The sequence below is a fragment of the Chiloscyllium plagiosum genome, unplaced genomic scaffold, assembly GCF_037043375.1.
Source record: "Chiloscyllium plagiosum isolate Xiang-an unplaced genomic scaffold, Cpla_swu_hap1 HiC_scaffold_24, whole genome shotgun sequence".
NCBI lineage: Eukaryota > Metazoa > Chordata > Chondrichthyes > Orectolobiformes > Hemiscylliidae > Chiloscyllium > Chiloscyllium plagiosum.
Window position 1 is genome coordinate 51398178 of NW_028270162.1, and position 206936 is coordinate 51605113.

The 206936-nt window shown below is 43.0% G+C and overlaps 4 protein-coding genes across 5 annotated transcripts; 3 read left to right on the top strand and 1 right to left on the bottom strand.

Annotated features, from left to right (window-relative positions):
- The first annotated feature begins 17882 nt into the window (after positions 1 to 17882).
- Positions 17883 to 83428, top strand: lztr1 (leucine zipper like post translational regulator 1). The gene is made up of 21 exons (XM_043716023.2): positions 17883 to 18153; positions 24890 to 24952; positions 26113 to 26169; positions 27829 to 27908; positions 29466 to 29574; positions 30032 to 30115; positions 33922 to 33979; positions 35272 to 35411; positions 44856 to 45057; positions 48626 to 48670; positions 53095 to 53205; positions 54135 to 54227; positions 54468 to 54563; positions 55074 to 55239; positions 59487 to 59656; positions 60104 to 60260; positions 67286 to 67412; positions 70679 to 70828; positions 72018 to 72123; positions 74452 to 74532; positions 81363 to 83428. Exons 1-21 carry the CDS (start codon positions 17984 to 17986, stop codon positions 81477 to 81479), a joined length of 2382 nt encoding a protein of 793 aa, XP_043571958.2. The 5' UTR covers positions 17883 to 17983; the 3' UTR covers positions 81480 to 83428.
- Positions 83429 to 83577: 149 nt separating this feature from the next.
- On the top strand, positions 83578 to 107552 carry LOC122562801 (uncharacterized). Its single transcript, XM_088000168.1, has 7 exons — positions 83578 to 83794; positions 93944 to 94172; positions 95042 to 95165; positions 100222 to 100448; positions 100793 to 100869; positions 102674 to 102790; positions 105387 to 107552. The coding sequence occupies exons 1-7, from the start codon at positions 83754 to 83756 to the stop codon at positions 105586 to 105588; spliced, it is 1017 nt and encodes a 338-aa protein (XP_087856294.1). The 5' UTR covers positions 83578 to 83753; the 3' UTR covers positions 105589 to 107552.
- Positions 107553 to 111844: 4292 nt separating this feature from the next.
- Positions 111845 to 127814, bottom strand: sirt4 (sirtuin 4). 2 transcript variants are annotated; one of them, XM_043716030.2, is made up of 3 exons: positions 127572 to 127814; positions 119443 to 120231; positions 111845 to 116345 (listed from the first exon to the last, which is right to left on the bottom strand). In XM_043716030.2, exons 2-3 carry the CDS (start codon positions 120229 to 120231, stop codon positions 116193 to 116195), a joined length of 942 nt encoding a protein of 313 aa, XP_043571965.2. In that variant the 5' UTR covers positions 127572 to 127814; the 3' UTR covers positions 111845 to 116192. The 2 variants fall into 2 exon arrangements, with proteins under 2 accessions (XP_043571965.2, XP_043571964.2); XM_043716029.2 differs by lacking the exon at positions 127572 to 127814 and adding an exon at positions 120731 to 120769.
- Positions 127815 to 131187: 3373 nt separating this feature from the next.
- ctu1 (cytosolic thiouridylase subunit 1 homolog (S. pombe)) lies at positions 131188 to 146558 on the top strand. Its single transcript, XM_043716027.2, is given in 4 exon segments — positions 131188 to 131770; positions 139377 to 139884; positions 144518 to 145041; positions 145044 to 146558. Coding segments are annotated over 4 exon segments (1101 nt in total). The 5' UTR covers positions 131188 to 131725; the 3' UTR covers positions 145068 to 146558.
- The last annotated feature ends 60378 nt before the right edge of the window (positions 146559 to 206936 follow it).

The window sequence follows — 206936 nt, forward strand, 5'->3', positions numbered from 1 at the left end:
TTTCCCAGTAGTGGTCCCATTTTCAATTGTGGTGCCAATGGAGACTCGGCTACTGTTGGTGGTGATGCCAAGTTTCTCCAGTTTCTTGTTCTTGGTGTGCATGTCCATGGTGTAGCTCTGTCGCCTTGTCTGCTTGGCGGTTTCTTGTGACTGTACTGCTGTAACTTGAATGCAAGCTGAGAGTATGGACTCTCTGGGGATTTCAAGGTTCTGGTGCCTGCTCTCGAGTTGGTGTACGAGATGATTAGGAGTTTGCGAGAGGTGTGATGGCAAAGTCTCTCAGTGTAATCCGTGTTGTAGATCAATTTGATTGGGTTCGTGATCAATAGTCCTTTTGGGATCTTTCTTGCTTTCTTGCATTTCTGCACATAATCTGCAGGCAGTCAGTCAACATGACATTTTATAAATTCCTATTTTGGAAATAAAACCAGTCTGACTCCAGGCTGGGATGTAGATGGACTCTAAACTCACACCTTTTTTGCATTGTCTGAGCTGAGATGTCACCTTTTTTAATATACTGATAAAACCTTAAGTTATCTCAGGGCTATGACTCAAAAAAGATTCTGGATTCACATATTAATCAAACAAAACCTACATCTCCATTCTAAGTGATTAAAGACTTAACAGATTTGATTAGGTTTGTCTAATATGTCATATGATCCTGCCCCATTAGCTACCTGACAAAGGGGCAGCACTCTAAAAGCTTGTACTTCTAAATAAACTTTTTGGAATATAACCCTAGTGTCATGTTATTTTTAATTTTTCCACCCTAGTTCAAAACCGACACCTCCACATTATGGCTTTTAAATGTTGTAATTGTACCAGCCTTCACCACTTCCTCTGGCAGCTCATTTCATGCGCACACCACTCTCTTTGCAAAAAAACTACCCCTTAGGTCCTTTTTAAATCTTTCCCAATGTAAGCTGTGAGAAATCAACGATTTCAATTTCCAACTTCAATTTATACATACCCTTTGTTGCCTGAAGTCAACAATTAAGGCATTTCACTGTGATCAACAAAACCTGTCAACAAGTCACATCATGGAAGATGATGGAATAGTGGTATTATTGTTGGGACTGTTAATCCAGAGAGCCAGGTAATATTCTGGGACCTAGGTTCAAATCCTGCAATCAGCAACCAGTGGAATTTGAATTCAATACACAAGAATTTGGAATTAAGAGTCTAATGATGACCATGAATCAAATGTCAGAAAGACCGATCTGTTTCACTAATGCCCCTTAAAGAAGGAAACTGCCATCCTTACCTGCCTGGCCTACATATGTCTCCAGACCCATGGTAATGTGGTTAACTCTTAACTGCTAGATGGGCAATAAATGCTGGCCTAGCCAGTGATGCCCACTTCCCATGAATAGATTTTGAAATATCGCAGCAGAAAATCAAAAGCTTGGGTCAAAGAGATAAGCTTTATAGAGTAAGGAAGGATAGGAAAGTAGAGAGACAAATAGATTTAGTGGGAAAATTCCAGCACTTTGGGCCTTGGCTGTGAAAGATAGCATACAGCAAAGTCAGGGTGTATATGTGACCAGAATTGGGGTTTTATAGTCAAAAGGAGGTTACAGAAATTGGAATTCCAGATATACCAGAGTCATACAGACTTGAAACGTTAACTCTATTTCTCTCTCCACAGGTGCTGTCAGATCTGTTGAGTTTCTCCAGCATTCTCTTTGTTTTAGAATTCCTCTGCTGCTCTTTAAGTAACCCAATGGGATGTTTTACACTGACCCGAGAGAGTAACAAAATCTCTACTTAATGACTTATTAAAAGCATGGCACCTTGTATGTTCAAGTTCTGGATAGGAGCTATGATGAGAAGTGATCCACCTCTTTCTCATTCTAACATTGAATAGCTAAATATTTTTATTCATTCCTGGGCTTTGGACATCACTGGCTAGCCCAGCATTTATTGTCCATCCTTAATTGCCCAGAGAGCAGTTATGAGTCAACCACATTGCTGTGGTCTGGAGTTGCATATAGGTTGAATAAAGTAAGGATGGCAGTTTCCTTCCCTACAGGACATTAGTGAACCAGATGGGTTTTTTTCCTGACTATCAACAGGGGATTCATGATCATCATTAGTCTTTTATTTTCAGAACTTTATTGAATTCAAATTCCACCATCTGCCATGGTGGGATTTAAACCCAGGTCCCCAGAACATTATCTGAGTCTCTGGATTAGCGTCTGGAGGCCATCGCCGCCCCCTAAGTGTCATGTGATATCCAAATTTTTGACACCAGTTGTTTAGTTCAAAGATCTTGTGGTTGACCTCTCACCAGATTATGTTTCCATGGAGTTGATATGCATGCTTATCTTGGGCCCAAGTGAAATCCAAACCTGATCAGTGAAATGGAATAAAGTAAAAAAATCAACACCACTAAAGAACTATTAATTATATAATAATCATTTATTTTCTAACATTCCAAACTCAATGTTGTCCTTACCACGAGCCATTGACATCTATCCGATGGATATGCTGGTTGATATTCAGGGCTGTGGAGGGGATGACACTGTTACACATCTCCTTCTGGAATGTGCCCCTGCAAAGGAAGTTTGGGAAAGATGCAGTGGTTTTTGTTGAGGTTCATCCTGAGCAGCTCTGTGACACAGCACTCTGTGCTCTACAGTCTCTTCCCCAGGACGCACATTGAGATAAACATCAAATGCACCATAGAGGACCATTGATGAAAGATGCTCTTTGGTCTGCCTGAAACTTGTTGGTCTTCCAGAACAAGAAACTGATATCGACTGAGTGTTGCACACTGGCACATTCCAAGATCTAGGACTATGTGCTGATGGACACACTCAAGCTTGGGGAAGGTACCACCAAGGTGCAATGGGGAAAGTCTAAGGTCTTTCTGCTGAAGTTAAATGGGGGTACGTTCAGTTATCAGGCCACCCTGGTACCTCAGTTATATGCAAACATAATCTTACATGAGTAAGAGATGCCTTTGGTTTATTTATTGGCCAGCAGCCAACTCCAATGTTTGTCCTGTTTTCTTCATATGCTATTGTACAAAACCGAACTGCTTTAGTAACTATATATGTATTTTTTTAAATGAGAAAAGTATATTTTTGAAATAAAAAATATCTTGTTATAAACACACCTTCCTTGACCATCAAGACCTGGAATGGGATTCAACATGTAGCTTGTGAATCAGAAGCAGGGACGCTGCCAACTGAACCGTAAGACCTCAGACCTTATTTGTTCATTTTTTCAAAGAAGGCAAACCATTAACATCCTCAGGGCGATATTTTCATTTTGAATGTTTTGTGCTTTAATTGCTGGAAATCTAGGGTAAATGTTAACTGGAGACAGATGAAAAATTACATCTTTTGGGCCAAAAATCACGAGATTGACTTTAACACAACACAACAGCAATTTTTGCACACACAATGTCAACATTTACACACGTGAATGCAATAGTTCTGCTTATGTCAAATTGCCAATTAATACATTAAACCTCCAACTTCCTAAGTAGCAGAGGCCTCTTAATTATCATAGGCAACCATTTTGTTTACCTTTCTCAAGTCAATTAATATTCTATTTTTTGCAAATATCTCATTTATGTCTGTTGAGATGTAGGTCTTGAAATGCTATGTTATTTTCAGAAATCCTACCATGTTAAATAGTGACCAGCACATCTTGCTAACCTCACAGACAAAACACATGCATTTATATTCTGTCTTTCGTGAACAACAGGTGTCATAAAGTATTTTTTTAAACCTAATGAAGAGTAGTAACTACTATAAATTAGAAATTCAGCAAGCAATTTATCCACAGCAGTTCCCATAAACAACATGCGAACAGATATTATGTTTATACGTTATTGATTCTTGGACAATACTGGGGCTCAGATAAGTCCGTATTCTTCTTTAAAATAAAGTAACATAAGATTTGAACACACGGACAGTCCAAAGATCATGAAGCAATGATTCTTTATTTTACTGGTATCAGGTCATTTCAAACATGCAGGCAAAATTAAGGTTAAGTATGGAAGTTTCCACGTAGAATTAAGCTTGTTGTTTATACTTGGTTGATGAATTATTCTGTTTGTCTGTCTAATCCTTCTCCCCAACAGTCTTCCTTCCCCCAAAGGTAACCTTTCTTTCAGAGAGCATCTGCTTGGCTGCTCCCTGTGACCTTCCTCATCACTGCCACCTGCTGCTGGAGGTTCCATTATAAAAGGGCTGTAGGGTATTTTACAATTAGTGGACAGGGCACTCTGTTGAACATTCATTCAGAAGATAGCATCTCTGACAATGTGGCACTCTCTCCATACCATCCTGTAATGTTACCATCAGATTTTATGCTCAAATGCTGGAGTGGGATTGAACCACAGATTTTGGACACAAAGGTGACAGCACTACATCCTGAACCACACCCCAATTGGAGCATAAGCAGTTTTTTTGTTGGCTTTGCAATGTCACTGTCATTGACTGAATAAGGACCTGCACCCACAGTAAATCTGTCCCCACTGCTCTTCTGTGGCTATGAAGGGAATGTACACATATAACTTTTATAGCACTGCGTCATTTCTATGTAATATCAACCAGAATGCATGTGGAACCTGTGTGCATCAATTGACAAACTTTTCAATATGTGAGGAGTTCAGCCACTTTCACATCATTAGCAAGACCTTAGCGAAATAAAGGCCATTTGGTTACAAGAGGTTTCTGCCTCTCCCAGCATCCAGGATGTAACAATTAGCATCCCTATTCCTTCGTGAGCTCCTACCACTAACCTCTTCAGCTTCCTTAATAGGTGGCAGGCAGCATGTAGAATGTATAGGACATTGATTCAGCACCGCAATACAAGGTTAGCTGAAAGCTATCAAATACTTTTACCTTTTGTCATGCAGGTTACAGAGGTTTCAGAAAAGGGAATAGTTGGTGTATTACTTAACTGACCCAATCAGATTATTGTACATTTTATCGCTATATTTTGCAGTTTTCTGGTGTTACGTATCAGACCAAACCTCCTTAAAATATTCAGAAGATAGTCTACATCCTAGTTTTTTCTTATATTAAAGATAAATGTAAGGTGTTGCACTCCAGATGCAATTTAATAGGTCAAACAACTGGATTTTAAGCAAAACACACTTTATTAATTCACTATAGTTAAAATACAACAAAAGAAAGACATTGGAATGACAACTCTGTTGGAAATGTAACAGAATAATTGATATGGTAACTATTACTAATTAGCTGCTCCAATATAGTAACATCCCCTAAAACACTCTTGGCAAAAGGCAAATTCAGACACAGATTATCTCACATGTAACTCCCATAGAATGCAGAAACCCCACCCCACTCCCACCCCCGTCCTCCCACCACCACTCCAGCTTATGGCTATAGCCATGAGAGGGAAAAACTAGCTTCCATCTCTTCAAGATCCCAATAGCAACTGTTGAAAGCTAAACTAAAGATCCTGGTTTTGGGAGTTTGACCACACCCATTCAGGCTGCTTCTATTGTTCCAACTTTAAACAAATAACTCCAAGGCCTCACAAGCTGTTTACTCCAGTAGCTCTGGTAGACTGTTTATTACCTCTGCCTTAAAACCTCTCTTCAAAAGTAGTTAATAATAAGCAAATAGAGTCATTAAGATCGGCATCACAATGAGGTCTTTCAGTCCATCATATCTGCACCGGTAAAAACAACCATCATACAATCCAATTTTGTAACTAATTAAAACCTTTATAAAATTGAAAACCTAGTTACCTGTCAGCAAACTCAGAGAATCAAATCTCCGATTTACCTTCTACAACATAAAACATTACAGTGTAGTACAGGTCCTTTGGCCCTCTATGTTGTGCTGACCTGAATACCTTATCTAGCTGCTGCCGTTGTCAGCCAGACTTTGACTTGAGAAAGAGTGTTCTTACTTCCAAAGCCTCCCACATCTGGGTTACTCTTGTTTTATATTAATTGGCAATTCCAATGAAAACCAATGTGTTATTTAGCTGACTAGTCAGAAGTGCAATTGCAGACTCACTATGTAAAAATTCTGGGCTTTGGATTTTTCAAAGTTTGATTTAGTTGTTAACTCGAACTTTCATTGACTTGAGTAGATTTACTGCAAAAGCTCCACAGCCAGGTGCACCAAGTCGCTTGAAGCTATGTGAACCTACTAAAGACAGTATTAATTTAAACTTAGAATAGACATATTATCACTGGACTATTAATCCAGAGACCTAGGCAATGTTCTGGGGACCTGGGTTCAAATCCTACCATGGTAGAATTTGAATTCAAATAAACATCTGGAAATAATGATGACCACAAATCCATTGTTGGAAAAACCCATCAGGTTCCTTTTAGGAAAGGAAACTGCTGTCCTTACCTTTTAGCTTTCAACAGTTGCTATTAGGATCCGAAGTTACATTTTCCTTCTCGTGGTTACAGCCATAAGCTGGGGGGGGTTCTGCCTCTGGGAGTTGCATGTGAGACAATCTGTCTCTGATTTTGCCCTTTGCTAAGGGTGTTTTTATGGGATGTTACTACATTGAAAGCGCTAATTAGTAATAGTTACTGTATCAATTATTCTGCTACGCTTTCCAACAGAGTTGTTATTCTAATGCCTTCTTTCTTTTGCCCATGTGTGACTCTTGACCCACAGCAATGTGGTTGACTCTTTCATGCCCTCTGGGCAATAAATGCTGGTCTAGCCTGTGACACACTCACCCTGTGAATAAATAAACAAAACAAAGTCGGCCAACTGTGCTACTCTCTTCAAGACTTTCTCTTCTTGAATGACTATCCACCCTTTTCCTGAGCCAGCATTTATTTCCCTTTCTTAGCCAATTCTCCTTTAAAATCAATGGCTGAATTGTCTTTCTACACATTTTCAGGCAGTACCATTCCAGATCTTGAGCGTACATTGGCATTCTACTGTCTCAGAAAACAAGGTATGGCACCATGTTTAACAAGCTATGTGTTAAACATTGCCTGGGGAAGTTCAGGAGCCCACTCTGAGTTAGTAGTCTCTGCTGCATTTACTGTGGAGAAAGACAATGGTCTGAAAAAGTGCTTCAGATCTTAACCACTCATTCTTCATCATGCTGTTGCACCTTTTATAAATAACTCTAAATCAATGTTCTTGGGTTCTGCCAGTGGAAACAATTTTTTTTACCTACTCTGTCTAGATCCTTCATGATTTTGAAAATCTATATTGAAACTCAAAGTTTTCTCTCAATTAAGAATATGTTTCTACAGTGCATGCATGTAAGTGAGCTCTCTCATTTATGGAGACATGCTTTTAAAGTTTCTATATCTCAATCCTTGTCGTCCCTCCTAAAATGTCGTTGCTAGAACTGAACACTATATTCCTGTTGAGCCCAAACTAGTGTTCTCTAAATATTAATCGTAATTTGCTTGTTTTTGTACTCTGTGCCCATTTGCCTTTTTAACCACTTTCAAAATTGTCCTGCCACTTTCAACCAAATGTATGCATATAACCCTGGGTTCCCTGATCTTGCACTTATTTAGAAATGTTTTATTGCCTCACTTTATTCTTCCTATCAAAATGTATCACTGCACACTCTGCATCAGTGTCATGAGTCTGGACTTTTAGTTAATTCTGCATAGAATTCCGTATGTTTATTAATTGGATTTAAACCTGTGACCTTGACTATTAGCCTGGGCCGAGAGTGTGGTGCTGGAAAAGCACAGTAGGTCTAGCAGCATTCGAGGAACAGGAGAATCAACATTTCGGGCAAGAGCCCTTCATCAGAAATTAGGCTTGTGAGCCGAGGGGGTAGGGAGATAAATGGGAGGGGGGGTGGGGCTGGGGGCAAGGTAGCTGAGAGTGCGATAGGTAGACGTAGGTGAGGGCAATGGTGATAGGTCAGACTGGAGGGTGGAGCGGATAGGTGGGAAGGAAGATGGATAGGTGGGACAGGTCATGTGGGCAGTGCCAAGTTGGAAGGGTGGAACTGCGATAAGATGGGGGGAAGGGAAATGAGGAAACTGGTGCAGTCCACATTGATGGTCCAAAGTCAAGTTACTAAAATTACCACTACATCCCCGTCTCCCCTGTCCTGCCAATGTCCTATTGAACTTTATTATTATCCTTCATCTAGTTTACAATGCAGCATTCCCAAACTTTAAAATTGTCTTGTCTACACACAGATGATGATCATTAGTATCAAGAAAAGAACTGGTCTTAGTCCAATTCCTAGAGAACTCCAATTCTCTTCCTGTCTGAAGAGCAGTCATTACCCAATCCTCTCTGTTCAGTCAACTTTCCTTCCATGTTGTCACTGTCCATTTTAATCCAAAGGCTTCAGCTTTGCTGTCAAGCCTATTATGAGGCACTTTATCAAATGAATACCTTCTGGTAGTTCATGAACACCTCATGAACCACATTTCCCTCACCAACCCTTTTGATTAGATTAGATTAGATTTATTATTGTCACATGTACCTAAGTACAGTGAAAAGTTTTGTTTTGCATGCAGTACAAGGATCATAACATACGAACATCATAGGGTGTTTGAACAGAGTGAGGAATACAAAGCTACAGAAATGATTGTAAGAAATGTGAGAATATAATCCGTAGTAGAGAGCTCACAGAGTCACCCTGTGTCGACACCATTTTGGTTATTTCTGATTCCAAATCGAAACAGTCTTATAAGTTTTATTTCTGGTCATTATGTCATGGAATGGGTTAAAAGTGTTAAATTATGAGTCTATTATTCACTTGAATGCTGTAGATAATGTGGAGATATAACTGAAGGGTTTAAGATGGCTAACGACATTAAAGACTAAATAGAGAAGCACTGTATTTTCTGGTGACAGAATCCAAAATAAAAGCACATAATCTTAAAATTGGTATTTGACAATCCATGAATTATGTCAGGAAAGTCACTTCTTCTCACAAATAAACACTCAAAAAAAAAGTTTTGTTTAGGTTAATTGAAAGTTTCCGATCCATGATCAACAGATGTTTGTCGGGCAAGGCTAATGTAATGAAGGTGAAGAGATGGAGCTAAGTAGAACTGGGTTCAGTAAAATAGAAAATTTTGCTAAATGTGCTGCTGGTTTATTTTGACTGAGTTGCTGAATGAATGGCTCTATGGTTGTCAAACTAAATGGTGGGTCAGGCTCAGATAAGGCACTGGACTTCGCCTGTCCCAATGGGAGATCAAACAGGTTTGAGAGAATCAATGAAAGCTCCAAGCAAAGGTGCTGCTAAATGGTCAACTAGAATTCGAGTCATAGAGATGTACAACATGGAAACAGACCCTTCGGTCCAACTCGTCCATGCTGACCAGATATCCCAACCCAACCTAGTCCCACCTGCAGCACCCAGTCCATATCCCTCCAAACCCTTTCTATTCATGTACCCACCCAGATGCCTTTTAAATGTTGCAATTGTACTAGCCTCCACCACTTCATTCCAAAATGCAGCACCTCACATTTATCTAAATTAAACTCCATCTGCCACTCCTCAGTCCATTGGCACATCTGTCTCATTCCAAACTTTCCAAAAGCTTCACTTCAAGTATTTTTCAATGGTTATGAAGCCACAGAAATATCATCCCATTAAATGATGGTTTGTATTCAATGTTCTATGCTGTACTACCAAATGTTTCCATGATCTGATTGAATTAAAGTTCCTCCTCTATTCTGCTTGGTTTATAGTGGGCAACGTGCTTTAAAACTAAATTACCAAGTATAAAGGCAAACAGACAGTATTCTGCCTCAAGGCAGAGAATCTCATTCAAGGCTCAATCTGACCTGATTTTCTTCTTTTTGAAACAAGCCCCATTTCTTCAATTATAAACACCACTTGTTTGCTAAAGAATGTTTATCTTCAGTTAAAAATACCTCAGCTAAAAAAAAGTTAGTAAACAGTTTTTCGATGGCCATTGAGACATTCATTCAGCAACTCAGTCAAAACAAGTTGGGAGCATATTTAACAAAAACATCTATTTTTCACAACCCACTTCAGCTGTAAAATGTACTATTGCCTCAAGGCTATTTCCGCAGTCTTTGTTCAAAGATGGTCTGTGCATTTTAAAATGTGAATAGGAAGGATATTATCAAACTAGAGAAGGTTCAGAAGAGATTTACAGGATGTTGCCGAGTATGAAGGGCTTGAGTTATAAAGAAAGGCTGGATAATCTGGGACTATTTACAGCAGATGCTGGAATCTTACTGAAAACAATAAATGCTGGAGATCCCGTGGGTCAGACAGCATCCATGGAGAGAGAGCAAGCTAATGTTTCGAGTTTAGATGATTCTTCATCAGAGCTCTAATGAAGAGTCATCTAGACCTGAAATGTTAGCTTGCTCTCCCTGGATAGGCTGTGACATTTTTCAGGGTGAAAGTGAGCACTGCAGATGCTGGAGATCAGAGTCAAGATTAGAGTGGTGCTGGAAAAGCACAGCAGGTCAGGCAGCATTCAAGGAGCAGGAAAATTGACATTTCGGGCAAAAGCCCTTCATCAGGAATGGCTTTTTTCACTGGAGCGTAGGAGGTTGAGAGGTTCATAAAATCATGAGGAGTATAGTGTTAATGATTGGTGTTTTTTCCCTAGGATGGTGAATTTCAGGACTAGGGGGTGTATTTTTAATAAAAACCAAAAGAACTAAGGATATTGTAAATCAGAAACAAAATCAGACGTTAATGGAAATGATCAGCAGGTCTGGTAGCATCTGTGAAGAGCTAACACTTTGGGTCCAGTGACCCTTCCTCAAAACTGATGGCAGCTGGAAAAGGTGGAGTGCAGAGGATGGGAGGAACAAGATAAGGAGTAAGCGATAGGCAGGGATAGAGAACAAAGAGAATGAAGAACAGTTGGACAGGCAAAGGAATGTATAACCATCTGGCTAGTAGAGTGAATATCTGTTAATGGGAACTGTTAGTGGATAATAACAGTTAAAAATCATACAACACCAGGTTACAGTCCAACAGGTTTATTTGGAAGTACAAGCTTTCGGAGCACCGCTCCTTCGTCAGGTAACTAATGGGTCTTGGGCATAATTTATAGCAAAAGATCAAAGTGTCATGTAACTGATGTGATTTATTGAACAAACTGTTCAATCTGTTACTATAAATTCTGTACCCCTGCCCCACTAGCTACCTGACGAAGTAGCAGCATCCCAAACGCTGGTACTTCCAAATAAATCTGTTGGACTATAACCTGGTGTTGTGTGATTTTTAGTTTTGTTCACTCCAGTCCAACACCGGCACCTCCAAATCATGTCCAACAGGGTTAATTGGAAGCACACTAGCTATCGGAGCGCCGCTCCCTCACCAGGTGATTGTGAAGGACACAATTGTAAGGCGCAGAATTTATAGCAAAAATTTACAATGTGATGTAACTGAAATTATACATTGAAAAATAACTTGATTGTCTGTTGAGTCTTTCATCTGTTCGAATACCATGATAGTTTCGGCAGACTATGTGATAACAAGGCCTGGTGTGTGGGGTTCACTCTAATTTCTCTTCACAGATGCTGCTACGTCTGCTGAGCTTTTCCAGCAACTTCTGTTTTTGTTTGTGGCATATTTTAAAGATGAGAGGAGAGAGATTTAAAAAAGACATGAAGGGCAAATGTTTTACATAAAGGGTGGTTCACATGTGGAGTGAACTTCCTGAGGAACTGCTGAATGCGGGCACAGTTACAATGTTTAAAAGACATTTGAATAAATACATGAATAGGAAAGGTTTGAGGGGATTTGGGCCAGGAGCAGACAATGGTGATTAGTTTAGTTTGGGATTATGTTTGGCATGAACTGGTTGGACCTAAGAGTCTGTTTCCATGCTGTATGACTCAAAGTCACATAAATGGAGCTGTTTAATAACCTTCAGCTTATAGATTCGATCCTTTGTCAGCGTTTTGATTTTTTTCTATACATACTGTGTCAAATTCTAACAAACATATTTTAAAAAACTGCTTCCTAAGTGATGGTACACTCATTGCTCTCACACACCTCCAAGTACCAGTAAGGATATGTTTTGGGTTGGGAACATGTTCTCAAAGTACATTGCAGTGCAATGGAAAATAAATCCTATAAGGAGGAGATAAATGGGAACACATTTTAACATAGAAAACAGGAGCAGGAAAGCATTCGGCCTGTTAAGCTCTCCCTATCATTCAACATGAGCATTGCTCATCATCCTACTCAGTCCCCTGTTCCCACTTTCTCCCCATACCCTTTGATCCCTTTAGCCCTAAGAACTGTATTTCAGTGCTTCTTGAAAATATTCAGTGCTTTTTGCCTCAACTGTTTTCTGTGGCAGAAACTTCCAATGGTTCACTATTCTCTGTGTGAGGAAATTTCTTCTCGTCTCAGTCTGAAATATCCTACCCACATCCTTCAACTATTATTCATTCATTTAACTTCTAGGAGATGGGATAAGATTGAAGGAATGAGTTCCAGTGGAATTTTAAATAGGTAAAAAGGAGTGCAGATGTTCAAAAAAGGAACAGTTTTGTTCACTGAACAGCTACTCAATGGGAATTGAAAAGGTTGATTAACTGGAAACAGGATTGACTCAGAGATGAAATGTATGTGATGAAAGTGGAGGGAAGAGATTGCATTTCTTCAGAGCGACAGTATGATATGTTTCTAACCGTTCAACTTGGCCTGATCAAATAGTTCCTGTGCCCTTTGTACGTGTGTGCCATCTTGTGGTCAATATTTGGCAGCTTCACTAACATCTGTCCATCAGTCTCAAAGACCAGGTATATAGGATGGAACTGCAAATGGACGCCATCCTTTCAGAAGAGTCACTCAGATGTGTTTCCCTGTGAAAGAAACAATGCTATGTTACCACAATCAATTTTCTACGCCCTCGAGTGATGTGGGCAAGTTTGGGAAAAATACGACAAACAGGGTTTAAACCATGGGTTTTGAATCTCGCTAATGAGCAGTATCTGCCCTTTTCCCATGCCTCATCATCTCATTATTAACTCATCGCATTTATTCCTACGCGGCTCTCGATTCTCCTCTCCTGTCCCTGAGAAACTAGTCAACGCCAAATCCCGACGTGAGGGTCGGAACAAATACCTGGTCACAGCGGCTTGCTGCTTGATTCTTGGGGCCTTCAGACAACGTCACCATCACTGCAATGCCCCGAATGCTCCCTGGACACTGTGCTTTTCCATCTTTCATCCAAACGACTGGGCCTAACCACAACATTCAGGCCTGTTTTCAGACCAACTCACACATCCGTTCAACCGTTCAGGACTTTGTGTTGGAGCTCAGGCATTGACTCAAATGTTTCTGCAAAGTCACACACACAGGCATACATGCATCTCGTGCGTCTAAGGAGAGTACACCTCATTGGCTGTTGGTTTGCCTTCTCAGCACTGAAGTAAACTCATAAATGAGTGTTTCTCTTGTGCAATTAACAACTCTCCCATCATCATTTCCTATTACTTGTGTATGGTGTTATGCCTGTGGTTTTACCTGAGGTAGAGACAGACTGCTCCATCATCTGCTCTCAATGAGCAAGATTCCAAGGCTGACATCCTCTGAATTTTGGAGACCATGAGAGGCCTTTGCTATTGGGATAGGGTGCAACATGTGTGACTCTGACTGAGGGGCAGGGCAAGGAATGAGACGTATGCACTTTGTGGAATGTCCAAACTTCCCTATCCCATCTCGCTCTTCCTTCTGATATTTCACCTGCAATGTAATCTGAGCCAACATATGTTTGATTATCTGCCAGTCCCAAAGTTCCCTCAGAGAGTCACTAAATTCTACAGGCACCAGTGCAAAGACCGTAGACATCATGACATTCATTCTAGTAATTTGTCCTATATTGCCTGGAGTTTTGAAGAATGAAAAGTTATCTACAGAGGAAACTCGATTATCCGGTATTCAGTTATCCGAATATTGGATTATCCGGCAAGATTACAATGTCCTGATCCTCGGCTAAACTATGTTATCCGGCATTCAATTAACCGAAAGAAATACTCCCCACCCGTGCCCTTTGGATAATCGAGGTTCCTCTGTAATTGAAACACAAAGCTCTTGAGGGTAACTCGAGAAGATGTACCCCTCTCACTATAATCCCTTCTGTTTTCAGTAGCCCCCATCTTTTTATTCCTAATGTGAGGATGTTGTCACTAGAAAGGTTATATTGTCCTTGGTTTTTCGGAAGAGAGGGCGTAAAGGCACAGGTGCTAGAGTGTCGATTTTAACTTTAACAATGGAAGGGCAGTGGCCAATTCTCCCTGTTCAGGGTTCTTCTAGTTTGTTTTAGCTGTGGCAGTTTACCAGTTGTGTGAGTCCAGGGGAGTCGCAAACTTCAGTAAAGAACTCCTCTGACATTTTTCAGAGATTTCTCTCTGGATGTTGCTCCCTCCTACCTGAAAGAATTTGTGTTTGAATTTATCTTTTTGCCAAGGGGTGTTTTTTTTAATGGGATGTTACTGCATTGGAACAGTTAATTAGTAATAGTTACTGTATCGGATCGGTTAAGTTTTCAAATGGTTGTTATTCTAAATTCCACTTTGTTTTGTTTGTGTTTCAACTGTAGTATTTAAATATATTGTTTTGCTTAAAGCCAAGTGGTTTGACCACTTGCATCACACCTGGAACACCTATTTCACATCTGCCTTAAAATAAGAAAACGTTACAGTCTAGGCTACCTTCTTGAATTATTTTGAGGGGATCTGGCCTGGTCCATAACACTTATGTGCTAGCGTAGCCTTCAGCCATCTGAGGAAAAGGGTGTTCGATGATAACATTAGCTCCAACACCAATATCATTGTTTACAGAGCTTGGTTGGTTCCCGCCCTCCAATATGGATCAGAGATGTGGACTATCTACAGCAGACACCTCAAAGTGCTGGAGCAGTACCACCAACGCTATCTGTGCAAGATCCTGCGAATCCGCTGGGAAGAAAGATGCATCAATACCAGCGTCCTCGACCAGGCCAACATTCCAGGCATCAAAGCACTGATCTACCTTAATCATATACGATGGGCTGGGTACATCATCCACATGACTGACACGAGACTCCCCGAGCAGGTGCTGTACTCCCAGCTCTGGAACAGCCGGCAAGCCCCAGGTGGACAGAGGAAACACTTCAGACATCTCCTCAAGGCTACACTGGTGAAGTGTGGTATTCCCACCGACGCCTGGGAATCACTAGCCCAAGACCATCTAAAGTGGAGGAGGAGCTGCCAAGAAAGAATTCAGCACCTCCAAACTTGCTGTCGGGAAAAAACAGAAGCCAGGTGAGAACAGCCAAAGACAGCACTGCTACACCAAACCCCACTCACCCCTCCCCATAACCACCTTCTGCCCCAAGTATAGCAGAGCCTGCAGTAGCTGTACTGGTCTGTGCAGCCACCTACGGACTCACCCAGAGAGTGGAAGAGAGTCATCCTCATCTGCGAGGGATTGCCAATGATGAGAATGATCACTCCTATACATCTTCTCTCCTGCTTCTCTCAAACAGCTTCCTCTCTCCTATCTGCCTCTCTTTCCGGTCTGTTCCGCCCTGTAGCCTCCTCTCTCCAATACTCCACTTTCTCTAGTACCTCCTAATTCCAGTCCTTCCTCCCAATAATGCATCCCATCTTTCCATTCTCCCCACCCACCAATTCACTATTCCCTCCTTTCTAAGCCCTACCACCCCTGCTCTCCAGTTGCCTCCCTATCTCCAGCACGTGCAGCAAATCTGAAATGGAAACATTGGACATTGAAGAACAGAACTTTGGGAGGGGGTTCTACTTGTGAAGAGCTAATGTTTGGTGTTAAGAATGCTTCTGTAGAGAAATTTTAAACAGTGAGAGGATCTGGTGGCTGAAAGGTTTTATACCAGAAAATAAAAATTATTTCTGCCCGACAATGAAACTGACAAGAAACATTGTTAAACTCTATTCTTGGAGCAGAAAGTGACGCTCAACTTCATTCGTCCCCAATAACAGAGGTTGGAGGCACTGTACACTGCAAAAGCTGTGGGCCTTAACAACATTCCAGCAATAAAACTGAAGATTTGTGCTCCAAAACTTGCCAGTCCCCTAGCCTAGTTCTTTCATTACAGTCGAACAATATGGAAAATTGCCTGTCCTTTACACAAAAAGTAGGACAAATCCAACCTAGCCAATTATCCCACCCCAATAGTCTACTCTCGGCCTTCAGCAAATTATGGAAGGTATCATTAATAGTGCAATCAAGCAGTACCTGCCCAGCGATACCCAGTTCAGGTTCCACCAGAGCCATTCAGCTCCTGACCACATTACAGCCTTGGTTCAAACATGGACAAAGGTGCTGAATTGCAGATGTGAGGGGAGAATGACAGCCCTTGATATCAAGGCCGCATTAAACTGATGTGACATCAAGGAGCCCTAGCAAAATTGGAATCAATCGGTATCAGGGAGAAAATTCTCCGCTCATTGGAGTCAGTCTTGACACATTGGAAGATGGTTGTGGTTGTTGGAGGTCAGTCACCTCAGCTCCAGGACTTCTCAAGAAAGGCCCAACCATCTTCAGCTGCTTCACCCATGACCTTCCCTCCATTATTAGGTCAGAAGCAGGGATATTTGCTGATGACTGTACCACATTCAGCACCATTTGTGACTCCTCAGATACTGAAGCCGTCTATATTTAAATACATCAAGATTTGGACAATATTCAGGCTTGAGCTGAAAAGTGGCAAGTAACATTCATGCCACACAGTGCCAACAATGACGATCTCCAAAAAGACACGATCTGACCACTGTCACTTGACATTCAATGGGGTTACCATCACTGAATTCCTCACTATCAACATCCTGGGAGTTACTATTAACCAGAAACTCAATTGTTCACCATTTAAATACGGTGGTTACAAGAGCAGGTCAGAGGTTGGGCCTCTTGCAGTGAGTAACTCACCCCCTCACCATACAAGCCCACCTTAAAAGGCACAAGTCAGGAGTGTGATGGAATACTCCCAAATGCCTGGATGGGTGCATCTCCAAAAACACAAGAAGCTTGACACTATCCAGGACAGAGCAGTCACATGACTGGCACCACATCCACAAGCATCCAATCCCTCCATCACGGACTCTGATTAGCAGCAGTGTGTAATATGTACAAGATGCACTGCAGAAATTCAAAATCCTTGGACAACACCTTCCAAACCCCAGCCACTTCCATCTAAAATCACAAGGGCAGCAAGTACATGGAAATAACTATTTGAAAGTTCCCCTCCGAGGCACTCAACATCCTAACTTGGAAATATATTGACTCTCCTTTACTGTCATCTGGTCAAAATCCTGGAATTCCCTCCCTAAGGGCATTGTGGCTATTAGCACATGGACTGCAGCAGTTCAAGACGGCAATTCATCACCATTTTCTGAAAGGCAACTAGAGATGGACAATAAATGCTGGCTAAATGGTAAAAACAAGGACTGCAGATGCTGGAAACCAGAGTCTAGATTAGAGTGGTGCTGGAAAAGCACAGCAGGTCAGGCAGCATCTGAGGAGCAGGAAAATCGATGTTTCGGGAAAAAGCCCTTCATCAGGAATAGACCAGCCAGCGATGCTCATGCCCCATGAATGAATAAATTGCTGCAAAAACTCAGCAGGTCTGACAGCATCTGTGGAGAGAAAACAGAGTTTACCAATTCGGTTCCAGCGACTCTTCTTCAGAACATTGCTCTCCAGTAATTTCTGTTTTGTTTCAGATTTCCAGTGTCCACAGTTGGTTTGGTTCATTCATTCATCACCATGTGCCACCACTCGCAGGAGGCTGGGTGACGTCACGGTCCCCGCTGGAAGTTGTAGTTCCACCTCCTAAACGGGTGAGGACGCTGTCGGCGCGGGGTGTTTCGGGAGTTGTAGTCTTTGTCCGTGACCTCTTCCCATTGTTTCACGGGGTCGGCGTCACTGGGGAACCTCATCTCCCGGCGTGCGCCGCGGTCGAAGGCCCAGGCCGGGACGGTTGGATTTCGGCTTTCAGCCCTGATGTCTTTTTGAGGCGGGGTGGCTGCATCGGAAGTGGCGGCGTCCAAGCTGGATGCTGTTTTCTTCTGGGGCCATGGAAGGGAAGTCGAAAGTGGCCCCGAGCGTGGATTTCGACCACAGTTGCTCGGACAGTGTCGAGTATTTGACGCTGAATTTCGGACCTTTCGAGACGGTGCACCGCTGGAGGAGGCTGCCGCCCTGCGATGAGTTTGTTGGGGCCAGGTAAACAAAACCTCTGCGGCGGGGGGAAGGGGGCTACGATCGGCTTCGACACACTGAATCTTCCACTAATTCTTCCACTTATCCATCCCCTTCGTATACCGCACCCTCTCACCTTAAGCTCTTCTGGTCCCTCACAAACAATGAATAATTCCCTCCTCTCTCCCATAAGCACCTTCAAATCATTCATCTCATTTAAAGACCTTCCTGCTCAAGCGATTTATCAATAACCTCAGAGAAACCCCCTATTTTTTGCTCACATGAGACTTGTTTGTCATTATCTGAGCCAAACACTTATTGCCCATCTCTAATTCCCCTGGCGAAGGTGGCGGTGAGCTGCTTTCTTTCACCACTGCAGTAACTGGCACCTACCCATTATTATGGAAAATTGCCCAACTATGCAAAAAGCATGACAACTCAAACCACAGTAATTACAGTCTGACCAGTATACTCTCCATCAGTAAAAGTGATGGAAGGGAGTTGCAACAACTTGCTCATTGACACTCAGTTTGGGTTCTGCCAGAGCTGTTCAACTCCCAATCTCATTATAGACAAAAGAGCTGGACTACAGAGAAGAGATTTGGAGATGCTCGTGTTGGACTGGGGTGTACAAAGTTAAAAATCACACAACAACAGGTTATAGTCCAACAGGTTTAATTGGAAGCACTAGCTTTCAGAACGCTGTCCCTCATCAGGTGATTGTGGAGTACACGGTTGTTAAGACACACAATCGTGTACTCCACAACCACCTGATGAAGGAGCAGCGTTTCGAAAGCTAGTGCTTCCAATTAAACCTATTAGACTATAACCTGGTGTTGTGTGATTTTTAACTTTGTACAGAGAAGAGGTGAGAGTGACTGCCATAGATATCAAGGCCTTGTTTGATTGTGGCAGCAAGGAATGATGGCAAAACTAGAGTTGAAAGGAATTAGGGGAAAGCTGGCCACTGGTTGGCGTCATACTTTGTGCAAAGTAAGATGGTTGGAGGCCAGTAATCTCAGCTCCAGGAAATCAGTGCAGGAATTCCATAGGATTGCTTCCTTGGTCAGATTGTTTCATCGATGACCAACCCTCCATCATAAGGTGAAGTGGGGATGTGCAGTCATCAGCGAGCAACGTTCAGCGCCATTCACGACTTCTCAGATATTTTCATTGAATTCAAATTTCACCATCTGCCGTGAGATTCAAACTGTCATGTCCACGAGATTGGGATTCTAGACTGCCAGTCAAATGACATTATCAGTATGCTACTACTGAACCTGTCCATGTTCAAGTGCAACAAGACCTGGGCAATATCCAAATTTGAGTTGACAACTGGCAAAAGCATTCATACTATGTAAATGCCAGGCATTGAGCATCTCCAACAAGAGAGAGTCTAACCATTGCCCCTTTAGTGACATTACTATCAATGTCCTGGGAATTACCATTGACCAGAAACTGAATTGGAGTAACCATTTAAGTACTGTGGCTAAAAGAGCAGGTCAGAGCTAGGAATCTTGCAGTGAGTAACTTACCTTCTGACTCCTCCCCAAAGCACATGTCTGGAATGTGATGGAATACGCCGTGCTTGTCTGCATGAGTACTGTTCCATCAACGCTCAAGAAACTTGACACCATCCAGGATAAAGCAGCTCACTTGATTGGCACCACATACACAATATTCATTCCTTATACTGCCTAAGCTCAGTGTGCCAACCATATGATGCAAAAATCCGCCAAGACTGCTTGGTTGGCACCTTACAACCTCACAATCACTACCATCTCGAAGGACAGGGCAGCAGATACATGGGAATACCATCACCTGCAAGTTCCCTTCCCTTCCCTTCCCTTCCCTTCCCATCCCTTCCCTTCCCTTCCCATCCCTTCCCTTCCCATCCCTTCCCTTCCCTTCCTCACCATCCTGACTTGGAAATATATCAGAGGAGAAAGTGAGGGCTGCAGATGCTGGAGATCAGAGTTGAAAATGTGTTGCTGGAAAAGCGCAGCAGGTCAGGCAGCATCCAAGGAACAGGAGAATCGACGTTTCGGGCATAAGCCCTTCTTCAGGAATGAGGAAAGTGTGTCCAGCAGGCTAAGATAAAAGGTAGGGAGGAGGGACTTGGGGGAGGGGCTTTGGAAATGCAATAGGTGGAGGGAGGTCAAGGTGAGGGTGATAGGCCGGAGTGGGGTGGGGGCGGAGAGGTCAGGAAGATGATTGCAGGTTAGGAAGGCGGTGCTGAGTTTGAGGGATTTGACTGAGACAAGGTGGGGAAGTCTGAGTTCATCCCTTGTGGTTGGAGAGTTCCCAGGCAGACTGAGACAAGGTGGGGGGAGGGGAAATGAGGAAACTGGAGAAATCTCCAGTTTCCTCATTTCCCCTCCCCCCACCTTGTCTCAGTCAAATCCCTCTAACTCAGCACCGCCTTCCTAACCTGCAATAATCTTCCTGACCTCTCCGCCCCCACCCCACTCCGGCCTATCACCCTCACCTTGACCTCCCTCCACCTATCGCATTTCCAAAGCCCCTCCCCCATGTCCCTCCTCCCTACCTTTTATCTTAGCCTGCTGGACACACTTTCCTCATTCCTGAAGAAGGGCTTATGCCTGAAACATCAATTCTCCTGTTCCTTGGATTTTGCCTGACCTGCGCTTTTCCAGCAACACATTTTCAGCTTGGAAATATATCACTATTCCTTCATTGTCACTGGCTTAAAATCTTGGAATTTCCTCCTTAAAGGGTGCAGAGACAGATAATGGAATTCAGTGCTTCAAGAAGGCAGTTCACCACCATTGTTTCAAGCATGATCAACTCTTCTCACTTAATTCTCCAGGGCCAGATGTAATGCCACCATGAGAAAAGCTATTTTGAAGATTCATGTCCTTACCCCGCAGTCTCTGCATTTGCTGTACAGAAGAAGGCATTTTTATGTTAATGTGCATGTTGCACAATTAAGTTAAAGGGGCAATGAATTTAAATAAATCACCTTTTCTGTCAAGGAAGAATTACAAGGATATTTTAATGGTCTCAGCATAGGTATCTGCATGAGTCTCATTCTGCTAATCTGACAAAGTTGCATTTATATATACTCCCTGTTTTCAGCCAGCCAAGTAATTTTTTTTTATCTGCATTGATATGTCACCCCTACATCATGTCACCCCTTTATTTTTTTACAATACCTTATCAAAAGCCTCCTGGGAAATCCAAATATAGAACATCTCCTTTGACAACAGCACTTGTTACTCCTTCAGAAAAAGCTAATTAATTGGTAAAGTATGATTTTCCCTTTCACAAATCCATGCTGACATCTCCCAATTACCCTGCGGTTTTCAAAGTGCCCAGTGATGAAGTCTTTCAGTGATCTAACACCTTCCCCACAACAGATGCCAAGCTAACTGGCTTAAAGTTTATAGTTTTCTGTCTCCCTTCATGAATAGAAGGATTGTATTTGCTACTTTCCAGTCCGATGGAATCTTTTCTGATCTTGGGATTTTTGGAAAATTAGCACCGACCCACCAAATGTGTCACCAGACATCTCTTGTAAGACCTTGGTATGAAATCCATCTGGACTCTGATTTGTCAGCCTGCAGGTTTATCGGTTTGCTTAGTACCAGTTCCCTTGTTACTGTAATTTTACCCAGATCCCCTCTCCCTTCCATTTTACAGACATTCCAGCTATTCCTGGAATTTTTTATACCTCCACAGTGAAGACTGAAGCATTGCAGTTGCAATTTCCTTATTATCCACTCTAAACTCCTCATTCCACTCTCTGGAGGACTTCCCCTTACTTTAGTTACTCTTTTCTTTGTAGGTACTTGGAGCCGAGGTCAGTCATCTCAGTCTTTAGGATATCTGTGCAGGAGATCCTCAGGGTATTGTCCTAGGCCTAAACTAAAACCTCTTGCCTCTACATGGTCCATATCTCTCTATTCCCTAACTATTCATATATCCGTCAAGATGCCTCATAAACGTTGCTATTATATCTGTATCCACGATTTCTGGCAGTGCATTTCAGGCATTTGCCACTCTCTCTAAAAAGACTTGCTTCTCCGAACATCTTTAAACTTACCCCCAGTTATGTTAAACCTATGTCCCCTAGTAATTGACATTTTTACCCTGGGAAAAAATCTTCAACTATCCATTACATCTATGCATCTACAATTTTGTAAGCTTCTACCAGATCACCATTTGTTCAAGTGAAAACAAACCAAATTTGTCCTGGTAAACTGTTCCTGTACCCTTGCCAAAGCCTCCACATCCTTCTAGTAATGTGGCAACCAGAACTGTACATAATGTTCCAAATGTAGCATAACTAAAGGTCTGTACAACTGCAACATGACTTGCCAATTTTTATACCCCATACCCTAAACAATGAAGGTGGGAAAGCTATATCCCTTCTTGACTACCGTATCTACTTGTGTTGCCACTTTCAGGAAACTGTGGACCTGTACACTTTGTATGTTGATGCTACTAAGGGTTCTGACATTTGCTGTGTACTGTCCTCCTACATTAGATCTGAGAAAATGCATTACCTTGCATTTGTCTGGATTAAACTCCATCTGTCATTTCTCCTCCCAAGTTTCCAGCCTGTCCATATCCTGCTGTATCCTCTGGCAATCCACCTGACTATCCACAGCTCCCTGATCTTTATGTCATCTGCAAACTTACTCATCAGCTGCCTGCATTCTCCTCCATAACAGCAAACTTTGTTTTAACTGGCACACTGAATAAAATGGCAAAAATTACATCCCACAAATACTGGAAATTTATTATATTTTGTGATCTTCCTGATGTCCACATAGTTGAAGGTCTGAGTGAGAAGGCTATCTGCCGGTATGTTTTATTTAAGGCAAAGTTGCATTATTATTGAAGTGGTTTTTGCTGTAAAAGTATAACAGTGATGTGTATATCCCCTGTATTACATTTCTATTACTTAGTTTGTTTTTGCATTGATTGTGTGTACCTCTTGATCAACCAGAGTATTTGATCAAACTGGTTGTAAACGTGCTAGTTACTAAAAAGTTTGCTGTATTATAAATAGCTGGGGTCTCAGCACTGATTCTAGCAGGGCACCACTGGTCACAGATCTCCAGTCAGAAAAGTACTCTTCCACTTCTTCTTTCTGTTTTCTATGGCTAAGCCAGTTCTGCATGCATCTTACCAGCTCACCACAGATACCATGTGACTTCACCTTTTGTATAAGCCTGCCACGAGGGACCTTGTCAAAGCCCGCAAATGGTGGGTCCTTCCTTTCAAATCTTTACTAATGGTAAGAATACATTTACACTGAGTATTCTGAAATGTCCTCTTAAACGTATTTGTCTGCATCTCTATTGATCTGTTTTCAGAGTGAAGAGGCATCATATTGGACTAGAAATGTTAATTCTGTTTCTCTCTCCACAGATACTGCCAGATTTGTTGAATTTCTGCAGCACGTTTTTATTGTACTGGCATTTTATATGCTATATTATAAATGCATTCAGATACAGAGCCTTTAGATTTTGTTTGCTGTGGTATCTGTTATTGATTGTTGGTGCATTCTTAGGCTTTTTTTCTGGCTGTCTCATCCTGCCATTTTCTGACCCTCATTTCCCATTTAATGTTTTGCTTTCTCACTTTGTCTTTACTCTTTGGTAAATCACATGTTTCTACATTTGATCCCTCATCCTCATTGTTTAATTAAAGCACACTGCTTTTCTAGGTTTTGTAAGAACACTGATCCCAGCACTGTTCAGGTGTTGAATGTCCCAAGGGTACAGCCCCCACTTCTGTCACTACTGGTGCCAGACCCTCGTGAACCAGAACCCACTTCTCTCACTGAAGTTCTTTTCCATGTACAGTGTTCATCAGTTTATGTACCCTGTGCCAATTTGTGTGTGGCTCAGGTAATAATCCAGACATTATAACCCTTGTAGTTTGACTTTATAACTTAATGCTGGATCAGTGGTGCTGGAAGAGCACAGCAATTCAGGCAGCATCTGACGAGCAGCAAAATCGACGTTTCGGGCAAAAGCCCTTCATCAGGAATTTACCTTTATAACTTAATGCCCTAGTTCTTCATACTTTCTATACAGAATCTTGTTTCTGGTTCTCTCTCTTTACTTGGGCCATGACAATTGGATAATCCCCTTCTCACTAAAAGGTTCCTCTCTAGCCTTGAACAGATGCCTCAAACTGTAGTACTGGGCAGGGGAACTCCTGCTTTTTGCTGCCGAGAATGCTGTCAGCCCCCTTCACTGTACTGTCCCCTATTGGCACAATGCCCCTTATTGCTCCTCTGTCCCATCTGAATGTCATGTTGTACCACAATGCCATGGTCACTTTACACATTCTCCCTTCAACCCCTGCTCTCACTCCAAACAAACTGACAGAACTTCAAACGTATTGGACAATAGCAAAGGCTGAGACTCCTGAACTCGTACGCACCTGTCCTGTGAGTTGTCTTCCTCACTTGCAGTCATATCCTCAATGGTCCCTGACCACTGGCCAAATCAGAAAACCCTATCCTAAATAGTGTGACTGCTTCCTGGTGCAAAGGGTCTAGGTAACTTCTTCCCCATATCTGATTTGTTAATGTCTACCGTTTAGCTTTCATCTTGTAAACTGTGAGCCAATTGCAGATGTGTTTGCCCTGAATCTCAGTGGTATCTAGGGGTTCTTGAAGCCTTGACACATCACCTGTGCTGCCAGCGTTAATGAGTTTTAATTAATTGTTTAGTTATGTTATTCACTAATGATGTTCTTGTTTTCTCTTTGTCTTCAGACGAAGCAAGCATACTGTTGTAGCCTATAAGGATGCAATCTATGTGTTTGGAGGGGATAATGGGTATGTGCTGAACTCATCCTATTAAGGAAAATGAGATAATTTTAAAAATGCACTACGTAAATATCAGAACAGTTTTACCACCAAAAACAGTCACTGTTAGGTGTTTAATGTCCATCCAATGGAATGTGTCATGATTATAGACCTAGTGAGCAGGGTATCATTTGGTACAGTGACATGCATTATACTTGTTATTGTGCTTTACAGAGCTAAGCAAGGAAGGTTGAGACTCTTGCAACTGTTTTTAAAATAGATGATTGAGTATTAATTATTGTGGTTAAAGCATGTTATTGCAGTACTTTATTAGAATAAAAATCATGAAACTTGAGTAAATTTGTGCTAAGTTCCATGATTTTGTTGAACTACGTTATGAATGTTAACTGCCAGGTTATCATCAGACATTTGCAGACCAGTTATTGTATAGGCTGCATGGAGAATAAAACTTACAATTACCGCATGTAAGTGAAAGTATAGCAAGGTCCCTAAGTGTTTTTTTTGTACTGTCTGAAAGAGATTGTATAGTTTTGATTTCTCCTATGGGTTTGCACATATTCAGTGTTGTCGAATTTGGTGTATCCTAAACTTAATGCAGTTATAGCAGATTTCACCCCGTCAATTAGGCTTGCCTTCAAACCCAGTACTAAATTAGCTTTTAGAAACGTTTAGTGCTGAAGGCTGTTTCATTGGCACAAATAAGGCATATGTTAGTGTGCTTAGCTACTGAATAAAATCAAATAATCCCATTTTGTCGAGATTAAATGTAACAATTTGACTTTTCCATAACTGTAACAAGAAAACAAGAACATGAATGACCTACTCGTGCAAACTCCCAAAGTATCATGGAATATTGCAGGGTGCAAAGGACTTCAGAATACGATGGACTTGTATCATTTTGAAGTACTTTGTGATCAGCATTGGAAATCAAGTAATTGTCAATAAAAGCCAACTTGGTAACTGAATAGTTTGGTAAAGATGCTACTTATCACTTGTGGACTGCTAAGCAGATCCTGGCACGGTTCAATATTGATTTTCGCACGGACTTGAAACAAATATGCGTGAAAGACATTGCTTAAGTTGAGATTGTGGAGTGAGGACAAACGTGGGGAAAGCAAATTGGACTACCATGTTAAATGACCTTTCAATTTTCTTTTCTTTCTCCACAGGAAGAATATGTTAAATGACCTGTTAAGATTTGACGTGAAGGATTGTTCTTGGTGCAGGTTGGTACAGCAATGTTATCCATTTATAGACCACCTTGGTAGAATAGGTGTGTACGTAGAACATAGAACATAGAAAAATACAGTGCAGTACAGGACCTTTGGCCCTCGATGTTGCGCCGATCCAAGCCCACCTAACCTACACTAGCCCACTATCCTCCATATGCCTATCCAATGCCCGTTTAAATGCCCATAAAGAGGGAGAGTCCACCACTGCTACTGGCAGGGCATTCCATGAACTCACGACTCGCTGAGTAAAGAATCTACCCCTAACATCTGTCCTATACCTACCACCCCTTAATTTAAAGCTATGCCCCCTCGTAATAGCTAACTCCATACGTGGAAAAGGGTTCTCATGGTCAACCTTATCTAAACCCCTAATCATCTTGTACACCTCTATCAAGTCACCCCTAAACCTTTTTTTCTCCAATGAAAACAGCCCCATGTGCCTCAGCCTTTCCTCTGTATTAGAATGTATTAGAGTGGAATTTCATACCTTAAACAAGATACCTAGGGACTCCATTATCATAGTGTCTATGAGTGGAGAAGGTTAAGGATGCATATATTGCAGTAAGGATGTCTAATATATCCAACGATTCAGGATTGACAATCAGCACAAATTTCTAGATGTTGAAGAGATCTCTGCCTGCTACTGCCCCCTCTGCTCCAGTTTTAAAGATTCACTATCTCCTCAAGCTCTTTCTTGATTTCTAGAGGATGTTAATAAAATTTGGTGTATTGAAATAAAATCTTTACCAACACAAAGATGGTTTCTGGTTGAGGGTATTTTTGCAAACTAAGATCTGTGTTCAGTCATGCACTTAAGGAAGATAGCATTCCTTCATTGTTCATGTGATGTAACAAAGGTTCACCTGAAATAAAAACAAAGTGCTGGAGAAACTCAGCAGGTCTAGTGGAACTCCAGAGTTTTGAAGAAGAGTCATACTGGACTCAGATGCTGCTCGTCCTTCTGAATTCTCTAGCCTTTTCTGTTTCACGTTCAGATTTTGAGCAGCTGCAGTATTTTACTTTAATTTGAAAATTCACCAGACCTGTTCCCAGGATGGCGGGATTGTTCTGTAAAGCGAGATTGGGCAAACTGGGTTAGCAGTGTGGAGGCTAAGCATTTGCGTATGCTGAAGGTATATCGAGTGATAGATTTCCGATTTCCAGTGGAATGCAGGATTATGTGGAACAGTGGTGAAAAGGTGTTTGATCAGCTTTGAATGGCAAGGCGGGCTTGATGGCTAAATGACCTACTCTTGTTCCTGTGGGGGAAATGTCATACTGTCAGTGAGGTCTGGTCACCCTTAAACTGTGCAAATGGACACTTTGATAATAGCCCATTAACTACAGGTAATCTGAACACCAGCTTTTGGTGTTTGACTGAATTTAAGGTTTTGTTGAAAGTGTTCAGTGCTTGACAACTTATTCGTAATTTTCAACTGTTGTTCCACCGTCCGGAGGCCCACTGAAGATGTTACCTAGTATGATGACGAAACGTCTGAAAATGAACCTTCCAGTTCAGCGAGTTATTTCACTGTGTAATTCAAAAGCTTAGCTACTCTACAGCAAACTTTATCATTGCTGATTTTGGTTTTAAGAAGAGCATTTCGTAAAATGGATGATAAATGTTGATTTATTTCTGACTTTCTTCATCAGGGCTTTCACAACAGGATCCCCACCTGCACCTAGATACCATCACTCAGCTGTGGTGTACGGAAGCAGCATGTTTGTGTTCGGTAAGTCATGTTAATGGAGATTCTATGGGTAGGGTTCTGGGGATTTGTGAAATTTTGCTTTTGCGTAACTTTCAACATGAAGTTTGGATTATGAAGATTAAATATGGCATGTCACTGTTCTAAAACTAGAAAATGTAATTGCATTAATCTGAGGCCTGTTGCTTCACCTTTCCCTCTTCCTTTCTTCTTCTTACCTTCTCCAGCTTTAGAAAATGGAAGTGTTCATCGACCAGTGGAAAATAATTGTGGCACATCTGTATTATTGTTATTAAAATACTAACTTTCCTAGTCCATGATCTGTCCTTGCCCACAGGCTACTGGTTCGTTATGTATGTTTTCCTGCTTGTGACAATGCCTCCAAATAAGACCTTTACATTTTGATCCTGATTTAAATCTTCTGCACAGTTGTACAATCAGTAGGAGAAAGTGAGGTCTGCAGATGCTGGAGATCAGAGCTGGAAATGTGTTGCTGGAAAAGCGCAGCAGGTCAGGCAGCATCCAGGGAACAGGAGAATCGACATTTCGGGCATTAGCCCTTCTTCAGGCATAAGCCCTTCCTCTGTTCCCTGGATGCTGCCTGACCTGCTGCGCTTTTCCAGCAACACATTTCCAGCTACAATCAGTAGGATTCTAGGAATATGTTGTTGCAGACCACAGCCTGATATTTTTTCAATGTTACAAGGTCTGGATTAATAATGGATCTTCAATAAAAACAGCAGTGAATTGAAAGCAGTAGTTTCTTTGTAGAACAGTTACATTAACAGGAGGTGGCTCTACACTTAATTTTAACAGAAGAATCGAAAGCTGCTGTGCTTTGCTTTATACAAAAATAATTATCAGTGGGACAGTGAAGGCTAGTCTGACTCTTGCATTCACTAAACCAGCTTCCTGAAGTAGTGATTTCTGATCAATTTTTTTTGTGCATTTCAGTAAATGTTGCAGCCTTAGTGTGAGGCAGTGAGCTGATTTATTAGTATTGAATGCAGAATTACTCAACAGGGACACTTGCTGTACTGAAATTTGCATCAAATCAGTGTCAAATGTTGCAGCACCCAAGAATGACTTGTCTACACCTTTTGCCAAGAAAGTATCTTAAATTATGTTTCTTTCATTTTGGTACAGTTAGATTAACTCATTGTAAAGGAGACAAGGATTTGTACAGTTAAAGAGCTTCCGTTATAAAGTGCTTTTTAGGGTGTATTTGTCAAGTACTTTGAAATTGAAATGTGGAGAAATGCTGTAAGGGTAAATATTGACTTAGAGAGTTCACTTGCTTTTCTTCAAATAGTGTTTTGGCTATTGACCTTCAATTTAATCTTTCATTTAAAAGAAACACTTCTGACAATGCTGTACTCTCTACTACACTGAAGTAGTAACTAACGTGTTCAAAGTGTTGGTCTGGACACTGAAGCAAGAGCGCTATTACTAAGTCAATAATATTTATATTCTGCACCCATTTCAAAAAGTACTGCAGTCAAAAAGAGGAAGAAATATTCTGCTGTAGGTAGAAGTGCCCTGCAATTCAACAGTGATTTTGAGTTACCTCTTCCTGTATAGGTGGCTACACTGGAGACATTTATTCCAACTCCAACCTGCAGAACAAGAATGATCTGTTTGAGTACAAGTTTGCCACAGGCCAATGGACAGAATGGAAAGTAGAGGGCAGGTAATCTTTGCTGATCATTTTGATGAAGAATATTTAGCATCAAAATATGAGTTATGGGGTTGGGTGATGTGATATAATCAAGCTCTGTCCTATGCTGCAATAATGAAGTTTTAAGTAAATCTCAAGTAGCCTTTAATTGATTAAATCTGTCATCTGAAAATGTGCAGATGTGATTAACGATTTTACCTCTCCAATAACTTAATGATGTCATATAACTTTAACCAAATTTAATCTGTAATTTTCAAAAATAACAAGTGTAATGTATGGATCATTTAAAGTTGTTTTATTAAGCCTTTCCATTTCTTAATTTCAACTGTAACTGGACCCACTGTAACCCACTGATATGGATTCATTACTGGATAAATATATATTTCATTCTTGTTAGTTCATGCTTCCTGTCCTTTACTAATTTACTATCTGGAAATTCTTCAGCTGCAAAATGTATTTTTTAATATAGATTGCCAGTTGCAAGGTCAGCACATGGAGCCACGGTTTATAGCGATAAACTCTGGATATTTGCAGGCTACGATGGTAATGCCAGGTAATGTAAGATCAGATTCTTAAAGTGCTGTCTTGTTTGTTTGGTGATCTTGTTACTCAATGCACTGAAACCAGACTTTATTTAACTGTCAAATTGCCTTCAGTTTCCAGACTGGCTAGTAAAATCTGGTAAAATATATCAAATACATCTGCCAGGAGTTTGCTTGGGTTTGGTATTCAAATACACAAGGCCTGGACAATATCAGCAGTGAGCTAATAAGTGGAAAGTAACAAGTGCTGGGGTAATGACCATTTGCGCCAAGTGAGAATCTAACCATCTCTCCTGGGAATCGTGATTGACCAGAAATTTAACATGGCCAACTAAATCAATACTGTACCTACAAGAGCAGTTCAGACATTGGGAATTCTGCTGCAGATATCTTGCTTCCTGATTCCCAAAGTTTGTTCACCACCTAAGAAATAGGAAAAGTAGAATCCATATTTTTGTTTTGGGTGGTAGAGATTGCAAGTTTTGAGAACACTGTCGAAGAAACCTTGGTGAGTTGTTGATGTGCATCTTGTAGATGATACGCTGTTGCTACTGTGCCCCAGCAGTAGAAAGATTACATTTGAAGTTAGCAGTTTGTCTTGGATGTGCTGACCTTCTCCAGTGCTGATGGAGCTGTACCAATAATCGCCACTTGTCTTGATGTGTAAAGAGAAAGCAGCTTATTTCACTGACGTTCAATCTGCCAACTTAAAATGTAATTTTTCCACTGTTGGTGCACAGTAGCAACAATGCTTGCCATCTACAAAATGCACAGCAGCAAATCTCCAAAGGTTCTTGGACAGCAACTTCAAAACCTGTAATTTCTACCACCCAAAAGAAAAAAAGGGACATCTTCTACTCTTTCTTAGGCAGTCCCTCAGAATTGAGGATAATTGCTTCTACCCCAGTTTGATGAGTTCTGAGGTAGCTGATAAGTCCAATCTGCAGGTCAGGAAGTGGCGAAGAACTGTTTGAAGAAAATATGCTTTGCAAAGCGATGGATGAGAGGATACCTTTTTTTTTTAAAACGTGTATATAAATTGTGAATTATATTTTTAAAAAGTCACCCCAAGCACTTGATTGCAGCACAGTGGCAAACAGATAAAGAAAATCATTTCAGGTGTATTTCTCACTGAGACGGAGTATAAGAGATGCACAACTGTGTAGTTATTCAATCAAGTGGCTCTGGAATTCATTCTCTAGAAGAGTGATATAAGTGGAGCCAATGGCATGTCTCATCTATTCCTTGATTTTGCAGTTTCTCTTCTCTAACTTATATACTAAAAGGAATGTAGAACCTGCAAACATGTTGATCTTTGTAGCTTCAGGAGCCACACCTTTATGAAATATAATGGTCTGAATGCAGTGATTCATTTCATTCATCCCTAGTTTTGAGAATCTAAAGCACAGAATTTGTGGTGAAGTAGGTGGTGATAAAGCAAGGCTAGTACATAATTAATGCAGTAACTGTTGGCTAGCTAGTCTTTTTTTAAAAAGAAAAAGCTGTTGTCCTGAGTAGATTAATGACTTGATTTTTCTGGAATATTTTGATACATTGGTGAGCATAAAGGAATTAAATGTCAGTGTCATTGCTTCTTGGTTTTGCCTTTACCCACCACATACATGACTGCCCCCTTATATTGCCAGTGAAGATTGTGGGAGGTCTGGGATGTTTGTCAGACTTTTTTATGTTCAAGGTTTGAAAAGTCCTCAAAACCTTTAGTGTTGATTGTATGCAAACATAAAAGCAATCGAGGATTTTTTTAAAAACTAGTCCCTCTAGTAAGCAGTCTACTTGGTATCTAACTTTTTTGAATACCCTGAATCATTTAATTTTCCTCTCCTGTATCTCGAAGATTATTCCAAACTTTCATTTGCCGAGTAAAGGAGTTCTAAATAATATTTAAGTTTTACATTCTTTCATTGATTTTAGTACTCTACTCTAGCTTTCTTGACTCTCTTTTAAAATAGTATTCTGACTGATGTTCCCTCTGCCTCCATAACCACCTTTTCGGTTCTCTATTTTTTCTGGACTCATTTTCCTTGCATTTTGAATCAGTCTCCTTAATGTCTGCGCTTTTGTTATCCAAAACTAAGTACGCACAGTATAATTTGACCATATAGTTTGGAAGTTTAGAGTAACCTCTATAAACTACATCTGCACAAACTAATGCGATGTATGTCAATTAAAATAGATCTTTTGGTTTATGTAATCACCAGAAAATTTGATGATTACAGAAAACAAAATGACTGCAAATTCATAAAAAAAAAGTAAAAACAAAGATGGTTGGAATCATTGAGTAGGTAGCTGTGAAGAGAGGTGGATCAGGTTAATAGAGTCATGGAGATGTACAGCACAGAAATAGACTCAGTTCAACTTGCCCATGCCAACCAGATATCCTCAATGTTTGGATTATTGACTATTTATCACTTGTTAACCATTACCACCTTCTCTCTACAAATGCTGCCTAACCTGCTGAATGTTTCTTTGTTTTTATATAGATGATATTACAGTTGCATTTATTATGTACATAATTTTTGCGAGCAACAATATTCCAGGTATTGAGTGCAGGATTTGAGTCCAGGATGATATGGGGACAGACAACAAAGTGGAGCTGAGACCACATTCAAATCAGCCACAACATTCCTGATTATTGAAGCAGACTGAAAGAACTGAATGGTCTCTTACTCCTCCGAAATCCCATGTTTTTATGATCGAGTCATACAGGATGGAAACAGACCCTTCAGTTCAACTTGCCCATGCAGTCCAGATATCCCAATCTGACCTCATCCATTTACCATAACTCATTAGTAGCCTTTATTCTTGTTTGATCCAACACATTTATGTTTGTATCTTTTCTGCCACTTAACAATCTTTAACCTGTATGTGGTATATTTAGACAATAAGACATGGAGCGGAAGTAAGGCCATTCGGCCCATCGAGTCCACTCCACCATTCAATCAAGACTGATGGGCATTTCAACTCCACTTACCCGCATTCTCCCCGTAGCCCTTAATTCCTTGTGACATCAAGAATTTATCAATTTCTGCCTTGAAGACATTTAGCATCCCAGCCTCCACTGCACTCTGCGGCAATGAATTCCACAGGCCCACCACTCTCTGGCTGAAGAAATATCTCCGCATTTTTGTTCTGAATTTACCCCCTCTAATTCTAAGGCTGTGCCCACGGGTCCTAGTCTCCTCACCTAACGGAAACAATTTCCTAGCGCCCACCCTCTCCAAGCCATGTATTATCTTGTAAGTTTCTATTAGATCTCCCCTTAATCTTCTAAACTCCAATGAATACAATCTCAGGATCCTCAGCCGTTCCTCATATGTTAGACCTACCATTCCAGGGATCATCCGTGTGAATCTCCGCTGGACACGCTCCAGTGCCAGTATGTCCTTCCTTAGGTGTGGGGACCAAAACTGGACACAGTACTCCAAATGGGCCCTAACCAAATGGGGCCTAATTTCACCATTAATTTGTGACTTATTTTTTCCTATGTACCATGTTCAATTTATTCTTCTTCCCACTTAATTGCCTCCTTCGTTTTGGGGATTTCATTTACTTGGCTATGACTCAGTTACATTTATTCAACACTATTGGTACTTCCACAAACTTGTAGCTGTACTACCCAGTTTGTTTCCTTCAGTTCATGCTTATTAAAATGGAAAACAAATTTAATATGTTGTAATCCTGAATTTTTACTCAAATTAACAGTTGACACAATGATGTTTGAAGCTTATTTTGGATTAGCAAGGTACGTTAACAGCACTGTCAAAAATTAAATTTATTTTTGTTTTTATTCTCTCAGGCTGAATGACATGTGGACCATTGGCCTGCAGGACAGAGAAATGGCATGCTGGGATGAGGTAAAAAGTTTCAAGTGTAGCACTAGACTGGAAATAAAATCACGTGGTTTGAGAAGAAAAGACAAAGTACAATGAACCCCGTCGAATATATATTTTTCCTGTTTAATTTTGAAATAAATTCCTTTCCCTTTATACATGGGAATGAACTAGTATTTTTGTTTGGAAGTGTAGAGATCTGATGTATTTAAAAGCAAATGTACACATAATGTTTTACCATAAGAGCAGACCGAGATGAAGGTTGCTTTTATCACTTGCTTTTATAGGACATATCACAAGCAAAATTCTTTAATTATACATTTTATGGTGTTTTTCTCCCCTTCTCCTTCCCTTCTGTATGGAGAAGGGGATGTTTGTTGGCAACGTGGTCTCACGGAAACCAGCTGCTATTGAGTACCTGTGCCATGAGACCTTTTTTCATGCTTTTACCTAAAGTGTGGATGAGCTGTGTGATGCTAAGGGATTCTTGTGGAATCTGAACTACTGAACTGAATTAAAGACAAGTTGTCTTTCTCTTGTTGTGTCCTACAAACCTTTATTCTCAGTGCAATAAATACTACTTGATTCAAATTTCTCACGCTTGGAGATTTCTCCCATCATGTTCAAGGGACATCTAATGGCTTATCACGACAGCTACGTTCCATCTAAATGGCTGTATTAAATGAATAGTGTGGTGCCTATATAAATGCTGTTTGTTTGGCAGTTTCGACTTTGTTAGGTGATCAGTTGATTATAAAGAATTGGATTCCACCTAGTTATACTGAGTAAATGCAGTGGTGTGTGTGTGTTGGCAGGCCACCTGCTGTACATTAGAATTAATGGAGAACTGAGAATGCTTTGTAAACAACGGGGTAATCAACTCTTTAGTTCCCGGAAACTTGCGAAGGAGACTGTTGTTATTAAATGATATTCTTGACCCAGTGACCAACTTAAGCCTCGGTCCTTTTATCGAATTAGGAAGTTTTCAAATTTCAGGGGGTATAGCTAGCTTCAATCACCCTTCAATGTTTTGGAATGGGCAGGAGATGGCAACACTTTGCCAGTGTTGCCCACATTCCATGCAAGAATCAAGAAAACTCATGGCACTGAGCAAATAAAAGACAGCAGGTTACTCACATCAAGATTATAAAGGAGGCAGTAGTGTTTCAAGTTATAATTAGAGTTTTTATAAAGAGGAAAATGGAAAGATGATCTGATGAGAGACAGTAGTTTATAGTGCCGGCAGAATTTGGGAGTTCAAAACAGTGCAGTAAGCTGTAATCTCAAAATATCAACGTTGCCTGTTTGTTTTTTAGATCGAGCAGAGTGGAGAGATCCCTCCTTCATGCTGTAACTTTCCTGTGGCTGTCTGCAAGGACAAGATGTTTGTTTTCTCAGGACAGAGTGGAGCAAAGATCACCAATAATCTTTTTCAGTTTGAATTCAAGGAAAAAGTGTACGTGCTTAATATTTATTCTTTCTAATCATTCTTATCCTTAATAAATGAGTGAAATTGTTATTATGTTGCCAGAGGTTTTGAGGAAAGGAAACTGGGGTCAGGAAAGATGTGATTTAGGGATTTAGGAGGAACTCTCTTGTTTTTTCTTTAAACCTTGATGTCGAGGTTCTCTGCCTTCCTCAGCACATTTAATGCTGGTCATTTGGGAGTTGTGAAAATGAAATGTAAAAATGTTTTTTATTGAATATAAGGAATTATTATATATTTTTAAAAGCTTTGTCACCTGACATGAATGTATGATTATAATTTGGCAATTCTTGATGGAGGGTCTTTGCCTTCTAATTGCTGAAATGATTCCTCTATCAGGCTGCACTCTGATAGAGTCATACAGGTATACAGCATGTAAACAGGCCGTTGGACCCAACTTGTCCATGCCGCCCAGTTTTCACAATTAATCGAGTCCCATTTGTCTGTGTTCGGTCCATATTCCTCCATACCTATCCCATCCATGTACCTGTATAAATATTTTTTAAATGACAAAATTGTACTCTCCTCCACTTCTGGCAATCCATTCCAGACATTCACAAGCCTCTATGTTCAAAACTTGCCCATCTTCACCCTTTTGTGTATCTCACCTTCAACCTGTGCCCTCTAGAGTTAGACTCCCCTATCATTGAGAAAAGCTGCAGACTATCTACCTTATCTATATCTCTCATGATTTTATAGGCCTCTCGTGATTTTATAGACCTCCATAAGGTCACCCCTTGGTCTCCTAGACTCCAGGGACAAAACTCCCATCCTCTCCTTATAACTCAAACCTTCCATACCAGGGTAGCATCCTAGTAAATCTCCTTCTCATGTGCTTCTTAAAGACTAGAATGCCTGCATTTGCATTGCCAATGCTGAAGTGGCTTGAGAACAAGTAATATGAAGAATAGACTGCTCCCTACAGCACAGAGCAGTGCAGCGAAGTAATAGCTTACCACCCCAGTTGCTCCCCCCCCAATATTTGGTGTTATTTACAAGATGACCTGAATCGGCTACCTTCCATCACTTGGAATAACCAGTATTTTCCATGTAACTGAAGTTATGACTATTACCAGATCGTATACAGAAAGACAAGAGCTGGAGCTCATTGCATGTTTTACAGCAGTTCGAGAGGAGAAAGTTTTACTTTGCTCCATCAATATTATTTTATGTGGCTATTCTAAATATGGCTAGAACTTTTTTGGCACAAAGTTGGTCGGACCCAAAGCCAGTTGTGATCTAACTTTGATTTTTATTAAGATGATGAGATGTCTCATGTAGCTTAGTTCTGAAGAGACATGTAGCTGACTGTTGACTGACAGTCTGGCACACTTTTTATGACCATTTACTAGGTAATCCTGCGGTTGCAATTTTTCTAATGGACATTTCTGCACATAACGTTGAGACTTGGCAAACCCCAAGGAAAACTGTTTGAAATACCCAAAATATAAGGAAATATCGACTCAGAACATTATCTTAATTTGTTTTATTTAAGGCCATATGCAGAAGGACAAATATAAACGTGAAGGTTATCTGGTTGTATTTTGCTGCATCTGTGCAATCTGCTGAATTTTCCTTTAGCATTTAAATGAACACCTTGGGAGTTTGCACATAACTTGATAGGACAATGATGGATTATTCCCTTGTCAGGAATAAAATCATCAAAGACTATGCAGCATGTCTGACTTCCTGTTCAAAATCTAGATTTAAGCCTATCCTTACTGTATGATTCTAAGCTTCCTAGGTGAGACCACACCTGGAGTGTTATGTACCGTTTTTGTTTCCTTTTCTGAGGAAGGGTGCTCAGGAGGACTGATGCATGAAAAGAGACTGGATCCGTTAGGACGGTATTCACTATAGTTTAGAAGAATAAGGAGAGATCTTGTGGAAAACTATAAAACAGGACTATACAGGGGAACCTTGCTTATCCGAATGAGATGGGCGGCCACTATTTCATTTGGATAATCGATTATTCAGTTAGTCAATTAAATGCCTTTCCTCTGGGACTCAGTTTTTAAAAGTGTGCTCCCCATTCAGGAGGTAAGGCAGCAACACAGCGTGTGGGACCCTGAATCCCAACACCATCCGACACCCACCCTCCCCCGGTCTTCCCCGCCCCCAATCCCATCAAACACTGCCCACCCCCCCCAACCAGATCCAACACCGCCCGCCCCCGTTTCCCCCCAACCCCATCCAACACAGCCTGCTCGCGCCCCCATCCAACACCCCCCGCCCGCCCCAACCTTGTCCAACCCCGCCCGCCCCCCCCCAACCCCGTCCAACACCGCCCGACCCCCCCCAACCCCGTCCAACACCGCCCGACCCCGTCCCCCCAACCCCGTCCACCGTCCACCACCGCCCGCCCTCCTAACCCTGTCCAACACCGCCCACCCCGTCCAACAACACCCGCCCCCACCCCTCCAACCCCACCCAACCCGTTCCCCCAACCCCAACCCCATCCAACACCGCCCACCCCCATTCACCCCGCCCCCGTCCAACTCCGCCCGCCCCGTCCAACTGCGCCCGCTCCCGTTCCCCAAACCCTGTCCACCACCGTCCGCCCCATCCCCCCAACACTGCCCCCAACTCCGCCCACCCCCGTCCCCCAAACCCCGTCCAACACCGCCCGCCCCATTTCCCCCCCCCCCCCCCAATCCCGTCCAAAACCGCCCGCCCCCGTCTCCCCAACCCCGTCCAACTCTGCCCACCCCCGTCCCCCCCAACCCCGTCCAACACTGCCCCCGGCACGTCCAACCCCATCCAACACCGCCCCCCCCCCCGGTCCCCCCAACCCTGTCCAACACTTCCCCCAGGTCCCCCAACCCCATCCAACACCGCCCCTGGCCCCCCCAGCCCTGTCCAACACTGCCCCCGGCACCTCCAACCCCGTCCAACACCGCCCGCCCCGGTCCCCCCAACACCGTCCTCTTTCTCCCCCCAACCTTGTCCAACACCACCCTCTTTTCCCCCCCCCCCACCACATCCAACACCGCCCGTCCCCGTCCCCCCAACACCGTCTAACACTGCCCGACCCGTCCCCCCAACCCTGTCCAACACCACCTGCTTGCGCCCCCATCCAACACTTCCTGGCCCCGCCCCACCAGCCCCGTCCAACACCATCCGCCCCCGCCCCAACAGCTCCGTTCAACACCGCCCGCCCCCGCCCCCGCCCCCCCAACCCCGTCCAACATTGCCCGACCTGTCTCCCCAACCCTGTCCAACACCGCCTGCTCAAGCCCCCTTCCAACACTGCCCGGCCCCGCCCCCCCAACCCGATCCAACACTGCCCGACCCTGCCCCCCCAACCCCATCCAACACTGCCCGACCCTGCCCCCCCAACCCCATCCAACACTGCCCAACCCTGCCCCCCAACCCCGTCCAACACTGCCCGACCCGTCCCCCCAACCCCGTCCAACACTGCCCGACCCGTCCCCCCAACCCTGTCCAACACCACCTGCTCGCGCACCCATCCAACACCGCCCACCCCGTCCAACACCACCCGCCCGTCCAACCCTGCCCGCCCCAAGCCCGTCCAGCGCCGCCCGCCCCGTTCCCCCCAAGCCCGTCCAAAGCCGCCCGCCCCCATTTCCCCCAAGCCTGTCCAACATTGCCCGCCCCGTCCAGCACCCCCCCGCCCCCTCTAACCCCGTCCAGCACCACCCGCCCCCGCCCTCCTAACCCCGTCCAACACTGCCCGCCCCGCCCTCCTAACCCCGTCCAACACCGTCCGCCCCGTTCCCCCAACCCCATCCAACACCGCCTGCCCCCATCCCTCCAACTCCGCCCGCTCCTGTCCAACACCACCTGCCCCCGTCTCCCGAACCCTGTCCAACACCGCCCGCCCCATCCCCCCAACACCGCCCCCGGCCCCCAACTCTGCCCGCCTCCGTCCCCCCAAACCCCGTCCAACACCGCCCGCCCCATCCCCCCAACATCGCCCCCGGCCCCTCAACTCCGTCCAACTCCACCCGCCCCCAAACCCGTCCAACTCCGCCCATCCAACTCCGCCCCCCCCAACCCCGTCCAGCACCGTCCCCGGCCTCCCCAACACCGCCCCTGGCCCCCCCCCCGCCCAACCTTGTCCAACACCGCCTCCAACACCGCTCCCGGCACTTCCAACACCGCCCGCCCCCGGCCCCCCCAACACCGTCCTCTTTCTCCCCCCAACTCTGTCCAATACCACCCTCTTTTCCCCCTCAACCCCGTCAAACACCGCCCCTGGTCCCCCAACACCGTTCCCCGGCCCCCCCAACCCCGTCCAACACCGCCCTTGTTCCCCCTCCCCTCCAACCCTGTCCAACACCTCCCTCGCACCCCCCCCCCCCCCAAACCCCGTCCAACACCACTCCCCGGACCCCCCCAACCCCGTCCAACACTGCCTCCGCCCCCAAAACCCCAAGCAACGCCAACCCCCACATGTCCCCAACCCTGTCCACCCTCGCCTGCCCCTAACCCTATCCAACACTGCCCCCTGCCTGCCCCAGCCCCCTTTCCAGGGCAGCAGGATTAGACACCAACAACAAGACTGCTTTGTGGGGTAAGTCTCCACACGCATACACGGCCCCACACAACGTTTTACTGCAACTTTTTTGTTAAGTTCCAGCCTGTACAAGATAATTTTGGAGAGATTATCTGGGGAAGAGAGGATTTAAGGTACACCCTCTGTAGAGCTCCAGGGAATGTGTGGGGAGAGAGAGGGAGGGCGGGCAGTCATTTGGAGACCATGCCTGTTTAATCACTGTAAACAAAAGAAGCGATGACTGTTGGAAACACGTCTTTGATGTAATGTTTCTATCGGGACCTCGAGATCTCCTTCGGATAATCAGAGTTTTGGATAATTGAGGTTCCTCAGTATATGGTAAACGCAGGTAGGATCTTCCTGATGACTAGTGAGTTCAGAACCAAGGTCATAGTCTAAGGATATGGTAGACCATTAAGAGCTGAGATGAGGAGAAATTGCTTCACCAATAGAGGTGAGTCTGTGGAATTATGTGTTGCAGAAAACAGTTGAAGCCAAAGCATTGTGCGTTTTCAAGGAGTTAGGTATAGTTCTTCGGGCTAAAAGGCTGAAAGTGTTTGGGGAGAATCTGGGAATAGGGTATTGAGTTGAATGATCAGGCATGATCATGTTGAATGCGGGAGCAGGTTCAAAAGGCAAATATATTTCCTGTGGTTCTGCAGATGTTTAAAACTGAGATGACGAGAAACCAGTCCTCTCAGGGGGTTGTCAAACTCTGGAACTCACTGCCCCAGAGTGAGTCAATCAACAGATTCAAAAAGAAATAGATATATTTCTAATGAAAAGCTGGATAAAGTGCTTTGGGGAAAAGGGAAGAGAGTGGAGTTGAGACCAGGATAAGATCAGCCATGATCATGTTAAATGGCTGAGTGGGCTTGAAATGCCTATGTTTCTATATGTTGGTATAAATGGGCCCTGCATATAATGAATTACAAACTGCAGGCACTTCCCCCTCATATAAAATGGTCCTTCGTGTACAGTCTGTCTGCATAGGTCCAGGCACGAAAACAATGCCATGTCAAGAATTGTGTTTCTCGCATTTGAGTTTAAAGATGGAAATTGTACTCTTTAGTTCAAAGTATTTAGCAAAATATATAACCTCAACATTCTTTTTCATTATTTATTCGTGGATTTTTGTGTCCTGGCAAAAGCATTGTTAAAAACCCCATCTTTAATTACCCTTGGGAAGATGGTAGTCAGGTCCTGACAACTGACTGGCTTGCTAGGAGGTATTTGAGGGTCACCTATATTGCTTGGTTTGGAGTCACGCATAGAGATTTCCTTCTCTAAAGGTCTTCAGTTAACTGTGTGTTTTTAGGAAGATCTGGTCACCATTTACTAAAACTAAATTATTTAATCCAGATGTATTTAATTTAAATCCATTATCAGGGATGAGGGAGTTTAAACTCCTGTCTTTGGCTTATTAGTCTCGGCTTGTGGATTGTATAGAGTGACTGGTGTAAATGTCTCAAAAAATCTTGCAACGTGAAATAAGTGAACTATAAAATGTGATTTGCTTTGAAATCACATTCCAATTCCTTAGTAATTAATTGTTTGTTTGCAGCTAGCTGTTCATGATTAGGGGGAATGTGTTGGGTTTCGGATTGTCTACCAAAATACCATACAATCTTGTTAATGAAAACTAGCTGACAATTCAAGTGGCAACCAGCCTGTCAGTGTTGATCTAAATAGCTAGATTAGGTTACTTACAGTGTGGAAACAGGCCCTTCGGCCCAACCAGTCCACACCGACCCTCCGAAGAGTAACCAACCCAGACCCATTCCCCTATATTTACCCCTTCACCTAACACTACGGGCAATTTAGCATGGCCAACTCTCCTGACCTGCACATCGTTGGACTGTGGGAGGAAACCCACACAGACACTGGGAGAATGTGCAAACTCAACACAGACAGTTGCTTGAGGTGGGAATTGAACCTGGGTCTCTGGCGCTGTGAGGCAGCATTGCTAACCACACCGTGCCAACCCAGTACAGGACTTAGCTCCTTTACCAAGATGACATCTGCAGTAAATTTGGGTGAAGATGATGTTTCAGCTTGTCGTTATCTTGCCAAAAGAGCCACAGACAATTGCCCAATAAGTTTTATCTTGTTAATCAAGTGAGCCTTTCATCAAAGTAGAATATTTTTAAATGCACAAATACTTGACAGAAATTCAAGTAAAGGGAGAGTGATTTTTCAGTGTTGGACAATTTTTAGTGGTTAATTTTTAAAATGGATCTGATGTGGATGTTATAGTAGGGGACATAAAACTTTCATCATTTGATGGAATATATATGATGGATATAACTGAGATAACATTGTGCACATCAAAGTAATAATCTCTTTGTGATGACTTTATTAAACTCTAGTTTTCATCAAAGATGAGCACCAAAAGTGGCATTTAAGAATGAATCTGAGTATAATTAAGTTAAATCATTAAAAGCTGAAGAAACAACCTGATAGAAAAACAATGCAATCAGAGTGTAGCCAATAACCTTGAGGAGAAGGATGTGGATACCTCATAGAGGGCAGGCAAGTCACAAGTCTCACAAAGCCCTGATTATGGTCATTGCAGCTGGAACCCAGCATGGAAGGACCATTATCAACCATTAATAAAGTTCAATTCTTGATTGTTGTAATTCAATCTTTTTTGAAGTAGAGTCTTTCATCATCCTTGCGATTGCATTTTCATTCAGATGATTAGATACTTTTAAGAACATAAGAACTAGGAGCAGGAGTAGACAATTTAGTCCCTCGATCCTGCTACGCCATGTAACACGATGATGCCTGATCTCATCTTGGCCTCCAATCTGTTTTCCTGCCTGCCTCCCTGCCCACTTCCCATAACACTTTATCCCATTACTAATTAAAAACCTGTCTATCACCTCTTCGAATTTATTCAGTATCCTGGCATCCTCTGCACTCTGAAGTTATGAATGCTACAGATTAATAACACTTTGAGAAAAGTAATTCCTTCTCATCTCAGTTTTAAATCTGCCACCCTTAGCCCATAACCTCTTATTCTAAATTGCCCAACAAGGGGAAACATCTGTTCTATATCTACTTTGTTAATCCCCCTTAGCATTCTGTATGTATGTAAGGGAACCAGAACTGTATGCAGGACTCCAGATACTGCCTCACTAATGCCTTGCACATTTGCAACAGCACTTCCTCCCTTTTGTGCTCCACTCCTTTAGTAATAAATGCCAAAATTCCATTTGCCAACTTTATTACCTGATGTTTTTGCATACTAGTTTTCTATGATTCATGCACAAGGACCCCGATCTCCCTCTGCGTTGAGGCCTTTTTAAATATCTCTCCATTTTGATAAGTTGTCATATTAATTTTTCTCGTAGAAAGTGAGGACTGCAGATGCTGGAGACCAGAATCGAGAGTGTGGTGCTGAGTAAGCGCGGCAGGTCAGGCAACATCCGAGGAGCAGGAGAATCTACGTTTCAGGCAAGAGCTCTTCATCCTGATGAAGGGCTTATGCCCGAAACATTGATTCTCAAGCTCCTTGGATGCTGCCTGACCTGCTGTGCTTGTCCAGCACCATACTCTCTGTATTAATTTCTCTGGCCAAAATGGATAACCTCATTCATCCATGTTAAACTCCATCTGCCAAATTTTGTTCATTCACCTGACCCATCCATATCTATTTGTAAATTACTTCGTTGCAGCTTTATTTCCTACCTGTTATAGTATCACCAGCAAATTTGGTAAATGTACACACTTCCCAGCATCTAAGTCATTAATTTAGATTGTAAATAATTGGGCCCCAAGACAGAAACCCTGTGGCACCCCACTAGTTACATCTTGTTCACTGGAAAAAGGCACATTTATTCTGACTCTGTGCTTTCTGTTGGTTAGCCAGTCTATCCAAGCTAATAAACCCAGTCTATATCTTGTGTATTGACCTTTTGTCAAATGCATTCTCGTAGTTACTACATCTAAAGGATGCCTAGTATCCACTTTGCTTGTTACACCTTCAAAGAACTTGAGCAAATTAGTCAAACATAATTTACCCTTCAAAAAACCATGCTGCGCTGATAGATGTGTTTTGACTTTCCACATATCCTATTACTACTTCCATTCCTAGTTAATATTGGGATAGTTTCAGTGTGAAATCAGAAGTCAGAATTGATTTAGTCCCTCTGCCATTTCTAATGGACCAGCGTTCACTTTAACAACTCTTCCTTAATTTTGTTATCCGCTTCCATGTTTTGTGCTCAGTTCTGAGGAAAGGTCACTCAACCTGAAACAGTAACTCTGATTTCTCTTCACAGATGCTGCTAGACTTGCTGAGCTTTTTGAGAAATTTCTGTTTTTGTTTCTGATTTACAACATCCACAGTTGGTTTCTATGATGATTGTTGCATAAGGCGGGATGTATAATGCAAAGTAAATTTTATAAACGTATAGATTCATCATAGAGTTGTACAGCACAGAAACAGACCCTTTGGTCCAACTCTCCATACCAACAATTCTAACTTAATCTAATCCTTCCATTGAAATTTTGTTTTGCTGTTTTATGTTATTATAAGGGTTCAAAATATTACATTTGAATGTTGAACTTATTTGTCATTATTGTATAAGAGTATTGTGAAAGTACTCAAATAAAATTCACCTTGGAGAGTGTTGAATTTGTAGATATTTTTATATTAGTGTGTTCAGACACATTATGGCACATGTTTGGGGCAGGTGGAACTTGAACCCGGTGGGAATTGAACCCAGAACATTTGGGCTGGAGGAAGAAACAGTACCACTGTGCCACAGGAGCCTAATTTGAAATTGTATAATGGCTGATACAACTTGTATAGTTTTAGATTGTTTACATTAAAATTTTTATAATTTCATACAATTCATTATTTAACTTTGATTTGTGTTGTCATGCAGTTGGACAAGAATTCCCACAGAGCACTTACTCCGAGGTTCCCCTGCCCCACCTCAAAGAAGATATGGCCACACCATGGTTGCATTTGACCGACATCTCTATGTGTTTGGTGGCGCTGCAGATAACACATTGCCTAATGAGTTACATTGCTATGATGTAGATTCACAGACATGGGAGGTTATTCAGCCCAGCCCAGACAGTGAGGTGAGTAGAGAAGTGTATTCTTATTTAACATGCATGTAGATTTATATTTTCAGTTATTTTCAAATGAAATAAGATTCAGGCAATGTTAATTGTCTAGTTGTCTGTTTGCAGCACAATCTTCTGCTGCTCCCATACCCCCAAAACTCTCCTTTTGGGGATGTCACTTTTTTTTTGATGAGTCCTTCAAATATAAAAGCTTTGTGGTAACTCTTGGCCTGCCTTCAGCAAGGTCGATTTTGATTCAGTGATAATTAATATAGTTCATTCATATTGCTTCATTATGTATTATTGAAAATGTTGATAAGCATTAAAGTCAGTGTGTCTTGCAATGGTTGATGGCCTGTTAAAATCTGTTTGATTGCACAGGTATATCTAGCTAAAGGACATTAACATTTTGTAAATTAGAAGCGCAGGACCTAAATTGAGGTATCTTTGATGGATATATTTATAAAGTGCCAAAAGGTTGTCCAAATACCCCTCATAGTATCACTATGCATTGGCTGTCATGTAGTTTAAGACAACAGAGGAAATTTCATTTTGTATATTGTAGAATGTACATCTGCACAAAAAGTATCAAAATCATTTTAATGTTGATTATTTTTATTTGTTAATAAGTCCCTTCAATTACTTCATTCTGTGAAAAGTCTGCTCACTGCTATCTTCGTAAAAAGATAATATATTAATTGTGACCCAAACAATTGTTCACATCTGAACAAGAGCTAAAGTGCAGGTAGCAACCACCCTGTCATGTTACTTAAAGATCAAATTTACTTTGAACTGTAATTTTTCTCATATTCATGACTATGTTGTTTGATCAAACAGCTATCTGTTCAGCGGGGTATTCCTGAGTGTTCCTGGGGAGAGTTATTGGAAGGGAGTGAGCATTATGCAGACAGGAGCCTGTATTTATATTTTGAAGTTAAAAGAGAAAATATAGTAAATATGCAAGTACTTTTTTTTGTTTCATTCGCTTGTGGGATATGGGCATTGCTGGCTGGCCAGCATTTATTGCCTGTCCCTAGTTGCCCTTTAGAAGTTATGGTGGGTTGCCATTTTAAATTGCTGCAGTCAGCATGCTATAGACTCTCAATGTCCACAGAGGAAATTCCAGGATTTTGACCCAGCAACAGTGAAGGAATGGCCATATATTTCCAAGTCAAGATGGTGAGTGCCTTCAAGGGGAACTTGCAGGTAGTAGTATTCCTATGTATCTGCTCCCTTCCCCTTCTAGATGGAACCGGTCATGTGTCGGGAGGTGCTGACTAAGGATCTTTGGTGAATTTTTGTAGTGCACCTTGCAGATAGTACTCACTGCTGCTACTAAGTGTTGACGGTAGAGGGAATGGATGCTTGTAGTTGTGATGCTAGTCAAGTGAACTACTTCGTCCTGGCTGGTGTCAAGTTTCAGAATTGGAGCTGCATCTATCCACGCAAGTGGAGAGTACTCCATCACACTTCTCTAAGGCTTTGGGGAGTCAGGCGGTGACTTACTTGTCGAGTATTCCTAGCTTCTGATCTGCTCTGGTAGCAACTGTATTTATGTGGTTAGTCCAGTCGAGTTTGTGGCTAGTGATAATGCCTAGATGTTGATAGTGGGGGATTCAGTGATGGCAACAACATTGAATGTCAGGGGATGGTGGTTAGATTATCTCTTTTTGGAGCTCTTCATTGCCTGGCATATGTGTGATGGGAGAGTTACTTGCCACTTGTCAGCCCAAGTCTGGATATTGTCCAGATTTTGTTACATTTAAATGTGTACTGCTTCAGTATCTGAGGAGTCACAAATGTTGCTGAACATGGTGCAATCATTGGTGAACATCCCCAGTTCTGACCTTATGATGGAGGGAAGGCCATTGATGAGGCTGCTGAAGATGGTTGGACCTAGGACAGTGCCCTGAGGAACTCCTGCAGAAGTGTCCTGGAGCTGAAATGACTGACCTCCAACAACCACAGCCATCTGCCTATGTGCCAGATGTGATTCCAACAGCAAAGAGTTTGCCCGATTCCCATTGATTTCCTGTTTTGCTCAGGCTTCTTAATGCCGCACTCAGTCAAATGCAGTCTTGATGTGAAGGCCTATCACTCTTGCCTCACCTCTGGAATTCACCTCTTTTGTCCATGTTGGAATCCAGGCTGTAATGAAGTCAAAAGCTGAATGGCTCTGTTGGAACCCAAACTGGGCATCATTGAGCAGGTTATTGCTGAGCAGGTGTTGCTTCATAGAATTGTAGAATCCCTACAGTGTAGGGACAGTCCATTAGGCCCAACAAGTCTACATCAACTCTCCTAAGAATAAACCACCCAGACCCATTCTCCTACCCTATTCCTCTACATTTACCCCTAACTAATGCACCGAACCTACACATCCCTGAACACAATGGGCAATTTAGCATGATCAAACCAGGCTGCGTGTGCATCTTTGGACTGTGGGAGGAACCCAGAGCGCCCAGAAGAACCTACACAGACATTGGGAGAATGTGCAAACTCCACACAGATGGTAGCCTGAGACTGGAATCGAACCCGGTTACCTGGTGCTGTGAGGCAGCAGTGCTAACCATTGAGACATTGTGCCGCACATTGATGGCACTGTTGATGCCACCTTCCATCACTTTACTTGAGGGTTGACTGATGGGGTGGTAATTGTCCTGGATGAATTTGTCCTGCTTTTTCTATATAGGACATACCTGGGCAATTTTTGCATTGTCACGTAGAAGTCAGTGTTGTTACTGTACTGGAAGAGCTTAGCCAGGGGAATGGTAGGTTCTGGAGCACAAGTCTTTAGAGCGATTGCTGGAATGTTGTCAGGCCCCATAATCTTTGCAGTATCTAGTGCCTCCAACCATTTTTTGATAGCATGTGATGTGAATCAAATTGCTTGAAGATTGGTATCTCTAATGTTGGGGACTATTGGAGGAGTCCAAGATGGATCACTTTGCACTTCTGGCTGAAGATTGCTGTAAATGTTTCGGTCTTATCTTTTGCACTGATGTTGGGCTCTTCCATCTTTGAGGATATTTGTGGAGCAGCGTCCTCCTGTAAGTTGACACCCATGAAAAGAAGGAAACGGATTATGGCCTCAAGTGCATCACAACCTGACTTTCACTTTGTGGATGATATTGCATCTCCAATTAACAGGTTTTTTAAAAACTCAACTTATGAGCTAGCTCAAAGTCCTGAAATATGTCCAGCATCTTTCCCATCCCATTTCACAGCACAGGACGTGATGATCTAATTGTCCAAATAGCAAAACTCAATGTCACTTAGTGTTCCAATCAGCAGAATGTTTAGTCTAGTAAAGTAGAAACTCTTTGCTATAAAGTCAAGCCTGAGCACTTGTGTATTTTATGCTGTAAGGTTAGAGAGATAAGCATTGTAGTTGAAAATGAATATTTCACCATATACAAGTCCTTTTGGCCCAAACAGCCTGTAAAAGTATTTATGGTCCACACATTGAATAGGAGATAATCGACCTATTCGATTTATCATGATCCTGTGCATTATGTCACTTTATATGCGTTCCATTATGATTTTGTAACGTCATCTTTATTTTATTGTCTTCAACATTTAGGGAAGCAACTTGTACACAGAGGCAACTTATGATCCTGATTTTATGGTAAGTTGCTTGTTCTGGCAGTGTTGCAATTCATGCCTCTGTAAAATGCTGAATTTGTGGAGCTGACTTACAGTTTTTAAGGAAATTAAAGGTTTGACTTTTCACAATGTATTCCATGTTTCCCATGGGTTAAGGAAGCTTCTTTACTCTATCATTAGTTGCAAGTATTGTTTTTCTTCACCCGGTATTTCCTCTGGAGGAGAAAGAACAACTATTATCTGTGCACAGAACTTTAAAACCATTGTTATGTGTTGCCACCCTCATTAGCCATACACCTTCTCTTGAAAATGAAGAGACAGCAGTCTTGTAAATTTGTTTGTTTTGGCATAAGTCTCAGGCATAATGTGTAGTCACAGTACAGAATGTTTCTTGAGAGTCTTTAGGTTCAAGATAATGATCTTTCAGTTCATTTATTGTGGTGAAGCAGGCACTGTAACTCTGACTATTAAAAATGTCTGACACTTTTCATGCAGGAAATAACTTCAGTGTTTTTGTGAAAATTCCGAGTTTGATGGTGCATTGAATGGAGGAGGGAAACTGAATTTGGGAGCATTTGGGTGTGAATAGGCATTTGTTTTCCGGAGTTTTTCGATCAAAAAGGTGTAATGTTCTGTTAGTGCATATGAGGCTCAAATGTTTATTGCAACTGTACATTTGCTTATACTTATTTTGACTGCATTTGTGTTTGTTTTCGGGTAAATTAATGCTATCTCTGTATTAGAATTTGAGTTGGGATTCTGCTCGCTTCAAAGCAAAAGCTGAGCTGAAACATTGAATTACTTCAAAAACTCGAATTTCAGACCACCAGGGATTTCACCAGGGCCATGCCTTGTCAAAAGATTTTCAATGTATGCTGAAATGGGGAAATTATGACCTATTTGGTATATTTAATATATGGCACACAATAAAAAGGCAACAGTTCTTGTGCAAATTACTGTGTATTTCTTCATGTAAATCAGTAATGACATGAATTCAAGTAAATTATAATGCACATTTCAGCTGAATGGTATTTTCACTGCTGTAGGTCTACAGGTTATTTTACTGAGCTAAATTTAAAGCAAGAAGAATAAAGTTTACAAGACATTGTTATTTTAGCTTATCATTGTCTTCTCACACAGTTTAAGGTTAATTTCTGAATGTAACTGCCAAACACAACAGTTAGCAATGGACTTTATAAACATTTAACTCTCAATTTGTAATCTGAACAAAGTTCTGCAAATCTGGGAATAAGATTTTTGCTCTAATATGATTCATTTGGATTTAATTTGTTCTGAAGTATTAAAGCTTCACATTTTACAAAACCTTGAACTACTATCCAAGCTGTTAGAAATGCCGATTTTATTTTTGGTAAATTTGTAACTTTAATTATGGAATGGCAGAATTAGTTAATGGATTTTTAATATGTAGAGCCATTTGTTTGTTTCATTCCATATACATGTATACCTAGTATGTAATCCAGAGGCCTACTATACAGTGCATGTCAATCAGTTCTGAATCATCTGTTTGGAAAGTATTCTTAATAGGTTAGGAGGTTAACTTACAGTTGGAATTTTTCTATAAATGCAGAAAACTCCACGTGACCCTTAATCCATTTGGACTTTAACTGGTGAATGATTGTCTAACTATTAGTGGTGGAATTTGAATAAATTATTTTTAATTTATTCATGGAAGATGGGCATCCCTGCCAAGATTGGCATTTGTTGCTCACCTCTTATTCACCTTAAAGTGGTGGTGAGCGCCATGTTGTGTAGATACCGCCACAATGTTTATGGGGTTGGGTGATGTCAAGATTTTGACCTCAATGACAGTGAATGCATGGCAATCCAGTTCCGAGTATGTAATTGTAGAACAATGTTTAGGTTTTTCTGTTTCTATCAGTATGCTGCAACTGTGCTCACATGCAATAGCGTTTGCAGGTTTGGAAAGTACTGTTGTAGGGACCTTGGTGTTTGCTACAGTGCATCATCTAGGGTGTGCACACTGATGCTAGATGAAAACAGTGAATGTTTAAGGTAGTGGATGGGTTCTGATCAAGCAGGCTGCTTTGTCATGGATATTATTGGGTTTTTTATTGGTTTTGGAGCAACGCTCATCAAAGCAATGCAGAATATTCCATCGCACTGCATCTTCTGATACCTTTCCATCCACAATGACTGAGCAAATAATAACACCCGGGGATGTAAACCCAGATTCTGCATGTTTCTTAATGCTCTTTTATGAGCACTTAAAGGGGTAAAGAATTCCAAATTGAGGAGTGTTTCCAGATTGTCAGTTTTGATTAATTAGCCATTATATTTAGACAAAGAATTAAAAGCCAGTTGAACTCTTCCTGCAGCTGCAATAACTTTCTCAAAGAAATGTGGGGTTGATTTTTGACCATATCAGTTACAATATTATGCTACGGTTCAGATACCTTACTGGCTACATGATCGAGAATCTGCAGAGAGAATTCGTTTGCAGCATTCTGGCACTATCCAGTGGCAGTGAAGAGTTACTGCACTTGCATTAACACTGGGAGAATCCACATTTCACCATTACACAGTATTCATTCAAAGTGGTTGAAGGCTTTGACTCCAGCACGTTGGAAGCATTGTTGGATGGTGTCCTGGATGTTTTACTGAACAAGTATAAGTGTCCTGGTACTGTAGAAACAAGCATGACAAGTTTGCATACAATGTTATCCCGGGGTTAAAAATAATTTCCTAGTTGAGAGGGCAGACTTGTAGCAATTCTGCTTTCTCAGCTACCTGCCAGAAGCAGAGCGACGACAATCTGGGTGATGCTATCATCCACATTTTCTCTTGGTGTTTTTGGCTAAATGCTAAATCTTTTTCAAACAGTTAGATTTGGTCCAACTAGTCCATGCTAAACATAATCCCAAGCTAAACTAGTCTCACCTGCCAGTTCCTGGCCCATATCTCTCCAATTCTTTCCTATTCATGTACTTATCCAAATGTCTTTTAAACATTATTTTTGTATCTACGTCCATCTCTTCCTCAGAAAGTTCATTTCACATGTGAACCACTCTCTGTGGAAAAAAAAACTTGCCCCTCATGTCTTTTTAAAATCTTTCTCCTCTCACCTTTAAAAATGTACCGCCTGGTCTTGAAATCCCCCTACCTAGGGAAAAGACAACTACCACTAACACTATCATGTAGCCTCATTATTTTATGAACTTCTGTACAGTCATCTCTCAAACTCCAATGCTCCAGTGGAAAAAGTCCCAAAGACAATTGTGATCTAATGCTTATGCCCTAATAACATGTTGCTCTATCTCTTGCAACTAGGCATAGATCTTTTACTTCCCATTTGATGTTCTACTTAATATTATTTGCTTTTTTCTAATCAGTTGGGGATTGGTAAAGAAGTTTTCCAGTTAGCATTTACAAGGAGCAGTTACATACGTGAGCAGTTTGTTTCCTGGAGTTTAGAAGATTATTGGATGATTTGATCAAAGGTTCCAAGACACTGGGTTTGGTTGAGAAAAGTATTTCCATTGCACAGGAACTTTATGACTAGGGCCATTCATAGTTTAAAGATTACAGCTTGTCCCCCACGAGTGTAAAAGTATTTTTCCACACAAAGGGTAAAAAAAGATTTTCTGCACAGAGCAATTGATGCTTACTCAGTTAGTTTGAAATCTAAAGTTGATAGATTCTTGTTCACTAAATGCTGTTGAGTGTGTGCATAGTCAATTTTATGATGTTAACTCAACAAATCAGCCATGATCTAAATGAGTGGCATAACTGGGGGCTAAATCCTCTATTCCTGTTCCCATGCTATTCGCAACCAAATGAGTTACTTCAAAATCATACAGTGGCATCTTTTATGTTCACCAGGGAGAACAAGTAGAGTATCTGTTAACTGGAGCTTGCTTATAGGGGAAAATGTAGTCTGGATGAGTGACAGTAATTTGTGTCCATGTGCTCGCTTAATCCTCGCCACTTACCCATTCAGTGACACTCTAATAGGATCAAGTGCTGGAGGTAACATATTGCATCAAATGTAAAAAGCAGTAGTGAATTCAGAGGGGGAAAACAATAATTTTCCATGTGTATGTTCACAATGGGGAAAAATGTAAAACTATTTATGCAATAGAGATTAGAGTTGATGTAAGGAGTAGTATAAAGAGATATTAAAATGGTTTCAATCTGTGTTATATCCAATACATTTGGGAGTTCTTAATGTAATTGAGTAAGGAAAGCATGAACTAACTGAACTTCTCATTTACCTGATTTGGTAGCGCTTCATATTCATAACGGATGCATAAGATTAAAGTTTTTGATTCTATTTGCAGCAATGATTTCCATTTGTTATCTCTTCTATCTTCCTGGTAAATATTTCTCTGCAAAAGTGGGAGAAAAGTAAAGTAGAGAAGTAAAGTTACTTCAGTCCTGAAATACTTTCATGCTTTGAATTCTCAGATGCCCAGTGGAAGACTTTTCCATGCTGCAGCAGTTATTTCAGATGCTATGTATATCTTTGGTGGGACAGTGGACAACAATGTGAGAAGTGGAGAGATGTATCGGTTTCAGGTAAGCAGTGGATTAGCCACTTATCTACGTACCCATGCGCTTATGTGCATTGGGGTCCTATTTTTATGAAACTAGTGGTTGGCAGTAAAAGTTGAAGAATTATGTTTTTAGAAATAAGTGTTAAATTTTATCCTAAATTATAAAAGCGACAATGGTGATATTTAGATATATTCAGTCTGTAGTTGCTGATGAAATTGATGGTTAATAGGATAAACCCATACCTTAGGAAGTAAGCAACAAGATGCATCCGATGATCAAAGGAATCTAAGAATGCAGTTGATCAAATAATTAAAAAGCTATATCACTGATCAGTGACTTTAAAAACAGATAAAGCATTGGAACTTATTTCTAAGAATGAAACTCAAAATAGTGATATTATTTTACACTTAAATATCACCTATCTCAGGCCTTATGTGGACATTGTTCTGGTCTCCATGAGCAATATCAGAACTGAGAATTTACAGCTATCAGAAAAGATTGAATAGGGTTTTTCTTTTCCTTTTCTAGTCAGATTCTTAAAGGTTATAAATGGTTTGGAGAGGGCAGATGTGGAGATCATAAACAGAATATAGGTACATTCCAGCAGGGAAATAAGAAATTTACTTGTTCAGAGAATGGTTAGAAAGTAAAACTTGATACCATGGGAAGTAATACAAATAATAGGCATGAGTTTCAAAAGAAATTTTCAAAAGACCAGGGCACATTAAAATAAAAGCAAAGTACTGTGGATACTGGAGATTTGAAGTAAAAACAGAAAGTGCTGCAGAAGCTCACCAGGTCTGGCAGCATCTGCAGAGAGAGAAACTGAGTTAATGCCTCGAGTCTAATGTGGCCTGTTTTTGTTTTGCATATTTTATATAATTCTTTGCCTTCTCAGTATGGAGCATCTATACATCTTACATATTCAAATCTCTACCTATCAATTCCAGTTTTCCTGTTATCCAAAATGCACTTTACATGAAGACTATGGGAGACTGTGGGAGAACAGGCAGTTCTGTGATGTGGAATTCATCCTGGGAGAGGTAACCACTGTGAATTTTGTTTGATACCAACGTTTTCAGCAATGTTGGCATTTGGTTCATGAGGGAAAGACTGCTTTAAAAGCAAGTTTAAGTGATTCAAAGTGTGAGCATTGACTTTTTAACTCTAGATCCTGGTGTGATCCAGTGCATCAGATGATTCTTCAATGGTTTTTATCAACAGTTGAGGTCCCATGACCCTGGTTGGTGATTATCCAATTTTTTTTTCTGATCTGATACCAGAAAGAAGAGAGAGTTAAAGGACATATAGCAATGGTCACAGCTCGAAGCAAATGGTTAAGAAAGAAGATTACCCAGGCCAGAGATTGGCTAAAGCAGGTATGTAGTCTGAATTAATTAAAATATTATAGTACTCTTTCAAAACCATTATTGTTCTAAATGTTCTGAAGACTTGACCAATTGAAAGTGAGGAGTCCAGCTGTCTGGAACATATGTTAAACTGTGACTAATCCTGAAATTAAGAGGAGGAGGAGAGAGAGAATTGGATAGTGTGCAAAACTGGCTGCTAAATCACTATGTCACATTACTTGAGTCAATCAATCTCTGTCTCTCCGTCCTTCCCAAGCACATTCTGCTTCTCCTATCTTTTTCAGTTTTTTTTCTACACCGTTTAGACATTGCTAGAGTTTGACTCTATTCAGAGCTTTTTGAGGAGTTGTCTTGCAACAATTCTACCCTGTAAATACAAAAAGACATGGTACATTTTTTTGTCATCTTGCTGTTACTGGGAAAATTTTGTGAACATTTTCTGATTGTAACCAGTTTCTTCTGTTACAGTGAATTTGACTGATTTAATGTTTTCCCACGTTATATATATTTGTCCATCAGAAAGCTAAGCAGGAAACTGCAGTTGGAGAAGAAATAGTAAGCACTAACCCGAAACCAGCAAGTTCCCCACTTCAGCTGGAGGTGGTGATCCGTGAGGCTGAGGCACAACCATTTGAGATCCTGATGCAGTTTCTGTACACAGACAAAATCAAGTACCCACGGAAAGGTATTATTTAATTTTTATAATGCTGCCTAGCTTAGTGAGCGTTTCAAGCATTGTTTGCACAGGTTAATCCTTTGGTTGATTTGATTCAATTCATTGTGGAAAAGCTTGGCATACTTAAATCTTCCACCATTTTTACAATAATTAAATTCCTTGAGTGACTAAATAAATCTGAGAAACTGAGCTGTGCTGGCACATATCTGTAAAATAAATCTGACATATAATAAATTCCAAGAAAGGCTCGTTGAATATGTTTTTGTAGTTTCTCTAATATCTTACCAATTTTATTTAAACAGAACATAATTCTAAACTTGCCTGCAGTGGAGCACATAAATGACTGGGTTGAGGTAGGGGTAAAGGTGATAGGTCAGAGAGGAGGGTGGGAAGGAAGATTGACAGGTGGGACAGTTTATGAGGACAGTGCTGAACTGGGGTAAGGTGGGGGGGAGGGGGGAAATTAGGAAACTGATGAAGTCCACATTGATGCCCTGGGGTTGAAGGGTCCTGAGGCAGAAGATATGCTGTTCTCTCTCCAGGTGTCGGGTGGTGAGGGAGTGGCAATGGAGGAGGCCTAGGACCTGCATGTCCTCAGCAGAGTGGGATGGGGAGTTGAAATGTTCAGCCAGGAGCGATGGGGTTGGTTGGTGCAGGTGTGCTGGAGATGTTCTCCAAAGCGCTCTGTGAGAAGGTGTCCAGTCTCCCCAATGTAGAGGAGACCGCATCGGGAGCAACGGATACTATAAATGACGTGTGGAAGTGCAGGTGAAACTTTTATGGATGTGGAAGGCTCCTTTGGGGCCTTTTACGGAGGTAAGGTGGGAGGTGTGGGCACAGGTTTTGCAATTTCTGCAATGGCAGGGGAAAGTGCCAGGAGGGGAGGGTGGCTTGTTAGGGAGTGTGGACCTGACCAGGTAGTTACGGAGGGAACTGTCTTTGCGGGAAGCGGATGGGTGGGGAGGGAAATATATCCCTGGTGGTGGGGTCCTTTTATAGGTGGCGGAAATGTTGGCGGATGATGCGATTTATGCGGAGGTTGGTGGGGTGGAAGGTGAGGACCAGGGGGTTTCTGTCCTTGTTGCGTCAGAGGAGTAGGGTTCGAGGGCAGAGGTGTGGGACATGGATGAGATACATTGGAGAGCATCTTCAACTCCGTAGGAGGGGAAATTTCAGTCTTTAAAGAAGGAGGCCATCTGGTGTGTTCTGTGGTGGAACCGGTCCTCCTGGGAGCAGATGTGGCGGAGGCGGAGGAATTGGGAATATGAGATAGTACTTTTACCTCCTGCATCCCGTATTGGAGTTTTTTTAAATAAAAGGCTTCCTATGATTGCTGGAGAGATTCTGACTTGATCCGGTTCAGTTGGATGAAAGTTTGCTGAGAACAACCTATCCAGCTATTTTCTGAAAAGGAAATGGTCTTTAGAGTTCAGGGTGAAACTTACTTGCTCTTTTGAAAGAGTGATTCAAAGAACATCTGAACATTGTATTTCCTGAGCAAGCTGCCTCTAAGATTTTAGAGGCAACTTTTTGTGATAAGTGGACTGACCACCTGTGATGGACATCGAGTCATAGACTTTGTAAACATCATCCACTTCATCCTTTTGCCTTTTAAAAATTACCTATTGGCAAAAGTATTTTTTTTGTCAGAAAGTCAATCTCAGAAAAACATCTGAAGAAATACCTTTAGACACAAAACATTAACTCTGAGTTTCTCCAGCATTTTCTGTTTTTTATTTCTGATTTCAGCATCAGCGGTATTTTGTTTTCTCCAGCAAAAAATATCTGCTTCTGTCCTTTTTTGAAAAGCGTGTCTGTGCTTTGCAGATATTTAGAGGAATAAGCATTTATGTTTCTACATTACTGGCTTATATTTTAACCAATTATTGTATCTTTATTGATTAATAATAGTGTTTGAATAATAATTTTGATAAATCGTTATTAAGGAACCTGGTTGATAGACTTTGGTGTTTTAAACCTGATGAAGGTAAGATTATGAATTGGCCTTCTGGGTAACTGGAAAAAAGTTTTTGTTGTAATGTGTGGAGTAGTGAAACTAGTGTGACAGTGTGACCCCTCCTGCCTCAATTGTAACAATATTTGTAAGCAATGTACAAGATTCCTCCAGTTTCAGCTCTAGCTATGTCCTGTGGAACCGCAGGATAGATCCACCAGAGGTAACGGCACTGTGGTGCCATATATGTTCAGGAGGAAGTGGCTCTGGGAGTCCACAACATTGACTCTTCATCTTTTTATGCCTCATAGAAAGGAGACCATTCAAGCCTCAAGCCTGCTACACAATTCAGTATAATCGTGGCTAATTATTGAACCCCATATCCTGTTCCCATTTGTTCCCTATACGCTTTGATCCTTTCAGCCCTTAAAATTATATCTAAGTCTCTTAAAAACACTTAATATTTTGTCCTCTGTCTCTTTCTGAGGCAGAGACTTCCACAGAATTCCTCATCTCAGTTCTTAATGGCCTACTCCATATCCTTAAGCTGTGTGACCCTTAGTTCCCCAGTCATCGGGGACATCTGTCCTGCATTTACCATGTTTAGTCCTGTTAGAATGAAATGAAAATTTCTATGAAACGCCGCCTCATTATTCTAAATTCTAGTGATCATAGGAGTTATCATATGTGAGTCCTGCCATTCCAGGAATGAGTCTGGTAAACTTTTGTTGCACTCACTCCATAGCTTTCCTCAGATACGCAGACAAAAACTGCACACACAACTCCATGTGTGGTCTCACCAAAGCCCTATGCAGTTCCTGTACTTGAATCCTGTCACTATGAAGGCCAACATAATCATTTGACTTCTTCACCACTGGCTGCACTTGCATGCTTACTTTCAATGACTGGCAAAAGACTGGAAGAACACAGGAAGCCAGGAGCATCAAGGGATGCAAAAGTCGACGTTTCGAGTATAATCCTTCTTCAGGACTGGGGGTAGGTGGGGGGAACTGCAAATAAAGGAGGAGGCAGGGGCAAAGTGGTGAAGTGGGGATGGGTGAAGACAGGTAGAGGGTACAACCTGGTTGGTCAATCGGAAGAGTGAATCCGGTTGGTGGCAGAGAGCAGTGGAAGGGAGGGTGCGGGGCTAGGAAGGGAGTCAGGGGATGTGGAAGAAGGTTATTTGAAATTGGAGAATTCAATGTTGAGCCGTCCGGGCTGTAGGCTTCCCAGGTGGAAGATGAGGTGTTGTGTCTCCAATAGGAGCTGTAGTTTTTCTTTTAGCAGTGGTCATGTCGGAAAGGGAGCGGTTGGGGGAATTGAAATTTGTGGTGACCAGGACGTCCCTGTAAGCCTGGCTGTGATGCTCGGCGAACTGCTCCCTAAGTTTATGTTCGATTTCCCTAATGCAGATGACCACATTGGGAGCAATTGATGCACTAAACTAGGTTGGAGAGAGAATGGTTAGAATCGTGCTGGAAAATCACAGCAGGTCAGGCAGCATCCGACGAGCAGGAAAATCAATGTTTTGGGCAAAAGCCCTTCATCAGGAATGAGGCTGGGAGCCTCAGGGGTGAAGAGATAAATGGGAGGATGGGTGGGGCTGGGGAGAAGGTAGCTGAGAGTGATGGAGTTGGGAGGAAAGGTGATAAATTGGAGAGGAGGGTGGAGCCGATAGGTAGGAAGGAAGATGGACAGGTGGGACAGGTCATGAGGATGGTGCTGAGCTGGAAGGTTGGAACTGGGGTAAGGTGGGGGGAGGGGAAATGAGCAAACTGGTGAAGTTCACATTGATGCCATGGGGTTGGAGGGCAACTTAATCTCCTGGATGCATGCCTTCAAAAAAATCCCAATCTCTTCCCCAAATTATAGATTTCTTTTATCCTGTTGCTTTCTCCTACACTTCTACAGCAAAGCCTGCTGAGAATAGGGGATGAAAATGAAAGGGAAAGAAGCTGCTGTTCTGTGTACTTTAGATAAGTATCGCTGCTTTAAGTAATCTCATTTCAGTGGGTCATTCCATATGCACATCATGGGTTGACTACCTTATAACATAGTGTTATAGTTTCCAACTCCTTTAACTGATGCCAAAACTGTTCTTAATTATTTTGAAAGGAATATTGGGTAAATGTCCCACTCCTCAAAATGAGCAATGGTGGCAGCGCTTGGAATTTGTCTCTGCTTTCTTCTTTCCTGTTAACATTAAGCACTTCCATATTAGAAATGGTGTGGGCTAAGCATCATGTCTAATTCCTGAATAGTATTTTCATGTTTGAAATGCTTAGTCTTCTTTGTCATGTAGGTCATGTACAGGATGTCTTGCTGATAATGGATGTTTATAAGCTTGCCTTGAGCTTTCATCTGGCTCGGCTAGAACAACTGTGCCTACAGTACATTGAGGCTTCCGTAGACCTTCAGAATGTTCTCACTGTATGTGAGAATGCCAACAAATTACAGCTGGACCAATTAAAGGTATGTACGCCATATCGAGAGGACAAAATGACCAAATACCTTTAACTAAGAATGCTGTTCTTATTGATCCTATGACAGAGAGTTAATCTCTTCCACCACACTTTGCTTTCTGTTTGAGCTACTTGGCTAATCCAATTGAGAAATTAGTACCATCTCTTTTGAACAAGCTGTTCCTGGTGATTAACTTAATAGCTGAATCAGAGACTTCTTGATGATAGCACTTGCTGCCATAAGTAGAAAGGTATCCCATTCCTAAATGCTGATTTCATTTTCCTTGAATGTGTAGCATGCACCTTCTGGAGCAGTTCTGTTCTTACAGTTGGTAATAATAATGGGGCAGCTTTAGAAGTGGAAGTAAATGATGGTCCCCACTCATTCACCAAAATTCACACAAAATGAAAGAGTTTTGAGAGCAACTGAAATAATTTTAGTTCTTCTCTGTTTCAGGAATACTGTCTAAATTTTGTGGTCAAAGAATCGCACTTCAACCAAGTGATAATGACCAAAGAGTTTGAGTGTCTTTCCCCCTGTTTAATTGTAGAGATTGTAAGAAGAAAGCATCAACCTCCGACACGGGTAAATTCCGATCAGCCTGTTGATATAGGTAATTTGTGTGAAATGAATATTACTCATACAGAATAAATTCTTGTACAAATTTAAGGCAAATATACTTTTTTTAAGTAAAAACAGAAATTGCTGGAAAATCTCAGTGGGTCTGGCAGCAAATATGGAGAGAAATCAGAGTTAACATTTCAGGTCCAGTAACCATTCTTCAGAGTTCTAAAGAAGGGTCACTGGAGCTGAAATGTTAATTGATTTCTCTCTGCTGATGTTGCCAGACTGAAATTTTCCAGCTATTTCTATTTTTGTTTCTGATTTTATGTTTCTTGATTTGTTTTGGCAAACCACTTTTGTGAAGATCTCTAAAACATTCCCAAATTACTGCCTTCTGATATCTACTGATATAAATGAGCTGTTTATTTTGCAATGGGAAGGTAGTTCTCAGTATTTCTTCCTGAAGGTTTGATTAGTGTCAGAAACACTACTTGGGTTGGATGGATTAGGCTAACACACAAGTTTGGCCCCAAACAGACCTTTAACCACTCCTTTATCTGTCCAACTATGTTTTTCTCTCTCTTTGGGCTCTATCTCCACCTATCGTTTACTCGCCACCCCAACCCCACCGCATCTTCTGTATAATAGCAAATCTTTTACTCGCAAGGATCAGTTTTGAAGAAGGGTCACTGGACCCAAAAAGTTAACTCTTGATTTTTCTCCACAGATGCTGCCAGACCTGTTGAGCTTTTCCTGCAATTTCTGTTTTGTTTTGAATAGGTTGAGATTCTTTTCACGAGAAAATCAAAGATTGAGAGGTTCACTAATAGAGGTCTTCTGGGTAATGAAAGAGTTTGATAGGGTCAGCAACGTGTGGGAGTGCCTAAATGTTACTGGGAAAGACAAGAATAAGTATAAGCAGTAATCACTAAGAAATTTAAGAGAATAGCTTTACCTAGAGAGTGGTTAAATTGTGATAATTGTTACCACAAGGAATAATTGAGGTGAATATATTAAATGCATTCAAAGAGTAGCCAAATGCGCACATGAGGAAGAATAGACATATGTGTTGATGGCCTAGGTTAACAAGAGTAGGGGGAGGCTGATATGGTGCATTAACACCAGCATAGATCTGTAAATTTGAATGGCTTCCTTATGTGCTGTAATTAGTGCCTTAGACTGTAGAGTGTCAGATGACTTCACATTTTGGCATTAAAATTGGACAGTATGGAAGAATGTTGCAGGGGAACTTGGACAAACTGCAGAATTAGGCTGAGAAGTGGTAAATAGAGTTCAATGCAGATAAATGTGAGGTGATTCACTTTGGGAAGAATAACAGGAAGACAAAATACTAGGTCAATGGAAAGATTCTTGGTAGTGTGGATGTGCAGAGGGATCTTGGAGTCCATGTCTGTAGATCCCTGAAAGTTGCCACCCAGGTTGATAGCACTGTTAAGAAGGTGTGTTAGGTTTTATTGGTAGAGGAATTAAGTTCCAGAGCCATAATATCATGCTGCAACTATGCAAAACGCTGGTGCGGCCTGACTTGGAATATTGTGTACAGTTCTGGTCACCCATTACAGGAATGTTGTGGATGCATTGGAAAAGGTGCAGAGGAGATTTACCAGGATGTTGCCTGGTCTGGAGGGAAGGTCATATGAGGAATGGCTGAGGGTCTTGGGTCTGTTCTCATTGGAAAGAAGAAGGCTAAGAGGGAATTTGATAGAGACAAGATGATCAGAAGATTAGACAGAGTAGACAATGAAAGTCTGTTTCCTAGGATGATGACGTCAGCTTGTATGAGGGGTCATAGCTACAAATTAAGGGGTGATCGATATAAGACAGATGTCAGAGGCTGATTCTTTATTCAGAGAGTGGTAAGGGCGTGGAATGCACTGCCTGCCAATGTAGTTAACTCAGCCACATTAGGGAGATTTTAAACAATCCTTGGATAAGCACATGGATGATGATGGGGTAGTGTAGGGGGATGTGCTTAGATTAGTTCACAGGTCGACGCAATATCAAGGGTCAAAGAGCCTGTTCTGCGCTGTATTGTTCTATGTTCTAAACTTGGTGTTTAGGCTTAGACTTGCCTGCTTTTCTTCAAAAAGAATGTAGATTTGATTAGATTAGATTACTTTACAGCGTGGAAACAGGCCCTTCGGCCCAACAAGTCCACACCGCCCCGCCAAAGCGCAAACCACCCATACCCCTACATTTACCCCTTACCTAACACTACGGGCAATTTAGCATGGCCAATTCACCTGACCTACACATCTTTGGACTGTGGGAGGAAACCGGAGCACCCGGAGGAAACCCACGCAGACACGGGGAGAATGTAGTACTTGAATTTGGAGTTGACCTCTATTTTCACCTCAAATGCATGTTTTACTCACCTTATAAGCAGGCATATGGAATCAAGTCAGTGATATGGATTGCATTGCCAAGATGATAAGTAGGGATTTAAGATACACCTAGCAAGGCAGATGAACAGAATGGACCTTCTGGCATAATAAAATTAAGTATGAAGCTGGTGTCAAGCTAAAAAGCATAACATTTGCTTACTCATCAAATAACCATGCCACTGCAGGGTTGTGAAAAACAGGTGCAGAAGTGGAAACAGAAAGAACTACATTAAAGTAGATTACCAAGACCAAACAATGAGAACGTGTACAGTACGCACTTAAGTGAATCAAAACCAACTAAGCCCAACAAAGATTTATGAGCAGCAGCTAGTTGATGTAGCCCTTTATGGAATGAAGGTGTTGCAGCAGAAGACCAAGATGAGCTACAACCCGGTGTTCTGAAGGAGATAGTTGAAGAGATAGTGGAGGCATTAGTGGTGATCTTTCAAGAATCACTTGAGTCAGGAAGGGTGCTGGAAGACTGGAAAATTGCTAATGTTAACCCCCCCCCCCCCCCCCCCCCCCCCTTAAGAAGGGAGTAAGGCAAAAGTTGTGACACTATAGGCCAATTAGCCTGATCTCAGTCATTGTTAAGATTTTGAAGTCCATTGTGAAGGATGAGATTTCTGAATACTTGGAAGTGCATGGTATAATCGGGCAAAGTCAGCATGGTTTCATCAAGGGAAGGTGATGCCTGACAAATTTGTTACAATTCTTTGAGGAAGAGCAGGTTAGACCAAGGAGAGCCAATGGATGTTATCTGCCAGGATAGTCCATTCAATCAGGTTCCCTTTTATTCTTTCCCCTGTAACACCCAACTGATGCCTTCTCATCCTTGATTCCCCAACCCTGGGAAAAAGACGAAGTGCATTCACCATATCCATGCCTCTCATGATCTTATACACTCCTATAAGATCCCCCCTCAGTCTCCTACGCTCTAAAGAAGGCAGTCCTAGTTTGTCCAACCTCTCCCTATAATTCACAACCTTGAGTCCTGGTAACATCCATGTAAATTTCTTATGCACTCTTTCCAATTTAATAACATTCTTCCTATAGCAATAATTGGACGTATTAGAATGGATGAAGGTGGATAAATCTCCTTGTCCTGACCAACTATCCAAGAACACTGTAAGAGGCTAGAGAAGGAATTGCGAGGGCCCTGGCTGATATTTTTGCATCATCGCTAGCCACAGGTGAGGTCCCGGAAGACTGGAGGGTAACAAATGTTGTGCCCTTATTCAAGAAGGGCTGCAAAGAAAAACCTGGGAACTATAGACCAGTAAACCTAGCATCTGTGGTAGGTACGTTACTTGAGAAGATTCTGAGAGATATTTTGCATTTGGCAAAACAGCATTTGATTATGAATAGTCAGTTTGGCTTTGTGGATGGGAGATCGTGCCTCACAAATTTGTTAAAGGTCTTCAATAAAATGTCCAGGAAGGTTGACAAGGGCCTACCGGTAGACACAGTCTATATTGATTTCAGTATAACCTTCGATAGGTTTCCACATGGTAGGCTGCTCTGGAAGGTTAGATCACATGGGATCCATTGGGGAGCTGGAAACGTGGATACACAATTGGCTTGATGGTATGAAACAGAGGTAATAGTGGGAGGATGCTTGCCTTTGGACTGCAAGCCTTTGACTAGTGAAGTGCGTCTGGGTCAGTGCTGAGCCCATTGATGTCCATTATCTATATCAGTGAGTTGTATGAGAATGTACAAAGCATGATTAGTAAGTTTGCAGATGACATTAAAATAGGCGGTATTGTGGAAAGTGAGGAAGGTTATCAGAAATTGCAGCAGGAACTTGATCAGCTGGGCCAAGAAATGGCAAATAAAGTTTAATATAGACAAGTGTGAAGTCTTGCATTTTGGAACATCAAATCAAGGCAGGGGTTTCATGCTGAATGGTAGGGCCTTAAGGAGTGTGGTGGGACAGAGGGATCTTGGAGTTCAGGTATATGGTTCTCTGAAAGTGGAGTCAGAAGAAGGCTTTTGGCACACTGGCCTTCATTGGTCAGGGCATTGAGTATAGAAGTTGGGAAGTTATGTTGCAATTGTGTAGGATGTTGGTGAGGCCGCACTTGGAGTATTGTGTTCAGTTTTGTCACACTGCTGTAGGAAGGATGTTATTAAATTAGAAAGAGTGCAGAAGAAATTTACATGGATGTTGCCAGGAGTCAAGGTTGTGAGTTATAGGGAGAGGTTGGACAAACTAGGACTGTTTTCTTTAGAGCATAGAAGACTGAGGTGGGGGGGATCTTATAGGAGTGTATAAGATCATGAGAGACATGGATAGGGTGAATGCAATTAGTCTTTTTCCCAGGGTTCGGGAATTGAGAATGAGAAGACATCAGTTCAGTGTTAGAGGGGAAAGAATAAAAGGAAACCTGAGTGGCAACTTTTTTACACAGAGGGTGATACGTATATGGAATGAGCTGCAAGTGGAAGTGGTTGAGTCGAGTACATTAACAACATTTAAAAGGCACAGATACATGGAGAGGAAAGGTTTCGAAGGATATGGTTCAAGTGCAGGAAAATGGGGTTAGCGTTGATGGGCATTTTGGTCGGCGTGGACCAGTTTGTGCCAAAGAGCTTGTCTCTGTGTCTGACTCTATGACTGTAATGACTTCCAGAAAGCCTTTGATAAGGTGCCACACAGGACGCTGCCGAGTAAGATAAGGGCCCATGGTGTTAGAGGCAAGGCACTAGCATGGATAGAAGTTTGGCTGTCTGGTAGAAAGCAGAGAGTGGGGATAAAAGGGTCCTTCTCAATATGGAAGCCGATGTCTAGTGGTGTTCCACAAGAGTCAGTGTTGGGACCACAACTTTTCACTTTATACATTAATGATCTAGATGAAGGAACTGAGGGCATTCTGACTAAGTTTGCAGATGATACAAAGGTAGGTGGAAGGACAGGTAGTATTATGGATGTGGGGATGATGCAGAAAGATTCAGACAAGTTAGGCAAGTGGGCAAAGAAGTGGCAGATGGAATAAATGTGGGAAGGTGTGAGGCAGGAAAAACAGAGGTTATGGGGATAAAATTCAGAAATTTGAAGTGCAAAAGGATTTTGGAGTCCTAATCCAGGATATTGTTAAGATAAACTTAGAGGTTGGCATTTATTTTGAGAGGATATAAAAGCAGGGATGTACTTCTGAGGATTTGTAAAGCTCCGGTCAGACCACATTTCAAGATTGTGAGCAATTTTAGCCCCCATACCTCAGGAAGGCTATAGTGGCCCTGGAATGGATTCAGAGGAGCTTCACGAGAATGATCCAAGGAATTGAAGGCTTAACATATGAGGAACATTTTGAGCACTCTGGCTCTCTGGAGTTTAGAAGGATGAGGGAGGATATAATTGAAACTTACTGAATAGCCTAGACAGAGTGGATATTGGGAAGATGTTTCCATTGGCAGGAGAGACGAGGACCCGAGGGCACCACCTTACAGTAAAGGGAAGATCCTTTAGAATGGAGATAAGGAGAAACTTCTTCAGCCAGAGACTGGTGAATCTGTGGAATCCATTGCCACTAAAGGCTGTGGAGGCCAGGTCATTGAGTATATTTAAGACTGAGATAGATAGGTTCTTGATTGTCAAGGAGATCAAAGGTTACGGGGCGCAAGCGAGAGAATGGGGTTGAGAAACTTATCCACCATGATTGAATGGCAGAGTCGACTCGATGGGTCGATTGGCCTGATTTCTGCTCCTATATCTTATGGTCTAAAATAACTCAGCTACTGAAAGACCTTATTGCCAGAATGACCAGTTTGTTATCAGAAACGACAAAAACTTATCTCTCCCTCAGAACAATCAGCAATATGGATGAAGTGTCTATGAATTTTGATGAATTTGGCAACTAACTTGTGGACTGGAAAGGTTAAAAAATAGTGCTAAAGTTTTATTGTAAACCACAGGACATGAGAAGATGAGATTAATGGCAGTACTAGCTTGCATGCTCAAAAGTAATTTTCAAATATAAAGCATGCCTAAAGTTAAGTTCTCTGCTGGACCTTTTGTGCATGTCTATGACCAGAATTGGATGGATGTGAATGGAATGAAGTTATGAATTGATAACATGTGGAATATGTATTCTGGTAGCCAAAACATGGAGCGTGAATTATTGGTATTAAACACCTTCTGATACCATGTAACAAATAAGGTCACTAAGCACCTGTAAAGAAATGACACCCAAATTGATGTTATGTAAGGGACTGTAATGTCTGTATTTCAACCTTGGATATGTGCATCAGCAACCCATTCAGAAATAATGTTCATGCTGAATTGAATATATGGGTGGTTGGCAAAAGACGTTCGCAAAATGTTGGAAATCTGCATGCTATACCACTTGATATTTTGTATGCTTTCATCATCAAACTATGGATTGCTATCAGTGCACGTGTTGTTATCAGATCATTCACATTTTATATTAGATGTGTAAGTCAACCCATTTTTTAGAAGATTTTTTCAAAGCTTCAAGGGTTGACTTGAATGCTGTGGTAGACGGTGTGTATTAGTTATGCCAATGTACATCAGGAAACTTCTTTTTGTATCCCAGTGATTTATGAAATACACTGTCAGTCAAAGAGAATTTTAAAAGTTTTATTTGCTGCAATTCACCAGTAGGACAAATATTGCTTCTAACCACTTATTTTACTTTACTGTTAGGCACATCTTTGGTTCAGGATATGAAGAACTATCTGGAAGGAGCTGGCATGGAATTCTGTGATATAACCCTACTTTTAGATGGTCATCCCAGGCCTGCCCACAAAGCAATCCTAGCTGCCCGCTCCAGGTCAGTGACAAATGAAAGATTAACCCCTCCACGCATTGCTTTGCAGCTGACAGCTGAATTTTCTCTTCGTAAAAGTTAAATGATGCTCAGAGCAGATGCTCATTGGATATGTCTTAATATATATATGCTATAACTTACTCACTACTCTCTGTGAGGCATGATATTTTAACCAGTATGTTTCTCCAGAAGAAAGACAAAACTTAAGATAGATAGTTAGGTCTTCACTCCTGGGCTCAATTCTCCTTCCCTATTTATCTCCTTTTAAAAAATTCTTTGTCACATGCATTCATATTTAATTGGGAACTTTTTCACTACCTTGTTTATCAAATGTCTCCACAATTCAGTGGGATTATGTATACGATAAATTTCAGTATACTGTTGTAATTGGAAGTGCGGACCCACGAGGCAGTTGCTCAAGAAGTTCCATTAGGCATTTCCTGCTTCCAGGACCCTCCTCTGAACTAGGGTCAGAGACTTTAGGCTTTGATTAGGAATTACTTGAACAGTTAGCAGAAAATGTTAGTCACATCAAAAGCTAGTCTAATATCTGGGTAACTAGACACTCTGCACCCAGCAACTATACAGTTATTCGTTGAACTGTCCAACTATCCTCATGGGCCAACCCAAATGCCACACTTCCCACTCACTCCGCCAACCCCTTCGTATTTGCCTCCTTTGCCCATCTACTCCCTACCCTATTTCCTCCCTCACCCATTCATTAATGTTCAAAGACTGGAAAGTCCAACTTTAGGAAGTATGCTCAAATAATAAGAACATGTATTTAAGAAATGATCACCTTTTGGATGAAGGGTACCTTGATTGCTAAATCAACAAAATCTGCAATCTGTGTACTTAGTAACAAATGAAAATGAGTGGAGGAGTGAGGAGCAGGAAACATTAATTTGTTTCAGTATGCCAATAGAAGACAGTTTCCTTACATCCAATAATTCATTTGAACAATATTTTTGTGTTCAAAAAAGAATAGCATAAGTCAAATACCAAGAAATACTGAAATAGTTATGGCTCTGGTTACCATACGTGACTAGTTTTTTTCCACTGAAGTCACTCCGGTTCGGGGTAGTCAGTTTTTAAAGAGTCAGCAGTACAGAGATCTTTTATCTTTCTTTCTTCAATAAAGAACATTGTCCTGTTCTTCGGTACTCCAGTGTCATGCAGGTCACAATTTTAAAGCCTTCAACTGCAAGCCTTTCCTGTGGGTGAAGGTTAGCATATCCAAAGCTCAAGCAGGTCATAGGTGCTTTAAGACTCAAAAAACAGGTTAATAGGCAATGTTAGAAATCCGGTAAAATTTCTAAATGGCTGGTGACTTATACTAGAATTTCACTCCAACTAATTAAATAAGGGGCAGTGTTGGTGACTTTTATTAGTTTATCAACAATAAGAGGGTGTAGTGCAGGACACGTTTTGCCTATGCTATGTTCCGGAAGCTTGAGTGGGGTTCAAATAGATTTCTGACAAGTTGGAAGAGAGACCTCAGAGAAGAGCTTCCTTAATGGTATCCCAAGCATGGAGTTGTTTCTGCAGCATCGGTATGAAATGATGAGGACCATGACTGAAGCAGATGTGGGACGCTGAACAATTTATTTTTGTAATTTGGGACTGAAGTGGCACACATTATATAAATGTACACACATATTGGCACAGACTTGCATACCTTTCATTATTTTGTGTTTATTTTTAAATCTGTGAAGCTCATATAAAAGAAACTGTGTTGGATAATGTGGTTGTTTGTTACTGGGCAGTAATGATCTCAGCCTGAATCTCCATTCTTTCCCAGCAATGTGTTGCCAACCTGGCCAAGCAGCTACAATGATTGAGTGAGAGTCCAATACATACAGATTTATAAACACAACCAAATGGAGATCCACTAAAATAAAATTGCAGTTAACTGTGAGCTTTAAAATGTTAGTCATAAAATCCCAATTCTCTTAAATATACATATTATACATTGCCTCCATTTATCAGTGATTTTACCTTTTAAAATTACTTTAAACTGAACTCGCAAAGATGGTTGGATTGCTGTGCAGTGCAGTTGGTCTTGAAGTTGACAACGATAGCAGCCACAGTAGCGGGGTGTATCACCTTCCGTGTACCCTGTGTCCCTGAGGAAAGCTCGGCTGAAATATTCGAGGCGGCACAGTGGCTAGCACTGCTGTCTCACAGCACCAGGGACCCAGGTTCGATTCCAGCCTTGTGCAAACCCCACACAGTCACCCATTCTCCTCAAGTCTGCATGGGTTTCCTCTGGGTGGTACAGTTTCTTCCCAAAGTCCAAAAATATGCAGGTTAGGTAGATTGGTCATGCTAAATTGCTTGTTGTGCCCAGGTTAGTGCAGGCTAAGTGGGCTAACCATGGTAAATGTCTTATTATAGGCTAGGGACTGGGTCTTGGTGAGATGCTGTTTGGAGGGTCGGTGCAAACGTGATGGGCTGAATGGCCTGCTTCCACACTGTAAGGATTCTATTATATATTTAGGAACACACTGTTAAAGCATAACTAACACACAATTCAGATTTAATAAAGTTGTCAAAATTAGCCATTTTGTATTCTCAATGACAGTTAAAACATTTGAGTTTTATAAATAATTAAACACCAAGTTAAAACAAAGCAAGCTAGCAGGTTGGTTTTGATTTATTTATTTTATTATATGAGAGACTTCTGACCTGATAGTAAATAGACAATAGAAAATAGATGCAGGAGTAGGCCATTCTGCCCTTCGAGCCTGCACCACCATTCAATATGATCATGGCTGATCATCCTTAATCAGTATCCTGTTCCTGCCTTATCTCCATAACCCTTGATTCCACTATCCTTGAGAGTTCTATCCAACTCTTTCTTAAATGAATCCAGAGACTGGGCCTCCACTGCCCTCTGGGGCAGAGCATTCTCTACAGCCACCACTCTCTGGGTGAAGAAGTTTCTCCTCATCTCTGTCCTAAATGGTCTACCCTGTATTTTTAAGCTCTGTCCTCTGGTTCGGGACTCAGCCATCAGCGGAAACATGTTTCCTGCCTCCAGAGTGTCCAATCCTTTAATAATCTTTATATGTCTCAATCAGATCCCCTCTCAGTCTTCTAAACTCAAGGATATACAAGCCCAGTCGCTCCAGTCTTTCAGCGTAAGGTAGTCCCGCCATTCCAGGAATTGACCTCGTAAACCTACGCTGCACTCCCTCAATAGCCAGAATAAATGTAGTTATGTGATCTTGTTTTATTTATTGGTTCCTGTTTCTGATGTTTTGTAGTTATTTTGAAGCTATGTTCCGATCTTTCATGCCTGAAGATGGACAAGTTAATATCTCCATTGGTGAAATGGTGCCAAGTCGACAAGCTTTCGAGTCACTTCTTCGATATGTGTACTATGGTGAAGTCAACATGCCTCCAGAGGATTCATTGTATCCTTCTTTACTTAGTACCATCGTCTTTTCCTGACTCTGCTTGCAGTTCGAACAAAGCGAAAAAACCTATGCTCTATCATGCTATATTGAGAGTTCATACCTGTAAATGACTGCACAGCAATCTTGCTGTTTTAGTCATGTTCTTAATGGCTGGGACCAGTGGAAGCTGCTTTTTTCCTCCAAAAATCATGAGGAAAATTAGTGTAAGCTGGAACGTGCGTCACCTTGAGCAGTCCAACCTGTTCCACTTTGACTTGGAAATAATCTGAGATAAGAGTAATTGAATAAGAATTAAAAGGGGCAGATTTTAAAAAACATTGCAGATATGTGAACCTTCCTGCCTTCTGCCATTTCATTCTGATCAAATGAAGAGGGCATTCCGAGTGCATGCCTCTACCACACTGTTGACTCAGTGTTAATTTGCAGCTGTCCCTTGAAGTTTATCCTTTCCTGGTTGATGGTTTGGGATTTTGTTGCCACAGCCTCTGATACACACAGTTACCTTCAAGGCTGTCTTCACCTGTTGCATCATCCTGAGGGAGATGTTGCAAGAGCTCAGTCAATGTCAAAATTCCTGAGTGTGTCTCTCTAATACTTCCTTTGACCACCATGAAAGCCTGAACCCATTCAGCTTTTGATTGCCGCTGTTGAGGTTACAAAGCTATTCATTGTTGCTGACCTCAGTAAGGAGTTGATGCAAAGTATGAAGAATTGGAAGGGTTCATGGGTTTAAAATGGGGTAGTTACTGGTAAAGAAAGAATACTTTGAATTTCCTGCGTAGTAAAATCTCAATTTGAACTTCTCTGAGAGAGACAAGGTGGACATCCTGCAAGGAGTCAATGACCAGGTGGAGTGGGTTATCTCCTTATCTCTCCTAATGACAAATTGCAAATAGCTGTTAACAGAGGCCTCCAAAAGAGGCGAACAGCTGGGGCCGGGGCCAGGAAGAAGAATGAGTATAGGAGGATAACTGATTGGGTAATCACTTTGTGTAATTGGGAGCACGATGGTATGAATAGTGGTAAGTGTTGACAGGCATCCTTTAGCCTTGCAATTGCCTGACTTGCTGTGTAGTTGAAGTAACACAAATGGCTGTGCATGCATGCAACTTTGAAAAGTTTCTTTTGTACAGCAATGAATCCCGAGTGCATTGTGCGATAGGTTTCTTTGACGTTTGTCTACCAGATATTTGTTTTCAGCACCATACTATTATGGCTTCACGAACAACAGACTGCAAGCATATTGTAAGCAGAACCTGGAGATGAATGTAACAGTGGAAAATGTTCTGCAGGTAGTTTGTCTTTTCTGCTTTCACTGTATTCTATCACATACTGATCGGACAATTGTACAACTTTAGATGAAAATTTAATTGGATATTTTTGTTGAGAATATTGCAAATGAGCAGTGTTCTTACCATCTCATTGGGCATGTAATTTAGAACTTTGTCTCTTTATTTTTGAGAAAAATAGCTATTTGTGTCTACTAGCAGTTCTCCTATCTATCCTGCCATTGCAAGGTTTGTAGCTCAGGTTGAGGTTTAGGGTGTAGGTTTGCTCGCTGAGCTGTGGGTTTGATATCCAGACGTTTCGTTACCTGGCTAGGTAACCTCATCAGTGGTGACCTCCAAGTGAAGCTTCACTTGGAGGTCGCCACTGATGATGTTACCTAGCCAGGTAATGAAACGTCTGGATATCAAACCTACAGCTCAGCGAGCAAACCTACACCCTATCCTGCCATTATCAAGCTTGTCTTGTCTTTGAACCTCCTCCTTTCTTGCTGCTCCTCTCACTAAAGTGCTGATTGTTTTAGTTTCCCTTCCTGATGTCTGGGCTAAGCTGAAAAATGTGTTGCTGGAAAAGCACAGCAGGTCAGGCAGCATTCGAGGAGCAGGAGAATCGACGTTTCGGGCATAAACCCTTCTTCAGGAATCTGAAACGTCGATTCTCCTGCTCTTCGAATGCTGCCTGACCTGCTGCGCTTTTCCAGCAACACATTTTTCAGCTTAGCCCAGACATCAGGAAGGGAAACTAAAACAAAGCTGAAAAATGTGTTGCTGGAAAAGCGCAGCAGGTCAGGCAGCATTCGAGGAGCAGGAGAATCGACGTTTCAGATTCCTGAAGAAGGGTTTATGCCCGAAACGTCGATTCTCCTGCTCCTTGGATGCTGACTGACCTGCGCATTTGCAGCAACACATTTTTCAGCTCTGATCTCCAGCATCTGCAGTCCTCACTTTCTCCTAGTTATTGTCTGGACTAACTCATGTTTTAAATGGTTTCTTCTCCTAAGCTTTTGTCCCGTTACCCAAGCAGCTGTCAGAACTCGTTTCTCCAAAACATTCACTCTCAAGCCTTCTGTCCATGTAAACATCTGCCCATTTTCCAACCTTTCTTTCTTAAGAAGTCCTGGAATGTGTTACCATGTAATCCTTTGCCCATTCCTCTTGAAATTCCTTTTAATCTCACGAATCAGGTTTTCATATACACTGCAGCACTAAAATAGCCCGAACAAAAGCCATGAACAATATTTTCGATACCTGTGACAAAGGGACCTGTACTTTTTTCCTTCCTTTAAGTATCTGAAGTCTCTGTCCTGGGTGACCACTTCGGTTAATTTGAAGCCTTTCCTCCATTACCCAGTTCATTGTGTCTGCTTTTGCTTGGCTCCCCTTTTTTCTCTTTTTCTCCAAATTTTAGCCTCTCACTATCACTTCAGAATTCTGCACGGATCTATCCTTAAGTCCATTTACTAAATTCTTCCCCTTGACAAGATTGTTCATATATACTTGTGCCATCTACTTCTAATTCTGTAGTTTTTCTTGAACCTTTTGGTGTCTCTCTTGTCAGACAGCTTATCAGGCATCAGATTGGGAAGAGTTATAATTTAGGGAAGATTGCAGTGATCATTTTCAGCCCCTTCCAATCATTCCCAATTTCCATGTCACTGACTTCACCAAACTCAACTACTACCCTTCACTTCCAATTGCATTTCTTTTGTCACAAGCACTGCCTACTTCGACTTCAGCCACCTCAACTCCATTCTGAACTAAGCCCCATCCAAAGTTTTAATGTTTGACAACTGTCCTGATGCTTTAAAAAAAAGCTTTCCATCCTTTGTAAAATACAGGGCTTATCTAAATCATTGGTGCCCAAATCTGGTCTTGCTCAGTGTATTCCCATATGCTGTCCATTCTCAACTGGGTCAAGTTTTTAATTCTTGCCCTTGCTTAAATTAGTTAATTGCCTCGATACTCCTTATTTCTACTGCTTCAATTGATCTCGCAATAACCACTACCATCACCAAACTGTCTGACCTCAGTTTTGTTTTAGTCTCTTGTCCATCGCCTTCTAACTTTGTTACATTGGTCTGCCTTCAGCTGCACAGATCCTCTGCTTTGGAATTTTCTCCTTTCACTTGTCTGCTTTTAGTACTTTTTTTTGGGACATCCTTGCATCCCACGTCTCTAAATATCATTTTGGTTATCGCTGCTGTAACGCATCCTTTGTCCTCTCTGTTTTTTGAATGTGCTGGGTCGTGCTCTGGATTTTTTCCTACATTCAGGAACTGTATGAAATCACAAATAATCCCATAACTATTCTAAACAGTTTTCTTGTTTCTTCAGATTCTGGAAGCAGCTGATAAGACTCAGGCTTTAGATATGAAGAAACACTGTCTCCACATCATTGTACATCATTTCACCAAGGTAGGTAGGACTCTGTTTGGCTCAGTGAGAGTCTGTTGTCCTTTTATACCATCTTGGTTGTAGGAGCAAAAAGCCTGTCCTTCCAGTTCTGGACAGACTGTGATCTGCCGCCTTGGACAAATCTGGAATGGAATGTCACAATAAGTTGAAAATAATCTGGCAAAAAGTGTGTCAACACTTTAATTGTTGTGTACTTTACCTTGTGTTCATAATATGGCTTTGCATTTGTTCCCTAACTTGTATGCTCCTCCTTACTGCTATGCTTGTCTGACTGCTAGCACAGAATCAATTGTTGAAATTTCCTATTTCAATATTGGCAAAACATGAAGCCTTTAGTTTTCACAGATGTGCATCTGGCACTCATTTACCTGAATATCTGTAGCTGCTTGGTTTGTGTCCAACTGTGCCTGATCTCAATCTATCAACATCAGCACCTTCAAGTTCCAGATGTTGGAGTAATAGAATGCCTATAGCGCAGAAAGAAGCCATTTGGCTCATGGAGTTTGCACTGACTCTCCAGAAAGCAAGGTTATCCCTATAACCCTGCATTAACCATGGCTAACTCACCTAACCTGCACATCCCTGGACACTTTCGGCAATCTAGCATGGCCAGTCCACCTAACCTGCACACCTTTGGACTGTGGGAGGAAACTGGAGCATCTGGAGGAAACTGACGCAGACGTGGGGAGAATATGGGCAGAAATGCCACACAGACAGTCAACTTGGGTTGCCATCGAACCTAGGTCCCTGGCGCTGTGAGATGGCAGTGCAGGCCACTTGCTGCCCCATATTGCTTGCATGTCTTACCCCTTCTTCCTACCCCACCTCCTTACTTACACGCACAACCAAATACTGTTTCCATATGCTGCTGTAAAATCCAGTTCCTTATTCAGCTCAAGGAATATTTCTCTAGTATGGTTCTTGCCACTGTGGCTGAATACTTTTTCACATATTTGTCATCCTCTGTGACTTTGGTATCTCTTTTGAATCAACTCCAAGGCTCTTGGAAACAAATCCTTCCCAACTCAGCTGTCCTTGCATGGGGAAAGGATAATTTTAGAGAAGGAATTAGTGCTTAGGTTGCTCAAAAATACATTCATGCAGCTCCTTCAAGCAAAAGTAGCCAAATGCAAGTTGCCTCCAAGTTATTGTATATGTTTTGAGTATGGCCTAGGAGACGAACTGAAGGCATTTAATATTCACAAATATAAATGTGTATTGGACAAAACATCAAACATCAGTTACTTTTCTATACATTGAACAACAAAGATATTACTCTGACACTTTTTGGGGTCTTGAATCAGTCATTTTTCCCAGAAGGTTTCACAACACCAACCAAAAACTTCCATCTGAGTTGCCCCCTACCAGTAGTCTTAATTTTATTTCCTCTAATAGATGTGCCTTTACAACAATTCACATGGAGTGCCCTATTGTAGTGATGTTTTCCATTCCAAGACAGGTTTAAATACAATAGCGATAAAGCACCCATTTTTTTCCAAGCTTTTCCTTCTTATGGGAAACGTCCCCAGTGTTTTGTGCCCAGCTCAAGTCTACTGGACACTACGTCTACTCCAGCAGTTGTTCTGAAATTGTACATTCGCCATTCTTGTTGACTTGTTTGTCTCTGATCTCAGTCCCAAATAGTTCGAGCTGAAATTGACAGTTGACAGTTTGCAGGAGCCTGAATTCTGTTGCACAGTAGCAGTACATTAGAACTCTTCCTCACTTATTCTCCAGAGAGAGGAGACATCAAAGATCCTTAATACTGAAAGAGAAATATGCTGCAGTTTATTCCATGTAGTGCGACCATAATACTAATGTTTGCATCCAAGACAGTGTTTTGAGAAAGTGGATCTGAAAATTGAGAGATGAGTATTTCATTCAGAAGTAGAGGAGTCACTTTGTGATTGTTCCAGATATAAGCCAAGGGTCAGTGAAGGTATTATCCCACTATTGTGAAATGCTGAAATTATAATGCAATTATTTAGAATTCAGTTTATTTACATGGATTTTTTTTTGTTAATTTGAAGTTAGTACAAAATATGTTTGAGAGTATGATAAACACATTTGTTGCAAATGCCAACAGTATTCAGCACCAAACTTTTACAAACAGTGGAATTTACCTAGTATTCTCTTTTAAATAGTCATTTGGTGGTAAGAACTTGAGTACTGCTGAAAAAGATATATTTTGTTGAAGCACATCAGGATACATTGAGATAAGGGGATAACCAACATTTACGCTGCATGGGAGGGGAGTGCTGACTGTTTGGCAAGTGGATGCTCATTTATAGAGGCATTGCCATGGAAAATATACCCATTAATGTTGATTGGTAGTTATTCCAAATTTAAACCTGGCTGATGGGTCAGGACAATTCCCTGAGAAATGGACCAATGATTTGCTGTTACCTTGCTGACTGTCAATTGGCATTAATGGGTGCATTCTCAAGGCAACACTGCTACCAATCAGAATCTACTTGCCAACTATTCCACATTCTCCCGTTATACAGTGTAAATGGTGAGTTTTTCCCCTTGACTTTGTTCTTGAAAAATATTCTGATGGGTTCAAGATGAAAAGATTTGATGAGGCATGTCTTAGTTTTAGCAATACCCAAGTATTTTTTTCTTGTTCTTATCTCTGTTCAAAGGACATCATTGGATCAATGTGATTAAATGTATAATAGGTTTTTCTGCCCATCAGTATCATGAGATTGTGATATTTGCACATTAATGTGAAACAAACATAACTTATTAAAACTTCAAGATACAAGTATTTTTTCATGACCATACCATCTTTGAATTTTTGAAGGCTTAAACATCTATTTTCTTTTTAAGTTGTTGACATGTTATGAAGAGGTATACTTGACTGATAGAAACCTTTGAATGTTTGAGCCAAACTATTTGATTTTACAGCATTGTAATTTGCCACAGGGAAAATGTATCTGATCTCATTGGCACCTTTCTTCTAAAATTGATGAATGTAACTTACTTGTTTAATCTGATTTTGGTGCAGTTGTTGACATCCTATTTCAAAGTGAAACATATTTTCAACGTGTTATTTGCTCTTCTCTGTCACTTGCTGTGCAATTTTCCAACAGAAGCACTTCAACTGCAAGGTGCACAGCCTGCTCCATCACAGCACATTTGGTTTTAGTGAAATAAGGAAGTGAATGAACATCATGTATTTAAATGCCCTCAATTTTGTTCTTTAACACTGAGGCAAATCAGTGTCCTTGCTCTCGAATGCTTCTGCTCAAATTGTGTCGAATGAATTGGGAATACAGTTCAAAATGTTATTCAAGAACTCTGAGAGAATATTGAGCACATTGGGGAAAATTTGAGGTTAGATAACTGGGTAGCAAGAAACAGGTTTTAAAAGTGTTCTATTTCATTCTACTGAAGAAAGGATAACATCAGTGAACCATGGACAATGTACAATATCCATGCTCTTATTGGTCGCAAACCCACGCTACATCCCCCTCGCCGTGCAAACTACAACGCTTTCTTCTCCAAAGTCCTTGAATCTGTTTGAAACCTGTGCCCATCATTTCTGAACATCACAGGCTGAATTTCAATCTTGGATGTGGGAACATGAGTTAGGACTGCTCTTGTGTCCTCAACCCACTCTGCAGTAAGGTTGGGGGCAGAAGCCATCATTTATCTCTAATTTTGACATCCTTTAATTAACATGGAGGCAAGTTCCTTGCCCGGCTATGAATGATGGATGCAGCCTCTGACCTGGAGGGCCAATCAGAGGAACTCCTGTCTGCATATAAAGGAAGTAACTGGGAGGGCATTCCAATGAGAAGGTACCCAGTCAGTCATTTTTAAAGGTTTTTGTTATAAAGAAAAGCCAAAAGCTTGCCAAGCCACTGTAATATAGTGTTGCATGGATGGAGGTAGTTTCCACTATAGGGGTGGTCTTTGACTGCATCCTTACCAGGCACATCTGACACTCTGGCCTGTTCCCAATACCAGCAGGGCTCAAATTCAGCTCATGTTTAAATTCCTCTGGTCCGATTTCCACCCCTTTGCAATATTGAAACGACCCTCATCAATGTCACAAATTGCATCTCTTTGTGATCAATAAGTAGCCTTTGAAATGGTTGATCACAGTATCTCCTCCTTTATCATTTTTACCTTTGTCATAACTTAAAAAAAAAATCAACAAAGGCTTCTCTTCCTACAACATTAGCTCTGAAATCCTCATAGTATCTATCCTTGATCACCTCTTTTCTCATCGACATACTGCCCATTGGTGATATAATCCAAAAATACATCAGATTCTACATTTATGCTGTGATGTCACAACTCTACCTTAGTACCAGCTCACCTGGCCTCCTCCACTTCCTATGATTTATCATACAGCTTGTCTGATTCTGGGTATACAGGCATTGGTAATTAAATGTTTAAAGGCCAACATCATTACCCTTGGTTCCCAAGTGAACTCTGTTTCCAAACCACTGACTTTATCCCATCATCTAGCAATCTGCCACTAAACAATCCTGACGTTTCAATTTTAGAATTCTCCTCTCTCTTTCAGAACTCCATAGTTTCATTCCTTCCTATTTCTAACTTCTTTCAACTCTGCAACATCAGAGATCTCTGCACTTATCCAACTCTGGCCTCTTGCACATTCTGTATTTCAATATTCCATCATTGACGACCATTACTTCAATCACCTAGACTCTTGACTCAAGAATTCTGCCTACTAAACATATCTGCCTCTCTAATTCTGTCCTCATTTTAAGACACTTCATAATGCCACATTTTTGATCTTCATAAAGCCACTTCTTTTGTCACCTGTGCTAATACCATTGTTCAGTATCAAGTTCTGTTTGATAACACTTCTGTAAAGCACCTTGGGATGTTTTACTACTTTAAAAGTGCAATATAATTTAAAGTTGTTGGCCACAAATATTTACGGCAACATCCTGGCATTGATTTCTGATGCTGTTCAGTAGTTCATTTTATTGTGTTGTAAATAAACATTGTGCCTTGTTAAACAAATTCTGTATGTAATAAATTTGAAACAAAAATGACACCAACAAAATACTGTATTGAATCTTTCAGAAACTTTACAATTGTGTGACTACTGTGAAAATGCAGCTTTGGAATTGACTTGCACTCCTGCAGCGAATGCATCAGTAGGAGTTCATGTGTCACCATTCTGTAGTACAGGTGACAACACCATTTAGATACATCAACAAGCTATCAGATTCTCTAAGATTTTATTCCATAGTTTATTTTCCTTGAATTAAAGCTCTCCTAACAATAAACAATTTGAAGGATACACAGTAGCCTGTCTATCAAGCCTGTGAAAATGTTTCTTCTGAATAATAGTTATTTATGCAGTTGCCATGATGCTAAACTAGTGAGCTGCCCCCACTTTCTTGTTGCATCACTAATTCGTATGAAACAGAAGTTTATTCAAGAATAAATTACTTTGGAGAAATCAGTAAGATTTTCTTCTGGATATGTGACAAGGCAAGAATTTTCCTTAAGTTTGAATGTTAAACTAGTTTCATCCTAATCCAGTCATTGATTATTGCTTGTTCATATTTGCTACACAAAATCATGATTTCAATTCCTTAATTTTTTTATGACCAATGGAATTCTTTACCTAAAAGTAAGCTACATCTTGATGTATGACTGCTTCTCTCTGTGGAATGCCCATATAACCTCTGTCTTGGTTTGTTTATTTACATGGAGTGAGAAGAAAGCTGACAAAACACATCTGCATTGAATTGTCAGGAAGGAATTTCTTGTTGGCATTGTAACTGATGCCAGCCCGTCACCTTTCATTTTGCACAGAATAGTTTTCTAATAGAGGCTCCAAGGAAAATGCAGAACATCAGTCTGAATAACAGAGTGATCATAACATTCTGCTCTTACCACTAATGCGTTTGGTAAGATTGGGAAAAATTGTTTCAATCAGATCAATCAACAATCATTAAACTTTGACAAACTCTACAAATAATTTCTCCATCCATTTTGAGGGTCATGTTTACTATAATTCCTGTCATACTGTCAGGCAGAAGCTAGAATCTACAGTAAGAACTTCGCAAACATGCTTAATGATCTGCAAAATGATTGGTTGGTGAAATACATCAGTTATTATTGAGACTAGTAGAAAGGGAAAGGTAATTATGCATCAAAATCTGCAGTGAAAGCAAGACAAACTTGCAATTGTATTGCTTAAACAAATTTCTTTGGATGCAGTAATCTGATTACCATCACCGAATATGTTTTGCACATTTGTATGACAGTGCATGCAAGTCTTTGATCCTTTGTTGGACAGATTTTGGGAAAGTACTATTATTACTGTACTTGAGAATGAATGAGACAAAAGATAGATTGCTTCCCCTATATGTACGTTAGAATTTGAAGTTCTATCATTCTCTGCTTCATAAAATCTCAACAGTGTTTGTTTATCTTGCATCCACCTTTTTGATTTCTCAATTAGGAGTCAGCTTTAATGGGAACATATATTACTGCTTCTCTACCTACCTATCCACTTTCAAATATATTGACCTGTTTTCTACCAGACAAGAATTTGTTTAGGAATTGTTGGAGGATTGTGAGAAAAATTTGGGAGAGGTACTGAGATCTTCTGACATTGGCCAATTTTTTTGTTTTACTTTGGTATGTTACACTGATGTATATGTGAGATATAATCCATTATAGTTCATTGTCCCATCTGGTATCTCATGTAGTAGTACTTGAGGAGTGGGTATGTACTGATGTTGTTTAAAAGATTATTTCAGTTTTAATTTTTGCTAAGTGCCCCGCTTGTTTTCTAATTTCTTAAATCAATTTCTTTCTTCCCTAAGGTCTCCAAGTTGCCCAACCTACGATCCCTAAGTCAAGCACTACTTCTAGACATCATCGAGTCATTAGCTAATCATATTTCAGACAAGCAGTGTGCAGAGCTGGGCTCAGATATGTGACAATTAATCTTAAATATTAATTCTCAAATTGTTTTAGAAACTTTGCTCTCTTGTGATTCAAATTTGTAGTATTTATTATAAATATTTAAATAAAATTATTTTAAGTAGGACCATTAGATATTAGGTTCAAGAATTTAAAGTTAGCGTTTGAGTCAGGTCTTTAGCTGGTGATAATAGCTGGAGAAATAAACTAAGTTCCCACCTTTTTGTTTGCTGGTTCGAACGCTATAAAGGTGCAAGTAGCTACTGTTTTAAGAAAAATAAAATGACATAGAGAAATTATCATCCTTCACTTGTAAAAGGACTCACACAATTCAGTCATGAAATTTAAAAAGAACAAACCTCCGTTAGCACTTTTTAAGTTCTGTGTTACAAAGTCATTATTTCACTTGGTCATATGTATTCTTATCTTTTTTCTCTACTTCTAAAATTATTCTAAAAGAAATTTCTAAAATTAGAATGAATAAGACTGACATTCCAAGGTACATTCAAATGTCGTAGAGGTATCAGTTCCAATGCCTAGTAGTTTTGAGTTTCTAGTTCACTGCTTATTGTCATGCGATTATCTGAAGATGCAAACAAATTCCAGGGTTTAAACTGAAGCACTTTCAACAATGTCAACAAGAATATTAGTTGATTAATACTGTGCAAATAGTTTTGCTTAATTGGATCTGATGTCAAAAAATGCCACTTGGTTCTCACGAGACTTCTCGATTGGCAACCTTTTGTACAAAACTTGAATGAGCCATGACATTCATTATCATGACTGTTGTAACAGTGTTTACAGGAATTGTATAAATATGTGTTCATATGTAATATGAAGACTGGTGTTCTGACAGTAAAATAGCATGATTTCATTAACTTCATTAATTTTACACTTGTAAAAATCTGAAAACAGGATCATTAATGTGGATTAGGTTGGAGATTGCACCTTCTCTCCTGGCAGCAAATTGCATTGAATTGTTTCCTGGCTTTTATTTCTATTGCTGTTTTGCATTGCATCTTGGTCATGATCAGGAAATTTAATACAAAGCACCATTTTACTGTTGAATATGCTAAAAATTGTACAAAGGTGTCTTATAACCAATCCTTTAGAGGTGAAACATAACCATTGTCAAGGATCCTTAACTTTTATAAATATGTAAATAAACACTTGAGCAAATCATTCAATATGTTATACCACCTGCAGCACGTTTTGCTTGTCTGAAGCTAACTAAAATTTCCAAGGTTTAAATCACCAAAAGCAGTCTTGGTCACCCTTGGAGTGGGAATAACTAGATGTTCTGAGTTGGTTGTTATTTACATCGGGGTTGGTTAGTTCGGTTGGGCGAATAGCCAGTTTGTAATGGATAGTGATCACAATAGCACAGATCCAGTTCCCGTAGTGGCTGAGCCTACCATGAAATTACACTCCTCCTTAAACCTTCCCCTTCCCTGAGGCATAGTGACCCTCAGATTAAACTAGCACAGGCCTTATGTTCTGGTAAACTACAGCAACTTTACCTTTCTTATTTACATTATTTTGCTTTGTTTCTGAATTTACAATTTGTTATAATTGCATTATGTAATTGAAAGTCAGGCTCTAAATTGAATGAAGAAAGGTCCATTGCTGCAATCCTACAAACACATGGTCACAATTGCTGTGTCACTGAATAAGTGACCATGCCTCCCTAACACTTGATTGCTGCAAAACACATCACTCTTTGGAGATGAGGGAGAAAGGAGCTGAGACTAAGACAAATGTTTTCTGAAATCTATTCACTGAAGTGATTAAAATTCACTTTTATATTTGCTTTATATGTTACAAAATGTTTAATTGCGTAACTGTAATAAAATTATGAAGATATATCATGTAACCTGCACATATTAATGTTGCATTGTTTTTGTGCTTTGTGTTAGCTCTGTCATGTGGTAATCCTATAACTATAAATGAAGCTGTCATCAACTTCTATTTAATTGTGTTTCTTTTGGAATAGCACAACAATAAATTAGAAATATAATAGTGTACTCTGCAGAGCAGTAAAACTATGGGGCTGACCACATAATGACATACCTTTATGAAGCAATGAATAGAACAAAAGATTAGCCAATAATTTGAGGCAAAAATACACATGCTTTTATTGCAATGATGTTTAGTCTACAGTTATGATTCTCCATATGGTCTTGTGTCAGCTGTACCTTTTGAGATATAGACCATGCAGAAGCTAGGTTCTTTCCAAAACAGTGTGAAGAAATAAGGTTGAATTATCCTGGATTGCTGTCACATGGAAACAGATGACAATGACAGAGGACAGGAATACTCTGCACATTTTCAGGTAGAAACCCTTTTATTTCAAATATCTAGATTATAAATTGATAATTTATAACAATGGGATCCTCAGTTGTGTGTGACTGAACAAGGAATGAACAACTAGTATTTGTGACTGAAGTAGAGTTTACTAAGCAAAATGTCATATATACTTAACAAAAAGAGGTGAAGCCTTTGCGTGAGATTACCATCAGTCAAGGCCTCATGAATACTTGAATGTTGCCAATTATATAATAGAAAATGTACAGCACATCAGCAATGGTGAAAATGTGCCAGTGAAGCTTAAGATATAAACTTCTATCCTTAATTCTGACTCTCATTATTTAATAAGAAGATGATCTGAAGTGACCCCTTTCATTGTTTATGGATGAAGGTCAAGTAATGTCATTCTACCTCTGTTAAATGAGTTATATAGGCTGAGACAAATGTCCATCTCAGTTTTTATTGGCCCACGAGTTATATTCTATTGTGAACAAATAACGCATCCTTTAAGATAGAGAGCAACTTTACAAACTATGTAATATCCCCTTATCAATAGTACAACTTGTAAGCATTTTACACAAACCCTGTTTACCTACTTCTATGGTACCAAAGCAATTAAGAACATGTTAGAGTAATTCCTAGCACACTTTCAGTAAAATAATATTTTTAAAATAGTGTTGTAGCCTACAGATGTGGTTAATAGACCAATGTAATTGCAATTGCAAACCTGAGTCTAATTGAAATTCATGATAGTTCTTTTTAAATGTATGGTGTCATATTAAGCTCAAGCTGCTGAGTTCAAACCTTCTGCCCTTATTGACAAAAAAAATTACACCGTGTAATTTTTTTAAAAAGGTTACTTTGAAATTGACAAACTTTCATCTTGACAATTGCTGTGAAAGTTCACAGCCTGTTTTGACTGTTAATTGTGATGCTCAGCAAACATATCTTCAAACTGTACAATTTAAAAAGGTAGCTGAAAAATGTGTTGCTGGAAAAGCGCAGCAGGTCAGGCAGCATCCAAGGAGCAGGAGAATCGACATTTCGGGCATAAGCCCTTCAGGAATTCAGAAACATCAATTCTCCTGCTCCTTGGATGCTGACTGACCTGCACTTTTCCAGTAACACATTTTTCAGCTCTGATCTCCAGCATCTGCAGTCCTCACTTTCTCCCAATTTAAAAAGGTAGTCAAACTAAAGTGTCAAAGGATTACTTCAAACCAACATAGAACCCTGAAGATTTGTAACATTACAAGTCAATATATTAAGTGTCTGAATTTACAGTACTAATGTCTACCTGTTAATTTACAACACTTCGGAAATTCCCTATTGAAACAACAATACTACCATCACTAGCATTCCAAAGCAGGGGTTGCAACATTGCTAATGTGTGGCATAGATGGTGTATCATAAATCATTAGTTTTATCAGAGACAGGAATCCATGAAGGAGACAGGTGAGTGGAAGGAATATAAAACAGTAAACACAATAATTTCTCCATTTGAAATTATGGGATTTACAAGTTCCAAATTCCAGCAGATTTGGATCTGTATACAAGGTTCAGTGTTGTGCTTCAGGTGATGTGAACCTGCACCACTTGGACTGCTGCCATCAGTTGGCTGGATGGCTAGTTTAGATATAGAATGATGCTAACAGCATAGGTTCAATTCCCACAGCACTAGAGGTCCTGCTTAACCACTCCCTTCACCTGAGGCATGTAACATTTCAGGTTAAATCACCACTAGTTATCGCTTTCTAATGAGAGAAGCATTCCTATGGTCCTCTGGGACTATGGCAACTTTACCTTTTAATAGGACAAGCATATGTCCTGAATGGCAACAAATTCAAAAGTAATATTTCATAGTGGCATGCTTATGGTTTGAATAAGAAGTCACAAACAGCATTGCTTGGCACAGATGTAGATGTTGGCATTTCAATTCCAGTTAAAGGAGCAACAGAATCAAATCACTGTCTTTAAATTCTGGTACAAATTGTTGAAGTTCATTGGTAATTTATGGGGAAAAAAGCAATCGGCAGATTACTCTGCTGTTTGGAAATAACTTATTGAAGATATGTATTGTGACCTTTTGAGGAAAAAACACATGAGCATCTATTGACGGTACTCAATAGGGATTGAAGATATTTAAAGTGTAAACATGGAAACATTCATCCTAATTAACAGTAATCCAAAAATTGTTCCATTTATGTTTGTGGAACCATTTTGTGTTTAGTCTGGCTGTGTTACAGTACAGGTAACTGCATTTCAAAAGTAATTATCTAGATATTGATGTGCAGGCCACAAATACGAAATTTCAGACAACATGAAACTGGAAGAATTCTATACATAGAACATTACAGTGCAGTACAGGCCCTTTGGCCCTCAATGTTGCACCAGCCTGTGGAACCAAACTGCAGCGTATCTCCTACACTATTCCATTTTCATCCATATGTTTATCCAATGATCATTTAAATGCCCTTAAAGTTGGCAAGTCTATGACTGTTGCAGGTAGTACAATCCACGCCCCTACTACTGAGTAAAGAAACTACTTCTGACATCTGTCCTATATCTATCACCCCTCAATTTATAGCTATGTCTCCTCATGCTAGCCATCACCATCCAAGAAAAAAGGCTCTCTCAATCCACCCTATCTAACCGTCTGATTATCTTGTATGTCTCAATTAAGTAACCTCTCGACCTTCTCTCTAACGAAAACAGCCTCAAGTCCCTAAGCCTTTCTTCTTAAGATTTTCTCTCCATACCAGACAACATCATAGTAAATCTCCTCTAAATCCTTCCCAAAGCTTCCAGTGTTTTGTACAGCTGCAGCATGACCTGGTGGCTCTGAAACTCAACCCCTCTACCAATAAAAGCAAACACACCGTATGCCGCCTTGACAACCCTATCAACCTGGGTGGCAACTTTCTGGGATCTATGTGCATGGACACTACCAAGAATCTTATCATTAGCCCAGTACTCTTTATTCCTATTGCTCCTTCCAAAGTGAATCATCTCACACTTTTCCACATTAAACTCCATTTGCCACCTCTCAGCACAGGTCTGCAGCTTATCTGTGTCCCTCTGTAACCTCCAACATCCTTCAACACTATCCACAACTCTAATGACCTTTGTGTCATCTGTAAATTTACTAATCCATTCTTCTACACCCTCATCCAAGTCATTTATGAAAATGACAAATGGCAGTGTCCCCAAAGCAGATCCTTGCAATACACCACAAGTTACTGAACTCCAGGCTGAACGTTTCCCATAAACCACCACCCTCTGTTTTCTTTCAGCTAGCCAATTTGATTCAAATCGCTAAATCACCCTCAATCCCATGCCTCTGTATTTTGTGTAATACCCTACCGTAGGGAACTTTATCAAACAACTTACTGAAATCCATATATACCACATCAACCACTTTACCCTCATCCACCTATTTGGTCACCTTCTCAAAGAACTCAAGAAGGTTTGTGAGGCACGATCAACCCTTCACAAAACCGTGTTGACTATACCTAATCAACTTATTCCTTTCTAGATGATTATAAATCCTATCTCTCATATCTTTTCCAATACTTTACCCACAACCAAGGCAAAGCTCACTGGTCTATGATTAACAGGGTGGTCTCTACTCCTTCTTGAAGAAGGGGACAACATTTGCTATCCTCCAGTCTTCTGCTACTATTCCTGACACTACTGTGAAGAGGACAGTATAGAACTGGAAAGGTCATAGACAAGTTGGTGGATAAGTGGCAAATGAGTTTTAACGCAGGAAAGTGAGATTATGCATTTTGGTAAGAAGAAAATTGAAGGAAAATACAAAATAGGGGATACAATTCTGGTGGGGGTGCAGGAGCAGGGAGACCCACTTGCTGGTGAATATATCATTGAAGGTGGTGGTACAGGTGGAGGACTAAGTACAGCATACAGTATTCTCAGCCTTATTAATAGGAGCAGAGTACATGAGGAACGGGGGTGGGGGGTGCAGTGCGGATCTTGTAAATTTGTTAGATCACGTTTTAGGAAAGATGTGAATGCTTTGGAGAGAGTGCAGAAGCAACTTACATGAATGGTTCTAGGATAGATTGAAGGAATTGGGACTCCTTGGAGATAAAGCTAGACGGAGGTTTTCAAATCCTGAGTGGGGCTGTATAGAGTAGATAACGGGGAACTGTTCACATTTTTAAAAGGATTAAATAATTAGCACACACTTAAACTGATTTGCAAAATAAGGGTGGTATGAGAAAAAATACTCGCAGTAATCAGACCATTATTAAGAGTATGAGCAGCTCTACATGGATATCTAGTAGAAACCGATTCAATTAAAGCATTTGAAAGTATTGGGTGATTGATGTTTAAAAAATATGGGGGAGGAGGGGAGACTAGGTGGTAATGCTCATTTGTTTAATGTTAAAAATCTCACGACACCAGGTTATAATCCAACAGAGTTAAAAATCACAACAACAGGTTTAATTGGAAGCACGCTAACTTTGCTCCTTCATTGGATGGTAGTGAAGGGCTCAACCATAACACAGAATTTATAGCAAAAATTTAGTGTGATGTAACTGAAATTATACATTGAAAAATTGATTGTCTGTTAAGCCTTTCACCTGTTAGAATACCTTGATAGTTTCACTTCTTTCATGTGTAAATTACAAAACCTTTTTTTAAAAAGTTGCATTCGCGGGTTAGCTATCACCATTGTTAACAGCTAACCCGAAAATGCAACTTTTGTAAATTTTTGCTATAAATTCTGTTAAGGTTGAGCCCTCCACTACCACCCGATGAAGGAGCGATGCTCCGAACGTTTGTGCGCTTCCAATTAAACCTGTTGGACTATAAGCTGGTGTTGTGTGATTTTTAACTTTGTACATCCCAGTCCAACACCGGCATCTCCAACTCATAAGCCAAATAAACATGTTGGACTTCGGAGCGTTGCTCCTCGTGAGGTAGCTGGTGGGGCAGGATCATAGGACATACGCTGATGTGATACATCGGTCTAGCACCATCTGTACAGAGAGAGACTGTTAATGGTCCAGTGATTTGGAGATGCTGGTGTTGGGCCTGAGTGTACCAAGTTAAAAAATCTCTCAACACCAGTTTATAGTCCAACAGGTTTATGAGGAGCAGCGCTCCGAAAGCGAGTGCTTCCAAATAAACCTCTTGGACTAAAAACCTGCTGTTGTGTGAAAACGAACCTTCCAGCTCAGCGAGCAAACCGACCTCCAGAACCTCAACCTGAGCTACAAATCTTCTCTAAACTCGCTCTAACCTGGTGCCGTGTGATTTTTAACTTAATGTTTACAGGCAGTGACCACTATGCGAGAGGGGGGGGCGGGGCAGCCTGACCTTACCAAGATGGCCGGCCTGTGTGGACCACGCCCCGCACTGAGGACCTCACCACAAACCGTTTTTCTATTGGTGGGTGTGTTTCTGTCCAAATATGATTGGTCCGTCGGTTTTCTAGTCACATCCTATTGGTTTGTTGTGCGAGGAGGGAGATTTGATTCTGGGGCTTTGAAGAAAACGGAAAAAGGTTCGAGAACGTCCGACTGGGAGAAAGGCCCGGGGCCTTGTCCGAGCGGGAGGAGAGGCCGGGGCCCTGTCCGAGCGGGAGGAGAGCCCGGGGCCTTGTCGCTCTCTGTTGAGGTGATGACCGGACCTGTCCTGGGCGGGGTCAGGGTCAGGGTCAGGGTGAAGCTGCTGCCGATCAGGCCCCTGACTTGCTGTTTGGTCGGGCGCGGTTGTGATAGGAGCCGCTTTGCTGTGTTTTATCACCACAGCAGAGAAAGTGCCTGTGTGCTCCAGAAATATAATCCGAATACTATCCTCAGGATGACTGAGAACGCCACTGTTTGAGCTGTGATATATTTATCTGTGGCCTGCTGTGTACTGACGCAGCAAAGCTTCATAATTGAAATATCTGCAAGAGCATATACAGTACAGCGTTATCACACATGCAGACCAATAAGGTCATGATTGAAACCGAAAGAACTGCGGACGGTGTAAACGAGAAACAGCTGGAAAAGCTCAACAGGTCAGACAGCATCTGTGCGGAGAAATTAGAATTAACGTTTCGGGTCCGGTTCTGAGTAAGGACCACCAGCCCCGAAACGTTAACTCTGATTTCTCTTCAAAGATCATGATTGATCTGCTTGTAGCCGCAAATCCACCTTCCCGTTTACCCCAAAATCCTTTCAGCCCCTTTCTTGTCAAAAATTAATTTATCTCAGCCTTAAAATATTCAAAATTCTGCTTTTCAGGAAGAAATTTTCAAAAACTCAATCCTCTGAAAGAAATTTTAAAGAGCACCTAATTTCTGTTTTAAATCGGTCACTCCTATTTATTTTTTAAAAAGTGACTGCTCCCCACCCTGCCATAAGAGGAAGCATCTGCTCTGTCAAGACTTAAGGATTTTCTATGTTTTGATCAAATCACCACTTGTTCTTCTAAACTTCAGTGGATGCAAGCCTAACTTATCCAACCTTTTCTTGTAAACAACTCTCCTGTGCCAGGTGTCATAGTCGTCTGAATTGTCTGCTCTGCATTTATGTTCTTCCATAAATAACCAGACCAATACTGTGCCGAGTACTTCAGATGTGGTTTTACCAGATACCTATCTAACTGAAGCATAACCTCCCTGTTTTTGTATCCAGTTCTCCCATGATAAATAATGATATTGTATTAACTTTTGTAATTGCTTGCTGGACCTACGCATTAGCTTTTTCCGATTCATGCATGTTGCAGCTGTACAAGACATCGATGAGGCCACTTTTAGAATTCAGCATTCAATTCTGGTCTCCCTATTACAGGAAAGATGTTGTGAAACTTGAAAGGTTCAGAAAAGATTTACAAGGCTGTTGCTGGGATTGGAGAGTTTGAGCAATAAGGTGAGACTAACTAGGCTGTGGCACTTTTTTTTACCTTGGAGCATCAGAGGCTAAGGGGTGACCTTACAGAAGTTTACAAAATCATGGATGGGGTGAATAGCCAAAGTCTTTTCCCCAGAGTAAGGGAATCCAAAACTAGAGGGCATATGTTTAAGGTGAGAGAGGAAAGTTTAAATGGGACCAGAGGGGCAACTTTTTCATGCAGAGAATCGTGTGTATATTGGAACATACTGCCAGAGGAGACAGGAACAATTACAACATTTAAAAGGCATCTGGGTTGGGTACATGAACGGTTCAGAGGGATATGGACCAAATGCTGGCAAATGGCACTCTGTCAGATTGGAAAGTCTGGTCAGCATGGAGGAATTGGACCGAAAGATCTATTTCTGAGCTGTATGATTCCATGCATACAGGCACCAAGATCGCTCTGCAATCTCTCGCTGTTTAGCTAATCTTTTAAATTCTTTCTGTCAAAATAAACTATTTCATGTTTTCCCACATTATTCTCCATTTGCTACATCTTTACCTGGTCACTTAACATATCAATATCTTTCTCTAACTCCTTTAGTCTGAAATTTGGTTTCCTACCTATCTTTGTATTGTTAGAAAATTTGGTACCATACCTCAGCGAATTTTGAGAACATTTGGTACCATACCATTTATACCTTCCTCTAAATAACTTGTATAAATTGTAAACAGTTGAGATCATTCTTTTGGCACATCACTTGCTACATCTTCCCAACCTGAAAAAGATCCATTTGCAGCTATTCTCTGCTTCCTGTTGGCATGGCAAATTTCTTTTCATGTCACTTGTTACTACCAACAGCGTGAGCTTTGATTTTCTATGATCACTTTTGTTGCAGCACCTGATTAAATGCTTTCGAGAAATCGAAGTACCTTACATCCTCTAGTTCTCTGTTATCCACAGCACTTGTTACAACTTCAGAGAACTCCAATACATTGGTGAAGCAGTACTTCCCTTTCACAAAACCATGTCGATTTTGCCTAAATATCTTTAAGCTTTCCAAGTGCTCTGCTATAACTTATTTAATAACAATTTCTAACATTCTCTTGATGACAGACGTTATACTAACTGGCCTGTAGTTTCCTGCTTTCTGTCACCCTCCTTTTTTGAATAAAGGAGTTACGTTCACTCTTTCAAACTAGTGGGACTGTCCTTGAATCAAGGGAGTTTTGAATAATGAAAATGAACACATAAACTATCCTGCTAGCTAATTCTTTTAAAATCCTAGAGTAAAGACCATCAGAACCTGAGCACATACATGCCCACAGTCCCAATAATTTACTCAGTATCACTTCTCTGATGATTGTGATTTATCTATATTCTTCATTCCCTTCCATTTCCTGATTTATTGCTGCTTCTGAGATGTTACTTGTATCCTCTATAGTGAAGGCAGATATTTTCCATTATTAATTCTCTAGTCTGACTTTCTATAGCACCAAAGCTTACATTGTTAACTCTCCTTTTTAAAATATTTACAGAAACTATATGCAGTGTATCCCAAATAGAAACACTGAAAAAGAACTTGACTACTGATTTTGCTGCTCCAGGAAAGAAATTGCTCTTGAAAACTTTCAAGTAATCTTGCAGTCTTATTTTTCCTGTCGTCCTTCTGGAGGAAGCCTGGGTTAGCAGCAAGGTGAATCTGATAATGAGTCAGAATCCTTATTTGACATTAGCTGGCAGTGATGGAAGGTATTTCATCTCACTGATGTCTGTTTAGTTCGTTCTCAGTATAAAGGGTATGTAGTTGCTGGTGTCTTCCATTTTGTAAGATTATGCTTTTGAGTCATGGTGGTCATATCTGTGTTAACCATCACTGTGTGACCCAGGAGTCCACTCTTGATTGGTTTCTATGTTGCAGAGGCAGACGGTAAGTTAAAGAGATGCTAGATTCATTGACAGTACGTTTTCTCTTGCCAGCTAATCTTCCCATTTCAGATTGCCTCTTCTAATGCGCCACCAGTCAGCCTTCAGAGGTCATAGCCATCAGAACTGCCTTCCAGGTGCCTTTTGTTTTCTTGACTGTTAATTCTATCCAAGATCTCTCTTGAGATTCTGAAGTACCTCCAGCATTTGCAAAGCCTGCATTATAAACCTGAATTTGTCAACATACAATCCCGGTTAAACGTTTTTAATCTTAATTTTAATTTTAAATCCCATCCTTCTACAGTTTTAAAATTAAACTTTGCAACTTCATGAATATATGTTCTCATCATTTTGAATTGTTGTGATATTTTATGTCTTGCAAACAATGTCATGGTTTATTACTGGTAACCCTGTGTGCTCCCAAGTATGCATTGCTCAGGCATGTTTAGTTTAATTTGAAATCTCAATTACTATTTTCCTAGTCAAGGGAATTCAGTCTACAACATAAAGTTTATTGTTCCACCTTTTTTTGGCATTGGTAAATCAAATTGTGCAGTCCAGCATAAGTGTTTTGATTATCACTCTGTTAACAACTTGGAATAACTTCAATAAATTACATTGTATAAAGTTTCCACCCTCTCTCTGCCTGCATTCCATCCACCTATATTGTCTTCAACTTAGATCAAATTTGTTCATAATTCCAACTAATCAAGAACCTGTTACCCAAGGGCTTGCCCACACAAAAGACCTGCTAACCTGTCACTCATATGTACAAGCTTCCATCACGTTGCCCCTCAGATCTGATGGCACTTTTTTTTCTGGCCACAAGTTGAAATCTATACCTTCAGTTCTTTTGATGGTTGTTTCTTTGCCCCTCAGTTGGCGATTGATCTTTCAGCCACCATGTTCCCTTTCAAATTTTCTTCCAAAATAGCTTTTGATTTTCGCCTTCAGAAACTTCCCGGATGTCTATCCTTGACTTTGCCTTGGTCTCCTCTGAATCCCCTTATTTTCTGTATAAAAGCTCTTCTGTTTGTTCCATTACTGACCACACAGCAGTCCCTATTCCCCTTTATAAATGCTCTGAGACTTGCTTTGTACCAGCAAACAATGAGACACATTTTGCCAGTTTCATCTGAATGACGGTTTCACACGTAAAGGTCAGAGTTCTGCAATTTGTGGGAGTAATTTCACTCAATGTATAAAGAATGGTGAATCTTTGCCCATACTGTCTCCAGCCCCCACCCCACTACAACAAAATCTGTTCTAGTCTAATGTGTTGGCATGCTTCTCAATTTTATTATCTGGCCAAACGATATCCTATAAAAGAGAAATGTGTATCTGTGCTCGACTAAAATAAATTGATAAGTAAATCATGTTTGTTTTCCTGATCCAGAGTTGAGATGGAAACGCTAGAGGAATTTGATCAAGAATATCCTCTGAGCAAGATGTTCTGTAGACGCTTAACCAAAGAAGAATTTGAGTCCGAAGCCCTGACCTATACAGAAAAAGCACTGCAGGACTTATTTCGCACTATGGATCAGAACCCATCACAGTGTGAGAGAGTGGTGCGCAAACGAAAACAGGCTGAACTTGAAAAAGCTGGGTTGAAATCCTTTATTAAGGTACTATAAGCCTACAAACTAGGTGGCACGGTGGCTCAGTGGTTAGCACTGCTGCCTCACAGCACCAAGGACCCGGAATCAATTCTAGCCTCGGGCGATTGTGGAGTTTGCATATTCTCCCCATGTCTGCATGGGTTTCCTCTGGGTGTTCCAGTTTCCTCCGATAGTCCAAAGGTGTGCAGGTTAGGTAAATTGGCTATGCTCAATTTCACATAGTGTTCAGGGATGTGCAGGTTAGGTGCATTAGGGGAAATGTAGAGTAATAGGATAAGGGAATGGGACTGGGTGGGACACTCGTCATAGAGTTGGTGTGGACTTGTTGGGCCGAAGGGCCTGTTTCCACACTGTAGGGATTCGATGATTCATCTTTTACCAAAATGCAAGGTGTTTTATCCGGTCTTCAATTTTGGTTGATTTTGCTGACAGTGGTGAGTCAAGTTATTTCATGCAACACTGATCGATGTGTAGCAGCCAATTGCAAGAACACAGTCACCTATTTCAGATTACTTAGAAGTGGGATGAATTGCTAGAAAACGCAAGACGTTTGTAGGGCTAGATGTTATCAGTAGCTTCCTTCCCTGTTCTTGCAGTTTATGCTATTTACTGTTAGGTGGAGCTGTGGACTAGGGAAGCAGCTGATATGAGAGCACGATTACATATATAAAAGAACATTTTAAGAATAAGGGTTTGCTGAGGTGCTGTCAAAGCCAGATGTTGAGTCCAGATTTGTTTGACATTATTGCATAAAATTTAGCTGCTCCCTTTGTGTGTCGATGTGTCAAAAATAAAAGCTAAACTGTAACCTAAAAGCACCAAATTTTGAGTCTGGTCAAGACAATGTTTGGTACATATGAGCATTATCTTTGCAGGCTAAATTTTTCACAGCTGTAGATGGTCGGCTGAACCGCTGCAATGCTGTTGGATTGGATGAATTACAAGAAAGACTCCAAAACATGAAGGACGAGATGAGAAAAGTTCACGTGTATGCTTGTGGTAAGACCACCATTTTTAAAACAGACCCAAAGGTGCTGGTTGAATGAGGAGTTGGATAGGCAATTATGAGGCAACTGCTGTGTGTTTTGAGGTGGTGTGAGTGGTTTCTCTTGCATTTGACATTTCGCCTTGTTACTTGTTCATTTGAAATCGACAAGTTCTAACTGTGCGATCCAACTACTGTATGTGGTAATGAGGAATTTGTGAATGTGGGAGCACAGCTGAGTTAGCATGCTGTAGGTTATCTTGGACTGCAATATTACCCAGAAGGTATTCTTTTGTGGACCAAGCATGCAGCTGTTTGGTCCAGACAGATATCCAGAATGCAGAGGTGTGGGATATTTGTCACAACAGCGCTGGTTTTCAGTTTAGAAGTGAGTAGAGCAATATTTAGAATGATTTTCTGAATGGGTATATATAGTCATGTTTTTATTGAATATTTGTACAGTCCATATCAATTTGAGCAGGTCTTTTGGCTTAATGGATAGTGCCACTTTTTCTGAGCAGGATTTGTAGACCCTGGAAGGAGCTTTCTTGATGTTGCCCAAATCCCATTCCAAACCTGTTAACCAAATTCATGAGAGCAGGAGAGACATTGGTCATTAGGCTTGAAGCAGCATGGTGCCTCTTATATGTTAATCACTTGTCTCCCTTTGAAGCAGAGGAACATTCCTGTAGTCCCATCTGGGCTAAAGCTGATTGTAGATGACATGCGTATGGGGAGCAAGCTGTTTATATATGGCCACATCCTTGCAATGATTTGACGCAGTGGCAGTTTTCTCAGAGAGGCACTGCTTAACTTTGTATACCTTAGTGCAATTTTGAACCAGTAAAAAAACAAAACTGTTGAGACATGCAGCAGATTTTGAAGCATCTATTGGAGAGAGAAAAACAATTGAGGTTTTGAGATATGGAGTCATAGAGATGTACAGCATGGAAATCACCCTTTGGTCCAACTCATCCATGCCAACCAGATATCCTAACCTAATCTAGTCCCATTTGCCAGCACTTGACCCGTATCCCTCTAAACCCTTCCTGTTCATGTACCCATCCAGATGCCTTTTAAATGTTATATTGTACCAGCCTCTGCCACTTCCTCTGGCAGCTCATTCTATACACGCGCCACCCTCTGTGTGAAAATGTTTACCCTCTCGCCCTAAACTTATGCCCTCTCTTCTGGACTCCCCCACCCCAGGGAAAAGACCTTGTCTATTTATCTTATCCATGCCCCTCATGATTTTATAAACCTCTGAGTTCACCCCTCATCCTCCAATGATCCAGGGAAAACAGCCCCAGTCTGTTCAGCCTCTCTCTATAGCTCAAATCCTCCAACCCTGGCAACATCCTTGTAAATCTTTTCTGAACCCTTTCAAGTTTCACAACATCCTTTGGACAGGAAGGAGACCAGAATTGCGTGCAAAATTTCAAAAGTGGCCGAACCAATGTCCTGTACAGCTGCAGTATGACCTCCCAACTCTAATAATCAGTGCTGTGACATTAAAGGAAAGCACACCAAATGCCTTCTACCTGTGACTCCACTTTAAAGGAACTGTGAACCTGCACTCCAAGGTCTCTTTGTTCAGCCACACTCCCTAGGACCTTACCATTAAGTATATAAGTCCTGCTCTGATTTGCCTTTCCAAAATGCAGCACCTCACATTTATCTAGATTAAACTCCATCTGCCACTCCCCAGCCCATTGGCCTACCTGATCAAGATCCCATTGTACTCTCAGGTAATCTTCTTTGCTGTCCACTACACCTCCAATTTTGATATCATCTGCAAACTTACTAACAATACCCCCTATGCTCACATTCAAATCTAAATGATGAAAAGCAGTGGACGCAGCACCGATCCTTGTGGCACACTACTGGTCACAGGCTTCCAGTCTGAAAAGTAACCCTCCACCACCACCCTCTGACTTCAACCTTTGAGCCAGTTCTGTATCCAAATGCCCAATTCTTCCTATATTCCATGAGATCTAACCTTGCTAACCATGCTACCATGAGGAACCTTATCGAATGCCTTACTGAACTCCGTATAGATCATGTCCACTGCTCTGCCTCTTAAAAACTCAATCAAGTTCATGAGACAAAACCATGTTGACTATCCCTAATCAGTCCTTGTCTTTCCAAATACATGCCCATCCTGTCCCTCAGGATTCCCCAACAACTTGCCCGCCACCAATGTCAGACTCACCAATCTATAGTTCCCTGACTTTTCCTTACCACCTTTCTTAAATAGTGGCACCACGTTAGCCAACCTCCAGTCTTCTGGCACCTCACCTGTGACTATCAATGATCCAAATATCTCAGAAAAGGCCCAGCAATCACTTCCCTAGCTTCCCACTGAGTTCTAGGGTACACCTGATTAGGTCCTGGGGATTTATCCACTTTTATGCATTTCAAGACATCCAGCAACACCACTTCTGTAATATGGACATTTTTCAGATGTCAGCATCTGTTTCTACACATTTTATATTGTCCATGTCCTCCTTCACAGTAAACACTGATGCAAAATACTTGTTTAGTGTCTGCCCCATCTCCTGTGGCTACACAATAGGCTGCCTTGCTTGATTTTTGAGGGGCCCTGTTCTCTCCCTTGTTACCCTTTTGTCCTTAATGTATTTGTAAATACCTTTGGATTCTCCTTGATTCTATTTGCTAAAGTTATCTCATATTCCCTTTTTGCCCTCCTGATTTCCCTCTTAAGTATACTCTTCCTGCCTTTATACTCTTCTAAGGATTCACTCGATCTATCCTATCTCTACCTGACACATGCTTGCTTTTTCTTAACAAAAACCTCAATTTCTCTAGTCATCCAACATTCCCTACACCTACCAGCCTTTCCTATCACCCCAACAGGAATAAACTGTCTCTGGAATCTTGTTATCTCATTTATGAAGGCTTCCCATTTTCCAGCCGTCCCATTACGTGCCTAATACCGTCAAAATTGTCCTTCCTCCAATTAAGAACTTCAACTTTTAGATCTGGGTCTATCCTTTACCATCACTATTTTAAAGCTAATAGAATTATGGTCGCCAGCCGTAAAGTTCTCCCCCACTGACACCTCAGTCACCTGCCCTGCCTTATTTCCCAAGCGTAGGTCAGGTTTTGCACTTTCTCTATTACGTACATCCACATGCTGAATCAGAAAATGTTCTTGTACAAACTTAACAAATTCCTCTCCATCTAAACCCTTAACACTATGGCAGTCCCAGTCCATGTTTGGGAAGTTAAAATCCCCTACCATAACCACCCTATTATTCTTACAGATAACTGAGATCTCCTTACAAATTTGTTTCTCAATTTTCCGCTGACTATTTAGGGATCTATTATACAATCCCAATAAAGTGATCATCCCTTTCTTATTTCTCAGTTCCAAAATATCTTCCCTGGATGTATTCTGAGGAATATCTTCCCTAAGTACAGCTGTAATGTTATCTTTTTATCAAAAACGCCACTCCCCTTGCTCTCAGCACCTCCTCCCCAACCCCCATAGCATTTGTATCCTGGAACATTAAGCTGACAATTCCTGAGCTACGTCTTTGTAATTGCTATGATATCCCAGTCCCATGTTCCTAACCATGCCCTGCGTTCATCTGCCTTCCCTGTTAAGCTTCCTGCATTGAAGTAATGCAGTTTACTTTATCAGTCCTACCTTGTTCTCTGCTTTGTTCCTGCCTGCCCTGATTGTTTGACTCGCTCTTTTTCCAACTTCTTCATTAGAACTTGGAAAGGTTAGGAAGAGGGTGGAAGCAGAACAGTAAAAGGAAGGTCTGAATGGATGAAGAGAAGAAAATAGGTTAAATAACAGAAGGTTAATCGTACAGGCTAAATGAGTGGTAATGGTACAAATGAAACCAAAGATGTCACTGGAGGAGTTATGAATGACAGAAGAGTTGTAAAAAGATGGAAAACAATTTTCTTTTTGCCTTTGAATAAATGTTAAATTTGAACTGTGTCCAGTGTCAAATCTTACTCTTTTAGTTAATCTTACCTCCAGTTCAAGATGATTTGATAGGTTTGTGAGTGAGAGTGCAGTAAAGTAGAAAATCCTATTCCATGTGATGATTATTTTAAGCATTCTTGGCTATATGTTATATTACACCTATTGTAACTGTGTTCTCTTCCCTCAATCTCAATTAAATTATTGCATTTTGGAGAGATGTTGTATTTGGGAAGAGATTTCTTGCTTGCCTCTTGGTGAGTGTGTCATTTGCTAATTGCAAAGTGGTGGGGTTGGTGCTGATAGTGATAAAGGAGCTAGGCGAGGTTGGATATATCATATCACTTGCTGTTATTAGTGGATTTGCCAGGTTTTGAATCTTCTTTTGCTCTGCACTGCAGGGAATGCAAACAAAAGAAATATTGAAACACTTCTTCAACTAGTACACTAGTTTAACAGCCTGCACTATTTCAAACTTGGCTTGTTCCAACTTGAACACATTTCCAAAATGCAGAGTTTTGTAGCTTGCAATATCATAAATTGGCTTCAGTGTTGATGCAGTTTGAAACATTTTTTTGCCATTGGACATTAACAAGGGTTGTACTAAGATAATTAGTCACCAAAATGTGTAGTTTCCTGGTATGATATGCTGCTAGTACAGACTTAATTTCATTTTTTCTTAGCTTTTTATAGTACCTTGGCATATCTTCTGAAACATAAAAAAAGTAGCCATTACAAATGAGTATACTAATTAGGAGCAGGAGTAAGCAATTCCACCCTTTTAGTCTGCTTTGCCATTCAATACGATTCTGATTGATTTGTTGAAGCCTCAACTCCACTTCTCCCAATAATTATTGACTCCATAGTTGTTCAAGAATCTATCTACATCTACCTTAAAAATATGTAATGACCTTCAGCATTTGGCAAGAATTTAGAAGAATTTTGTCACGATTAAATCTGACTTTCGTAACTTGTATGATGTGAGATTCTGGGGAAAGAAATAGTCCATTGCTGTGCTGGTTTCAGTTTGTGTTCTATGGAAATCAAGCTGCTCACATAACATGGTTCATTTAAGATTTAGTGTTCTTTGTTACATTTGTGCTTTCTAGAGGCAAAAGGAAGTGCACAAAGGACCTCCAAGCGACTAGCTGAAAAGAGACGGAGGGGGCAGGGTGAGGTTTCTACCAGTGAAGATTCTACACTACCTTCAGTCACTGCCATTCCACCACCACCTCCACCTCCACCACCACCACCACCACCACCACCACCACCTCTTCCAGGTCCCAGTAATCCAGCACTTAAAACTCCTCTGAAAGATGAGTCGAATCTTCACACAGTAAGTAATCAGCTTCAAAGGAAGTGTGGCTAGAGGATAAGCTGGATACCTGCTTGTTTGTGGGCACTGCTGACTGCTCAGCTTCAGAAAGAAAATATCACCGAATGAAAGGTGCAAGGGAGAACAGCGTACAAATTCAGATGGAGAAAGGAAGGTCTGGGTTTTTCACGTATAAAAGATAAGAAAGAATTGCCTCTGGATAACCTCTCTTACAACTTCAGTAAACCTCTGTGCACTTTACAAACGCACAAAGTATTTTTGAAAGTGTAGTCACTGTTGTAACATAGGGAATGATGCAGCTGACTGGAGTAATGGAAATTTAAGGTCTGTATTCTATCTTGCAGAGTGAAGCAAAGGTTTTGGCAACTCCAGCTCTGTTGGAGAGCTATGGACTGGCCAGGCTCAACCGACGCTGTAAAAGGTGAGATGGGATTTTTAAAATTTGAAGCATACTGTTTAAAATTTAGAATGTAATCCTGACTTTTGATAGCATTTCTCAATCCTGCTCAGTCTGCCTGGTGGTTAGATATGTTAGTTTGTTGTGTAATAAATGCGGGCATCTAGCATTTTTGACTGAGAGCTGCACCCTGGATCCTACTTCCTTATAATCTCAACTGGGTGTGACAGTAAGGTTGTGGGTGCTGCTGGTGATGGAGAAAGAAGATATCATCAAATGGAAAGTAGGAGGGAGCTTGGTATACAAAGTTGTGAGGTAAAAGGAAGCCAAACGCCTTACAGTTTGTGAACTGTATAGGTGTGCTCCACACGGCATTGACAACTATGTGCAGCATTTATTATCTCCATATTTTCCAGATATCAAGTTACTCGTACTAAGACATCTTGGTACTCTATTTTGGGTTCAATGGGCAATAAGGTGGTTGTTTTAGTGAAAGGATTTTAGGAAGGTTACAGAAAGGAAAATAGATTCAGTTTCTTTTTTGCTCTGTGGTTTTAAAACATTGTATTAAGTATTCAACAGTCTGAATAAGTAGTATCCAAAAATAGAAGGACAAAACTCCTTGAAAATATTTGAGGGTGTGGTTACATGTGGTTAGATCTACTTTGCAAGCATGTCAACTTATTTGAGATCAAACGTTCCAGTGTTAACCGGGAAAAAAGGATAGAAGGAAGAATATAGTATATAGCGAGGCAATAGCCTAGTGAGTTCTGCTATAACGAGTGTTTCTTCAACGCAAATTAGCTTTAGCGTGATTGAAGAATTTCGACCATTATTTGTAGAACGCGGTGTTTTCTTACTTGTATTGGTTAGAACTTAATTCCAGCCCCATTAGTTTAAATGGCACAGCTACTGTGCGATTTTCTTATAATGAGAGATTGCACGGGAATGCAACTATCGTGTTATATCAGAATAGAGTGCACTATCGCTGGACTGTTACTCTGTTCTGGGGAGCAGGTATCAAATCTCATCATGGCAATTGGTGAAATTTGAATTCAATAAAAAGTCTGGAATTAAGAGTCTAATGACCATGAATCCGTTGATTATCAGGCCCTTTAGGGAGGGAAACTGCCATCCTTACCTGGTCTAAACTCTAGACTCCCAGCAATGTAATTGACTCTTAACTGCACTCTGGGCAATCAGTGCTAGCATAGCCTCATCCCATGAATGAATTTAAAAAAGAACTGATGTGTTTGCCTAAATATGTATACCACTTGTTACTGTACATTCTATATATTAGTTACTGCTTCAAAATGGACTCTTAGGCCACAGTGTGATATGAACTCTAATGCATTTAAAGGTTATATTAATCTGCTTCTTGATTTGGTTTTTCTAGTGAGATCACAAAAAATTTTCTTCTGGAATTTACCATTGATAATAAATAGAGGCAGTTCCACAATGTAACAGACTAAAATTCTCACTGCCATAATGAGGTCTAAGTTCACATAATAAGGATGATTAAGACTTTAACTGAGCAGGAGTACTGGATAGAAATTCATTGGAGGGCGAAGGAAGTGCAGCACAAAATGTTCGTTCATTTTCATTTGGGCTAACACACACATTGTTGAAGAAACTTTACTCTTGTGTCTGGCAAGTCTGGAAATTCTTGCTACAGACACTGGTAGTCTAAGTAGGAAAGGTACCACTCTCGTGTACAAAACAAAAAATCCTAAATCTAGATTTTGGAAATGAATTCAATCTCACTTCTTTCATTCACGATCTGCTTTTAATCTCTTCATGAATTTCCTTATAAGTGATGTGTATCTAGTATTGCAGATCTGAGAGCTCCTGAGAATGACAACAGCACTGAATCCATCCAAAATATCCACTCTGAACTGCTGTCTGCAAACCATTTCAAGAGACTTCGTTCAACAGGCGTCCATCGGTATGTCAAAAGCTTTGTTAAAGTGTCTACCTGCAGAAGTGATCTGACAGTTTTTACTGTTTTTCTAATTAATGATTCTGAGAAGGTATTTTCAGAAGTCGTTTCTCAGGAAAAAATCCCAGAGATTTTCAGGGCATTCCCAATGCTGTATGCTTGATACTTACATCTCCATTTTATCTACTATGTAGAAAGGACTAAATTCTTGTACATCACTATGCTGTTTGTCTCCACAGAGAGATGTTTGTTGTTTTTTGTTTCTGATGTGAACCAGAGTTCATTTCAAAGGAGAAGGTCACAAAGATTAGGAAAGATACAAATAAAGCTAAATTGTTTGAGAAAGTAATAAATGGAGTCGGGTAACATCAAACATAATATAATGCTCCAGTTTAAGAAGGGAGGGAGGTAGAAGACAGGAAACCTACGCCAGTCACTTGACCTCAGTCATTGGTAAGATTTTAGAGGTCATTGAGGATGAGATTACAGCATGACAAAATAGGACTGAATCAGCACAACTTTGTTAAAGGGAGGTCATGCCTGACAAATCTGTTAGAATTCTTTGAGGAGATAACGAGCACGTTAGACAAAGGAGAGCCAGTGGATGTAATCTATTTGGATTTCCAGAGGCCTTTGGCAAGATGCTACGTGAGCCTAAGTAAGATAAGAGCCCATGGTGTTAAAGGTACGGTATTAGCATGGATAGAGGATTGGCTGTCTGGCAGAGTAGGGAAAGGGTCTTTTTCAGGATGGCAGTCACTGACGAGTAGAGTTTGTGCTGGGACCACAACTATTCACATTGTACATTAATGATCTAGATGAAGAAACTGAGGGCATTGTTGCTACGTTTGTAGATGACTTAAAGATAAGTAGAGGAGCAGATTAGTGTTGAGGAAACAGGGAGGCGACAGAAACATGTATAGGATAGGAGGGTGGGCAAAGAAGTGGCAGGTGGAATACAATGTGGGAAAGTCGAAAGTTACACACACTTTTGGAAGGAAGAATAGAGGCATAGTCTATTTTCTAAGTGGAGAAAGGCTTCGGAAATTAGAAACACAGGGACTTGGGAGTCCTAGTTCAGGATTCCCTTAAGGTTAACATGCAGGTTCATTTGGCAGTCAGGAAGGCAAACATTAGCATTCATTTCATGAGTGCTAGAATACAAGAGCAGAGATTTAATGCTGAGGCTGTATAAGCTTAGACCTTATTTGGAATATTGAGCAGTTTTGGGCTCCATAGCCAAGGAAGGATGTGCTGGCATTGGAGGGGATCCAAAGCAGAACTACAAGAATGATCCTGGAGATGAAGGGCTTGTCATGAAAAGCAGTTGAGGACTCCTGGGTCTTAGCTGAATTTAGAAGGATGAGGGGGAATCTGATTGAAACTTACAGAATAATGAGAGGCCTGGATAGCACGAACGTGAAGATGTTTGCACTAGTAGGGAGAGACTAGGATCTGAGGGCATTGCTTCAAAGTGAAAGGGTGTCCCTTTAGAACTGTAATGAGGAGGAATTTCTTCAGCCCGAGGGTGGTGAATCTGTGGAACTCATTGCCACAGAGGGCTGCGTAGGCCAAATCACTATTTAAGACAAGGGTAGGTAGGTACTTATTTGGTAAGTGGATCGAGGCTTATTTGGAGGAGGAGGTGAATGGGGTTGAGAAATATATCAGCCATGGTTGAATGGCAGAGTAGACTCGATGGGCCAAATGGCCCAATTCTGCTGCTGTACGTTATGGTTTAAATGAACACTTCCACCTAAGTAAACAAGCATCATGCACAGTGGGTTGTCAGATCATTCCCAATGCTTAAATGCTGCACAATTTTCTGTAATTTCAAAGTTGTTTGCTGTTAACAAAACTAGATCTTAATACTTTCATTTAGGTTTGTGATTATTGGTTATTCTTGATGAAAATGAGGAACATTTGCAGGTTGATTGAGTATGCACTTTTGTGACATAATCTTAAACCAGTGTTTAGTATTTGATAGTTTTATCTTTTCAGTTGTAAGAATTGCTTAACATTGATCTCAATGTACATAAGACACAGTTCAAAGAGTCTGCTTTAATGTGGAACACTCCATCTGCAACACCGCCAATTAATCACCTTTTGCTTCAGTTCCTACTACATTATACCAACAGTACTGCATATCACTATCAAGATTGTGCATTTAATTTCTAAAATGAAGTGCTCTAGCATTAAAAAAAAAACAGAAGTGCTGATGAAACTCAGGTCTGGTAGCATCTGTGGAGATGGAAACATAGTTAACATTGCAAATTGAATATGACTTGAGTTCTGAAGAAGACTTACAGGACACCAAATGTTAACTCTGTTTCTCTCTCCAGCAATGTTGTGGGGCCTGCTGAGTGTCTCCAGCACTTTGCTTTCATTGATTTCCAGCTTCTGTAAAACTTTCTTTAATCTCGCAGTAAATTCATTTTGTTATATATTGGAAAATTAACCAATTAAACTCCACTTAACACCATTGGTTAACCTGCCTGTTGATCTCACAAAGTTAACATTTTAATGTCATTCTTTAGTAACAAAAATGATAAAATGCTTATGTTTGTACTAAAGAGCAATCTCCTACCTGCTCTTTTTGTAGATCTCCAGGTGGAACACCATCCAAAGTCCCTAAAAGCCAGCAAGCACAGGAAGGGGAAATGTGTTCTCCTGCATCTGCCTTTAATACAACATTGTTGAATAAATTTCGCAACACAAAGAGTCCGATTGAGAGTGCTCCGCGATCACCATCCAGCAGTGACAGTGAGAGCTCTGGATTCGCCACACCTCCAGGAAGCCCATGAGAGAGAGAAAGAGAAACTCTAACTTGACTCCCAAGAGTGACTGAAATCTCTGGCTCAGACTCTTTCTTAAGAAAGGGTTTTAACTTACAAATGTTTGACCTTGATCAAATATTGACATAAAGAAGATGTGATCTGATCAGCAGAGTAATAAGTGTTTCTGATCCAAAACTAAATTTTGGAAAAAGAATCTCTACTTTTTAAACAGACAACCAAAATAATTTCATTCACTTGTTCCTATCTGTACCTCCATTTTCTTCTACTGTGTTTGGAAAACTCAAAATTAATAAGGTTGTGGGACAATCTCTTTACATTATTGCACTTTATCTAATTCAATATTTGCAATGTTTGAGAGTTCCACCTTTTTTGAGGTAACTGGGTACAAATCAGTTTAACATTAGGAACATCTTAGATGTGGCTTCCCACGATTACCCAGAAATGTACAGGTTGAAGAAAATGTTTTTATTTTTAATTGAGAATAGTGTACTTCCAAACGTATTTTTGCAGAGTCAATCACCGTGCTGCTGTGTTTTAAATAGCATGGAACCTTGACAAATCTGAAAAGCACTGGTTTCACAATGTGAAGAGCTCCTGTTAGCCTTAACTTCTGCAACCCTTTTGCATGAACTCAGAAGAATGTGATGCAAATTGTGCCCCCATACTGCTTAGTAACATCATTTAATATTTTCCTTCTGTTTACCTACAGAAATGATAAAAATTTCTATAACATATTGTAGGTATAAGCTGTTAACCATGCATAAATTCAGTAGGTCCATTTCTTGTTTCTCTGACTTACTGTAATTTTTGGAATAATGTTTCCATGGTTTTGTAAACAAAACAAATGAGGTTTTTATGCAGTGATGATACCAGAAGTGCTATTTTTCTGTTCACAGCTTTTCAAACTAAAGAGGGCTAATCTGTAACTATTTGCATATTTATCTGAAGTTCTGATTTGCTGGATTGTGTTTGATAGGTGCAACATAAATTAGGGTATTAATTTGTAACTGGGAAGCACCTAATATGTGAAAACAAAGGCATTCTCCCAGGACCTGTGCTGTCTGTAATTGTTAAACAGCAACGAGGCTATTGGAACAGGATAATTCAAGGCACTTATTGAAGTCCATTTATAGTCCATGCCTTGGCGAGCAGACTAACCCATTCCATTTCTTGTTTCGGTCTCAAAGGTGCTTCTTAGATGTTCTCTTTCAATGTTTGCCTTGAAAAACTCTTGGGAATAAGGCAAAAATTTCTAAAGGATTTATACATCTCAGCTGTTGTTTTTGAGATAGGTTCTGTAAAAGGTCTTGCGCAGTTGCCTTTCGTATTAAGCAATATATTAAATCGGGGATAAATATACATGTTTTTAGAAGGATTTACAAATGGGTTGTGGATTTTCTAAGCAAGCTTTAATGACTCTTTTATTTTGGGGGCTTATGCCAAAGTGTTTATTTTAAATGAATGGATAAAATCCTGCTTTATATTCTGCAGTCTTGCATTTCTGTATATCTGCCTTCTGTATATCTAATCATCGAACAAAAATCGTTATTTTAACATTATATATATATTTGAATTAGTTAGACTTCTGTGCAGCACTGTACAGTTTTTAATGTACATATGATATGCACTCTGCACTATCGCAGTATTGAGAGTTCACTTGTTTTGGTCATAGACCTATGTACTATAGAACTGTTTCACCACCTCCATCATATTTCAAAGATTGCTCAGTTTTTTTTAACATAACAGAATCTCCAGGAGCAGGTGGTGACAATGATGGAGGGCAGCTGCAGCACTCTAATACACCCTCTCCAGAAAAGGTGCCTTTGGGGGACGAAGAAACAGAGATTGGATTCCTCACCCCAGTGTAAACTGCAGGCTTCATTCCATGTAAATAGTGTAAATACTTTCTTGTTTCTCCTTGATTTCACTTGTAATGCATGATGCCAGTCAAATAAAGGAGCCCTACTTCATGATTTTGTCATGTGTTTAAATTTTGTTATGTTTCTCGGGTAGTCAGTAAGGTTTCACAGAACAGGCTTCAAGTCAAAACAGACAAGGTTGGAAAGGTACCTGACCAAGATGTGGAGAAGACAGTGGTTACATCAAGCTCTGTCTATCCATCCTGCAATCATACTTCTCAGTTTGGAGTTTCTGACCCAAACAATGCACCAGTGAAAGTAAGGAAGTTGAGAATACCCATGTTGGGGTCAAATGTGTTGAGAGATATCTAGGCCTCCTTGGAAAGCATGTATGTTGAGCAGTCCATTGTGATCGATTGATGGAACACAGGATCAATTTGCCTATACAGTACCTGAGCACTGCTTGAGTCACAGGGAATCAGGCTGATTGTTTTTTTTAGCCTGCCCACACCATCACTGTTCTTGAAGGCTGATTGTAATTAGTCAACATCAGACTTTGCTAGACTATCTTGTGTCACATGTAGCAGAGCTCCAATTGGTGTGATTCTGAGTGGGGTGTGATCATGTTACTGTGGGAGAAAGTGATAGGATATCCGTGCTGATTGCCAAGTTAAACAACAAAAATGTTTACCTCCAACCTAGAACATTCATAGGTGTCCTTAAACATGCCACTGTCATGGACAGTGGATAGACTGGAGGAGATATCTCTAAGCCCATATGAAACATGGACATTGCTGAGTTGCTGGAGATCCACACAAGGCATCCTGTTTCTACTCTCAGAAAATACAAAGTAACTTTCAATAAATATGATAACATTGAATATTATGACCTAATAACCCACAGGATTGTGACTAAAGATGACCGTTTAGTAAAGGTTCCACTCCATAGGATCACACCTCCTCACATAAGAAGGCCAGGGCTACCAGCAGAAGTCTGCAATGAGGTGTCATCTGATAGTCCAGTACATGTGCCTCCCCCATAGTCCTTGTGAAGGAGAAAAATGAAGAAGTGAAGATTTGTATCAATTACCTGGCACAAGGCAAACATTCATAAAGATACTTACCATCTCCCTAGGATTGAGGAAGCTTGCAAACTTTCAAAGGTGCAAAAAGTATTTCCGAGCTCTTAACGTGGTTCACAATTATAACCAGTTGCAAATTGTTGAACAAGACGTTGAAAAGGTGGCAATCCATACAGGGACTTTACAAATACATGAGAATTCTGTGTTCAGCAATGCCTGTGCCACCTACATGCATGTTATGATTGAAGCTTTTGATGACCTTTATTTCCAGTCCCTAAAAAATGTACTCATTTTCAGTTTGACATTTGAGGATACTCGAGCAAGACTCGGCACTCTTAGCTTGCTTGTCGCTTTTTTAACTTGAAAGTCAAATCAAAGCCAACTTCTCGGGACAAAAGTACAGTACCTTGGACATTTGGTTACCAAGGAAGGCATTACTCCTGACAATGAGAAATTTCAGAACAGTACAAAAGTGACCCCAGCCTAGTTGGAAAGAGATCAAGCTGGTTTCAATAAAAGTTGGTGCAAGGCTGTGCGCAACAAGCTGCCCCACTCCTTAATTTCCCTAGGAAATTGCAGAATGCTGAAGGAGTGGTTGGGCAAGAATATATGAGGCGTGATGCTTCACTGAGCATTACAGGAAATTGGGCCCCAGCATGTGAAGACTCATTTTTCATCTTCAAGCAGAAGCTTGTCTCATCACCTGTCCTTAGCTACCCAGAGTTTGAACTCCTTTTCACATCAGAAACCGCCTCCAATTTCCTTGCCCTGGGAGCGGTGCTGTCACAGGCTCAAAGGTAGAAAGGAATGATTATCATGTATGCTAATCAGTCTCAAGCCAAATGACAGGAATATGGAGAATTATTCCAGTTTGAAATTCAAACTACTAGCTTTGAGGTGAGCTGTTTCCCAGAAATTCAGAGATGTTCTTTATGGTAGTGAGCTTGAAGTGTTTACAGAAAACATCTCCCTCTTTAATACATCCACTAAGCTGGGAATGACATGGACACTGAACCCATGCAATTTTGATTCTGATGCCCTTAGAAGCCTCACCGGGGAGAAAACCCATCCCTGGTCAGCTGGACAAAATAGAACATCAGACAGCTTTGTCTGATTGATGTGGAGTTCAGAAGACTACACGTAACTGGGAGACCCAACATTGACAAATCCAGCTTGAGACATGGAAACTATTGCAGTTCTGGAAGAAGAGCGGGGGGAGGATGGAGTACTCTTTCAGCATGTTTAGACAAGGGGAGAGAGATGAAGCAACTTATCCTTCTCGACAGCCTAAAGTGTTAAGCATTGGTATCAGCTGAGCAGAGGAGCTTGAGCAATTGTGCTGGTAACTCCAACAATAGATGGTTAGAAAAGACAGCTGACCTGAATAGACAATGATGGTTACTGACCAAGGATGGCTGCTCACATTATTGACCACTGTTAAAATTGTGAGCGGTTCACTAAGAGACTCTAGAGGCTTTTGTAATGGATTTTATGGTTCTTGACCCCAATAGGAATAGGATTGAGCATGTTACACATGGATCTCTTCACCATGTTCACACAGGCCATTCCCAACAATATCCAAAATGCCTATAGCCACAAAGTTAATATGTGCTAGGTTTGTCTGTTTTGGTCATTATCCATGTTGGATTCATAGGGAGTGCAACCTTGAGAGCAAGATCTTACAGGAGCTTTGCAAAGTCTATGCATAGCCAAAACCCACAGATCGTGATTACCAAGAGGGTAATGGTCAATGTGAACAATTGAACCAAACTCTGCATGACCACTTGCACACCTTGCGTCTTGACAGGAAACAAAAGTGGCCTCAGTATCTTCTGGATTATGCCAGCAATAGCTTCCCGCACTCAGCCATATGGGAGGTGGTAGCATCATTGAACTTGTAACCCAGAGCCCCAGGTTAAAATTCTGGGGGTAGGGGTTCAAATCCCACCATGGTGGGTGGTGAAATTTAAATTCAATTAAAGAATCTGGGAGGTGGGCGGAGAAAGCTAGCCCAATGGTGATTGTTGTGGAAACCACCTGATTGAACTAATGACCTCGGGAAGGAAATTTGCCAACCTTATCTACATGTAATGCTCGACTCTCAGCAACGTGGCTGACTCTAAACTGCCCTCTGTGCAATTAGAAATGGGTAATAGATATCAGCAACAGCATCCAGTGAGCAACCATAAAAAATAAAAATTGTCTACACTATGTCTTCTTTGGAAGATACCCAGTCCTTCCCATGGATCAATTGTGTGAGGATCTCCACAACAAGTGTCAAGGTTGAGGAGAAGGCAGCTAAAGCAGGCAAACAGACCCTCTCTGGAAAAAGGATATTTTGGGTAAGGATATTTTGTGGGATAAAGGAGCAAAGGATTCTTCAGCTCCAATGTAAACTACAGCCTTTATTGTAAATTCTTCCTTGTTGAAAGATAAAACTGTCCTTACCTGCTTATGTTTGCAGCTTTGAAGTGAGATCTGAGTAGTACTCACAAGTCCACTGCCCCTTGACATTCAATTGTATTACCATCACTAAATCCCTCACTTTTACCATCCTGGAGTTACCTATGATCAGAAGCTCAGATGGACTCACTATATAAATGCAGTGGCTAAAAATCTAAATCTGAGACTAGGAATACTGCAGTAAATAATTCACCTCCTGACTCCCCAAAGCTTGTCCTATCATCTACAAGGCACAAGTCAGGAGTGTGATGGAATACTCCCCACTTGGCAGGATGATAGTCTAGATATATGGAATAACCCTAATGGTCCCTTCAGCAGAAGTTGCAAAGCATAATTTTTATTGATAAATGATTGATCTGTTCTTCATAGTAAAATTATTTTGTTTAATGTTACCAGTATTGGAGAATTCTCATTTTATTCCAAAATGTTGGGTTTTTTAAATTATTCTTTTATGGGTGAGAGTGCTGCTGGCAAAGTCAGAATTCATTGCCATCCGTAATCATCCTTTGAGAAGGTGGTGGTGATCAACAATTGCAGTCTAGCTGGGTGTGGGTACTTTCATGGTGCTGTAAGGAAGGCAATCCTAGGAATTTGACTGAACAACAGCGGAGGATTAGTGACGCATTTGAAAAACAAAAGGTATGGTGTGAGACTTGGACAAGAACTTGCAGTTAATAAAAATAGTAGCACCTCATTAATTTTGGAGCAAAAATAGTTCTTTTGAGGGAAAAAATGCACATGGAGTATATTTTGTGGACTTCACAATGAATAACAGCAAGGTTGACAGAATAGTCTGTGCACTTACAGATTGAAATTTGTTGTGGAGTATTTTAAATCAACACTCAATGCAAGGTTCTAGTCAATATATCAGTCTTTATTTCACTGATGGGAAGACAAGTGCTTTATAACCCTGCATATAAATTATTAAATCACATTTTCATTCATTTACCACTTTAAAAGGTAAAGCAATGGCTTTGATCAATAGGAGCCTGTCCATATCTATGATTTACAGCATAATATCTGTCATCTCAAGATTATACACCATTCTGGTCACCAAAGGCCGATTTGTTGATTACTTGAAGAACATGTAAAAATGTACAAATTTGAGAGTAAATTTCAAAACTAATAGGTTACAAAACATATGATTGACTCAACTCCTCAAAAATGTAGTGAAGACCTGAGCTATACAGATTGAGAAGCATTCCTGGAAGTAACCTATCTCAACCTTAAAAGTTTGAGAAATAGAATTTGTCTGTCTGTGAGGCAGAAGAAATTAGCTCAGATTGCCATTGAGAGATCCTGCTGTAAAAGTGAATGTACATCTCCTGACATCACAGCTTAGTCAATGATTCTTGTAAAATAAATCTCAAATTCCTGTTCCTTTTGTTGAATTACAAGTTAGTTGGACACAGAACAGGTACATGCACAGAACAGTTTAGCTTTTTCACATACAGTCTGCATGTTAAAGTGCATAATGAAAACCAGACCAGGAAACGTATTGGGTTTTTTTAAAATCAGCTTATTTAACTTCTGAATAAAATGTATGTTAACTTCCATTTAATATTTACACTAGTCCTAGGAAGTTTAGAGATTATAACCACAGACAATCAATTACTCTTCAGGAAACAATCCTGTCTGGAAAGTGAGAAAACTGTAGAATTATTACGTACTAAACATAGCTACTGATGATTGAAATAGCTTTTAACGCTAGATTGCCTTTAGATCCCAGTAACTAATTTGAGTTTTATCGTTAAGAAAAGCCTGATCATTATTAACTTCCTTTATATAGTTGGAGACCTTGTATGTTGAAAATCATGTGATTTGTTTTAAAGGTGGATTATGGACTACATCACTTTTCTTCCTGTAACATGAAAAAGAGATTTCCAATGGTTTGATAGTGATTGCACTCAATTTCTCAACATGCTAGTATATAGAAGTTGCTGATAAAAACCCTAGTAGATCCTAGCAATACCAGAAATGTCACATTTTCTGTATACACTCACCACCTAGCCCTGTAGATCTTAAGGTTTTTAAAAAAAATATTCCCCTATCACTGCTAAAGGTCCATCTGACAGCATTTGTCATAGCGTGTTTTGAGAAGACTTGTAGTTTAGGTTGAGGTTTTGGATGGAGGTTTGCTCGCTGAGCTACAAGGTTAATTTCCGGATGTTTCGTTACCTTACTAGGTAACATCTTCAGTGGGCCTCAGGCAAAGCAAATGCTGAAAATTCCTGCTTTCTATTTATATGTTTGGGTTTCTTTGGGTTGGTGATGTCATTTCCTGGGTGAAGTCACGTCCTGTTCCTTTTCTCAGGGGGTAGCAGATGGGGTCTAACTCGATGTGTTTGTTGATAGAGTTCCGGTTGTAATGCCACGCTTCTAGGAATTCTTGTGCGTGTCTTTGTTTGGCTTGTCCTGGGATGGATGTGTTGTCCCAGTCGAAGTGGTGTCCTTTCTCATCCGTGTGTGAGGATACTAGTGGTAGAGGGATGTTAATGTTGATTGAAGTAAACAGGGCTGGTACAAAGGAGACCATTATTTCATCCTCTTCTATCTTAGTGTCTTTGATGGTCTTCTGGAATTCTTGAGTGGAGTGGATGGAGTGGCGTGAGCTTCTACGAAGTGTTTTAGTCTTTTGTAAAGCTCCTTGGCCAATCTATAAGTTGGTGTTTCCAGGCAGTGAGACTATGGGTCTGAGGGAGTCTCCTGGTTTGTGAATTTGGAATAATCCATAGAAGCATGGTGTGTTGGATCCATCTGGTTTCATTTTTTGGAAGTCGGTCTTATTTATTTGTCCAGATTTCTGAAGTTTTTTTGAGTAGGGCTGTGATTCGGTTCTCTAGTTGTGGGGTCAGGTCTATCGCCACTTGTTGGTAAGTGTTGGTATCTGTAAGCAGTGCGTTTGCTTTTTCAAATGATTTGTAGCTCGGGTTGTGGATTCGTTCGCCGAGCTGATGTGTTTTCAATGAGTATGGAAGATGTGAAAATTCAGAATAACAAAGGAGGTCGACAATGGGGTGAAAATCACAAGAGATTAAGTGACAAATCGATGATCATTTTTGCCACAGAAACATTACCTGGCCAAAGAAACACTGACTACACTATTAGAAGACCCAAAGACACATACACCAAAAACCACTAACTTCATCAACAAGGAGAATACCATCAAGCTAGTGGACCTATGCCTTACCACCCACTTCACCTTCAACAACAAAACCTACAGACAAACCAATGGAACACCTTTGGGATCTCTGATATCAGGGTTCTTAGCAGAGGCAGTAATGCAGAGACTTGAGCAAACAGCTCTGCCAACCGTCCAACCCAAACTCTGGGTCCGCTACGTGGATGACATCTTTGTCATCACTAAACAAAACAAGTTAGAGGAAACGTTCAAGACCATCAATAATACCCTTACTGGCATAAATTTCACTAAAGAGGAGGAAAACAACAACAAACTGCCATTCCTAAATGTCACAGTAGAGCGAACAGCCAATGGGGAACTTCAAACCATCGTCTGTAGGAAAACAACACATACAGACCAAATATTGAATTACAGAAGCAATCATCCCAACACCCAGAAAACAAAGCTGCATCAGAACATTATTTCAACGAGCCAACACACACTGCAGCACAGGGGAACTACGCAGAGCAAAGGAAAATCACCAAGACCGTGTATTCAAAAAGAATGGGTACCCAATGAACACAGTCCGCCGATTGCTCAGCAACAAACCCAAACAAGCAGACAAAACACATCCAGAAACCCTAGCCGCTTTCCCCTACATCAAAGACACCTCGGAAATGATTGCCAGACTACTCAGACCCCTTGGCATCATGGTAGCCCACAAACCCACCAACACACTATAACAGCAGCTAATGAATTTGAAAGACTCTGGACAGACAATGAGCAAAACTAATGTCATTTACAAAATACCGTGCAAGGACTGTAAAACAAACACTACATTGGACAAACAGGCAGAAAACTAGCCACCAAGATACATGAATACCAACTAGCCAAAAAAGACATGTCCCTCTCTCACTAGTATCCTCATATACGGATGAGGAAGGACACCACTTCCAACCTAGGACAAGCCAAACAAAGACACGTACGAGAATTCTTAGAAGCATGGCATTCCAACCGGAACTCTATCAACAAACACATCAAGTTATACCCCATCTACCACCCCTTGTGAAAAGGAACAGGAAGTGACTTCACCACAGGAAATAACATCACCAACCCAAAGAAACCCAAACATATAAATAGAAAGCAGGAATTTTCAGCATGCTTTGCCTGAAACCCACTGAAGATGTTACCTAGTAAAATAATGAAATGTCTGGAAATGAACCTTGTACCTCAGCGAGCAAACCTACATCCAAAAGCATTTGTCATGTTCAAATGGAGTGTTTAATGAGGCCAGTCTTGTGAAGTTTTGTTCAGGTAAGTAAATGCATTCCACCAAGTGGACATGATTAGATTACTTACAGTGTGGAAACAGGCCCTTCAGCCCAACAAGTCCACACCAACCCTCTGAAGAGGGAGCCACCCAGACCCCTTCACCTAAGGGCAATTTAGCGTGGCCAATTCACCTAACCTGCACATTTTTGGACTGTGGGAAGAAACCGGAGCACCTGGAGGAAACCCACACAGACACGGGGAGAATGTGCAAATTCCGCACAGTTAGTTGCCTGAGGCGGGAATTCAACCCAGGTCTCTGGCGCTGTGAGGCAGCAGTGCTAACCACTGTGCCACCGTGCTGCCTAAAACATGGTGACATGGTGTACTGTGATTTCATTCTGCTGCATTTTAACTTGCTATAACTATCATATTTCACCTGAGGTAAGTCTTTCAAGTATATGGAATACTCCAGCATCTCAGATTATTGTATTTGTATGCCAAATTAGATGTATATGAATATTAAAAACAATGAGCTTTACAGGTGAGCTTGCTTGTAAGCATACACAGTCAAAGAAAGAAAGACTCATTAAACTTGTTTTGATGAGAGTCTTATTTATGACTGTTATACTATTGAACCCTCAACCTGTTTCCATCAGCCCCAAATTTTATTTTATGGAAAAACCCTAATGGTTCCTTCAGGAGATGTTGTGGAGCATATTCCTATTGATAAATGATGGATCTATTCTGCATAGTAAAACTATTTTGTTAAATATTACCATTAGTGTGTCATTTACTAGTTTGCAACAATAGCCTCTCAAAGGTGAAGAATACGGGACAGCACCTCTCCACATCGAGCATTGATTTTCAGACTGGCCAGTGCATCTGCTCTAGTAACCCCAATATTTAGTAATGCGATTGGTATCTTCATCTCATACGCCGCAATGATGAACCTATATCCAGAATATACCTATTTATGAGAAAAAATATAAATCAGCAATATTAGTTTATAAATCATCTAAATATTTATGTGAAATGTGAATATGAGTTCAACCTAAAAGCTGGGATTGAGCAGTATAAGCTGTTCTTATCTCCTGGACCCATTATTATAAAATATTAACGTGCCAAAAGAGATCATTCAACCTTTTTGAAAGAACTAAACAATTAGTCTCACTCTGCTGCTCTTTCCCAATGCCCCAAATGTTTGTTTTGAGTTTTGTTCCTTTTTGGAAGATATTATTGTTTTGACCTAGATTGATTAGATTAGATTCCCTACAGTATGAAAACAAGCCCTTTGGCCCAACCAGTCCAGACCGACCCTCTGAACAGCAACCCATCCAGACCCATTTCCCTGACTAATCACCTAGCACAATGAGCAATTTAGCCAGGCCAATTCATCTGACCTGCACATCTTTGTGACAGTGGGAGGAAACCGGAGCACCCGGAGAAAACGCACGCAGACACTGGGAGAATGTGCAAACTCCACATCGAGCCTGGGATCCTGGTGCTGTGAGGCAGCAGTGCTAACCACTGAGCCACCATGCCACCTCCACCACTCTTACCAACCATGAGTAATAATAACAATTCTATGTTTTAAAAAATTGCTCATCTCTGCTTGGATCTTCTGCCAATTACTTTAAATCTGTAAGTCCCTCGATCTAGTTTATCTTGTAGTAAATCTCTTCAACAATTTCTTAAGGCCTTGACATTCTTCCAAAAATATGGTGTCCAGAATTGGTATAATAATTCAACTGAGGCTTAAGCAGTGATCTATAACGTTTAGCATTACAATTAGATTTCTTGCTTACAGGTTAGACTGCACAATTACCAGTGGGGTACACTGTTCCAGGCAAGTGTCCATTTTATACAATTGTTCTCAAATTGGTGGAGCTTTGCATTAAGGTTTGTGTTTTGATACAGGATTTGGGTGTGTGTGTGTGTCTGTGTGCACACCTGTGTGTGCGTGTGTTGTAAGGTAGGGATTCCTATGTGTGAGGTCATAAACTCCCCCTTCTCCAAGGGAGGCATGACAGCTCTGGTGTGACAGCTCTCAACTCACTGGTTGCTTGTGACCAAACAATAAGGAGCCCAAAACAGTTTAACCTCAAAGTACTTAGCCTGAGCAAAACAGGAGCTAATTATTGTGTAAAGAGGACAGAAGCTGGTAATTGTGTATTAGGGAGGAGGAAGAGGGGGGATGCCTGATTATCGTACATGAGGGAGAGGGGACAGAAAAGGGGCTAATTACTATATATTTGAGGAAAAGAGGCTGATTACTATATTTGCGGGGGTGTGGGGATGAAGATGGCAGAAGAGCTGCTAATGGCAACTGTGGGTAGGATGATTACTGTGCTAATCAGTGAGTGAGGCTAATTACTGAGAGTCGGAATGGTAGAGTGGCTGATTACTGGGAGAGGAGAGATGAGAGATGAGAGAGAATTATTACTATGTTGTGGGTTTGGTTGAAATCCACATAAGAACATGAAGTGTTAATATTTTTACAGAATAGTACATTAAAAGCACTTCCACATTTATATGATGTATCATTCATTGTATCTTGATCTATAGTAATGTGAACTGAATATTAATGTTTTTTGCTGTTTTCTGGGGTCATGTTAATTTTAAAGAAAATAACTAGTTTTTATCATCATCTGCTGCAGAATTACATTGGTGTCAAGTGTGCAAAATTTAAGAAAATAGTTAATGCTCCAAAACAGAATACTTTTTTTTTGGTTTCTATTTATATTCATGGAAATATTTCATGTTATGTAAACAATTTCAGAAAGATGTGAATGGATACATGTATGGAGGCTGATTTGATAATCCCAGGGGAGCAGCAATCTCAGTGAGACATGCAATGAAGCCTCAGCATTCACCGTGCATTTGTGCCCGGACAGTTACAAACAGCAACAGGGAAATCAGCAAATGTATTTCATGATGAGAGTCAATAGGACATGTTTGAACTATCTAAAATTTTGAAAGCCAAGTACAAGATGCAATGAAATTCAACAAAAAAAAGTTGAAATTTCAGAGATTGTTTCCACTGGCTGGGGAGTGCAAACATAAGAGTATACTTTCAAACCAAGGGGCTGATCAATTAAGACTGAGATGAGGCCACTGCACTTAGTGTGAATCATTGGTATTCTTTATCCCAGAGAATTGTGACTCCTGTAGCATTCAAATTATTTAAGGCTTGGATAGATGAATTCTTCATCTTTCAAGGAATCAAGGGATAAGGGGAAATGGACAAGTGCTGAAACCTGTGACCAGCCATGATTGTACTGAATGTCAGAGCAAACTCAGGCCACATGGTCATCTGCTCTTTCTACTTCTTGTGTCTATGTCACAAACTGGGCAGTCATGACCGTACATCAATTCGTGTGTTACAGAAAGACAGAAACACAATAGAAAAGGAGACAATCTGAATTTATATTTTCCATGAGTAACTTGGGCAAAATGAATCTTGAACCAGGACAAAATATTTAGGGGACACATGACTTTGTCGGTTTAGCAATTTTAACTGATTATCCTAATATAACAATTGGAAAACCAACTCCAAAAATGTTGTTATTATTATTCTTCCATTAAATTCCATTATCTGAAGTTGTTCCCACTAAAGATTAAGATGTTCGTAGAATCCCTGCAGTGTGGAAGCAGGCCATTCAGCCCATCCAGTCCATACTGACCCTCCAAAGAGCATCACACCCCTGCCTACCTTATCCCTGTAGCCTTGCATTTCCCATGGATAATCCACCAGCCTGCACATTCCTGGACACTATGGGTAATTTAGCATGGCCAATTCGCCTAATCTGCACATCTTTGGACTGAGAGGAAACCCACGAAGACACTGGGAGAATGTACAAACTCCACACAAACAGTCACCCAAAGGGGGAATCATACCCAGGTCCCTGGCACAGTGAGGCAGTACTAACCACTGACCCCAATGTGTCTGCGCTGTTCTACTTTGAATTTAGTTAACAAGGAAGTAGCTCTTTAAGCCTGTGAAATTCAGACAAGACAAACCAGGGCTTCCCTAATGTAAAGTCTTTAATAATCTATCCTCTTACCTGTAGAGAAGAACCAGCCACCAAAACAGCATCTGATTCAGCCACCCGCTCATAAACAAAATTCACTTTCTCCTTATTCACTGTGTCTCCAAAAAAGGTGACATCAGGTTTCAGGATACCACCACAACTCTCACATGAAGGAACGATAAAATGTTTAACTTGATCGTCAGTGAGGAAAACATCTCCATCTGGAGCTATTCCATGTGCTTCTCCAGTCCAGCCAGGATTCAGAGCTCTGAATTTTTCTTGAAGATGACCCCTCGGTGTTACAGCTCCACACCCAAGACAGATCACCCTATGAGAACAGCCGTGAAGCTCAGTCATGTGTTGGCTTCCTGCCTTTGCATGTAAAGCATCAACATTTTGAGTCACCAGCCAGCAAACCTTCCCCAGTTTTTCCCATTGACTGAAAACATTATGTGCCACATTTGGCTGATGAGAACTAAATTGTGGCCAACCGACATAATTCCGTGCCCAGTATCTCTGCCTGCCCTTAACACTGCGAATAAATTCAGAGTGCTGAATGGGACGCCTTGCTGTCCTTGCATAGAGACCTACACCTTCTGAACGATAATCTGGAATACCAGACTCTGTTGATACTCCTGCTCCAGTCAGCACAAACAGCTTCTTGGACTGATGTACAAACTCCTGAAGTTCCTTCAACTCGATTGAATCCAAAGGTGTGCTTGAAGGAACAAATGCTAAATTGGAAGCAGTGACTGAACTGTAGTTCCTGCAGATCCATTTCAGAAACAGGCATTTCTCAGCAAATACAGACATCAGCTGCATCTAGGAATAAACACAATCACCTATAATATAATCAGAAACCATACGTCAGGAAAACAATTTAGAAACACGTCCTACTAAAACATATGATGTGGAGAAGCCAATGTTGGACTGGGGTGGACAAAGTCAAAAATCACAGGACACCTGGTTATAGTCCAACAGTTTTATCTAAAACCGCAAGTCTTCGGAGACCCCGCTCCTTCTTCAGGCGCAGAGACCGACTGTATCTATTCCTGAAGGAAGGCTATTCTCTGCAGGTAGGGATCCACACAAATCACCTTATACCTCTCTGGTTGCTCACTTTTACTATCACAGTTCAAATTTCAATCCTTTAACCTAACGTGGTCTGGGAGGGTGAAGATTTGCTTGTAGACTATAAACATAACGAGAAAGTATCTTTCTAGCATCATCATGGAACCATGAAAATAGCAAGTTTGATTCAGCGCCGACTTTTACTTCTCAAATTGACAGTTTCCGTTCAGACGGTGTCCTGCAACCTTACCTTATCGAGCTGGGTTCCACAGCTGACAGGACAAACCAAATGTTACCGAGCGGCTATGGGCTGCCGCTATTGGTCAAACGGTTCCGATTACATAAAGCTGGTCACACGTGATCTGATATCACGTGATTTAGGTGCAAGGTTCGATCACTGAAGAAATTTGTTGCAAATGGGGAGGTCTGTCTTAATGCTGAGGAAGGGCAGTCGGACCCAATCCGGTGTTAAAGATGTTTCCTAACCGATAATTCCTGATAAGGAAGGACCTGAATAACGCTCAATTTACACTTATAGAGTTATTTGTTCCGACAATAAGGGGAAGTGTGGAGAGAAGAGAGACAAACACAGTTTCAGATTTCATTACTGTTGGAAATGTTAGATATTTTTAGAGTTCTTGAGAAGATTTGTAGCTCGGGTTGTAGATTCGTTCGCCGAGCAGGTGTGTTTTCAATGATTACGGAAGATGTGAAATTTCGGAATAACAAAGGAGGTCTACGATGGGGTGGAAATCACAAGAGATTAAGTGACAAATGGATAATCATTTTTGCCACAGTAATAAGCCTTTCCACCCACACGCTGGCTTCCTGTGGAGCTGCTGCAAAGCAAAAGTGTGGAGTTTGCACATTCTTCTCGTGGGTTTCATCCGGGTGTTCTGGTTTCGCCCCACAACCCAAAAATGTGTAGATTAGGTGAATTGGCAATGCTAAACGGCCCACAGTGTCCAGGAATGTGTAGGGTAGGTGCATTAGTCAGGGGTAAATGTAGAGTCTAGATTAGTGGTGCTGGAAAAGCACTGCAGGTCAGGCAGCATCGGACGATTCGGGCAAAAGTCCTAATAGGATAGGAGAATGGGTCTTGGTAGGTTACTGTTTGGAGAGTTGTTGTGGACTTGTTGGGCCAAATAGTCAGTTTCCACACTGCAAGGATTCTATGAAAAGGAGTTGGTAATAGTCAGAAGACATTGAGATTTAAGTAGGAATAAGCAGGTTGATAGCTAATAGCTGTTGTCTGAAAGAAATTGGGTTAGAGATGGGGGGGAAATCTGAAATTGTTGGACTCAATATTGGCTCCAGAAGGCTGTTAAATATTTAAAGGTGGGGGGGGGAGGAGAAGGATGAGGCACAGTCATGGCCATACATCGAGCTTGAATGGAACAATGGAGGAGGCTGAGATGGGAGTAAGGCACAGAAGACCATAAGACGTAGGAGCAGAAGTCAGCCATTGAGTCTGTTCTGTCATTTAGTGTAATCATGGCTGATTTGTTCATTTTTCTGCCTTTTGCTTAGCTACTGATTCCCTTTACTGATTAAAAATCTGTCAATCTCAGCCTTGAATACACTTGAAGACCCAGCATGAACAGCCCTCTGTGGTAAAGAATTCTACAGATTTATAGAACCTCTACGGAATTCCTCCTCATCTGTCCAACTTACTCCAAGATTATGCCCTCTGGTCTTTGACTTTACCACAAGGAGAAACTACCTTTCTAAATCTACCCTGTCAGGTGTCTTAAACTTGACTTAGCAATAGTTTGTAATATGTGCCATATGTTTGTGAGGAATGTTACTTTCTTTGCTCGTGGAACAGGTGTGTGGAGTCTTGCTTCACAAAAGAATTCATTTGGGCTTCTGTGTAGTCAGATTTCTAATGAGTGAATAGAAGAAAGTACCTGAGTCAGGTGATGATTGCACTGTGTGGTAAAGAATTCCACAGATTTAATGATCCTCAGAAGAAATTGCTCCTCATGTCTTAAATGTGCAACCCCTTATTCTGAGATTATGCCCTCTGGTCCTAGACCACCCCACTCCCCCCAAGGGTGAAACATTACTTACATCTTCGTTGTCAAATGCTTTCAGAATCTTGTATACTTCAATAAGCTCAATATTTCAAACTACTGTCCTTAAGCCAGTCCCTCCTGGTATCTTGTATCAGCCTAGTGAAACCTTCACTGGATTGCCTTCAATGCAAATGTATCTTACCTTAGATAAAGGGGGTCCAATGTTCGCAATATTTCAGCTGAAGTCTGACTGATGCCTTGTGCAGTTTTAGCAAAGCCTGCCTACTTTTACATTCCTTTCCCTCTGAAATAATGGCCAACATCCTATTTGCCTTTCCATTACCCACTGAACATGGATGTTAGCTTTTTGAGATTCATGGATGTGAACTGCCAAATTCCTGTGTTCTGTACTTCCTCCATTGAAATAACATTCAGTTCTTCTCTTCTACTGTGAAGACTAACAGTTTTTATTTGACTCCTCTGCCATTTCCTGCTTCTCCATTTTAATTTCCAAAGCCTCATTCTGTGTTCAAGTTGACTTCTCTCTTTTTATATATTTAAAGAAGCTCTTGCCGTCCTGTTCACTCTCAAAGTTTATATTCTTCTTATTTTCTTTGTTTATTTGTCTTTAAAACTTGTCCAATCCTCTGGCTTACTATTAATCTTTGCCAAGTATGTTTTCTTTTTCCTTTCAATTTGATGCTACACTTAACTTCCCCAATTAACCAGGATTAGTTTATTCCCTCCTTAGAATCCTCTTACTCACTGGAATAGGTCTTTGTTGTGAGCCATGTACTATTTTCTTAAATATCTACCATTGATCCTCAATTGTTTTGCGACTATTCTAGCCAACTCTGCTCTCATTCCTTTCGAATTACCCTTATTCAGAAGATTGTTTTTGACCCAAGTTGCTCCCTCTTAAACAAAACATTCAATTCTACCATGTAACGGTCACTGTTTCCAAGTGAATCTTTTACTCTGACATTTTTATTAAGTCTGCCTCATTCCACTTCACCAGACCCAAAATAGACTTGATCGCTGGTTGTTTCCACAATATATTGTTTTATTTAACTGTCCCAAATATATCCTATAAATTATTCCTCATGGGTTTCTCTGCCAATCTGTCTAATCCAATCTATACGAAGATTAAATTCATATTATTAATATACTACCTTTGTTACGTGCCTTCATTATCTCCTTATTTATACTTTCCCACCATATAGCTACTGTTAGGAGTCTATAGACTACTCCTGGCGGAGTTCCTGCATTTTTCATTTATTATCTCATGCCATTTGGATTCTGCATCTTTTGAGTCAAGATCATTTTTTGCTATCATATTTATTCCATCCCTTACCAATAATGCTACCTCACCAACCTTTCCTTTCTGTATGTCCTTTTCAAAAGTGACATATTATTAAATATTTGCTTCCCAGATGTAAGCTCCTTGGAACCATGTCTTTGTATCTATTAACCTGTATTTATGCAGTTAATTTATTTTTGTTATGAATACACATATTCAAGTAAAGAGCCTTAATTTTGTCTTATGCTATTGTTTCCTCTTTTGACCCTATTTATTGCTGTATATTTATGTATGTATCCTTCATTCCTTCCTGTCTTGCTCTGGGTTCTGTTATTCAAATTGGACAGATAGGAGGCTGGAAGAACACAGCAGGCCAGGTAGCAAAAAGAGATGGAGAAGTCAACATTTCAGGTATTAACCCTTCCCCAGGACTAGATGCGGGAGCTACAGGTAACGTTATTCAAATAGCTGCCCTGGAATTCTGCCATATCCTCTTACTGTGTCATTCTACACTTTCCATCTCCCAAATCCTCACCCTTATTAATTGGTTTAAAGGCCTCTCTACAGTCCTAATTATTTGATTTGTCAGGCTACTGGACTCAGCACAGTTCAAGTGAAGTGGCAGTATCCAAGAAGCAGGAGAATCGACGTTTCGGGCATAAGCCCATCATCAGTAATGAGGCTTGTGGACTAAGGGGGTTGAGAGATAAATGGGAGGGGCGTGGAGGTGGGTGGGGGAGGTACCTGAGAGAGCAATGGGTAGATGAAAGTGGGGGTGAAGGTGTTTGGTTAGAGAGGAGGGTGGAGTGGATAGTTGGGAAGGAAGATGGACCGGTAGGACAGGTCGAGGGCGGTGCCGAGTTGGAAGGTTGGATCTCAGATAAGGTGGGGAGGGGAAATGGGGAAACTGGTTATTGATCCCAAGGCAGGAAGATGAGGCATTCTTCTTCCAGGCAGCAGGTGGTAAGGATTTTGCAATGGAGGCGGCTGAGGACCTGTATGTCCTTGGGGGAGTGGGAGGGGGAGTTAAAGTGTTCGGCCATGGGGCAGTGGGGTTGCTTTGTGCGTGTGTCCCAGAGATGTTCTCTGAAGCGTTCCGCAAGTAGGCGTCCTGTCTCCCCAGTGTAGGGTGGATTGTATCAGGAACAGATACAGTAAATGACATATGTGGAAGTGCAGGTAAATCTCTGACTGATGTGGAAGGCTCTTTTGGGGCCTTGGACAGAGGTGTAAGAGCACCTCACCTGCCGCTTTGCGACCCTCCAACCACATGGGATTCATGTGGATTTCACCAGTCTCCTCATTTCCCTCCCCCCCCCCCATCCCAGATCCAACCTTCCAACTCAGCACTGCCCTCTTGACCTGTCCATCTTCCTTCCCATCTATCTGCTCCACCCTCCTCTCTGACATCATCTTCTCCCTCACCTTCATCTACTTATTGCATTTTCAGCTACCGTCTCCCCAACACCCCCACCCTCCCATTTATCTCTCAGCCCCCTTGGCCCACAGGCCTCATTCCTGATGCTTGTGCCCGAAACGTCAATTTTCCTGATCCTCAGATGCTGCCTGACCAGCTGTGCTTTTCCAGCACAACACTCTTGTCTCTGCTCTCCAGCATCTGCAGTTCAAGTGAAGCCCATCCTACCATATCAGCTCCCTTCATTCCCAAAACTGATTGCATTTCACCCACATGTTTAACTCCTTGACTTTATTTACCCAATGCTAGTTTGCTTGTGGCTCAGGTAATAATCCAGAGATTATTACTTTGGAGATCCTGCTTTTGAATTTAGCTCCCTGAATTGAGCAAAACCTCTATTCTAGTCTCACCAATATGATTGGTACTAACATGGACAATAACTACTGGATCTCTCCCCTCCCAAAGTATTCTTCTGCCCTGAGATGTCCTTATCCCTGGTAGGAAGCAGGCAACACCGCCTTCAGGACTCCTATTCATAGTTGCACATAACAATATCTACCCTCCTAATTATACTGTAACTTATAACAACCACATTCCTATTTCCTTTCCTTCCTGGAATGGCTCCCTGTACTAAGTTCAGAGTCAAAAAGTGTGGTACTGAAAAAGCATAGCCACTTAGGCAGCATCCGAGGAAAAGAGTCAACATTTCAAGCCAAAGCGCTTTATTCCTGATGAAGAACTTATGCTCGAAATGTTGACTCTCCTGCTCCTCAGATGCTGCCTGACTGGCTGTGCTTTTGCAATGCCACACTTTTTGACTCTGATCGCCAGCATCTGCAGTCCTCACTTTTTCCCATTACCAAATTGCCATGGTGAGTTTGCTCATGTTCTCTACAGTCCCCAGTCTTGTTTGCAGGAAGCTTCTAACTGTTAGACAATTGCAGGAGCTGAGGTTCCTCAATTTTAACCCCTTGGGTCCTCATACCAGTCTAATTAGCAATCACACCCTCCTGTCCCTAATCATATAATCACAAATTCTACTCACCAATCAGCTTCTTTCTTCGCATACATATTACAGTTTGTTCATGACACACTCAGGCATTGGTCTCACTACAGGTACCCCTCTCAATCTATACCTCATTTTCCAATCACTGCTTGTTCTGGAATGTTTACTACTTGTAGTAACCCAAATTAAGGCATTTCTTCTCAATTTTAACCAAATTTACACTTTGAATCAAATTCAAATAGTTGTCAGACAGAAATCACTTGGCCTTCATCTCTATCAGCTGATGTCCTATCTGCTGCAGTCCCCCACAAACTATGCTTTTTACAACTACAAGATGACAATTAAAGTTACTGTAATATTGGAGCAACACTGCTATTGAAGTGTACCTCAATCTGTCTGGTCTTCCTATTGTAAAGGAAGCTGTATTATCACGAGATAAAACAGTAAATTGTAGAATTTTCCAAATCAACTAGTTCAAAGATGTTATTACAAACCTCTGGAGCATGTGGGATTTAAAGCCAGGTCTCCTGGCACAGAGGTACCACTGCGCAACAAGAATCTTAACTGTAAATTGGATATTTTCTAATCAGTCTATTCAATTATGTTATTACACACAGGTGGGACTTCAATCTGGGTCTTCTGGCTCAGAGGGATACTACCACTATTCTACAAGAACCCTTAACAGAAAATTGGAAGTACAAGTAAATTGTTTTCACCTGATGAGTGGGGAAGGAGGTAAAGCACAGGTGTTATAGTAAGTGCTGTTTATGATGATGCAGTGAAGCTGTTTTCAGGAGGAACCATAATTATAAATTAACAAAGGAAAGAGAAAGTGTATTTGATGGGAGAATTAAACTCTAAGAAATGGCACAAGAGAAAATTTTTAGTTATCTTCTCTTTTCCCCTGCACCATGACCCTTGACTTCCTACTCCACTCTACTTTGTTTTCTGTCATTCCTGAATCATGTTGGGTTCTCTTCGTCACCTTCCAAACCTCCAGTCTCCATCATATCACCAATTCCAGATCATTAACCCCTGCCCCCACTACTTTCTGACACAAACTGTTGGCATTCAATTACCATTCACACCTGTTCCAGCATCCCTGGGCCTCCCACCGCTGTTCCTTTTGATTTTTAATTACTTCTGTCTTCCACCACATCACAGAACTTCTCTTTTGTTTTAAACTGTAACGGTTTCCAGTTCTAATGAAAGACCATCTAAGTTATTATTATAGAGATGTAATGTTAACTCTTTGTTCCTCCACGCGTGCAGCCAAACTAGAATATCTTCAATACTTTTATTAACATTCTTTTTGAGATGTGAAACGCCCGTAATGTTTTGTTTGTGTACCTTTTCAGTTACGGGGACCAAGTGAAGGATGTCTCCTGTCCGCCGCCATTGATGATCCCTGTGGGTTGAGCCGGTCTCGCTGCTGCCATGGAAACACTACAAATCCCATCGTGCCTCGCGGGTGACAATGAACTGCTGCTATCGGTTGGCTGGACGCGTCGCGTGAGGCACGTGATGTGGCGCTGACCAATCGGAAGGCTGAGGAGCCAGCCGTGAGACGGCCTGCTATGTGAGGCGGTGGTGCGGGTCCTCTCAGGTACGGAGTCATCAATTAGTCAATAAGATTGAAATGTCTGTCAGGGAGCCTTTGCAGGCCGGGGTTCTCTCCTGATAATTAAGTGATGGCGAGAGATTATGTTGGTTGGGGGTGGAGACTGTGAGCCCGCTGATCCGGGTGTGACAGCGTGTGGGTGAAATGTTAGCGGCGAGACTGAAGGTGTTAGGCCTCTACTGCCTTATAATTCCATGATCTGCTCCCTGTTGTCCGGGGTATTGATGGACTTCCCTCTGCCGCGTAGTGTTGCTGCCACTGGTACATTGAACTAGCTACAAGGAAGTAGGCTATCCGAGCCAGCAGAAAGTTGGGGGAAATCTGGCTAGGTTCTAGTTTTAGCAGCTGCAACTTTATAAATCACTGCTTGGGCCTCAGCTGGAGCGTTGGAATACTTCAGGAAACATGGGCAGGCCTTAAAAAGGGGGTAGAGTTAGTTTGTCAGGATTTTTAACAGGCATGAGAGGCTTCAGTTATGTGAAGGTGGAACAGTCCCGAAGGGAGGAGTGGTCAATGTAGGACTGAGTGTAGGAGAAAGTGAGGACTGCAGATGCTGGAGATCAGAGTCGAAGAGTGTGGTGCTGGGAAAGCACAGCAGGTCAGGCAGTATCCGAAGAGCAGGAGAGTCGACGTTTTGTGCATGAGCTCTTCATCAGGAATCTAGGACTGGGGTCTAGGTCTGTAGGACTGAGTGATGTCCTTAAATGCCATGATATATAGGTCCTGATGTTGGACCTATATATATCATGATGTTGGGTGAAGTTTAAGAATCACATAACACCAGGTTATGGTCCAACTGGTTTATTTGGAAGTACAGGCTTTCAGGGTGCTGCTCCTTCGTCAAGTAGCTGTGAAAGCTTGTACTTCCAAATAAACTGGTTGGACTATAACTTGGTGTTATGTGATTTTTAACTTTGTGCTTAAATACATGCAGTAGGTAAAACAGATTAAATGAGCTTGTGCAGCTTGAACTGAAAATAACAAATGCTGGAGATCACTGAGTCAGACAACATTCATGGAGAGAGAGCAAGCTTTGAGTCTCAATAACTCTTTAGAGCTGATTGGCGGGTATGATGTATCGATCTCAGATTTGACTGCAAGGCGATCGGGGCTGAGACCTAATTATCTGGATGTGAGCCCATGGTGTTAGGGGGTGAGGTACTGGCATGGATAGAAGATTAGCTGACTGGCAGAGGGTTGGGATGAAGGAATTTCTTGTAGGATTGTAGCCAGTAACCAGTGGAATTTTACAGGGATCAATGTTGGGACCACAATGATTCATGTTATATATTAAAGATCTTGATGAAGAAACTGAGGACATTGCTGCTGAGTTTGCAGATGACACAAAAGATGGAGGGATAAGTAGTGTTGAGGAAATGGGAAGCTGCAGAGCGTATTGGACATGCTCGATGAGTGGGCAGCAAAATTGCTAATGGAATGCAATGCGGAAAAGTGTGAAATTTTATATTTTGTCTGGAAGAATGGGGAAAAGCTTTGTGAATCTGAAACACCAAAGGAATGTAGGTGTCCTAGTTCAGGATTCTCTTAACATGCAGGTTCAGTTGGTAGTCAGCATGTCGAATGTAATATCGACATTCATTTCAAGAGGGCTAGAAGATTAGACCAGACATGTATTGCTGAGGCTATTTAAGGCTATGACCAGATATTTGGAATATTGTGAGCAGTTTGAGCCCCATATCTAAGGAAAGATGTGCTGACATTGGAAGAGTCCAGAGGAAATTTGAGAATGATCCAGGGTATAAAGGGTTTGTCATACAAGGAGCAGTTGAGGAATCTGAGTCTGTACTCAATGGAGTTTAGAAGGGTGATGTGGGATCTGATTGAAACTTATAGGATACTGCGAGGCCGAGTTAGAATGGATGTGGGGAGGATGTTTCCACTAGTAGCAGAGACTAGAACCAGGGGGCACAGCCGCTGGATGAAGGGACAACTCTTTAGAACTAAGATGAGGGGAAATAACCCAAGCCAGACGTTGTTGATTCTGTGGAACTCATTGCTGCAGAGGGATATGGAGGGTAAGACATTGAATGCATTTAAGATGGAGATAGACAGGTTTGTGATTAGTAAGGGTTTAAGAGTTCTGGAGAGAAGGCAGGAGAATGGGGTTGAGAAACAGCAGCCTTGATGGGCAGTACAGTGGTTTAGTGGTTAGCACTGCTGCCTCTCAGCACCAGGGACCTGGATTAGAGTCCATCCTCAGGTGATTGTGTGGAGTGTTTACACATTCTCCCTGTATCTATGTGAATTTCCTCCAGGTGCCCCCATTTCCCCCCTCAAAGATGTGCAGGTTAGGTGGACTGACCTTGCTAAATTGCCAATAGTGTACAGGGAATGTGCAGGCTAGGTGAATTAGTCATGGGAAATGTGGGGTTATATGGATAGGGTAGGGGGTTAGGTCTGGGTGGGATACTCCGTGGAGGATTGATGTGGACTCAATGGGCTGAATGGCCTTTTCCACAGGGATACTTTGTAGGGATTCTATAATTGAATGGTGAAGCAGACTTTATGGGTGGATTTGCCTAATTCTGCTCCTGTATCATATTGTCTTTTTTGTGCATCTTGCAACAGAATTCAGAATGTAAACTATTAAAGGTTGTCAGAATTAATAGAGGAGAAAAGCACAGTAGCAGTTCTGTCAAGTGGGTCAATAACCGAAGGTCCTTGACTAGGCTAAGGGAAATGTTTACGGTGTAGGGCGTTGACGTTTAGGGTCTAGGTTTGCTCGCTGAGCTGTAGGTTTGATATCCAGACGTTTCATTACCTGGCTAGGTAACATCATCAGTGGCGACCTCCAAGTGAAGCGAAGCTGTTGAGTCCTGCTTTCTATTTATATCTTTCTCCTGGATGGGATTCCTGGGGTTTGTGGTAATGTCATTTCCTGTTCATTTTCTGAGGGGTTCTAGATGGCATCTAGACCAATGTGCTTGTTTATGGCGTTGTGGTTGGAATGCCAGGCCACTAGGAATTCTCTGGCATGCCTTTGCTTAGCCTGTCCCAGGATAGATGTGTTGTCCCAGTCGAAATGATGGTTTTTTTTCATCCGTGTGTAGGGCTATGAGGGAGAGGGGGTTGTGTCTTTTTGTGGCGAGCTGGTGTTCGTGTATTCTGGTGGCTAACTTTCTTCCTGTTTGTCCTACGTAGTGTTTGTGGCAGTCCTTGCATGGAATTTTATAGATGACGTTGGTTTTGTCCATGGTTTGTACTGGGTCTTTTAAGTTTGTTAGTTTTTGTTTGAGAGTGTTGGTGGGTTTGTGTGCTACTAGGATTCCGAGGGGTCTCAGTAGTCTGGCTGTCATTTCTGAAACTTCTTTTTGATATATGGTAAGGTGGTTAGGGTTTCTGGCTGTGTTTTGTCTGCTTGTCATGGTTTGTTCTTGAGGAATCTGCACACTGTATTTTTTGAGTATCCGTTCTTCTTGAAAATGTCGTATAGGTGGTTCTCCTCTGTTTTTCGAAATTCGTCTGTGCTGCAGTGTGTGGTGGCTCGTTGGAATAGTGTTCTAATACAGTTTCGTTTGTGTGTGTTGGGATGGTTGCTGGTGTAGTTGAGTATTTGGTCAGTGTCAGTTTTCTGTATACGCAGGTTTGTAATTCTCCCCTGTCCTTTCTTTCTACTGCGATGTCCAGAAATGCGAGTTTGTTGGCAGTTTCTTCCTCCTTGGTGAACTTTATGCCTGTGAGGGTGTTGTTGATAATGTTAAATGTCTCTTCTATCTTGTTTCGTTTTGTGATAAAGGTGTCATCTACGTAGCGAACCCAGATTTTTGGTTTGATGATTGGTAGGGCTGTTTGTTCTAGCCTTTGCAGCTCAGCGAGCAAACCTATACCCTAAACCTCAACTTGAGCTACAAACCTTGCAGAAATGTTTACCTTATGGATTCCATATTCCAACAACTGCATCAGTAAGGTGATATGAGTTCATTCTGTACATAATTTTTGAAGATGTTGCATATATCCTTGAGAATGAGCTTGCAGGATTATAGACAAACATGCGGTGACAGAACAGACCAAATGACCACCTATACTGCACATTGCAGCAATTCTAATGTAAATATTGCTTTTATGTCAACTGTTCGACCTTGGTATTCCTTTGTTGCACAAGCCTTCTCCAATATTATTGCCTCTTCTCACTTCATCCTGTCAATTCCCTTCTAGCACTGATCTGAAAGATAACAGTTTGATCTTTATATTAGTCTATTGTACAGCCTTAGTTCAATAGCCATCCTTAATGCATTCTATCACCAGCACTGGACATTTCTCCTGAACCTCTTTTCTGATAGATTATTGAAGGCCTCCTGAGGTTCTGTGTATACTGACTAAATTTGCAGGACTTTTGATGGTGAATTGTCAGCATTTGCTCTTGTTATCCCTCTGACTGCAACTTTAAGACTGGGTGCAGAATCACATGGAAAGCCAAATAATGCTGTCTGTTATTCGTTGCTCAATCAAAAGCTGCACTGAAAAGTAGTCTCCCATCCCACTGAGACAACAAGTGGCAAAATTGGTTAATCTAGCAAATGCATTACTCTCCTGCTGTCAAAACTTTTGTTTGAGAAAATGTTGAGCTGTGTTCAGTGAACACTGGGCTTTAATCAATTATCTAAGTAATAACTGCTAATGAATAATTGGTCTATCTATGAAAATATGAATTACAATAATTTCTAATTTTTATTTAGGTGTCCATGACTCATCAGTTTCTGAGTTCACCCAATCTTTTGCTTGGCTATGTTGACTCATGGTAGACTGGTTAGCAAAGTTAGATCACATGAAATACAGGAAGAACTAGCCATTTGGATACAGAACTGGCTGGAAAGTAGAAGACAGGGGATGGTGATGGAACTCTGTGACCAGCAGTGTGCCACAAGGATCAGTGCTGGCTCCACTGGTTTTTGTCATTTATATAAATGTTTTGGATGTGAACCTAGTGGGTATGGATAGTAAGTTGCAGATGACACCCAAATTAGAGTTGTAGTGGACAGCAAAAAAAGGGTACGTCAGAGTACAGGGGGATCTTGATCAGATGGGCCAATGGGCCGAGGAGTGGCAGATTGAGTTTAATTTAGATAAATGTGAGGTGTAGCATTTTGGAAAGGCAAATCAGAGCAGAACTTGTACACTTAATGGTAAGGTCCTGCGGCGTGTTGCTGAACAAAGAGACCTTGGAGTGCAGGTGCATAGTTCCTTGAAAGTGGAGTCACAGCTAGTTAGGGTAGTGAAGAAGGCATTTAGTATGCTATTCTCTATTGGTCAGAATATTGAGTATAGGAGTTGGGAGGTCATGTTGCTGCTGTGCAGGATATTGGTGAGGCCACTTTTGGAATATTGTCTGTAATTCTGGTTTTCTATCCTATAGGAAGGATGTTGTGAAACTTGGAAGAGTTTTGAAAAGATTTACAAGGATGTTGCCAGGTTTGGAGGGTTTGAGCTATAGGGAGAGGCTGAATAGGCAGGGACTGTTTTCCCTCAAGGATTGGAGACTGAGGGGTGACCTTGGAGGTTTATAAAATCACGAGGGGCACGGATAGGATAAATAGACAAGGTCTTTTCCATTGGGTGGGCGAGTTCAGAGGTAGAGGACATAGGATTAGGGTGAGAGGGAAAAGATTTAAAAGGGATCTCTAGCAACTTTTTCACACAAACAGTGATGCATGTATGGAATTTGTTGCTAAAGGAAGTGGTGGAGACTGGTACAATTAGAACATTTAAAAGGATAGGAAGGGTTTAGAGCGATATGGGCCAAGTGCTGGCAAATGAGACTAGATTAATTTAGGATATCTGGTTGGCATGGATGAATTGGACTGAAGTGATAGAGTATTGGGGAAGCAATAGTTAAAAGTTTTGCTGAAACAACGATCTGCCATAAATTTTAAAATGTGTCTGTGTCTGTACAGGCTGAAGGCTGCAGCTGGGGTTTGGACTGCTTCCACTATTCAATGGAGCATTGTTAACTGCACTACTTATCAGCAGATGACTCGTGAAAAGTATGGGTTAAGAGATATGAGGGCTCTAAACTGTACTGCTTTTCTGCTATACTCGGGTCTGATGAGAGTCCATCAAGTGAGAGCTTGACAGTTACTCTGGTGTTGACTCCTGACCTCTTGCTGGCTAAGCTAAAATAAAGAGGTTAATGAAACTATTGTGTGGTCCAGAACTTAGAGTCAACAGAAGGGTCTATTTCTATGCTGTGCATCTCTGTGTAAAACCTATTGAAATGTGTTTTGATGATGAGTACTTTTGTTGCCAATTAGTTTTGACAATTCTTTCACATGATTGATTGCTCTGACAGCCTGATGATATCACTACAGCTTGGTATCCGGAATTCCTATTAAACATCAATTCATTCAAACGCACATTACAAGTTAAACCACAGAGATCCTTTCTTCAAGTGTAGTCTTGCTTCATCACTGACTACTGAATTCAGCCTTTAAATCCACTGCATTCCCCTCGACTATTCTTTATTTTTAAAAGAATTCCTTTTTGAAATCCATCCTGATTTTTGAATCATATTTTCAATCACTAGGTATTTTGTTACCTAATCTTTCAGTATTGATTCTACATTCATCTCACCTACTTCCTTACAGACTCTCAGGAATAAGGTTGACTTGCTTCCACTCTGGTTCACTGAATTCTGTATGATCAGTTTGAAGTGCAATCTGCAGACTTGACAGTATGCAAGACAGGCGGTCAGTTGAGAGAGGTGGCTGGTTTGCAAAGCAGAGTCATGCTAACAGCACAGGTTCAGTTCCCACACTGGCAGAGGTCACCATAAAGTTCCTACCTTCTCAACCTCATCCCTTGCTTGAGATGAGGTGACCCTCAGGTTAAACGCGCCACTAGTCATCTCTAATTAGAGAATAGCGTTGTGGTTCTCCAGGACTATGGTTACTACTGCTATGCTTGAAGGTTGTGATGGATGACTTATTGGTCTGATTCGAGTGCTCTCCAAACATCACAACGTTTCCTTCGTTTATTGCTGGTGAAGTGTCTCAATGTGATTGGTGTCTCCCAGAACTTTATTTTTTCTTTTTTGGTTGACCACGAGCCAGGGATTTCCATGAGTCAGCGGGAATCAAAGATCTATCCTACCACTGATAAGGTAACTGGTCACAATTGTAAAGAGTATGTTGAGGGTATAAAAATGTGAGTTCAATTACTAGTCTAGTAACCCTGAAGTCCACAACACAAGCCTTTCAAAGTGATTGTGCAATTTTGCTAAGACTTGCAATTTTATTCCCATACTTCAGTATATATGACAATGAAATCTACTTCTAACTCTTAGAGCGAGCTTAGGACCCATTGATAACACACTGGCAAAGTCAGAAAATTGTGACCTTAAGCTTTTATGAACTTGATGCAAGCTGGGTTGACATTTTATAATAATACTGTCATTTGCTAATGGTCTTTGATATGCTTTGGGGCATTTTCATACTTGATTGGTGCCTTATAATGCAAGTTGTTCTGCATTGTCAGAGATGCCACCTATTTGATAATGCAAATGTATTCATAACATGTATCAAGGCAATGATGGTGAAGGTTTAATCATACTTGGTGATGAATTTTTATATTCACTTTCTGGGCAGAAATCCAGCAGAGTGGATCAAGTACAGAACTTTTCATAGGCTATGTTTTCATTCCATTAATTTTAAAGTTAAGTGTATAAGTCCACTGGAGGCAACTCAGAGGAAGTTTGCTAGATTGATAGCTGAAATATGTGGATTGCCTGAAGAGGAAAGGTTGGACAGACTGGACTTGTTTCCACTTGTTTAGAAGAGTGAGTGGTAACCTGATTGAAATATAAATTATTCTGAATGACTGTGATATGGTGGATTTGGAAAGGATGTTTTGTATGTGGGGAATCCAGAACTAGAGTGCACTGGTTACAAAATAGGGCACCCCCTTTGAAGACAGACAAGTCTTTGTTCTGATGATTGTGTGACTTTTTGGACATTCGGCCATAGAACGGAAATGAGGGTCATTGAATATTTTGAAGGCAGAGGTGGATAGATTCTGGGTAGGCATGGGAATCAAAGGTTATTAGGTAGATGGGAGTGTGAAATTCAAAACGGTTCCATTAGTTATGATCTTATTGAATAGTCTTCTCCCTTAACAACTTTTCCTTTGAATCCTCTCGCTTCTACAAACCAGAGGGTACTTGCATGGGTCCGAGCTATGCCTGCCTCCTTTTAGGATACGTAGAACTGTCCCTCTTCCACGGCTACACAGGCATCAATCCCCCACCTTTTCCTCCATTATATTAATGACTCCCATGAGGAACTCGAACAGTTCATCAACTTTACCCACACCTCCCTCCACTTCCTAGACACCTCAGTCTTCACCTCCAGCAATGGTCTTAGCACCAACATCTGTTTCAGACCCCCAACCCACCTTGACTACACCTCCCCCTTCTTTCCCCAACCCTCTCACAAAAATGCAATCTCATAATCCCAACTACCCTGTCTCCAGGATGAGCGATTCCACTCCAAAACATCCCAGATGTCCTCATAAATCAAGTACCATAATTTTCTCTCAACCACATCTCCTCCACCTCCTAAGCCTCGGCCCTCAAACGCCCCACCCCCACCACCACCACCACCACCACAAAACAGAGTCCCCTGGTCCTCATGTTCCATCCCACTAATCTCCAAATCTAATGCATCATCCTCTGCGATTTTTGCCACCTGCAGTTTGACCCCACCACCAAGAAGATATTTCCTTCCCTGCCCCATCTGCTCTCTGTAGGGACCGTTCCCTCTGCAACTCCCTCTTGAGGTCGACATTCCCCACCAACCCCTCCTCCAAATCTAGAACCTTCTCCTACGGCCGCAGGAGCTGCAAAACCTGCCGACACACTTCTCCTCTTAAGTCCATCCAATGCCCCAAAGAATCATTCCAAGTCCGGCATTTCTTCTAACTGGATTCACTGTATCCATTGCTCCTGATGTGGTCTTCTCTATTTCGGAGAGACAGAGTGCAAACTCAGGGATCAGTTCAGGGAACGTCAATGGTCCGCAGGTTCCAATTAAACCCACCTTCAGGTTGCCAGCCATTTCAACTCTCCCAACTACATGTACATCCAGGGCCGCCTCCACCATTAAAATAAGGCCACACCCAAACTGAAGGAAGCACCCCTCATCTTCTGTCTTGGGATCTTACAACCATGTGGCCTCAACTTGGAATTCAGCAACTTCCAAACCTCCCTACCCCCCACCTCATCCCTGATCCAGCCCTCCCATTCCATCCCACCTCCTTGACCTGACCTAACCTATCCAACTTCCTTCCTACCTATTCACTCCACTCTTTCCACTACCTATATCACCTATCGGCATCCCACCTTTCCTTCCCCCAACCCCACTCCCTCCTCTATATATTTCTCTGCCCCCTTACTACTTCCCAGTCCCAATGAAGGGTCCAGCCTGAAATGTCGATTCTTTTGCTCCTCTGATGCTGCTTGATCTCCTGTACTTTTTCCAGCTCCACATTTTCTTGACTCTTATTGATTGCAAAGCAGACTCAACAGACTGAATAGCCGACTCCGATCCTATTTTCTATGTAGATTGGTCCTAATGAGAACTTGCAATTGTCAGGCAGAGAAGTTGAAAATCCATTTTTCCTGTCAAATCCAATTGGTTTGTATCTGTAATAGAGAGAGGAATGCATGTTCTTTTGGAATAATATGGCTTCTAAGGTTACTGCAGAGGTCCAGTACAACTAGGTTTGCGTTGTCAATAAACTGCTTGTGTCTAAGTTGGTTAAGACAATTTAAACAGAAATACACATAGTTTTGGCATATTCCTAATGCCATTCAATGTTAGTGTTTTCAATGTCCTATAGTGCTCTTTTTCTGTGACCTTCTTAGCAGCATAGAATCTTACTTGACAGAAGGAGGCCATTGTGACTGTTTGTGCCTGTGCTGCCTCTTTGAAAGGAACTCAATTTATTCCACCCTTGGTTTTTTCCTCATAACCCTGTAAGTTAATCTTTCTCATGTGCGTGTCCAGCTGGGCTTTGGGAGTATGTTACTGCCCTTAACATACTATTGAATTGTAATTACATCTCTGGTTGTAGAAGTTGGCTGCGTCAACGTTTCTACAGCAGTGATTATACCTCAAAATACTTTAACTGTTTATGAAATGCTTTGTGACAACCTGAATGGTTCAACAGGAAGTTACTGCAATCACAAGGGAAGTTAATTGATCAAAGCCTGCAGTTTGTTTAACATAAAACATGGGGGTCACTAGAAATTTCCTTGACCACTCTGTTTATTTCCTGGTTCTGTTAAACTTAACATGTACCTTTCATTCTTGAAGCCTTGCAAAATGCTTGTCACCTGTACCTATAGAAATACAAAGGGAAACAGTTATTCTTGCAACTGCAAGCTACTCTTGGTAACAGGTTTCACCACACAACCATTGCATACTGTGATGTGAAGCTTGCTGGGTTTTCCCAAGCAAACACTTAACTGCGGTAGTCATCAGGTATAGAGAAAGTTGCAATAATGGTCCCAGATTCTGGATATGAATGTTGCATCTGCAATTATCCCCTCCAGAGGACTGAGAAAAAAAAATTGTCTCATGGTTTTCAGGTGTAATACATGATACAAGTTTGGTGATGCATGTTGGATTTGGCTTTGCCACTTTTTAATCCTTTCTCTACCTGTTGTAAGGTTTTTCCAGCAATCATGGAAATTATTAAAAACATCCATTATTTCTTGAGCCCGACTTTTACTATACAATTGTTCTCGTATTTGTAAATATGCAATGTAATCAAGTGAGTGCTGGAGTCTTTTATTGTCCCAACTGGGGCAATCCTTTTGATTGTGACAAGGCATGAAAACTGGTTTGCATGGCTAAAGAATTCAGAGTCAATAAAGTGTGGAACTGGAAAATGAACAGCTGGTCAAGCAGCATCACAGGAGCAGGTCGGGACCTTTCATAAGGATTCAGAAACAATCCAAGCCTTCTATGTAAATATGTTGCTGTTGAAAAGTATATACTGCATGGTAGGAACAAGACTGAAGACTGAACGTAGTAACATATCCGGTTACTGCTTCTAGCCCCAATAGTAAACATTTACAGAATCTGGGCTGATACTCCACAATGCAAATAGAATGCTTTCCCTTGAGTACTATCTTTCAGGTAGAAGTTGATGAAGCGTCTTAAACATTGACACAATCAATTGAAGTCCCTAAATATGAGGAATAAACCTTGTGCTCTTAATTCCTGTGGATCAGTTTCTAGGAATAGATAGATTATTCTGCTTTGTCGTTATGTTTCTCTAATCTGATGTTTAATAAATAAATTAATACCAGTCTCGGTTTGTCAAATTCCTGCTAATCGTACTGTGTTTTTAAAAACCTTTTTTTGAATAATCTAAGTAATGAAAAGGATATATAACAAAAGGACGCATTTTGTTATGCAGTTACATTTTATTGTAAACTTATGCAAATGTTCAAGCCAAATTGAAATTTTTTGTGATCTTCAGGACATGTATTTTCATTCTGTTTGTTCTTTCAGACCGGCTCCATCATGCCAGTTCCTTGCAGTAGCTGTGACAAGAAGCCAGCAGTCCTCAGGCGGCCCAAAACAGGCCACTCCCTTTGTAAAGAGTGCTTTTTCTGGGCCTTTGAAGAGGAAGTTCATCAGACAATTATATCTGCTGAGCTTTTCCAGAAGGGGGAGACTGTCGGGATTGGTGCTTCTGGTGGGAAAGACTCGACCGTTCTGGCTCATGTTCTAAAAGTCTTAAATGAGCGCTACGATTATGGGTTAAATCTAATGCTGCTCTCTGTGGACGAAGGCATCAGTGGTTATCGTGATGATTCTTTAGAGACAGTAAAGAGAAACCAGCAACAATATGATCTGCCTCTTAAAATTGTTTCCTATGAAGAGCTGTATGGTTGGACAATGGATCAGATTGTAAAGAAAGTTGGTTTGAAAAATAACTGCACGTTCTGTGGTGTCTTCAGACGGCAAGCTCTTGATAGAGGAGCTATGATGCTGAAGGTAGACAAGGTTTGCACAGGTAATACAGTATTGACTTCACATTTCAGTTTTTTGTTTACTAGTTGTATAAATAACTTGAATTTTTTTTATTGTAGAGCTTATTTTCCCCAGCATGCATGTTTTGTGTGTGTGTGTGTAGGTGATGGACTCCGTGAAAAACACCAGTTGTGTAAATAACTTTAATATTCCACCACCAGGAAAAATACCCATGTGACCAAGGAGCCAGTTAAGAATTCATATTCATTTGGACTCATTTATGCAAATTTATATGCATGGTTCATTGACTTCTAAATCTCCACTGGTACCAATCCAGTAGTTGCACACTCAGCCCATTTCATCTCCAGCATGAGATTTTCAACAAATGCTCTATCACCATGTGTAGGTGTCAATATCTTGGGATAGTTCACACTTCATGTATTACAAAAGCTACTTTTTCCTTTGTGTGCTTAAGACATTATAATTTTATTTATCTTGGATGATCTGGGCCTTTATAAGGTGGTCTGTTCTTTTGTGCATGTATCATATTATGTTAAGGAGAAAGTGAGGTCTGCAGATGCTGGAGATCAGAGATGGAAATGTGTTGCTGGAAAAGCGCAGCAGGTCAGGCAGCATCTAGGGAACAGGAGAATCGACGTTTCGGGCATTAGCCCTTCTTCAGGAATGAGGAAAGTTGGTCCAGCAGGCTAAGATAAAAGATAGGGAGGAGGGACTTGGGGTAGGGGCGTCGGAAATGTGATAGGTGGAAAGAGGTCAAGGTGAGGGTGATAGGTCAGACTGGGGTGGGGGCGGAGAGGTCGGGAAGAAGATTGCAGGTTAGGAAGGCGGTGCTGAATTTGATGGATTTAACTGAGACAGGCTGGGGGGGAGGGGAAATGAGGAAACTGGTGAAATCTGAGTTCATCCCTTGTGGTTGGAGGGTTCCTAGCCGGAAGATGAGGCGTTCTTCCTCCAACCGTCGTTTCGCTGTGGTCTGACGATGGAGGAGTTTCGCTGCATTCCGTAAAGACCACTCCCTCCGTGACTCCCTCGTCAGATCCACACCCCCCACCAACCCAACCTCCACTCCCGGCACCTTCCCCTGCAACCGCAGGAGGTGCAAGACTTGCGCCCACACCTCCCCCCCTCACCTCCCTCCAAGGCCCCAAAGGAAACTTCCATATTCGCCACAGATTCACCTGTACCTCCACACACATCATCTATTGCATCCTTTGCACCCGATGTGGCCTCCTCTATATTGGGGAGACAGGCCGCCTACTTGCGGAGCGTTTCAGAGAACACCTCTGGGACACCCGGACCAACCAACCCAACCACCCTGTAGCTCAACATTTCAATTCCCCCTCCCACTCCACCAAGGATGTGCAGGTCTTTGGACTCCTCCATCGTCAGACCACAGCGAAACGACGCTCCTCATCTTCCGGCTAGGAACCCTCCAACCACAAGGGATGAACTCGGATTTCACCAGTTTCCTCATTTCCCCTCCCCCCAGCCTGTCTCAGTCAAATCCATCAAATTCAGCACCGCCTTCCTAACCTGCAATCTTCTTCCCGACCTCTCCGCCCCCACCCCAGTCTGACCTATCACCCTCACCTTGACCTCTTTCCACCTATCACATTTCCGACGCCCCTACCCCAAGTCCCTCCTCCCTATCTTTTATCTTAGCCTGCTGGACCAACTTTCCTCATTCCTGAAGAAGGGCTAATGCCCGAAACGTCGATTCTCCTGTTCCCTAGATGCTGCCTGACCTGCTGCGCTTTTCCAGCAACACATTTCCATCTCGTATTATGTTAAGTACTAGGAACTCTGTAATAGAATCCTTACAGCATGGAAGCGGGTCATTTGACCTATTCAGTCCACACCAACCCTCTGAAGAGCATCTCACCCAGATCCCCACACACACCACCCCCATGACACTATTCCTGTAACCCTGCATTTCCCTTGGTTAATCCTCCTAGCCTGTATATCCCTAAGCACTATGGTCAATCCACCTAACACATACGTCCATGGACTGGGAGGAAACTGGAGCGCCTGGAGAAAACCCACGCAGATATGGGGAGAATGTGCAAAGTCCGCACAAACACTTGTCCAAGGGTGGAATCCAATCTGGGTCCCTGGCACTGTGCGGCAGCAGTGCTAACCACTGAGCCACCGTGCTGCCCTATCAAGTGGTTTAATATAAGCCCTCCACTTTCCCTTCACCTCTATAACATTTGTTTCCTGGTTTCCCATGATATAAGGATAAACTGATCATTGGATAATTTCTGATGTACATTCCTGTCATTCTATATTGGACCTTTCAACAGTCGTAATTTTTGCCAACAACAGCCTGTGGTTATGTCATACCTCTAACTTAATAAAATGTTCCCTAAGACATTGTGATTTTTCAAATTTGCTAGATTCTAAAACAGACCTAGTGGGCTAGAAAGTAATAAATGTAATACTGCTAGTCAAAAGGAAAAGGACAGAGATTGCAGGCTGAGTAGTTGTGTAAATGTTAGAATCCATTGTTAGGAAAGTAATAAGAAACTCAGAAAATGATCTGATTAGGTACAGCCAGCATGATTTTGAAAGATGGAAATAGTTTTTGACAAATCTAGATTTGAAATTTTAGAAGATATAACTAGTAAAATGGATAAGGACAAACCTTCCTTAGCAATTGTAGTATATTTGGATTTTGTAAAGACCTTTAATAAAATGCTACATAGTTTATTACATATGATATGGGTTCATATTAATTACACTATTAGCTCAGATCGAGGACTAAATGAATAGCGATAAGCAGATTGTTTTCAGTTTGGCAACCTGTTACTAATGGGGATTGCAAAGATCAGTGCTTGTGCCCCAGTTACTTATAACTCACATTCTTATCTTAGAAGAAGGGACAGTGTAATGGATCCAAATTTGCTGACAATACAAAGCTGGATGAAAAGGAAGCTCTGAGGAAGGCATACTTTGCAAAGGAATATAGATAAAGCGAGTGAGCAAAAAAAAAAGACAGTTGGAGTGAAATGAGGTTTTTCCTTTGCTCGGAAGAATAGTTTAAAAGATTGTTAGTGAGAAAGTGTTAAACATCATCAGTGTTCAGGGAGATTTGAGTATCTTTGTTCAAAACACAAAGTTAACACATGGCAAGCAATTAGGAAGGTAAATGGTAAATATTTTGAATTAATCTATTGCAGATATGTTATAACAAACCTCTTGAACAAGTGGATCTTGAACTCAGACCTTCTTGTTCAGAGGTGTGGACATTACCACTGTGCTGCATGTAGGTAAATGAGATCTTGGCCTTTATTACAAGGGGGTTGAAGGTTTGCTGCAATTGTACAAGGAATGCCATCTGCAGTTGTGGTCTCTATACCTAAGGAAAATGTAAAAACATAACAAGTTAACAGAATAAGTGGGAAAGTTTTGGGGGAAAAAAGGTTTTGTGCTACATTTGCTGGTTTTTACAAGACCAAAAGAAGTTTTGATAAGTAAGTTGCATAACCAGAAATATCTTGAAACGTACGTAGAATGGACATTATTCATGTTATTTGAGGTATTATGAATAAGTCCAGTGAATCCAGCACATATTTTAAAGAATATAAATTGATTTGAAGAGACCGTATTGAAAAAGGCATTTACTATAAACTCTGATATTTAAGAATGTGAGATGAAAAAAAATCCATATAAATTTGCCTTTATTTGGCAGAAGGCAGTGGCCAGATTGAGAAGGCATTTACAAGGACATAGAACATAGAAGAATACAGCGCAGTACAGGCCCTTGGGCCCTCGATGTTGCGCCGATCCAAGCCCACCTAAACTACACTAACCCACTATCCTCCATATACCTATCCAATGCCCTCTTAAATGCCCATAAAGAGGGAGAGTCCACCACTGTTACTGGCAGGGCATTCCATGAACTAACGACTCGCTGAGTGAAGAACCTACCCCTAACATCAGTCCTATATCTACCCCCCCTTAATTTAAAGCTATGCCCCCTTGTAATACCCGACTCAATACGCGGGAAAAGGTTCATACTGTCGACCCTATCTAACCCCCTAATCATCTTGTACACCTCAATCAAGTCACCCCTAAACCTTCTTTTCTCCAGTGAAAACAGCCCCAAGTGCCTCAGTCTTTCCTCATACGATTTTCCTTCCATACCAGGCAACATCCTGGTAAACCTCCTCTGCACCCGTTCCAATGCCTCCACATCCTTCCTATAGTATGGCGACCAAAACTGCACACAATATTCCAGATGCGGCCGTATCAGAGTCTTATACAACTGCATCATGACCTCAGGACTCCGGAACTCAATTCCTCTACATGGGGAAAGGCACCAGAAGCACTCATGAGAGCATGGTTTAATAATACATTAGTGGCAGGAAGGTGAGAGCTGAACCATGATTTATTTTAGAGAACCACTAGAATAAGCACACCACCTAGACCTAGTATTATAGGTCAGGGCAACACAGGGAAAGGCTGTCAAAAGCCAATTTTATATTGTGCCAGTTAGGTTGAGTTGTTTGAGTGGTCTCAGCTTAGACCCCAGCTGGGTGATATGGACTCCTGTTGTGATGCTGCACAGTGACCGGTCTGTAATTCGTGAATGTACCTGCATCTGCGGGTGTAAAATTTAATGACGTCCTCCCTTTTCCCCCCTCTTCTACCAGGTCACAATGCCGATGATGTTGCTGAGACTGTACTGATGAACTTCCTGCGTGGAGATATTGCTCGACTTCGCCGCTGTACTTCAATTATCACAGGTAGTGAGGGAGCCATCCCTCGCTGCAAGCCACTCAAATATGCCTATGAGAAAGAGATAGTGCTGTATGCTTATTTCAAGAAACTGGACTACTTCTCTACAGAATGCGTGTATTCCCCAAATGCATACAGGGGCTACGCTCGTGCTTTCTTGAAAGATCTGGAATCTATCCGGACCAGTGCCATAATGGATGTGATTCACTCTGGTGAGAACCTGTCTGTAAAGGAGGATGTGAAGATGCCCACGCAGGGAACCTGTACCCGTTGTGGTTACATTTCCAGTCAGCAGCTGTGCAAGGCATGTGCTCTGCTAGAGGGACTAAACCGTGGGCTCCCTAAACTTGGCATTGGCAAACAATACAAATTACATAACCGCCTGCTGAAAAAGGATCCGCTGACTGAGGAACAACGGAAGAAACTCGGAGCTGTAACTTTCTAAGTGCACACGTTCATTTTTAAACTCTGCAGACTATCTGGCTGAGGCTGGTATTCAAGTGTTAACTCGTCCATTTCCAGTGGGTTTGCAACATGGATACTGGATCTAAATTCCATCGTCATGTGCACTGCTTAAAGCCAGCAAACTTTTAACCACCAAATAGTCCCTCCATCTATTGTGCCAATGTCAGCCATGTTTTGAATGTTATAAAGTTCTAATTTTTTTTTAAAAATGAGCACGTTAATATTTGGAGGGTTATGAAACCTAATGCTAAAAGACACTACCGTTCTAGTCTCTCATAAACATAGCTGAAACTGATTGTCGTTACTGATTTGCTGAGGCCACAGAAATTCTTAAGAGGAGTATTTGATGAAAACCTTGTGCAATAGCTGATCAGCAAAATGTAAAATATATATTCTGCACCCCAGGGTAAAGAAATTATTTTAAATGTGACTTTTATGCAAGTTTTTGATTGTTGAGAAAAATAGCTTGCACCCAGGCTAATGAGAAGAAAATCTCCCTTTTCTAGTTGGAAGCATCTGCTAGATGAAAGAAATGTAAATAGTCCTAACTTTGTTCTTATGTATGCCCAGAGTACAAAACCCTTCTGATTTCAATCTCCTGAAGCTTAAAATTTTGAAATTCCTAATAGGAGGTGGAAAATCTGCAAAAGTACATTTAAGGTGTCAGGGGAGAAAAGGAAGAATTAGACTGTCCGTTTTTGACACAATAAGGGAGCATCATTCTATGTTGTACCTGAGGCAATCTTGGCATGATCGATGCAAACATTTCTTGATTTTTGAAGAAAAAAATGGCAATTGGTTGCACTGATCTGTGTTGATGTGGGCTATCTTGTACTCAGAGGATCTGAATCATGGATCAAATTTGGTTTGGGAAGATGATAAATTAAAGTAAGATTACATCCAGGCCACCTTGACATGTGGCCTAGTTGTTACTTAGAGCAGCTTGACTGGCTGACAACCCAGCTACACAACGTGGAATCACAGAAGCAATAAGTACTGCATGTTTTAGCCTTTCAGATTCTACATTCATTCTGGAATTCCTCTTGTTCACACCCCTTTTACTGGATGCTGCCAGAGATATGTGCAACCTCTGACTGAAACTGTGTATAGTCCCTGCTCAATCAGATAGTTGGGTAAATTGAATTAATGACCATAATCCATTTTTAGGTGACATCAACAGATTTTTAAAAAACAATTTAAGTTTTTGCTCTCATTAGAAATAACTGCTTTTAATATTTTAACTGGGTTCCAGGAAAGTGGGAGGAAGGGATTCCAATGATTGAAGCAGTGATTCGCAATGATGTTTCCATGAAACACTGCCTTGCTACACAGCCCAGCGTGACTGCACTCAAAACACCTGTTTTTAATTCCGCTGAAGATGATACAAATCATTCCATTTAGTTTTATATTTATTATCATGAGCTTCTGGATTTGTTTTAATAAAACAACTATGGTTATTGATAATGACGTAATTTATTTTGTACAAATACTGAGTTTCAATAAGACCAGTGCTGTTCTTGGTGTGCAAAAATCAACCGTCTCAGAATCTGCCCCATGCTTTTCACTGAATTAGGAAATGGGGAAAAAAAACATCACAGGTATTGGTTGTATATTGGCTTTTCCTCTGAGCTTGGAGTAGTCAAGAGGGCCCTTTCCTGCCTCAGCTGTAGCTAACCTGGAAATGCTAAGTGCTGATCCATTTATGGGAAATTAATTAAAACTCTGTTCCCTGTACTGACATATGCTACCTTCACAAAATTCATTGTGTATAAAGTGAAATAAGCCTGTGATTGATTGTAGAAGCTTTCTGAACGCAAAGGAGAGCAAACTGTGCCAAAGTCAACTCTTCAGTTAAAATTTATTTGTTGGTCCTGATGTGTTAGGATTTGACTTTAAAAGTTTCTATTGAAACTTTATCTTACTATGACAACAGTCTGAGCCATGATGAACAGCCTTGAGACATTTTCATCTTTTCCTTTTGGATAGTATTATCTATCATCATGGCACTAGCTTCAATTCACTCAGGTCTGACATGGTTTGTGATTTTCTTTTTTCTGCTGGAGGGGAGGTAAAGCATCAAAAGTGTTATTCATTTTATTTGAGAAGTTTAAAAAAAAGTTTTTTCTGCAGCTTTAGGAAATATTTGCTTTTAACATTTAGATACTTTCTGCCTTTAGGGTTTTCAGAAATTGCAGAAGCCATTTTGATTTAATCAGCATTTGTGTGAAGTACAGATAATGTTTCATCTTGACAGTGTTGTATGGAAAGGAAAATAAGCTTCAGCCCTTGTTCAGGCTACATGGCAATATTGTCTTGAGTGGAAAGGGCAGCAGATGGGTAAAGAACACAAGTCTTGTGAAAAGCATTCATTCCCCATGGGGACAAAATTGACAAGGTGGCGCCATCAGGAGCATTGAGCTCAAGTTACTGTTCACTGTGAAGTTCGATAAGTCCTGATGTAGCACTGTAAGATTCAGATAATTGTGTCAGTGACAGTTGTAAGAAAGAAAGCACAGCTTCTCAACATCTTGGGACAGATGCTTGGCTAAGCAGAGTTAGATATTGCTGTGCAGTGTTCTTGACGCTGATCAGTTTAGTGTCCACCTCTGACCCATGGCCACTATAACTGTGGCAGGGTTTACCACATATCATCTTCAAGAAAATTGGTGGTAGCCTGTATAGGTAGTTGAAAGTCTTGCAGATCAGATGTGGGTAATTCTATGTCCATAAGGCTTACCACAGTTCACATTTTGTCCCCTAATCCCATGGATGTTGAGAATAGCCTCATAGTATGAGGACAACAATTTAAATCAAAATGTAGATTAGCTGTTGATTTTGGATTTTGGATGTAGATTTTGGATGAAACTCATCGTCTACATAACAACAGATTTCCCTCCACCATATCAGGTCTCCAATCTTTTACCTATGATTATTTATTGCTATTTTAATATATTTGTTTATATTAATATAGGTTTAATATCCTATTTAGTGACCTTATGTTATTTAATATTCATGTTGTTCAGTTACTTTTGCTTTCTTTCAAAAAAATTGATACTTGATCCAGTTCCATTACTTCCCTCATTCAGTGCCCTGGGGATAGATTTTTAATAGCCATTGGAACACAAAACTGGTATTGTTTTTTTTTTAAACTCTGCTGCTGTTCTAGAAACTAGAGTCTGGTTCTGAAGAGGAGTCACCAAAACTGAAACATTAACTCTGCTTTCTTCCCACAAATGCTGCTGGACCTGCTGAGTTTCTCCAGCAGTTTCTGTTTTTGGTGTTTTTAACCATGCTGACTCTGATCATTATTCCATGCTGTTTGATTTTGTTAAACAACCTTTGTGGTATTTAGTCAAATATTTTCTTAAGATTCTTGTAGACAACATCCTTTACATTCCCTTCTGTTACTTCATCAGAAATTCTTTAGTCACCTCTTTTCAAGATTGTGCTAGATCTCCTTAAGTCATCGAATCTCTCAGGATGCCTGTTAATGTTATCATTTTCACCACTGATATGCAGTTACCGGGAATGGCTTTAGGGTCTTGCTGGAGTAAGGGTGCTATTTTTCAACTTTCTAATCTTTTGATGTATCTTAGAAAATAATGTCAAATGTTCACATTATCTCCACCCAAGCCTCCCTGAGCAGACTGGATACAAGGTATCTGGACCAGCTGACTTATTCACTCAAAGTATTGCCTATCTTCCCAAAGCATTAAAGTAATACATCAATTTTCACCCTTTCCTTTAACTATATTGTCTCCATTTCTATCAATATTCTGTCAAAATTTGGCAGGATCACCCTGACAATTACTGAGCATTACTGTTAAAACAGAGGTCTTGTAGCACACAGGATAGTATCCTGCTTCTAAGCCAGAAGGTCCAGCTTTAAGTCCCACTGCAAGATTTGATGATCCCACAGTTGCCTTCGTAACATGGCCACAGGTTGGTAAACAACCTGAAAATCCTTCCAAGCCACTTGTAGCAGAGAATGGAAAAGTCTCCTGTTCAATCTCACTCAATGCAGAGTGGTGCCCTTCTGCAAAAGATTTTCTCTCATCTTATTGTAGCCCTCCACCAATATACTTTTGTAATGGAGAAGGGCAAGGAAAAATCCAATATAACCTTATGACACGATGACCAATCTAAACCAGGTTTTCTTCCAGACACTATGGCCACCTCATTCACCAGATCCAGCAAACTCTCCCTTCTAGTAATGCTAAGGTTTAATGAAGGAGGTTCTGAGCACATTTAAGCTTTTTCTTTAACATAATCCTGATGGACAATAGACAGTTGAAATTCCCAACAGCGGTACTCTGCAGGTCTTGCATGTCTGTAATGATGTATCAGCATGTTTGATTCGCTCACTCTCGCTAAATAGAAGCTTGTAGAATACCTCCATTTGAGTGATCATACCCTTTCTGTTTTTCAACTTCAACTAAATGGATTCAGTTATTCCCCCCTCAACAATGTCCTCTCTAATACTAGTATGTCTTCATCAATTAATACTGCTCCACCACCATTTGTTCCTTCTCCATATTTATGAACACTTCATATCTATTTAAATACCTCATTATTTATAAGCCTTGTTTCCATTATTGTTATCACATCATATTCTGACACAGCTTTTTGTGTTTTTAGCTGACTAACTTTATTTATCATAGTTGGTACATTTACATAGATACATTGTAAACCTGACTGTGTTCCTGTAATCCTTTTTAGTCTGCCACCTAATATCAAACTGCTTCCTTGTTCCAGCTTTTATTCACCTTATGTTTCTTTTCTACTTTGATATAGTGATGCCCACTCCTTGTCAGCTTAGTTTAAACTCCTCCTAAGCACGATGGTAAATTTCCCCACGGTGACATTGGTCCCATACTTGTTGAATTAAAAGTCTTCCATTCTGAATAAATGTCTCCTGCTCCAGAACTAATTCTAATGCTCCAAAATCGAAAGTTCTCCCTTCTCATTCTCAGATATTGGTGTGTGTCATTGGGAGTAATCCTGAGATTACTATTTCTCAGAGAGTAAGTTGAAAAACAAGATCTCAAACACCCAAAATGTCTGTCTCAGGGCCTCAATAACTGCCCTCTTTGGTGAATGTCAATACCAAAGACACATAGTTTCTGGCTAATTCCCATCCCAATAGAATGTCCAACCCTCTCTGTAATGGTCTTTAACTTTACACGATGAGGCAAAGTATCATGTGAGCCTCATGAAAGTTACAGAAATCTAGTCACATTTCGTGTTCTTACTCCCACCAGTCTCCAATGCTGAATATTAGTTTGTGTGTCATTCACCCTGAAGCCCCCTACACATCTTGTCTCCTCTTGCTTTCCAGATGAGCCACTATCCTGAGCACTATCATCCACTATCCTGAGCACATTGCCTGTGGGATGCCCATGAGCTGGGACATTGAGTCTGGGAAACGCTCAGCCTCTTTAATTCTCTGCAGTGACTCCAGCTTCCTATAGACCTCTTAAATCTGGAGCTTGTGCACAAGCAGTTAGAAATGCTTCTAACACGTATGCTTCCTTACGATCCTGACATAAGCAAGCACATTTTTGGGGCTATAAACTGCAACAGCAATTTGATTGCTTTAACTTGAATACCAGGAGCAGTTTGTGACTTAAAAAGAATGGAAATTGTTGTGCTGACACAGAATCAGATTAATGAAATTCTGTCTGACAACAGACTTATGAATGGTTGAACTTAAGAGTATTAAAAGCAGTAAGTGCCAGGACAGCAGAGGCGATGGGAAATTTCCAAATCCTGCAGCCAAAATGTATTCATCTCTTTCCTCCTCTTTCCATGTGCGACAAAAACAAGGGAGCATAAAAGATTTAAAACGCAAAAGACAGAGGATCACCTTATCAACCACCGAGTTGAAGAATGACCACTGTATAGACAACTGCATATGTAATCATTACAAAAATCAAAAGGATTATGAAGAAATAATCTTCCCCCTTGAGTGGGCGGCACGGTGGCACAGTGGTTAGCACTGCTGCCTCACAGCGCCTGAGAACCGGGTTCAATTCCCGCCTCAGGCGACTGACTGTGTGGAGTTTGCACGTTCTCCCCGTGTCTGCGTGGGTTTCCTCCGGGTGCTCCGGTTTCCTCCCACAGTCCAAAATGATGTGCAGGGTCAGGTGAATTGGACATTCTAAATTGCCCGTAGTGTTAGGTAAGGGGTAAATGTAGGGGTATGGGTGGGTTTCGCTTCGGCGGGTCGGTGTGGACTTGTTGGGCCGAAGGGCCTGTTTCTACACTGTAATGTAATCTAATCTAAATCTGGACTTCTTTGCAATTTTGCTTACACTGTCTACATTCTTTTTTTCCACCCAAAGTATATGTGTAAGCCATTTATCTTTTGTCTATCTTAATTGTGATTGAATGTTAAAAATCATACCACCAGGTTATAGTCCAACAGGTTTAATTGGAAGCACACTAAACCTGTTGGACTATAACCTGGTGTTGTGATTTTTAACTTTATACACCCCAGTCCAACACCGGCATCTCCAAAACGTGATTGAATGTGTGTGTATATTTGGAGTATTGAAGGGGTATAATTTAAGGTGCATAAATGATAAATCCTCTACACTTATTTAAGGTTAATACTTTACAACTTAATTTTTAAAATAATTATGAATGGTTTTGGTCATCAAATTGTTTTGGACATCAGTTGGGTATTTTGGTGGCCTCGCTGACATTTTATACATTGACCATGTTCCTACTTGGTGCAGGAATTGTAGACCACAGGTCTCAGCTGCGTAATAGCTCACTACAATACATAACATCTAAATAAAATGTGTTAATCAGTAAAGTACTTTAAATCTCAAACTAATCTCAGTTTTGTTCCAATAATATTTTACTGTCTGGAGAAGGTACAATATATTCTTTAAGCAGCTTCTAATTAGAGGACACTCTCATTTTCCATCTCCCCGCCCCCGGACATCCCCTCACTCCGTGAGCCATTTTTGACCAGCTAATTTATGACAGTTGAAGGCTCCCTAACAGGGTACAGTTCAATGGAAGGCCAGGCGGCTCGGGTTGCACAGAGGTCTCCCGTTATCTCTCACTCAAGAATCCAGCTGAATTCCTACCTTTATCTTTTGAATCACGACGTTGAGTAAATGGGGAAACAAGCCAATGTTTGTATGACTGTTCAGCAAATCAAACAGATAGACAGCTGCGGACAGAAGAGGGACTTTGTGGCTGTGAGAGTTCAAAGAATTTGATTCTGATCAGTGTATAACATAAAGCTCAGCAGCTTCTATGTAATATCCCAATAATATACCAGAAAGAATACGGCAAGCATCTTGAAAGGGTTGTTAATGCAATAAATTGAAGATTGCATTTCAGCCAAAGAAATCCTCTGGGACGTTCAATGCAATTCATTGATGCTTTGCACTTTAATAAAATGATGCAGAAAAGATTGCCCTTGAATTTTAAGTCAGCATGCAAAATAGGCTGCAAGACCTCAGCTGATTACATTCAATGACTCTTGCTAAACAGCAGGATATAAGCAATACTGTAGTTGCTAGAGGTTATTTCAGTTATCATTTGTTAATTTATCTCCTACTGAGCCATTTAATAGACTTCATTATGAACAATGTTTCAACTGACATTTCCAATCATCCTAATGATTCTATTGATGATTGTATTGTGCAGAGTGAATAGGAAACTTCTTTATTTAATCCCCATTCCTAGTATTCATGCTAATATCAGTTGCCTCCTAAATGCTCTCTTAAGTCACCTCGCAAACCTGTTAGTTGCATCGAGCCACTACTGAATATAAGAAAAGGAATAAACCGAATCAGGCTACCTGTTGCTGACCTATGCCCTGGAAACAGCAAGCCCAGTCCTGTTGACCCTGAAAAGCCTCCCTTTTGAGCATCTAGGGACTTGTACCAAAGTTGAGAGATGCATTCCAACAGGATGCACTCACCAAAGATGGCAGTATGTGGTTGGGACTTTGCCTGGGCACCCTTAAGGACTCTGGACCTCATGAAGTCACATGGCATTAAGTCAAACATGGAAGGGAGCATTTTGCTAATTACCATCTCTTGGCTTGCTGATGAATCAATACTTCTCCCCTTGTTGAACTCCTGCAAGAAACACGGAGGCTGGCAAGGTCACAGATATATTATAGTTGGCATACCTCAATATCTATTACCAAGAGTGGCTTGGCAGCACCACACTGATCGAGCTGCTAGCCTGGGCCTGTAGCAGGCAACAAGGGAGCCGAGAGAGGAAGACCTATTTGATCATGTCCCCACCAATCTACCTGTTACAGATGCATCAGATCATAATAGTATTGATGGAGTGACCACTGCACAGTCCTTGTGGAGACAAATTCCTGTCAGTATATCCTTACTCTAGCATTTCCATCAAGCTGGGGACCAAACTTGGTTAAAATGAAGAGTATCTCAGGAGGGCATGCCAGAAGTAGCACCATAGGTGAAAAACTAGGTGTCAACCTGATAAAGCTGCAAGCTAGAACTTGCACCAAACAACATAAGCAGCACACAATAGGGAGGGCTATATGGTTCCACAGATAACAGATTAGGATAAATCTGCAAACCTGCCAAGTTCTCTCATGAATGTTGGTGGACAATTAAACAACTCACTGGAAGAGGAGGGTCAGCAAATATCCCTAACTTCAATGATTGGGGAGCTCAATATATCAATGCAAAAGATAAGGCTGAAGCATTTGCACCAGTCTTCAGCCAGCAGTGTCATGTTGATCCATCTCAATTTAATTCACTTCATATAGTATCACAAAATGGCTGAAGACATTGAATGCTGCAGAGGATATGGGCACATACAACATTCTGGCAATAGTACTGAAGACATGTTCTGGAACTAGCCATCTACCTAGTCAAGGCAATAAAACACTAGTATGTACTCAACAATAATAAAAAATTGCCCAGAAATATCCTATCTGGCTAACTATTAATTTGGATTGCCAACAACTGTGATATCAAGCAGCATGTGCTCAGCAATAACCTCCTCATCTTCCCAGTTAGATTACTGCCAGGGCCATCATAGCCTTGGTCTAAACAATGAGAAAAGAGCTGAATTTGAGAGGTGAAAGTGACTTCTGCTAACATCAAGTCTACATTTGGTCAAGTGTAGCATTATGGAACCCTAACAAAACTGGAATCAATGGGTGAAAATTCTTTAGGGTTGGACTCTTAACTATTACAGAGGAAGATGGTGGTTGGTGTTGGTGCTCATAGAGTCATAGAAATGTCCAGCATGGAAACAGACCCTTCAGTCCAACCCATCCATGCTGACCAGATATCCCAACCCAATCTATTCCCACCTGCCAGCACCCCTCCAAACCCTTCCTATTCATATACCCATCCAAATGCCTCTTGAATGTTGCAATTGTACCAGCCTCCACCACTTCCTCTGGTAGCTCATTCCATACACGTACCACCCTCTGTGTGAAAAAGCTGCCCCTTAGGTCTCTTTTATATCTTTCCCCTCTCACCCTAAACCTATGCCCTCTAGTTCTGGACTTCCCGACCCCAGGGAAAAGATTTTGTCTATTTACCCTATCCGTGCTCCTCATAATTTTGTAAACCTCTATAAGGTCACCCCTCAGTCTCCAACGCTCCAGGGAAAACAGCCCCAGCCTGTTCAGCCTCTCCCTATACCTCAAATCCTCCAACCCTGGCAGCATCCTTGTAACTCTTTTCTGAACCCTTTCAAGTTTCACAACATCTTTCCGAAAGGAAGGAGACCAGAATTGCACACAATATTCCAACAGTGGCCTAACCAATGTCCTGTACAGCTGCAACATGACCTCCCAACCCCTTAATCAATACACCGACCAATAAAAGAAAGCATACCAAACACCTTCTTTACTATCCTATTTATCTGCAACTCCACTTTCAAGGAGCTATGAACCTGCACTCCAAGGTCTCTTTGTTCAACAACACTCCCTAGGACCTTACCATTAAGTGTATAAGTCCTGCTAAGATTTGCTTTCCCAAAATGCAGCATCTCGCATTGATCTGAATTAAACTCCATCTGCCACTTCTCAGCCCATTGGCCCAAATGGTCCAGATCCTGTTATAATCTGAGGTATCGCTGTCCACTACACCTCCAATTTTGGTGTTATCTGCAAACTTAGTAACCGTACCTCTTATGCTCGCATCCAAATCATTTATGTAAATTACAAAATGTAGAGGACCCAGCACCGATCCTTGTGGCGCTCCACTGGTCACAGGCCTCCAGTCTGAAAAACAACCCTCCACCACCACCCTCTGTCTTCTACCTTTGAGCCAGTTCTGTATCCAAATGGCTAGTTCTCCCTGTATTCCATGAGATCTAACCTTGCTAACCAGTCTCCCATGGGAACATTCTCAAATGCCTTACTGAAGTCCATTTGATCACATCCACCGCTCTGCCCTCATCAATCCTCTTTGTTACTTCTTCAAAAACCTCAATCAAGTTTGTGAGACATGATTTACCCCACACAAAGCCATGTTGACTACCCTTAATCAGTCCTTGCCTTTCCAAATACATGTACATTCTGTCCCTCTGGAGTCCCTCCAACAACTTGCCCACCACCGACGTCAGGCTCACCGGTCTATAGTTCTCTGGCTTGTCCTTACCACCCTTCTTAAACAGTGGCACCACGTTAGCCAACCTCCAGTCTTCCAGCACCTCGCCTGTGACTATCGATGATACAAAGGGAATAGGGATAACCCCGGGAATTACAGGCCTGTTAGTCTTACTTCTGTGGTAGGCAAAGTAATGGAAAGGGTACTGAGGGATAGGATTTATGAGTATCTGGAAAGACACTGCTTGATTAGGGACAGCCAGCACGGATTTGTGAAGGGTAGGTCTTGCCTTACAAGTCTTATTGAATTCTTCGAGGAGGTGACCAAGCATGTGGATGAGGGTAGAGCAGTGGATGTAGTGTACATGGATTTTAGTAAGGCATTTGATAAGGTTCCCCATGGTAGGCTTATGCGGAAAGTCGAAACTTTATAGCTGGAACAGCACAGCAGGTCAGGCAGCATCCAGGGAACAGGAGATTCGACGTTTCGGGCACAGGCCCTTCTTCAGGAATGAGCAGAGAGTGTTCAGCAGGAGAAGATAAAAGGTAGGGAGGAGGGACTTGGAGGAGGGGCGTTGGAAATGTGATAGGTGGAAAGAGGTCAAGGTGAGGGTGATAGGTCGGAGTAGGATGGAGGCGGAGAGGTCAAGAAGAAGACTGCAGGTCAGGAAGGCGGTGCCGGGCTGGAGGGATTCGGCTGAGACAAGGTGGGGGGAGGGGGGATGAAGAAACTGGTGAAGTCCAAGTTCATCCCCTGTGGTTGGAGGGTTCCCAGTCGGAAGATAAGACGCTCCTCCTCCGACCGTCGCGTCGTTGTGGTTTGGCGGTGGATGAGTCCAATGACCTGCATATCCTCGGTGGAGTGGGAGGGGGAGTTGAAATGCTGTGCTACAGGGTGGTTGGGTTGGTTCGTCCGGGTGGCCCAGAGGTGCTCTCTGAATCGCTCCGCAAGTAGGCGGCCTGTCTCCCCAATATAGAGGAGGCCACACCGGCTGCAGCGGATGCAGTAGATGATGTGGGTGGAGGTGCAGGTGAATCTGTGGCGGATATGGAATTTTCCTTTGGGGCCTTGGAGAGAAGTGAGGGGGGAGGTGTGGGCGCAAGTGTTGCACCTCCTGTGGTTGCAAGGGAAGGTGCCAGGAGTGGAGGTTGGGTCGGTGGGGGGTGTGGATCTGACAAGGGAGTCGCGGAGGGAGTGGTCTCTATGGAAAGCTGATAGGGGAGGGGAGGGAAATATATCCTTGGTGCTGGGGTCTGTTTGGAGGTGGCGGAAGTGACGGCGGATGATGCGCTGTACATGGAGATTGGTGGGGTGGTAGGTGAGGACCAGTGGGGTTCTGTCCTGGTGGCGGTTGGAGGGGCGGGGCTCAAGGGCGGAGGAGCGGGAAGTGGAGGAGATGCGGTGGAGGGCACCGTCGACCACGTCGGGGGGGAAATTGCGGTCCTTGAAGAAGGAGGCCATCTGTGTTGTACATATTTTGAACTGGTCCTCCTGGGAGCAGATGCGGCGGAGACGAAGGAATTGGGAGAATGGGATGGCGTTTTTACAGGGGACAGGATGGGAGGAGGTGTAGTCCAGGTAGCTGTGGGAGTCGGTTGGTTTGTAGTAGATGTCCGTGTTGATTCGGTCGCCTGAGATAGAAACAGAAAGGTCTAGGAAGGGGAGGGAGGAGTCCGAGACTGTCCAGGTGAATTTGAGGTCGGGGTGGAAGGTGTTAGTGTAGTGGATGAACTGTTCAACCTCCTCGTGGGAGCACGAGGTAGCGCCGATACAGTCATCAATGTAGCGAAGGAAAAGATGGGGGGTGGGGCCAGTGTAGTTGCAGAAGATGGATTATTCCACATACCCTACGAAGAGGCAGGCATAGCTGGGGCCCATGCGGGTGCCCATGGCTACTCCTTTTGTTTGGAGAAAGTGGGAGGATTGGAAAGAAAAGTTGTTCAGGGTGAGGACCAGTTCGGTCAGTCGAAGGAGGGTGTCGGTGGAAGGGTACTGGGTGGTACGGCGGGAAAGGAAGAAGCGGAGTGCTTTGAGTCCTTCGTGATGGGGGATGGAGGTGTACAGGGACTGGATGTCCATGGTGAAGATGAGGCGTTGGGGACCGGGGAAGCGGAAATCCTGGAGGAGGTGGAGGGCGTGGGTGGTGTCACGAACGTAGGTGGGGAGTTCTTGGACTAATGGGGACAGGACCGTGTCGAGGTATGCCGAGATGAGTTCGGTTGGGCAGGAGCAGGCTGAGACGATGGGTCGTCAGGGGCAGTCAGGTTTGTGGATTTTGGGCAGGAGGTAGAAACGGGCGGTGCGGGGTTGTGGGACTATGAGGTTGGAGGCGGTGGATGGGAGGTCCCCTGAGGTGATGAGGTTATGGATGGTCTGGGAGATGATGGTTTGGTGGTGGGGGGTGGGGTCATGGTCAAGGGGACGGTAGGAGGAGGTATCTGTGAGCTGGCGTTTGGCCTCAGCGGTGTAAAGGTGCTGGCGTTTGGCCTCAGCGGTGTAAAGGTACCGCTGACAGAACCCCACTGGTCCTCACCTACCACCCCACCAATCTCCATGTACAGCGCATCATCCGCCGTCACTTCCGCCACCTCCAAACAGACCCCAGCACCAAGGATATATTTCCCTCCCCTCCCCTATCAGCTTTCCATAGAGACCACTCCCTCCGCGACTCCCTTGTCAGATCCACACCCCCCACCGACCCAACCTCCACTCCTGGCACCTTCCCTTGCAACCGCAGGAGGTGCAACACTTGCGCCCACACCTCCCCCCTCACTTCTCTCCAAGGCCCCAAAGGAAAATTCCATATCCGCCACAGATTCACCTGCACCTCCACCCACATCATCTACTGCATCCGCTGCTGCCGGTGTGGCCTCCTCTATATTGGGGAGACAGGCCGCCTACTTGCGGAGCGATTCAGAGAGCACCTCTGGGCCACCCGGACGAACCAACCCAACCACCCTGTAGCACAGCATTTCAACTCCCCCTCCCACTCCACCGAGGATATGCAGGTCATTGGACTCATCCACCGCCAAACCACAACGACGCGACGGTCGGAGGAGGAGCGTCTTATCTTCCGACTGGGAACCCTCCAACCACAGGGGATGAACTTGGACTTCACCAGTTTCTTCATCCCCCCTCCCCCCACCTTGTCTCAGCCGAATCCCTCCAGCCCGGCACCGCCTTCCTGACCTGCAGTCTTCTTCTTGACCTCTCCGCCTCCATCCTACTCCGACCTATCACCCTCACCTTGACCTCTTTCCACCTATCACATTTCCAACGCCCCTCCTCCAAGTCCCTCCTCCCTACCTTTTATCTTCTCCTGCTGAACACTCTCTGCTCATTCCTGAAGAAGGGCCTGTGCCCGAAACGTCGAATCTCCTGTTCCCTGGATGCTGCCTGACCTGCTGTGCTGTTCCAGCAATAAAGTTTCAACTTTGATCTCCAGCATCTGCAGACCTCACTTTCTCCTCTTATGCGGAAAGTCAGGAGGCATGGGATAGAGGGAAATTTGGCCAATTGGATAGAAAACTGGCTAACCGGTCGAAGGCAGAGAGTGGTGGTAGATGGTAAATATTCAGCCTGGAGCCCAGTTACAAGTGGAGTTCCGCAGGGATCAGTTCTGGGTCCTCTGCTGTTTGTAATTTTTATTAATGACTTAGATGAGGGAGTCGAAGGGTGGGTCAGTAAATTTGCAGATGATACGAAGATAGGTGGAGTTGTGGACAGTGAGGAGGGCTGTTGTCGGCTGCAGAGGGACTTAGATATGATGCAGAGCTGGGCTGAGGAGTGGCAGATGGAGTTCAACCCTGCCAAGTATGAGGTTGTCCATTTTGGAAGAACAAATAAGAATGCGGAATACAGGGTTAATGGTAGGGTTCTTAGTCAGGTGGAGGAACAGAGGGATCTTGGGGTCTATGTACATAGATCTTTGAAGGTTGCCACTCAGGTGGATAGAGTTTGTAAGAAGGCCTATGGAATATTATCGTTCATTAGCAGAGGGATTGAATTCAAGAGTCGTGAAGTGATGTTGCAGCTGTACAGGACTTTGGTTAGGCCACAGTTGGAGTACTGTGTGCAGTTCTGGTCGCCTCACTTTAGGAAAGATGTGGAAGCTCTGGAGAGGGTGCAGAGAAGATTTACCAGGATGTTGCCTGGAATGGAGAGGAAGTCATACGAGGATAGGTTGAGAGTTCTCGGCCTTTTCTCGTTGGAACGGCGAAGGATGAGGGATGACTTGATAGAGGTTTATAAGATGATCAGAGGAATAGATAGAGTAGACAGTCAGAAACTTTTTCCCCGGGTACAACAGAGTGTTACAAGGGGACATAAATTTAAGGTGAAGGGTGGAAGGTATAGGGGAGATGTCAGGGGTGGGTTCTTTACCCAGAGAGTGGTGGGGGCATGGAATGCGCTGCCCATGGGAGTGGTAGAGTCGGAATCATTGGCGACCTTTAAGCGGCATTTGGATAGGTACATGGATGGGTACTTAATCTAGGTTAGAATTTCGGCACAACATCGTGGGCCGAAGGGCCTGTTCTGTGCTGTATTGTTCTATGTTCTAAATATCTCAGCAAGAGGCACAGCAATCACTTCTCTAGCTTCCCACAGTGTTCTAGGTTACGCCTGATCGGGTCCTGGGGATTTATCCACCTTTATGCATTCCAAGACATCCAGCACTTCCTCCTCTGTAATATGGACATAGCCATCTCAGTATGACTTCCTCAACATAGTATCCTAGGCCCAATAATCTCCAGCTGCTTCATCAATTACCTTCCCTCCATCATAAGGTCAGAAGTGGGGATATTCACCAATGATTGCACAATGTTCAGCACCATTCATGATGACTCAGATACTGAAGCAGTAAGACCTTGAAAATGTTCAGGCTTGGGCTGATAAGTAACAAGTAACATGCATGCCACAGATGTGCCAATAATAATCTCAGAAGAACGAATCTATCCATATCTCCTTGATGTTCAATAGCATTACAATCACTGAATCTGCACTTTCAATATCCAGGAGGGTTATTTTTGGCCAGAAGCTGAACTGGACTCACCATATAAATGTGGTGGCTACAAAAGCAGATCAGAGGTTGGGAATACTGTAGCAAGTAACTCACCTCCTAACTCCCAAAAACCTGTCCTCCAGGCACAAATCAGGAGTATGATGGAATACTCCCCACTTGCCTGAATTAGGGCAGCTCCAGCAAAACTGGAAGCTCAACACTATTCATGATACTGCACCCTGCTTGTTTGGCGCCTCATTTACCACTTCTGATATTCATTCATTCCACCACAGACACTCAGTAGCAGAATTCTGCGCCATTTACAAGAAGCAGCTCACCAAAATTCCTAAAACAGCATCTCCTTAAATCTGCAACTTCTACCATCCAGAAGGACAAGGACAGCAGATATATGAGACCACCTGTGAGTTCCCTTTTGAGCCAGTCCTGACTTGGAACGGTATTGACATTGCTTCATTGTCACTGGATAAAATCCTAGAGGTTACTCCCTTATAGCATTGTGGGTGTGCTTACACTCAAAAGGCTGCAGCAGTTCAAGAAGGCAGCTCACCATTACCTTCTCGAGGGCAATTAAGGATGAGCAATAAATGTTGGTACCAATGCCAATGACTTCTGATTTTTAAAAAAATTGTACTCAAACTGCATCTATAAGAACACCGAACCACATAACAGCGAGGAATAGATGAGTTGGCTTCTCACTGCCTTAATCGTGATCTGATGCAGGTATAGTTAGTACATTTAAATGGCATTTGCACAGGTACATGTATAGGAAAGATTTAGAGGGACATGGGCCAAACTCAGGTAAGTGTGACTAGTTTAGTTTGGGAAACTTGGCATGGACAAGTTGGACTGAAGGCTTGCTTCCATGCTGTATGACTGTAAGTTCCTAGCCCTAGTCTCAAGGACAAAACCTATCTTCTAACGTGACAGATGGGTCATCTATGATCATCAGGTGTAGAGTATTCACTGGAGCTGTCTGTTATTGAAGCCTGAACCAACTCTTCTGGCTCAGGTGCTGGAATTCCGCCCCCTTGTGGTACCTGTGCAGGTGTGACCACCTTACTGAATTTCAACCAGTATTTAGTTTCAAAATTTTTTTTTGTAAATATATTTATTAGCTAATTTTTTTAACTTTGCAAACATATAAAATTATTGAAAAAAAAATCACAAATATTAGTATAATAAAAAGAAAAAAAACACAAATTACAATACAACTACTATCTACTAACTACTAACTACTCTATAATACAAAGCAAACCCTAACACTGTTCAAAACAACACCAAAAAAAGAAAGAAAAGCTAGTTCTTGACTAGATTAGATTCCCTACAGTGCGGAAACAGGCCCTTCGCTCCTACAAGTCCACACTGACTCTCTGAAGAGTAACCCACCCAGACCCATTCCCCTACTCCCTCCTAATGCACCTATCACTATGGGCAATTTAGCATGGCTAATTCACCTGATCTGCACATCTTTGGACTGTCGGAGGAAACCAGAGCACCCGGAGGAAACCCACGCAGACACGGGGAGAATGTGCAAACTCCACACAGACAGAGTGTTCACTCATCTGTGTTGTCCTGGGTGGGGCACAAATTCTTCACCTTATGATGAAGAAATTGGAATGTTACCAGTCAAAGGGTTGGCCCATTCATGTCATTGTTAAATTGTAGGGCATATTAAGTTTTCTAGGGACACCAAATGTGTGGAAATAGATTATTTGTGCATTGTATATCCCTCCTGAATTTTATTTCCACTGTTGACATAAACAATGGGTGTTATAATGATTAGCTGCCATCCACAGTCCACGTTCATAGAAAATGATCTGCATGTGACTTAGTTTTATCAAGGAGCATTTTTTAAAGTTGATGGAATTTATTACCCATTTCTATATTACCCATTTCTAAATTGCCCAGATGACAGTTAAAAATCAACCACATTGCTGTGTGTCTGCAGTCACATGTAGGCCAGATCAGTAAGGTTGATAGATTTCTGTCCTTAAAGAAAGCCTCATGGGTTTTTAATGACAACCAATAGTGGTTATATGGTCACCTTAGGCCAGATTTTATATAGGATTCAAACTTCTGGTGGGATTTAAACATGTCTTCCCAGAACATCAACCTTCAGTCTGGATAACTAACCAAATGGCATTATTACTGCACCACCACCTCATATGATGCCTTTCACATCTGCATTTTCCTTATCACTGCATCCAGTCAAAACCTCAAAGATCAAGTTGTCAGAGATAAGTGTCATTAACGTATTTCAATGTTAATCATTAATATGATTAAATTCATAGTTTGTATAAATATGCAAAGATGTTTAAAACAATTAATTTACTTATTTATTGTACACTGGTGCAATGTTGAAGAAGTGAGCGTATATACTCAATTCCTTTGCATAGTTGAGACTTTTTTTGATGATAAGCTGTCTGGAAAATATACAAAAATAACCACCCATGTTTGCAAACTGATACTGTCACTGTAATTAACACCTCAGGCAGTGTGATAGTCGCACTGTGTTCATGTCTGTTCTACGCTAATTATTAACAGTTTCAGGGCAATTAGAATTGTTGCCAGTGTGAGAGAAACAGGAAAACGTACGCCTGTATTTCTGGTAATGTCATTGTAATCAGATACCACAACCAGTACATTTGAGTTGCTATCATCAGTTTGAGGAAGAACACTTTGTGCCATTGAGACAGCTTTCAGATCAATGCCGGCCTGAATCAATCATTAGTTGCGTCAATTTTGGGGTGCTCATTATTATTGCTCAGTTATAAAAGCAGCAAAGTCATGGTTGTCCAAACACATAGATCTGCTAGACCTTCCCAGTTTGGTTCCCCTTTGCTCTTATTTGTTGTTTAACCTCACTCCCTCTGAATTTGAGGAAATCAAGAAAGAAATGCAGGGTTAAATTTAACTTGCAAAAAAGAATTGGGTTGCAGCTAGCTGTCCTTCTGACTGAGATGGAATGTGTTATAATGTTGCCAAGAGCAGAGACGCCCTGCCATTTATTGTTTAAGCAAATGAATCAACTTAAATGATCAACCTACATTCTTTTTGCTGTGTGTGGGATAGTTTTAGATGGAAATATGGAACAGGAAGGGAAAGAAGTGGAAACATCATCTCAACATCTATCCTGTCAAGCCCATTCAGAATTTTGTATGTTTCACTTCTCATTCTTCTGAAGAAGGGTCACTGGACCTTAAATGTTAACTCTGCTTTCTCTCCACAGATGCTGCCAGACCTGCTGAGTTTTTCCAGCAATTTCTCTTTTTGTGAGAATACTGTATGTCCACCTGTCCTTCAATGATCTTTCAGTGATGCAGCTGATTTCCTCACTTTCTTGAAGCAGCAGTTACTGTTTTTATAAGTTTTGCATTGCTTTTTGGAACATTTTAAAGAAAAGATCAGAAAACACTGAATGGGTACATGAATAGGAAGGGTTTAGAGGGATATGGGCCAAATGCTGGCAAATGGGACTGGATCAGGTTAGGCTACCTGGTTGGTATGGATGAATTGGACCAAAAGCTCTGTTTCTGCGCTGTCTAACAGTATGACTCTATAAGTCATGGGTAGGAATTGTCTACAGGCCCCCAAAGTGTAATGTCCTTCATTGTCAGACCAGTAAGAAAGACACTTCTACTGTCATAAGTGATTTTAATTTGCTTATTGATTGGACAAAATAGATCAGCAAGGGCAACATGGAAGGCAAATTTATAGAGTCCACCAGGGATTGTTTCTTAGAGTAGTTTGTTGTCGAGCCTTTCAGGAGCAGGCTGCTTTCGATCTAGTAACGTGTAATGAGGATTAATAAGAGATCCCGCAGTTAGGGATCCTCGGGGGTAACAATCACAACATAGTAAAATATTAAATTCAGTTTTAGGGCAAGCAACTTGGGTCTCATACCAGTATCCTCACATTAAATTAGCGTGACTACAGCGTTACAGAATAAGAGTTGTCTTAAATCAGCTTGGGAAAATAGATAAAGCAGAAAGTCAGTGAATCAGCAGTGGTAGACATTTAAGTTGGTGTTTCGTAATGCTTTGCAAAATGTTATTCCAGTCAAAAAGGAGAATTCGATGAGAAGGAGGAAGAATGAACCACCATTATTAACAAACATGGTAAAGGATAATATCCAATCAAATACTAAGGCAAACAAAGTGCAAAAAGTTAGTGGTAGGCCAAAGGATTGGGAACGTTTGACGATCCTCTGCCTCCAGAATCATAGAGATGTACAGCATAGAAACAGACCCTTTGGTCCAACTCATACACGCTGATCGGATATTCTAAATAAATCTAGTCCTATTTACCAGCAATTGTCCCCTATCCCTCTAAACCTTTCCTATTCATATACCCATCCAGATGCCTTTTAAATGTTGTAATTGTACCACCATTTCCTCTGACAGCACATTCCATACACGTACCACCCTCTGTGTGAGAAAGTTGCCCCCCTAGGTCCATTTCCCCTCTCACCGTAAACCCATGTCCTCTAGTTTTGGATTCCCCCACCCCAGGGAAAAGAACTTGTCTATTTATCCTATCCATACTCCTCATGACTTTATAAACATCTATAAGGTTACACTTCGGCCTCCTATGCTCCAGGGAAAATAGCCCCGGCCTATTCAGCATCTCCCTACAGCTCAACCCTCCAACACTGGCAACATCTTTGTAAATCTTTCCTGAACTCTTAAGTTTCACAACATCCTTCCTATAGCAGAGAGATCAGAATTGCACACAGTATTCAAATAGTGGCTTAATCAATGAACTGTACAACCACAACATGACCTGCTATACTCAATGCACTGACCAATAAAGGAAAGCATACCAAATGCGATCTTTTCAAGGAACTATGAACCTGCACTCTGAGGTCTCTGTTCAGCAACAGTCCCCAGAACCTTATTAAGTGTATAAGTCCTGCCCTGATTTGCCTTTCCAAAATGCAACACCTTACATGTATTTAAATAAAACTCCACCTGCCACTCCACAGCCCATTGGCACATCTGATCAAGATCCCTATGTACTCTGAGGTAACCCTTTTTGCTGTCCACTCCACCTTCAGTCTTGGTGTTATCTGCAATCTTATTAACCATTCCTCATATGTTCACATCCAAATCATTTATATAAATGATGAAAAGCAGTGGACCCAGCTCCCATTCCTGTGGCACACCATGAGTCACAGGCTTCCAGTCTGAAAAGCAACTCTCCACCACCTCCCTCTGTCTTCTTCCTTTGAGCCATATATGTGTCCAAATGGCTGTTTCTCCCTGTAGTCCACGTGATCTAATCTTGCTAACCAGTGCATAGATTTTTGAAATATAAAGGGGTTGAGAGCTGTGAGGAGCTGGCATGAAAGAGGAGTTGAGGCTTGGGGCAGATCAGCAATGATCTGATAAAATGGTGGGGCAGACTTGAGGGGCTGAATGGCCTACTTGTTCTCCTGTTTCTTTTGTATCAACTTGGCCACAAGATGGCAATGCAGTGTTTAGCAAATCTGAAAACCAACTGCAGAGGTTTGTCAAATATTTTCAGAGCGTTTGTCCCAGAGAGTAATTTGTCTCCCTGCACATACCTCTAATGTTCTGAACTGACCCCATTTTGAAATGGAGCACTGAAAGCCACTCAGCACTTTTCATACCTTATAGACATTGGTCAAGGACAAATGTTTCCTCCCCTAGATCATTCCTCGCTCAGTTTAGGAGCAATGCACAGGATGTTCTTGAGTACGTCTATAAATAATAGTTGGTAATGAATAACTAGTAATGACTGGCAATATAAAAACAGCATTTGTCTTTGATAATTATACCTCCTTATTTCTGTTAGTGTTATTCCACACTTTCAGGGCCTTTTTTTTAGAAATGCAAGAAACACAGGTTGAATGGGGAATGTGTAGCTAGTAATAGGTTCAAAGGCTGACATCAGGAGATAACAAAAAAACACACATTAGTATCATGCCAGCTTTTTGATTAGGTAACAAACCATCATCAGGATAGTGTTTAAAAGGGTATTTACCCTGCAACAATGCAACTTCAGATTCGCCACTGACATTAAATCTGTAAATAGTACCCATGCTGACTCTAGAATGAAACTTGTTGCACCTTTCAGGAGGAGGTAATCTCAATGTGGTCCATATATTTTATAAATCCCATGTGGTGACAAATCCTATTGGCAACCTTGGCAGTTTATCAGTCTTCAGCACTGTAGGAACATTGTCGAGCTATTGGAAGAGAGCGCTACATCTGCATCCATCCAGGTACCCAACTTCGTCTTGGACATAATTATTTCTTGTTAAGCCAGGCACATTTCGATAATCTGAACACTGATCTAAACTCTAAAGTTTTAAACCCTTAAAGGCACAGTCGGTGAATCAAGGGCATTAAGATTATTGTTCAGGAGTTTGTGATTTGCGCTAGCAATAAAATGACTGCAAAAACCTCAAAATCATTAACTGTTGACAGACGTCAGCATAATTATTCAGAGCAAAGTGCCTCAGTGCAGCTGTTTTCCCAATGTGGAATCTTTTATTCATGATTGCATGATGGAGGGGGTCAGGGTTAGTGTCAAAGCAGACAGCAGTCTCAATTCATGGTGAGTTACAGTTGCAGTGGCTGATAATGACTTTCACAAAATTATCTCAGATGCCCTCAGGAGATCAGTGTCAGATTATATCAGTACATCGAATCCTGGTTATTCATCACTGACAATGTACAAAGCCCCTCGCCACTCGTATCAGTTCACATTCCAAATGGGTCACATTGCAATAGCTGTAGGTTAAAACTGTTCGTGCTACATTCACTAAGTATTTTATTAGAAGAGTTTCTACGGCTTCACAATGATTTGATTGGGTAAATACCCCATTGAATCACAAGAATGGTCCCAAGTTCAATTCTTAGTCGGGGCTAATGGTCAGTCAGCTCAGCAGCAAGGGACCTGCAATTGCCAGCAGTGTCCCTGGACTGAGCAAGAAAGGGACCTTTAATTATGATTATACTCTGAATTTTACAAGATAAGACCAATTGGAAATATATTTGTGTGCAGGAATATTGGTTAAGTATGATAGATGTATTACAGTGCAAAAGGAGGCTATTCAGTCACTGTATGCACCAACAGTCCAAATCAGCTTTATGATTTAGTACCATTCTCCTTCCTCTTCCACATTCCACAATCCTTTACACATTGGTTTTGCTCAAATTATCATGTGGTGCCCTCTTGAATGCCTCTATTGAATCTGCATCCTGCACACTTCTATGCAGTGCATTCCAGATTTGAACCAATCATGTGAGAAAGTATTTTCTTCCATCATATTTCCTTCTTTTGCAAATCACATTAAATCTGTGCCCTCTCGGTCATGATCATTTTAAACTGGAACAGTTCTGCCCGCCTACTCTATCCAGGATCTTTTGATTTTGAAAACTTGTAGCAAACCACCTCTTAGCCTTCTTCTCTCCAAAGAGAACAGTTTCAACCTCTCTGATCTATCCTCATAACTTAAGTTTCTCTTCTCCTAAACCATTGTTGTAAATATCTTCCACTATCTCTCCAATGCATTAACATTTCTCCTATAGTATGGCATCCAGAGCTGTACACTTTATTCCAAGTGAAACCCAGCAAACTTTATATCCTGGCACCACTACTTGTCCCTATCAGTAAAACCCAGGACACTGAAAGCTTTGTTAACTGCTTTCTTCACCTACCTTGCTAGCTTCAGCGTCTATGCAATACAAGTAGTCAGTGCGTTGATGACTATCTTCCAACAGTCTATAGATTCTGCAGTGATTTGTATGGATTGAAAGTTAGTAAATGTCATTCCACTATTTCAGAAAGAAGTGAGAGAGAAATCAGGGAACTACAGACCTGTTAGGCTCACATTAATAATGAGAGAAATTATAGAATTTATTATAAAGGGTAGGATAAATAGACACCTGATTGATAATGGGAAATCATTAACCTGTTGGAGTGTTTTGAAGATGTTACTAACAAAATTAATAACAAGTGTCAATAGATGTCATTTTTGATAAACTCTCCAACTGGAGGCTGGTTAGCAAGATTGAAGCACATGGGACAAGGGGAATGTGGTGCCATGGATGAATGATTGACAAGAATAAATAGGTCATTCTCACATTGGCAAGCTGTGACTAATGGTACAATCAGAATCAATGCTTGGGCGTCATTTGTTCATAATACATATTAATAATTTAGACGTGAGGACCAAATGTAATATTTCCAAATTTGTTGATGATAAAAAGCTAGAGAAAGATGTAAAGCGTCTTCGGGAGGATTTGAACAAGCTTAGTGAATGGGCATGAACAGATGGAATATAATGTGGAAAAATATGTGGTTTTGCATTTTGGTGAGAGGAACAAACCTGCGAGAATGTTTCTTAAATGGTAAGAGGTTGGAAAGTATATGAGGACCCAGATGTCAATAGGTCAAGTGCAAGTGCAGCAAACTATTAGGAAGGCTAATAGAACATTAGCCTTTATTGCAAAAGGATTTGAGTAGAATCATAGAATCCCTACAATGTGGAAGCAAATCATTCAACCAACGAAGTCCACACTGACCTTCCAAAGAGCATTTCACTCAGACCCACTTTTCTAGCCTCTCCCTGAAAGCATGACTCATGATTAATCCACTTAACCTCCACATCCCTGGACACTATGGGGAATTTGTCATGGCCAATCCACCAAACCTTGCATCTTTGGACTTTGGGAGGAAACCCACGCAGATATGAGGAGAATGTGCAAACTCACATAGACAGCCACCCAAGGGTAGAATCAACTGAGCTACTATGCCACCCTAGAGTTAGCGAAGTCTTGCTTCAATTGTATTAAAGGTTGGTGAGGCCGTATCTGGTGCGGTTTTAATCTCCTTATCTGAGAAAGACGTTGTTGTCACAGAAAGAGTGCAACAAAGGTTCACTAGACTTGAGGTGGCAGGACTGTCCCATGAAGGGAGGTTGGAAAAACTGGGCCGCTGTTCTCTAGAGTTTGAAGAATAAGTGGTGATCTCATTGAAACCTACAAATACTTTAAGGGATACACAGGGCAGACACTGATAAGATGTTTCCCCTGGTTGGAGAATCTAGAACCAGAGACACAATTTAGAAATAGGGGGATGCCACTTGGCTCTGAAACGAGGAGAATTTCACTTTTGCTTAGAATATTGTTAACTTTCAAATTTCTTATTTCAGAGGGCTATGGTAGATCAGACTTTGAGTATGTTTAATGTGGAGGTTATTAGATTTCTGATTGCTGGTGATGTACAGAGTTATCAGGATGGGACGGGTAAAAGGCATTGAGATGTTCGATCAGCAATGACTATCTTGAATGGCAGGGAAGGCTCAATAGGCTGAATGGTCTACTCCTGTTTCTTTATTCCAATGTTCTATGCCCATATACCTGCATGTCCCTCTGATTCTGCACCTCCTTAGAACTGTACCACTTAGAGCCATAGAGTCATAGAGATGTACAGCACGGAAACAGACCCTTCAGTCCACCTTGTCCATGTCAACCAGATATCCTAACTTAATCTGGTCCTATTTGCCAGCACTTGGCCGATATCCCTCTAAACCCTCCCTATTCATACACCAATCCAGATGCTTTTTATTGTACCAGCCTCCACCACTTCCTCTGGCAGCTCATTTCATACACACAACACCCTCTGCGTGAAAAGGTTGCCCCTTAGGTCCCTTTTAAATCTTTCCCCTTTCAACCTATGCCCTGTAATTTTGGACACCCCCACCACAGGGAAAAGACCTTGTCTATTTATTCTATCCATGCCTCTCATGATTTTATAAACCGCTATGAGGTCACCCCTCAGCCTCCGATGCTCCAGAGAAAACAGCCCCAGCCTATTCATCCTCTCCCTATAGCTCAAACCCTGGCAACATCCTTTATTTTATATAATTTGCCCATGTTCTTCCTACCTAAATATATTTCCTCAAATTTCTTGGCATTCAGCCTTATCTGCCATCTACCCACCCATTCCACCACCAACTAGTTAAACACAAGTTAAATAAACAAGTTAGTTAAAACATGGTTCTCCTAATGTTTCCTTATCAACTTTTTGTATGAGATAACTAATTCTAATTACAAATCATTAATTGTTCTAGCTCCCCATCACTGAAGTGAAACTGACTTGTCAGTATTTGGTGGCCTTAGTCTCACAATGGATTTTAAACAACGATGTGATGTTTTCAATCCTCCGGATTGAAAGATTATAGCCAGTATGCCTGAAATTTCCAATCTTACTTCCTTCAATGTCCTTGGGTGCATCCTGGTCCCTTGTCAACTCTAAGCCTATTCAATACTGCGTCCTTGTCAATATTGAACATTTGATGACCTGGAGAGCATCAACCTCCTTGGTAGAGACTGACACAAATTATTAATTTAATTCTTTTGCCATGGCCCCTGCTTCCACATGTAAATCCCTTTTTAATCTCTAGTTGGTATTTCTACTACAATTTTACTATTGATATACTTATAGAAGTCTTGGGGATTCACCTATTTGTTGGCTGTCCGTCGTTTTTCCATAATTCTTCTTTACTTCTCTAACATGCTCCTTCACCTCCCCACTAAATCTCCCCACTAACAATATTCCTGTTAGTTCTCAATTGTATGCTTTTTCTTTCTGTCACTTGTCGTATCCATACTATTTCTTCTTTATTTTAACTTCTACACCCTTTATCATTCAGGGAGCTTTAAACTGTTTTGTCCTACCTTTACTTTTTGAGGGAATGTATTTTGACTGGAGCTGAACCATCTCCTTTTCAAAGGTAGCCCATTGCCTAGTTATTGTTTCTCCTGCCAACCTTTCATTCCAGTCTGTCCTGCTCAGCTCCATTCTTGCTCCATTCTCCATCAGTTGATTTTTCTTGCTCCAGACTAACCATTAACTTTCACCAATACCATCTTAAACCTTATGATACAATGTTAAATGTTCCCCCACTGACACTTGATCTACTTGGCCCACCTCATTTCCAAGGACCAGATCTAACAATGCATCCTTCCTTAGTGGTTTGGAAATATACTGCTGAACACATTCCAGGAACACTTGCTATCATTGCCTTTAGTATTCCAGTCTATACTTGGGTAATTAAAGTCTCCATTACAATTTTCTATAATGTTGGCATCTATCTGTAATTTCTCTGTAGAATACTCCTGACCATTCTTTCCATGAGTTGATGATCTGTAGATTACAATGTGCCATGTATTCTAGCCATATTATTTCTGTACTCAAACCCTTTGAAACATTGTTTTTCTCCAGAGCTGCAACACCCTCCTTAACAAACACTGCCACCCCTTCTCCTTTCCTTCCTTTTCTACCTTTTCTGAACAATGTATACCCAGAAATATTTAACACCCAACCCTGCCCTTCCTTGATTCCAGTCTCTGACATTGTCACAACATCATGTTTCTCCATGGCAATCTCCACCTGTAACTTTCCCCATTTTTACTCACTGTACTCCTTGTACTTACATACATTCACAATCACCATGATTTAGATTTCATTACATTCTCCTTTACTCTGACTTCATCTATTAATTTATTGTTCTTGATACTGGTGCTTTCTATCTCTCCTAGTATTTTGTGCACCCAAGTATTATTGTCTTGGATTCTCTTTTAAGACCATAGACCATAAGACATAAGAGTGGAAGTAAGGCCATTCGGCCCATCGAGTCCACTCCGCCATTCAATCATGGCTGATGGGCATTTCTACTCCACTTACCCGCATTCTCCCCGTAGCCTTTAATTCCTTGTGACATCAAGAATTTATCAATCTCTGCCTTGAAGCCATTTAGCGTCCCGGCCTCCACTGCACTCTGCGGCAATGAATTCCACAGGCCCACCACTCTCTGGCTGAAGAAATGTCTCCGCATTTCTGTTCTGAATTTACCCCCTCTAATTCTAAGGCTGTGTCCACGGGTCCTAGTGTCTTTGCCTAACGGAAACAATTTCCTAGCGTCCACCCTTTCCAAGCCACGTATTATCTTGTAAATTTCTATTAGATCTCCCCTTAATCTTCTAAACTCCAATGAATACAATCCCAGGATCCTCAGCTGTTCCTCGTATGTTAGACCTACCATTCCCGGGATCATCCGTGTGAATCTCCGCTGGACACGCTCCAGTGCCAGTATGTCCTTCCTGAGGTGTGGGGACCAAAACTGGACACAGTACTCCAAATGGGGCCTAACCAGAGCTTTATAAAGTCTCAATAGTACAACGGTGCTTTTATATTCCAACCCTCTTGAGATAAATGACAACATTGCATTGCTTTCTTAATCACGGACTCAACCTTTTGGTTTCCAAATTTTTTAAAGCCCTTCCAACAGCACTAATCCACAAGGAACTCAGTCCCAATTCTGTACAGGTGCAACCTGCTGGCTTGTATGGATGACATTTCCCCAGAGCCAGTTTGAGTGTCTCTGAAATCTACAGCCCTGCCTCTTGGACATTTTTCCAGTCATGCAATCTTCTGCGTTATCTTCTGGCTTTTGTACTCACTTACAGGTGGCACTTGGAGTAATTTGGAGGTTTCTGCATTTGAGGTCCTTTGATAAATTTATACCTACCTCGCTAAATTCTTATTGCAGGACAAGAACTCTCTTCCTAGGAGTGACAATCATGAACAAACAGTCCTGGACCACTCACATTGATGCGATGGTCAAGAAGGTGCAACAACGCCTCTTCTTCCTCAAGATGCTAAGGAAATTCAGCATATCTGTAAGGAGTCTCATCAACTTTTGTGTGCAGCATAGAAAGCATTCTATCTGAATGCATCATGACTTGGCAATTGCTCTGCCCAGGACCATAAGAAACTAACAGAGATGTGAACACTGCCCAGTCCAACCTTCCATCCATGGACTTCATCTACACTTCTCGCTGCCCTGGAAAGACAGCTAACATCATCAAAGACACCTCCCACCCTGGTTATCATCTCTTCCAACCTCTTCCATAAGACAGAAGATACAAAAGCTTAAACACAAGTACCAAAGGTTCAGGAGCAGCTTCTTCCTTTGTGTGCTCTTTGTATGGTATAATGTCTGTACTGCACAAACAAAACTTTTCGCAGTACCTAAGTACATGTGACAATAATAAATCAGATCAAATTTGATCAAGCTACTCTGCAACATCCATGACTTTGGCACCAGGGAGACAACACATCATTCTGGCATCACATCTACTGTCACAGAAACCCCAGTTTGTTGCCACAACTAATGAATCCCTATCGCTTCCTCCCCCTAATCTCCATCTGATTACACTCTCTTGAGCAACCAACCCCTTCATTCCCATCCAATCAAGACAACTGATTAGTGAGTGGGATTCCAAGTGAGATCTGTTTTTGGACTGCCTGCAGGTCACCCGATCCCTATCTGCCTAGATATGGTGTATGCACTTTTCTGCACATGCTGTTTACGAATCTTGCAGATATCTCCACCATTGCTTGAGTGGTGAAACCCAGATCTCAAATCTCCTCTGTTGGTAGCACTTTTTGCAGAGGTGGTTGTCTCGGACTCCAGTCGAGTCTATGTATAACAGGCCACAATTTCCATAGTTGCACTATCATGTCTTGACTTTATTTCCCTTAGTTAACATTATTCTCCTTTGGGTTTCTTTTATTACTTTATTATATTATACCTAGTCTGTAGTCTCCACTTAGATTGCCCACTTTTCAATTTGTACTGTTGTCCTACAGTGCAGTTTTAGTTAAGTAATCCACTCCTGTGCACACAGCAGATAATGTTTAGCATACCAAAGGTCTGATCTATGTCTCATTTTCATATTTTCTGCAGGGAGTACACCTTCAATTTTGTTCACTCTCCTTGTAACTTTAGATTCTGTGGCCCAGAATCAACCTTGTTGATCTTTGAACCATCACCAATCCATTAATATCAGTTGAAGGCAATGTGCCTCCAATTGCACACAACACACCAAATGTGTGGTTAGCAGTGAGTTATAAGTGCTTAAAATAGCTTGTTTCAACTTGTAATCAAATGCCTCGAAGTTACATTCCAGAACTAGAAGAATCTTGCTAACAATGACTTTGCATTGACTGGAAGTGCTGATGGAATGCTTGAAAATAACATTCAAATTTTGATTCTTCCTCAGCCATGAATCATGTAAAAAGGATTCTCGTAGAATGCACTTAAAGTGTTTCAGCACTTGTCCTCTCTTTTTTAATTATCCATTCCCTTTTCAGTACCTCATTCTCTCTGCACTTCTGTCAGGCCATGACAGTACAATCTATGAATACAACAATAATTCTAGAAGTGTCCTTCTGTACTTTATGAATGGCTTGAATAACAGTGCTGAAAATGTGTTGCTGGAAAAGCGCAGCAGGTCAGGCAGCATCCAAGGAGCAGGAGAATCGACGTTTCGGGCATAAGCCCTTCTTCAGGATAACAGTGACCCACAAGAGACTGCTGGAGAATGGAACCAAATGTCCACCTTGTCAACTGAGACTTTTCTATTTGGTTTCATCTTCTCCCTCATGCATACCAATTTTTAACACAGTACAGTGTGCTTGATTTTCTCTGAATCCTAAAAGCCTTTGTCATCATTAAGCATCTCTGGTACAGAATTGACTTCCAGAAAACCAATGGATTTATAGTCATTAGTTGATATTTTTTAAATCATGAAAAAGTTACTCTTCAAAAATATTTCTGTAGATTTGTAGAAGGTGACACACTTCTTTTTAACTTATGCTGATCTTGCTCTTGTTCTTTATAGGTGAGCATTCATAGTCTTCAGTAAAGTGCACACTCTCATCAATTTGTCACCCATTGATTCCTGCCTCTTTTGTTTACATATAGATTACTTGAGTAAAGCTGAGTGTTCAGGCACACCTTTTTGGTGAAGCTCCTCCAAGTATTAAATCAAGCCTCACCTATTTCCTGGTACACGTGGATCAAGGATTAAGGTCCATGAGGTCCAGGTGCTCTGCAGTTGTTTAATGATTTGAGCTATGACGCATCCAGTCTCGAATCTGAGTTTGGCTTATGATCCATGAACAAAATGCCTCAAAGGAAACTTTGACGTGGCTCACTAGATTGGATTCAAATTTCTTGAAGAAATAAAATCAGCAGGAGGCAGTATATGAAAGATATTAGTATAATTGGTGATATATAGAGTGGACTGCAAATAACACCAAATTCATTTATGTGTTTTTATTTTAGCTCCAGATTTGACGATTATGATGCACTCCTGACTGATTTCCTGCACTTCATCCTTTCTAAACTTGATATTATTCCAAAATTATGTTGCTGTGCCCTAACGTGAATTAAGTTCAGTTCACCCATTGCACCTGAGCTTGCTGGCTAAACACATGCCTTTGTTTTAAAATTTTCATCCATGTTTTCAAATTTTGCATGGCCTCATCCCTCCCTATCTCCATAATTTATAACCGTCAGTCTAACCCAGCCACATAATCTTGCAGGATATCTGACATCCACTGACTCTAGACTCTGAACCATTCCTGATTTTAATCACACCATCATTGGTGGCGTTCAGTGGTCAAGGCATTAGTGGACAATATTGAGTAGCTTGGCGTCATCTTGGCATACCAGGCTGGGCTGACTGGCTAATAGGCAATAGCATGGGTGCTAGTGAAGTGACATTGATGGGAGGACAAAATCTGCCTTCTTGAAGGACCTTGGTGTGTTCATGTTCCACAGGACCATTGCTACTCTCCTTGCGGCAGCACCCTATCCTAACAGTAGGATAGTCCTGACACCTTGCAAGTGCCTTTTGACACTGGTTTTCCACAGTCAGAGTGGAAATAAGTTGCATTTGGTTAGGAGTAGATTGAGTCTGCATAGAATCATGCTAACCTTGCATGTTAGAAGTCTGCATTTCCATTGCAGCACCCAGACATTGAATGTCTTTGATTATGCTGCATTGATCTAAACACTGGCATGAAACCTTCATGACTGGTTCCACAATATATTAATTAAGTTGGTTACCACATCCATGCTGGAAAGGAAGGGTTCCAAGCTCATTTTTGAGTCCATGGCAGTGAAGGAACCGCAACATAGTTCCAAATCAAAATGGTGTGTGCAAAGGAAGGGTTGGGGTAGGTAAGTACATTGGAGACATTCCTCTTCTTACCCTGCAAGTCATACCCACCTTTTATCCCTCTCCAACAGCCTCTCAAACCCAGCCTCCCAATTCACTCAATCACCCACCAATCCTCTCATTGGGGCTTACCATCCAATTCCATGGACTTCCCTGAAGTCTGGCTTCCATCAGTTACTTTCCTTCGATGACTGGCTGTAGATCCAGCAATGATCACCACTCAAACCTGATGCTGCTGGCACTACAAAGCTGCTGAACAATCAGATTGGCTGGCCACTTTTTATGGAGCGCTGTCCTCTCCAAATCATAGAATCATAGAATGCCTAGAGTGTGAAAGCAGGCCATTCTGTCCACATCAACCACCCCAAAAAGCATTGCACTCAGACCCATCCCTCTAACGTTTCCCTATAACCCTGCATTTTCCATGGCCAATTCACCAAGCCTTCACGCCCCTTGACACTATGAACAATTTAGCATGGCAATCTTTAGACAAATAGAGACAGAAATTCCAATTAATACCCCTTTGAGTTTAAGATGTGCGTGGGGTGGGGGGGGGGGGGGGGGGGGGAGTGTGAGTGGGGGAATGACAGCCAATGTTTTTGTTGTTAGGCTCCTGACAAAACGTTTTAGATTAAGGAGTTTACAAGGAGGATATCAGCCCATAAAACCAAGCGCTATAAGTGCACTCCTTTGTCCTGAATGCTATCAAGCTTCCTGAATGTTGTTGGAGTTGCAAACTTTGCAACCAAAGTGCAGAGACTTCCATTTCATGCCTTAATTAATCTTGATGATTGCGGACAGATTTTGTGCAGTCAGGAGGTGAGATATTCACTTCAGATGTTTCAGCCTTTAACTGGCGCCTGTGGCCACAATATTTATACAGCTGGTCCAGTTATGTTTGTGGTCAATGATAACCCACAGGATGTTGCTAGTGCGGGATTCAGCAATATTAATGCCATTGAATGTCAAGAGAAGATAATGAGATTCTCTCCTGTTGGAGATGATATTGACACTTGTATGGGACAAATTGTTATTTATTTACCACTTACCAGTCCAAGCTGGAATGGACCCAGTGTATTATATTGCACGTCAGAGGCTCTGTCAAAAATCTCCTGATGGTCAAAGAGGAAGTCAAGTGGATCATTTAGACCACATTGAGGTTGTGCAGAGGCTGCGGAGATGTAATTGCTCATGGGGAAGTCTTTTTAAATTCTCACAAAAATTCCAAAACAAAAAAATCTCAATCTCACTTCAGGGTTTTGGAGAGGAGTCAATAAGAGAGTCTGACTTTCTGTGGAGTGACTATTCGGTGGGAGGTGGATAAGTTGTTTGGGCATACAAGTGATGGAAAGAAGGAGAGGAAGAAGAAGAAGAAGGTTGATTGGGGTTGGGCTAAAGAGATGGGGTCAGGGAGAGGGTGGAGGAGGGATGCTGATTGGAGCACAGAGAGGGTTATTAAGTTATTGGTTGGAGGGAGGGAAGGGGTTTAATTGTGTGGGCTATTGATGTTCAGAGGGACAGCTTGTGAACTTGGGAGTGGGACCAGAGATTTTGGGGGGAAAAGATGTAGGCGTTATCCATCTTAGATTATTCTCAGGCAGAACTTGGTTCCAGGCTATGGGTGTAAAGATCCTTAGCCCTTCATCCAGCAAGTCCTCATCTTGATGAAGCTGGTGTTCCCCTGAGTCTTTGAAACCCAAGTTGACCAAAGGCATTGCCACCACGTAGAACTCCTGGCGCTCCCTTGCCAGTATGGAAAATAAAGACCATGAAAGCATGGGAAGGGTTAAAGCATGAAGACCACTGGCAATCTGTGGTCTGTGGAAGGCAGGATGGGATAACCATAGTGGAACATTCTTACACCAATTAGCAGAGTAAGGTTAAGGCTGAAAGGTCACTATGGCGAGATGAGATAACACAAGTAATAAAGCAAGTTTCTCTGTTAAGTGTTATTATGACAGGATTGGGACCGTAAATGTATGGGACATGATATTAAAATATCTAATTAATAGTTAGTAGAGTCAGTTTGAGACAGGAGACTATTGTAACAGATGGAATAGCTAAATATCTATCATGACAGGTTCATCTGGAATTGAAGATCACTGTAGCACAGTTAGCAATAAATATCTAACCGTGACATTAGAACAACATGAAGTAGAATGTACAACTAAAGAGATAATGGGAACTAACATCACTGGTTTATTGTGTAGCTAGAGTGAGGTACTTTGATTAATATAGTTGGACATGCTGATAAGTGAACACAAACATGATAAAAAAAATCCACGGACCCTGAGGTTCATGGGCATTTGCGAATCTGCTTTCTCAGTGTCACGGTTTTTTGTTTGCAAATAAAAGACCTACTTCTTGAAGAACTCTCTGTGTCTCCTGGTGGTTCTCTATATTTTCTCCACAACAAATTTGGCGCTGCGAGCAGAGTCGTGCAGAGACCCACCTGGACAGAGGGCGGCATAACAGGGCGCGTCCTGGTCCACCGGGGGCACTCCTGAGACTGACCGAATAAGGGTACCCAACAAAAAAAGTTAGCATTTTTGCTGTGAATTCGGACTATATTCTGTTGGCTTGGGATGGTCCTTGGGGACTCGGAGGTGTGGGAACCTGCTGGAGGGTCTCTCTGATCCAAGATCCAAAGGCGAGGTGTAAATTGCTGCTGAAGGAGACGTGGAGAATTGGTCAAGAAAACTGTGCAGTGGGGTAAGGGGTGAGTAAGAATAGAAAGTAGCAATTGTTGAGTAAACATTCCACGTGGTGTATATAGATAGATAGGGCAGAAATTTAAGACCCTATACATAGATAGGGCAGAAATATAAGACCCTATAGATAGATAGGGCAGAAGTATAAGAACCTATAGATAGATAGGGCAGAATAAAAGGGGAAATTGTTTTATAAGACCCTATAGATAGATCGGGCAGAATAAGTATGGGGAAATTGTTTTCTAAGACCCCATAGATAGATCGGGCAGAATAAATAAGGGGAAATTGTTTTACTGGAAGCGCTGATAGACCTGTTTAGAAAGCCAGCAGATTGGTAGTGGATGATTAAAAGTAACATAGCAGAGAATAGTCATAGTTTTATAGTGTTACTAGACTGTTAAATGTTTTAGATAAGGCCTGTAGGGTAATAGGATTTTTGGAAATGAACAAAGGGTCTGTTTAGGTAAGGCTCTGGTTCACAGCAATTGATTTACAGCAGAGTTCTTGGATGTTAGCAGCAAACCTCTGTGTTTGTGTGTGTGTGTAAGAGGGAGAGAGAGAGAGAGAGAAAGCAAGAGAGAGCAGCTACAGCTTGCAGAATGTTTCTGTGTGTGTGTGTGAGAGAGAGAGAGATTGTAGTTTAATCATTGTGATCTGATTTGTATGCGTAATTGTTTGTTGGTGGAGCTCGAGATCCAGGGGTATTTTGATTTTATTTTGCACTGTAAGAATTTAAGGTAGTTTTTTTTTGAGAGAGAAATTTCTCAAGAAACCATTAGTGATTGATACATTTTGAAGGTGCAGTGTTAGATTGGTTTAGGTTGAATGAATGAGAATAGGCTGTTTGTATTAACTGGCTGCAATTGAGACGATTAGAAATTGATAGATTGGTAAGGGACAATTGCAAGTTATAAAGTTAGGGATTGCTTATACTATTGAACAAAGCACTATTGGACTTGAGTGGTATGAGGAAGTGATTTATGAGAGCAAAGATAATACATTAGTTGGACTGACATATATCGTAGGATGGATAAAGGGACTGCAGTTGAGATACTGAGTAAGAAATTTCCAGTGGCAAGAAATGATATTGTAAAAATTTCTGAGAAATGGGAAAAAAAGAACTAAGGGTTTATTGACTAAATGGCCAAAAGAAGGTACCTTTGATATACATATGTGCAATGAGATGGAAGGATTAATTAAGAACTATAAGCCGAAAAACAAATCTAAAAATAGAAACCAAAAAAGGGATCAGGAGATGGAAAGAGGGTGAGGAACTGAAGGTAGCTTGTCAGGCACCTGTGGTGACTAGGAACGCTGCAAAAGAACAAGCTGAGCAGTTACAGGAAACAGAAAAGCAGGAATCAGCAACCCCCCTTCTATATCCAGATGTGGAGGAGTTGAATAGACCTCCTCTCTACTCGAAAGAAGAGGCATTGAAGCAGTGTCCTGTAATAAAGGGAACAGTAGAAATAAAGGGACAATTAGAATGGGATGGAAGTGCGGAAGACAAAAATGAACTGAGGGAAAGAAGAGAAAGAGAGAAAAGGGACAGGCAGGAGCAAATAGAAGCTGTATGACGAGAGCAAGAAAAGCTGAAACATGAGAGTAGTGTGCTGCATGGGCTAAGGGAACAAAAAGCAATTGAGGAATACTCATTGCAATATGAAAGAAGGGCTGAAGAGAAAAACAGTGAAAGTGACGGTGAGCAAGCAAAAGGATGATGAGAGACATTGAAAGAAAAAGGCACCAGTACCTAAAGAATGGGAGGAATTAGAAATAGCATCGGACTCAGAGCCTGAGGGGGATTTATTGAGAAGTAGTGTCGGTAAAGGGAAAAAGGGCAAACAGAGAAGGATGCTACCGCTCCTTATAAAAGAGGGGAGAAACCCACAATACATTCCTTGGGGAACTCAGGATCTGGAAGGGCTGAAGAATGTACTGCCCAGTTTACATAAGGGAGCAGGAAGGTGGATCAGGGCTTTTGAAGTTGGAACCACAGGGCAGTTGCTGGCTATAGGAGACTTGAAGGCACTGCTAGTGAGGTTGGTAGGACTCCCAAAGTTAAAGGAAATATTGATCCGAGCCCATTTGAAAAATGCAGCAGACAATCCAATGATTGATGGGGTTGGGTTTGATCGAGTGAGACAGAATGTATGGCAGGCCTTAAGAGACTGTTACCACCCAAAATGGACCCCCAGGCTCTGAGAGGGGATCCACTGGGAGAAATTGAAAACCCGACTGCTTACTTGGAGAAACAGTTTAAGAAGTGGAGGCTGGAAACAGAGCAAGACATAGAGACTCATCAGTTGCTGACCACAATGTTCCGAAATTTCATCATTGAGGCAGTGCCCTCCTGAGTCAGGTCAAGGCTGGAGGAGGTGGTGGGTCTGACATCATCAATGAGCCACCAGGAATTGAGAGATCATGTAGCTCATGCAGTTGAAAGGTTTCGAAAAGACAAAGAGAAACTGTCTGAACAGCAGGAGGAGGTGCAAAGGAAGCTGGCGCAAATGCAGCTCGAAGAGCTTGAAAAGAAAGAAAAAGAGAAGGCTAAAAAGGTGTTTCCAGTAAGAACCGGCACAGTCATCAACACTGGCTTGAACCAAATGCCGCGCAAGGTGGGGGGGGGGGTCCTATCAGGAAGCCAGACAGGGGCCAGAAAGTCCCATGCCAGAAATGGAGGTTTCCAGAGAAGCTTTCCCGCGGGTGATGTATCCTGGGCGGGGCAGATTTAAACAACAGCCTAAACAGAACTGGAGTTCCCAAGGACAGGGACGTAGGAACGGGGGACGAATAATCAGGCTCAAGGGGGGCCAGAAATGATGTGCTGGGGATGCCATCAACCAGGCCACTTTTGGAGGAATTGCCCTTATTGGACCGGGCCCTCTCTGCCCTACAGCGGGCCTAGACAGTGGGAATCCCCAGTGGCCACTTCCCAGACACCTACAGGCCCAGCAGGACCTGTTAACCCATATGGGATGTGTTAGGGATGCCCTGAGAACCTGGATGGGAAGGGACACTACCCTGTAGTAGCATGGGAGGCTGATCAAGAACCAGTAATACAAGTTAATATAGAAGGGCAGCAGACACCGGTGATGATAGATACTGGAGCTACATACACTTGTGTACCTCTCACTTTCCCATGTCAAGTAAAGTTGTTAAAACTGTAGGGTTCTCAGGGAAATCACAGTTAACCCAATTTACAGCTCCAGTAAGATTAGAAATGGAAGGTATGGAGATAGTTCTGCCAATATTAGTGTCTAAAGAGACGCCAATTAACTTGTTAGGTAGGGGTGCTTTACTATAGTTAGAGGTAAGATTGGAGTGCACACAGCAGGGCTTGGTCATAGAAAAGGTCAATACACAATTACTGATGCAAGAAATTAAAGATGTTAATGTTTATTGGATAGGGGATAAAGCAAGTGATATTCAAGACATTTGGGGGATGTGGAAAGCAGAAGTGTTGACAATGTTGACTAAAGCAAGACCACCTAAGGCTGAGCTGCACAGTACAGTGATATTTGATGAGTCTCAGGATGAGGTGTTAGACAGGCAGTGGCAGCAGGAAGTCACTACTCTACAACACTTGAGGAGTGAAGCAATAGTATTAGGGGAGCAGGGAGTGTTCCTGCAAATAGAGAGAAATGCAATCCTGGAAAAGTGGTATAGAGTACCAGGCGCCGCACTACATGTGACCTTACTGGTAAATAAGGGATATCAATCTAAAGACTTAGGACCTATGGCCAGGCATGTAGAAACAGTCAAGGAATGGCATATGCTCACAACAGGGGTTTGGGAATCCAGGGATGGTAGCTATATTAAAATCCTAGCATGCTGAAACGTGACAGGGAATCTGAAGGAAGTCAAGGTAACACCCCAGTGGAGCATGCCAGTGACAGTGGAGGAAGATGATCAATATGGTAATGAGCCATTGGATGCATTATCAGCCACTTTGTGGTCACAGCATGATACAGATCTGGGGAGAGTGAAATCAGCTAGCCCAGTGGAAATAAGGTTGAAATCAGGAGCTGGGGGACAGTAGTGAAATTTCTGACAAATGAAGTTATCCCAAGGTTTGGTATCCTGTCGAAAATTAGTTCAGACAATGGGTTTGCCTTCACTCAGAAAGAAGTTAAATTGATGCTGCAGACTTTGAGAATCAAACAGAGGCTTGGGTGCATGTATCAGCCCCAGTCACAGGGTACGGTGGAAAGGATTAATGGGACATTGAAAGCCAAATTAAACAAGATCTGCACAAGCACCAACCTTAATTGGGTTGATGCGCTGCCGCTGGCGCTAATGAGTTATTGCATGCAGACTAATCACATGACCAACCTAACACCGCATGAGATGCTCACAGGTAGACTTATGCCAGTGCCCAGGTGGAGAGGCCCAGACGAAGCGCCTAACTTGGAGCGGTTAAGCTTAGAACTTAAGCAATATATGCAGCAGCTAACTATGAATCATGAGACTATCCACCTGCAGGAAGCACAAAGGGAACTGCCACCTGTCAATGAGGAAGGACCCAGGGATTGGGTGTACGTGCGGGTTTTTCGAAGACACTGGAATGAGCCGAGGAGAGAGGGACCATTCATAGTGACTAAGGCATCAACTACCGCCATTCAAGTGGATGGATGACACACATAGTAACACCTTAATTATTGTACTAAAGCTCTCCCACTAGCACAAATTAACTGAGGTAAGTCGAGCTGAGGCCAAGGAACTTGGAGGCGGGCAGGGGTTAGTACCCCTCAGCAGGGTTCCGAACAAGGTACAGGTGAAGTTCTTGGGGAGACTGATGTGGAGCATTGTTCTCCTGGCAGCGGGGATGGGGAAGACATGAGGGATGCCCATGATACCCCCCTCTCTGATGCCAGGCCTGCATACTCAGACTTGGAGACCATTAACTTGGCAGACCTGGACTGGTAATGCCAGGGCCATTCAGGCTGGGAGGCAAAGACGTATTAGAAGTGCAGACCTTGCTGCCCTAACATGGGTACTCACCCGTGACAATCAATGGTATCAATGGCCAAACTGTACGGACATAATGAAGGCTAGACAGGACTGTTTCTTGTGTACAACGGCAACCCCCTCATACTATGTTGTCCCTACACCCTATACTTCGACCACCTGTACTCAAAGGGGTTTGCAGCACTCTAGCTGACCTCTTAACTCGCTGATTCATCAACTTACAGGCAATTCTATTGCCCGTTTTGGTGCCTCCTACTTCAGGCCTCAATGCTCTGTCAGCAGGATGATGTGGGCAGGCAGCAACTCCAACGGTGGTGAGGTTACAGTACCCTGTGGTCCACCAGTAAGACTAATTACACGTTCCCTTTGGCTGCTTTCAGGATACGGGAAGGGTTGAGTTTTGAATGCTTTAAGTACACCAGTCGGCTATTTTAAGGGTCTTGGCGGGAATATGATTGAACTCGAGGTGGACAGCATATTTGGGGCTGTTTTAAATCCTCACTGCATTCCACTGGCAATACTTGGTGGCTGTGTGGTAAGAAAGGAGGGTTGCGCCTGACGCTACCTGCTGACTGGAGTGGCAGCTGTGCCTGTATAATGCTCCTACACGAAATAGTTATATCACCACACACGCAGCTTGACGCTACGTCATAGCCAGCTTTGCGTCAAAGTAAGCGACGGTATGTTCCTGATCCAACAATTCGGATTGATAGCATAGGGCAGCCAAAAGGTATTCCTAATGAGTTTAAGGCCCGCAATGAGATTGCCGCAGGCTGGGAAACCCTCATCCCAGTGATAGGAATTAGCAAGAATGCTGAATGGGTTAATTACATTTATTACAACCAGCAGAGATTTATCAATTATACTGACGATGCCCTTGTGGCCTTGGGAGACCAATTGGATACTACTACTAAAATGACATGGCAAAACAGACAGGCCTTAGATTGGATACTCGCAGAAAAAGGCAGGGTTTATGTGATGTTTGGGGAACATTGCTGTACCTTTATACCTAACAACACTAGCCCTGGGGGATCTTTTACTAAAGCAATGAACAAACTAAAGAATCTAAGCTGGGAGCTAAAGGACAATGTGGGGTTTGGTCATCAGGCTTTTGACTGGCTGAATAATATATTTGGGTCTTGGGAAGCATGGTTTGTCAAGATTGGTCTTATTGTAGGTGTGGTTTTGCTTGTTGCCTTCATCCTTTGTTGTGCTTTACCTTTTATTAAGTCCTTTTTAGTTTGCGTCAGTACATGGCAACTTGTGGTCATTTCAGCTACCCCAGGAAGTGCTTACTCCTGTGATGGAACCCCACCACTCTATTATTATGATCTAACAACCACCACTGTGCAAGGAATATGTCCATGTGGTGACATCAATGATACTTCTGAAGAAAGTGCGGGTCCTAGATTGTGAGGGATCTTGAGTTTTTTTCCTGTTCTGGTTATTGGAGGACAGGTTTTTGGCCCAAGGGACCCCAGGAATGGAGGAAGAACCCTTTAAGTCTCAGACTCCAAAAATTATTTAGTCCTTGTTGGGACCTATATCATTTGTATTGGGCACAAGAGAAGCTGAACTTATTGTCTTCTTTCTCTGGGTGAGACCACTAGGTCTCAAAGGGGGGAATATGGAAAATAAAGAACATGAAAGCATGGGAAGGGTTAAAGCATGAAGACCACTGGCAATCTGTGGAACACAGGATGGGATAACCATAGTGGAACATTCTTACACCAATTAGCAGAGTAAGGCTAAGGCTGGAAGGTCACTATGGTGAGATGAAATAACACAAGAAATAAAGCAAGTTTCTCTGTTAAGTGTTATTATGACAGGATTGGGACTGTAAATATTTGGGACATGATATTAAAATATCTAATTAATAGTTAGTAGAGTCAGCTTGAGACAGGAGACTACTGTAACAGATGGAAGAGCTAAATATCTATCATGACAGGTTCATCTGGAATTGAAGATCACTGTAGCACAGTTAGCAATAAATATCTAACCGTGACATTAGAACAACATGAAGTAGAATGTACAACTAAAGAGATAATGGGAACTAACATCACTGGTTTATTGTGTAGCTAGAGTGAGGTACTTTGATTAATATAGTTGGACATGCTGATAAGTGAACACAAACATGATTAAAAAAAATCCACGGACCCTGAGGTTCGTGGGCATTTGCGAATCTGCTTTCTCAGTGTCACGGTTTTTTGTTTGCAAATAAAAGACCTATTCCTGGTGGTTCTCTATATTTTCTCCACAACACTAGTAGCACTGTGGGTGTCCCTAAATCACATGGACTGCAGCATTTTAAAAAGGCTGCTACTCACCTTCTCCAGGGTAATAAAAGTTGGCCCAGTTAGCCTCACCCATATTCCATTAATGATTTTTGAAAAATAATCTTAGTGACGATAAAAATAAATCTGACCTACCTGATGGCTCTCTAGCCAACTTCCAATCTCAGTTAAATTCAGAAATCAATGGGTTTCATTATGAAACTGTTGTTTTACAGTTTTTAAAACCCCATCAGATCAAAACGGTCCATTTTCTTTGATTGTGTCCAAAGTAAACGATATGTTAAACACTGCTTATAGTTAGAGTTGAATACTATCATTTTGTTAAACTATGCTGCAATGAAGAAAGATTGGGCAAGTCGGTCGGAGAAGCCTTGGTTCATATCTTGACATGTATGCATTCCTCTGAGTAAACCTAATAATGCGAGGACCAAGCAACGCTTGCTCAGGTATTTTGAGGAATGGTCACTGGACCCTGAACGTTAACTCCGATTTCTCTCCACAGATGCTGTAACTCTGAAGATGGACGAGGGAGATCCCACATAAAGTCCCACATAGGAGGTTAGTGAGCAAAATTAGGGCGCATGGTATTGGGGGCAAAGTACTAACTTGGATTGAAAGTTGGTTGGCTGATAGGAAACAAAGAGTAGTGATAAATGGCTCCATTTCGGAATGGCAGGCAGTGACCAGTGGGGTACCGCAGGGATCAGTACTGGGACCGCAGCTTTTTACAATATATGTTAATGATATAGAAGATGGTATTAGCAATAATATTAGCAAATTTGCTGATGATACTGCTGGTGGCAGGGTGAAATGTGAGGAGGATGTTAGGAGATTACAGGGTGACCTGGACAGTTTAGGTGAGTGGACAGATGCATGGCAGATGCAGTTTAATGTGGATAAATGTATGGTTATCCACTTTGGTGGCAAGAACAGGAAGGCAGATTACTACCTAAATTGAATCAATTTACGTAAAGGGGCAATACAGAAAGATCTGGGTGTTCTTGTACACCAGTCAATGAAGGTAAGCATGCAGGTACAGCAGGTAGTGAAGAAGGCTAATAGCATGCTGGCCTTCATAACAAGAGGGATTGAGTATAGAAGCAAAGGGGTTCTTCTGCAGCTGTACAGGGCCCTGGTGAGACCACACCTGGAGTACTGTGTGCAATTCTGGTCTCCAAATTTGAGGAAAGACATTCTGGCTATTGAGGGAGTGCAGCGTAGGTTCACGAGGTCAATTTCTGGAATGGTGGGATTACCTTACACTGAAAAACTGGAACGACTGGGCTTGTATACCCTTGAGTTTAGAAGACTGAGAGGGGATCTGATTGAGACATATAAGATTATTAAAGGATTGGACACTCTGGAGGCAGGAAACCTGTTTCCCCTGATGGGTGAGTGCCGAACCAGAGGACACAGCTTAAAAATACAGGGTAGACCATTTAGGACAGAGATGAGGAGAAACTTCTTCACCCAGAGAGTGGTGGCTGTGTGGAATGCTCTGCCCCAGAGGGCAGTGGAGGCCCAGTCTCTGGATTCATTTAAGAAAGAGTTGGATACAGCTCTCAAGGATTGTGGAATCAAGGGTTATGGAGACAAGGCAGGAACAGGATACTGATTAAGGATGATCAGCCATGATCATATTGAATGGTGGTGCAGGCTCAAAGGGCAGAATGGCCTACTCCTGCACCTATTGTCTAAATCTGCTGAGCTTTTCAAGTTATTTCTGCTTTTGTTTCTTGCTCATGTGTTGCTGTTCAGCACGAGAAATGAAACAGCATTTGCAACCATCTCTGTGGCTAACCTCTCCCACATTCCTTACTTAGTGTCTAATGTACACTTCAGTGAATAGGTATTATCTTACCTGAAGGCATTTGGAAAGGGAACTAACCCATGTGGAAAATAAAAACATCGCACTTCAATGTATCAACAAAAAAAAGAGTTTACTGCCGTTACTAAATTGTTTCCACTGACAAAATGCTACATCGCCGAGTTTCATCTTAATGAAAATCATTAGTTGGATTTTCACATTTGGTAATGTTGTCTTGCTGATGGTAATGTGATAGTTCTGTCTGCAAATGGATGCAATTATGGTAGCGTCATTTATAGCACTAGTCTGCCTTTTGCTTTGTGTAAAACAGCAGTTCCGCCTGTGGTATAATTGAGCACCACACCAGCAACAAATCCATCACTTATACAGTTTTCATAACTAAAACTAAGCGGTGAAGCCTTTTTATAGTGAAGTAATGCTGGTCTAAATATTTCCCAAAATATCAGAAAAGTATTCACAGGCGAACAATTCTTGTAAACATAGTTTGGGTGGCAGCAGCTGTAGTTTATAAACATACAATAGCTCCTGGGAAGAGAGCTGAGGATTTGTGCGCGATTACCTGTGGAAGAAAATGCCGCCAAGTGTATTAGTCGCTGGGGACAATTGTCGACTGGTTTATACTGTGATTTGGAAATAAATTCTGTCACTCACGCAGCTTAGACACAGTTCTATGCAGATACGAACCATTGTGCTACTGGCTCCTTCTAGGTGATCGGTCATACAGGCATTTATTCTACCATGGCTGCAGACGTGAAAGATGTCTAATTATATTAAGCACTTAGAGATGGATTCACTGCGGGTGACAGAACTGGGTCACACTAGCACCTTCTTAGAAAGGGCCCTCGGCAATTGTCGTATAATCACAGTCAAACTGATTTTAAAATTCCTTAACTGGAAAAATCTCAGGATGGGATCTTGATCAAACTGAGGTACCAGAATGTGTTGAAGGACGTTTTTTAGATATCCAGCCATTATCGCCAATTCGGGATTGGGTGCTAAAATTCTGTCCTCTAACTTCATTGTATTCAAATCAGAGCACCATACAAAGAAGAGGTTTGTGTTTCTTCACCACGTGTCTTGCCCAGTGTTTATCCCTCAGCCATCCATCACCATAACCCATTTATATTATCGATTCTTGTGGGGATATTGTCCAATACAAACTATCTTGGTTTCTCTGCATTTCAACAGAAGTTGTACTTCAAAAATGTTTCAAAGGCGAATAAGCTTTTACAATATCATGAAGTTCTCAAAGGGGCTATATAAATGCAAATGCATTCTTTAGGCAACTTTTTTTTCATATCAGGGAATAAAAGTTTAATGAGACTTTTCTTTAATACCTTAACACAAACCTTCTCTTCAATCTTTTTATCTCATGCTGCCTTGTAAATATTTTCAATATTAGTAGCTATGAAGGTAGGTCATTATGGAGGGCTTGAGTGCCATTGAGCACTGATGTCTTTCAGAAGTTGATCTAATGGCCAAAACGTACATCACAGAACTTGAACTGGACAGTAATTAACTGTGAAGGCTGATAGAGGAGAAAATTTGCAAGAGGAAAACAAGCCCAGTTATGAAAGGGGCACTCTATTACACTATTTTGCATCTTGAATTGCATTTGATTGCTGTGACTATCCTACATATAATACCTATTGAACATACCTCTCACTGCCATTTACTAAGCTGCGTGTATTAGTGATTTGCAAGTCAATTGCATCAATACCAGTCCAAGGAGTATTTTAGCACTATCCACACACTTCCCACATCTTTCTATTAGGCTTATGTTCCTGTGACATTGGTTTCTGCTGCATGTTCCTGGAGTATCAAATGTTTATAAGAGTGCTTTTACTCCAGTGATATTGACATCAGATGGTTCTCCTTCGAATCCTCCCACTTCCTCCAGACCAAAGGGGTAGCCATGGTCACCCGTATGGGCCCCAGCTATGCCTGTCTCTTTGTTGGCTACGTAAAACAGTCGATCTTCCGTAATTACACCGGCACCACTCCCCACCTCTTCCTCTGCTACATTGATGACTGCACTGGCGCCATCTCGTGCTCCCGTGAGGAGGTTGAGCTATTCATCAACTTCACCAACACATTCCACCCTGACCTTAAATTTACCTGGACCATCTCTGACACCTCCCTCCCCTTCCTGGACCTCTCCATCTCCATTAAAGACGACCGACTTGACACCGACATTTTTTACAAACTCACCGACTCCCACAGCTACCTGGATTACACCTCTTCCCACCCTACCTCCTGCAAAACTGCCATCCTGTATTCCCAATTCCTCTGCCTCTGCCGTATCTGCTCCCAGGAGGACCAGTTCCACCACAGAACACACCAGATGGCCTCCTCCTTTAGAGACCACAATTTCCCTTCCCACGTGGTTAAAGATGTCCTCCAATGCATCTCGTCCACATCCCGCACCTCTGCCCTCAGACCCCACCCCTCCAACCGTAACAAGGACAGAACACCGCTGGTGCTTACCTTCCACCCTACCAACCTTCACATAAACCAAATCATCCACCGACATTTCCGCCACCTCCAAACATATCCCTGGTGGTGGGGTCTATTTCCCTCCCCACTCCTTTCCGCCTTCCGCAAAGACCATTCCCTCCATGACTACCTGGTCAGGTCCACGCCCCGCTACATTCCCCTGCCACCGCAGGAATTGCAAAACCTGCGCCCACACCTCCTCTCTCATCTCCATCCAAGACCCTAAAGGAGCCTTCCACATCTATCAAAGTTTTACTTGCACATCCACCAATACCATTTATTGTATCTGTTGCGGTCTCCTCTAACTGGGGAGACTGGACGCCTCCTAGCAGGGAACATCTCCGGGACACCCGCACCAATCAACCACACCGCCCTGTGACCCCACATTTCAACTCCCCCTCCACTCTGCCGAGGACATGGAGGTCCTGGGCCTCCTTCACCGCCGCTCCCTCCCCACCAGATGCCTGGAGGAAGAACACCTCATCTTCCGCCTCGGAACACTTCAACCCCAGGGCATCGATGTGGACTTCAACAGTTTCCTCATTTCCCCTTCCCCCACCTCACCCCAGTTCCAAACTTCCAGCTCACCACTGTCCCCATGACTTGTCCTACCTGCCTATCTTCTTTTCCATCTATCCACTCCACCCTCCCCCCCCGGACCTATCACCTTCATCCCTTCCCCCACTCACCTATTGTACTCTATGCTACTTTCTCCCCACCCCCACCCTCCTCTCACTTATCTCTCCACCCATCAGGCTCTCTGCCTGTATTCCTGATGAAGGACTTTTGCCTGAAACTTCGATTTTACTGCTCTTCGGATGCTGCCTGAACTGCTGTGTTCTTCTAGCACCACTAATCCAGAATCAGATGGTTCCATATAATCAGTGCCACTTACTGCGTAGCTGTGTAAATGAGCTTTTCAATATAAACTGAATCTAGAAAAGCAGAACATTCAATCCTATCAGTGCAGTGGTTGGCAGCTACAATTAGTCACAACATTCAATATCTATGGTGGTAAAATCCCAGCCAGTTTCCTGCATCTGATCCCTATCCACTATTCAGACATTGGTGCTTCCTATATGTTCCCTTCTTTCTCTGTTCCTAGTCAAAGAATCATAAAATGTTACTAAACAGGAGCTGGTCAGTGAGCCCATCAAGTGTTTTTCTACATGTGAAATATCCAGGCTAATCCGAATTCCTTTGTGCCTAATTCCAATTGGCCACATTGGTTTCTTCTGTGCTGCAGTAACCCAATTAAAACCAAATTAATTTTATTTTAAAACTGGTCTTGAGATGTTCACCTATAAAGAAGACACACAGAGAGGTCAGATGGAGATGCTTAGCTCCTTGCAGAGACTTGGCAGAATCTTAGAATTTCCTCTGAATTTATCTTGAATGTAGAGCAGAGAAGGCAAAGGGGAGATTCAATAAGAGTGTTCAAAATTTAGAGGCTATTGTGACAAAATGAATAAGGAGGAAATGGTTCAATTGGTAGAAGGATTAGTAACCAGAGGCAAAGTATAAAGTAATTCACAAAGAACCCAAGAGAGATTGGGAGAATAATTTTTTAACACAGCAAGCTGTTATGATCTGGAATGCATTGCTGAAATAATTGAAGGAACACATTCCAGGCTAACATCGAAAAAGGTATTGTATGTGTTCCTGAAATGGACAAACCTGTATGGCTACGGGGAAAGAAAGAGTTCGAGCGATTAATTAGATTCCACATTCAAAGAGCACTGACAAGCACAATGGGTTGGACGATCTTTCTGTGAGAAAAAAAATTGTGATAAAACTTTACATCAAGGTGACTTTACATCATTCAGTGATGCCCATTTGATTGAACACTGTTGCCTTTTATCAGAAACTTACAGTTTGACTGGGCCAAGGTACTGGAAAAGGTTTTGAGACATAGTGTCATTTAAAAATGGAGGATGCAGAGGATTGATTATATGGAGACAAAATATTAGCAGCATCCTTCCTTCCCATCTTCTCTGCCTGTCATTTTTACCTTCCACTCCTTCTCAGTCCCCATTCCCTAATGTTCACTTCCCTATCTCATTGCCTCCTACATCTCCATTTCATCAACTACTCTCTTCCCCAACCTTCATTTCCTCTCCCTTTTAAACCCTCATTACACTCTCTTCTCCTCCCCTTCCCTCCCCCAATTTTCTCCCTCTTCCATTCCCCCAATTCTCTCCCTTCTTTCTCAGCCCTAATTCCATCCATCTACTCCTCTGCCAATTTCTACCTCATCCCCTCCAACAATTCCCTCCCTCATTCCCTCCCCATTCCTCTCATTATCTCCCCTCCTCCTTATTCCCCTGCTCTCCACATCCACCACCCTAACCCCACGTCCAACAACATCCCATATATCCATCACCCTCCCCCACACCCATCTCCCTCCCCTCAATCTCCCTCCCCCCACATCCATCACCCTCTCCCCACATCCATCACGATCACCCTCCCCCCACATCCATCTCCCTACCCCCACATCCATGACCCTCTGCCCACATCCGTCTCCCTCCCTTCACATCTGACACCCACAATCATCACCCTTGCCCAATATCCATCATTGTACCCGCACATCCATTATCCTCTCCCAAATCCACCCCTCCCCCCAAATCCATCTCCCACTCCCACATCTATCACCCTCCCCCACATCCGTCTCCCTTCCCCCAGATCCATTATCCTCCTCTCACTTCCATCTCCCTCCCCCCACACCCTTCTCCCTCCCACCCACATTGATCACCCTACCCCCACATCCATCTCCCTATTCCAACATCCATCACCCTCCCCCACACCCATCTCCCTCCCCCAACGATCACCCTACCCCCACAATGATCACCCTATTCCAACATCGATCACCCTCTGCCCACATCCATCTCCCTCCCCTCACATCTGTCACCCCCTCACATCTGTCACCCTCTCCCACATTCATCATTGTACCCGCACATCCATTATCCTCTCCCAAATCTACCCCCTCCCCCCATCTATCACCCACTCCCACATCTATCACCCTCCCCCACATCCATCTCCCTCCCCACATTCACCTCCCTTGCCCCACATTCATTATCCTCCTCTCACTTCCATCACCTTCCCCCATATGCATCTCCCTCTGCCCACATCCATCTCCCTTCCCTCACAACCATCCCCCTCCCCCACCTCCATCTTCTCCCAAGTCCACCCCCCTCCCCGACATCCATCAGCCTCTACCACATTCATTACCCTTCCCCCACATCAATCACCCTCTCCCCACATCCATCTTCCTCTGCCCACATTCATCATCCTCTCCCCACATCCATCAACCTCTCCCACATTCATTACCCTTCCCCCCTCATGCATTCCCCATCCCCCACATCAATCACCCTCTCCCACATCCATCTTCCTCTGTCCACATTCATCATCTTCTCCCCACATCCATCTTCCTCTGCCCATATTCATCATCCACTCCCCACATCCATCTGCCTCCCCCGACATCTATCACCCACTCCCACATCCAACAACCTCCCTCAACATGCATACCCTGTCCCACATCCTTCACCTTCTCCCACATCTATCACTGCACCCCCACAACCAACACTCACCCCATCCAACACATTCCCCCCATGTCCACCTCCCTCCCCACTTCCATCACCCCCTCTCCACATCCATCACCCCCTCCCCACCTTCACCCGCCTCCCCACATCCATCACACACTCCCCACCTCCACCCCACATCCATCACCCCCTCCCCACCTCCACCCCTCTCCCCAAATCCATCACCCCCTCTCCACCTCTACCCCCCTCCCCACATCCATTACCCCCTCCCCACATTGATCACCCCCTCCCACCCTCCATCACCCACTCCCCAACTCCACCCCCCTCCCCACATCCATCACCCACTCCCCACCCCCTCCCCAAATCCATCACCCACTCCCACCCCCACCCCCCTCCCCACATCCATCACCCACTCCCCACCCCCTCCCCACATCCATCACCCACTCCCACCCCCACCCCCCTCCCCACATCCATCACCCACTCCCCCCCTCCACCCCCCTCCCCACATCCATCACCCACTCCCACCCCCACCCCCCTCCCCACATCCATCACTCACTCCCCCCTCCACCACCCTCCCCACATCCATCACCCACTCCCACCCCCACCCCCCTCCCCACATCCATCACCCACTCCCCCCCTCCACCCCCCTCCCCACATCCATCACCAACTCCCACCCCCACCCCCCTCCCCACATCCATCACCCACTCCCATCCTCACCCCCCTCCCCACATCCATCACCCACTCCCCACCTCCACCCACCTCCCCACATCCATCACACACTCCCCACCTCCACCCCCTCTCCCCACATCCATCACCCACTCCCCACCTCCATCCCCCCTCCCTACATCCATCACCCCCACCTCCACCTCAATCACTCCCACCCCAACTCCACCCCCTCCCATCCATCACCCACTCCCCACCCTCATCACCTCCCCACATCCATCACCCACTCCCCACCTCCACCCCACTTCCCACATCCATCACACCCTCCCCACCACCACCCCCCTCCCCACATCCATCACACCCTCCCCACCACCACACCCCTCCCCACATCCATCACCCACTCCCCACCTCCAACCCCTTCCCACATCCATCACACCCTCCCCACCACCACCCCCCTCCCCACATCCATTACTCCCTCCCCACATCCATCATCCCCTCCCCACATCCATCACCCGCCTCTCCACATCCATCACCCACTCCCCACCTCCACCCCCCTCGCCACATCCATCACCCACTCCCCACCTCCACCCCCCTCCCCACCTCCACCCCCCTCCCTACATCCATCAACCACTCCCCACATCCATCACCCACTCCCCACCCTCATCACCTCCCCACATCCATCACCCACTCCCCACCTCCACCCCCATTCCCACATCCATCACACCCTCCCCACCACCACCCCCTCCCCACATCCATCACACCCTCCACACCACCACACCCCTCCCCACATCCATTACCCGCCTCTCCACATCCATCACCCACTCCCCACCTCCACCCACCTCGCCACATCCATCACCCACTCCCCACCTCCACCCCCCTCCACACCTCCACCCCCCTCGCCACATCCATCACCCACTCCCCACATCCATCACCCACTCCCCACCCTCATCACCTCCCCACATCCATCACCCACTCCCCACCTCCACCCCCCTTCCCACATCCATCACACCCTCCACACCACCACACCCCTCCCCACATCCATTACCCGCCTCTCCACATCCATCACCCACTCCCCACCTCCACCCCCCTCGCCACATCCATCACCCACTCCCCACCTCCACCCCCCTCGCCACATCCATCACCCACTCCCCACATCCATCACCCACTCCCCAACTCCACACCCCTCCCCACATCCATCACCCACTCTGTACCTCCACCCCCCTCCCTACATCCATCACCCACTCCCCACCTCCATCACCCCCTCCCCAACTCCACACCCCTCCCCACATCCATCACCCACTCTGTACCTCTACCCGCCTCCCTACATTCATCACCCACTCCCATCCTCTCCCCACATCCATCACCCACTCACCACCCCCAACCACTCCCCACATCCATCACTCACTCCCCAGCTCCACCCCGTTCCCACATCCATCACCCCCTCCCCAAATCCTTCACCCCCTCCCCACATCCATCACCCACTCCCCACCTCCATCACCCACTCCCCACCTCCATCACCCACTCCCCACCTCCACCCCCCTCCCCAAATCCATCACCCCCTCCCCACCTCAACGCCCCTCCCCACCTCCACCCCTCTCCCCACATCCATCCCCCCCTCCCCACATCCATCCCCCCTCCCCACCTCCATCACCCACTCCCCACCTCCATCACCCACTCCCCAAATCCATCACCCCCTCCCCACCTCAACGCCCCTCCCCACCTCCACCCCTCTCCCCACATCCATCCCCCCCTCCCCACATCCATCCCCCCCTCCCCACATCCAACACCCCCTCCCCACCTTCACCCGCCTCCCCACATGCATCACCCACTCCCCACCTCCACCCCCCACCCACGTCCATCACCCACTCCCCACCTCCACCCACCACCCACGTCCATCACCCACTCCCCACCTCCACCCCCCACCCATGTCCATCACCCACTCCCCACCTCCACCCCCATCCATCACCCCCTCCCCACCTCCACCCCCCTCCCCAACTCCATCACCCCCTCCCCAACTCCATCACCCCCTCCCCAACTCCACCCACCTCCCAACATCCATCACTCCTTCCCCTCCTCAACCCCCCTCCCCACATCCATCACCCCTTCCCCACCTCAACCCCCCTTCCCACCACCACCCCCCCTTCCCACATCCATCGCCCCCTCCCCACAACCATCACCCCCTCCCCACCTTCACCCGCCTCCCCACATCCATCACCCACTCCCCACCTCCACTCCCCTCCCTCCATCCATCACCCCCTCCCCATCTCCATCACCCACTCCCCAACTCCACCCCCTCCCCACATCCATCACCCACTCCCCACCCCCACACCCTCCCCACATCCATCACCGACTCCCACCCTCAACCCACTCCCCACATCCATCACCCCCTCCCCACATCCATCACCCACTCCCCACATCCATCACCCACTCCCCACATCCATCACACACACACCACCTCCACACCCGCCCCACATCCACCCCCCTCCCCACATCCATCACCCACTCCCCACCTCCACCCGCCTCCCCACATCCATCACCCACTCCCCACCTCCACTCCCCTCCCTCCATCCATCACCCCCTCCCCATCTCCATCACCCACTCCCCAACTCCACCCCCTCCCCACATCCATCACCCACTCCCCACCCCCACACCCTCCCCACATCCATCACCGACTCCCACCCTCAACCCACTCCCCACATCCATCACCCCCTCCCCACATCCATCACCCACTCCCCACATCCATCACACACACACCACCTCCACACCCGCCCCACATCCACCCCCCTCCCCACATCCATCACCCACTCCCCACCTCCACCCCCTCCCCACATCCATCACCCACTCCCCACCCCTTCCCCACATCCATCACCCACTCCCACCTCCACACCCCTCCCCACATCCATCACCCACTCCCCACCTCCACCCCCCCTCCCCACATCCATCACCCACTCCCCACCTCCACTCCCCTCCCTACATCCATCACCCACTCTCCACCTCCATCCCCCTCCCCACATCCATCACCTATTCCCCACCTCCACCCCCTTCCCCACATCCATCACCCACTCCCCACCTCCACCCCCTTCCCCACATCCATCACCCACTCCCCACCTCCACCCCCTCCCTACATCCATCACCCCCTCCCCACCTCCATCACCCCCCTCCCCAACTCCAACCCGCTCCCCACATCCATCATCCACTCCCCACCCCCATCCCCACATCCATCACCCACTCCCCACCCACACACCCCTCCCCACATCCATCACCCACTCCCATCATCCATCACCCACTCCCCACCTCCACACTCCTCCCCATATCCATCACACCCTCCCCACCACCACCCCCGCCCCACATCAATCATCCCCTCCCCACATCCATCACCCACTCCCCACCTTCCCCCACCTCCCCCTATCCATCACCCACTCACCATCTCCACCCCCCTCCCTACCTCCACACCGTCCCTACATCCATCACCCCCTCCCCACATCCATCATCCACTCCCCACCTCCACGCCCCTCCCTACATCCATCATCCACTCCCCAGCTCCACGCTCTTCCCTACATCCATCATCCCCTCCACTCCTCCATCACCCACTCCCCAACTCCACACCCCTCCCAACATCCATCACCCACTCCCCACCCCCATCCCCACCCCACATCCATCACCCTCTCCCCACCCCCCCATCCATCACCCACTCCCCACCCCCACTCCCCCACATCCATCACCCACTCCCCACCACCACCCCCCTCCCCACATCCATCACCCCCTCCCCACATCCATCACCCCCTCCCCACATCCATCACCCCATCACCACATCCATCACCCACATCCTCACCCCCTCCCCACATCCATCACCCACATCCATCACGCCCTCCCCACATTCATCACACACATCCATCACCCCCTCCCCACATTCATCACACACATCCATCACCCCCTCCCCACATTCATCACCCACCTCCCCACATCCATCACCCACCTCCCCACATCCATCGCCCACCTCCCCACATCCATCGCCCACCTCCCCACATCCATCACCCACTTCCCCAGATCCACCCACCTCCCCACATCCATCAGCACCCTCCCCACATCCATCAGACCCCTCCCCAAATCCATCACCCACTCGCCACATCCACCAGTCTCCCCACATCCAACACCCCCTCCCCACCTTCACCCGCCTCCCCACATGCATCATCCACTCCCCACCTCCACCCCCCTCCCTACATCCATCACCCACTCCCCAGCTCCACGCTCTTCCCTACATCCATCATCCCCTCCACACCTCCATCACCCACTCCCCAACTCCACACCCCTCCCAACATCCATCACCCACTCCCCACCCCCATCCCCACCCCACAGCCATCACCCACTCCCCACCTCCACCCCCCCACCCACGTCCATCACACACTCCCCACCTCCACCTCCCTCCCCACATCCATCACACACTCCCCACCTCCACCCCCCTCCCCACATCCATCACCCCCTCCCCACCTCCACACCCCTCCCCAACTCCATCACCCCCTCCCCAACTCCATCACCCCCTCCCCACCTCCACCCTCCTCCCCACATCCATTACCCCTTCCCCACCTCAACCCTCCTCCCCACCTCCCCACCACCACCTCCCTCCCCACATCCATCACCCCTTCCCCACCTCAACCGCCCTTCCCACCACCACCCCCCTCTCCACATCCATCACCCCCTCCCCACCTTCACCCGCCTCCCCACATCCATCACCCACTCCCCACCTCAACCCCACTCCCTCCATCCATCACCCCCTCCCCACCTCCATCACTCACTCCCCAACTCCACCCCCTCCCCACATCCATCACCCCCTCCCCACCCCCTCCCCACATCCATCACCCACTCCCACCCCAACCCCCTCCCCACATCCATCACCCACTCCCCACCTCCACCCCACATCCATCACCTACTCCCCACCTCCACCCCCCTCCCCACCTTCACCCCCCTCCCCACATCCTCCCCCCTCCCCAAATCCATCACCCACTCCCCACCTCCACCCCCCACCCCACATCCATCACCCACTCCCCACCTCCACCCCCTCCCGACATCCATCACCATCTCCCCACCTCCATCACCCCCTCCCCACATCCATCATCCACTCCCTACCCCCACCTCCACCCCACATCCATCACCCACTCCCCACCCCCACACCCCTCCCCACATCCATCACCCACTCCCCACATCCATCAACCACTCCCCACATCCACACTCCTCCCCATATCCATCACACCCTCCCCACCACCACCCCCCGCCCCACATCAATCATCTCCTCCCCACATCCATCACCCACTCCCCACCTTCACCCGCCTCCCCATATCCATCACCCACTCCCCACATCCATCACCCACTCCCCATCTCCACACCCCTCCCCACCTCCACACCCTCCCTACATCCATCACCCCCTCCCCACATCCATCATCCACTCCCCAGCACCATGCTCTTCCCTACATCCATCATCCCCTCCACACCTCCATCACCCACTCCCCAACTCCACACCCCTCCCAACATCCATCACCCACTTCCCACCTCCAAGCCCCACCCCACATTCATCACCCACTCCCCACTCCCACCCCCCTCCCCACATCCATCACCCACTCACCACCCCGGCCCCCCTCCCCACATCCATTACCCACTCCCCACATCCATCACCTACATCCATCACCCCCTCCCCACATCCATCACCCACATCCATCACCCCCTCACCACATCCATCACCCCCTCCCCACATCCATCACCCCCTCCCCACATCCATCACCCCCTCCCCACATTCATCACACATATCCATCACCCCCTCCCAACATTCATCACACACATCCATCACCCCCTCCCCACATTCAACACCCCCTCCCCACATCCATCACCCACCTCCCCACATCCATCACCCACCACCCCACATCCATCACCCACCTCCCCACATCCATCACCCACCTCCCCACATCCATCACCCACTCCCCACCTCCACCCCCCTCCCTACATCCCTTACCCCCTCCCTACCTCCATCAACCCCTCCCCAACTCCACACCCCTCCCCACATCCATCACCCACTCCCCACCCCCATACCCTCCCCACATCCATCACCCACCTCCCCACATCCATCACCCACCTCCCCACATCCATCAGCCCCCTCCCCACATCCATTACCCACTCGCCACATCCACCACCCTCCCCACATCCACCACCCTCCCCACATCCATCACCCACTCCCCACCTCCAGCCCCCTCCCCACATCCAGCCCCTTCCCCACATCCAGCCCCTTCCCCACATCCATCACCCCCCTCCCCACATCCATCACCCACTCGCCACATCCATCACCCACTCGCCACATCCATCACCCACTCCCCACAACCACCACCCTTCCCACATCCATCACCCACTCCCCACCTCCACCCGCCTCCCCACATTCTTCACCTACTCCCCACCTCCAACCCCCTTCCCACATCCATCACCCAATCCCCACCTCTAACCCCCTCCCCATATCCATCATCCACTCCCCACATCCAACCCGTCCCCACATCCATCATCCACTCCCCACCTCTACCCCACTCCCCACATCCATCACCCACTCCCCACATCCACCCCCTCCCCACATCCACCCCCCTCCCCACATCCATCACCCATCCCCACCTCCACCCCCCTCCGCTCCTCCACCCCCCTCCTACATCCATCACCCCCTCCCCACATCCATCACCCACTCCCCACATCCATCACCCACTCCCCAACTCCACCCCCCTCCCCACCTCCACCACCCACTCCCCACCTCCACCCCCTCCCTACATCCATCACGCCATCCCCACTTCCATCAACCCCTCCCCAACTCCACACCCCTCCCTAAATCCATCACCCACTCCCCACAACCACCATCCTCCCCACATCCATCACCCACTCCCCACCTCCACCTGCCTCCCCACATTCTTCACCCACTCCCCACCTCCAACCCCCTCCCCACATCCCACCCACTCCCCACCTCTAACCCCCTCCCCATATCCACCATCCACTCCCCACCTCCACTCCCCTCCCCTTATCCATCACCCACTCCCCACCTCTACCCCACTCCCCACATCCATCACCGCCTCCCACCTCCACCCCACCTCCATCACCCACTTCCCTCCTCTAACCCCTTCCCCACATCCATCACCCACTTCCCTCCTCTAACCCCTTCCCCACATCCATCACCCACTCCCCACCTCTACCCCCCTCCCCACATCCATCACCCACTCCCCACATCCACCCCCCTCCCCACTTCCACCCCCCTCCCCACATCCATCACTCACTCCCCACATCCACCCGCCTCCCCACCTCCATCACCCACTCCCCACATCCATCACCCACTCCCCACATCCATCACCCACTCCCCACATCCACCCCCTCACCTCCACCCCCCTTCCTACATCTATCACCCCCTCCCCACATCCAACACCCACTCCCCAACACCACCCCCTCCCCACATCCATCACCCACTCACCACCTCCACCCCCTCCCGACATCCCTCACCCCCTCCCTACCTCCATCAACCCCTCCCCAACTCCACACCCCTCCCCATATCCATCACCCACTCCCCACCCCCATACCCTCCCCACATCCATCACCCACCCCCTTATCCACATCCATCACCCCATCCCCACATCCATCACCCACATCCTCACCCCCTCTCCACATCAATCACCCACATCCATCACCCCCTTCCCCACATCCATCACACACCTCCATCACCCCCTCTCCACATCCATCACCCACATTCATTACCCTCTCCCCACATTCATCACCCCCTCCCCATATTCATCAGCCCCTCCCCAAATTCATCACCCACTCCCCACATCCATCACCCACCTCCCCACATCCATCACCCACCTCCCCACATCCATGAGCCCCCTCCCCACATCCATCACCCACTTGCCACATCAATCACCCACTCGCCACATCCACCAGCCTCCCCACATCCATCACCCACTCCCCACCTCCAGCCCCCTCCCCACATCCAGCCCCTTCCCCACATCCAGCCCCTTCCCCACATCCATCACCCCCCTCCCCACATCCATCACCCCCCTCCCCACATCCATCACCCACTCGCCACATCCATCACCCACTCGCCACATCCATCACCCACTCGCCACAACCACCACCCTCCCCACATCCATCACTCACTCCCCACCTCCACCCGCCTCCCCACATTCTTCACCTACTCCCCACCTCCAACCCCCACCCCACATCCATCACTCAATCCCCACCTCTCACCCCCTCCCCACCTCCACCCCCCTTCATCCATCCATCATCCACTCCCCACATCCAACCCTCCCCACATCCATCATCCACTCCCCACCTCTACCCCACTCCCCACATCCATCACCCACTCCCCACCTCCACCCTCCTCCCCACCTCCATCACCCACACCCCACATCCACCCCCTCCCCACATCCATCACCCATCCCCACCTCCACCCCCCTCCCCACCTCCACCCCCCTTCCTACATCCATCACCCACTCCCCACATCCATCACCCACTCAACTCCACCCCCCTCCCCACATCCATCACCCACTCACCACCTCTAACCCCATCCCCATATCCATCATCCACTCCCCACATCCAACCCTCCCCACATCCATCATCCACTCCCCACCTCTACCCCACTCCCCACATCCATCACCCACTCCCCACCTCCACCCTCCTCCCCACCTCCATCACCCACACCCCACATCCACCCCCTCCCCACATCCATCACCCACTCCCCACCTCCAGCCCCCTCCCCACATCCAGCCCCTTCCCCACATCCAGCCCCTTCCCCACATCCATCACCCCCCTCCCCACATCCATCACCCCCCTCCCCACATCCATCACCCACTCGCCACATCCATCACCCACTCGCCACATCCATCACCCACTCGCCACAACCACCACCCTCCCCACATCCATCACTCACTCCCCACCTCCACCCGCCTCCCCACATTCTTCACCTACTCCCCACCTCCAACCCCCACCCCACATCCATCACTCAATCCCCACCTCTCACCCCCTCCCCACCTCCACCCCCCTTCATCCATCCATCATCCACTCCCCACATCCAACCCTCCCCACATCCATCATCCACTCCCCACCTCTACCCCACTCCCCACATCCATCACCCACTCCCCACCTCCACCCTCCTCCCCACCTCCATCACCCACACCCCACATCCACCCCCTCCCCACATCCATCACCCATCCCCACCTCCACCCCCCTCCCCACCTCCACCCCCCTTCCTACATCCATCACCCACTCCCCACATCCATCACCCACTCAACTCCACCCCCCTCCCCACATCCATCACCCACTCACCACCTCTAACCCCATCCCCATATCCATCATCCACTCCCCACATCCAACCCTCCCCACATCCATCATCCACTCCCCACCTCTACCCCACTCCCCACATCCATCACCCACTCCCCACCTCCACCCTCCTCCCCACCTCCATCACCCACACCCCACATCCACCCCCTCCCCACATCCATCACCCACTCCCCACCTCCAGCCCCCTCCCCACATCCAGCCCCTTCCCCATATCCAGCCCCTTCCCCACATCCAGCCCCTTCCCCACATCCATCACCCCCCTCCCCACATCCATCACCCACTCGCCACAACCACCACCCTCCCTACATCCATCACTCACTCCCCACCTCCACCCGCCTCCCCACATTCTTCACCTACTCCCCACCTCCAACCCCCTCCCCACATCCATCACTCAATCCCCACCTCTAACCCCCTCCCCAAATCCATCATCCACTCCCCACATCCAACCCTCCCCACATCCATCATCCACTCCCCACCTCTACCCCACTCCCCACATCCATCACCCACTCCCCACCTCCATCCTCCTCCCCACCTCCATCACCCACACCCCACATCCACCCCCTCCCCACCTCCATCACCCATCCCCACCTCCACCCCCCTTCCTACATCCATCACCCACTCCCCACATCCATCACCCACTCAACTCCACCCCCCTCCCCACATCCATCACCCACTCCCCACCTCTAACCCCCTCCCCATATCCATCATCCACTCCCCACATCCAACCCTCCCCACATCCATCATCCACTCCCCACCTCTACCCCACTCCCCACATCCATCACCCACTCCCCACCTCCACCCTCCTCCCCACCTCCATCACCCACACCCCACATCCAACCCTCCCCACATCCATCACCCACTCCCCACCTCCAGCCCCCTCCCCACATCCAGCCCCTTCCCCACATCCAGCCCCTTCCCCACATCCAGCCCCTTCCCCACATCCATCACCCCCCTCCCCACATCCATCACCCACTCGCCACATCCATCACCCACTCGCCACATCCATCACCCACTCCCCACAACCACCACCCTCCCCACATCCATCACTCACTCCCCACCTCCACCCGCCTCCCCACATTCTTCACCTACTCCCCACCTCCAACCCCCTCCCCACATCCATCACCCAATCCCCACCTCTAACACCCTCCCCATATCCATCATCCACTCCCCACATCCAACCCTCCCCACATCCATCATCCACTCCCCACCTCTACCCCACTCCCCACATCCATCACCCACTCCCCACCTCCACCCTCCTCCCCACCTCCATCACCCACACCCCACATCCACCCCCTCCCCACATCCATCACCCATCCCCACCTCCACCCCCCTTCCTACATCCATCACCCACTCCCCACATCCATCACCCACTCAACTCCACCCACCTCCCCACATCCATCACCCAATCCCCTCCTCTAACCCCTTCCCCATATCCATCATCCACTCCCCACATCCAACCCTCCCCACATCCATCATCCACTCCCCACCTCTACCCCACTCCCCACATCCATCACCCACTCCCCACCTCCACCCTCCTCCCCACCTCCATCACCCACACCCCACATCCACCCCCTCCCCACATCCCTCACCCATCCCCACCTCCACCCCCCTCCCCACCTCCACCCCCCTTCCTACATCCATCACCCACTCCCCACATCCATCACCCACTCAACTCCACCCCCCTCCCCACATCCATCACCCACTCCCCACCTCCACCCCCTCCCTACATCCATCACGCCCTCCCCACCTCCATCAACCCCTCCCCAACTCCACACCCCTCCCTAAATCCATCACCCACTCCCCACATCCACCCCCCTCCCCACATCCATCACCCACTCCCCACCACCATCACCCACTCCCCACATCCATCAGCCCCTCCCCACATTCATAATCCCCTCCCCACAAACATCAACGCCTCCCCACATCATCACCCACATCCATCACCCGCTCCCCATATCTATCAGCCATATGCATCACCCCCTCCCCACATCCATCACCCGCATCCATCACCCCCTCCCCACCTCCATAATCCCATCCCCACATCCATCACCCCCCTCCCCACATCCATCACCCACTCCCCACATCCATCACCCGCATCCATCACCCCCTCCCCACCTCCATCACCCGCATCCATCACCCCCACCCCACCTCCATCACCCGCATCCATCACCCCCCCTCCCCCTCCATCAACCCCCCCTCCCCACATCCATCACCCACATCCATCACCCCCTCCCCACATCCATCACCCACATCCATCACCCCTCCCCACATCCATCACCCACTCCCCACATCCATCACCCACCTCCCCACATCCATCACCCACCTCCCCACATCCATCACCCACTCCCCACATCCATCACC

Bases quoted from the DNA above. Each gene is read 5' to 3' on its own strand.
- lztr1 (XM_043716023.2), top strand. From the start codon at position 17,984: ATGCTGTTTTCTTCTGGGGCCATGGAAGGGAAGTCGAAAGTGGCCCCG. The intron at 29,575-30,031 runs GTAATCTTTGCT...TTTTTAATATAG, and splicing joins GAATGGAAAGTAGAGGGCAG to ATTGCCAGTTGCAAGGTCAG. The intron at 30,116-33,921 runs GTAATGTAAGAT...TTATTCTCTCAG, and splicing joins GGCTACGATGGTAATGCCAG to GCTGAATGACATGTGGACCA.
- LOC122562801 (XM_088000168.1), top strand. From the start codon at position 83,754: ATGACAATGACAGAGGACAGGAATACTCTGCACATTTTCAG. The intron at 95,166-100,221 runs GTAAGACCACCA...TGTGCTTTCTAG, and splicing joins AGTTCACGTGTATGCTTGTG to AGGCAAAAGGAAGTGCACAA. The intron at 102,791-105,386 runs GTATGTCAAAAG...CTCTTTTTGTAG, and splicing joins CGTTCAACAGGCGTCCATCG to ATCTCCAGGTGGAACACCAT.
- sirt4 (XM_043716030.2), bottom strand. From the start codon at position 120,231: ATGCAGCTGATGTCTGTATTTGCTGAGAAATGCCTGTTTCTGAAATGG. The intron at 116,346-119,442 runs GTAAGAGGATAG...TCTCATAAATAG, and splicing joins TGGCTGGTTCTTCTCTACAG to GTATATTCTGGATATAGGTT.